This window comes from Takifugu flavidus, chromosome 14 (genome assembly GCF_003711565.1).
Source record: "Takifugu flavidus isolate HTHZ2018 chromosome 14, ASM371156v2, whole genome shotgun sequence".
NCBI classification, from domain to species: domain Eukaryota; kingdom Metazoa; phylum Chordata; class Actinopteri; order Tetraodontiformes; family Tetraodontidae; genus Takifugu; species Takifugu flavidus.
In genome coordinates, this window is record NC_079533.1 from 12,887,400 (window position 1) to 13,141,555 (window position 254,156).

General features: G+C 45.9%; 23 protein-coding genes and 4 long non-coding RNA genes across 96 annotated transcripts; 14 read left to right on the forward strand and 13 right to left on the reverse strand.

The window, feature by feature from the left end:
- Positions 1-1,757: 1,757 nt before the first annotated feature.
- Positions 1,758-10,493, forward strand: hspa4a (heat shock protein 4a). The gene is made up of 19 exons (XM_057054080.1): positions 1,758-2,071; positions 3,136-3,193; positions 3,300-3,440; positions 3,532-3,654; positions 5,033-5,132; positions 5,340-5,473; positions 6,086-6,330; positions 6,540-6,616; positions 6,798-6,949; positions 7,102-7,208; positions 7,298-7,431; positions 7,580-7,761; positions 8,137-8,220; positions 8,392-8,592; positions 8,715-8,840; positions 8,949-9,056; positions 9,177-9,296; positions 9,387-9,548; positions 9,676-10,493. Exons 1-19 carry the CDS (start codon positions 1,965-1,967, stop codon positions 9,874-9,876), a joined length of 2,562 nt encoding a protein of 853 aa, XP_056910060.1. The 5' UTR covers positions 1,758-1,964; the 3' UTR covers positions 9,877-10,493.
- Positions 10,494-10,503: 10 nt separating this feature from the next.
- On the forward strand, positions 10,504-13,836 carry rnf14 (ring finger protein 14). Its single transcript, XM_057054081.1, has 9 exons — positions 10,504-10,676; positions 11,039-11,224; positions 11,304-11,434; positions 11,509-11,698; positions 11,785-12,161; positions 12,235-12,463; positions 12,565-12,737; positions 12,840-12,970; positions 13,044-13,836. Exons 2-9 carry the CDS (start codon positions 11,074-11,076, stop codon positions 13,102-13,104), a joined length of 1,443 nt encoding a protein of 480 aa, XP_056910061.1. The 5' UTR covers positions 10,504-10,676; positions 11,039-11,073; the 3' UTR covers positions 13,105-13,836.
- A 143-nt stretch (positions 13,837-13,979) lies between these two features.
- endou2 (endonuclease, polyU-specific 2) lies at positions 13,980-17,674 on the forward strand. 2 transcript variants are annotated; one of them, XM_057054082.1, is made up of 7 exons: positions 13,980-14,470; positions 15,565-15,739; positions 15,807-15,915; positions 16,202-16,323; positions 16,492-16,604; positions 16,729-16,882; positions 17,096-17,674. In XM_057054082.1, the coding sequence occupies exons 2-7, from the start codon at positions 15,635-15,637 to the stop codon at positions 17,348-17,350; spliced, it is 858 nt and encodes a 285-aa protein (XP_056910062.1). In that variant the 5' UTR covers positions 13,980-14,470; positions 15,565-15,634; the 3' UTR covers positions 17,351-17,674. The 2 variants fall into 2 exon arrangements, with proteins under 2 accessions (XP_056910062.1, XP_056910064.1); XM_057054084.1 differs by lacking the exon at positions 13,980-14,470 and having other exon boundaries at positions 14,493-15,739.
- A 312-nt stretch (positions 17,675-17,986) lies between these two features.
- On the forward strand, positions 17,987-21,741 carry LOC130537350 (NEDD4 family-interacting protein 1-like). Of its 6 annotated transcripts, none has more exons than XM_057054085.1 (8): positions 17,987-18,183; positions 18,687-18,777; positions 19,029-19,165; positions 19,860-19,937; positions 20,491-20,578; positions 20,650-20,774; positions 20,845-20,911; positions 20,992-21,741. In XM_057054085.1, exons 1-8 carry the CDS (start codon positions 18,154-18,156, stop codon positions 21,093-21,095), a joined length of 720 nt encoding a protein of 239 aa, XP_056910065.1. In that variant the 5' UTR covers positions 17,987-18,153; the 3' UTR covers positions 21,096-21,741. The 6 variants fall into 6 exon arrangements, with proteins under 6 accessions (XP_056910065.1, XP_056910066.1, XP_056910067.1 ...); XM_057054086.1 differs by having other exon boundaries at positions 17,988-18,183; positions 19,863-19,937; XM_057054087.1 differs by having other exon boundaries at positions 17,988-18,183; positions 19,029-19,159.
- A 25,255-nt stretch (positions 21,742-46,996) lies between these two features.
- On the reverse strand, positions 46,997-52,886 carry spry4 (sprouty homolog 4 (Drosophila)). The gene is made up of 2 exons (XM_057054787.1): positions 52,647-52,886; positions 46,997-50,984 (listed from the first exon to the last, which is right to left on the reverse strand). Exon 2 carries the CDS (start codon positions 50,931-50,933, stop codon positions 49,794-49,796), a length of 1,140 nt encoding a protein of 379 aa, XP_056910767.1. The 5' UTR covers positions 50,934-50,984; positions 52,647-52,886; the 3' UTR covers positions 46,997-49,793.
- A 23,125-nt stretch (positions 52,887-76,011) lies between these two features.
- mpzl1l (myelin protein zero-like 1 like) lies at positions 76,012-84,670 on the reverse strand. The gene is made up of 6 exons (XM_057053965.1): positions 84,467-84,670; positions 83,096-83,277; positions 82,189-82,399; positions 80,553-80,682; positions 78,973-79,075; positions 76,012-78,577 (listed from the first exon to the last, which is right to left on the reverse strand). Exons 1-6 carry the CDS (start codon positions 84,537-84,539, stop codon positions 78,482-78,484), a joined length of 795 nt encoding a protein of 264 aa, XP_056909945.1. The 5' UTR covers positions 84,540-84,670; the 3' UTR covers positions 76,012-78,481.
- Positions 84,671-85,032: 362 nt separating this feature from the next.
- Positions 85,033-98,550, reverse strand: rabep1 (rabaptin, RAB GTPase binding effector protein 1). The gene is made up of 18 exons (XM_057053964.1): positions 98,389-98,550; positions 96,471-96,599; positions 96,160-96,363; positions 95,747-95,907; positions 95,523-95,642; positions 94,726-94,861; positions 94,389-94,567; positions 93,595-93,705; positions 93,011-93,472; positions 92,391-92,495; positions 92,211-92,327; positions 91,223-91,321; positions 90,662-90,802; positions 90,125-90,314; positions 88,118-88,173; positions 87,615-87,713; positions 87,335-87,451; positions 85,033-87,206 (listed from the first exon to the last, which is right to left on the reverse strand). Exons 1-18 carry the CDS (start codon positions 98,432-98,434, stop codon positions 87,105-87,107), a joined length of 2,574 nt encoding a protein of 857 aa, XP_056909944.1. The 5' UTR covers positions 98,435-98,550; the 3' UTR covers positions 85,033-87,104.
- A 548-nt stretch (positions 98,551-99,098) lies between these two features.
- On the forward strand, positions 99,099-103,125 carry LOC130537658 (uncharacterized). 2 transcript variants are annotated; one of them, XM_057054604.1, is made up of 5 exons: positions 99,099-99,388; positions 100,687-100,720; positions 100,924-100,982; positions 101,362-101,994; positions 102,036-103,125. In XM_057054604.1, the coding sequence occupies exons 1-5, from the start codon at positions 99,271-99,273 to the stop codon at positions 102,350-102,352; spliced, it is 1,161 nt and encodes a 386-aa protein (XP_056910584.1). In that variant the 5' UTR covers positions 99,099-99,270; the 3' UTR covers positions 102,353-103,125. The 2 variants fall into 2 exon arrangements, with proteins under 2 accessions (XP_056910584.1, XP_056910583.1); XM_057054603.1 differs by having other exon boundaries at positions 101,362-103,125.
- A 131-nt stretch (positions 103,126-103,256) lies between these two features.
- Positions 103,257-109,737, forward strand: vps37d (VPS37D subunit of ESCRT-I). The gene is made up of 4 exons (XM_057054605.1): positions 103,257-103,650; positions 105,094-105,265; positions 107,929-108,011; positions 108,332-109,737. Exons 1-4 carry the CDS (start codon positions 103,396-103,398, stop codon positions 108,863-108,865), a joined length of 1,044 nt encoding a protein of 347 aa, XP_056910585.1. The 5' UTR covers positions 103,257-103,395; the 3' UTR covers positions 108,866-109,737.
- On the forward strand, positions 105,278-106,484 carry LOC130537660 (uncharacterized). The gene is made up of 2 exons (XR_008953672.1): positions 105,278-105,887; positions 106,375-106,484. It is a non-coding gene; the product is annotated as an uncharacterized LOC130537660 (long non-coding RNA).
- A 1,058-nt stretch (positions 109,738-110,795) lies between the features above and the next one.
- On the reverse strand, positions 110,796-114,376 carry LOC130537982 (ATP-sensitive inward rectifier potassium channel 1-like). Its single transcript, XM_057055182.1, has 2 exons — positions 114,087-114,376; positions 110,796-112,871 (listed from the first exon to the last, which is right to left on the reverse strand). The coding sequence occupies exon 2, from the start codon at positions 112,862-112,864 to the stop codon at positions 111,716-111,718; it is 1,149 nt and encodes a 382-aa protein (XP_056911162.1). The 5' UTR covers positions 112,865-112,871; positions 114,087-114,376; the 3' UTR covers positions 110,796-111,715.
- A 666-nt stretch (positions 114,377-115,042) lies between these two features.
- foxred1 (FAD-dependent oxidoreductase domain containing 1) lies at positions 115,043-120,113 on the reverse strand. The gene is made up of 11 exons (XM_057053597.1): positions 119,835-120,113; positions 118,506-118,726; positions 118,089-118,199; positions 117,821-117,939; positions 117,627-117,721; positions 117,397-117,498; positions 117,221-117,297; positions 116,856-117,016; positions 116,072-116,201; positions 115,904-116,008; positions 115,043-115,828 (listed from the first exon to the last, which is right to left on the reverse strand). The coding sequence occupies exons 1-11, from the start codon at positions 119,986-119,988 to the stop codon at positions 115,574-115,576; spliced, it is 1,530 nt and encodes a 509-aa protein (XP_056909577.1). The 5' UTR covers positions 119,989-120,113; the 3' UTR covers positions 115,043-115,573.
- A 1,119-nt stretch (positions 120,114-121,232) lies between these two features.
- On the forward strand, positions 121,233-132,853 carry LOC130537100 (F-BAR and double SH3 domains protein 2-like). Its single transcript, XM_057053596.1, has 20 exons — positions 121,233-121,443; positions 122,806-122,903; positions 123,673-123,718; positions 125,373-125,449; positions 125,656-125,800; positions 126,298-126,431; positions 126,931-126,985; positions 127,211-127,339; positions 127,412-127,534; positions 127,814-127,909; positions 128,138-128,254; positions 129,192-129,290; positions 129,832-129,984; positions 130,194-130,328; positions 130,435-130,518; positions 130,592-130,778; positions 130,854-131,071; positions 131,151-131,352; positions 131,441-131,505; positions 131,615-132,853. Exons 1-20 carry the CDS (start codon positions 121,423-121,425, stop codon positions 131,696-131,698), a joined length of 2,268 nt encoding a protein of 755 aa, XP_056909576.1. The 5' UTR covers positions 121,233-121,422; the 3' UTR covers positions 131,699-132,853.
- Positions 132,854-133,513: 660 nt separating this feature from the next.
- On the forward strand, positions 133,514-143,977 carry LOC130537095 (remodeling and spacing factor 1-like). 50 transcript variants are annotated; one of them, XM_057053580.1, is made up of 23 exons: positions 133,515-133,701; positions 134,565-134,656; positions 135,034-135,126; positions 135,290-135,495; positions 135,575-135,690; positions 135,999-136,660; positions 136,733-136,936; positions 136,975-137,334; positions 137,371-137,382; positions 137,431-137,454; positions 137,515-137,586; positions 137,638-137,769; positions 137,819-139,090; positions 139,394-139,669; positions 139,740-139,844; positions 139,920-139,999; positions 140,093-140,147; positions 140,222-140,328; positions 140,821-140,888; positions 141,044-141,257; positions 141,337-141,542; positions 141,895-142,074; positions 142,273-143,977. In XM_057053580.1, exons 1-23 carry the CDS (start codon positions 133,548-133,550, stop codon positions 142,794-142,796), a joined length of 5,214 nt encoding a protein of 1,737 aa, XP_056909560.1. In that variant the 5' UTR covers positions 133,515-133,547; the 3' UTR covers positions 142,797-143,977. The 50 variants fall into 50 exon arrangements, with proteins under 50 accessions (XP_056909525.1, XP_056909531.1, XP_056909532.1 ...); XM_057053589.1 differs by having other exon boundaries at positions 136,733-136,948; positions 136,999-137,034; positions 137,167-137,202; positions 137,287-137,586; XM_057053572.1 differs by having other exon boundaries at positions 136,975-137,382.
- A 458-nt stretch (positions 143,978-144,435) lies between these two features.
- On the reverse strand, positions 144,436-145,883 carry LOC130537103 (aquaporin-11-like). Its single transcript, XM_057053598.1, has 3 exons — positions 145,257-145,883; positions 144,751-144,867; positions 144,436-144,677 (listed from the first exon to the last, which is right to left on the reverse strand). Exons 1-3 carry the CDS (start codon positions 145,840-145,842, stop codon positions 144,598-144,600), a joined length of 783 nt encoding a protein of 260 aa, XP_056909578.1. The 5' UTR covers positions 145,843-145,883; the 3' UTR covers positions 144,436-144,597.
- On the forward strand, positions 145,778-149,586 carry LOC130537104 (uncharacterized). Its single transcript, XR_008953553.1, has 3 exons — positions 145,778-147,023; positions 148,870-149,367; positions 149,446-149,586. It is a non-coding gene; the product is annotated as an uncharacterized LOC130537104 (long non-coding RNA).
- On the reverse strand, positions 148,067-168,353 carry myo7ab (myosin VIIAb). Of its 2 annotated transcripts, XM_057053540.1 has the most exons (49): positions 167,847-168,353; positions 165,334-165,384; positions 165,094-165,207; positions 164,825-164,977; positions 164,416-164,600; positions 164,139-164,260; positions 163,839-163,981; positions 163,600-163,713; positions 163,343-163,496; positions 163,184-163,260; positions 162,690-162,809; positions 162,437-162,579; positions 161,979-162,189; positions 161,769-161,904; positions 161,572-161,678; positions 161,392-161,433; positions 160,463-160,600; positions 160,209-160,367; positions 159,618-159,710; positions 159,356-159,450; positions 159,141-159,225; positions 158,837-159,055; positions 157,475-157,792; positions 157,155-157,364; positions 156,900-157,076; positions 156,561-156,650; positions 155,526-155,653; positions 155,170-155,296; positions 154,868-154,987; positions 154,367-154,540; positions 154,057-154,284; positions 153,794-153,964; positions 153,602-153,719; positions 153,402-153,528; positions 153,097-153,266; positions 152,823-153,013; positions 152,146-152,270; positions 151,916-152,073; positions 151,467-151,620; positions 151,194-151,349; positions 150,963-151,068; positions 150,734-150,847; positions 150,570-150,657; positions 150,390-150,496; positions 149,697-149,882; positions 149,483-149,599; positions 149,187-149,270; positions 148,895-149,014; positions 148,067-148,711 (listed from the first exon to the last, which is right to left on the reverse strand). In XM_057053540.1, the coding sequence occupies exons 2-49, from the start codon at positions 165,349-165,351 to the stop codon at positions 148,619-148,621; spliced, it is 6,585 nt and encodes a 2,194-aa protein (XP_056909520.1). In that variant the 5' UTR covers positions 165,352-165,384; positions 167,847-168,353; the 3' UTR covers positions 148,067-148,618. The 2 variants fall into 2 exon arrangements, with proteins under 2 accessions (XP_056909520.1, XP_056909521.1); XM_057053541.1 differs by lacking the exon at positions 161,392-161,433.
- A 683-nt stretch (positions 168,354-169,036) lies between these two features.
- On the reverse strand, positions 169,037-183,281 carry capn5b (calpain 5b). Its single transcript, XM_057054838.1, has 15 exons — positions 182,436-183,281; positions 181,919-181,951; positions 181,382-181,544; positions 179,456-179,621; positions 179,225-179,356; positions 176,937-177,145; positions 176,672-176,864; positions 176,122-176,315; positions 175,295-175,372; positions 174,857-175,052; positions 174,107-174,229; positions 173,844-174,040; positions 173,612-173,733; positions 173,386-173,522; positions 169,037-173,208 (listed from the first exon to the last, which is right to left on the reverse strand). The coding sequence occupies exons 4-15, from the start codon at positions 179,618-179,620 to the stop codon at positions 173,026-173,028; spliced, it is 1,929 nt and encodes a 642-aa protein (XP_056910818.1). The 5' UTR covers position 179,621; positions 181,382-181,544; positions 181,919-181,951; positions 182,436-183,281; the 3' UTR covers positions 169,037-173,025.
- Positions 177,874-178,459, forward strand: ompb (olfactory marker protein b). The gene has a single exon (XM_057054846.1). It carries the CDS (start codon positions 177,874-177,876, stop codon positions 178,354-178,356), a length of 483 nt encoding a protein of 160 aa, XP_056910826.1. The 3' UTR covers positions 178,357-178,459.
- Positions 183,282-183,436: 155 nt separating the features above from the next.
- cul5b (cullin 5b) lies at positions 183,437-193,158 on the reverse strand. 5 transcript variants are annotated; one of them, XM_057054832.1, is made up of 20 exons: positions 192,994-193,111; positions 191,785-191,894; positions 191,603-191,702; positions 191,228-191,404; positions 191,017-191,158; positions 190,392-190,537; positions 189,035-189,115; positions 188,482-188,620; positions 187,926-188,056; positions 187,274-187,381; positions 187,094-187,158; positions 186,886-187,027; positions 186,487-186,618; positions 186,278-186,401; positions 185,837-186,012; positions 185,515-185,676; positions 185,067-185,185; positions 184,334-184,457; positions 184,048-184,257; positions 183,437-183,833 (listed from the first exon to the last, which is right to left on the reverse strand). In XM_057054832.1, the coding sequence occupies exons 1-19, from the start codon at positions 193,066-193,068 to the stop codon at positions 184,063-184,065; spliced, it is 2,448 nt and encodes an 815-aa protein (XP_056910812.1). In that variant the 5' UTR covers positions 193,069-193,111; the 3' UTR covers positions 183,437-183,833; positions 184,048-184,062. The 5 variants fall into 5 exon arrangements, with proteins under 5 accessions (XP_056910812.1, XP_056910816.1, XP_056910815.1 ...); XM_057054836.1 differs by having other exon boundaries at positions 183,437-184,257; positions 186,886-187,018; positions 188,527-188,620; positions 193,103-193,158; XM_057054835.1 differs by having other exon boundaries at positions 183,437-184,257; positions 186,886-187,018; positions 193,103-193,158.
- On the reverse strand, positions 184,543-185,060 carry LOC130537805 (uncharacterized). Its single transcript, XR_008953695.1, has 2 exons — positions 184,730-185,060; positions 184,543-184,621 (listed from the first exon to the last, which is right to left on the reverse strand). It is a non-coding gene; the product is annotated as an uncharacterized LOC130537805 (long non-coding RNA).
- LOC130537797 (solute carrier family 35 member F2-like) lies at positions 192,698-197,484 on the forward strand. The gene is made up of 10 exons (XM_057054839.1): positions 192,698-192,936; positions 193,914-194,074; positions 194,475-194,559; positions 194,678-194,850; positions 194,948-195,075; positions 196,045-196,204; positions 196,283-196,439; positions 196,526-196,578; positions 196,739-196,893; positions 196,962-197,484. The coding sequence occupies exons 2-10, from the start codon at positions 193,990-193,992 to the stop codon at positions 197,142-197,144; spliced, it is 1,179 nt and encodes a 392-aa protein (XP_056910819.1). The 5' UTR covers positions 192,698-192,936; positions 193,914-193,989; the 3' UTR covers positions 197,145-197,484.
- Positions 197,485-197,632: 148 nt separating this feature from the next.
- elmod1 (ELMO/CED-12 domain containing 1) lies at positions 197,633-202,802 on the forward strand. 2 transcript variants are annotated; one of them, XM_057054840.1, is made up of 12 exons: positions 197,633-197,931; positions 198,278-198,320; positions 198,985-199,130; positions 199,199-199,227; positions 199,311-199,408; positions 199,482-199,611; positions 199,791-199,924; positions 200,034-200,102; positions 200,729-200,749; positions 200,898-200,942; positions 201,164-201,297; positions 201,368-202,802. In XM_057054840.1, the coding sequence occupies exons 2-12, from the start codon at positions 198,304-198,306 to the stop codon at positions 201,541-201,543; spliced, it is 999 nt and encodes a 332-aa protein (XP_056910820.1). In that variant the 5' UTR covers positions 197,633-197,931; positions 198,278-198,303; the 3' UTR covers positions 201,544-202,802. The 2 variants fall into 2 exon arrangements, with proteins under 2 accessions (XP_056910820.1, XP_056910821.1); XM_057054841.1 differs by lacking the exon at positions 200,729-200,749.
- Positions 202,803-205,225: 2,423 nt separating this feature from the next.
- LOC130537804 (uncharacterized) lies at positions 205,226-207,605 on the reverse strand. The gene is made up of 2 exons (XR_008953694.1): positions 206,236-207,605; positions 205,226-206,029 (listed from the first exon to the last, which is right to left on the reverse strand). It is a non-coding gene; the product is annotated as an uncharacterized LOC130537804 (long non-coding RNA).
- Positions 207,606-214,642: 7,037 nt separating this feature from the next.
- On the forward strand, positions 214,643-242,424 carry gria4b (glutamate receptor, ionotropic, AMPA 4b). 7 transcript variants are annotated; one of them, XM_057054830.1, is made up of 16 exons: positions 214,644-214,983; positions 217,446-217,604; positions 223,179-223,418; positions 225,928-226,112; positions 226,774-226,827; positions 227,024-227,182; positions 227,255-227,422; positions 227,577-227,681; positions 227,967-228,077; positions 229,872-230,078; positions 230,614-230,987; positions 235,219-235,417; positions 235,659-235,906; positions 237,406-237,520; positions 239,196-239,333; positions 241,113-242,424. In XM_057054830.1, the coding sequence occupies exons 1-16, from the start codon at positions 214,893-214,895 to the stop codon at positions 241,275-241,277; spliced, it is 2,718 nt and encodes a 905-aa protein (XP_056910810.1). In that variant the 5' UTR covers positions 214,644-214,892; the 3' UTR covers positions 241,278-242,424. The 7 variants fall into 7 exon arrangements, 5 of the variants coding, with proteins under 5 accessions (XP_056910807.1, XP_056910808.1, XP_056910809.1 ...); XM_057054831.1 differs by lacking the exon at positions 237,406-237,520 and adding an exon at positions 238,052-238,166; XR_008953693.1 differs by lacking the exons at positions 237,406-237,520; positions 241,113-242,424 and adding an exon at positions 238,052-238,166 and having other exon boundaries at positions 214,643-214,983; positions 235,659-236,064.
- Positions 242,425-243,017: 593 nt separating this feature from the next.
- On the reverse strand, positions 243,018-248,811 carry LOC130537801 (14-3-3 protein epsilon). Of its 2 annotated transcripts, none has more exons than XM_057054844.1 (6): positions 248,609-248,811; positions 246,023-246,222; positions 245,152-245,258; positions 244,650-244,856; positions 244,445-244,581; positions 243,018-243,798 (listed from the first exon to the last, which is right to left on the reverse strand). In XM_057054844.1, exons 1-6 carry the CDS (start codon positions 248,670-248,672, stop codon positions 243,749-243,751), a joined length of 765 nt encoding a protein of 254 aa, XP_056910824.1. In that variant the 5' UTR covers positions 248,673-248,811; the 3' UTR covers positions 243,018-243,748. The 2 variants fall into 2 exon arrangements, with proteins under 2 accessions (XP_056910824.1, XP_056910825.1); XM_057054845.1 differs by lacking the exon at positions 243,018-243,798 and adding an exon at positions 244,312-244,360.
- A 1,121-nt stretch (positions 248,812-249,932) lies between these two features.
- Positions 249,933-253,729, reverse strand: LOC130537799 (adapter molecule crk-like). The gene is made up of 3 exons (XM_057054842.1): positions 253,159-253,729; positions 251,680-252,284; positions 249,933-251,056 (listed from the first exon to the last, which is right to left on the reverse strand). The coding sequence occupies exons 1-3, from the start codon at positions 253,376-253,378 to the stop codon at positions 250,922-250,924; spliced, it is 960 nt and encodes a 319-aa protein (XP_056910822.1). The 5' UTR covers positions 253,379-253,729; the 3' UTR covers positions 249,933-250,921.
- Between the last annotated feature and the right edge of the window lie 427 nt (positions 253,730-254,156).

Here is a 254,156-nt window from a genome sequence, read left to right on the forward strand (position 1 = left end):
TAAATAAGAATTAGAATCTACCTGTATACAGTACTGAAAGTAGTGCAATATTGTATGATATTGTGCAATATGTAACAGCTTATTTCACAATATCCTGTGAGGGATGTGTAAGTTACTTATCTGCAAAAAAAAAGAGCTGAGGTAGTGTTATAGTGTGAGTCAAGGTGAACATGAATAGTCGAGCAAATGGAACAGCAAAGTGCAGGTCAGATGTAATTTACTGGGGCCCCGAGGGGGGGACGTGGGCTGAGTTCAGCATCCTGTCATCCTGGTGGATGAAGTTTATGAGCAGTCTCGTCAAGAGCAGCTGGAGGCTCTGGGAACCTTTCAGTGAGATGTGGGGTGTCAACCATGATGCTGATGGCTCTGCAGGTGATGCGTATTTGGAAAATGTCTGCAAGCGATGGCAGGTTAGCACCAAGGATCTTTCTGGCTGTGTTCACTATCTGTTGCAGCATCTTTTGGCAGGAGGCAGTACAGCCTCATAGCCTACAGTGATGCAGCCAGCGCAATGTTTGTATTAATTGCTGAACTGAAGTCTAAAAATAGCAGCCATACATAGGAGTACAATCAGTACAAATCAGTTAATCAGAATTACTTAGGTTGAAGTATGTTTGAGTCATCTGCCATCTAAAGATAGAAATTCCAGCAGAAGAGGAACTTGAAATAAAAGATCATCAGGTTGGTTTCGGTACTTCAGTTAGGTGTTAATCAATCTCAAGTTATGTGACATATGTGATTAAAAAAAGCTTCAGTTCCTTTTTAATGTGTTACATGAGAACACGATTTTGGATCTCCTAAAACACTTTAAATGTAATTTTTATTTAATCCAGTAGGTAATGTGTAAATAAATGATAATTTCACATTCTTGATCACTAACAAAAACAACAAAGGAAATGACAAAAAGGACAGTCAGAGTGTGTGTTTACCCTACAGGGTAAATAAAAACTCTGCGTGTGTGTGTGTGCGTGTGAGTGCGTGTGTGTGTGTGCGTGCGTGCGTGCGTGTGTGTGTGTGTGTGTGTGTGTGTGTGTGTGTGTGTGTGTGTGTGTGTGATGGCAATGCATATCCTTCTGTTGACTGTTTTAAAATGAGCTTGCGGTGGTGTTTTTTCAGTTTGAGATGCTTATGGTGTTACGAAAAATACATATGTAATGAATGCTAATAATTGTGCCTCGCCATGCATTTCATATTCCTCTCTTAAGGTCTGGCGACAGGTCTGAATACAGTGCTACCATTTCTTAAAACACATTAACGCTTTCGCATGCAAAGAAGTGCGAGAAGAGTGTCAACATGTGGTTGCCAGTGCGTCATTTGTTTATGCTTCTGTTGCCACAGCTACCATTGTCCACGTATATTTAATGACAAAGCTGCACCCAGTCTACACACCAACTTAATTCTGCTCAGTATATATAAAGTGCCCTTTACACTATACCACGTATATCAATTAATCAATTAAACTGAACCCTAAGTTCACGATTATTGCCCCTCGGGGTTGTGAATAAATTCTGTGTGATTGTGTTCTGACGTCACCCCATCCTTTTAAAGGAGGACGACTAAGATCTGTGTCTCCAAGGGCCTCCTCTAATTGAGATTATAATCTGCAGTCGGCAGCGCTTTCAACCTTTCCTTTCCCCAACAAATTGTTGCAAATAGTGAAAAATTTCAGGAAACTTCCCCAAAGTTCTAGAACAGCCCTGTGGAAAGCTCCAGAGCTATCGAGAATTCAGAAGATCTCGCGAGAACTTCCGCCTTCTGCCCTGTCCGCTGCTGCCAGACAAGATCGGCGTGAGTGGAGGCACCGGCTCAATACGCGGTGCGGATTATGACGAGAAATAACCCTACTTAACGCAGCTCGACGATAATATTGACAGGACCTTTTTGTCTTTTTGTTATAAACAGCATCTCTGCGTTTTTGGCTTATTGTTTTACGTTAACTGAGTAGCGTCACATACGCAAAAAAGATGTCAGTGGTAGGATTTGACTTGGGCTTTCAAAGCTGCTATGTAGCTGTAGCCCGAGGTGGAGGAATCGAGACAGTTGCTAACGAGTACAGCGACAGATGCACACCGTAAGTATCGTTCTTTAAATCACACGTGTTAATTGCTGGATGTTTTGCAAATGACATCCCGGGAGAGGAGTTTTATGTGCTACCAGCTGCTTTTTTGCGGTCTCCCGGTGTTCCCGAGATGCACGTGAACAAGTTATAGCTTTACAGGCTAGCTACCGTTAGCTTATGCTCACATTGTGCGCTTGTAACATTTTGGCGAATTAATCTAATTTTAACTGAAAGGGTGAATGATCAACATAGAATCGTGGTATATTATTTACATTGCTTGCGGACTTGCCTCGCTATCACGGTTTTTAAAAATGTATTATTAACGATGGCAACCTTACTCTTAAGTTTGAAAATGTGCTTATGTTGCCCGGTTGAAGAGCACAAGTGGACGGTGTCTTATTAACGCCGTGTTGAACGAAGGAGCACCGCCCAACCGGCACGTTCTGTGTGTCACAATATTCGCCTCGCCAATGACGACAACAGTCAAACGCTTGGTGGAATATTCTAGCAATTCCTGCACTATATTTATTTATTTTATAGACTGAAAATGTGCCCCGAAGTTGCTGTTTAAGTCTCAGCGTGTACTAGTTAATGTGGCCCACAGACCACTGTTTGCAGTTACCTCCTCTCAGTAAGACTTAATGTCAATTTTCATGTTCTGCTATGGTGTCACATACCGCCAAAGTAATATATAATATACCTATGTAACAAAGGCTTGCCCTGTGTTCCCCATCTTATAGTCCATCACACAAATCACTATTATGGTCTCAAGTCAGAAATGAAAGATAATTTCTTCTGGGTCAAAGTACAGGACAAAGCTATATTATTAGGGTGTACTTCTATGTCACTAAACAGGTGGTCGTCCATGGCAACTGGAGTTCTGACATCTGAATCTGACTACAATGACCCCACGGCTCAAAAAAGGGCAACCTGCATCCCAAGATGCAGCAATCAGTGGAATATTAGTCATTTAAATGGAAAAATGTTACCATATAACATGAATTTTTAATGTATTAAGGATTGTAGCAGATGTAGACATTTGTCCAGGTATCAGCTTCTGTTTTGTTTTCTTTTAGATCATTTGTATCTTTTGGTCAACGAAATCGATTGATAGGAGCAGCTGCAAAAAGTCAGGTAAACTAAATTAGCCACTGGCACGTTTGACCTTATATATAAATGCTAGCCTATGTTATTAAAAGGAAAACATTTATTAAAAATCTTTGCCTTCTCTATTATCCAGGTGGTCACCAATTGTCAGAACACTGTTCAAGGCTTCAAGAGATTCCATGGCAGGGGTTTTGCAGATCCATATGTCCAGTCAGCCAAGTCTAACTTGGTTTACAACCTCGCACAGATGTCCTCTGGGGCCACTGGGATAAAGGTAAAAAATATATTTCATAGGTTAATTTTATGTATCTGACTGTAAAGGAATCATGAACGCTTTCCCCCTCTTTTTTCCCCCTAATTTCTAGGTGATGTATATGGAAGAGGAGAGGGTATTCAGCATTGAGCAGGTGACTGGGATGTTGCTGACAAAACTGAAGGAAACTGCTGAAAGTGCATTGAAGAAACCAGTTGCGGACTGTGTCATCTCGGTACGCATCTCTGCGAAACTCTAGCAATTTGGATGCCGCAACACGCTATCTGAACAATTAACTTAATGATGGGGCACTGACAAAACCTGTATTCTATTTAAATAGTAAAATATCTGGTATGATCCCAACACACTAAAGTAAAATGATTTTTCCTACCTCTGTTCAGAACAATGACCTTAAATTTCAGAACCCCTGTCTGTGGTAATTAACATACCTAGCATTGCTTAAAACAAAGACACATAAATTCACTGATTTGAGATGGAGGTTTTTAAATCAACAGCTGCTGCCATTTTTTAAAAAAAACATCATTGTCATACTTTCCTACATTGTCATGTCATACTTTCATTGTGGCAAAGTGTTTTTTGTGCACCAAGCTTTGGCATGGCCGCTGCTTGTTCCTGTGGACAGATCACTTCCGGCGTCCATCTGCAGTCATGACGTTCAATGTAACCTCACTCTCAAAAGGCCTATAGCGATAGTTGCCATGGTTTTGGTGTTATATCTGCACCTATCCATTGACAAGGCATCCATGAAATGCAGTATATTGTAATGGAGTCCTTTTGTAGTGAATTTGCCACTGGTCTAGCCATTATAAGCAATGGATACATTAGGGATTAATATCTTGGAAAACATCTCTGCCCCTTTGTTTAAAGCGAGGTCCTGGTTTGTCTTTATTTCAACATTTGTGAAGCCCTTCGCCCTACCCCTCAACCATACAATTGGGACACTTATCGCGAATGTAAACAACATGGTCTAAGGGGCAGAAATGGTCTTCTTCTCTCTGTTTTATTGCATTGTTTTAGCTTCCTGCTTGGTTGAGTGTTGGCATTTTCAAGTCATTAGTGTCAAAGACTGGGAGAAAAAGTGTCTCCGAGGAGCACAAATGTGATGCCAACTGTTCATGCGACATTTGGAGCCTAAAGCTTCACCAGATGTCTTCCACCGACAGCCTTATTTCTCCCCTTTGCGCCTTCTTGCTTTAGAGTGGGATGTGTGTTTCTTGCTGAGCTGAGTGTTTGAATTCCCTCAGCAGCCTCTCTTATGTAACGTTACAGCTCTCACTCTGGTCCTAAATTGGCAGTTTGCATCATCTCCAGAGATGGATAATCTGTTTATTATTGCTGCGGCCCTGAGCTAAATTTATCCCCTAAACTTATCCACGAGGAAGTGTTTTGTTTTGACAACCAGCGGGACTAGCATGGTAATGTCATCTTGTCATGCAAGCCTTTATTTTTGGATATTTTGGTCATCTCACCTGTGTCTCCCTGGGTATAATTATGTATTATGGGTGGGTGGTTCCTATCCCACACTGTCACCCATACATTTTAAGCTCTTGTGTTTTGTATTAGTAATGCTCCGTGTTTTTGCCCCTTCTTAGGTTCCAAGCTTTTTCACAGATGCAGAGAGGAGGTCTGTCATGGATGCCGCTCAGATCGCAGGCCTCAATTGTCTACGTTTAATGAATGACACCACTGCAGGTACTTAAAGACGTGATATGATCTATACAGGAGAGATAACTTATAGTTTGTTATCCCAGTTAAAAACAAGTGAGCTTTTAAATATTGGGAATACTGTAAAATGACATATTTGGGCATCATTTATTTTTGGCCAGTGTAAATCTTAACTCTTCTAAATCTGTAAGGAGCACATCTTGAAACTTAAATCTTTCACTCTGTTTGTTACAGTCACTTTGGCATATGGCATCTACAAGCAGGACCTCCCGGCTCCAGAAGAGAAGCCTCGAATTGTGGTGTTTGTAGATGTGGGCCACTCGGGTTACCAGGTGTCAGTTTGTGCCTTCAATAAGGGAAAGCTCAAGGTGAGCAATGAATAATTTGTGCCTTTTTGCAAGGCAGGGCAGTAGAAAAGATTGTGATGATAAAGCCTTATTTATCGGCCCAATTAGCCCTTTGTTTGCAGGGGTCATCACAGGTGAATTATTATCTTAATGGTTCATAAATTAAAAGAAGCGTACTTGATATAAGCAAAGAGAACTACCCACATGAGAGTATAATCTATCTTTGAGGTCAGGTTCAGTTCATTGCCTTTTATCTTGTCCTTTTCCAGAGTTAGCTAAACATTGACTGAGAGACTAAATCATCATTACTCCCACATTCCTTGAACTGTCTGGTCTCCATAGCAGTGACTGAAGAGAGAGGGGAAAAAAATTATATTTTGAGCACACACACACACACACACACACACACACACACACACACGCATGCATGCTTGTGTTGGTGAGCTATCCTTTCCACTTGCCAATTTACAAGCACTATCTTCAGTAATCCTTATGAAACTAAGTCTTTGTCCTCGTTACAAAATGCCCATAAATTACAGATGAATAACATGCCATGTGTCATTTTTGATTTGAAAATTTTGTTCAAAGATATTAATAAGCATATTGGTAATGTGAACATTCCTCCACTGTTAGATCCTGGCCACTGCCTTTGATCCAGAACTGGGTGGCAAGGACTTTGACGACATCCTGGTCAAGCATTTCTGTGAGGAGTTCAGTAAAAAGTACAAGCTGGACGTCAGGTCCAAGCCTCGAGCACTGGTGCGACTCTATCAGGAGTGTGAGAAGTTAAAGAAGCTGATGAGCGCCAACTCCTCTGACCTGCCGCTCGGCATCGAGTGTTTCATGAATGACATCGATGTTTCCAGCAAACTCAACAGGTGGGCAAAACATAGGTGCAAATATTATGAGGAAAAAAGTGAAACTTTATATGAAACCTGTTGAATGAGGTTTGTTAAAGCCAAGTTCACATTTAAATACTTGCTATAAATAGAAAATATTACCCAGCATCCACCTGCCTTACTCATAGTGTAACTGAGTGTGTGTGTGTGTCTATAAATAATCTTGATTCCAATGAACTTGATTCCAGAGGCCAGTTTGAGGAGATGTGTGCAGGGCTGTTGGCCAAAGTAGAGGGTCCCCTATGCAGCGTCATGGAGCAAACTAGTGAGTAAATCTGGCTACAGCAGCAGCCGGACATCTCTCAGCAGCACACACATGCTGACATCACCAATGCTCAGCAACATGCTTCTGCTATAAACCTCCCCGAGGTCTCACCTTCACGCCTCCAAATGAAAGCAAAACTATGACTGAACCAGTGTCGTTCTCTCCTGCTTTCTTTGCTTAGAGATGAAGAAGGAAGATATCTATGCAGTTGAGATAGTCGGCGGTGCCTCCAGAATTCCAGCCATTAAAGAGAGAATTGCCAAGTTCTTTGGCAAAGAGCTGAGCACCACTCTAAATGCAGATGAGGCCGTGGCCAGAGGCTGTGCATTGCAGGTATGGCTCACCTGTTATACACATGTAATAATGGCTGATTTTGCATTACTTTTAATCCATCATTCTAAAGAATGATTGTTTCTTTTAAGCTGATAGCACCATCTTGATCAAACCTGTGGAAACTGACTGATTCATTTCATTCTCTCTCCCAGTGTGCGATCTTGTCACCAGCGTTCAAAGTCAGAGAGTTCTCCATTACAGATGTTGTCCCGTATTCCATCTCTCTGAAATGGAATTCCGCTGCAGACGACGGACTCAAGTACGTACTCTGGAAATTCTAGTTGATAAGCACGCACAGCCGATTCCCATAAACTGGCTTCTCTTACTTTTGTCTTTGATTACCTGCAGTGATTGTGAGGTTTTCCCAAAGAACCATGCAGCACCCTTCTCTAAAGTTTTGACCTTCTACCGGAAAGAACCCTTCACACTTGACGCTTACTACAACAACCTGAAGGAGCTGCCCTACCCCAACAGTTCTATAGGTACTGCTAATTCAATAAGTTTTTGCTGCAGCTTCTTAATACATTTATGGCAGCTTTGAGCATGTTTGCCAAATTTAAGATAAAATCTTTCTTGTATGATCTTTTTTTCCTGTACTTGCCTCATTGACTTCAACGTGTGACCTCACAGGCCAGTTCTTGATCCAGAATGTGGTTCCTCAGGAGTCTGGAGAGTGCGCAAAGGTCAAAGTTAAAGTTCGAGTCAACGTTCACGGCGTTTTCAGTGTATCGAACGCCTCCTTAGTGGAGACTGTGAAGACACCTGAAGGAGAGGAACCGATGGAGACAGACCAGACGGTGAAAGAGGAGGAGGTGTGTGTATGTTTGCAGTGGGTGGAGAGGAAGGATGACGTGTGTATGTGTGTGAGGGGGAAACAAAAGAGAGAGCAATGCACACTTGACTGTATTTCTGTATTGGCTTTGTTATTGGCCTTTACAGCAATGAGTCAGACCACACCTTAGTGGAACAGTTCCTGCCTTGACTTAAAATCCCTGCCTATTTTCACTCAATTTTAAGAGTCTCCAATAAAAAATAAGCAACAACTATTAAGAGCATATAAAACAAATGGCAAAAATAACCTTTTGCACTAATCATTCCTTACAGGAGTAATAATGGGAAATGCCTTTAAAAACAAATTACCCCACTGGGTTGGTTTAGTTTATGCACTTTACTTTTGTTACTGTCAGAACAAAATGCAAGTGGACCAAGAGGATCAGAAACATCAGGCTGGAGATAAAGAAGAGAAGAAATCAGAGACTGAGGAGATGGAGGTAAATGAGGCCATCTGTGGGCTAAAGGCAATGCTTGTAGGAATGGCTTCTCAACAGAGAAACATGCCCATTTTTAAAAGTCTCAGCAGCACATACAGCTTTACTCCCTAAAGGAGCCAACCTGGGTCAATGATGGAAAGTTTTCCATGTTTTTTTATCCCTCTATTTCAGACTTCGGAGCATGGCAAGCAAGAGAAGACGGAAAATGGCAAACAGGAGAAGAGCGGGGACGGCAAGCAGGAGAAGAAGAACGACCAACCCCCTCAGGCAAAGAAGCCCAAAGTGAAAACGAAGACTGTGGAGCTGCCTGTACAGAACAATTTGCACTGGCAACTGCCCACTGATGTCCTAAATATGTTTGTGGAGAATGAGGTAATGCTCTAAGAAACACGAGGAATGTCTAGCATGTGTTCAGGGTTAGGGTCTATTTTAAATGGTCTTGTGTTGAATTTACCATGTGACATGATCCTAATTTTTATTTCTGAATTTTCTAGGGCAAAATGATCATGCAGGATAAACTAGAGAAAGAACGGAATGACGCAAAGAACAATGTAGAGGAGTATGTCTATGAAATGAGGGATAAACTGCATGGCATCCTGGAGAAGTTTGTGAATGAAGCGGTGAGTATGGCTCTCCCCCGAGGCTCACATGTGTGGACTGTGTACCAGTACCTAGATGGTCCGGAGACTCGGGTCAACACACACTTATCTCTGTTGCTCACCGTGCAGGACCGGGACGCGTTCTCTCTGAAGCTGGAGGACACAGAGACCTGGCTGTATGAAGAAGGAGAGGACCAACAGAAACAAGTTTACATCGATAAACTGGCTGAACTGAAGGTACCTGAATCAAATAAGTACACTGTGTTTGTAGGATATTGATTACCTTAAAAACTACTGTTTATTGTGGTCTTGACTAGATAGTTTACCAACCAAAGCTGATCTCATTTTGCTTTACAGAAAATGGGCCAACCGGTTTTGGACCGATACATGGAATCAGAGATCAGGCCAAAAGCATTTGAAGAGCTCGGCAGACAGATTCAGGTGTACATGAAGTTCATAGAAGCCTACAAGACAAAGGTAACAGGCACGGAGCAACAAAGGACTTCTGCCAAATGTGTTGAGCTTTGCCAAAATAGTTAAATGATTTCTGGGTTCCCCCCAAACCAGGACGAGCAGTACAATCACCTGGATGAGCTAGAGGTGACACGGGTGGAGAAGCAGGTGAATGATGCCATGGCCTGGATGAACAACAAGATGAACCAGCAGAATAGTCAGGATCTCACCCTGGACCCGGTGGTCAAGGTTCAGGAGATCCAGGCCAAGGCTAAGGTACAGAGAGGCAAAGTAATAATAGATACAGTAATAATGTTGGGTATAAATGGCCAGAATGTAGTTAAAGAGAGAGGTGTACATTGTATATCCCGCTCTAATGAGTGTTTGCTTTCCCCCTGCTAAGGAGCTTTATTCCGCCTGCAATCCCGTGGTTTCCAAGCCCAAACCCAAGGTGGAGCTTCCTAAGGACGAGAAGACCGAGAATGGACCCGTCAACGGGCACCAGGGGACGGAGAACCAGTCGCCCAACCCTGACAAAACCACCTCTGCAGGCATGGAACAGGAAACAGCGGAGACCAAACTCCCTGAAATGGACATTGACTGAATAATGACACAACAGCATCCTGGTTACAATCTTCTCCTGCCATTCAGCTGCATTTTTATTGTTTTTTTCTGAGATGAATGTTGATGGCACTGTAGTCTCTCTCGCATAGACGGCAGCAGCGTTCAAGTACTCATCGGTCAGGCTTTCTGCTGCATCCTCTGCGTGTTATTAGCAACAAATGGACCCGTGTGTGTCCTCACTTATGAGAGATACTTATTTCTTTATGTTCCAAGATTGTTTTGTTCAGCATCTCTGAGCACATTCACACCGAGAATGTCAGATTTAAACTGTAAACCATGACTGTGAGGAATAGGACTAGTAAACAGTTCTGGTAATATAAATTAATGAGCTGTGTTTAAATAAGATATATACAATATAAATAAACAGACTGTTGTTGAGTTTACTTGTATTCTGTAGGCATTAGATACAAGTCACTATCAAGCAGGACGTCATTGTTTCTTTGTTCATAGGCGGTGATCTCTTGATATTTCTCTCGTAGCCTTGTTTGTTTTTCGGAGGGTTTTTTTTTTTCTTTTTTACAAATTACCTGCTGTTCCCGAAAAATCTGGGAGCTGCTCATGTTAACGCATCAAAAATAAATCTCAAGGTGAAAAAGGCATGTGTGGTATTCCTGATAAGGCAGCTGTGTTTTCTTAAAATGTGGATAAGTCACAATCAGAGGCAACGTCAGGACGCAGTGGTGTCCCGGTCCCGGCCTCCAGGGGGCGCTGCCACATCCGCTCATAACCGACGTGAACCGGTAAAAATCCAAGGGTCACCAATGTTTGGGATCCAACAAGGTAACTAAATGCATTACCAAACTGCGCATATGACTATATAAATATCCATAACCAGATTGTCGTAGCTACAAATTGGGACTTGTAAATAAAGAAATTACCCGGAATTGATAATGCTGGAAAGTGATTTTATATTAGCCGCTGTTTTTTTTTCATTATGTAGCATATTACTTTAGCTCAACCGAGTTATTTCCTAAATACGGTGCTTCTGCCGTCTAGTGTTCTAGAATCAAAGGGATCCACTGAACCACACGTTAATAAATCGGAAATAAATCAACTTTTAGCAAGCACATGTAGCCTCCCGTCGTTGCGACATTTGGTTTTGGCAGTAGAGACGGTCACACTTTCTCGCTTCTCTCCTTAAGGTTTGTGCCGATTTATTGGAATAGTGGGAATGTAAATGTCGGGCAACCAGGAAGCTCAGGAGGACGAACTGCTTGCTTTGACAAGTATCTATGACGAGGAGGAGTTCCACCGGGCAGAGTCTGCACAGGGGGGCGAGATCCAGCTGTGCCTGGAGCTCCCTGCAGAGTTCCGAGTTGTTGTCAAAGGTAGGCCTGGCAGCGTGCATGCAGCCGTGCACATCAGATTTAAAAAAAACTAATAAATTGGTACGTTTCTGTGTTGCAGGACAGACACAAACCGAGTATAATGTCTGCTTCTTGCCTCCGTTGGTGCTCAACTTTGAGCTGCCCGAAGATTACCCGTCTACATCCCCACCGATCTTCACCTTGAGCTCCAAATGGATGTCCGCAGCTCAGGTAGGGGTGTTGATATGGCATATTGATTTTAGTGATTAAAAATGACTCGTGATTTAGGCTTTTTTATTTTTTAGATGAGCCGTCTGTGCAGACGGCTGGATGAGCTGTGGGAGGAGAACCAAGGCTGTGAGATTCTTTTCACCTGGATCCAGTTTCTCAAAGAGGAAACGTTGGACTTTTTGGGCATCGTGTCGCCACTTGAAATCAGCAGAAGAGGAAGTAAAGCAGGTGGCGAACACAGGAATCCCGACCCCGCGGTCACCTGTGAGAACAATTTTCTTAATGAGCAGATAATGCCAAGAGATTTGCTGTTTCCTGTTCGGTGCCTCACAAGCGTCACCTCTGTTTAGCTCTTTCTCAGGGTCCGTGCGAATCCTCCGAGACGACAACTGTCGTGATGAAGGAGAAAACCGAACCCCAGCTCTCCACATCCTCTCAGTTGGACCCGCGCGCCATCCCCCTGCTGGACCCATGCGCTGACCTCCTACCTCAGCTCTTGGACTTTGACGAGGCGCGGCGGCAGAAGGCGTTCGACGCCAAGATTTTCTGTTGCGGGATCTGCTTCGTGGAGAAGCAGGGCTCCGGCTGCCTCTGCTTTAAAGAGTGCCAGCACGTGTACTGCAAGGCCTGCATGACCGAGTATTTCCAAATCCAGATACGCGACGGCAACGTTCAGTGCCTTTACTGTCCTGAGCACAAGTGTACGTCCTTGGCCACACCATTGCAGGTAAGAGAGGGATGTCACAAATATGTAAGTTCCACCTAAAAAAAGGATTTGTTGACATGCTTTTACCCTCCAGGTGAAACAGCTGGTGGATGAGGATCTGTTTGCCCGCTACGACCGTTTGCTGCTGCAGTCCAGTCTGGACCTCATGGCCGACGTCGTGTACTGTCCCCGCCAGTCCTGTGGCACTGCTGTGATGGTGGAGCCCGACACCACCATGGGCATTTGCTCAGCCTGCCATTACGCGTTCTGCACACTGTGCAAAATGGGCTATCACGGTTTATCCCATTGTAAGATAACTGCAGGTAATGTCAAAAATAAGCCCCACCGAGGTGCACCATAGCTGGTGTTTTACTTTTCAAAGGAAATTTGTGGATTTATTCCCAATTTGCCCCCTGTGCTGCAGATGAATTGCGGAACCTCAGAGATGAGTACCTGTCATCCACGGCTGAAGGTAAGAAGTTTATGGAGCAACGCTTTGGGAAAAGGGTCATCCAAAAAGCTGTGGAGGAGTCCTACAGCAGAGATTGGCTGAAGGAGAACTGCAAAAATTGCCCCCGCTGTGGAACGAATATACAGGTTCGGCGCCCCCTGCTGGTCAGATAGTAAAACGCATGTATGTGTCTCATGATACTGATTTTGCCTGAGCTCCTTCTCTTTCTTTTCTCTAACTTTCTGTAGAAAGTCGACGGCTGCAACAAGATGACGTGTACCTCATGTAAACAATACTTCTGTTGGCTGTGTATGGGCGTACTCAGCCGGCTTAACCCATACAGTCACTTTAACAATGCAAATTCACCCTGCTACAACCAGTAAGGGGCTCACTTTTCTCTGCTGACCCAGTCGTCCGATCATTCGCTAAACTTGCTTCTCTGCCTGTTTTAGACTCTTTCACGGCGTGGACCTCGAAGCTGAAGAGGCCTTCTGGAGCGATGAGGAAGACTGACGGCGGTGTTGTCCGATTCGTTGAAATGCACTTTATTTCGCACGATCATCAGTAAGCCCACATCAGTGCCACTTCAATCATGTGCTGCCATTTTTGGGGGGGTTTCCATATAATCATACAACCGTATGAAACATTAAACACCAATTTTTGGTTTGTATTTAATTGAGGCATGCAATATAAAATACAGTAATAATGTTGGGTATAAATATCTCACGCTGTCTCGCTGCAAGAGTCTCTAAATTTCCCCTTTTACAGTAGGAAATGTGTAGGTTTTCATTTTGAGGGGCAGAGTTCACACACAGAAGAAATCTGGTTCATGGGCTTTTTGGGAATCCACTTTTGAAATGACCTGTGTCTTCACTGGGTGTCGGAGTGAGGATTGGGAATTTGTCACCCCGACTATATGTAACTGTTTCCCCTCTTTGTTTCTTGGGTGCACAATGAAAACACTGTCAAAAGGAAATGATTTTGCAATGATACGGCAACGTTAACTGAAAAGGTTAGTTCATGGATTTTTAGGTATTTGTGGGTAGGTTGGCTGTTTTTTAAAACCACTCTGGTTATGTATTATTTGGGGTTTTAGATATGGCAAAAACTACCTTCAAACTGCGGTTCTTTTCATATCTATTGTGACTCAAAGAGCCTATGAAATTACTTTCCTATTCAATGCATGAACACATGCATAATTACATTAACGTCTACAGGTTAGGTCAAATAAATTTTGTGACTGGGCGCTTTTTTGTTCTGTCAGTGTTTTATTTTTTGGATTTGACGAGCGCATCGGCTTCTCACCTAAACCTATCAGGGGTGCCGCTCCAGACAGCCCCTTCCACTCACCCCAGAACAACAAACTCCTGAGCTATTTAAATGGGCACATCAGCCAAATGTCCTCAAAAGGTAGAATGTTTCCCCCATGAAGCAAAGCTAACGTATTCCTCACTCTCGGAAAGATGAGGACGGATTGTCGGCCGGGCGTTTTGAAGTATTCTTTGATTGATCTTATTACCTGAATCGTGACCAATATTTACTCGCTGTTCCAGAGGTCGTGCCGCCACAGACACACGAACAATGAAATACTAAAGAAACAAAGGTCGCACGTTTAAGCCTGAGGTTGAAAAGAGACGACAACGTGGTGCGATCCCTTTGGCTAGAGTTGCTGACAGGGGATAACCCTTTAAAACGGCCCCCCCCCCTCTCCCGTTCAGCCCACCTGCCCCCCCAGCCGGCCTTTCTCCGCGCAGCTGACCGACGGGCTGAACCGTTACTATGCTCGTAAACACAGCTGCCAGCAGCACCACCTGACCTCCACCAAGGACCTCGACGGACACCACAGCTCGTCCGGCGTTTGAACCTCTGCCCAGAAAAGGTTAGTGAGTTTTGACGGATGGGATGTAGCCAGGGGTCCCCGAGCGCCCGTTGGTGGACGCCGGCCATGTTTTTGCGGATGCGCTGCTGTATCCTCGGTGAAACGTGCCTGCTCTTAAGGTACTAGAAGTGATGTTTCATTTTTCTTACATTTGAATGACTTGAGGACAGTTTAATGTATTAAACATCACTAATAATGAACCGCTGGTCTTTACAGGCCTCGTAAAGGGGGTTTTAGCCTGTACATGTCAGCTTTTGGTCCCCACTTTTATACACATAAAATTAACATGCAAAATAAGTTCACAGCAAATAGTTTCTGGTGAATAATGAAGCATCAAGCTGCTGCTAAAACACCTGACAGTAAGCAGGTCGTTAATGGTAAATATGAATAGAGGTGAATACGCATTCCTCATCTAAAGTGCTATCAAATCTGTGTGTGTGTGTGAGAGAGAGAGAGAGAGAGAATCCACTGTTGGTGTAAGCAGCTGCTGCAGCTGGGAGAACATCCTGAGCGTGCAGGTTCTCCTTAAGTTCTTGCTCAGCGCTCTTTATTCGACACTCAACCGGACTCAGGCAGCAGCTCAGTGATGGCGAGGGCCAATGTTTTCAGCTGGGCGAGACTAGAGCCGACGTGGCCCCCAAATCACGCCAAAACTCATCTGACATGACCCAGAGGTCAAAATGATGCTCGTCCAGCAGTGAATAGAAGGATAATTGGGTTTAAAAACCTGAGGACGAGGGAGAACGAGCATATTAAACACAGGTGAGAGAGGGAGCAGACAGGAAGTAACTAACATGACCAACTTAGTCTTCTTAATTTTGCCCATTATATCGTTTTAATTACTACTTGACTGACCTTCCTTGTAAATTACCAATTCTGAACATTTGGACCTGTGCTTATGTTCAGAAAAGACTCCATCATGTTATTTGGTGGCTTCTTAACCTCCTCTAAAGAGTTCTATTCTTCTTCTTCTACACTGGTTTCCTTTTCAAGTCTTAATGAACACATGAATGTTCTTGGTTGGTAAAGTACGACCTCCAGGGAGATCCCTCACATGTGGTAAACAAGCTGAGTGAACATGTTCCTTCTGTTAGAGGCACATTCTGAGACCCATCCAGCCACAGCTCATCACTGCAGGACCAGGAGAGCAGCCGCGGCGGCCACATGATGATCGAGAGTGACAGAGAGCTGTCGGCCATGGTGCAGGAGCTCTGGGACAACGACGTCAACAGACTCATGCCTGGAAAAGACTACAGGATCTCGCTGCAGGTGAGCAACACAACCGGAGGAAACCGTAGAGACCCTGAGGTTTTACTGGTTTCTCTCCCCTCTGCAGGGCAAAGCCGAAGGCGCGGCCGTCGCCAACGACGACGACAACGACGGAGCGGGGTCTCCTCTGTTTACGTTCGTCGATGAGAACATTTTCAAGAAGGAGACCTTTCTGGGTGAGTGCACACAGGAGGGATGTTTGACACCCAGCTCCCCTCCAGGGCCTTTTCATCCCCTCATAATCTCCTTATGAAGAACAGCGACAGGCTGCGTGAACCCGGATCAGGCCGAGGTCACTGGATGATGCCGGCCTACAAAAGCCGCCCATGCTGTGTCTTAGTTGTGGCCAAAAGTTATGCAATAGGTGCCAGTTTTAAAGTGGATGTTTGTCCGCGGTTTCTTGCATCATGATGACGCCCAGTTATCCCACTAAACGAAATGGCCCTTCCTCCTCCTCCACAGCCTTTATTTCCTTATTGGATAACTACGAAAGTGACACCGGTGAGCCAGAAATTGTAACCCCGGAGGAGGTGGCGGAGAACCACAAATTCCTCGACTCCATCATTCAGACCGAGACTATGAAGGTAAAATAATCCCCCCAAAAAACTGCCAAAACTCTGCAGAAATTTCATTTTTTTGTGTGTGAAATGTGGCTATAAATCTTTGTGGTGACGCGTTCAGGCTGGACCAGATCCCCTGAGACACGTCCGGCGAGGCCTTAAACTTTACCGGATCTCCCGTTTGTTCGGCAGATAGCTCATAAATACCTGGTGGGGAAGCATCTCTCGCCGGCAGACGAGACGCAATTCAAAGAGCAGCTGTACAGGATTTGGTTTGAACTTTATGCCAGGAGAGGATCCAGCAGGTGGGTGGAATCTGGACCAGCAGTGCCAGACAGTACCGTCCTGGCTGTGGCAGCAGCAGCGGGAGGGGGGGGGGGGGGGCTCTGTCAAAGACAGATAAAACAGACATTTGCTGTTTCCCACCAGGCCAGATTCTTCAGGTTTCGAGCACGTGTTTGTCGGAGAGACGAGGGGACGACGGACCGTCATCGGATTTCACAACTGGATCCAGCTCTACCTGCAGGAGAAGCTGGGACACATCGACTACAAAGGCTACAGCGTTAATGCAAATTCCCCCCAGGTATGACGGGTTTCTCATTTTAAAGGAGCGAAACAGAACGGAACAAGAACAGACAGTATTTTTGTGACGTAAACAGGTGGAGTGGAGCTCTAATTGCATATTATTTCCGGTTTAATTGCATGTTATGTACAAAAATCAAGCATTGACTAGGCCAAACAGGAAGCAGGCCTTTCTTTTAGCACTTGCCGTTGCTCATTTTCTCTCTCCTGCCAGCCTGATGAGAACAAACACATCCTGGCGCTACAGTTCAGCTGGAAGAACGGCATAAAGCCCAAGGGAAGCATCTTCATCGGTGTCAGCCCCGAGTTCGAGTTTGCCCTCTACACCCTCTGTTTCCTCACCTCGCCCAACGAGCGTGTCAGAATCCAGTTCAGTTTTTACCACGTGGAGATTGTTTGCCACCACTACAACCAAAAGCACATCGGCACCACATACCCCGTGTTGCTAAAGTACCAAAAGCAGGATTAACCTGGCAAGACCAGTTTGAGACCTGAACTCTAACTGGTCTTGAGCTCACACACAAAGTGTCACAGGTATTGTTGTTGTCTTTTTATTTTAGATAAAGATACAATAAAACCTTACAAGACTAATATTGGTGATTTCTTTCCTTCTTGTATGATAATTCATGCTTAGATAAGGAACAGGACACACATTAATAGGAAACACCACTGATGGGGACAAAATTTGAGAGAAAAAAAATCATGAACATTTTTTAAAGCCTATAATATACACGTTGTCGACAGGAAGTTTGTTTTAATATGTGTGGATGATTAAAGTGGTAGATTGCTTGTAGTTCTTTTGTGAGGTTTCATTTCTGGACCGTGTAATTCCACCTTATTTCAAAGGGCGGCAGTAGAGAGTTTGTTATGGGCGATGACGTCAATCGCTTGACGGAAAAATATTTATCAATTTTCAGCCAGGAAGAAGAAACGGACCGGATACCTTTCACAATAAAAGCACTGGATATCTAATTCTAAAGTTCATTAACTACATACTTGTCGTTCTAAAGACAAACAAGCACGTTTTATTTATTCATACATAAACACGACCTATTATAAGTAAGCCATTCAATTATATACATTTCTTATTAAAGAAACCCTCACCGGAAGCAGATACGAGTGAGGTACCTTGACAGCTGTGAGAACGCAGGGCAGAGGTTTCCATTACGGCGAGGCTTGAGTTTAGTGCCAGAACGATTATATAATTTTATTTTCGTCGGGTATTTCGGCTTGAACCTTCTCTGACGTTGATTTGTAGCCGTTCAAGCCAGAATGGCCGAAACGAACACCCGATATCAGCAGGTATGCGAACGTTCTCAGCCATTAGCTAAGACCTAAAGGATTGTAACAAACGCTAAGCTCAGTGGAGCTAGCGCAGACTTTACAGCCACCGTGAGCGACTTTTGTGCTGTAAACGACCGTGTTTGTTTTACAAAGCTGATTGTTGAGTAGTTTTCACAAATGTGTTCCGTGTTTCTAATCGTTCGACGCTACCTTTAACTGCGCGGCTACTAGCTAACCTTTGCTAACAACCCCCGATTAGCATCCATTGGAAAGAGAAAGACGAAGGTTGCGCTCAGACTTTAAAGTCTCTCCATCATTTTGCGTCAGCCACGCTAATATCGACGTATAAATAATATTTTAAAACGAAACCCATAAAACGACGTAGTAATATAAGCTTGTATTTATTTCACGCCTCCTGCTGTGACCCACATGGGAAACGCGACGCTTCCTCATCTCGAAGCATCCGTCGTCACCCTTTTGACAGCCACCAGCTTTCTGAAGTGGTTTGTTTCCCCCGACAGTTGTCCAATGAAGAGGACCCCCCCGAAGGGACTCCACAGGTAGCAGCGGATGCCCCCCCTCCCTACAGCAGCCTGACAGTGGGCGGTGATGGTGAGACCCCCCACCCCCTCATCCACATGTGCTCTCTCACATCTGTCTCCAGCCTGCTTCTTTTTTCCCACATTGCTGTGTCTAAAAGTGCTTTAACCACCTCTGAAAGAGCAAAAGAAGACGTCGGGGGGGGTCATGCTTCGCCAGCCGGACGCTGACGTTCAGAGCTTCCACTTCCAGAAATGCTTCCGTTACTCGACACGGTCGGTGTCGTCATCTGCCCTTGCATTTGAAACTTGTTTCTTCTGCAGCCTTCTTCGACTACAAGGACGAGGGGGCTTTCCCCAAGCCTCCCTCCTACAACGTTGCGACCACTCTACCCTCCTATGATGAAGCAGAAAGAAGCAAGGCAGAGACTGCTGTTCCCCTGGTAACTGGAAGAGTGAGTGTCTGGCTCTTTCCCTTTTTTGGCTGCTTCAGTTCTGCACAGCCTGCTCACACACACACACACACACTCACACACACACACACACACACATTCACACACACAGAATCCACTGTGTACCTGCAGGGGAGGAAGTGCTCATCATTCTTGATGGAAACTTTTGTTTGTCATGATCTGAGCGTGTGTCACCCTCTGAACTGTTGTCAGCCTCAGCTGCCGGGTTGAACAACTAAAAACCTTCAGTATGACACGCGTTAATAGCATATTTGCTGATGGAATTTCCCATTATTATCATATTGTTGACGGTTTCTTTTTGTAGTTATATCCTGTAGCAATGCAAATAGACTTCAGGTTTGCGTTGGCCACCGGTTCTAACCTCACTGAGTTGAAGCCGCCACCCAACCTTGGGTCCAGCGGGTTAAATGAGCAGAGTCGAATGTGAATCGGGCACCTCTGTGGCGAAGGCAGCTTTTTCAAATCATTTTACCAATTGTCTCACTTCCTGTTTGCGCGATCGAGTGCAACGCGGCGCTGCCTTCAGATCAGCAGCAGCACACACCCGCACCGCTCCGCCACACCTGCTCCCATGTGCTGTACGTAGCGTCCCGAATGTCACCTGTGACCTCCGGAGCGGAGTGTGCGGCCCTGTTTGACTGTCGCTGTTGTGTTTTCTCTGCTACACGCTGCCCGTGCTCAGCAGCAGCAGCAGCAGCCGCAGCCTCAGCACAGGGAACGCCTGGAGACTTTTGATGATATAATTCGCAGTTCTTTTGAGGTAACTAGAGGGAAATGTGTGTGTTTGGGGGGGGTGTAGATGACAGGAAGTGTATCTGTGAAAGTACAGATGTAGAGTGAGTGATGTCTTCAGTTCCCCACCCTTCTTCTGTGTGTGTGTGTGTGTGTGTGTGTGTGTGTGTGTGTGTGTGTGTGTGTGTGTGTGTGTGTGTGTGTGTGTGTGTCTCATTAGAGAGTTGAACGTCCTCCAGGTTCTCCTCACGTCCCACACTGAACTGAATAGAACGTGCAGAACCCACAGGCGTGGATGTTAACCGGGCTTGCTGTGTCGTGATGCTTCCATGGTCCTTTTATTGTTGTGATCTGTGTATTTGTCAGTGAAGCTGGGTTTCCGCTGCTTTCCAGCGCTTCGTCTCTTCTTTCTGCGGCCTCCGCATCAAATCTCGCGCCCGGTTCTGACTGGTGACCAGTTTTGGTTTTAGTCGTCTCCGTGAAGCTCTGGAAAGCATCTCCTCAGTATTCCCGTGGCGGAACGAACCCGGTTGCCGTTGGTTTCCTTCTGATTTCTCCTTCTGCCGTCGCGTCTCTTCCAGGACGAGGACTTTGTGACCAGAGACGACTTTGAGGACGTGGACCAGCTGAGGATAGGGAACGACGGCATCTTCATGCTGACCTTTTTCAGTGAGTTTCCTGAATCCACTCGCCTCCATTTCTCCGATGCATCAGATGAAGCCACCGTCTTCTCTCCCCAGTGGCGTTCCTCTTCAACTGGATCGGCTTCTTCCTCTCCTTCTGTCTGACCACCTCGGCTGCGGGCCGCTACGGGGCCATCTCGGGCTTCGGCCTCTCCCTCATCAAATGGGTCCTCATAGTTAGGGTACGCACATATTTTATTGCTTTTTAGACGCCAGCACCTGTTTAACCCGCCACGTTTGGTGTGTTTTCAGTTCTCCACATACTTTCCGGGTTACTTTGATGGACAGTACTGGCTGTGGTGGGTCTTCCTGGTGCTGGGTAAGTACTCCAAAATCCTGGATAAGTGTTGATTTAGCCGGATTTGAAAGTGGTTCCTTTATTATTTTCCCACTTCTCAGGCTTCTTGTTATTCCTGCGAGGTTTCATCAACTATGCCAGAATCCGCAAGATGGCTGACACCTTGTCCACGCTGCCCCGCACTCGAGTCCTCTTCATCTATTAAACCCGCCATTCCGGGTCATCCAGTCGGAAGAGTGGGAGCAGAAGAGGCCTCGCTCGATTCGACATCTTCTCAACAAATACTTGGTGTGAAACAGTGAATGAAATCTGTAAAAAAACAAAACTCATTGATCGTTAGTGATGGGCTGTCAGGTATTATTCACATTTCTCAAGCGTGTGGGGTATAAATGGATGCCTTATTTGATGGTGTTTTATTTTTTTTTAAACGTCAGTAGTAGCATGCGCTTATTCCTGCCACCAGGGGGCAGCATTGTGCTTTGTCATGACTTCTATCTGTTGAAATCATAGGTACAGCGGGGCGGGTGCAGTGGTTTAGGTTTATTTACACTGGAAAAGTAAGCTATCACAGAGTTAATTTAACATTATTTTAACCCATTCGACCAGTCATCTTTGAGCTGTTGTGCGGATCGTAAAAAAAAAACAAAAAAAACGCTGGCAAGTCTTTAGAAGTTTAGGGGCCAAAGAAATAAAGGACCACATTTATTTTTTTCTCTCATGATTTTAGTAATATCTCATTAATCTGAAATGTGTTTCGACATGTGTTCACGGGGAAGCGGGGGCGGAGAAATGTAATAGTCTGTCACTGGATTCAGACGTGCTGTTTGGGTTAATTAAATTATTCCAACAAATGGTTTCAGTCTGACATGATTTGGAATCCACGTCCTTTGCATTAGAGGGAATAAGAGAGGTCTGTTTTCATTTAGACCTCTGGGTTATTACATTTTACATGTTACGGGGCTGCCTTTCGGTTATTCCGCGCAAGAGCGCTGCGGTGAAGTTGCTCTCATTAAGCTTGTGAGTTTCCACCTCCTCTCAGCTGGCTCACCGCAGCAACTTGGAATTATCCGGCGACCTGTCATATAGGCCAGCGGAGACCAGTCGGGAGCTATTTCTGTTCCCGCTGGATGTTATTACATGCGCTCATTTCCAGGCAGGTAGAAGATTTGCACCAAAAACCTGAACTTGGAACAATCTGACCTTCAGGAGCTGAATCATTGGGTGGATCTTCACACCTTTCACTCCGTCAGCGTCACGCTAAATCAGATTTATTGACATTGTTGGTCCAACTACAAATTCATGTTTAATTAGAGAAACGGTCTTAGGATCACAGCGCACTGATAAGAGCTGATCCGGAAATCGCTGCATTTTTTTGGAACTGGCACCACTCAGAGAGAAGTTGCACTGGCAGTGGAAAAGGTTAAAGGTCACCGCGCCACCTCGGGTCAACAAACCCAATTTCGCTCCGGCGGGGTCACCCGAGTGCAGGTGTTCGTGCTGTCCAGATGTGGCCCGTGAAATATCTGCGCCGTGCCAAGAGCTGTCTGGGCCTTGTCAGCTGCCCTCGATTTACACAGGCGGAAGTATTTCTTGGAGGGATTGATGGGAATAACGTGTCCCGGCCAAGTGCTCGCATGTTTAAGCTATCAAAAGATAAGAGGAGAACTTTTTTCTCCCTTTATTTTGGAGAGAGAGAAAAGATCTGCTTTGCTTTTCTGGTTTTTGTTGAAATTATTTGGCTTCTTGGGCTTTTTTAAACCTTTGGAAAACAAGCGTTTATTAGACGGGTTTGTTTTTAAGACCGCGGCCGGTTTAACGTCTGCGTCGCTGTCGGGAATCAATGGAGCCTCTGCAGGTTCCAGCTGCACGTGAGGCCCGAAAACTGCACCGGTGTCGGTCCATTTGGGAGCGAGGGAGCGCAAGTTTCGAGCCTCCTCCTCGTTCCTCGGAGACTTACGCTTCAGCTGCTGGGGAGGAGGAAAAGGTTTGACTTTAAGATCAAATGAGATCATCCATTCTGGCCAAAGGGATGGAGAAGGAGGCCCTTATCAAATGTGACTCGTGCACGGTTGCAGGTCCAGCTGTGGGGGAGGGGGGGTGTCCCAGTTCCCAGTTCCCATCAGCCGGGACAGAAGCGCAGTCCTGCTGTCGGCCCGATGGGAGGTTCCCCAGGATGTGGAGAGGATGTGGGTAGAATCCAAATGATATGTCCTCCGTCTGTGTGTGATTGGGACGTGGGGGGGTGTGGGGGGTGTTATCATTGATGTGTGAGTCATCCTGACCCCCCTCCACCGCCACCACCACCGCTCTCCCCCCGCCCTTCGGGTGGCGCGCGTGTGCATCCTGATGGGAGATTTGAGTTGGGGCAGTGTGGAAAAATCTACATTTGAAGTCACAAAACTGACGCCGCGCGCGTGCCGCAGTGCACGGCGTGAGCGTGCACGCCTTGTGAGGCTGGTAAAGCGGCGGTGAGTCATCCGCAGGCCTGTTACCATGGGTCACGCGCAGCAGGTACCCCACATCCCCATGCGATCCTCCTTTTTTATATCCCAATCCCACCTCTCTTCCTTCTCCTCCTCTTCCTCCTCCAACTCCTTCTCCTCCCCCTCTCTTTCCTCTCTGACTCACAGATGACTCCCACCCCTGTGACATCACTGGCCCCCCCAACACTGTTGTGGTGAATCACACTGTACGTTGAGACTCCTTCCACCGAACGGCGGGGGCAAAATTTATGAATGTCGCCCGTTCATTCATAAATTCAGACCCGGTCCGATCGTCTCGATCCGTCGCATCCGTGCCGTGATGGTGTGTGTGTGTGTGTGTGTGTGGGGGGGGGGGGGGTCATTTCATGCACGCCTACCGTCTTTCCATCAGCAAACATGCAACACAAATCAAGATCAAGCTTAAAAATGCAGGGATCTATAAATAATCTAATAGTTCCAGTATATGATGTATAAGTGACTCATGTAGGCAATCATTCAAAATAGCCTGATTAATGGGTAATGGCAGTAACCAGGTTAACACCAGTACTTGGCTCATGCTAACCCTCTCCTCTACCCAGCCTGGGTGAAGCATATATCCGACTTTATTCCCATAAATGAAGAAACTATATTGAAGCTGCATCCCACATTGAATCCAGGAATAAATGCAGGAGTCTTTATCTGATAACGGCTAAAACACAGTGTGTTTATCTGGTAATCAAAGATTAATGTAGCAGTCAAACACATCTTAATTCCATTATGGAAAAGTGAGTCATGGTCGTCAGCAGCTCGTCTCCAGGCTCGTTTGCTCCTCGCGTTGCTACAGTCTTACAAGGAAATTCACTATCTGGCTGTATCCTGCGTTTCCTGCAGAAATCCCTCCGTCATCACATAAACATGATATTTCTGCCCTTTTCAGCTGGTGTTTGATGCTCGAACAGTAATAACCACCAACACGTCTCGTCGGTGTCACGTCTGGCCTCAGAAATGCCGGAAAATGGGGCGCCGTTTACGTCCATTCACAGATCCTGATGGGATTTTTTTGTGAATGGAGTCTGTGAGAGGAGGATGGATGAATAGAGGAGGGGGTGGTGGTGGTGGGGGGGTGTGTGGGGGGGTGGCGGCTACGTCACATTACGTTTCCGCAGTGCATCAAGGGAACTGGTCTGTCTGTGACTCATACTGTCAGGACGGGGAGGGGAAGGAGGTGATGGAGAGGAGACAGAAGGAGGGAGGGGGGCAGGATGGAGGAAAGGAGGAGGCTTTTGTCTTACCTCTCGTCTTGCTTCAACCACCCATCCCTCATAAGTGATGTAATACAGGTGACCTATTCATCATCACGAGGAAGCCTCCCTTCTCGTCTCTCTTTTTAACCCTGACCCCCCCCCCCGCCCCACCCCCTCTCGCTCAGCTGACTGGCTGAACGCGTGAATGAACAGGCTCTCTGCCGTTATCGCCGCCAGCAGGGTGGGGGGGTTGGGGGGGGGTGGGGGGCAGACGCAGAGGAAGAAAGCCAAGCGAGCGATGATGGAGAAGAAAGAGAGAGGATGAAAGAGAGTTTCCATGGCATCTGGACAGATATACACTGACTGCTGATCTCAATCTTTACGTGCGAATCCCTGCCTCGTCCTATCCGCGTGCGTGGGCGTGCACGCGCTCTTGTTTCGGATTATAATCCACGCACACATTTCTCTGTCTGCAGAAGCAAGTCAAAACAGACCTCAACGGCCACAATCTGCCATTCAATGCTCATTCGCTTCCGAATTCTCTGCATAAATCCATCCTTTCTCTCAGGGAACCAGCTGATTATTGGAGGCTCAACAGCAGAATAAGATGCAAAAAAATTGCAGCAACTACTGTTTTATTATTGAACATTATTATTGAACATGAAATAAAATCGTTACTTAAGACTGAAATGCAGCTTCCTGTACCTGCGGCAGGTGAGTTTGAAAAAATGGAAGGACTGGAGCCGTTGGCTGGTTTATCTATTATATTTTGGTTTATGTATTATATTATTTTTATGGATTGTGTTTCCAAACCCAAGAGCTGGGTATGAAGTATCGGCCTCAGCTCATGTGCGTCACCTTTGAACCAAACTTGCAAGTCCAAGCTAATGTTGACGATGACGACGGATGAGATGAATCCAGAAACAGGCTCTGCAGCTCAGGGCAGGAAGTTTAATTCACAACATAGTGTTGTTGTTGTTGTTTTCCAAATAAAACACCCAACCGGGAATCTGATTTATGTATTACATGAAAAGACAGAAAAATAAGGGAATTCTATCATCGAATGAACACACGGAGCCAAAAAGGAGCCAGAAGAAAAGTACCTGCACACGTGTGTGTGTGTGTGTGTGTGTGTGTGTGTGTGTGTGTGTGTGTGTGTGTGTGCATGTGTGTGTTTGTGCACATGCTCACCGCCACCTTGAATGAGTCAGAGCTGCAGTACAGTGTGGGAGGGGCCGGGATTGAATATCCTGCTGGTGGCTTATCCACACATACACAACTGCTCATGCACACATACTGCTACACTTGTGAGGACCGGCGGTCTACCTGCCCAAAACGTGGAGGAGATCCGGCGAAACCGAAGCGCTCGTGGCAGGGGTCCGCAGGTCGAAATCTCCGAGGCAGAGGAGACAAAGATCAACAGCAGAGTAACGTGTCAGCACTTAACACACACGCACACACACAGCACGCTGTCACATCCGGCCCCGCGCTCCACAGTGTGGCCTATAATTAGCTGCCTGCAAAGCTGACTGCCTGGAGATGTGATGAGCTAACCAGAGAGAGAAGAAGAGAGGAAGAGAAGGAGATGAGCGAGCCACATGGAGGTCGATGCTGCTCCGCCGAGAGGAGGGGGAAAAGGGGAGAAACGGCCGGAAAAATGAGGAGACGGAGCAGAAATGGAACCCAGTCGCAAGAAGTGTGTCACCATACGAGTGGCACACTCACACACACACACACACACACACACACACACACACACACACACACACACACGGCTCGGCTCGTGTGCCCTCTTCTCCACACACTATTTTATTTTATGAATGGAGTGATAGAACACCATCAAAGCACCACGACGGGTCCTTTAAGGAACACAGTTTCCACCGTACCACAAAAATAAGCTGGAGACGGTGTGAATGAGTCAGGACCGACGTAACTGGGCTACATCAGCACTGTAGATGGGGGGGCGGTGTGTGTCGGGAGGGGGGGCTGGCAAGGGTGATAGGGAGAAAGACAGAGGGGGGGGTGAGTATGACTCATACTCTTTCCCTCTTATTGTGACTCCACTGCAGTAACTTTGGAGTACTTCTGGCCTGCTGTGGACTCTCCCTCCTATAGATCTCCTCCACGCACGGTTCCACATCGCCTCTCCGCTGCCGCGTCATCACCTCCGCATCTGCTCTCCTCTTTAAAATACTTTTGATGCAGCTCAGGGGAAGAGCCGCGGACCCGTTTCTTATTCCTCAACCTCCGGAGTCAAAAAAGAAAGAAAAGAACGCAATAAGAATGTTTCCATCCGCCTGGAACTGCCAAATCTATGCGCGATCACCGTCGCACATGTGCAGTAGCTAGAGTGACATGTAGGGATATGAAGGGAGGGCATTGAATCAGAATTTGATTTCCCCCCCTTTTGTCTTTGATCCAAACTCCAGTGCTTTGATGTCTGAAGGATACGCCTGAAATTCCTTGTACGTCCTCTCAACACGGGGCTTTCTTCCCGCCTGCAGAGGAGCGTGCGTGGACAGCCGTGAGCTACGGCGACGGTAGAGGTCACCTCTGGGGGGGTCACCATGGCCGACCTGCGGCGCTGAAAAGCCTCTGGGCTCGAGAGACGACGGGGAGGTGTGTTGATGTAAGAGGGACATCCAGGTTACATGATGGAAAGACCTTCTGGGAGCTGACCGCTGCGCCGGTGTTGCTCGTGCTCATGCGTGTAGGGCGTGTTTATTATTATTCCATGCCTTCCTTGCCTTGACTAATGGGAGCACTGGGGCCTGCACTTTCACGCTGGGCTGGAGGAGGCGCAGACGTAAGACAGAGCGTGTGAGTCAGTCACTGGTAATTACAAATTAAGAAACAGCTGGTAAGCTAAAGACCGCGCGCAACCAGACCACAGATCTTTAATTCGGAGGACTTGGCAGAGATTCCGCAGGCGTTTCCCCCCCGTTTCATCTCGTAATGATGTCGATGATTATATTTTACTGTTTGGCCAGAAACGCTGCGTGCAAAGGTTTCAGGGTGTTCTTCCCCGTGCGCGGGTTTACGGGCGGACGGGTCAGCCGCCGACAGATGTCGCGGCGAAGCGTCGTCCGTAGGAGGAGAGGACGAGGAGAGGTAATGATGGTGTAATTTGCTAACCATCTGTGAGGTGCCTGCGTGGCCCCGGGGGGGTATCTTTGTCTCTGGAACTTCCCCTCTGCAGGGGCACAGGTGCTGGAGAGAGCGGGAGGTAAAGGGCCAATGGAGGGAAGATGGGGGATATGATGGTGTAATAATGATAATAATCAAGTCCGGTGAGACGATACGTACAACGGTTGGCCCGAAATACCATAATAATCCAGCTCAAGCTAACACACGTCCCCCCCCAACACTGTTGGTGTAGACACTGGGATGGCGGCAGCTTTGTCGACTGAGATAGCCGTCGGTAATTAAGAGGCTCGTGTTCTTTCTGGATGGCCTGAACTGAAATGCATCGTTTTAAAAAGTGAGGTCAAGACTCCATTGGACGGGATTTGGGGTATTTAACACCGAGGCACGTGTAATAACCTGAACTCAAACGTATGCCGAGTTCCAGGAATGCTGTGGTTCCTGGGAGCGTCCAGGTGTTTGCCTAAAATAGCTCTTTTTAATTTGAACAGGATGGCAGGAGGAGTCCCCGCAGCCTTCTGGAGTCCAGCTCTTCCCCGTTTGCCTGCGGTATTCCAGAGCCAGAGCCATTTTCATGTCCTTCACACCTTCCTTCCACATCCTTCACCTCCTACTCTCCAGAGTTTGAGCCCGGCTGTAAATCAGCGCCATTGCTTCCTTCCTCTCGGCTCTGTCCCGTCACAAACATCCGCCCTCCAGGTCATTTCCCCTCGCTGGCCTAACTCACATGAATATGAGGAATATGCTCACCGGGTTGTGTGTTGCATTTGAAAATGGAGCGTGTGCTTTGATGCAGATCATTGAGCTTTAATTTGAGTGCAGCTTCAATAATTATTGTAAGATAAAAAACCTCTGAATTGTTTTGTGCGTGTGTGTGTGTGTGTGTGTGGGGGGGGGGTCTTTGCATCCAGCGCGGACTTTAGCCCCCATCCTACCCTGTAAACTCCCCACTTCTCTTTGAACATGAAGGCTGTTGGAGGCGGAGGCTGGACTCTTTCCTGCTTTGAAGCGCTTCAGTCATCTGTGTTGCCTTGGACTGCCTCTCTGAGGGGCATCTAATGGCTTTAAGACGCCCAGACTTCCTCCGTAATCACTGCTTCCTCTGCCCTTGTCCTGTCCCGGCTGGCTGGCTGGCTGGCTGGCTGGGTGAGCGGCTGGCTACCTGACAGGCAGCCAGCTTCGCTCCCATCTGCAGCTCTGATCTCTGTGGTGTGTCGCGCTCTATGTTGGGCCTCAAAAAACCAGAATGTCAGATTAGCTCAGTTGTTAAAGGCGGCTTCTTCCACCTCGGGGCTTTATCCAACGTCCCGTAGAGACCTGCAGACGAGAATTCATGCCTTTATAAGACTGTAATTCACTTAATATTGGCCATCTAGTGCAGAATCCCCTCCCACACACACACACACACACACACACACACACCTGAGCTACTGCTGCGGACTAGATCAGCTGCTTCTATAGAGGTGTGTCTAAAACCCCCCATTAAAAACTCAACTCTTCTCGCCGGCCTCACTTTTACTTTGAGTTGAGTTTTGAGAATTTTGCAGCAGCTTTTTTTTTTTTTTTCAGCTCCAGCCAGGAACCAGGAAGTGACCTTGGTGGCTGAGATGTGATAAAACAGTCGGCCGTTTATAAAACGCTATAAAAGTCAACCTGAGGGAACGACAGGCTGACTAGTTGTCTCGCCGGGGTGGATGACAGCTTTACTGCTTGGCTCTCAGACTGGCGGGCTGATTAAAAGCTGGCTCCTTAAGTAGCTGACTTACTGGCTGTGGAATGCAGCAGGTGGCTGAAACTCCGACTGGACCGTGCGGCTGTGCGTGCGTGCGCGTTATTTCCCATGGTTGAAGCCATCGAGCTTGTCTTACATGCCCTCAGATTGCTTTTCTAATCTGGCGTGTTTCACATTCCCAATTTCCTGCGCCAGTGCACGACTCCCCCGCTCCGTGTCCAACTGGCGACGCCAGAGAGGCGGTGGCGACCGCCTGTTTTCCCTTTCCTGCTTCATCCGAAGAAGAGGGACAGCCAGGCACAGATGTAGAAACGCTCCTGCAGCACTTAGAGTTTAAATAAAGTTGCACGCGGATGGAAATGCTGAGTCATCGAGCGATGAAGGTGGGGAGACCGAAGCGACCCAAGCAGCCGGGGCAGGTGTGTCCACCTGGGCAGATCAGCTGTGCTCAGGAGTCGCTAATCGTGTAATTCATGACGTTATTAAAGACCAAACAGCCGCGTGACCTAAGTTTGCTTAGTGTGGATTTACTTTCTTCTTTTCTTTCTTTTTCTTGACCGCTTTGTCCCTTTGGGGGTCACAGGGAGGCTGCTGGAGCCGAACCCAGCTTGGGGGCCCATTTGGGGACTCGGTACCTTGTTCAAGGGTACCTGAAGGTGTCCTGGCACATCTTCCTCCTACCAATAGAACACCTCCTAAATATTGGGGCTTGAACCAAGAACCAGAACTGGCTGTCGCCATGGTGGCGCTGTTGCTTATTGGCATAGAGGTGAGCTTCTCTCAACGGGTCGCTTGCATCGTGGCCCACACCGCCGCCCCAGTCGGCCATGACCAGTCGCCGCGGCCGCTGAGGTGGCTTTTGTGGTGGATCCAGCATTAAATGGTTCGTAGACTTCACTCCTGATATTTTCAGAAGAAAACACGAGGTTGCAGGTTCATGGCAGCACAGATGCTCCATGCGTGTATCAGCGTGCTATTAGCATTAGCATATGGCCAGAGTTTTGAGGTAAACCTCATGGCTGTGGTGTGGTTTACCTGAGGGAGGGCTTAACTATCCACAGGTGCGTCAATTTAGTCTTTAATTCAGAATTTGAAACTGCAAATTGAACTTGTGACCTATAAATCAAGACACACACCCCCACACACACCACCACCACCTCAAGGCTCCCCTGACACATGTTTTGTGGCTTAAGACTTTTCTGGAAATGCTTATCGGTAAATTGTCCCATGTGTCGGTGTGGAAATGTGCCGTTCTCTGTGTGATGGTAAAAACAAGGCAACAAGAGCTTGGAGGGACATCTCGCTCGGGCATAATTGCTAACATGCTAAGAAGTAATAACCACCTTCAGTATTTTCATTTTTTATCAGATCTTTGCTAATTCCACGCAAATGGTTTAGCATGTCGGCAGAAAAGAGAGAACCTCAAGAGAACTTTGCCATCCACGTTTAGCTGCTGTTGATGAGCATAATCAGGCATTATCTGAGCTTCTTCGAGACTTCCAGCTCCATCCTGCAGCGCTTCGAGCGAACAACCTACATCGGGTTTTACAGTCGGCTTGGGGGCGTTTGACTCATCGGAGATCTTTGATAGGCTTATCAAAGACGCGCTCCTTCCTGCGAGATGTTGACTCAGTACGTTCAGGAAGAAGATTGAGTTCCTCTGCAAACATATTTGGGAGGACAAACAAGAAGTAACGTAACCTCTGCTACCTCAAGGCTTGGTGCAAACTGACAAAGACTCACACACACACGCACACACACACACACACACACACACACACACACGCATACACAGAACCCCTTTATCATTTGATAAACACAGGACAGCGGAAGCTAAGGAACACTCTATCAGCAGACTATCTACAGTACTGTTGACTTTACCTTCTTTTATCTGGAACATGAACTCTACACTGTCACACAAACATGCTGTGTGTGTGTGTGTGTGTGTGTGTGTGTGTGTGTGCATATTTAGCTGTCCACATTAAGATACATCCCATGAGTGTAATATGTGGTAGGCTGTGTATCTTTAGTGAATGGGCCCCGGTACCATGTGTGTCGGTGGGTGTGTCCGTGTGTTTTCAAAGCCTCATCACACGTTCATGCGATGGCGGGACAAACGGATGGAGGACTGGAGGGTGATTAGGATAAGACCCCGGGGAGAAGGGGGAGGGGGGCGTCTGGATCAGGTTTTAAACCAGAATCTACCTCAAAATGTGACAATCGTTGGCTTTGATCAGCGTGCGATAGGCGTTTTACCTTTACTAAGCAGGTCCTGTTTTCACTTTCGTTAGCTGGATTGCAGACTAGAGGTCAGAGAACACCGTCCCGATGAGCCTCATTATGGGATGGGGGTCCTTTTGTGGCCCTGCTCCGTGTGGATCACTCAGCACGTTACGCGAGTCTTGCACCGGTTCTTCCTCTGGTTTTACCAGCGACGTGCCAGGAAGGGTTGACCTGAGGGACGCCAGGTATTGCTAAAGGGAACTGAAATGAACCGGGACTTATCAAAGGTTTTTGGCAGCTGTGGAAGGTTATCTGCATGACGTCAGGACCTTAAAAGAGGGTAGCTGAGGTGAACGTTTATGCAATTCTAATGATCAAATCGGAATTCGCTTGAAAAATCTCTGTTTGTTCCTCATTGAGGGGTCGCTTCTCATTTTCTTGCCCCGTCCTCCCCGTTTCCAATCCCTCTCCCTTCCTTCCTTCCTTTCTCTCCAGTCCCATCCTCCATGTCAAATAAGAACCAGACGCTCAGCAGACCTAATCAAGATGTCCTCAGCTGAATGAGCCTCATTATGGGATGGGTAAACAGTGAGTTCCGATGTTGCCGCGGGATAAAGTCCCGGGACGACCCAGGATTGATTGAGGGGAACCGTACAAACACGGCACAATGAGCGCTTGTCAGCAACGACTACTATTTGTTGACATCAGAAGGGTGGGGTGGTTGTGTATGTGTGTGTGTGTGTGGTGTGTGTGTGTGTGTGGGGAAGGGGGGGCAGATATTTTGCACTGATTTTGTTTTTTCAAAGCTTAAAACTGCCAAATGTGCACCGATACCTTCAGTCATGGCTAATTATCACCATGAGCTACAGTGTGTGTGTTCTGCGGGGATGTAGTCAAACCGGGTGTTGTTTGTCACCCGCCTGCACCGTCTGAGGGACCCTGAGAGGGGTTTTGCCCAGTCGAGCACCGCTGCTGTAAACTGTGCTCGTTTTGTCCTTAATGACGAGAGGCCATTCAGGCTAACGGCCTTTGCATAAAGGCCGGCTGTAAAAGCCGTGTTTGCGGAGCTATTCTCTCGAGTGTTAACGGCGGCTCAGATTCCTGGCGGCAGACGTCTCACCTGCAGCTTTCGCGGTGACGAGTTCCCTTTTTTTAAATAAAAGTTTTCCCCGAAAGATTTGTCTCTCGTTAACAAGAGGAAGTTTAGTGTGAGTCAACAAGCAGATAAACTCCCAACTGTCCTTTATGGCAAATAAGAAGAGCTCATGTGGAGTAAACGTGTGTCCCGTAATTCAAAGGAATTTGACCTATAGACACATAATGCTTTTACAGTCCAATGTACAAGAACACTCAGATCTTTGTTTGCAAAGTATCTAAAGTGCAGGAAGTAGAGTACTTTAGTTTGGAGTGATATACTGTAGGTTTTATAACAGAAGAGGAAGTTGGGAATTCACCACTTAAGGCCCTGTGATATATGATTAACATGCAAGGCTCGGCACAATGGAAAGCCTGCCTGTATTTTTAGCGCGTTAGCATGGGGCTAATAGCTGCTCTCATAGCTGAGTAGGAACAAGCTTCACGTTATTGTTTGCCTTTGATTGTCGGGTATATAAAAACGTCCTTTTGGGATATAAAATGAAGATGGATGGTCCGGACGTTCAAGCACAGATTCCAGGATATGGACATTGCCGCTTTGTACTGGTGGTGCACACTGGAAGTGCACCACTGGTTCACATGACAACCAAGGAATGTAGCTATCAATCCTGTTATTTCACACTGGTTTTATGTGGGTTAAATGACCCTTAACAAAAAATCTGTCGTGTTTTTTGTAGGAGATTTTGTGGCTCATATACATACGTTGCAAAACATGGTTGATTAATACCTTAATTAATTATTTAATTTGATTTGGACACTTTATTGGGCCTATAAACCTCAGAAACCGGCGATCACCACCGCTGATGACTGCGAGGCCTCAGACGCAGGAGAGATATGCAGGCGGGGATAAACATCTCTGCATCGCCACGCAGAACTGCGCTCAAATTGAATTTCCGCTCTCCAATTTGGAGCCTTGTTTATATCCAAAAGCATCTGGAATATTAACATGCCCTTGAAAGAATTTCCTGACATGCCCTGCGCAGTGAACGCCTGCACTTCCAGCACCGCCGTGGATTTTAGCAGCAGGTCGTTGTCTGGCTTGTTATATGACTCTTGTGTGTTTGTTATCACCAAAATTCACTCCAGTCACGTTAGACTCATCGTTTTCCTCTGACGGCGACTGTTTTCAGTGGCACGTGGACCAGTGGCCCAATTCGGGCGACCTGAAGGCGACTTCTGCATATTTGCTAAATCTGTGAAGGAGCCGACTGTAGCGGAGAAGGACCTTGCAAAGGAGAAAGATCCAAAAGCAACTCCCTGCGTGTGCATGTCGCCCTTTTCCTGCCGCACACGAGTTTTTCATTTCGGGGAAGGATGGGGCGATAGAGCGAGGGGAAGAAAGTGGAAGGGAGTGCGTAGCACCGACAGTATTTATAGCCCGGCGTTCTGACCAAAATGATCAGTGGACCACAAAATAACTTCCTCTGCCCCGGCTGCCAAATAACAGGAAGCCTTCAATTGTGTGGGTTTTATTAATTTTAACGCACGCATGCGCGCTCACGTGCGGAGAGGTACGTGGGGACACGTCAAAACGCGCACGCGCACGCGCGTAATGGCGGTTTTTGCTGTTTTTATAAATAGAGCGGCTGCTGGAGTCGGCTGTGTAAACTTCCTCCACTTCTGGGAGTTTTTCTTTCTGCTCAAAAGCTCTCTCGCTCCAGCCTCTGGTCACGCTCGTACACATGCAGATGGACACATGCAAACGGGGTAGAGTGCACGTGAAAAAACACACGCGTGCATGCGCACGCGTGCTCTCCATGTCTGGCCCCCATTAGGGAGCCATTTGCTGGAGTTCGGAGAGGAGGGTCAAAGGTGAGAGTGTGTTAATGGCTGACGTGGGGGGTCTTTTCTGCTTGGCTGACCATCACTGCCATGTGCACGCACACGCGCACGTGCGCTCACCCCTCCTGCCCCGCCCTTGCATCCCTCTCCGTCCTTCGCCGTGTCTGTAAATCATTGCTGGGATGTTTTCAGAACAAAATACAATCGCAGATGCGGCACCTGGCAGGAGAGTTAGGGGACGTGCACATGTGGGCGTGCACCAGTGGTGCTGCCCAGCTGGTGCCTCCAGAACGGCCCAGCTCTCAAACTGGTGATGCTGGTAGTGGGAATATTTGGTGTCATCTCAGCCGGTTCAGGAGACTCTGAATAAATAAGCCCAGTTAATGCTAAGGTGGCTGTGACGTCATTAGCTAAACTCCTTAGCTTTAGGAAGCTGGAATAGAACTATTTCAGGGCAATGAGAGTTTTCCCAGTGTTTCCAGTTTCTGCTAAATCCGTTATCCAATTCTGCTCTTCAGAAACCATCCTCAGACAACCGGACTGGAGTGGGGAAGCCCAAAATGGAGCTGAATTGGGACTGCTGGGTTATGGGTAGACGTTTGCTTCTGTGGGATTAACACTGAGACAAATCATTCACATAGTTCCGTTCTGTATTAGCCTGTGTACTTCCTGCCCCCGGTGATTCCGGTGCATCCAAACATTCCTCTCCTTGTGTAAACTTGGAAGAGGACCATCAGATTTTCTTGGACCAGAGCTGATCAGATGGATTATGCACCAGCAGCATCGAGGTGATTTAAGAGCTCCACTCAAAAGAGAAATCTTCACTTCATGCTTGGTTTTCTGATCGGTTATTGACCCGTCTCCAACTCCTGATTCCCAGATAAGCACGTCTCTCTTCCACTTGTGCGATGACGGATTGCAGCTTTGATTTCCTCAGCCAATAAAAGAATGCAAACACGGTGAATTAAGGCGTGTCATAAAAACACAATAAGGGCTGATTAATGGCCGTCCGGTGTTGCAATCCTGTTACGGCAATTCGCCCAACCAGAACGACGACTTACAGGCATTCGGCACCGAGATTCCGGAATCCAGTGGAGGTTTTTTTTTGTGGTCTTTACCTGTTTCATTGTGTTGTGTTTTATGGGGAGTCAATATCCCATTCAGCAGGTGTAAGAGCTCACGAATGCTTGAGAAGGAGTTTGTTTTCCCACCCAGGTGAGTACACTGTGTGTGTGTTTGTGTGTGTGTGTGTGTGTGTGTGTGTGTGTGTGTGTGTGTGTGTGTGTGTGTGTGGAGTTGGCCGATGTTGCGTAACCACCATGTGCCTGGAGCCGGCAGCTCGTTAACCTGCCTTCCTTCCTGCTGTCACCTCAAACTAAATAAACACCAAGGCTATCTGCTGCGAATGCACGTGCGCACATGCACGTACACACACATGCAAACACACACATACACCCTCTCATTCACACACGTGGATATTTCGCCTTTCTCTCTGTCTTTTGCTTTAACAGATCAACAGAATATTCACACAGCTTTTCTCACACACACACACAAACACACACGCACGCACACGTACACACACACACACACACACGCACAGAGCTTTTATTTACCCTGTAGGGAGGATGTTAGGATGGGATATAACATGCCATTACGGAGTTTCTCCTCTCTGACACTTGAAAACGAGCTGCTGGGGCTCCGAGTTGAACCTTTTCATTGAGCTGTTGGTTTTATTTTAGCTGGGTTGCAGCGCCCAGATGTCCCCTGCAGATGTGCTGACAGGGCAGCGACCGTGTTAAAAGTAAGGCTGTTCCAAGCAGGATAAAGGAGTCGGCATCCGTAAGCACGAATAAACAAGGTCAGGAAATTTACAGCCCCACGGTGACCTTGGCTCATCCTCTCTTCTTTTGCCCGTCTATGCTGCAGAGTCCAACTTGCGTTGCCAAAGTCCGCCATTAAAGATACGAGCTTTTGTGATGTTTCCTGGCAATCAGCTTTAAACATGCCAGCGAAGCGACTGGGGTCTTATTTTACAGGCATGTTTCCATTTCCCCCTCAGCTTCCTGCCTGATTACAAGACACTGGTAAAGTCTGACCCCATCTGATCCTCGCTCTCTTTGTCCGAAGGGCTTTTCAATCTTTTTAATGCTCAAACTCCGAAACTTGGGCTTTTTCTCTCCGTAAACACAAAACATATCAAACCACATGCAACAAACCCACATCAAGTGCACATGTTTGTTCCATAAAACATAATGACATTAACAGGCTGCCTTTGCAGAGTTGCTTTCCTCTTAAACTCCAGCGTTTTACGCAGTTCTGAGGGTTTCTTCTATTTTCTTTTTTATAAAGAACAAACGTGGGGATGTTGGGGAGGAGTAGCAATGGAAGCATTAATAAACAAAGGAATAAATAATGTTTATTGCAAGCCAGACATCTCGGTGGGTTTATGGCTGCCCTGTAAACTGGGAGACCCCTCTTAGAATTTACATAATTACTTCCTGGTGTAAATTACTGACTATTTCTCTCTCCCTCCCTCCCTCTTTCTCATCTCTTTCTTTTCTTAGTGACTTTTAACACTTTTAACATAAAAAAATTCAAAAGTTGAACACACTTACAAACTTTACAATACTTTTTTGCGTCCCAGAGAGGCAAAAACATGAATGATTGCGATGTCCATTAAAAGGTATATATAACAGATAAGAACAATATTTCAAATAACGGGGGAACATTTTGTGGCCCAAAGCTCCCGTTGGGGACACCACAAATGTCCATCAAATACTCATTTTAGTGATTAAATCAGACATACACTGTATTTATATTTTTAATGTTTTCTTATGGAAATGACTTGATCCCTCCATAACAGCAACAATGGCAGCGGGTCATGTGACCTGGCCCTGACCAATGAATGGCCTCCTATATCAGCAGAGGACTATGAGGGAGGAACAAGAGACATTTATGAAGTACCATCATCAAAAACGACAGTCACATATCACAATGTTGCATATGTAAATGCATCTTGTTGTATAAATGTATGTTTATATTGAAAGGGAGCGTATGCATGCATGTATTCTCAGTCAAGGCTACTGGAGAGCCAGTGAGGAGGGAACTGTTGTGAGGATGAACTGAATGTTTTTCAGTATTTAAACCTCCTCTTTCCCTCTTCCTTACTTGGTCTCTCTCCTTCCTTCCCACTGGGACTGCAACCACCAGCTTTGGAGATGAAACCACATACTGGAGCTGCAGCAAGAATAGAAGAAGAAGAAGCAGTAGGAGAAGAAGATGACAACGCTGGCTCAGGCTGCAGCCAAAACACCAGCCAGCAACCGAAACTGGATGTGGTGAAGCTGTCAAATTACATAAGGAAACTGCAGGAAAACCTCAGGAGGTGAAGAAAAAACATGCAGCGGAGAACTTTTCCCCGTCGTGTTCCAAAATAAAATGCTATTTGTTGAAGAATTTATGATCTTTTAAAAATGTCAGTGCTGAGGCCTGACTGCTGGAGGGCATAGTTTGTGACTACAGGGGGAGGAAACTTAATTTTACGACAAAATGGTTCATTCAAGTACCTTTGGAGCGTCTTTTGTCATTCTCGAGCCAACTAAAAACAAAAGCTTGACTGGTTTTAAAATGACACAAGATACAAATATCAATAAATGCTTTCGATAAATCATGACATTTTTTTTATAATTTAGATATTTGATGGCACAGAGACAACAGAAGGCTGCTTTTACACTGGAGGGGCTGGTTGCAGTGTTGTTTTCATATAAATTCAGCAATAAAACACCACAAAGGTTCAGAAATTATGACATTAGTCTCAAATTGACGGCAAATGCTGACCATCGTAATGCAGGACGACATGACATGAAAAATTGATACGCATTAGGACTCGGCTGGAGGCGCCATCAGGCTGCTATAAATCACTGCAATATGTTTTAAATAAAGTACTCCCATTTGTAGCGCCCCCCTCCTCCAGTGTGTGTGTGTGTGTGTGTGTGTGTGTGTGTGTGTGTTGTCCTTGCTCCATGCTCTGGCTCCAGTGAGACTTCATGCCCCCAGCAGTTATAGACAGCAGACATGGCTTTAACTTTCTCTCTCTCTTGTGCCCCCCTACACACACACACACACACACACACACACGCGCGCGCGCGGGCGCACACACACACACACACACCCTTCTTGCTCCATAACAAACTCCAAGAGTCTGGGCCCTCAAGGCTTCCTGTATCCTCAACACAGCCAGCAAATAAACACAATCACATTAATTTATCACTACCCACACACACACACACACACACACACACACACGCGCGCGCGCGCGGGCGCACACACACACACACACACCCTTCTTGCTCCATAACAAACTCCAAGAGTCTGGGCCCTCAAGGCTTCCTGTATCCTCAACACAGCCAGCAAATAAACACAATCACATTAATTTATCACTACCCACACACACACACACACACACATGGACCAAGCATTCGGGCATGTGCACGCTGACTCTGAGAAGACTCAGGACGAATGGTAACTGCAGCTATTTCTTCCCTCATTAAGCAATAATATTAGCGTCTGACGCTCCGCGCCGCCTTGTTTCTGTTTCCTGAGGTTGTGAAAGAGGGCTGGACGTCTCGTCCATTACTGGAGACGGGTTGGTAGGAAACGACCCAAAATACCCAGCTTCTGCGCAAAGATTTGCCCCACATTTATGAGGTAAAGTCAAGGAAGCAGAGTGCTCACAGAAGAAGACGGAGGTAACAGAAGTGCTCGCGCTCCCTGACAGGAATCACATGTTACGACCACTTAACGATGCAACATCACGTGAAACAGTAATAACAACCACCATTCGGTGTGCATGGCGACCTTTTCCCCTTCCTGTTTCCAATCTTTAGGTTTCAGCTGGACTCGTTCAAACAAGTTCTGAAAGTTGCGATTATAAAAACGAAGCTTCCGAAATTCAACAGCGATGTCCAGTTCATGAGCAGACATTATGAATTCATTAATAATTCATATATACACACAAATATATCTCATACTACTTGATTCAAGAGAGGAAGATACCAGTATCACGTCGGACCAATACTCCAAATTTAGGCTGCTATTGTGACATTGTCCTGCCGCAGAAGAGCTAATTTTAGACTCAAACAGCCCAGTGGTGAAATATTCTCCACCAGGAAAAAGAGTCTTGATACGAACTTTGTGTTGAGTTTAGAAGGCCGACTGTCCCTTCTCACAAGTAACAGTGATGCAACAGCGGGAATTCTTTTAAAATCGCTATTTCGCCAACTGATCTCTCCGCTAAAAACTAGCAATAATTTATTTCCTTGAACTAAAATGCCTTTGGATTAGAACTTGTACACGCATTCAGTCCCTGAATGACTGATGATAATTTTCCCTACTGTGTGTGTGTGTGTGTGTGTGTGTGTGTGTGTGTGTGTGTGTGTGTGTGTGTGTGTGTGTGAATAGGTCCAGTCTGCACAAGCGGCTTGCTGCACTGTTTGGTCGTCCCACCAGACACAGGAAGTTGGTGTCCCGGACGTTATTGTACTGCAGGACAGAGGTGTCTTTGTCCCAGCTTGAGGTTGCTGAGCAGGTGCTCTCTCTGTTTTCCCTCTCTGTCATTCTCTCTTTTCTCCCCCTCCCTCTCTTCCCTCCTTCATGTATGCTTTTCAGTGCTTCTGCATGTTTAAATATCACCACCGTGCAACTTTAGTGTCCAATATCAAAGGGCCACACGGCACCGGGAACGTCTGTCTGCAGGGGTAACCGCTGCAGCCCCCCCCCCCCCCCGCCAGCCTCCGGTACTGGCTCAGACTCTTCTTTTCCTATAGTTTGAGTCCCCAAATCCCTCCGTGTTGATGGAAGGATTCAGATCATCTGTTTCAAAGCTTTCGGCAATATATTCTGAATGTGGTGTGAGAGGAGGGAGGCGCAATCACGCCATGGCAACGGCCTTTCTTGTCATGCCACAGACCCCATCCTGAGAGAGAGGACGCCGTAGTTGTGGTGTGAAAAGTGCGCCGCTTCAGGATCAATCATTAAACGGAAAATAACCTTTTTCCAATATGTGGCTTCAGCTCCCACAAAGTCGCAACTGTAAAATTTGTGTTACCTTACGGGGCGTTGGGAGCCGCCTGCCTCTGTCTCTGGTTATTCAATAATTACAGTTGATTTGTGACATCAGCAGCAGCAGGACGGGGCATTGGTCTCCTCGTTACAGCATCATAGGCCATTGGCAGGAAAAGAGAGGGCGGACTGGAAATGTGTGGAAGTATTGAACAGCACCCACCCACCCACACACACACACACACACACACACACACACACAAGCGCACACAGGAAAGAAGAACGTGAGAAAAGAACGGGATGGAGATTAGCACACTAATCCAATATCCGATGCTCCTGGACGGAGGAGCGGCTGTTGAATGATGTTTGTCTCTCTCTCTCTCTCTCTCTTACACACACACACACACACACTCTGAAGGAGCCTTTTTGTGAGGATTTCTGTGGGACCAACCACATCCTTGGTTCAGCCACACGTGCACCAAAGGCTTTTGCAGTCAGACCTCTGCCACAGATTCTTCAGACGGCTGCTAATGAGCGGCCAGCCTGCGCTAGGCTAGTTCCCCTCATTGTTATTTGAAGTATTATCAGAAATAACCGGTTTCATTTAAGTGCTGCATGAAGTTTCCCCATCACCTTTTTTGACCTGTGCCCCACATTTCCGGGATCACTTATGTGTTTCCCAGCTGTACATCTGTGACCCGCCAGAACAGAGTGCCGGAGAAGAACTTCACGGGGAGGGAAGAGGTCAGCCAAGAGGAACACAAGAGTGCCAAAGGAGCTTAAAGAAAACATAGAACCGTGGTGGGACATGCCAAGATACTCCCGGAACAGCAACGCAGACAAATACACACATACAGACCAGCGCATAACTCTCACATATCTGAGAAAACATGGCTCGATCTCTTTTTTCTATGCCTATAAGGTGCCCTGGTGTGAGAGTCAGCCGTTGCCATGGCGATCTTTGTAGTTGCTCACGATATTGACTAAACACACGTGTGTTAACAGGAGGAAGAGGGCGGCAGAAGAAGAGGTCGCTGTTTAACTCTCAACACCAGAGTTGCCCTCTTGTCTCCCGGCCTGCCCCGGCCCTGTGGTTGGAGCGTCGCCCCCTTTCTCGTGCAGCTTTCCAAAGAGTTGCATTCTGACATCGCTAACATTTTTGCATGCTAGCTTCTAAAAATGTACCAATCCTCAGTGAACTACTTTATCTTTGGTGTTGTCATTTTATCTGCCATTACTTGCAGCGTGTCAAGTGTTTCAAATGGTTTTCCTCTCCTGTAAAAGCTAATTACATGTGAGCAGGGAACTTTTTTTCCCCCTTTCCAATTTCCAGTAAATATCTGCCCCTTCTGAATCTCACAGCACCTCCCTCAGTATCAGAAATTCCCATCTCCATCTTAAACACGCAGGAAACTCAAAACCACAAGTCAAACTGAACATCAAATCACCTTCATGGGTCCAGGAAGACAGAGGGAAAAGCCTCAACTGTGGACCCAAGCTCTTATATGATTGTGTACGCACACACACACACACACACACACACACAATGGTGCTGACTTCCTGTGAAGTCATACCTGTTACATAAGTCTCTCTCTCTCTCTCTCCTTTTGTGTTTGTGCTGACAGAATAGAAACTGGAGCGAGGACCAACAGGCAGACATGTGAATGAAGCAGCTTTAACCTTCACCATCTTCAGAAAGAATTCTATTGAGCAGCTTGGAAGAAGTTAAATAGATTTTTTTTGCTTGTTTCCTCTGCAGTCAGTGAGAGTTCACTTTCAATAACAATGCAGGAATGGCATGAATATTTATATACTATTAACATTCTTCAAGGTCTTCTCGTGGGATTTTTTTCCTCCCCCTCCTCCTAAAGCAGATGTTTCATATGTTCCTACTCACAAAAGCTATCACCACCAGGTCAGTATTTTACAGTTTGGATGGAGATTCTGACCCCTGTGAGCTGATATAAGATCGGAGAGGACGTGGAAAGAGGTCAAGCAGGTCTGGAGGACGTCGGCTGGATCCTGCAGGTCCTGGTGCTTGAGTAAATATGAAACACTCACATGTTCTAAGATCCTCGACCTCTTCCATAAGAAGGTTGATTGCTCGCTCTGTTTATGTCAGTATTAGGTGTTGGGAGAGAAGCCTCCAGACAAATATATGAAATGTTATTGTGGCGGAGTTGGAGCTGCTCCAGAGGAAGTGCTCGGCTCTGACAATGCGCTCACCAAGAATGCACCGCGGGCCGCCGCCAAGTGGGCGTGTCGCTTCTCCGGGGTCGGAAGCCAAGTTTAGACGGTTCAGTCCTGGACCCTCGGTGGCCTCGGGGTTGGGGAGGGGGGGCGTCCTGGCCCGCTGTTGTTCAGAAAGATGGAGGAGAAGGAGGAGAGGAGGGAGAGGGGTGCAGGTTTGTGTGTTCCTGTAAGCTCGGTTTGTATGGGTTTGAATGAGTGTGTTCGTGTGTGTTTTCTCTTTGAGAGGAGGATCTGAAAGGAATGCAACTGTTCCTTTACACATGTCCACCCCCCTCAGGCAGTTACAGAGCCTGCTGAAAACAGACACGCATCCGTCTCTCCTTCATACGCACACACACACACACACACACACACACACACACACACACACACACACACACACACACACACACGGTTTGTGGAATGAAAGGAAGTATCAAACTACACCGGCAGAATACTTATCAAGACTGGGGAGCAAAACTGCCCATTTAGATTCCAGAGTTTGACCGCATAACTTTTGTTATTCCGATCCCACATAAAACAGGATCGAAAAATAAAATAAAATACACGTGAAATATCACGTTTAGACTCTGGCTCCATAAGAATATTCCTCTCACTTTTGGACTCGGAAGATGGAGCCAAATCCGATGCATTTCACTCCGAGGACATCCGGAATTTGGTGTCAAAAACACATTTGATGGCTTTGAACCTTTTTATCTATCTTGTTTTTGAGGCCTTTTGGGGACCTGAAACCCCTCCCCGAATGCGGCCTGAGCATAATGGTGATATAATGGGAGAAGGCAGTAAAGAGGCCGGGCTGGTGGAGGCCTTGTGCGGCAGCCTGGCAGAGCCTGGTGATAAGAAGCTGAAGCCTGCGTGGCCTCTCTGAGGGGAAGTGATGCAAGACAGTAGCTCTTTGTTCGGTGGCATTAGTTGGTCCCGTGCCAGTGGCCCCGCTGAATGAAACGGACTGGTTGGCTTGTTTGCTGGCTGGGTGACTGGCTTCATGGCGGACGGGCTGACTGCCTGGCTGACTCACACCAAAAAAAAAAAAAAAAAAAAAAAAAAAAATCATGGCTAATCTCTCTTTTCTCTTGCCCTTTTGTGCCGGTTCTCCTCTCCCGTCTCCTCCGGCCGGTGTACTCCGGGAAGGTTTTAAGATAAATGCGACATAAGCGAAATAAAACGCTGCAGGTTTTCGGTCTCTGCAGCGAACGCACAATGACGGCCATTGTTTGGGTTTTGGAACAACAACGGCACACAGGAAGAATCCGGAGCGGTTGTGTCCTGTTTCCCTCCAACTGTACCAGCTCTCTCTTCGGCTCCTCGCCGTTTCCAGCTTGTTTTTCCTGCGGCGGAATCCATCCTGTCACACTTAGGTTCATTTTACTTTTGAATCCTGCAGAGGAAATAAAGGAGGGGGAGGAGGGGGGATCTCTGTGTACTCACACATCTGTGTAATCATCATGTGGGGTTCTGAACCAGACCGGTTAATTCACCGATCTGCACCCAAACACACCATCTTACTCTCGAGTCCCCCAAAAATATGTTGCTAAGCCGTCCAGATGGGAGTTCCTCACAAATATTCCTCACAAATATTAATGTGCTCCCCCTTTTTTTAATATTTCAACCAAATGGTGCAATGACAACATAGTGTGGACTTAAAAGAGGAAATAGGTACCAGTTCCCTTAAAGAAGATGAAGGACTCTAACACTGTAATGTGTATTTTCAAAAGAAAATGTGTGCACATGCATGTGTGCATGAGTGCTGAAGACGAGTTAAGCTGTTGAGGAAGTAGTGGGGGCAGCGTGACAGCAGCCAGAATGTCAGAATCCGTTCATTTCTTTGATGCTGCTTTGATCTTTTTTTTTTGTTTTCCCCATATTTCAGGTCCCACCAACATGATAAGGTGTCTGCGGCGGAGGGGCTACGCACATCTTGGATGTGTTCGTGCACATGCGCGCACACTGGCATTAGTCAGGCCTAAGGGTCAGTGACACACGTTTACGGGGGGGGGACAAAATGACCTCCCTCTTATCTGTTGCTTTTAAAGGAACACGGTGCACCTTTAGTAAAGTAATCATTAGTTGAATATGTAAGAATACCTGCTTGTGCAGCCACAGGAACAGCTGACCTGTGTGTGTGTGTGTGTGTAATAGTGTGTGTGTGTGTGTGTGTGTGCGTGTGTGTGTGTGTGTGTGCGTGTGTGTGCTGGGTGTGACGACCTTATTTTAGTGCCGTATCGCTGTAAATGAAGCAGTGTGTGCAAACAAGCAGCGCTGCTTCTCTTCACAAACCCCGCATGGTAAATCCATTGCGATAAACTCACCCCCCCACCCCCCACCCCACCCCCCACCCCCACTACCCCACCCAGCATTGCATAGTCCGCCGCAGCCACCCGTCCCTTTAGCGGACGCAGCAGGCCAGAACGCGGCGCAAACAGTGATTTGCATGCTCAGTCGGTGACCCAGGCCTGAATCCTCAGCAGCAGATAATGAACGGTTTCCCCTCTGCCCCCCCCTCCCCCCCGCCAGAGCTTCCTGTGTTGATGATAAGTACGGAGATGACAATGTAGGTGTGGAGGAAGTCAAATGCAGGTGTGTGTGTGCTGTCCCAGGTGGGTGCTGACAGACGGGCAGGCAGGCCGGTCTCAGATCTGCTGGGCCTGGTGCTGCTGCGCCTGCAGGGCTTCTGCAGCTCAACCTTCTCTCTGAACTGGAGCTTAATTTTTGTCTTCTTTTCTCCTGCGTGCTGTTCCCCTGCACTCATTCTCCACGCCGTCCATTTGTTCTACTCCCCACTCCCAGGTGCTGCTGGGTAAACACCCAGGAAATAAAGCGTTATGAGGAGGAAGGAAGGGAAACACCTCAGGGTAACAGCAGCACAGGTGGGCCGGGGGTGACAACAAGGTTGTGTGAGTGTGTGTGTGTGTGTGTGTGTGTGTGTGTGTGTGTGTGTGTGTGTGTGTGTGTGTAAACTGACTTCCTTCTTGTTTATAGGGGTGGTCTGTTTTAATCTGGATGTGTAACATTCCTTTCTTCCAAAACCCTTCCTTATGAAGCACACACATAGACACAAACACAAACACATATACTCACATTCCTATCTTTGTGGAGACTTTCATAGACATCATACATGATCTAATCCTAACTAAAACCTAGTTCTAGCCTCAACCTTTACAGTTGGTTGAGGCCAGAATTGGGTCTTAGTCTTAATCCTTAAATAGTCCTCAATGTTGTTGGGCCCAGCAAATGGCCCCACTTTGCTAGTAGCATGAGAATTTTCCAACTCTCACACACACACACACACACACACACACACACACACACACACACACACAACACACACACACACACACACACACACACACACACACCACACACACACACACACACACACACACGCACACATTTATAATTGTGTCTTTGTAAGGACTCTAATAGCCATAAAACACACATCACAACTACACATTCAACCACAACAACCTTGAACCTAAAACTTAAACCTCAAACAAACCTTTTGGGTTGTGAGGACCAGCCAAGATGTCCTCACTTTGCTAGTTCAATATACATTTTGGTACTTTCTGTGTCACAAACACAAACAACTCTGTTGGTTAAATGAATCAGCAGCCATATGATTAACCCAGACACATCCACTTTTCTATTTACTTGTATAAATTAACAGCACTGCACAATATGAGCCCAAGTAATTGGCTATTATTTCACATCCTTCTTCCCAAGTAATTTAGTGAAATATTTCCTGTTGCTTATTTCGTTTTTACTGCTTTTATTTGTCCCTCAGTGCCCTCAGAGTGTTTTATAGAGAGCCGTTTATTCAGACACAGGAAGGGAGGACTTCAGCAAGCTTAAGTGTCGGCCTAAACCAACCAAATACCGACTAAACTCTGTAAACGTGCTCTTTCATAGACTATATTTGTGCACCGAATACTAAACTTTACTTGTAGAGCTGGACACTAGTGATCCAATAACATCTGATAATAACAAATGTGCGTGTTGGTGAGAGTGTGAGTAGTTTGAAATACTCCTTAAAAGGAACGACACAACAGCCAGATATATTTAACAATATATATTTCCATTGTCAATGTACATTCCATTTCGACATAAGCTTTCTTCACAAACAAAGAGTTGGCATCTAAATAAATACTATATAAAATAGAACTTCAAAATAAATATATCTATAAAGGGAACCTTTTATATGAGAGTTTTTTTTTCTTTTTTCGTTATATCTAAAGAAAGCGAAAGCACAGATCTCGTTCTTATTCCCCAACATTGACACTTGCAAAGGCATGAAGGAATGGAGTCGACATTCTGTCCCCTTTGGGCTGGACATGAAGACAATTCCGGGGCCCATGTGTGAGCGACACAAGCTGGGGGGTCGCGGGTGTGTAAAAAGTCACAGCGTCGTGGCGCCGTGAAGATAAAACAGGTCGGTTGTGTTTGCGATTTCCATGCGTTGGAAGGCGAGTGTGAAGTTAAAGTCTGAACAGAGTTGAGCAAAAAAAGAGAAGGCAGCGACTGAAAAAACCAGGTCCGTGGTTAAAGAGGAACAGGGGCAAGAGGGGAGAAAGGAGACTGGTCTCTCTCTCCTCCCCGACTCTGTGGTATGACGGATGTTATGTGCAGCAGCTGTGTTTGCCAATCAAGGCCAGGGGTGTTTGTGGGACAATTTCTCAGGGAGAGGGAAGAAGGGAAGAAGAGGAAGGGGAAAATAAAGTGAGAAAGAGAGAGCCGAGACACTGAGCAGTAACAGCAGGAAATGGGTTGATCCGGATAGGGGCAGATTGTGTTCCCTGTGTGGATTCAATGAGTCCACAGTATTTAGGACTCAGAGAGGAACCGGGGAATTAGCTTAGCCTCTCGACTGCTAATGAGCCATGGATAGCATAAACAGCGGGAGGGTTTTTTTTCCTCCTCTGTTTCATTATATTGCCGGGGCGCACTTTTCTAAATCAAGTGCTAGGGACTGAAAATTTTTTCTTAACCCCCTTCCCGCACATTCCCCCCTTCTGGATTCTCATGACCTCGAAAACGTCTTTCCCTCCAAAATACATATCTAATATATTCTCTATATATTTTTGTACTGAATTGTAGTTATATGTACCATGCAATCGTTCAAGGACATTTAAAGGTCTCTTCTAAAGAACACAAATTTTCGTGAAACTATTTACAGCAAATTATATTTCACCTGCATAGCTCTATTACTAAATATAATGTGAAAACATCTGTGACATCTGCTGCCCGCCGACTAGGCCTTTCACCTAGCAGCACAATCGCTCTTCACCTTTTGGCACCTTTCTCTCTGACTGAATTGCTAGGTTTTAAAAATATTGCCTCATACATTCAAGACTAAGGACAGTGTGTCTATCAGCTTTTCTTTTTTCCCCCCCTCTTGTGTGATATTAGCTTTGTGCAACAAGACAAATGAGCAAAGTTAGGCACCTTCATGGAAAATTACGGGTACAGTATGAAATACAGGTTACGGGGGCCACAAAGACACTTTGCCTTTGTGCCAAACAGAAAAGGCCATCTGTATTAAAGGGCAGCATGCTTTCATGAAGCAACTGCTGTCAACACCAGTTGGCAACAGAGCAGAACACCTGCGACAACAGAAACAACAAGCTACTGTCGACTAGCTTCCTTTGGCAAAGTCCTAGGAACCTCATGCAAGCCACAAAATAGACTTTAGGAGTAAAGGACAAACTATGATTAATGCATCTATGCAGCATAACAATTTAAGAAGACGGCGCGTGTAAAGGGGGCGGGTGGTCGATTTAGTGCACGGAAACGTAACGCGAGATAGCTGAGGTGGTTAATACTGTGCTTTAGTACGTCTTGTAGGGGGTTTGCGTCGCTTTAAAAAGATTGTGCAAGTGGCAGTTTGAGTTTGACCAAGGCCGATCGGATGCTCAACGACTTCTCTTGTCTGCCCCCCCCCGCTCGCTGTCACTTGCATTCCCTCCCCACGCAGACCTCAGTCTGTCACTCTCGTAGCTTACTTAAGTTATTCACAATTGCCTTTTTTTTGCCCTTAAATTTGTCTTTGCATCCTTGTGCAAAGAGGAAGTATACCGGGCTATGAGGCAGTTTAGTAACATGCTGTAGGCCAAGTTCTAAAGAGGATTACTCTAACAGTCCCTGAGAAGGTCGGGTGTACTTTTTTTTTTCCTTTTTAGATCTTTTTTAAGAAAGAATATGCACAAATCTTCACAACACGTTGAAATTTAGCATGGTGGGTGACCATTAGATTACAGCATGCAGGTCATGACATGCATTGCCTGTGAGGTGACTGGTGAACATTGTTCAGTCTTTCAGAACCTCTTCGCTGCACCCCCCCATCCCAAACCACAGTATGAGCGCTGACTTTTTTCAGTGGTACACTCCGGCTGTGTTGTTGGGGTTGAGGGTTTCCTGCAGACATTTATATCCCGCGTGTAATTTGATGTCATCTGTGACCCCAAAAAAACGGCTTCCGGTTATTTACCTTTACAAAATTAGCTGTTAAATACAGAGCAGCAAAGGGGTCCAATGACCTTGTGCCTTCAGCCATCTTCTCATAAACATCAGAAAAAAACACCAGTCCCGCAATTTAGTCTTCTCTTGATCTTTATCACATCTCATTGGGGCTGTTAGCTTTCCCTACTAGCAAACACAGCTCAACCCGCCCCCCCCTTTTTTTTCCCTCATCCACGCTTACAAACATAGGTCGAAGAAACATTTAAGTACCTTTGTTTAAAACAAGTCATCTTCCAGCAGACTAATGGGGCAGTTTAAGGGAGAATGTTGGATTGTCCTGTCTACAGAGCAAGTACTGCGTGGTCCTGTCAACTGCCAGCCAGTTTTGTCCAGCATCATGACCCCTGCTGCTTCTCCTGCATCCCTCCTTTCGCGCTTCCGCTTTTACAGGCTGGGATGCTCGAGCCGCCTTGCAAGTTCTTGCAGCGGCAGCCGGGCCTGCTGACGCTGTCGTAGCACTTCTGTCCCAGTTTGGCCAGGCCCGTGGCTGGCAGATAGCAAACCAGGCAAGGCAGGACGAGGGAGAGGGCGGCCATGAAGGACCAGCGTGCGCAGCAGTTGGCCTGGGAGCACGAGCAGGGCTTGTCGGCGCAAGAGCCCTCGTCGTCCTCGTCCTCTGTGCAGTGGTAGAAGATCCCTTTGACCAGGCACATGCAGGTGGCTGCATCCACCAGGCTCTGAGCAGAGCACAGGCACTCCTGGTTGCAGACCCAGCAAGAAGGTAGGGTCCGGGGGAGCGTACACTCCGTGCATCGGCACTTTCCACAATTCTCGCAGAGAAGGAGGTGCTTCTTCTCGGCTGGGGAGGAAGGGATCAGAGGCAACCCCTGCTGACCTCCGGTGGTGCACACGCCTCCTGCTGGAACCTTTCCAGGCTTCAGATCGAGCAGTTTCGAGGAGGGTGAGCAGGAGGAAGCGGAGGAAGAGGAGGTGAGTACTTTTGATTCAGAGGGATTGAGGCAACCGGATGTTCGGGTAGTGATTGTGTTGACGGGGCCCTGATGAGGGTTCAGGGTTGGGTGGTTGTCCACTGTGGGGGTTGGGGCAGCGTGGTCCAACAGCCTTTGGTCGGACGAGGTGCTGCTGCTGCTGCTGATAGAGCTGGGTCTACCATTAAAGGAAATCCAAGGGTGGGTAGTGGTGTCCTGCTGGGGGTAGGACTCACACCGACCCTGCTGAAGGTGCTGATGTTGGTGATTGTGATGGTGGTTGTGATTCGACCCCAGGAAGCCCTCCTGACTTTGGCCCAGCCAGGTGATTCTTCGGCCGGCCAACTTCTGGCACGAGGGCTGCTGGGATACGACAGCGGGGCTGTCGATGTAGTCGTTTTCCACGTGTGAGGACTTGATCTGGTCTATGGGGTAGATTGTGGGTGGATGTTGCAGGCGGCCATAGGGCACTCGGCTCTCTAGCAGGGGTTGGGAAATTAGGGTGGAGGACACTCCTGGGATGTGGTGAGGAACCCTGGACTCCATGTGTAGGCTTGTGCCTCGCACGTCTTCACTCTAAAGCAGCATTTAGTGACACTGCAAAGACATAAACAAATGGTATTTAACTTTATTGACCATATCCACTCATGATCAAAGTTCCACAGGATTTAGAAATCTGCTTATTATATCATTTGCAAAGGAAATCACATATTTGCGTAAAAATACCCTCTGAATGATGATTTAACGCACCAAACTAATGTTAATAATGACCCGTCAGAAGTTATTACAGGCAAGAACATCAAAGTGAAGCCTTATTTGTGTTGTGTGGGGAAATTTGGCAAAAATCTGAGTTTTAAAAATGATCTTGACCCTTCTCTGCATCAAAAAAACTTCCCAACCTCCTCTTCTTTATGACCGACGTTAAAACACTGGAAGTCGGGCTGTCTGTGCCTCACCACTGGGCTTGAATACAAGATATGCAACAAAAGGTGGCCAGAAAATAGACTTTCATGAAGACAACAAGCAAAATCGTCTCTTACAGAAATGGTCAACTGACTACGGCTGTGGGACATAAATGCATAATCAGTGATCAGAGGCTGATCTGCGCGCGCGCGCGAGCGAGTGTGTGTGTATGCGTGTGTATGCGTGTGTGAGAGAGAGAGAGAAAGAGAGAGAGAAAGGAAGAAAGAGAGACCTGCAGTTTTGTGAATGAACTCGGAGGTGCATGAATCACAGCGCTCCAGGTGAACCTGAATGAAATCGGTTTCGTCATTGATGAGAAAAAGACCGAAAGAGGAGCGAGGAGCGGGATATAAGAGAACCAATTGGACAGAACCCGTCCAGTTTTTTTTCTATTCGCGATGGTTTAGGGTTCGATGAATCTTTCACGTCTGTGGATTATTCCACAGCCCCGATTAATTCACGGACCGTTTGATTATCTGAACGTGTCAGTCGTCGACGTTTTTCTCACGTCGTTTTGTGATGTCCCTGAAATTCGCGAACGCCTGGTTGAAAAACCTGTTGCGACACTGCTGGCACGGACGCAAGCGTTTGAGATCGCCAGATCTAGACGACTGGGCTCCAAACCTGGGCTGTACAAGTGTGTTAGTGCGCGCGCGTGTGTGCGCGCGCGCGAGATATGTGAAGGGATTGAGTCACATAAACCGGAGGCGTTCGCTCAGATACCATGGTTCGACGCGCATTCTAGACTAAATGTAAAGGATAAAAGCGCGACATCGATGCGGGAAATGATAGACGTGCCACCAGACGGACGCCTGCGCGTCACCACAGCTCTATTGCTCACTGGTGCCGTAAAAGTTCTTGATTAAAGGCTATTTTCGCACAGCGTTTGGAGTTAGGAGCGCGCATAAAAACACCTGACGCGTCCGATTTGATGCGCCGAGCGGGCGGTTGACGCGGAACGAGGTCGCGGCGCAACCGAAGCGCACGGTGGCTGGAGATTCAGGTGGGGGATATAAAGGCATTCTGTCAGCACTCAAATAACCATGAACGAGCGCGATCAGATGCGGAAAGCACTGCGGCCAAAACATTTTCATGGAAGTTGAGAGCAGAACGCAGTTGGTCGCGTCCGTGCCCTCACGCTGCTCCGTGCGGTTAAATATTGACTCGGAGCGCAAACAGGCAGATTGTTGCAAAATACAGTGTGCAGGCGCGTTTTCCTGCCAGTGCCCAGTAAAAGTGGGTTTAGATGCCTTAACTCAAAAGTTAACCAAGCGCTACAGGCGAGAGAGCACTTACGGTGGGTTTAGGATAAAAATTTCATCGCTTCATCTGGGCACGACGTTTTGCGCGCAGGATATAGTCCAGTCTGAGCAGGCGGTAGCTCCGGGGAGGTTGCGTGAGGTGTAAGTCCAAAAAGTAAGAAACTGAGAGGTCTAGTGCACTATTCTCCACTCCGGAGTGCGTAAAAGGCGACTGCGGTTGTGGACGCAAAGCTTTGGATGTGATGTTGCAACCACCGAGGGGGAGGGAAGTGAGTTTTTATGAATGGGAGGGAAGAGAGGAAAGGAAGGGGACGGCACTGCGCAGATGCCACAGCTTTTTCCCCCTCTCTCTCTTTTTGTGAATGGGAGGGCAGAGCGACTTCGAAGGGCTGAAATGCCGAGGTTACATTTTTATGAATGGGGAGGACTCCGAGCTTTACTGCGCAGGCGCGAGGTCCAGATTTTTATGAATGGGGTAAAAATGGGGAACGAGACAGTGCGAGCGAATGCGAAGAGGGGGAAAGGGATGTAGGTTTTCTCATTACGAAGGTAATGCGGGCACTGAGTTGCATGAGGAGTCGCCTCGTTTGGCTGCGGTTTGAGCCGGTGGATGTATGTAATACTGGGCTTATTTGGTTATGTTTAAAGAAAGACACGTGGCTGCATTGCGTAATAGGTGGGGCAGTTTCCACAGCTGTGAATCCGAAAATCCAGAATCGGATTAAAATGTATTATTAGCCCGTTCGAGTGTGACAGAAGTGGGCGCGATGAAGTGTCGCCTGAGCGCTGTTTTCCATTTAAATCAGGTCGCCCTCGGCCAGGATATCAATAAAACATGTCCCGACCTGATTGGGTCACGCGGTGACCGTGGGCCCCTGTTCCCATGGTCTATGTAAAGCCCTTTATTGCGAACAAGGACGTGCCCTTCCTTCCCCTGCAACAATGCGAGGTATGACTCCGGCGTCTGTAGTGGAAAAGAGGGAGGAGGGGGGAGGAGAGGAGTGTGGTGGTGATGACGGTGGTGTTGGTGGGGGGTTGGGGGGGGGTTATAACGCCTACTCTGAAACACAAACCAGCATGAGGGCAGGCAGGATTCACAAAAGGACAGGATGTTGTTGATTTGTACCGAAACCACACGGCGGAAATGAGTGTGAGTTTCCTTTCTCTCCCAGTGTGTGTGCGTGTGTGTGCGTGTGCGCACATCACCACCCTCCCCCCGGCTTGGGGCTATTCACCAGTCAAAGGTTAACAGTTTCCCCATTATTCGTTTGCACATATCACTATGTAAACCATTGCACTGGGGAAAAAGTCATTCTTAATAAGAAGAGTAAGACTATGGAGGGGAGTCGTGCATCACATGCATTACCAACACACATGCCAATTATATATTGTAATCAATCAGTTTTATTTATAAAGTTTATTTACAATTTAGCTAATAATATCACAGGTGGCTGCGTTGGTCATTCATGACCTTTTCATGGAAATATTTAAATTAACTTCTTGAAAAGCTCCTCACTACAGATGTGTCCCTTTTCAATACAGAGAATGTACAACGGCTACACAATATTTAGCATAGCTGTTAAAAAATACATTATTAAATATGTAAGCCTCTATATTAGAGAGGAATTCCATGACAAGGGTCCTTTGTTTCACTCATGCGTGTCGGCGTGTACACGGGACTGAAGTGCACAGAGGCACATGTGCAGGGTCGGTCCACAGCTGCGTGGCTCGCAGGCATGGCCTACTTAATGCGCTGGTTGAATTGGAGATTTCTGGTCGGTGTGATCATCCAGGCGTACATGCACGGAAGGGAAGGCCGAGATTTTCCCTCCAGAGCCTCCCTTCCCTCCGCGGCTTTTCTTCCCCCTGCCACATCTGCTGCTGCGGGCCGCCGGTTGTAACGGACAGCCCCATCTGCTTCCGGGGAAGTTTCACATACGTTGGAAGGGCTGGCAGGACTCTAAACTGCAGACCTTTGCAGCTAACTCAAGATTCAAGAGTGAGGTGAGTGAGGTGTTTGTCCGTTCTGTGTGTGTGTGTGTGTGTGTGTGTGTGTGTGTGTGTGTGTGTGTGTGTGTGTGTGTGTGTGCGTGTGTGTGTGTGTGTGACCAAACCACCTAATGTAAATCACAATGAGTGCTTAAGCTATATCAAAAGCTTCCTGTTGCAGGTAGGCCATCCTTCTGGGCTCTTTGTCTCCCCCCCCCAGCACTGACACTTCACAATACACATCCGTCTCCAAACAAGTCGCGTTAGCATGGAGTTGAAAATCGGCAGCCTGGTCACAGAAGACAACTGAAATAAAGTTAGCAAAGGAAATAAAAACGGCTTGATTTCCAACCCCGTTCCAGAGCATCCACGGAACAATGATTAAATGTTACTGGGTTAAAAGTAAACATCTTATGATTGTACATCTGCAAATTTAAAATCAGCCAGTAAACACTATTTTATTGTATTTGGAATAAAACTATTACAACAACTTAATTGTTCTTAATCCTACTGGAAAGCAAAGTAACCCATTGGTGCATTTATATGCTCAATGAGCTCTAAACTATCATGAAATCTAAAGTTAAGGCCAGAGGATAGGTGGGATGAGTTAGGAGCCACAGAAGCTGAAAGATACACCAGTATATTAGCAAATATCTAGTAAAGTGCACCTATATGGGAGGAATTTAGCTTCAGAAGGAAGGCTTTGGCCAGTCTCTAACAATGGCGACATCCTGTACCCAACAATAACACTGGCACAGACGGAGCTTAGAGAGCCCTGGAAGAAAAGAAAACTCTCAAATTTGTCTACAGCAAGAGGTGGATTCCAACCAGGAGGCTTGATAGTGCCAACTCTTCCAATATTGACTTTATTCCTCCCGCCTGCCCGGTCAGGAGGTGTGTTTGTGTGCTTTGGAGTCAGGAGATGTGTGTGGTGAGAAGGGGAGGAAGCGATCAGGGTTGCTTCGGGCGCATGCACGCGTGGTTACGTAAAATCGGTGCATCCGCATCCATCAAAACAAAGAGTTGGACGACTTCTGCCCGCCTTCGCTCCGGGATCAGGTCAGGTCAGACATTAGGTAGAATCATCAATCCCCTTTAGACATGTAAATAAATCCACTTAAGGGATTTTTCAACACTAATGTGATCGTTTGCCAGCTCCTGAAGTTGCAACTACAGCACTTGTTTGGTACGTTAATCAACTTTAGTTCAATAAGGCAAAAGATTTCCCCAAGAATTTGACATTTTAAATGGGAGCGGAGCAGCGCCGACAGATTTGACACGGTTATTAAGGAGGAATGCATTGCTAATTCCGATTAGCACTGAGGCCGCCGGATGTTGTTTTGGCTGATTATTTGGGACGTAGCTCAAGGAAATGCTGCTGAAGTGTGAAGCAGAATCAATAATTTGATTTAATAAGATCTGAAACTCTGTCAGACAGTAATCAGGAACTCAGGAAAACTCCGTGTTGTCCATGTTGACAAGCGTCCGGCCTGCTGGAATGCTCTGAATCCATGTCAGTTGCAGGGTTGTTGTGTCACTTACCCCGACCTCTGAACTTCCTGGGTTGGTGGAAAAAAATCCCAGCAGGGATCAATAAAATCTCCTCAGCCAAACACAGTGTCACCGTGAGACTGTTGTCAGAATCCACATCACCTTGTCCTCTGACACCAGGCTGCAGTGGGTGCCATGGAAACCGTTCAGGGGTTTCCTTAAAGAAGTCACTGTAGCCGATCCTGCTGGGATCCTGCGCATCAGGACCCGCCGGGTCCTCGAGGATACGGAGAAATCGTTAAATTCCACTTTTCCTAAGCTTCCAGTCGTAACTCCATAAACATTCACGACCACACAGTTCATGCACACACACCGTCATACACCCCTGAGTTGGCCTTCCATCCCTGTTTCCATGGTTGGCTGATATTATGTCTAATTCCAGGCGTGTAATTAGTGTGTGGTCTGGTCTGGTTCTGTCTGGGTCAATGTTCAGACTGTGTGTGTGTGTGTGTGTGTGTGTGTGTGTGTGTGTGTGTGTGTGTGTGTGTGTGTGTGTGTGTGTGTGTGTGTGTGTGCGGTAGAGTGATGTTAGCCAGCACCACAGGATGAGTTGTGGAGTGCAAGATATGGACCTTAAAAGAAAGGATGCACATGCGCACGCACACACACACACGCACACACACACACACACACACACACACACACACACACACACACATACTGCATGCTGAAAAGTTCTTATAAAGTCAGTAGATAGATAGATAGATAGATAGATAGATAGATAGATAGATAGATAGATAGATAGATAGATAGATAGATAGATAGATAGATAGATAGATAGATAGAGTGTGTAAGCTGTAAGAACCCCGCTGGGCGAGGGGAGGAAAGGGGAGCTCCGGTGGAAGTTGACATTTGACCTCTCTTCAGAGCAGTGACAGGACCCTGACTGCTCTCCACCCTCCAGGGAACAACCAACCACTGAGGCGTGACAGTGCCCTCGGGGGCGTGGCCACAGAGGACGGGCGCTCACCTCACCGTCTCCCGCATTCTTCACATTCTTGGTGTCGCCGGGAGCACATATCATCCTGTCACACACACACACACGCACGCACACACACACACACATACTTGGTTTTTAATGGAAATCTAGACAATTTCTGTGCAAATTACAACCACTAATGAAACCAAATCAAAGCTTTTTCATTGCACATTTTTAATTGACCAACTTCTGCCTCTCAACAGACGATAAAAACTCATCATTCTTACTATACTTTCAAGGACCTACAGTTTATTATTGTTTAATATGTGGCTTACAATGTAAATAATAGCTAAATTACCATCATTTAAGTAACGATTAACTTAAAACGAGAAATTTTACGGCGTGGAAGAAAATGTGAATTGAAAATGAGTCAATGGAAACACTGTTGGACCTCGTGGCAGATGCTGCAAACACAGGATTAAGACCACAGAACCGGCTTTCTCAGATCCTAACAACATGCTGGTGTAATCCACACCAAATCCACAGAAAGTTCCCTTATTTTTAGACAATCTGTGAACCAAATGTTCTTGCACATTTGCCCCTGGTCTCAATTTGGGGGGGTAAAAAGAGGCGATGAAATAAACAGCCTGTCAGAAGCGGAGAACAACAGCATCGCGGGGTCGTTACTGGCATCCCAGATGCTGCGACGGCTGCAGGATCAGCAGCTTCCATCTGCAGCTCACCGACACACTGATGACAAGCTTAAATTAAGGCATCAGTGCTTGGATGGGAGGGCAAGAGGGGTGGGGGGGGCAAGAAGATCAGATGAGTGGGAGAGTAGGATGAAGGGGGGGTGAAAATAGATGAGACGGGGTGTGGAGATGAAAGGGAAAGGTGAGAGATGAGAAGATAAGACGAGCGGAAAATGACCAGGAGGTGGGGAGGAGATGAGGAGCGGAGGAAGCCGAAGCGGCGGGAGAGGAGAGGAGGCATGAATGTGGGACAGATACATCGACTTCCTGTGAGCAATCAGCCCGGAGAGGAACGCACGGAGGAGAAAGTGGGCGGCAGACAAAGGAAAGTGTGTTTCACTCCGGTTTGGTCAGCTGTGAATCGGACAAGAGGAATTCTTATGAAAGACGTTCCGTGGGGAGGATTACACAGATGAAACCAGCATGCTGCCATGTTGGTTCTGTTTAGGGTCAGGAAAAATCTCACGGGTGTAATTGACCACATTTGGCTCCATTGTCTCCAACTTCATCCGGTTTCTTCCTCATCCGAGGCCTTAAAAAGCCCCTTTACATTTATTACGGACACAACGGGGTTAAAACGTGGAAATCCAAAGATGTTTCCAATCAGATCCGGCCTCTTTGCCTTGTGTGTGTATGGCGAACGTGGACCTCCTGCGCTGAGAGGAACCTTTGACTCACTGGCTCTTTTGTTGTGATGGGTGATGAGGTGGTCAATTTCCCAACCCGAGCGTCCGTCAATACAGGATGTGAATCAGGATCTGATTCAAAGTGGAAGCGAAGCGGTCAGGCGTCTCTTCACCGTGGGGTCTGAATCATCTCGGCTGCGTGAGGTGGATCAGCTGCCACATCCTGATCAACGAAGCGGCTCTTCGTCAATAACGGATGATATTTTCCATCCATGCATCAGATAAGACGTGTATTTATAGCGCATGATTCATGAAGCGAGATAAGAGAACCTGGTAAAGATAAGATGACACAGATGCAGTTCTGCTGAAGAATCCTCCCTCTGATGATCCACTTCTGTGATGGAGACTCACACAAGATTAAACAACTCGTTTTCTCGAATAAGCAACCAAAGAATCGAATATAAAACACATTTTTTTCCCTCTAATTAAGGCAAAATATCAGTTTCTACAGAGCTTAGACAGTGTGAGGTGGTGTAAATATCCTTCAGACAGCTTTATTTATTTATTTATTTCAAATAAAATTGAATTTACAGGCTCAATAGGATAATTACACAAGAGCTTGGCACTTTTGTGACAAACAATTCCTAAATCTGTTTATGATGTACAAAACTTTAAATCTTACAGCATGGAATATGGAGGATGGTGTTACCATCGCCTCAAAACAACATTTAAAGAAACAAGAAAGAAATAGAATTAAGTACCGTTTGTTTTTAGTGACTGTTATAGTTGATATTTGGCTTCTCTCGGTTCGGTCGTCTGTGGGGACTTTTTCCACCTGTAATCTCACCATCAATCACCGAAACCCCCACTCTCCCCTCTAGTTTGTGTCTTTGTCTCTCTCTTCTGTAAAAGGCAAAAAAATCAACATAATTGATCTGGAAGTGTGACATTTCGTTCCGGGCTTCATCCTTTTCCTTTCCCCCTCCTTTTCCATGCCTCCCTTAATTATCACATCTTAATTTCCGTAATTGATCCCCACATCCTGCATATCAGGCAGACTGCTCCTGGTTTAGCCAGGTTAACACAGCAGTGTGTGTGTGTGTGTGTGCGCGTGTGTGTGTGTGTGTGTGTGTGTGTGGTGTGTGTGTGTGTGTGTGTGTGTGTGTGTGTGTGTGTTAAGCAGAGGGGGAAGTGGAGTCTTTGATCAAGCTAATGAGCTGCCAGTCCTCCCTCCAGGGCCTGCTGGTTGGTTGTGCTGGTGGTGGGGTGCACGGACACCTGAAACAACATGGAGAGCATGCAGAGCTTCTGGTAGCACACACACACATGCACACACACACACACACACACACTCATGCAGCCTGCATCCTGCCACCATTATTCTTTGCCCACCACCTCCCGCCACCCCCTGCTAGTTGTCTCTATCCATGTGTCAGTCACACCCGCACTCCCACCTCCAGTCTCCTCTGCAGCTCCCACCCAGCTAACAGTAGCCTAACCTTTTACAATGGTCACACTTCCCACCCAGTATTTCGCCCCCAACCAATCCTTTATTCTGTCACTGACACACACACACACACACACACACACACACACACTCTCTCTCTCTCTCTCTCTCGCCATCCCCCACTCGCCCTTATCTACAGTTGTTCCTTTTAACGAAGCATTTCCCCGAGTGTCCGAGTGCTTATTGAGTCTTACTGGGTTTTTTCCTCCCAGTGCAGAGGCGCAGCGGCTTCCTTCCTGTCTTCCTGGCCTTGTTTTGTTTTGAAAGAAAGAAAAAACCCCAAAGATACTGACTTTAGGTTACCAGACCGCAACTGGGGAAGTCTATGATTAAATGTCCAGTGTTGTCAGAGATGTCTGGACAAAGGAATGATGTGATGTAAACCACACACACACACACACACACACACACACACACACACGCAACACACGCCGCGCGCGCACGCATATGAGACAACAAAGTTTTCAATCCCTTTTTAAATGACATGCCTTCATCGTGAGTAAAGTTTTACGTCCTGGGCAAATGGTGTAAAAACCAACCCGTCCTTCCTGTGAGGAGGTTTACTACGACTGCCCCCCCCCCCCAACCTCCCCCCAGCACTTCACACTTCCTCACCCCTTGTTGTCACCCTCAGCCGCGTCTGTCACTGAAGGTGGTGACAGACAGAAGAAGCGCGAGCGGCTGTTTAGCCTCCTCTTTTGCCGCCTGTTGCGACGTGACCCGTTGACCCGACACTCGATCGCTCCCTGACAGTCGCCTCTTCATTTCGTTCCCTGTTGGAATCCGTCCGCCAACTAACGAGCGGCAACTCTACCCGAAAATAACAAAACTTGGCATGCTTCTGAGGTGATTCCAGAAGGGAAGGACCTGCCTGGAACACCACATTAAAGCGCCTGTAGAGTCACATTAAGCTTCCGACTCCCCTAAACCTCAAATGTCCTGAACACTCATTGTCCTGTCCGGAAGGCGTCTAACAGTAACTGAGACGTTCTCTGCGAGATGTTTATCTACGCGGTTTCGGAACGTCTTCCCACACCTCTGCGCTATATTTAGCTTTCTGGGTTAGTGAAACTTTTAAGCCAGACCAAAGAATAATTTTCCGAGGTGCGAACAAATGTGAAAGAACCAGATCTGATGATCTTTTATCCCAAAAAGACTCTGTGTTTTGGCATAATTATACTAAATGTATAATTAGAATATAAGTGTGCGTCCCTGCATCCCTTAAGCGTGCTGGTCCAGCTGAATTATTACCCCTCTCACGTAGTTCCTGTGCATACGAGCGCGTCTCAGCGTGCGCTCAGGATGTTTTCACAGAGTTCACTTCTGACTGGGTGATTTACATCCTCTCAGGCCATCTGATTTTCAGGAGATACGCACGCACGGCGAGAGCCCCAGGAACACATCTGCCGCCGTCCAGAGGGCGGAAGGCGCGTTCAGCGAGAAAACAGGTTCCTGATCAAACTGGTTTAACAGAATCCGTATGATGTTTGAGAAATCTGTCTTAGAAATCTGTTTCACATGCTTGACCCTCACAGCGTTTCCGCTCTCCACTCCGAATGAGAGGATGATGGATATTTCAGAGGTTTTCGGGGAGGCTGTCAAGCATTCTTGCATTAAGTGAGGTTTTTTTATGACTTAGTTTAGCAGCACATTTTTGTACACCTTGGCAGATTGAAGCCAATAAATAATCACAATTGTATTTTGGCTTGGGAAATTGGCTCTTTAGACATTTATTTTATTAACAAGACCAACTGGTAAGGGCTTAGGTGACCAGTCTGCACCACTTTTTTCATGGAACTTCCCCATCTTTAAGGTTCTGGTGACTCTGCCTGTTCACAGAGGCTGAACGTTCCACTTCAGCTTCCTCCAGACTAGGAAAATGCCTGACAACCAAATTTGACCAACGTGACGCCGGCAACTGCAGCTGAACCATGACAACAACAGCAGGAAACTGAAAGGTCTAGCAAACAAGATCTCAACACAAAGCCAGTAGAGGAATGATTAGCTAAACCCGAGAGGCGGCCCTACATATGCGTTCAAGACTGCAGATATTATCCTCACTGTCAAAAGGAAGTGGTCCCGAGCGGTCCCGACCACCTCGGAATGAGTTTTCTGTGAGGGGATCTCGAGACACACGTTAATGTGAGTGATAGCAGCCCAACATTGTCTGTGGGGAAGGAGGCTTTCAAGTATATCTACATTAGCACTGTGGCTGTCCTGCGCTCCCACAGGCTCCCTCTGTGTTGCCCATTTTCTCTTCCCTCTTCTGCTCAGGTGAAAGAGACCCTGGGAACAGAAAGGTTCCCATTTCCCCCAAAAGTTTTCGTGCTGGCTGATTACAATGGAACAAAGATTGTCTCAGTGCGGAGATGCTTATGAGAAACCCAACCTGCAACGGAACGGCTGCAGTTCCAAAGCTAACAGCGTGCGTCTATTCCACGACATAATCTGGGGAGACGAGATTTGCATATTCAGTTTGCAAAAGGGGGCAAAATAAAAGCATGGCACGGTTTAACTGCCATGCGTGGACCATTGAAGGGTATTTACAAATTTCCTTTCCTTCCTAATCTGAAGAATATTAAAGCTAGCATATGGCGTAGCAGCGTCAGGTTAGTCAGTCGGTCTCTCGCTGCACGTGGGCGTGGTCGGTCTGAACTTTCTGAAGGTTTCAGTCAAGCTTTGTACAAAGTGACAACCGCATCAAAGAGATCAGGTCTGCATAAAAGGACGTTTTATGACTCTGCCTCTCAGACGTGCAGCACGGGGAGTTCAAAGCTGCACGCACCGGGGGAGGCGGGCCGCGGATGGAAATTTCAGCGCAAAATCTGAGAGAGGGGTGGAGGGGGGGAGGGCACACGAAAGGCAAAGCAAAGCCTCAAAATTCATTTGATATCTCTCATCAAAGCGCGACGCTAACCTTTTCTCGCTTTGCATTTCCAGCTCAGCGCTAAATCTTCGGTGTGAGTTTGTCACTCCCTCCGCGGCCGAGCAACACCCAGGGGTTGATAGCTCGCGCCTCGCTGCACGTGCTTTTCAGACGCGCACACCTTCGAGCCACATGCTGGGGATTTCTTCAAAAGACAGGAAACGTCGTTTGGTGATTTACTGCGAGGTACTGATGGGCAGTTAAAACAGGAACAATGGCCGGCGCTGATGGGCTACCCTTACCCCGAGATTTAAAGCCCCGGCTGAATGGCCTGGCATGACGGCAGACACATTCGCCGGTTTAAATTAAGGGCTGCAAATCAAACTGTCGAGCTGTTTTTCCCCTTTTTTCTTGAATCTGCGAGCTAAATGTTTTAGGTACTTTGGCATGATGAGGAATAAAACTTGAGATTTCCTCTTGGAGAAGAAAACAACATGATGAACACCTTGGAATGCAGCAAGTTCAACAAATTACATCTAAATAATCCCATCAACACTGACGCCAAGTAAGAAAAAAACCCAAAGCACCATGTACAGATATGAGCTGTGTTGTTTGCTGTTTCCTGGTTATCAGCTTCCGGCCGCCACGTTGTGGATCGATCAGCGGACTGGAGGGTGTCAGAACTGTTGACCATCTGAGATAACCGGGTTCCAAGTCAAGTTGTTTGCTGGAGAACTTCAAATTAAAAGTGCATCACTAAAAAAAACTGTAAAACAGCAGCATCATAAAGTTGTGAACGCACTTTGCCAGTGATCTACGGGCATTTGTGAGGTGCGTTTAAGCGAAAATTGCCCGTAAAGGGACGAGGGATGCCCCGAACTCGGCCCGAACGGAGCTGCAGGATCTGTTTGACAGAATAAAATCAAAGGCAGGGACACACTGGAGACAGGCAGCAGGTAAAGGCTCACCCATTATTCATTATAGGGAGACCGTTGCCTTCTTCATAGCGGCGTTAAAAACACAGATGGCCGACTCTCCTAGATTCCTTCAGCATCTTCGGCTCTTGTTTGTTCAAAAAACGCAGCCTTGTCAACAATGCATGGTCAAAGTGATGGTAGGAAACAGGAAGTGGAAGCAGAGGCAGTGGGTGGTTGTGTGTGGGTGTGTGTGTGGGGGGGGGGGGTGCTGGAGGTGGCAACCTCACCTTCACCCCTCAAACTAATCCCCCAGTAACAAAGACCTACTTCAGTGCTCTGCTGGACTCTCTGCTTTGGCCCCCAGGCCCCCAAAAACCTGCTGTTTACAATTTCCCTACTCCTGCTGCAAAGGAGAAAAATGGGTTGGGGGGTGGTGAGGGAGACCCCGAGGGGACAAAGAGGACACAAAAGTGCTGTTTTGTTTGAAGGAAACTAGGGAAGGAATGAAGTGAGGAAGGATGGAAGAGAGAGAGAGGGGGGAGTCGTGGAGGAGGAGAAGGCCACGTTGGGGATTAGTCGAGCAGCTGCTCCCTGATGGTTCAAACATAAGAGACACTTTTATTTTGACAGGAAGCACGGCTCCAGAGAGCAATGAAAGAGTCGGGCGGGATAAATGAAGGACATACGATGATCTAAAGCAGAGGGTGAATCATAGAAGGACTAACAGAGGAGTAAAGGAGGCATAGGAGGAAAAGAAAGAAAGGAGAAGCGCGTTTAAGAGCAGCTTCTGTGGAGACGGGGGGTGCAGTTCTATCACAGAAGGGAGGGTATCTCAGAGGGTTCGACCCTTTAATGATTCCAGGGCGGTGATTTCAGGAAATCTTGATATCGATGCATTTTTGGAGGATTTATGTGGTGTGGCACGATCAAGATTACATATTATAAGGGATTTGTCAAAGGAATAATCAAAGAACTCTCGGAGACTCTCAGAAGGCCACGGGAAGAACGAGGACGCAGGGAGAGTTTTTCCTTCCTTCCCTTTCCTGAGCCTTTCTCTTTCCATATGGCAGCCATTTGTCTGGAGGAGGTCTGTCAGACATAAATAATAGGTTATGAAAAAACAGTAGAAGGGAGGGGGACTCAAGCTCGCCTCCTTCCTGAGGGACGGCATCTCCAGAGGACTGGTGTCCTTCACAGCATGACGGAGGGGAAAGCGAGACAGACAGAAGGACGGCGAAGGTGACTGAGAGGCTCTGATGACTCCAGGGAAGGAGGCTTGAGATGTGGTTTTGTTGCTTCGCACCCAGGGCAGGAAGAAGACAACGGAGGCATTTGGCGGAGGGGGCGATGGAGCTCGAGTCGAGAGCCATTAAGGACATCTCAAGTCTTCTGATTTTCATCTGAAACCAATTAGTCCCAAACCACGAAGACAACACTGAGCAGTTCCTAAAAACATCCCCTCTCCCTCCAGTCCAGTCATGTGTCAGGCTCTGCAGCCCTCCGCTCGCTCCAGCCTCCCACGTGCACGCGCGCGGGTTTGGGGCGCGCGTGCGGGTCGGTGTGTGTGTGTGCGAGCGTGCACTTAAAAGCAACCGTGATTAACATTCGCCCCAATTCGCTGAGGGACACGCATTCTAAGCCCTTCCTTCCTGCTCCGAGTGGAATTCTCATTAGCTGATAACTACTTTTCAAGAGACTGCTGCATTCCTCTGCTGGATACCAGGGGCCTTGCAGAACACACACACGCACACAACACACACACACACACCAAAGCCACATATACGTACAAGAGCTGGTACGCTGACAGGCGTGACGGACTCAAATTGACGCACTTGTTCAAGTAGAATTTGGCCTTTTTGTGTCATTATTTGTTTTCATACCCTCTTTTGCAAGACCCATAAACTCACTCGCAACCTAAAAAGTTTCCACAAACACAGACAGGTAGGCAGGCAATAATTCCTGATGTCTCCCAGTGTTATTCCACGTCCCAAAAGTAAAAGAAAGAGCGCTTTCTCTATTAGATTCTCACCCAGCGTTTGTGCTAGCAGTTAGCATCGAAACCCAAAAGAATATCTTTGGAAAGAGGTGCGAGTGTCTGTTTTGGGATGTTGTATGGGATAGGGGACGGGGGGGGGGGGTGTTCAGACACCTGGCGTGCAGCGTTCTCATCATCCTCGCACCTCATTTGGTTTCATCCGATTTTGAGGCCGTATAAGATATTGACTACTTTCAGAGGTCTCTGACAGTTACGATGCCCCTGGGTGTGCAGGTTCTGTTGATGGCGTAAAGAAATACGATCACGTGTGGCGGTGTGGAATTTGAGAAAGGGAAAAAAGAGAGAAAAAAAAAGAAAAACCGCACGGGGAAGACGTGGAAAAGTTGCCGGGCTCTTTATGCAGCCACGTCTGGCCAAAGTGTAAATGAGCAAAAGGTGCTCGGTGACAGATTAGTCAACAAATGACCATCTGTCTCATATTCTTCTTGCAGAGCATATACACCTCCTTTGTTTTGCCATCTGCCTCGTGGTTAGCGGTGATTTGGCCCTGTGTTTTTGGACAGCTTCATTTCCAAACAAAGTTTGAGATTTTCCTTGCGTCACTTTAGGTTTCACGCTAACTGGCAACAGCTAACTGACAAGGAACACTAGAAACATGTGATTTTCGGAGCTTGTAGCGTGGCTAGACGGGGTTAGATCATCGGCCTGTCATTTAGAATGAAATCTAAACACATTAATTAACAACAAACTGCTGTCTGTGCTCCCCAGAGGAATTTTGCTGATCACTTAATCTGACTGTTGTGCCTGTCTGTACGAGTGCATTTGTGCAGGGTGAGTCAGGAAAAAATACTTTAGCTTTGTTGCACTTTTTCAGAATCAAAGTTACAAAGTACATCACTGGTGCCTGGAAACCATAAATCTAGAACTGCTTAAAACCAAATCCAAAAGCCCAGTTAGCCAGACTGCAAGTGAGCAATAACGTTTTATAATCATTTCTAGGCTAAGCAGAACTGGAGCGGCGGTGCGGCCGGATTTATGAACGGTATTACAAAGTGGTCTGGCTGCCCTGTTTTCCACAGAGAAATATGATCTACTTATCGACTGGCAACAAGATTTTCAATTTATGGCCTCCTAACAATGTACCTTTGTACTAAAGTATCTCAAAAGGAAACATTAGCACGTCAGAATAATCGGGGTGAGCATTCTATCATGCTGATGGGGGCATTTAGCTCTCTTTTTAATCCTAAAGTTCATTTTTCTTGTTTTGGAAGCACTCAGGTGGCCAGAGGAGTTCCCGCATTCACCATCTAACATAACATAGAGACAGAGAACCACACTGTCACCCAGTAGAATAAAAGAAGAAGGAATATTACAAACATTTGCTTGTAAAACGTGTTTTTATCGTCAGGAGACTCATCCGCTTTACTGCAACCTACCACCAGGGGGGTTTAAAATCTTCCAGTTTCACTGCTGAGAGCTTAACAGTTTATGACTCCTGCAATAAAATGAAGAATATTGGGGACAAACGTTTGCTCTGATGGTCATAACAGCACTTGGGTAACGTACAGACCCAGCTTCCAAACGCTGAATAAGCTGTGACGCAGTGAGGCTCCTCTCTCTCCGAGCCATGGAGGCTCCTCTCTCCCCGAGCCATGGAGGCTCCTCTCTCCCTGAGCCATGGAGGCTCCTCTCTCTCTGAGCCATGGAGGCTCCTCTCTCCCTGAGCCATGGAGGCTCCTCTCTCCCTGAGCCATGGAGGCTCCTCTCTCTCTGAGCCATGGAGGCTCCTCTCTCCCTGAGCCATGGAGGCTCCTCTCTCTCCTGAGCCATGGAGGCTCCTCTCTGCATGGCTGCTGTTGGCCTGCAAGTCATATGTGGCCTCCTCACATTGTTTACCTGCACTGATGAAGGCCAGTAGCTCCTAAATGGGCCAGTGGTGCCACCCACTTGGCTCTCATTCTGTCATTTGTCTGGCTCCTTCCCCTCTCCAGGAACATTTCCCCTCAGCCTGTAAAATGATCACCGGATGGCTACTTGACTTCCTCTTCTGTTTCTCCGTCTGCTGTCCTCTCCTTTCTTCCTCCCATCTCCTCTCGTATTCACTCCCCCCCCTCCCACCACCACCCTTTAACGCTCTCTGCGGCTGACATATAACCTTAATATTCTCCGTCCTCCCTCCCCTGTCCTCCTCCTCCATCACGTTGCATTTCTTCCGTGGCTCTTTTCTTCCCTAAAATGGATGCTGTTCCCCCGGGACTGGTCAGCTGAGGAGGAGGCACTTACTGGAGAGACGCCGGTGCCGTAACACGGATGCTCTTATTTGGTCGTGGAGAATTGGAATCATTATATCTGAGCCTTCTTGCCTACAAATGTCGCTCCTCTGTCCATTCTCTCGCTTTAACTTGATACTGTTTGGGCTGTAGTTGGGCTGTGAGATGCAAGAAAACACCCTGAAGGAGTCACCACTTCATGGAAGGGGCGTCTTTAACTTCCTCTCATCAGTATTTTGCAAGTTTAATCAAGAAACATTTAAAAGAACTTGATGCCCTTAATGGAAACATCTCTGCTTCACAGGTGGTGCTTTCAAAGGCAGCAGGAAACCTTTGACTCATTTGCAACCTAAGCTTTATTTTTCCGATTATTGTGGAAAGTTTAAGCTCTTGATTTAATTGCATCTGTTTTATACTTCCAGTCATTTGGCCGTAAGTTATTTAAGTCAGGGGTTTCGTGCCAGAGGTCCGCCCCGGCCGTTTAGGTTCACCCCCGTCAGGTAAATCTTTTATGGAAGTCAGCTCGTGGTTTCCGACAGCACTCAGGCGGAGTTTATGAAAGGAAGTGCACGCTCCATAATTTATGCTCTAAACTTTCAGGATAGACCTTTTTTGCTTCCAGTACTCACAGGTGAAATTGAATTATGTGGTACACATTTTACATGTGTTGGCTTTACGTGCACGTCTGCCTGTAGGACTCAGGTGGCACCAAACGCTACACAACTGTTGTTTTCCCTTGTTTTAAAGTCTGTTTACTACTCAATATTCTGCTGCTGCAATCTCACCCATCCAAATACCTGATTATCGGCGTTTTAGCAACATTTCCGGTGGGTAAAACATTGTTAGCTGAGAGGAAATGTCATTATTCCTACATAATTATACTCAAGTCCGAGCTGATCCAACCTCTCCGCAGCCTGGTGCCCCCGTTGTTGCGTGATCAGACAGGCTCAGGGGCCCCCGCTTGCACTGGCTGACTCCACTCCTATACAATGGGGTCTTCCGCTGTCACAGTCACAGCTCCGGCCCTGAATACCCGCATGCACGCACACCAACGGCCCCCTACATGTCCACCCGCGAGGAGGCACACACACACCGATAGACAACGATGGATGCGGGGGAACACAGAGGTGCAGCGGGATGAGGTGGAGGGGGGTGGGGGGGGAGGTGCGAGTGGGGATAGCCCCGACCGGAGGCACGCTTCTAGACTTGTGGATGAGGCAGAAAAGCCATTATGGATTGTTATGGTTGGCTGATCGCTCCCTTTCAGCCGCTGAGCTGCACACAAAAGCGGCAGGCAGAAGCTAAAATAATGGATCGCTCCTCCATACACCCCCTCTGGAGCGTATCTGGCTTTATGCAATCACAAATGGATGCCGGGAGGTGGATGGGAACGCTTGCGTGTTGGCGAAATTCATGTGTTTAAGTCTGTCGGCGCATGTAAGGGGGGGGGTGAGAGGGCAGGATGTAATATTTACAAGAGCAGGTGAGTATTTCCTGAATGGGGTTTGAGAGATTCCATTTTCATTGAGGAAAAGGGCCGGAGCGGCAGGATGTGCTAAACACATTAGCTGGATCCTCAGGTGTTACCAGGGAAACAACGCTATATTTAGTAAAACACACACATGCGTGAGCATGGACACAAACACACCCGGTTTATCTCCCACACAAACACGGGGGAAAGGAGCGGAACGGGAGCGGCTTCGCCTGGATGGCGAGAAGCCGCGTTTTCACCAGAGCCCGGTGACACCGAAGCGAGTGATGTCAGCGGGCTGCAAGCGGGGTGACATTGACAGTGGTTGCGGCCATCCACCCATTCATCTATAAATAGACTCGGAGCCATTTATAGAAGCACGATGCGACGTCCCTGTGTGGCTCTGTGCTAATTGGATCGGTCAATATGACAACGAGATGATAGCATCATCTGTCCGCTCCAGATTCCCCTGATGGTGTAAATATAGCAGCTCCTGTGTTGCAGTTGGGCTAAATTTAGCTTTTTTTTGCTGCTTTGAGCAGGCAACGTAGGAGTCAACCCCACGACCTTCCCGCTGCACCGTTCCAGAGCTGAGAGGTGGGTCCCCTCAAACGGTGGAGACTGCTGGATCTCTTTCTCTTCCAGAGCTAAATGTCACATTTTCTGGAGGGGGGGGGGGGGGGTATCTGCAGAGGTGGGTGTCACTGCCTCTGTGGCTCTGATGTGACGTAGTACTCTGGAGCATGATATTATGAAATCGGTTTAAGCTCGAGAAAACATCAACGCGGCGCTGCAGATATAGATCAGACAGAAGTGCTTCTTTTGTCCTCGTTACTCAAAGACAGCAGAGATCATCTTGGCTGTTGTTGTTCCTCCACCTATACGGGTGAGACGCTGACGTATGCGTGTATGATTTTTGCTTTGGGTGTGAGAGGTCCAGAGTTCAAATCCCAAGTCTGCCCTTACTTTTATTAGGCCTGGGACATAAAGGGTTTTTGGTTTGAATCCCAGTTGCGGATCAAGGAGTGGAAAATAGCAGTCGGAGGAAAGGCATTTGGACATTTCCGGAGCGCTGCCGCTTCCTTTTCCCTCCTCCGAGGTAACGACTCCTACTTATTGTGGCGCCTGTCCCTCAACGGCAGCATGTGTGAGCTGTCTTTGCATCTTCATGTTTAGATTGTGTGTGTAAAAACAGCAGCTTTTCCTGTCATTCAGGTTTTATTCCCAGGCCGAAGGAGTTCCCTGTCGCTCCCCGCTTGTGTTTATTCTGCAGCCACCAAAGTGGAAACGTTCAGACATCATTTACACCGTTCTGTCATTGATCACAGAAGGGTTTATTTTATTGTTGTTGTTCTTTTCCATCACTCTTTTCTGCAAAGTAGCGAGTTGGCTGCTCATTTCCATGTCCCAGGTGAAGGGCCCCTGGCTACCGGAGGTAGAAAGCGGCGTTATGAACCGGTACAGGCCAGGGGCTGCATGTGAGGTGTCTCGACACGACTGCAGCATTGTTTCGTAGCGCTCTGTTCATTCAGATTACACTTCGGACATCTCCGCAGCCGTTCATCTAAGCTACTTGTCAGCTACGCACACATGTGCACGTTTCTATACACGACACGTGTGTGTGTGACATCACGTGTCCCCGTGTGACACATCCCTTCCCCAAGAGGCCAGAGCTGGATCTCGGGGTTCAGCCGGTCCTGCTAATCAAGGATTCTTGGTCATGTGTGAGTAATAAAACTCAGCACTGTTTATTTCCTCGGCCTGACCTGTTTTCAGAGCATGCATAAGGGGGATTATGGCTCCGGCGCAGTGATTGTTTTCAGAGCTCTTTGTTTCCAGCGCGTGCGCTAACCCGGACCTCGCCTGATTGACAGGAACAGCCACGACGCCGCAGGAATCGTCGTCTTTTGCCCCAACCTTTTTTTATTTATTTTATTATTTCTTTTAAATTCCCTCTCTTCCTTCCTCTCCTCCTTCCTGTCTCAGCTCTCCCCTTCCAGTATTCCCACGAGGCCGGAGCAGATGATAATGATGATGTCATACCTCCGCTTCCTGGGGATGTGAGTAACTGTACACTGTGTGCCTCGGGCCGCGGAATGTGTTTGCGCGAGTGTGAGTAGCAAGTTTGTGTTTTTCAGCGAGGCCAATCCAGCGATAAAGGAGGAGGGGAGCGCGGCTGTGATGGAGCGTGTGCAAAAACTTCCTGCACAAAATTGCTTCATCATGACATTGATGCAGAGAAGACAGTATTATTTTCCATTAGGGCCCCTTATGATCCGTATTTCCTTTAACACCGGCTTCTGTTTCATCTCTCGCCTAATTGCTTTTACGTCCTGCTCTGATGCAGATGACATCTTTCACCTCCGGAAAATGCCTCCGTGTTGCCTTTTCTATGCACTACGAATCAAAACCGAAAGAGGATGGTAAAAACGGGGTGACATCATCACTTTAAGAAGGGTATGTTTGTATTTCTGGTTTTCTTTTTTGATACCAGAACAGTTTCCAGCTGCCTGTTTTTACAGGCTCAAACTGTAAAATGACGTAAACAGCAGGGAAGTGCAGCTATGTAGCATCTCTCTGCATCCAGTTTGTGTGAAGGATTCTGGGTAGTTGAGGCCCAAGGGTCTGCACGGGCGACCTGTTGACAGCATCAATCAGAAATCATATCTTTGGTCATGCAGGCCGAAAAAAACATGGTATTTGAGCCAATGACAGTCTCAAATATTAATAGGTTAAAATGAATGTATTAGCTACTATTCTGGATGGCTTCTGCCCAAAGGTGATACAGGTTGATCCCACAAAGCAGAACGCCTTTAAAACATGAGAATCTAAAAGGACCGCGACTTGTGAAACCTACCCAACATTCGTTTCCCGCTTGCAAGTGATTTTCCTAAAGAATACTAGCGCCACTGTAACAGCCAGAGTGTCTGATTAACAATCAGTGCGGTTCGCACCTCTTTACTGGACAGCCGATCATCCCGCCCACGGTTTGGTCACGCCGACAAGTTATTTTGAGCGAGGTGTTCGGGTTTTTTTGCTGAAATTATATCGGCTGGAGGGGGAAAGTGAAAATAGATTCCTCACTTCCGTTCTCGTGTAAAGACGTGGGATGTACTGCAAGCCGGGGACAGCTAAAGGACAGCAGCATGAAGCTATAAAACCAGGTGGACGGTGTGTGTGGAGCAGCTCACCTATAAATCAAATCCAAAACCGCGGCGACTCCGCGGTCCATCTGGACCCGGGAGCAACATGTTAAACCGGTCATGAAGCTCTTAAAAGGGCTGCGTTGAGCTGCAATGGTGCATTTAAAGACCGCAACACTCTAGCATGCTGCAGCTGACATGGTCTACCTGTTCGTATTTAAGCATAAACACATCTTTTAGGTATCATAAAGCGGCTCCTTCAAACATCTTCAACTCTATAAACTCAACCTTTGTCAGCGACCAGCTCAAGCAGCAGTTAAACGCTGCCAGCATAAACTGGCACAACCCTGGTCGGTCGTCATCTCCCCCCCTACACTTCCCCCGGCATCCAATTTACTCACCTTTCCATTCATACACACACACACACACACACACACACACACACACACACACACACACACACACAGACACACACACACCCTCCCCCCACCCCCTCACCTTTTAAGGTCAGCACACAATGGCCCACTTCAAAAGGTCGACTCGCTTTGGACATTCTTTCTGGAGGAGGCGGAGGACAATTATAGCTACTCCTCTGGTCTGGAAAAGGATGCTGCCTAAAAACAGGAATGAAAGGAAGCAGGAACAGACCCAAACGGTTGAATGAGTAAGACAAAAGGGAGAGAGGGAGGAAGCGGCAGCTCCTGGATTGACAGGGCCGCAAACCAGCGCGAGATGCCTGGGATGCGTGGAATGTGAACAATTTTGTCGTGAATAGGCTTTAATGTTTGTTTTTTTAGATCTATTTTACACCCCTCCTCCACCCCCTCGGCTAGGGCCTTTCTTCTTTTGGATTTCCATGTGTGAATGACAGGAAGAGGAAAGGGAAAAGGAAGAGCCAATAAGTTAAACTCGGACGTTTCTCTCCCAGAAAAGATGGTGACGATGTAATGGGCTTGCTTACGCATTCACCACCTGAATAGGAATTATTCCATGTCGTGTTCCAGGAAGTAGGAAAAAAGCTTATTGTAAAGCTGCTGAAAAGTTATTTTTAATCATCATCGTGGTTGTAAACAGTTTCGGAACGCGCTCTTCAACTTCCTGCCTCCCTGTTGCGACAGCGGCTGCAACTTTGTCCCCGAAAGGTCTCGAAAAATTGATTTTGCTGGTGTGTGTCTGCACGAGCTAAAATAACCTCTGCTGCCTGGCCGCCGTTCCCAGGATGTTTAAAGCGTAAAAAGGGAGCAAAGAGCGCTGTGACTTCACTTCTAGCAGTTCCGCTGAGGATATTTTTGACCGTCGCAGGCGTCATTGCTGCACTCTGCCTCTGCGTGAGGGCGCGTTTGTGTGAGACATCACAGCTGAGAGCATCGACTGGTTTCCGGTTTCGAGACCAGTGCGTCTGTTCAGCTAAAACAATGGGTGACGGGTTTTCCACACTCAGAGGAGTCACAATCAACTGATTGCAGTCTAGGTTGCGGATCATTTCAGCCTCTGCTTCCATTTGCCTTCTGTCTTTTTACCCAAATCAGCTGCTTTTTTTAATGAGAAAAAGGAGGCGACTGATGTTCACAGCGGAAGGTCAAGCATCCTGCTCCGTCAGCAAAACAAAGCCACAACTTTCTGTATATAAAAAAGAAGAATTTAGACACCTCAGCCACACGACGCCTCACAAAGCTTCATTATTTGGGGAGCTGGGAGTGAAAAGGCACCTTTTTCTGCACTTAACAGGACAAATTTGCGCCAGGCTGAGCTGTAAATTCATGTCGAGTGAAGCCATTCATTGAAGCAGTCAATCAGATCAACAAATCCAGCCTATTTGGATGGAATCATCCATCCAACCATTTTTTTTGGTACTACAAATGAAATGAGGCTGTGACCTCTCCAGAGCTGGGAGGACTGATTGTTGTACTCAGTGAAACCCCACCAGAATGTGTCTGTCCTGGCTAAACGGTTGTCAAAATGCCCCCTTCTCAATTTCGCTGTCACCCTTTTTGTCCCCCTCCTCAGGGAGCAGTGGCAGATTTGGAGGCCAGTGTCAGCATTTCCACTCGGATCAGCTGACGGATATGAATCCCCTGTTTCCGTTTGTGTGTGTGTGTGTGTGTGTGTGTGTGTGTGTGTGTGTGGGTGCTTACAGCAATGTCGACAATGCATCTCTGTTTTCATGATGAGGCCACCAGAACAGGGTGAGGGGACAGAGGACACTGGAGGGGCGGCCATAGGAGTTCAGAGACATTTGCGTCTAAAGAAGCTCCCCCTTAAATGGATCTTCTACCCTCTAACACCCACAACTCCAGCTTTTTTTTGTTGGTGGGAACGAGTATAATTGGCATCCACCCCCAGGTCAAATGACCCTGCATCACACCCAGATTTTTATCGGCCCTGGCTACAGTCGGCAGCGGTGGGAACGCTACATCCAGATCAACGTGGGAATTTACAGCCCTTTTCCGGTGATGACAGATGACCTAACTGTAATCTGCCATTTCAGACATAAACTTGCTATGTCTCCGTTCCGGCGTTCAAACGTCGTCGATATTGAGTTTGTCTACTCTGGAAAAGTATAGAAGAGCAACGTTGCCGCCATCTTACATGCTGCTTTCCTTGTTGCTTTGCAAAGTTTACTAAAAAAAAATGTATACTTGAAAAAAAAAATCACGACACGGATGTGAAGAAGACAGGAAATAGAAGTGGCAAAAAAACCAGATGAAAATGTGTTTCTGTGTGTGCGTGCGTGCGTGCGCAGGCAGGCAGCATTTCATGAGACCATCACCACCATCGCTGTCCACGTCAGGCCTTCTGCTCCGTTCGGGAATTTTAACCTTGGAAACACTGACCTCTAGTGGCCGATCGTCAAATTTCAGCCCACATCAACGGGGCCTGATTCGGTCTCACTCCATCCGCACAGGAAACGATCCCTCTGGGGCCTCTGAGCCCGCAGTAGTCCAGTCCTTTACCTATTGCTTCCCATCCTTGTCTGGTAAAATCTCGACACAGATCACGCACAAGCCATCTGTATTTCCCTCAGCTCAGCTGTGCACTGGTGGATGGAGACTAGTTTGAGCTGAGAATGATCGTCTGGCTTCTAACCATCTTCATCCAGGTTATAATGCTCTACCGCGTCCCCAACCCCAGGAACCAGGACAGCCAGCACCTGCTGGTCTCTTCCGGGGACAGGCCCAATCCCAATTTTCTTAATCTGAGTCCAGGAATTTTGGACAGGTCTGTGGACGACCCTCTTCCAGTGGGAGATTTGTTTCTAACCCTCCAATGCAGGGAGACCCCCTCCCCACCAAATCGTTAACGAGAAAGGTCACCTTATTAAATCTCAGTATTACTTAACGCTTTACAACTGACATTTAATGTTGGAAAGATAAAAGGAACCCACTCAAGTATTTGGCCATGGATAACTTTTATATAAAATTTAAACCATTAATGCAGATGTGATGTATAAAAAAAAAAATACAATGATATTGAAAATAAAGTAAATTTGGAGCAAACGTTCAAGTCAGCTGGTGAAATGCAAAAGGCACAGAATGTACAACATTCCAGTTTTAAGGAAATTACACTGAGAGCATCAATAGACAAACGGAAAAGGGAATTTCTTTTCTTAGATATGAATATTTTACAACATAATTACTCGTAAAAGCACACGACGAAGAATTTAAGACTTACGTGAGTAAAAATTTCCTACCTGTATTTACTCTTCAACAACATGGATACACTGTAGATTTTGCTCGTATTAGAAAATCTCTGGATTTTAGCATCTTACATTACGGCACAATTTCTACAACAGCACTGCAGCCAGTAACAGCAAAGCAAACAGCAGGTAATGCATCACGCATGCATTTTTCCTTCATTTGGGGCTGTACCTGGACTATGGAGAGAGCAGAAAGACACATTAACAGAGACTTTAACGGGTGAATCTGGAAGACGAGAGCCGTCGCTGTTGTGTTCTCAAAGCTGTGGTCACTTGGACAGGGGCCGATTTCAGACAGTATCAGGGAAATCAAATGCAAACAGTAATTCAAGCGAGGCCAGACGACCCAGACGGGCCCCTTGGAAATGGAAAGGTCATAAATAAGCCTGGACAATCAGAAAAAGCAAAACAGCAGCAAAACGTATGTAACTTATTCCTGTTAATCAATTTACACAGATACACAATGTTAGAGGCATGAACAAATTCTGCTGGGTAAAAAAAACCAAAAAAAACATTATCTGACCCTGAAAACTTAAAGCTTGACCCTTAAAAGAAAATAAAGTTCGTGAGCACTATAAAGAATCTGCACTTATTAAAATCCAATTGTGCACAGTGAACAGAGGTCTAACCGTAATCCACTGTTAGATGTAGATATGTGTCTTACGGATGTCAACTTAAACCCCACAGTTATGTACACTTTGGAACCCATCGGATGTGACCGGCTCAACGCTCCGCACAGGCTCTGCATGCATCCCAACAAATGGCAACGGACAATTAAGACCGAAGACGGACAGTTGGAAGAGTCACAAGCTGGGAAAAAACAAAAAAGTGGGACCATCGTCCAGGGAAGAAAAAAAAAAAAAAAAAAGAAAGCCAGACTGGAATGACTTACAGTAAACTGCACATTATCTTACAGGCACGAGAAACATATACAAAGAACTGAGCTTTACTGCATTCAGGATCACAAAGCTGAAGCTGCAACACAGATATTATCATAGTCAGCAACCGTCGAGTCAAACACAATCTCCAAAATTGGACTTTTCAATGTTATATGACAGAAAAAAAAGCACAGTGGAATGTGTTTTAAAGCTTCACAGCTACTTCAAAGCAACTTCGGATATTTGGCCCAATAAAACAGAATGTACTTAATAAAGATATGAGGATGGATATTTTAGCATTTTGCAGACATGCAAATCAGGTTTTTAGCATCAAGACGTCCTTATTTTCACATCGGCACCGCACAAAACTTCAAAGAAACAAAACGAAACAACGAACAAAACCGAGATGGAATGTTGCCGTCACAGAAGCGTCCTCAGCATGGGATCGGAGGGAACGTTCATATCAGACGTAAACTACGAGGGGACCATCAGATTGGTGCTCTTCTGTGTTTTGGACCGAGCCCATGAAAGGACACTGAAGAGAGGAAAAACTGAAATTGCGTTTCTGGTGAAGCCACGTGCACGTGCACACACGGGCCACATTTCTGATGCGCACCATCTTCCCTGGAAGCCCATCAGCCCGTCCTCTGATTCATACAGTAGGAACACTAACTCTAAAGAATGAATGTGTCGAATTTCGTATCATGCATCGATGTATGAAAGCAATAGCCCACAAAGGTAACGTGCACATCCACGTCCCTCTAGAGGTCCCTGCTTGCAGCATAGCACCTTCGCCTGCACTATCGGGCTGTACGAGCAAACAAATATAAAGACGTATCAGGAGACATTTCCGATTCATTTGCCTCCTGTGCACCCGATCGTTTACCACGTGCACGAGGAAGCAATATTTTCTGCCTTCAGTGTCCCACAAGGGTCTCTAAAGTTGTCCGATCAAACTGACTCAGGTCATCTTTTGTCCTGCTTTTCATCTTAGCTGAGTTTGAGGGGCGTTTATAATCACCATATCAATGGTTATTTACAGGAAGGATGACGTTCCATCGGTTTAACAACCCATAATTTGGATGATAACGCTTGACAGCCTGAAAGTAAACGTGATGTTTGAGCCTTCGCTGTCACCCTTTTGTCTTTACGAGTGTTTCCAGAGGACAAAATACGAAAAGAAAAAAACAAAAAGAAGAGAGAAAACTGCACCATTTCTCCAATGTTCCCAGGAAAAACAGCTGATAGGGAGCTCTGATGAGTTTTATTTTGGTCCAGGGGTTGTCTTCAGTTTTTGCGAATGTCGGCGTACACCACCGGTTCATTCTTATGGAAGGAGTTCTTGCTGCCCGAGTGATCCAGCTGTGCGTATATCACCGGGCCCTGGAACACAGCGAATCAGGACAGAGTGAGTCAAAGGTACAAGCAGCCATGCTCAGCTCTTCTGGGGTTCCCGCCGCGCCGCTTAAATTACGGAAATAACACAAAAATAAATGTGGCGACATTCTGAGGTGATTTGTTAGTGCAGTCTCCTTCTTTTGTGAGTGTTGGAGGCTCCCGGCTCAGTTTCATTGAGTCTTTATTAGCACTACAACTACAGCTGATTTCTAGAATCACTCAAACAACAATATGAGAGGCGTGATGGTGCGTTTGTGTCGCCGGTTCCCTTCGTCCGCTCAGAACGGCGTGAAATATCTCGATTTTCGCTTGTATCAATAGAAATAAAGTGTTTTACTCAAATGCCGGTAGGAGCTGCGTATTTTGTCCCCGGTTCGTACCTGCAGTGGAGCCGTGGGACTGGTGGGCCTGGAGTCTTCCAGACTGGACTCCACCTTTTGAGGCTTCAGAGCCTGAGAGTTCAAGCTTTCCAAAGTCGTACATCTATGTTAGGGTTTGGCGTGGAGTTGAGCAACCATTGGTGCGCAGCCAGTGGGACACAAATGACATGATGATGGAGAGGACAAAAATAAAACCATGAGAAAAGAAACTCAGAACATGGGAGGAGCTGAGAGCGATGGAGAGCTCTTATTGGACAGTGAAAACAACACAAAACTGATGCAAGTAGGATTAATTTAGCCTGAGGTTGTCGTTCTATCCTCCGGTAATCTAACAGCGCATCTATGATGCTGCAGCTCAAGTCAAACAGAGGCTTCACTGGACTTTATAAATTTCAGAGTTCTCCTCTTTATGTGACTGATTTCAAGGATACTGATGGAGATGAAGACAGGGGAAGAAGGAGAAGAGGAGGAAGAGGAGGAAGAGGAGGGTAAGTTTGGAATGTTAGAAGGTGACGAAGACACCAGGCTGCAGACGGCCTCACAGACACGTTAGGACACAGAAATGAGAATGGCTGGCACCAGTGGAAGAACCAAGGAAGACTCCACAATCCATCAGTGTCTCGGAAGATCGCCGACGGCAACGGTTAAACCCATGGAAACGACAGTTTCAGCCGGAATCTTTGCCATGAGCGGACAGCAACAACTCGAAATATCACCCAAGTTGGGGAAGAGCTTGTTTTGGCTTTTTTATGAGAAATAACTAGGAGCAGAAAATTATGTTGGGACGATGAAATCTAGCAGGAGAAAAATAGATTTGGAAAAAGAGCTCAGTCAGACGAGGTCCCAACATCCTCTTTAAATTCCCTTTAGATTTCATGTATCATCTAATTATTATTGTTAAGATTGGTTTCACTGATTGGGTTTCAGTAGGCAGATAAACAGATCAAGTCGAGGTTTATGAGAAGAAGATGGAAGGAATCAGGCTTCCCCTTTCTGACCTTTCATTTAACGACAGATTCCTGCAGCTGTAAGCAGCAAACAGTCATTTCACTGTAAACTAGATGCTGCATGAAACCATCGCCAGTGACATTTGCTAGTAATGGTCTTCATTTGTATAACTATTACTAGAAAAGAGAATGAATAATGATTAAAAAGAACAATGAAAAGGGGCAAATTTAGGTCAATGGCTGCTGAAAATGGTGTGGGTTTTAGTTAGTCATGCGTTTCACTCTAACACATCTAATATCAGGGGCTAAATGTGCTGATATGCCAAACCTGCATGTTATAAATGTGTTATAAACTGCAAACAGGCCTGTTTCTGATTTCATATATCAAGATCAGGTTTCATTCTGAGAAAACCCGAATAATCTAAAGTCCAACAGGAACAATCAATATTTAGTGGTATTTAAGCCAAAACTGTGTTTCTGATTCACTCCTCTACTACAGATATTTTATTTATATATATATTGATCACTTATGTTTCTGTTTTTCTCCAGACCTTTTTGTTTGGCCTGATTTCTTCCAGAAATTACCATTTTCTGTCTCGTCCTCTACAAAGTTGCGAGCGCGGCGACACTCACCCTTCATAATCGTGGCGGTTGTGAAGCATCCTCATGGTGATGCAGACGGCAGCAGCGATGACGACCAGCAGGAAGAGACCAGCGCAGACTGATCCAACTATGACAGCTGTGTTTGGCTGAGGAAGAGATTCTGGACACAGAACATTCCTGCATTGAGAACTCCGATGAACGGGTCTATGAAAGAACAGCCAAGAGGATGGCGAAGCCAAATACAGGGTCCTTCTTTTTTGTTGTAAGATCATTTTCTCAGACATTATAATATATTGGAGTATAATTACATTTCATAAGAGTCGATGGTCGTTAATGGCAAATGTATAGACTTTAAGAGTCAAGATTTGCAACCTGTACTATTCATGACTTTTGCAGCATGGCAAGGTGCTCCATCATGCTGGGTTAGGCATTGTTCTTTACCACTTCGTGGTTTTTGCCACCTCTTCACATCCCTTCTCTGTGAAAGCCAAAGGGAGTCCATATTTCAGCTTTGCATGTTGACCAACTGGTAGTATTCGATTTACCTTAGTCAATTAACCTGTTAACAACAACCAAAATGCCTAATACATACTGTACTCTCGCGAGATCTTTGATGTGAGAATGAACGAGAAAGTCATAACGACTGTATGTCGCCATCTAGTGACCAAAGGCTTAACTAAAACACAAAACACAACAGCAATATCCTTGCCTGTGAGGTCCATTTTGTGCATTGATGACTGCACACCTGTCATTGTATCCCAGTCAGTTACAGTCAAGTCACTCAACATTTTAACCTTTCCTTCAGTGATAATTTCCACCTTAACTACATAATATTTGTTGCAGGATTATTTTCAATTTCATGGCAATGAGACGCGTTCATCTGCTCACTCTTCATAACTACATTAACAGATTTTTTTTTTTTTTTTTTACAAATAAAACGTCCTTAATTGGTAATACCTGAAGTTGATTTTAAGTTTGATTGACTTTTGTTACTGTCTGAAAAGAACTAAGTTGATTTGCTAGGGGTGGGACGAGATATCGTAAGATATCGCGATATTATGACGTCACAAGACGTCTCGGTGAGGGTCTGGGTTGTTTTGTTGTGTCAAAAAAATCCACACTACCAAAGAATGTGGCAGGTCCACACGCACTTCCTCTGCTGACCTGAGGGGGCAGCAACACGCCTTTGCTGAATCTAGACTACCGGAAGAAGAACAACAACAACAGAAGCTATGAGAGGTTTAGCATGAATCTGAAGGGGGAAAGCATCGTCCAAGTTGACCCGGCCACGTATAAATCTGATGTATGGCACCTTTTTGGGTTTGTCAGGGGTCATTATTGACGGCGACCGAATGACAGACAGAACTAAAACAATATGCAAGCGCCGTGAGTGTTTGACACGGCGGCTAACGCTAGCTGCTAGCTGGCATAAACTTTAAGTCTGTGTTTGGACTCCAATTGCAGGGTGGCCCTTGACGTTTTTCCACTTTAAAAAGAGAATCTCTGTCTTATTTTTGTTCAATTTTATATTCAGATTGAAACTCAAAAAGGACAGATATTCAGTTTACTTGAAAAATTGAAACCATTTGAAATGCACAGGCATGGCAGTTATAATTTGGCTTTTCTGTCCTTTTCAAAACATTGCATGGTGAACTGAATGACTTACCTTTCAGCACAACTCTGAGCTCAGTTCGAGCTGGGGTTCCTGTCACATCTGGCGGGTTCTTTACATCACAAAAGAAGGTTCCGTTGTCAGTGAACTGAGCCGGACTGAGCTGTATCGAGACATCTCTCTTGTTGATGTCTCCAATGAACTGCACTCTGTCTTGGAACTCGGGTTGTCCAAGGAATCCTTTCCCATTAGTATAGTACAAGAGCTACAAATGGGGGAAAAAAACAGGTTATGGGGATAATGCAAATTTCCACTGATCTCAAACCTATTCAAGTTAACAACAACAGCAAAAGAATCTACTTTTTGTAAACGTTGTTTTCACTAATTTTGGGACTTTTTCCATGATGAACAATGTAGACAAAGCAGCCTCAGACAGTAGATGTGAGAGAACACGCAGCTTCCCAAAAGTTCTAGTCTCATCCGTACACAGAATATTAGCCTCTGGGATCATCAGGATGTTTGTTGGTAAATATGAGATGAGTCTTTGTGTGTTGTGGGGCACCTTAATGTCACCTTGTGTTTGAACATTGTGCAAGTTCTGAATGTGTAGTTTGTCCTGTAGAAGTCCACACACATGCATATTAGAATCAAATTTATTTTAATTACGCCACATTCATTACATAATTGATTGACAAGATTAGGTTTTTAATAGAATAACCAACTGGATTATACATGCTTTGAAAAAAGCTATTCAGACTGCTCCAAGAAGCGGTATCCAAAATCTGCAGCAACAATCACATCCAGCCATTTCTTTTTGTTGACAATAGAAAAATAACCTTGTATCCCCCTGAAAACTACAACAGTAAAGTCAAATCAACATTGTCATTTTTCTAAATTTGTTTGTTAAAACTTAATGAACACGTGGAGCAAAATAATACACACTGAACTACAAAGCACTCACCACATACGGTCCATTGTGGAACGGATTGTCTGGCTGACTTGACTGGAAACTCCAGGTCACTGACGTGGCACTACTGACCACTTCACTGGACTTAAAGGTGCAGCGGAGGATCCCCGTGGTGCCATTCTGCACTATTACTTCTGAGTCTGCATGGATATGTATTGCTGATGAAGGCTTTGTTGCTGTTAAGGAGACAGAATAAAGTCAGATGACGGATATTAGATGACAAAAGTCTTACTAGGCTTCAGTTACCTTATTTATATTTAATGTTTTTGTCACTCGAAATTGCAAACTGCAACTGAAACCGTTTTAGTTATTCTGTTCCTTGTCACACAAGCACAACAGAGATCTTCACTTGGATAGATCCAAATGCTAATGTAGTTAGCATTAACAGTTTTGTTAGCATGAGCCAAAGCTGGAGAGTATGCCGTTGTGTGTCATTTTAAATCGTATTTCTGTTATGGCAATACTAGTTTTACATAATTATGTTAATATGCAAAACAATGTTTTAACATAACTAAATCAATAAATAGTAAAATATTATTAGTCATCTACTAGTTAAAACTTAAAACTTTACATTAGCCCTCAGAGCATTCATTGCTTATGAAAATGGACAGCTTCTTTAAACAGTGTCATTTCAATCATGTCAAACTCAAACAAAAAAAAGCTTTAGGGGAAACTTGACAATCAAACACAAGAACACTGCTGCAAAAATAACACTGAGGATAATTTGACAGCAGGAAACAAAGACCATGTTCCATCAGTTTCCTGCCATTATAAATCTGAGATAAGGGAAAGCACCAGTCCGTGGGCGCCTCACGTGAGAGAATATAGAAAGAAAATATTAACAATTATTTACACGGGTTTCGGTTCCCATTCTTACGCCATCTGTTGCTTAGAAAGGAACAATAGGAAAGCCCCTTTTTAAAATAAGACGGAATTACCCGTTTTATCGGTTGTCTATACTTTGTCGTACCGTGAATAACGACGATTATGCAGAAATTCTACTTTAATCTGATTTGTCTTTCCCGAATCCTCCAGATTACGCAATCGTCAGACGGGTAAGAATCCCAACCAGTCCTTCTTATCTTTTAAAGAACATCTGCAAAGGGCGGAAGCACTGCACCAAATCCAACTCAGATTTAAGCCTTCTTAAACCAGCCTCATCTACAGTCAAAATAACTATCTTAAATCACCAACGTCGTTGATGATAAACATTATGTATGTGAGTTTTAATGTAAGAAGTGAGATTTCGGATAGAAATTTGGGTGTAGCTATGTGTCGAGCTAACTAGCTAACTCAGTCTGCACACCGAGCTGTTATAAAGACATTTCAAACGCAGTTTGACCCGGATTACCCAATCATACTCACCTGTAACGGCAAATAGCATTAAAACAGCAAATGAAAATCCCCGATAGGATATATTCGCCCGTTTCGGTAACATTATGTTAATGTAAACAGGAGTATTCTTTCGTCGTCTTCTTCTTTTAAAACCGCCGTAAAACCCGTGTCTTCGTCGTAAAATAGTAGTAGTGTCGTACGTACAAGGTTCTGCTGCTGCCCCTAAAGGACGATGAACTTTTACGTATCAATCTGTAAAATATCGACAAAGCGTCCATCCCGACAAACAGCGAATAAAATATTTAAAATTAAAAGTAAAAAATATATATAATTATTCCCTAGATATTAATTGATTTTCTTCTGGGAAGCATCTGGTAAGAAGTCCCCTTGAACCGTTTCACATAATCCCAATCATGTAAAGAAACTACAAACAATTTTTTTTTAAAAAAATGATTGCGTATAATAATTAATCATTTCGCTTTCATTTGCACATCGGTTTTAATAAAGGATTAATGAAAAAATTAAATAAAGCATAATAAATATAGTAAAGAGAACACCCTTTACAGTGGTAATATAAACAGTTAAGTACAAGTTGATCATAGTTAAACATTTTAATCCAAGAGGTGGTTGGAGGAGGGGGTGGGGGGCTTTTTTTTCTTTTTTACAAAAAGGTACAAAGTTTAACACAAAATGAACTGATGTTTTTATTATTATAACTGTGGTGAAACATTTACATTTGTGCTAAAGCTGATGGTTTTACTTCAGCTGGAACATTTATTAAAACCCCTGAAACAAAACAAAAATGAATCCAATCTTATTGTCATTCTGGGACAGATGCAACACAGGAATTATTATGATTGTTGAGATGGATTATATTCCCCCAGGAAAGTTTGTTTTAACATTTCAACATCAACCTTTTATTCCTTAATAAAGAATCCACATTAAGGTGTAAACAGTCTCATGACCATCTATAAATAATAAAATCTGTGGCCAAATTTCTGAATTCCATCATAAACTTAATAACTGAAAAGTCAAAACAACTGTTAATATCGCTAGTATTTATTTTTGCTTTCTGAACTTAAATCCAAGTCTTACCATTAATTGTAAACTAAAGGTGAAGTTTAAGGTTACTTAAGCTTCCAAAGATGTTATCATTACTCTAAGATTGTGTCGTGCTAAAAAAGTGTGAACTTTCAGACTGCAATCATTTCATCAACTCCTGTATTTTCAATGTGTTTTTTTTTCCACTCTGACATTGTCTTATGAGAATTTAATCAAAATCTCTGTTACAAATAAAATTAAAGGCATAAACTAAACAAATCTGTTGTAAGGCCTTCAGAAAAAATGTCCAGAATTCACACTGTAAAACCTCAGTGTCAGTCAGTGCAACAATGTCAGAACACACTTGACTCATCATAAATACATATATACAATATACACAATACAGGAACTTAAAGAACACAAAACTGTGACTGTCCTCCAAACAGTGTTACATTTTTGGTCTTGTCATGGAAATCGCTCCACTTGAGGCGAATGGATAATATCTTTACACTCCTAATTAGCCAAATTTACCATTTTGTGGGATTTTGGTCATTTTAAGATAATTCTACATTAGAATTGTTAAAATCCTTGAACTACTAAAAATATGAATAAGAGTTCGAAATCCACTCGTTTCAGTTTAATCTCCACCGGGATGTAAACGAATACGTTCATATTTTAAATCTGCGATGTGAGATTTCGAGATTTTCCATTAGCTTCGGTTTAAGTAAATGTTGAAAGTGTGCTTTATTGAAAACAGCCCTAAGCACCTCAGGTTATCCTTAACACTCTCAGGAATAGTCAACTCTAGTAATTCATTTCATGATTCAAGTAGGTTTTCCACAGGTGGCCCGAGTTTTCTACTGTAAAATTGGACAAAATCAAGCACGTGAGCATTTTCACACATTTTCCAGCTCACATTAAAAAAAAAAAAAATCAGTCAATTTTGCCAAAAGCTGACAAGTTTAAACCCATGAAAATGTTCTCCAGTTAATACATTTAAGTAGACGCAGACTTGAAATAAACATGACCCACGAGTATGAAACAGGGTTCGAGTGACTTGGGATAAATATTTAAGTGTTTAAAATAAAGCCAAGTGAATCTGAGCCCTCATGTCCACCCCGTTTTTTCTATGTTTGTCTTTGCCGCTATTTAGATTTTGATCTTGTCAGAACTTACAAAGTATAACCTTTTTTTTGTTGTTGTTGCTTTTCTTTTTTTTACCGTTTGTGTTTTTTTGATTTTGGAAATTCAGGTTAATTTTCTAAGATTTCCTTCATTACAACCAAAACAAAACAAAAAAAACAGGACAAAGGGAACATTCCGGATTAAAGTCTTGTCAGGAAAAGGAACAGACGGGAGAAAGGAAGTGACTATCACAATAGTTTCGACTGGCTGAGAAAATGAAACAAAGGTGAGAAAGTGACCAAGACACATGTCAGATATACAGCAGAAATTTATCCTCTCACAATTGATTTTAGTGTTTCTTCATTTTTCTCTGGATGGTCACAGGAGCTCCTCGTCGGTCCTCCCAACTCTTCTTCTGTGGTTACACTGAAGTTGGAAGGGTTCGGTTCATTACATTACCAGACTATTGATCATAGACAAAGGAGGGGGGGTCTCAGTGACATCATGTCTCTGGAAGCTGGTTGATGTCAGTTAATTTGGTGTCGTTCAGGATGATTCTGATTCGCTCCAAAGAATCAGCCTGACGGATTCGTTCCAACTGAACCTGGTAACATTACACACGCAGTGGTTAAAAAACAACTTTAAAAAAAAAAAAAGTTTCACTCGTAAAATGCTGCAGCATAGGAGTGGTTTTCTCACCCCCCCCATATATATACACGTATAAATTATTACCTGAAGTGTCTGAGAAAGCTTGACAAAGTCTTTTTGAACCTGCTCACTGACATCTAGCTCTGTTTGCAGTCGCTGAGCTTTAGCCTTCTCATCCAGAACCTGAGCCTCCAGCGCGGCCTGCAAACAAAACACACAATATATTACGACAAGCACAGGCCGCCGACACTCACATTTAACTGGGGAATCATTTTGGAAAATACAGTAGGCATGTCACTTTGGGTTGATTCCACGGTTCAACTGATAATTCACATCATAACACGTCATTCAGGATTCTTTAGACCTTTGTATCGCTGAGATCTTTGAGCTGTTGCTCCAGACTGATCTTCATGCTCTGCAGCTTCTCCAGCAGTTCCGCCTTCTCCGTCACGCCGTTCTGCAGCTACACAAATGACACATAAATAAAATCTTGATCAAGAGAGGTCTTCATGAATAAAAAACCTGAATGAACTAAACAACTTAGGACCAGTTTCAGTCTGGTTAGACAAGTGAGCAGCAAATTTGCCCTCGTCTAATTTCCCCACTCTTCGATTATTTCTGTAAGCTTCAACTTTAGTGGAACATAAGAACATTTTCTACAAAATGATTTGCTCAAAACTTCTAAAAAATAAAAACACAAGCTGCTGTCAGAAAGGAATTCTTTAGCGAAAAAGGAAATAGAGGACTGATCAGAGGGTTGCTGAGGCCATAAGAGAAAATATGATATAGGTAATTAGATTAAGAGCCCCCCCCCACACACACACACACACACACACACCCCACCCCCAACTCTGAGCAGGGGTGTACCTGTTCCTTCTCCACTCTGATTTGTTCCAGTTCCGTCTTCAGCCTGGAAAATGATGCTGTGGGACACAAAATGAGTAAACATCACAAGAAAGTCTGGAGAATTCAATCAAACTAACAAGAATCTTTAAAAATGGGAAAGACGGGGATGCCCGAGCACAAGCGGAAAACAACCTTACATAACCGGTGAAAATGCAAGATTATATTTGTACATGTTGCTTATGCAGCTACGAGCAAGCATCCGGAAGGCTTCTTCGTAGTTGCTGGTTAGGATGAAAGAAAGCTAATCTCATCAAAGACTCACCTCACAACACCTCTTAGACAACAAGATCAATATAATAAAACATTTATTTAAGAGACAGGCTGGGTTGGGATTAGGGAAGTGTAGTCCCAATTTAGGAAAGGCATTTTTAGTCGGATCAGGAGAACTCTGATATTAGTCAGACTGATGTGTTTACATGCACTTCGGTTGTTCAAGTGGATCAAGTTTCATGCAAACATCCTGAGACGCCTCTCTCCGGGACCAAAAAGACAGCAGAGGACTCACTGCCGACACCATGAGAGCATCTCCCGCCCCTCAACAATCAACAAAATCAGGAACTGCAGGCCGGCAAAACAGCCATATCAGGAAAGGCACCAGGACCAGCTGGAGTATCGAGGCGGCTGAAGCACACTGCAGTATTCACCTTCCCGTTGTCCTGAACCTCTGCCGTAACAGGGCTAAAGGCTTACTTACCCCTGGCCCTGACACCAGTGATCGCGAAGAGCATGGAGAAACTTTTTCTGCAGCGTATCAAGGTCCAAATCCCAGCTGACCAAATATCACACTGACACCAGTTCACTTACAGGTCCAACAGGTCCACAGACCGTTCCATCTCTATACCCCTCCATCTCTGCTCTCAACCCGCTGGAAAACCCAGCAGGACGCTGCTCCATCAGCATCTGACTGATAAACACTGCAGCTCGGAAACCCTTTCCATCTGTGGATTAAAGGCTTGATGATCCCAACTCATTAGGACGGACCTACACATCCTCCACTGTCACCCTCAGTACTTATGTTCCTCAGGGCTGCATCCTAAGCTCAGTGCTGTTCATGCTGTACGCCCAGTCGCCACCCATGGCTACAACACCGTCATCATATCGGCAGATGTTCACAGCCATTGTGGGCCTGATCAAGGAATGAGGCACCAAACAGATGAGGTCCAGGTGCTGGTGCAGTAATAAGCTCCTCAATCTTCAATGCCAGGAAAACACAAGACTACATCATTATCCTGTGGAAATTGAGGACCACACAGCACCCAACAGAGAGGAGGAAGAGGCTGTCAGAGACTCCACATTCCTCAGACTGCACATGATGGAGGACCAACCACATCCGCCCAGCAACTCAGCCTCTTCATCCTAAGAAAGCTGAGGAGGAATAAACCTCCTCCACCTCTGTGAGGAGTTTCCACAGCTGCACAATAGTTTCCTGGCATGGGTGAACCTGGTACCCAGTGTGGAAAAGAAACTTCTGCAGCAACTCAGAGGATTGTTGGCTCCCACACCTGGATGGGATCCACCTGAGCAGTCTCCTGTGGTGGGCCACAAAGATCCAACAAGACCCCATCCATCCAAGACACTCCCTGTCCACCAGGTCAGTCATACGATCAGTCATAAAAGGCCAAACAACATATTTCTTGTAAATCTCAGGCAAAAATCTCTGTTGAATCGTGATTTGATTCTTAAAACTGAAAACTTTTGTTGGACACTAATGACCAAATTTCCTTTAAACTACAAATTAACGAGGCATATTTTAGTCATTTCAACAGCATTCAAATATGTGAATTAGCGTTATTAATGCAAATTCACACATAAAAAAGCACGAGTTCATACCTTCTGAGGTGTCTGAATGAATCAAAGACAACACAAAGATACAAAGAGGGTATGTTGGTTAGGGGTTAGGACAGCGGAACCCTAACCCAAACCCTCTTTGGTGACGTTTTCAAAAAAAAGAAGAATTAGCCAGCTCACCGATCTCTTCCTTATAGCCCTCAATCTCCACCTGCAGCGTGTCCTCCAGGTTCTCCTTTAGACACTGTTCTGCCTGGATCTGCTCCTTCAGAAACAAAATCTCTGCTTTCAGCTTTTCCTCCATGTGGTCAAATGATGTCCGTAAAGCCACCAGGTGGTCACGCAGCTGCACCACGAGCTCCTGCAGCTCCTGTGGAAGGATTCAACTATGTTACAGACCCCCTACTGAGGAAATGTTCGTTTAACTAGCAGCTGGCATCTCAAGATGAATTATAGAAATGATTAATGTGGTAAAAGATTAGAATCGCTTTAGCCAGAAAATGTTTTCTTTGTTCACAATGTCCTTAAATGCTGATAGTGCACAGGTTCAAACAGGGAATAAGATTTTGCTGACTAACTGTTTAAGCTATTTGCTTATTACTTTAATAAATCACCAGGATGAGGTAACAATTCAGCACCAGCCAAACAGTCAATTACATACAGTCAGGCAATGGATACGTAGAAATCAAATATATTTAGGACTTCAGAGTCACATACCTGCACATTATCAGGCATCTGGAAGCCTTCCTGTTGCTGGAGTTCTACATGCAGTTTGTGTTTTCCTTGCAGGCTTTCGTTGTCTCTCTGGAGTCTATTGAGCTCATCTGCCACCTGTTCCCTCGATTTAACCAGCACCATCTGAAAGAACATCCCATCAGCATCCATCCTTACGTCACACATTTACAGGCCCCTCCCTGAGGGATGCCGCACAGCTCGTCGAGCATTTGTTGTAAGTCAGTGTTAAAATTATTCTGTGAGGAGCCTCCAGCTGATCAAAAACGCTCCACACGTTGCTTTAACAAGAATTGGAAATAAAGATGATATCTATTCTCTGCTGGATTCCCCTAAAATCCAGACTAGACTTTAAAATCCTTTCCTAACCTACAAGGTCCATAATATCTATCTGGGGAAGTTGATAGCACCAGATCACCCCCCTGCTTAAGATTTAGCTAAAAACCTCCCTCAGTGCTGCAGTACTGACCTCTGACCCCACTGCCTCCCACACATTTAAACTGGCATCAATCTGCAGAACCATTCAGCGGTCCAGTTTCTGCTCACCAAATTTTCCTGCGTGTTCCTCTTAGCTTCACTAAAAGCCAGTTGCAACGAGCTGAGCAGTGTTTCAGACTCCTGGACTCTGTGCAGGAGGGTGGACACCTAAAGGCATGAAAACAGGAAACACTTAAATGATTGCATTTATTCTAGTTGTGTCGTTAAGCAAGACAAATTAATATCTAACTGAAGAAACAGGCTAATGGGAATTTAGATCCTAGGAACATTGTTAATATTAAAACTAAATAATGGGGGGGGCCAACACTGAGGCTTGTGGTGCGGGGATTGTACGCTCTAACATATGACATAATTAACAATGTGTCATCCAGACACATGTTGGATACATACGAAGATGTTTGTTGCAGTGTTTTATATGAAAGGGTCTCGACATCAAAACGTTAACCATCTGTTGCTGTTATAAAATCCAGTCCAGCCTTGATTTTACCAGTGGTTTGACAACCTTTGTAAGTATTTTATTCTGTAGTTCCTGGTTTCATGGTGGTCTCCAGCAGTAACAATGCTGTTTTAGAAAACTAACTTTGTTAACCAGATTCAAGTAGTTTCTCCTGGAACAACGAAATTACAACCAAGTCTTTTCATTTCAGTAATAATGTGATGTAATGTAAGTAGTAATTAAATCCACGTTAATAACAGCAGGATGGGCAACTTAAAAGTCCAAAATGTGTTTTATCCAGAGTTTTTCCCAATTAAATAAGCAGCTAATAAGGTGGAAGTCTGCCTGTTTTTAAATGATATAAATTGGGGGAAAATTATAGTCAAAAGATGCTGCATCCCAAAACAAACAGCTTGAACTAAAAAAACCTGATAAAAATGACAAGAATCAAAGAGACAAAGGCAACGACGCTCTACTGAAAACCCTCTCAGGCCCCAACAGTGTAAAATGGAACCTCTTGCAAAGACACGGCATCAAAAGAGTTTGCAAGAAATGTGGTGAGTCAGCAAACTGTAGAAAAAGCAGGAAAACGTTCCAAACCTTTGCAGCCGTTTCCTTGTTGCCTGCTTGAACTGAGTCTTCCAGATTCTGTTTGTCAGTCATGGTCCTCTCTAGCTGTTCGTTGGCCTGCCGCAACATCACCTGCAGCTTCTTCACCTGGAAAACAGGGGTTAATGCCTGGAAACACACCAACATCGTGGCGGCGGCACAGACGCTGACCTGATCTCGTGTCTCAGCCTCTTGTCCTTGAATGGCCTGAAGCTGCTTCTCATAGTTTGAGCACATGTCACAGCGTCGGCCGAGCTTCCTGCCTGCATTTTTCACCTGGTGATGAATTTAAAATCACATGAACATAATCTTATAATAAGAGAGTTACTACTGAGCAGTTTACACCAGAATTACACATATACAAGTTAGATGTTTGCCGATTAATCATATATTTTAGTGGATTCTAGATGGTTGGATAAAACCATGAAGCACTTCTTTCCTCAGTAGGGAAAAAATGAGTCAGCAATGTGAGACATACAGCTAAAGCCCCCCATCTCAATCACACAGCCACAAATGTCCCCATAAAATCCCGATAATGTGCTCCAGATCTGAGATGAAGCATACGAGTTTTAGGAAGTAGTTTTGCCATAAAGTAGGTGGTATTATTGAGATAACGAAGCTTTAGTCTAATAAAGTGTTTGCAGTAACATCTCAGCCGTAATATAGCATGTTCAAATCTGCATCTGAAGGAAAAAGCCCTAACCCTGACATCCTGGACCACACATCTCGTGTTGGATGACAATCTACATATTTAAAGAGCTGCGACATCAAAGGCTGCTGTGGTGCTGCACCTCTTGTTGCAGGAGGTTCCACTCGCTGTCGCTGACAAGCCTGTATCCCGCCGGTGGCAAAAAGGTCGTGTCCACAGCATGAGAGATGCTGGACAGCAGCGACGCGGTCTCTTCTTGCTCCGGCGTCATGGCCTTGATGGCCTTCTCCTGATCCTTGGTCAGCAGGAAGTGGCTGGCTGTCAGTTTGATGGAGCTGACCGATGACGTCTCTCCGAAGCTCCCGTCCACGCCGGAACTTTCTGCACCCACCAGCGGCCCAAAATCCGACTCGTCCAAGTTGCTGGCCGACTTGGCCTTATGATTGTGTCCACCAAGGCCGTGCTGGAGGGACAACGAGGAGCCGAGGCTATCCGTTGACTGGACCCTTCGAAGGTTCTCCCTGAAGGGGTCCGCAGGACCCCCTGCAACCACCTCAGTGTCCAGAGAGTGCAAAGAACCGTGTGCACTGTGGTCAATATTGGACTGCAAGAGAAAAACAAGGAGGAATAGAGATCAACGGCAAGATAAAAGCTGTTTGAGCTGGTTCATACTTAACCTCATCATCATTTTCAATTAAAACCATTGAGGGATAAAGAAAGAAATACCTCATCAACAGTCATCCCCAGGAAGAACTCCTCTGAAGCCTCCGTGTTGTCTCCCATACTGTTCTCCTGCAGCTCTTTCACCTGCTTCAGCCGCTCTTTCTCGTCCTCCTCCTTCAAAGCGACGGGTAAAATAAATGTTCACGGTTACTCTATCAAATAACGGCTGGGCAAATTACAATAAGCAAGTTAGTTACAATAAGTAACTAAAAAGAGTACAAAACAGCACCAATCAAACAATTACAATCATGGGAGGGGAAAAAAGGTTTTTTAAGGAATCTCAAATCAGGAAGTGAGTCAACCTGTTGCCATTTATTCCTCTCAGCTTCCTTTTTGATTTAGAGGCATCCAACAGATTTTGATTGCCAGGGGGGAGAATATGGAGGGAGCAGGTGAGACAGGTATGAAGGGACAAGGCCACAAGACATTTGAAACAGTCTCTTTCTTGATTACGTGGAGTGTAGAAATGAGTTCCTTCACAGTATACTGCAATAGTGACGATGAGTAATAAAAGGCTTAAATTAAAATCTGTGAACAGTAACGCAGGGAAAGAAATGGTTCAGCTTTAGCAAACTGTCTCATAAAAAATGTCCAATGTCCAGTCTGGAACTTGTTCATATTTACTGAGAACTGGTCAAAGTGTCGACCCCTGCTGGTGAGACACTGGTATGAGGGTGTGTTCAGAAAGGCCTGTGGGTGTGAAGGTCTGTTGACGTGTGTGTTTTCACGCAAGTGTGATTAAATTTGTATGTGTGTGTGTGTGTGTGTGTGTGTGTGTGTGTGTGTGTGTGTACTACCTGATCTTTCTTTTTTATCACCTCCACCTGGCGGAGCTGTTCTGAGGATAAGACGCTCTCTATCCTCTGCATGTCCCTCATGAGGAGGCGCTGGGATTCAAGGAACTGGTCGTTTGCTCGCTGCCACGTGTGCTTCAGCTGGTTGTGCTGCTGCCGCTCCAACTCCAGTTTATGACACACTGAGAGGGGGGGAAAAACAATAAAACATGTCCAACGACCCGGATGTGTAACTGTATCACACTCCAGAGGGAGGATTCATCATTATACAATAACATTGCACAAATAACTAAAAGATTTTAAACCCATTACAGCCGTGAATAAACTGCAAAAGAGGCACCTTCATGGAGTTCTTTGCGTAGTTTCTCTGCATCTTCCTGCAGGACCGACTTCTGCGTATTCAACACGGCGACGTACATCTCCAGATCTGTGCGACAGGACTTCTCCGCCTCAAGAACATGATTGAGCTCCTTCATCTGTGGCACAAAAAAAACATGGAGTCCTGGTTGATTTGCTGTCACGCAGGGCTGCAAAATGATGCTCTAAATTAACCTAAATGCTACAAATAAGATGCAGATTTGCTGAAATATGTCAGACATGAGAATGAAGAGATCATTTATGAATAATAAAGAGACAATTTTGGCCTTAAGGGGACGGAAGCAGCAGGTGAAGACATCAGAAAATGCTTTAGATGAGGGTGCAAAGGGACCACTTTAAGTGTTAATGTTAAATATGGAGTACAGGGGACACTCCTGAGGTCTTTCAGACATTTATACTGGGCTGGCAGCGTCTAATCCAGGAACAGAAACCAGCTGGAGAGACCGGTGAGGAGCCCTGGCTCTGTCCTGAGGAGGTGGGAGACAGGAGGATGCTGGCGAAGCTGATGACGAAGATGCAAGACTAAATGCTGATTTCATTTCACTTCACGTTGGCCTCATGTGCCAACAGGACCTGTGCACGTGTGTGTTTTTCATACACTCTGGGAGCGGCCCAATGTGACACAAATAAAGGAATATCTTATTTCACAGACTTCACATCACATTAAAAATGTTAATGTGCTTTATTTTAATCAGATTTTCCCAGTATAAGGGGAAAGACTTGGAAATTAGTGTTTGGGCTAATTCTGCGGCAACTAACCTTGGAAGCCTCCAGTTCCTTCACTCGGTCGTCTGCTGAGCTCAGTTTGGCCTTTAAGGCGGCGATTTCGTGCTCCATGGGCATCACCACCGATCGCAGCTTCTCTGCATCCTCCTGCGCCTTTTCCAAGAGTCCAGCGTTAAAAGCGCGTCCGCCACCATGTTTCATGGAAAACACCCATGAATCCGGCGGTTACACTTAAGAGACATAAAAAGACGGTCAACCTTCTTCATCTCGTCCTCCAGGTTCTGCTCCTCTTGGCCCTCTGTGAGACGGCGCCTCAACTCGGCCAGTTCCCTCTCCACGGACTCTCTGTACTGGTTCCACTGGGCTCGTTCCTGCTCCAAACGTCGGTGGTACTGGACCTCGTACTCGCAGACGGTTTCTGTCGGACAACAGAAGACTCGGCATGATGGCAATCATGATAATCGTGACTCAGGGTTCCAGTAGGTGGACTTCTTTGTCTTGGGGTCAAAGGTCGTTCTGCAGAGTAAGAGGGTCAGCTGGACTTGCTTTAAGTTTTTTTACACACAACCGTGTCCCGGATGGCCGACAGTCTCAACTGGCGCGCTTCTATTGTCATTTTTGATATTGATTTTAGATAAAAGCTTTTAGAAAACATGAAATTAGTCTTTACCTTTCATGATAGCTTGCAGCGAGGCGACCTCCTCTTGCCACTGGCTGCGTACCTGGTCGATGGCTTCCTGCTTGGTGTTCTCGGACACTGTGGCCACCGCCTTGATGGTCTCTATCTCGGAGCGGGCCAGAGCGAGCTGGTTCTGGACGGAGTCCAGCTCGACCCGGGTTTCATCTAAAACTGCGGTCTGCCTCTTCAGCTCCTCTGTGTAAGAAAGAAAAGACAACCGAGTCTGTTGGCAACTCTCTTCCACACGACACCCGACCGTCGGGTCCATGGATGCATCTGGAGGTGCCAACATTCGTCCTTACCCTCCTTGGACAGGTAGAGCTCCTTGAACTTGGCTCGTTTCTGGTTGAATTCAGCCCCCAGCTGCTGTTTGAGACGAATGAATTCGGCCCTCTCCTGCTCCAGAGCAGCGAGACGCTGCTGCAGAGCCTCTGGAAAACAGCAAAACATGGTTGGATCAATGCCAATGGCAGTAGGCCGGTCCAATGTCATTATTTTGGATTTAGAAATGATATCTAAACGGTTAAAATATGTTCATTTTCGAGGTAAAGGCCCAGCTTGGTGTCTGTACTGAAAGGAGCGGGGCTGTTGTCTTCTGGGGCTTCATGGGGGGGGGGGGGTCTGCCAAGACGCAGACATTTGTGCAAAGGGAGACGAACGGTGAGGACAGCACACACTCCTGGAGCCACCAGCTCCTGATGTCATCCCCTGTCGATTCAATCTATTTCTGAGGACAAACGTGTGGCTGGGGGGGCGGGGGGCTTGGTGGAGGAAGCTCTTCTGTGGTGGTGGAGAGGGGGGCAGAGAGGGCAGTGCACGCCTGGCGATCTTCTCAACAGTCGTCGCTTCTCTGCAGGAGTTTGAACTTCAGTGACATTAACTTTGTGGGAGGCGACACCGTCACACATCCTCCTGCTGGCTGAGGTCCTACGTCCAATCCTGGCGTCAGTCAGAACGTCTAGGAGCCATTTGCAGAGGGTGGGGTGCAGTTAGTGGGCGAGTTAGTGAGGGACGGCCATGCTGAAAGATGGCCGCAGACAACAGGGAGCATCCCGATACAGGAGTCTTTGTTTTGCAGCTGCGATGGCATCTGAGGCGGTCCTGCTGGGCCACCAACGGTCCCCAGTCTCACCTGCTTCGTCCCGTGAGTCAGGGAGCTGCTGATTGACTGATGGGGAGTCACTGAGACCAACATTTCTATTGCCATAAGCACAGTGGTTACGCAGATTAAAGCTCCGTCTATAGTATACAAGTAAAACAAAAGCAGTAGCTGGGTGAGCTTTAGTAGAGGATGTCAAAGATAAAACAGAAGTCGGAGCCAGGAATGACGTCATATCCGAGTGTTCAGGATTCCAGTAACAAAGTCGTAAGTGCTAATAATGGGGGGGGGGGTCCAGTGATGTCCTTCCTGCAGCTCAACTCATGACCACAGACATGAGCAACAAGCCTGTAATCGTTTAATCCTGACAGGGAGGGCTTCTTTGGGGCCCAGGATGACGGAGGTTCCCTTCCTTGAAGCAGGAAGGGAACCTAACTGGGTTTCCTGAGATCTCAAGGATGACATTTTAAGCCTACTGTGACGGGTTTAGATAATAATAAAGCTCTGTCATGCTGCGTGCAGGATTCTTATGTATGTCTAGATAAAATATTTGCTGGATTGTGTCTAAGAGCATGAAGACATGACGCACACTTGAAGACATTATTGCCAAAGAATATAGCAAGTGTAAACCAAATTAAATGACAGCCATCCAGCAAGACACCTGGATAAAGCCTGGGCGTCTATAGGGACGTAAATACGCCCATGCACCACAACAATGTGATTGGCTGGGGAGAACACTCCGATCCACCTTAAACACTGACATGATTGGGTCTAGCTAACAGAATCTGCCTTTATATCCGAATAATGACATTATCTCTCATAGTAGCTTTTAGCATACTAGCTAAGCCGAAACGCTTAGCTACAATACAGCGCTAGATCATTGCGACGCAATGGAGCGGAGACCCCACTTCTAACTTCAAACCCTTAAGTGACTTACAACCAATATCACAGGGTTTACTTAGAGTGTCAAGTGTGCATTAATCGACACGAACGGCTGACATCCAGTGACACGTCGCCCTGATGATGCTAGCAAGCTACTGGGGGTCAATGCTGCAGAGGCCGCTGGCTTCGTTGCTCCCGACCTCTGCAAAGATAAATGCCGGGAAAGGCGACACATTTACCGTCATGTTGGGACAGCAGAGGGGGTCCCGGGGCCTGCTCGGCCATGGCGTCCTGGAGGGCGCTGGAGGATATTAGCGGGGACGTGAAATAATCAGCGAGGAGTGACTGGAACACAAGCTAGCATCACAACCACTGCTAAGCTCGCGGGCACAAGAGCAGCCGTTTCCGTTTGGACTTTCAAATTAAAAGACACCCGCCATTCGGAAGAAGTCAGCCGATAAATTATAATGCAAATCAACCAGTCACACAAATATTAACATAATTTAGACGACTTCTTATGTTGAAACGAAATAACACTAAAATACTAGAGGGATCATTTTTAATTAAAAAAGGTTTCAACTGTATCCACAAGGAGAAAAATAAAGTCCACCATTGATGCCTGTTGTAAAAAACCATGTCTGTGCATCATTGTCTCAGTTTGACCAAGTGACACAGAGTCTGCTGTTTGAGGACTGGAAAAACCATGGGCACTTAGAATGAAGAAGTAAACATCAAAATGTGGAAGCGAGAAAAAATAAATGTATTTTTTATACTGGCTTACGTGAATAAGACACAATTGTTATTAGGTTTGCTTATCGAATGCCTCTTCTGCCACTAAAGCACTAAATCACCTTCTCCTTTGAGGTTGCACTCGCCACAGTCGCCTCTGCAGGAAATAAGGTCTCATCTTCATGAGAGCCTCATTTGTTTTTTGCACCGATCATCTTAAAATACCTCAATGACTTTGTTAACGCGCAAAAAAAAAGAGGAAGTAGTTAACATTCTACTCTCCAATCATCAGCACAAGGGGAGCAGAGCAGTCACAGTTTTTCTGCTTTACTGGTGGCGTTTGGTTGTAATTTCAGGACATTGTCTTAAATCCGTTCCCATATTTGAGCAGAATGACCAACGATCTTCTGAGGAAGTACTTATGGCTGTGGGTGATCGTTGTGGTGCTGCTGGTGTCGGTGGTGATCATCCTCATCTTCCTGCTCATCAACAAGTGCATCACCAGACGAGGTACGTCTGTGTCCGCTCCACTACACTGGAAATCTTTAGAGGTCAAACTGTTTATTTTTTTCCTGTTTCACGCCTGTTTTTCTCCATCAGTTCAGTTCAAAAATATTACACAGCCACACTTAAACATCCTCTTTGAACCAGAGGGAGAAAAAACAGATATTTCAACATAGGGAAAATTTGGCACTCTTGGTTTGATCCGGTTTCGTCTACGCAGGCGTTTCACTGACATCTTGACTTATCAGCCTTCTTTGGAGCCGTCTGGGCTTATTTAATGATGCACCTGCACATTCAAGTTGAAGCAGTTTGGGAACTTTTCCCGCCAAACTCTCCACCAAAGATTTTTTTTGTTCTTTTTTTTGTGAGCATGGCTGAAATCGGTTTTAACTGCAGTTCCTCAGCAAAAAATAGCTCAGAACCACCTTTGGTCATGCTGAGATCACCTGAGCAGGAGAACAAGTCCGATCGTGAGTAGGAACTTTTAGTCTGATGACTAAAGAACGGACGACAGCTTTCCAGACAGAGAGGCTTTCACGCAGTGAAGAGGGCTTCAGTCGTACACATGTATATACATACATACATACATACATGAAAGCATACATTCACACCATATACATACCCACATATAACATATACCCAATGTAACCGTCCACTTTCACACAGAGGGCAAACACACATGCACATATGAAAAAGAAATGAAACAGAAACAGAAACAGTACTTAGTGATGCCAAAATCGCCCTCATACCTCTTGAAAATAGTGTCTTTAGAAAGTGTTTCATGCTTGGACATTAATGCGAAACTATGGGGACCTCTTCCATAGTCTCACCCCATCAACTGAAACACAAACCTTCTCCCGCTCATGCAAATTAAGTGCATCATGATTCATGACTGACATTACCTAATAAGTACTTATGGCTTCCTGAAGCATTGCGGATTATCCGTATCGCTCTTTTTTGAATGGTGTTGAAGAGAAGGGGCGGAACAATTAAACAGAGGTGAATTTCATCCAGACACACACACACACCCCACACACACTAAACCAAACTAGTAAATCCTGACAAGCAGAGTTGGACACACAAGACGAATCTGTGGCACAAGAACGGTGAAACTGCGTTCAGATTTTATTCCCTGTCCTGACTTAAAAGTGACACCGGTTTCATCTTTATCTAAATCAAAGTATTTAAAGTCAACACTTGCCAACAATTGGAACACGAGTTTATCGTTTAACTGATTTGACACCTTTTTAAAGTGCACTCATGACTTCTATTTTTCCCAAACTGATATTTATTTTTTTCCACAGGAAATCTTTGTGGAGGATCCCACTTCACCCCCAGGTAAAAAACAAAACAAAACCAAAAAACAGCAATTTTTTGATGAAAATGAACGGAAAGAGCAGAATCCAAACTGTTGTGTGCTGTGTAAAACAAAGCAAAGTCCGCAGCAGAGACAACAAACATGTAACAAAAAGGGTTGTGTGATGCTAGCCTCATGTTACAGTATGAAAATCAACATTCATTTTCCTTTATTCAAAAAACAGCAAACGCAAAGATGGAAACATTTCATCTTCAGTGGCTCGGGCATCGTTTCACAATGCAGGTAGGACTCAGAGCTTTGAAATGAAATGTGCAGTTATCTTTGTTTGTGGCCTACGCTAAATTTGCTCACACTAAATCAGTAGTTATAGCAACACGTGAATATTTTCTTTGTTTTGATTGGCCCAAACTGTGAGGTACTGCAGTGAAGCTCTTTGAACGGAGATATTTCCCTTATTTTTCTTCCACTGCAGTCAGTGACTAATAAATATGCCAGTTATGTGCCAGTTCACAAAATAACACTTGTGTGTTTATTGACAACGTTTGTGGAATTTAACCAGCGTCTCCTACCACCTAAGGACTGAAGCACAACTGTAGTACTACAGATCCACGCCTTTCATCAATTTTAGTAATATGAAATTTATTTATATTTGCTATTTTAGAGACCCAAAGCTATAAGATGCTGACTGAGGCACGAAACTCCCAGAAGGAATCAAAAATCTACCAGCATGAAACAAAGGACTGCGATCAGGATTCACACGACTATGAGGAAGAACACGACTACGAACACGGTGTAGACGACTATGAACAAGCTGCACACGACTACGAGCAGGATGCACACGACTACGAGCAGGATGCACACGACTACGAGCAGGATGCACACGACTACGAGCAGGATGCACACAACTATGAGCAGGATGCACACGACTATGAGCAGGATGCACACGACTACGAACAAGGTGCAGACGACTACGAGCAGGATGCACACGGCTACGAACAAGGTGCAGACGACTACGAGCAGGATGCACACGGCAACGAGCAGGATGCACACGGCTACGAGCAGGATGCACACGGCCATGAGCAGGATGCACACGGCTACGAACAAGGTGCAGACGACTACGAGCAGGATGCACACGGCAACGAGCAGGATGCACACGGCTACGAGCAGGATGCACACGGCAACGAGCAGGATGCACACGGCAACGAGCAGGATGCACACGGCAACGAGCAGGATGCACACGGCTACGAACAAGGTGCAGACGACTATGAGCAGGATGCACACGGCTACGAACAAGGTGCAGACGACTATGAGCAGGATGCACACGGCTACGAACAGGTGCAGACGACTACGAGCAGGATGCACACGGCAACGAGCAGGATGCACACGGCAACGAGCAGGATGCACACGGCTACGAGCAGGATGCACACGGCAACGAGCAGGATGCACACGGCAACGAGCAGGATGCACACGGCAATGAGCAGGATGCACGCGGCTACGAGCAGGATGCGCATGACTACACGGATGATCAGAACTCCGAAAAGAGTTTTCCTGACTATGTCAGTATCGAAGATGCTTCCACTGGAGACTACGATGACATCAGGGATGAAAACGAAGTCTACAGCGAGGAAGACTATGATGATGTGCAGCCTTGAAAGAATACAGGAGGGTCTTTTTTTTAAATGAATTTCCAGTTTTCTTTGAGACCTGGAGGATTTCATGAAGGAAAAATGTGTGCTGATTAGGGATCACATGCAATAAGTTTATAAGTTTTTAGCAATAAGTTACAGCGTTCTGTGAGCAGCTTTGAGAGCAGGTGAATGGGGGGGGGGGGGGGGGGGGGGGGTCGAAAATGAAAGCTGAGGGTGAACTTTTCAGTGGATCACTGAATTTGAGCAGGTCTCCAAACAACGGGACAGTGATCTGTTACATAAGTTATCACCTGTTCCACACGTCCTTCCTGTTCTGTAGCAGCTGCATTCAAAGCCGCCAGAAAACAGCGGACATTTTGACACGACGAGTCTCGTCTGTCCTGTAAAAAAAAAAACTTTCTCCGCAACAGTTTCTGCAGAACTTTCTTCGCAGCTTCCGGCGGTGCCACCCTCGGTCCACCATCAGCAGGCGCACGACCAGTGTTCAAAAAATGGCCACAATTTTATTTTGTTAAATGTTTTTGCCGTGAAGACATTCAAATCCAAACGATCTATTAAGATGCTGACCACTTAATCAGCCTTTTGGTGAATTCAATTCTTTGACGCACTGAACTGAATCTGTGGCCAAAAGCAGCACTCAGGCGAGTTGATGTCCATAAAGAACTTTTATTATTTTAACAAGAAGTAGAAGAAAAGAAGCGGAGGGGGCACAAACCTGTAGGTAGCAAGTGCAATGTTGCTAGTAAAGAGTCAGAAAATAAAACTATGAAACTAAAGATGAGTATCATCTTAATCCCACTTTATGACTTCTTTGATCTTGCAGTCTAGACCCCCAGTGTCATCGCTCTTCCTCCTCCTCCTCCTCACGTCCTCCTCAGCCGTTCTGTCCTCTTTCCTTCTTACCGTGATGGAAGAGTTTAACTTAGGAAATCTATTCTCACCCCGTATCCTGCTAAATCTGAAACCAATTTCGATCGGCACGAAATATTTGTCGTTTCTGCGCGTCGCTTCCGGTCTGACTTTTATTTTGGCGGCGACACCAGGAAATGAAGCGGCCGGTGGTCCGTGCAGCGTTGTTAATTGACGCCTCGTGCGCGTTGTCCGCGTCACTTTACATTCCAATGAGAACGAGATGTGAACGCGTCCCCACCGCATCGACCGCGACCCGAACGGATAAAATGTCCAAGGCGACGGAGTTCGGTTCGTGTCCGGACGCCTACCGAAGTCTAAATACCGAGGAGCTGAGCGAACTTTTGCAAAACGACGGCAAAATGGACCAGATTATTGCGCTGGATGAAAAGGTAAAACCGTGGGATTTTTTTTTTCTTTTAAACGCGTCAAACCAAATTCCTGTTGTTTCGCATTCTTCACGTCTTTATCGCGTTTGGATCGCGTTCGACGTGAGGAACAGATTTGCTCCGGGGGGCTCATCTTTTGCCTGCGTGGCGAGTGATCGGATTTCCATTAAGCTCCTGATATGTGCAGGAAATATTGCGGGTTGGAGGCACAGAAAACCGGGACGCGTAACGTAGCTAGCGTGATGAAAAGAAGTTGGAATTCGGAGCGTTTTTCCTGCCGAGCAGGAGGCGCGACGGAGCCCCCAACGAGGTTCCCGATCTGGCGCAGAACTTCCTGTTGTAAGACCCAAGTCCGCGTAGTTTGTCTTTGTTTTCCACATAATCTGCGGAGATGATAACAATAAAGACCTTTGTGACTTGTGACGTCTTCCTCCGAGTGATTCGGCTCAAGTGAAGATGCTTCACCTGGGGGCTTTAATTTAAGGGGTTTGTTAAGGGAAAATTTCAATAATTAACATTACGATCATCAAATCTGGTGATTTAAGATGCCAATCTTGTCTACAGTCTCAAGCAGATCTATGCACAGTGTGTACATGCGCCCTGCGCGTGCATAAATGCATGGAATGGTGCAGCATGCATTTGCAGTGACTTCACTGAACCATCTGTTTTCCCTTCCTCTGCAGGTGTAGCTGTTAAACCACAACGCATGATTAACTGATGCTATGTTCTTGAGGCTGTGGGCTGTCATTTTTTCAGGAGTCCCCTCTTCATGGACCACGAGGAGACTGACACGTTTGTTGCCGTAGGGAGCAGAGTAGCGTGGCTGGTTCGGAGTGAATTTTGAGCGGACAAACGCTGTAAATCGACGACTAAAGTCAGGACAGCAGCAGGAATTTCTGCACCCAGCGTGTCCACAAGCAAGAGGGTGTATTAGCGTTCGTAACGCTGCCGTGTGCAGCGGAACGTGCTAGTCTAATAAGATCACTCCATTCTTCCTCTTCTGCTTTGCATCGACAAGGTGTATGTCTGTCAAAGAGGTCAGCGTAACGTGGTGACAGGAGGAAACGCACAAGGCTCCGGCAGGACTGTGGAAAGAACCTGGGAGACCTTCCTCTTCTCATCAGAGAGGCTTCTTCTGAAACAGGAGACGTCTGATTCTATATGATAAGAGTGTTTACCTGCCCTGGGTCGACGCCGATGAGGGTGTTTTCGACTGTAACGTTGGAAATGTGGGGAGCGCACGTGGTCGGAAAGTGTGACGATCGCAACGAATGTAAATAAACCTTAGCGCACATGCAACTGTTGCAAGTCGTTCATAATTCTTTTAAAGACGACTTCGGATTTTGAGTTGAAAGGTGACATCGGACGGCAAACTTGCGGGGAAAAACGAACACAAATATTTGCCCAGTCAAAGCGGCGCCTTTGTTCATTGTGACTGTTGTGCAGTTTCAGGAGCTTCAAGTGGGTCGGGAGATGCTGCTGATGTCGAACCGAAGCCTGGCGGAGGACAGCCTGACCCGCCGACCCCGCCTCTGCAACGGAAAGTTCCAGTTGGCCAAGAAATATAGAGAACTGTCTAATCTGGCAGCGGCGTGCTGGGAAAAGCAGAGTCAGCTTGGTGAGTTGACGGGGTGGTGGTTTCTGGACCTGGAAGGGGCCCTCCGTTGTAGTCGGCTGGGGAAAGACTCAGTCAGACCTCTGCGAGTCGTCGGGACACTTGCAGGGATCTTTGTGGACGGTCCGGAGGGACGCGTTCCTCCGGCGCCCCAGCGTGAGAGCGCTTTAGTCACGGGGGCCAAATCAAGCGTATCACATGGCAGCAGAAGCTGCAGCAGTTGTTGAGGAATTTGTGGGGTGAAAAGGGTTCCTGTCGGGGGTTTGACAGCAGCATTAGTGTGGTTTCATCTGCCCCGGACAAAAGGGACGTTTGAGGAAAATCGCAGTGGTGTCAAAACGACTTTGAAGACGACGCGTTTGTGGTAGGAGGCGCTGGGAATTGTGAACTTCCTGGCAGTGTGTGTACACTGTCCCAACTCCTGGGCTGTGGAAGCAGGATGGGTGGGGGTCCATCCGTCCTCCGAGCAACATCTGATTCTCATTTTGAACCAATTTGCTTCCGCCCAGTTAAAATGCCAGACAGACCCTTCCACGTCTGCTCCTGCCCCGAGTGGCACTGTGGCTGCGGTCCCTGGCCGGGGATCCAACCTGGCCTTTCAATCCCGGGATCGGGGCATCTTAAAGTAAGGGGGTACTTTGTGGATTTAATTCTTTGGAAGGAAAATGTTTTCCCCATTATCGAGTGTGCTTTATGTAAATGATCATTTACAGTCGAATTGTAGGGGCATCCACGCATTATTTCCGACAGCAGTTTAATCTCACATCAGCCTTGATGGGATTTTTCTGTCATTTCACAACACAGCCGTCCAAATATGGACAAATCCCACTTTGTTAAATACGATGAAACTTAACACTGAACTCATTTCGTCGCACATTATATTTGGGAAAAAATGTCAAAAATGTGGACAAAAGACAAAAAAAATCGTATTGGAATCCTGTCACACTTGTTAAACTTAAACATCGGCAATTTAGAACATAGACAAAGGCGTCCAAATCAAAACCAGGCTAATTGTGCCCGCTGTACTGCACCAACAGAGGCGGCACACATCCTGGCATCATGTCTACAATCCTTTTAGGGCTGTTGCTATGACTGCTTTGTGTGTATTCTAGGTTGCTGATCATCCTGTGGACGGGGGCTACAGCTGGGAATTAGCCTCCTCGGCTAAAGCCGTTTCTGCTGCTGTCTATTAATGGGGATTGTGTTGTGAAATATCGCGGATTGCATTATTATGTTATTTCCATTCTAATGAAAGTAGAAGAGAGTAGTTTCGTGGGCATGTTTCGTAAGAAGGAGGACAAAACAATAATGTGTGATATCTGCTTAGATAAGGCTAGACAGGCCTGGGCGCCTCTGAGTATGCAGAGAACCGCTCCAAGGTAGTGAAAGAAGCCTCGGCATCCACATGGCCTTGGACATGTGTGATACGGTACTGTGGGAAAATGTGTAGTCAAAACATGAGCAATGCGCCCCCGCCTGTGTGAGAGGTGTAGCTGATGCAATCTATGTAACTAACCTACGCCTCCTGCTGTGTAACCATGCCTGTATTTTAATAAAAAGAGACAATGCTGGGGGAGAGTGAGAGTCTCCGGCTCAGCGCGGCAGAGTACGTGTCTGATCGGAGGGCGTCTCCCCCTTGAAAGGGTAAAAGGAACTTTTTAAAAGGAAGTCTGGTCTCAACTTGTGGTGAACTTTGTTGGTGCGCCTGCTTGAGTACACTTCTGAGGACTCGACACCAAATACCTATGAAGCTATAAATAAATAAACTACATATGTGGTCCTTTGGCCGATGCGTGACAGGGCAAACATATCTGAGAGTTTGGTCATTGTGAGGACTGTGACAGCGGTCGAGGTCGGTCATATCTGAAGTGTTGAAATATATATAGCTCCGACACACGTGCTGGCGTCCCTCATAAACTGACGGTAGGTCCTTGAAAATCTACGCGCTCGCCTAATGTAAGGAATCATTTTAAAACTCTTCTTTCATTATTACTGAACTCCACAATAGGAACGAGGTCAGGTCTGAACATCTCAGTGCTAGTCTGTCAGAGTGGGGGAACCAGCCTGCACCTCCCACCCCCACCTCCATGGTTGCCAGCTCACCCTCCACCTCCTCACATGTAGGTCACCTCCAGCTGCTGGCGGAGCTTTTGCTTGTGTGCTTGTCACCTCTGATTTCTCCACCGTGGCAGGGATGGGTGCGTGAACGTGGCCCCTTCGTCCTCCTCCTCTGCCCGGTTTCTGCAGCAGCTGCCCGAACGCTAATGCTAAAACATGAAGAAGAGTGTGGTGGGTTATTACCCGTGGCCATAACGGCGTTGTAGAATGGGGGAGTGGTGTCCATGGGGGCGCGTTTCCCCCCCAGCGGGTCTCACTGTGATTAGATTAGTGTTTTTTGACCTGGTTGTGCTCTTTTGTCTCAGCTGGACTCTGATTTATCCACTCTGGAGGCCTCAGTGTTGACAACACAGCTTATGTTTAACAAGGTCTAATTTACAACGGCGCCCCCGGTGGTGATTGTGTGAACTACCTCATTATTCAGATCTATTGTTTGTGGCAACACATTCATATTAGTTGACCTGTACTGAAAGAAACCTACTTCATCAACTGGTTTTACCCCTTTTTTTGTTTCATGGGGACGTTTTTCCATGTGTTTGTCTTTACAGAGGCTCTTGTACAGAACCACAGCCTGCAGACGGCCCAGAACCTCCTGCAGGAGGAGGTGGCGCATGCCGAGGAGCATTCAGAGGTCTGCTGCAGAAATCGTGTGCTTTGTTTGTGCGATTTTACTGGTTTTGGTCATGTCTGGTGTCTGAAATGTTTCATTTGTGTGTCTCTAAGTAAAGCTTGTTGGGATTAAGGCTCCAATCTCTGAGATTTTCAGCAGTGATTGTACCAACTCCTGCTGGACGAAGCACAAGAGCAGCTCACGAAATGGTGTAGCACCATTCTTTTAGATGAATCAAACTTAATCTCAGAGCTGGATAAATGTTCTCTGCACGTGGGCTTTTTGTGGTACCCTATCTGCTCTTGTGGGCTCATTTTACTTCATTATTTTGTCTTTCACAGGAACTGCTGGAGAGGTTCATGGAGGCAAGCCTGGGCCTGGATGACTTCTTAGACTCCTTCCAAAGCTCCAGGAAGACCTACCATATTCGCCGGGCTAAGGCAGAGAAGGTTCAGGAGGTGTCTCGGGGCAGGCAGCAGCCTGAAAAGTCCAAACCAGTAGAAGAGGGCAAAAATTCAGAGGCGAAGAAGACCTTGGATCAGCCGCAGGGGTCTCAGCTGCCCAATGGCTTCATAGCGCAGGGACCTCTTAGAGTGTTCCAGGTACGCTACGGTCTCAGACCAGCCATCCTTCTCCCACATTGCAATATCTCGCCAACTACCTCAGTTCCAGGCCATCAGGCCAGTACCCCACCACCCGAGCCCCAGGTGGGCCCAAGCCTCAGCCCCACTTCCCCGCTCCCGGGACATGGACAACCAATCGGCCTTAGGGTTATCGGACAGTTACCGGGCGGCTGGCCCGCTACTGGTCGACCGGTGAGACTGCAACAGCTTTACCGGCTCAGCCCTCAACAGACAGAACCGCCTTTTCGATAACGTGGAAGCGGCGGCGGGATTGAACAGACGGAGCCGTTGCAGGTGCAGAGCTGCATGGTGGCTGTGAGGGAAACGAGGCGAGCCGCCTTCCTCTCCACGACACACAGATCACACCAGAGCAGTGAAGGACAAGGCCCAGTTTCGGCTTGTGCGGTCCATCATAAAAGAAGCTGATTTCAAAGCGACTGAACTCGAGCTATAAAAGTTCTAAAAGAAGCGCACGGACCCAAACTGCAACTGAATATATTGTACATGGTGCATATGAGATGTTGTCTCGACATTTGCTCTGGAGACCATCTGCTGCTCATCTCAGAAGCTGAGGAGGTCAAATTACCATTTTAAGTTTTAGCTTTTTAGCTGTTAGCATAAGACCAAGTTGATTTGTTTCGAACCAAACCATTTATCCACCTGTTTCCTGGCTTTATGTCTCACAACTAGTAGCACAATCCAGGCTCCAGTCTGCTCTTAAGGACATAATATCAACTTTTTTTTTATTGTACCGGCCCATTTTAGAAGATACGTTTGTCACAAGCTGAATATTTTTGTCAAGATTTGAAGATCGGATGACAAATACGACACTTTTACGAACCTTTGCACGCAAATGTGAACGTAACCTCCTCTAAATTTTGACTTTAAAATGTAAATCTCAGTGACTTCTGGTATTGGCAGAATGACCGAGGTTTGCAGGTGATGCTACATTTGAATTTTGCATGATGCTTATGATCCTTGAGACGGTTTATTTTAAATTATTTTATTTAGACTGTGAAAATAAAAATAAGAAATGACCCTGTTCACAGTATTTGTGATTTCAGAACGTTGCTGAAATGAAGATCGATGAAATGTTGAGAATAAACCTCATCGGATTAATGCAACTTTGCCCACTATAAGTAAACTATAAGTAAGGTCTCACGGCTGGCAACATCTGGGGGAAACCTCAAACTGGAGTTGGTCTGTAACATGACACTCTTGTCGGCTGTATCAAAGGCATCACTGAGCTCCTGTCAGACCAGTATAGAAACTGTCCACTGGCTGAAGCTCTGAGAAGATCGGGAACTTTAAAAAGTGTTTCTGCTGGGATGATCTAACCAAAGTATCACTGAAGGTTTTCAACCTCCGTAAGGTTCAGAGATCCTAACCCGCTGCTAAGGAGCAAGGGATCTGGTCTAGAACAGAACTGCCAATCGAAGGCAGAATATCCTTCAATAACAGTGTTGGATGTGGTCTAAATGACCTCTTAGATCTGGGAATTCAAGAGAAAATTAATATAACAGTTAAAAGTATCTGGGCGGCCTCACAGCTGTTGGGACGGCCTGATTTAGCTTTTCACTAAGAGTAATTTTATTAGTGAAGCTGCTCATGGAGTAGAAAGTTGCTCACTATGACTCTCAGTGAGTTTGGCTGCAGAGCTGAGCCGGTGTTCATGTTTTACTTCAATTAGAGGACAATAACGTGCAGTTCTAACCTCACCTCCTCTGTCGCCCTCTTGGCTGCTGCCCCTGCCCGGGATGCAGGCAGGCGGCAGCGGATCATAACAGAAAAGGGGATCGATGTTAATCTTTGATCTTTACCCTTCTATCCCGGAACTACCAGGACCCCGAGGAGAGAAGAAGGTCCCTCCCAGCCTGGACTGCCCTCTGGCTGAGCCCATGTAATTTTACACATTATGCACAGTTTTCACATGTGTCATATGTGCTGTCTATTTTATTTCATGTTAATAACTTAGTTCAGTTTAGCACTTTGTGTAGATGAAATATTTTACTTTAGTTTAGCTTAATGTTTAATGGCTGCACAATTAACCACAGCAGTTTCCTTGTAATGTGAAAATTACTCAGCATTGAAGCGTTTCCAGATTCTTTGTCATCATCATCATTCAGACATTTGATGTTGCGTCTGTGTGCAGTAACAATTTTTCCAGGAGTCAACTCACCTATTAAAAGTGGACAGTTTAATCTTAATAAAATCTCTGTTAGAGCTGTTGAAAAATGTAAATACAGATGTGTGTAATGAAGTCCACCATTTCCTGGTGAAGTGATGTATAGCAGCGCGATAAAAACGTGAATACTGTACAGTACATCATTAGGCTGAGGACAACATGACCAGCAGAGGGCGCTCGCACAACAAACTAAAAGACCATTTTTACAAACGTTACATTGTGGGCGTGTGAGTCAGACTGTAAATTTCAGCTAAGTTGCAGTTAGTTAATTAGTTATCTCCCCAAATTTGGGTTTAACCTGGAAAAGAGTTCAGCAATCAAAAAAATCCACACATTAAGAAAATTACTGAGTTGAAACAGTTGAAAACCAAACTCCATATTGCTATAAAGTCTGTTTTAACTGTAGCATAAGTACAACTGACTGATAGGATGTTGACTCCACTTGATAAATAAGCAGGAAAGGGTTTTCTGTTTTCAGGGGGGGGGGGGGGGGGGGGGTTTTTTACAACTAAAAGTGTTATTTTCCCTGAGAAAAGGTTTAGGGTAACACAATATGATCTATAAACAGTCAAATGGTTAAAAATAACATATTTCAGTGTTGAGAGAACCCATAACTACACCAAGACATGTCAAACTATTTTCATAACTTTGTGTCCTTTGTGTCAATTCCATCATGGCAACTAAAATTGTTGAATGACTTCCAATATTTATGCTGTTTGAAAGTCATTGGAAGCACGGTGGGGTTGTAGGTCAAGGTTCCTGCCTTGGGGCTGTTGGAGTTGAAAATTTTGCAAGAAAATCTGGATGCAATCTTAATAAGTTGAGAATTTTCTATTTCAGAGTCAGCTGTCGCTCCCTGTCGCTCCCATTGTAGCGCCTACAGCCGTACCTTCTTACTCCCATCGTGTTCGTTCCAATCACATTTTAGTAACGGATGTCGATTCGTGGATTTCAACCACCTGAAATCCCAAGTTGTCGATTCCCACCTTGTCTCGCATGCGATGGTTTTCATTGTCATGGATGTTGTGGTTTCTGTGGTCCAAATCTGCCTGGCTGCAGCGGACACAGTGGGGTGTGGTGACCCGCACGCTTTTAGAAAAATTTGAGAAATCAACTCGGTACTTTCCTGTCTTGGTGTGAGAAATGATGGGCAGGAAGCTGTATCCCCACTGGATCTCCTGTGGGATGTAGGAGGTCCTGACCTGACAGGCAGAGCTAGTAGACTCAGCTGTTCCCTCCAAAAAGACCACCAACTCAAAGTCTTGATGAGGGAGGGAGTCAGCTGACAGCTCATAGAATGGGCTTGATCTGTTGATCACATGGTAGAGGGTCAAAGGGCAAACAAAAAACAGGTTATCCTTCCCGACATCAACCATAAAGTCGATGTCCACCTGGTCCAGAATGATGGTTTCTCCGTCTGGCGTAGATGTTGTCCTCAGCAATTTGCCGTAAATTTGGCTGCCGATCAGTAAAGTCTTCCGGAGGTTGGCCACCCTGATCAGGAGGCAGAGACTTCCTTTCTTGAGGCAAATCACAGCTTTATCGCTGAAGGTCACAGTCTTTGCTCTATTCTTAGGTAAAGAGATCTTAGCTAAGACAACTCCACACATGAAGCAGTTGATAAAGACACCAATGAGAGACTGGACTATGATGAGAGCCACTGTGCCAGCGCAGTGCCCCGTCAACGCTCTGCCACCATATCCAATGGTAGTCTGGGTCTCCAAGGAATACAAGAACGCGGTCGTGAGGCCGTTAACATTGTCCACACACCGAACGTGCTCGTCTGTACGATTTTGTCCCGTGAGATCACCATTGCTCTTTGCAATCCAGTACCACAGCAGACTGAAAATGAACCAGCTCCCAGTAAACGAGGCCACAAACAGGAGGAGGACAAAGCGCCATCGGATCTCCACAAAGGTGGTCCAGAAATCCATCAAGTACGCAAAGTGGTTGCTGTACTCGATGTTGCCGAACTCAATGTTGCAGTGTCCATCTTTGGTGACCAGACGAGTCTTGCGGCTTCGGTGTCCAGCTGGCTGGATATGACGCTGGAGCAGATGGAACATCCTGAGGCTGGAGAGGCGAAACAGGAAGTGTTCATTAGGCACGTTGATGGTCAGGAATCAACTGATGGGTGACCTTAAATAAGCAGTTGCAGCTGCATTTACAATTCTGAACCACAAGGAGATGTCAAAGGGAAGTGGGGGGAGCCCTGCTGCTGTGGAAGTTTTCATTCCCCTCCCCTCCCCTCCCCTTCACACTGCAGGTGTGAAGGGGAGGGGAGTATAAAGCAGCCCTGATTCACTCCCTCTTTGCCAGACTGTCTTTGCATCAATGCTCTCTGGACACTTTCCTGTATGGGTTGACTGGTTTTGACTCCCCTTCCCTTTAACCTCCTCTTCTGGTCTCTGCCCTGTTGAACACAGCAGCCTTCCTTCCCTGATTATGAGTCCAATTACAACCTGTTACAGATTCTGGGCAACTTCCTTTTACTTGATTCATCCCTGATCCATGATTAAATGTGCGTTTGTGTTCATGTATTGCCACAGAAATGTGAATATTCTTCTGCCCTGCAAGTGATTTCAGCCCCACTTTTACATAAAAGCCTCTTTAGCTGATTACACACTAATGATCACTAATTACCAACGTTTACTTTTACATTAATATCTGCTAGATTTGTGGGTGAAACTTTCACATGAGCTAAGAACCCAAATCTATTTCAAGTATGTCCTCCAACAATTTCCATTCCAGCGAAATTCTAAGTGAATTTTTTACACACCTCTTATATAAAAGAAGATCTTTTAGTAAAAAAAGTAAGTTTTATGACATGACTACTACCTAGCACAACAGTATTCTCTTTGTTTCTATCTAAATTTTGAGTTTTCTATCATTATCATTGCTACAAAAGTCCAAAGGAGTTTCCAGAGATACAAATGCTGTAGTATTCATGTGTTTGCTGTACAGGTTTTACTTTGATGCACTTGGGCCAAGTTATGTAACAGCTACTCAAGAATCACATTCAAGAGGCATTTGATTTTAGATATCTTGTAGAGATTTAATTGGAAGTGTTTTGTCCCACAAACTGCAAAAAAAAAAAAAAAAAAACTTCCAAGTTTAAGTCTCAGTGAAACAAAAGGAGCTGCTGATGGATTTTACAGTGACAATTTCTTTCAAAAAGCCTCTGAATTTGTCCAGGACACAATATTACAGTGGATTTTCCAGGAATGTGGATTCTAAAGCTGAGGAAAGAAGCATCTTTCTTTTCTCTGTAAGAATGTTGGTACGCACCTGCTCAAAGCGAGACCATGAGTCCAAAGTGTCGACCAGAACTTCACACTCTTTCTTTCAGCGAGTGGTCCTAGAGCCGCTGAAAAGATTTTAATCCACAGTGAAATTTCTTAATCCCTGCCACATGTTGTCACCAACGCCGTTTATATTCTGGTGGAGCCGGCCACAGTGCTCCCAGTGCTCCCAGTGACTCCCCTCATTGCTCCAAACACCTCTCTGTCAACAAAGCCACAAGCTTTTCCAGTGCTTGGATACGCGGTGGCTGAAGATCCTGGCCATAAATGCTCTCTCCGGCCTCAGGGATAGGGTGGGAGGGGGACCAGAGGGTGGAGGTGGGATTGGGGGGTTTGGAAAACCCTTGAGGCTTTTGTTTGAGTGAAGGTGCTTCTGTTAAAGGAGCCCAACTTGGCTGCTGTGGCACCCATGCTGTTTTTGTTTTCAGCCCTGACAACATTCAAGATTTGTGCCGGTGCTCACAAAGAAATACCACTGCACACCCCCTCCCCTCCCCTCCCCCCATCAACCTGCAGGACCCCCTTACATTTGCATGAAAATGAGGCCATGTTCTGGCGGCTGAAGCGGAGATTGGCGGAACTGTCGTCCTGACCGTTCCCGCGGTTCAGTATAAAAGTGGAGATTCGAGTCAGGAGCCTGTAAATGTACACATTTCGCACGTCATCATTTAAGTTCGCGAGATATAAAAAAAGTCAGTGCACAAAAGGGGCTTTTATTGCAGAGGAAGCCACAAAATGAGCTTGTAATACCACATTTAGCCTCAGCTGGTGAAGCCCTGCCCCTTTTTAATAAGTTTAAAATAAGTTTTTGTGGCACCTAAAAATGTTTTGCTGTAACCTGAAGCTAAAACAGGTTTGATCCAGAGCTGCATTTTGGTTTCAACGGCAACATCGTGACAATGACATCATGTTGGCCAAGAGACTGATAAAGAAAAGAATATCTTTTGTTAAAGCTGTTACTTTATTAGAAAGTCATCTCCAGAACCCACATCATACACAGCTGACAACATAAAAAATAAAATAAAACCATTATCTTCAGTACTGAGGATGATAAACATTTATCAATTTATTTTTTTCCCTCTTGCTATTAAAAGTTCCAGTAAAAATACAGTATTACAAAAAAAAATGTTTATATTGAAGTCAGAAATCATGTGCATCATATCCCACCATTAGGTACCAGTACTCCGTACTGGGCCTGAAAAAAGGGGGATGAGTGCAACCCAAAAAAACGAAAGTTAACATCTGGGTGGAAATGGAAGGAGAAAATCCGGAAGGTCGTGAAAGATTCACTGGCGAGACAGAAGAAACTGGCAGTAAACCAGTCAGAACCTGGTGATACCATCCGAGTTGAAACAGGTTATAATCCTGATTTTAACCCGTGATTGATGAATTCAGGTAGAAAAAAGCACATCTCTATTTCCCTAAGGAGCTATTTTTTTAGATCTCGGCAGTGGCGTGAACATTCGGGCTCCTTTATACCACGTTCCGCTCCAACATGGGTTCCTGCGTCAGGATACGCTTGAAACCTAAACCGCTTAAATCGAGCGTTTTGAAGTTCCCGTCCAAGATCAGTTCGGCAACGGCGCGACCCACGGCGGGAGAGTGCTGCAGGCCGTGGCCGCTGAACCCGGTGGCAAAGTACATGTTATTGATCAGGGGGTGGAGCCCAATGATGGCGTTCTGGTCGAAGGTATTGTAGTCATAGAAACCTGCCCAGGCGCTGCTCACCTGTGGAAGAAACGAGGTTGATTACAGGTAACCAGTTTTTATAAATGATCCCAATGGAAGATTTCCATGCATCACCTTCAGGCGCTCGAAGGCAGGGACACGGTTTGCCAAATGGGGCCAAACCTTCTCCTCAAAAAAACGATGGTCGACCTCCAGGTTACTGGTGTCAGGCTCCTCCGCCTGAGGACAAAATTGGTTTGAAACACTTGCGTTCCTATCATGAGATGTCCTGGTTGGACAAACCTCAGGTGGCGAAGCTCCAGTGATGTAGTGTCCTCCTAAGCCCTCTCTTCTAAAGTAAACTCCAGAGGAATCGATCACAAGGGGGGCATCCAGACCAGGACCCTCAGGACAGTGGACGACGTACACATACCTAAAAAAAACCACATTTATTTTAATATCTATTCTTTAAATAAGGAACAATCTGTTGGGAAGGGGGACAGATGAAGTGGAAGTCGAGAGTCGGTCAACGTCCACGACCAAACGACCAAACCTTTAATTAAAACTCCAGCTCAACATCAACCATGTGTTCAGCATCGTTACTTCCCAACTGAAGCAATGAGACATGAAGACAAACTATATTTCTCTCTCCTCTATAGGAACATGAAATGCAACATTCGTCTTTAGCAGCTTTTACTGTTCCTTCAGTTTCATCACGGTTGTCCAGCAAACAATGAAACTGTTGGTTTTATAGGGGCGGCAAAGAGATTTTCACACGACTGAATTGCTACACCCACCAAGGACAGGAAGCAGCCCGATGTGCAAATAGCGATGCAAATAGTTTCCTGTTGCTCTGTTAAACAGATCCTGATAGTACAAATACAGCCTTTCCCCTCCGTTTTGCATTCAAACCTTTACAATTTTCCCTGACGGTGATGTTTCCTGACTTCAAAAACCCTCCGAACTCAACCGGATCTAAACTAAAAGGCATCTTATAATATAAAAAATAAAATAAAAACTTGCAACACTTCTGAGCAGGATTAAACCGAACCGGTCAGAACTAACAAGACGAAAACAAACAGCTGACCGTTTTCGAGGCTCCACGGGAACGGCGACTCCAGCGACAGCATCTTTGGTGCCCGCGCCGACGCCCAGCTTCTCCACCAGGTTAGCAGAAAAGGCTCCTGCAGCGTTGACCACGATGGAACATTCCACCGGCTGGTACTCCAGACTGTTGGGCATCTGTACCTGTTTCACACCAGCACAGACATCACTTCACCTCTAACATAGGTCACATGTGTGATCCAATTCTGTCTGCAAGAAGACTACAACTTTTATTGTATAATGCATAAACTCTCACTATGACAACGTTAAATACTGCACTTATGCATGTAAAAACCATTAGTCCAAGTACAGGAATAAAGGAAAAAATACAGGAAAAAAATCACTGACTTTAACTGATTGTATCCTTCTGAGCTGTAGCTTATCATCATCGATTGTTGTCACCACGTTCATGGTATACTTGAAATCTATGGAAGAAACAGATCATTGAACACCATGCGTGAAGAACTGGAGCACTAACTATGCAAAACTGGATGTTGTCAATGTGTCAGGACGCCGTGACCAACCTGTAACCTCTCCGTGACACGAAACGACTCCCATAGAGATGGATTTCCGTCTGAAGGCATTGAGCAATGACCAGGGGTCGAACCAGCCCTCGTTCTCCAGCCCTGAGACACACACACAGAAATTCAATATTTGCTCATTTATTGAACTTTTACTTTCATTTGCTCTCTTGGTGGCTACATTTCTTTTGTTTGCTTTACATCCATTCCTGCTTTGATGTGGAGGAACTCACCGTGTGATGCCAGGGCCACACCTTCAGTGTTCATCCATGGAAAATGTTCCTTTACTTGAGTTGGAGAGAGAAGGGAAACTTTAGCTCCAGCATCCCTACAACAGAAGGTTTAAACACTTTATGCACGCACACAATCCCAACTTAATAAGTTCTAGAAGAATCACGGCTACATGATGTTAGGTTAAATTGTGGACCTCTGGGTTCTGTAGTTCTCCTCCATGATGTGAGCCGTGTCCTCACTGGCCAAGAACAGGTATCCTGACTGGTTGAACTGTAGGTCAACGGGTTCTTCATTCAACACATCAAGGTGTTCCTGAGATAATATAGAGATTATTTCCTTTGGTTTAATGTAAATACAGTTGTACTTCAAGAAAATAGTGGGGAGGGGGGTGCTCAACATTTCATTTTAACAAGCTGCAGGTTAAAGTCGACAGACAATACTGATCACAGCTGAACACCTACGTTGATGTTCCTCATAAAGTCTGCAGAGGCCAAGGACAGGTGGATGTTCTCTGGCAGGGAGAACTGTTGGCGGATCCCTCCGATTGATAAGACGGTGGAGGCTCGCGAGTACTGAGGAGCATCATTTGACACTTTTAACACCGTAACATGAAAACATGGTCATTAGGAGGAAAATAGAAGGAAGGGAGGAGAAAAGAGAGTGAGGAAGAGAGAGAGGGAGAGAGAGAAAGAGAGAGAAGAGAGAAGGGTGAAAGCAAAATCAAACAAATGTAAACATTATTGATATCAAATTTATTTGGAGCCCAAAGGGCCAAGCACAGTTGGATTGGGGGTCAAAGGTCAGACCTGACAGTTTAAAAACTGATAATGGGTGAGGAACAAAGAGCAGGTAAATACTGGCATTAATGGTATCCTCACCGTCAGGTCCTTCTCCACCACAACCACCTTCAGTGCCCCGCGCACCTTCTCCTTCTTCTTCAGCCAATAAGCGATGGACCAGCCCACCACCCCTCCTCCAACAATCACGATATCAGCCCTCTCTGGTGGGAGATTGGGGTTGATCTCCAGTGGGGTCCAGTTGCTCCCAGGCAGAGCGTCCACCGCCTTCTTCCGCATTGCCGCCAGCTGTTTCTCCAGATCTGACAGGTGAAAACCCCCCTCATTGTCACATGACCAAGGTCAAGTTGCACCGCTGCACAGGTTTGCTCCAACTTTGGTGTTTTGAATAATAATGACCTTATCACAATATTATCAATAATAATGCTCTAATTATAGCATTAACATACTCTAGATTGTCATTCTTTGATGTTTAACTCTAATAATTAAGGCCACAAACGAGACGAAACCGTGTATTTCCAGTCATTTGGGCGACCGCGTCATCTGCTGGTGTCAGCCCACCGTCTTGCACAGAGAAGGAAGGGTTAGAGCACTTCATGCTTCCCTCAGCTGTCCAGATATAACCCATGTCATTCCCAGCAGGACATGGCACATGACCATATGATGCTGGAGCCTATCCCAGGTGCATACATGTGGGGTTTGGGGTTTGGGACCTTGCTCAAGGGTATCTCGGCAGCAAAAAATAAACAGCCAAAATGCTGGCCTCAGCGATGACCACAGGAAGTCAATCGTGGAGTGATCTGAGAGGATTGTCCTACAGCAACAACCTCACCTCTGCTGGTCTGAACAGCCATCCGTTCCCCAGAGGGTCTCACAAAGGCCTGTCCCACCTGGAGCATCCAAACGTGGTTTTGAAGTTTGCAGACGACCCCACAGCAGTGGTGGTCTCATATGGGACAATGATGAGACCCAGTAAAGAGGGGAGATACAACACCTGACATGAACGGTGTTCAAACCTTTTCCTGAAACCAGCAACACCGAGGAGGTCGTGGGAAACAGTTGTCGTGTGTATGAACAACAACTGTTGGGCGCCGGTGTCACGTCTATTCTGGCCTGGTTTGCTGTTAAATGTTGAGGAGGGCAAATCCTTTTGGTTGTACAGTAAAATGCTGCTTGCAGTGTTACAACACAGGATTCCCACCCCCAAAGTCCAAAGTCAAGTCTTGAACGGTTAACTTGGATTGTTCATCACCTTTCCAACATGAAACTGTCTACAAACACTATAGTACCATTAAAGCCTGAATGACTACAGCATCAGCCAGAAAAGCAACCACTTCAAAATGTGTTAGCTGTTTTTATATTCACCACAGCAATAAATAAATAAATAAATAAATAAATAAATAATGGCACCTCTGAAGTAGTCCTGACGGAGTGGAGTGACAGTTTTCAGGCTTTGACACAGCACCAATCGCTCAAACCTCCATGCGTTCCGCTGGGTCCAGAGCGACCCCGACCATCCGGGATTCGACCGCAGCCTCCCACCGAGCCTCCTTAACCCCAACATTACGCAGCTAAGAGACGTTAAAGGACGCAACTGTATCTAATGACAACAATTTCACATGCAACCTGGAAAACATGGCTGCAACGTGTACGTCGAAATACGAGCGAGGTCAAACGAAACAATAATGCTTAAAACACAGTACCGGAAATGCCTTTTCCTTCAAAATAAGTCATGATCATCATCGAGAGATAAATAGAAAGCCAGAAATGTTGATAGATAGATGGATTTGAATTGATTCATTAATATATTTACGAGTTTATATTATTATGGGAGCAACAAATAGGCGCTAATGAAGTGTCCAGATTATGATTTTTTTATTTTGAAAATCAGTCAGAAAATATTTTACTTTTTTCTTTAAACTTTACATAAAAGAACACGTTGCATCGCTAATCCAATCAGAGGCCTAAAATGACATAACAACGGGAAAGCGACAATTTTGATTTATGATTGAAAAAAATCGCGAATTATCTAATTTTCATTATTTCTATAGCTGTTTTCCTAAATGACACCATTCATCAAAATATCAATTATGAAAGAAAAAACGAATCTATCTATCTATCTATCTATCTATCTATCTATCTATCTATCTATCTATCTATCTATCTATCTATCTGAAAAAACGTGGTTGATTTTCAACCACATTTACCTTTTTGAGTTCCAGTTTTGTCCACAAAAGAAAATAAGAATAAATCACCTACTAATGCAATGACTGAAATGATTATGAAATGAGTTTTGGAAAACCTCTTATTATTGTAGACTGTAATGTTAGAGATGTCAGTTGATTTAATTAGCCTATATATTTGTTTACTGTTACAGTGCATTATGCTAAGTAATTATTTTTAGCCAATGTTTTGCATGACATTTTAACCTCAATCTCCACATTTGTACACATTTTCAGATGGTGGAGCATAATTTTCAGATAGTATACCACAATTATGATATGAAATATCACATTACATAATTTTGTTATTATATGATATTTATTATATAATGTACAGTAATATTTTTGATAATATAAACTAATGATCTTCCAGGCCTTTACATAATATCTAACTTGATCACCATGTTAAGTCGATTAATCTATCGATGGTAGTTTCTTCTTCTTCAAGCAAATCTCTTCATTAGACGTTAAATGCTCCTTAATTTGATAAAAACCAAAGTTTGGGACAGTGTTGAGGTTACCTTTATTTTGGAGAACATATGCGGAGAGGGAAAAGATAGCGGGAAGTAGAATTATTCAATCAGAGTGAGCTTGACGCAGCAGATATCTGTTCCCCGGGGCTGCTGTTTTCAATCGGACTTTACCAACTCTTCACGATGGCTATCTGACCCGCACCGAGACGCCAGCATTCCACTTATTCTTGGTTTGGAGGTTTGGCAGGGACTTTTTCTTCATAAACTTGAGACTTTTCTGTCCATTCGTGTCAAGACGTTACGATGCAACCCCCACCGAGAAAGGTGAGTTTTCTCGCTGTAACTTAGCTGTGGAGGCTAACGTTTCTGCCCCTCGAAGTGTTGCATATTTAATGAAATGCTGGCTTTGTTTCTGCACGAATCGCTTTAGAGATGTTCCCTGCCTTTCTCCTCATTGTACGTCTAGTTTTGTAGTTTTGCGTGGTCCTTTTCTTTTGTTATTTTACATAGCAGTATCGAAAGTTTATTGGGACGGTCCGTTAATGCTTCACGGCTCCCTCTCGAAATAACGTCACGAAATAACTAACTTTACAACTTGCATAACAATAACTAACTTCGCATTAACCCACAGGTTCCTATGAAGACCACGCAAAGCCTTTAAAAGTACTCGATTTAACGGGGAATAAAAGAAATTACCCAACTGTAAATTGAGATTAATTCGACTTCACTTACACTTCAATCGTAAATCAAAAAATATGTAAAGTTTAAATTCTGTTCAATCCGACATGAATTTAGTCTTTTTTTCGTGAGTGTGAAAATGAAAATTTGCGGTTAGATTTTTATTCAAATGTTTCAAATTTGTTCTTGTTTAACTAGAAAAAAAAATGACATAAAAAAATTAATAAGTTCATCTCCAAGTCTCTGATTGGGGTAAAAAAAATGTTCATGCAGGGACCAATTTCAATAACATGGCAGAGAAAACTGACCGAGCACTTAAACTTCTTATAGGAGTCTAAAATTGTACTAATTTTCATTTGCTTGTCTACTTGAACTGAAAAAAGAAGACTAATTTCTCTATGTTTACTCGATCCCTATAGTCAACTGTTCTCTCTTTATATATCACCCCCTCAAATTCTGCATAGGTTGAGTCTCGCAGCCATTTTCTAATTATTCAACTAATTCTGACCTTAATGAAGCGACATATAATCCGAGGACAACACTGGCGAGGTTGTCATGGTTATGTGTTATGGAGCAGCATGTCAAACAAGTCACCCGTATGAAAGTCGAAAGGGCTAAATTGATGTGTGAGAACATAAATGTAGTAAAATTACAGGAACCAATGGACTGAAGCAACAAAGAGTTCTCCGTCTACAAATTGTGTTTTAAGATCACAACATTTTACAGGTTCTTTAATTTGGGACACAAAGCTAATGGTTTTACTATCAGTACAAGGAAGTCGTCCATGCAATAAATGCAAGGCATCATGGGAGTTAGCGAGGTTATTACGTGAAGTTTTAGGAGGAACCATCAACGAGTTCACAGCTGCTGTTTCTGCTATCACTAAAATAGAAAAAGAAAATATACCATCAAGAATAAAAAAAAAGCTGTTTAAAGCCCATATAACAAATGAATGATCAGATCTTTAACAACAAGAAATAACAATGCTTATTTTTTCTTCCCAATGAGGTTCGAGTCAGCCAGGAGCTGAAACACACTCACGCAGAGCAGATGAACAGATTAAGCGTGAAACATCAGACAGAATGTGACCTTCTTGAAGACCTGAGGTGAGCCAGTTTCACCATCATAGGTGTTCATAGACGTGCACTTGCCTGACCGTGTGACTGATGATGTCATATATTACACAGTGAATATTCCTTCATATGGGTGTGAGTGAGAACCTGACCCCAGAGTGTGACCTCTGCTGTAGAAAGGGTGAATAATAGCTGCTGTAAAAAACAGTTAACAAAATAAAATGAGGACTTTTTTGCTGAACAAATATGTGTATTAGATGTTGAAGTAGATTCATTATTTATTCTTACGGGTGTGATGAGATGCCGCAGCCCCCCTTTTGAAGTTTAGCGCATGTTAAACTTCGGAGAAAAAAATGTTGCAAATAGTATTGCAAGATGGAGAGTTCAAAGGCCCAGTTTATAAATGACGGGAAGCTGTTGTGGAGGAGGGGAATTAAGGGAAGCTCCCAGGAAGTGAAGCAGATGGTTTAGCATCAAGGTGGAGTCGGCAGTCAAGTCCTGGCATGTGTAATAACAGGATGAATATTTCTGCTGAACACAACACTGACCTGTGCGTCTCTCAGAGTTCAAACACGTGCCTCCAACCCGTCTCATTGTTGAATGCATTCACCAGCATGGGCTAATTGGGACTGTAAAAAATATCACTGCTGGACTGAGGTCTTCCACATCTGCCACATCTGTCTTTCACAATCAATTGTTAAGGAATTCATTCATGACGAAGCAGATATCTGTTCCCCGGGAACTCATGAATAATAGGAATTCATGATAAATATTTTTTTTTATCTTCATCCTCCTGTTTTAGAACCTTTAGCCTGAAGAGGGCAGCTGTAGAGAAAGACTACGCTCAGGTAAGTGATTTCGTACCTGTTTAGCTCTCACACTGCTATTATTGTTAAAGCTCTGTCTGACAGCTCAGACCGGTGCTGATCAGAGTTGTTTAATTCTTTGGTTAGGATTATTTTTTTAGATCATTTTCACATTCTAAAGGACCGTAGTAGAACCGGAACACTCAGAACAGCTGAGTTCTGGAATCAAGCGAACCCTCAGTCAGCTATTTAGGTATCAGTTTTCCTTTAACGTGCTAACAGTTAGCTAGTTAACTTAAAACACAACAGGAATTAGTGTGAAGTACTTTTTCCACCTTAATAGTAGTGTTTTTACTGATTGCTGCGAGATTGTCACGTTTGTACTTTGGCTCCATCACATCCATCAAGTTCTCCATCCTGTGAGGAATGTGCACCCCCACTGTGAAGCAGTGTGTGTGTTCTTCTATTTGCTACATACTGAGTACCAAAATACTCATTCTACTAGCAAAGTCGGGACATTTCTGTGAAAGGCATTCTGGCTGGTCCACACACCGTCAAAGGATTGCGTGAGGGTCCGGAAATGGTGTTAAGGTGTAGTATAGAACTGGGTTTAGGTAAGGTTAGGGTCAGGGTTAGGGTCAGGGGGGTTGGTTGGGATGGTTAGGTTAAGGGGCTGGGGAATGCATTATGTCTATGGAAGTCCTCACAAAGATAGAAGTACAAGAATGTGTGTGATCGCTCGAGGGTCTGTTGCTGTAACGTTTGTGTTTACTTATTGGTTCACAGGGACTAGAAACAATCCAGGCTTTTATAGAACAACCTTGGAGCTGAAAACTGAAAGGGGGAGATAAATTAATGGCAGAAATAAGAAAAAATAAATTTTGGTGGTGACACAGGCCCGAGATGCAGAAACATTTTATTCCCCAATATTATACTCGCCATTGATCAATAATCTATAGAGATAAAGGTTTAAAGGTCTGTTATTATGCTAGGTCAATATATATTTTTTTAACCAACGTTAAAAACGAATAAACTTGAAAGTGAAGATGAGAGGGTTGGTGCTGCGCAGGAAGACGTGCCCGGCCAGTTCATGATCAGAAAAAACCTTCGTCCCTGTTGGTGACCCCCTCTGTCTCTGTTTTCATGCCTTTCCCTCTCTTCTCTGTTACACCTGTTAGCTGCCTTAGCTTATTGCTATGCCGCTCAGGCAGTGTGATGAAAACATCTTCCTCTGTGCTCTTCCTCCTCCATCCTGGGGCTCCGTGGCTGACTCCTCCTCTGTCTGGGTCCACAATAGTCGGGTTTGTAGCAGCTTTGAATCGTTGGCTCCAGCATTACTGGCACCTCTGGGATGAGCTGTTTCCGAATCATAATACGACTCTTCCTTTCAGAGATGATGAGCTGAACGGTCTTTTACCAGCACCTGTTTTCTGTCTTGGTGATGGACGTAATTCTGGTCCATGAACTCTAGTGTAAAAATGCTTGGATCATTTCAAAGAAGCCACAAACGAGACGTCTCTGTTTAGACCGATGTGGCAGATGTGAGGAGGCACCAGTATGGAGGATTTTTTCCCTGTGTGTGTGTGTGTGTGTGGGGGGGGGTGTAAATGAGATGTTGCGATCCGAAGAAAGCCAGTTGTTATCCGTCTGTCTGTAGCTGTAAAGGTCAAAGGTCATCCCTGTTTCCATCTCTCAGGCCCTCCAGAAGTTGGCCAATCAGTATTTGAAGAGGGAGTGGCCGGGCTGTCAGACAGATGATGAAGATGAGCCCAGGTAGGCGATCAGACCGATGGATGTTCAGCTTTAGCCTCGTATCACATTTATTATTTGAAAATGAAAGTGAAATGGCTGAAGGATCGGGCTGCTGTTGCAGTGCAGGTGTTGTATTTACCTGAAGGGTTTGGTGATGCTTTAAATGGAAGATGTCCTCGTGGTTTGAGCTGAAAGGTGCACTGAAGAACATCACCCCTTTTGTTCAGGAACATGTACTGTGTGTGGAGGGCCTATCTGGAAGGTTCCATCCAGGTCAGCCAGGCTAGAATCAGCACCTGCGAGAACTACAAAGTCCAGGTCAGCGACCAGGTGAAGATGTTCAGACTGCAGAAGGAGCAGCAGCTGAAGAAGGTACCGTTTCTGCTCACTGCGACATTCACACGGGGTTTTTCCTCTGTCAGCTGAATGAAAATCTTTGATATGGTCTTTTTTGTTAGCATTAGACATTAACGTTAGCCTCATAAGATTTGATAGTGGACTTTGGTAAACTGTAAAATCCAGTCTTGTGTAGTATTGCTAACACATACTGAACTGTTCCTGTCCAGTTCTAACTAGCTTCTTTTTTATCACGTCACGAATGAGGTTTTATTGCCATTGTCATGCGCGTTAGCGCTCGACCACAGAAAAGGTTTATCTTGGTCCTCCTGATAAGCAGAGCAGTAAACGTTGCAGAATGTGGACTGGAACGGTTTTAATAGCAGACGTGTGTGTGACGGCGTGTTCTCACTGTGGAGGCAGCAAACAATCAGCACGACATTGACATTGTCCTCACACGCTCCCCACGTCTGTACATGAGTATCGTCAGTAACGCCACAACACTTCTGTGGCGTTTATTTCACTGTCACCAGTGCACGGACCAGCTGATGGCTGTTCAAGCTGAGCTGCAAGATTCCATCAAAGAAGTGATGAAGAGCAGAAAGAAGTACCAGGAGGCCGAAACGATGGCGCAGGCGGTCCGCGAGAAGGCTGATATGGATGCCAGGTGAGAACCAACTGGTAATAAATCCAGAATTGATGGATAATTGATGTTGTGAACGCATTTCCTGTGAAAATGTAATTATCATGAGTGAGAAGGTGCCCGTCTCTGTGGTGCTGATGTGTTTCAGCCTGTTCGTGTCCCATCAAGGAAATTTGGAATATTATAATTTAGCACAGGTGGATTTTTCAGTTGCAGCCTTTTATCAGAATTTTATCAGATCAAGTAAGCTTGCAGAGAGCAAAGATTGTGTGTTTGTGTTGCTTGACCAACTGAAAACTGGTTTTGATTTAATCATTTGTGGTTTGACAATACATAATTGTAAAAGGTCAGTTTCTTGGGTATGTTTGAACTAAAAAAACCTAATGTCAGTTGGTCATCTATTCTAAAACTTTACACTAGTTAACGCCTCTAAAAATAAGATTCCAGTTGGATTATGGGCCCACTGACTCACTGTAGGATGTAGAACAATGTGAATTGTTCTGTGCTGCGCTCTCTTTTATAGGTCCAGGTTAAGTCTGTTCCAGTCCCGATCCAGTCTCCAGAGAGCCAACGTAAAGGTACAAACATTCTGTATTTGCTGCATATCGAGTACCAAAATACTAATTTTTTTGCAAAGTGAGGACTGTTTGAGGGTTAAGACGTGTTTTAATGTCAAGGTTAAAATTAGGGTCGAGGAGTTGTGATGGTTGGGGTTAGGATGATACATTATGTCTGTAACGGTCCTTGTAAAGATGGAAGTACAAGCATGTGTGTGTGTCTTGTGACTTTATCTCTCTTTCCAGCTAAAAGCAAAAAGGAGCGAGTGTAACTCGAAAGCCACACACACGAGAAACGAATACCTTCTAACGCTGGCGGCCGCTAACGCTCACCAGCGGCATTACTATGACACAGACCTCATCAACTGTATCAAGGTGAGGACATGGACACTGGATGCAAGGAGGAAGACGCGCGGCCTGAACTGAAACACGTGTGTTTGTCTTTAGGTGTTGGATGGTCAGATCTACACCCAGGTGAAGGATTATCTGGCGTCGCTCTGTCAGATCGAGCTGGATGGTTACCAGACGGTCGACCAAATCTTTGGCCACCTTGTAAAAGTCTCCAACGGCGTGAGTCTCTAAAGTGCTCAAAAGAGCTCAGATTTCAAATGAAAAAGGGTTCAGCCAATTTTGAATTTTGAGGTTGTTCACATGTCTTTACTGCAGTCGGCCACTAGAGGGTAGCGATGTTCCAATAGGTGCTTTCATGTCATTCTCTTTCTCAACTTCTTTGCTTTGGAGTGTTTTATTTTGAAAGGGAAATGACATCAGCCAGCGCCTCACATATAAATTAGCTCTCACACACATTCACACGCTACTTCCCTCTGACACTCTCTTGTAAACACTCAGGCACTTCAGGACTTCCAAGAGCAGCTCTTCATACAGAAGAACCAGATCTTCCAGCAGCCTCCAGAATTCTTGTTCCAACCCATCGACTCTGATTCGGTACATTTTGATGTTTTAATAGTAAATTGTCATAATAAAACCCTGCAGCAACAGTTTTTATTGAAATTTGAACCTCACGCTTGTCATCTGTCAGACAACCATATGATCCACCAGTTTCAATCAGCCTAATTTTAGATGTTTGACTTTTATTTCTCTACACGGATCATGTGGTCATGGTTTCCTTGGTCCCGTGATCATACTGCTTAAACTGCTCACATCTCTTTATAGGTGATGCAGCTGCAGAGAGAAAGTGGAACAGCAGAGGAACAAAGTCTGGATAAGGAGGCGAGGAAATGGGCGAGCCGAGTGGCCCGAGAGTACAAGAGTGTCGTCCACATCCAGAAGGTCAGAACAGCTGATGGAAGCCCGCATCAGAGCTCCGAATACTGTTTTCTGGCTTGAGTAAACGGCTCTTGTCTATGATCCATGATCCATCCCACTGCCTGGTTTCCATATGTGAGCCCAGATTAGACCTACAACGATGTGAACAAAAGACCAAATGTGAAGACAATTTTTCCAGTCTTTTACAGTAACCTCAGTATTTCTGGTATTTCTAGCTCTTATTTTGTACTTGGCTCTTTTTCTCATTTGTCAAAAAACCTCAAAAAAGAGTAAATGTTTTAGAGAATTAGAGGTATTTTAAAGTGATTGGAGGACCACAATGGTCTTTTTGGTCTAAACGTAGCTTTGATTTTATCCTATTCCTTCTCTTTGTCATGGTGAAAAAAACTCCCTTTAACAGGAAGAAACCTTTTCAAGACCAGGCTCATATAGGTGGACCCTCCTGCTGATGGCAGGCAGGGTACAGGAGGAGAAGGGTGTGATGGGGCAGCAGGGAGGGACATAAAGAGCAGAAGAGCAAACATATATCCAAATCTCTATAATACTGAAGACATGGAACTAAAAGTGAGGGCCACAGCAGGTCAGTGGCCCCTTCTCCTCCAGATTAGCCTGAGGCTCTCACAAAGGAACTTTTGAAGACATTGTCCAGTACTCCACTTGGACGCAGGGCTGGCAGTGATGAAGCTACCTTGGTGCCGAATAGTGTTGAGTTCTGGTGCGTAGATGAAGGCAGCACCCACCTACCGTTTCTGTAGCTGTGACGGAAGAAGATGTCGATTTCTTCTGGGTGAGAGGTGACGACCACACTTCTGCCCTCAGCATCTCGTAGATCTAAAAGGAGTCATGACCTCAAAGTCAGATGAAAATAAGTTTTTTTTCTACCAAAGTAAAATAGTGCCCATTAAGTAGGAAGCAAGAATTCTCTGTGCTTTGTTTTCAGACTCTGGAGGAATACAGGACGCAGGAGACATCCGAGCACAACAGTGCTGAGCTGGAGCCCAAGATGGAGGCGGCCCGACACAATCTGCGTAGAGCAGAGGTAGTGTGTGTGTGTGTGTCTGTGTGTGTGTGTGTATGCGTATGTGTGTGTGTGTGTGTGCGTATGTGTGTGTGCGTATGTGTGTGCGTATGTGTGTGTGTGTGTGTTGTGTGTGTGTGTGTGTAACCTGCCGAAGGAACTGACTGATTAGTCTAATAATGTTTTTTGATTCATTTTACATAGATATCTCTCTCTACAGATATATATATATATATATATATATATATAATATATATATATATATATATATATATATATATATATATATATATATATATATATATTAACAATATATCTACAATTATTTGTATCAAATATATATATTTGATACAAAAACAATTGTTAAAATCTGATCTGATGGTAAAACTGCACTGTTGATGTGAAATAAAAGAGATTCTTAAAATGAGCATCTCGATGGGTCATACGAAAATTCAGAGTAAAATGCTTAATGTTGAAAACCTTTTTAGTTCAGTCATTGAAAACACGTGCCACTGCTGACAGTGCTGTTTTGACACGTTTGTGGCTTTTCTTGATCCTTAAGTTGATGAAATTGAAAGCGGAGGCTCGTCTGGATCTGCTGAGACAAGTGGGTGTTGCCGTGGAGACATGGCTGAAGAGCGCCATGAATCAAGTGATGGAGGAGCTGGAGAATGAGTGCTGGAACAACCTGAGCGGCCATGATGCGTCACTGGCGGTAAGAGCCACCGTGCCTTCTGCACGATCGCAGATAAAACCTGGACCCCCTTTGGAAGCCTCCATATGTCCGTCTGCACACACACGGGATACTTTTTATCACTTAATATCATTTCAGTTGTTTAAGAAGATTAAATATCGAATCGCGTGTCCACATTTGGTCACATGACCGTATTTTCTCACAATTCACCACGCCTGGTTTTTCTGCAGGGGGTGGCAGACCTGGAGCGGGAGGAGGAGGACGGGATGGAGGACAGTGGCGAAGTGTTGGATGACAGCAGCTCCAGCCCCTCCAGCACCTTGAAGAACTACCCCCTGACCTGCAAAGTTCTCTATTCTTACAAGGTAAGGGGTGCAGTTTGAACAGGAGCTGAAACTCTTCCGATCACATTTCCACGAGCGAAGTTGTGCTCGCGCAGTTAATCCATAATAGAATTTCAACCATTTTCAGGCATCTCAGCCAGATGAACTGACCATCGAGGAGCAGGAGATCTTGGAGGTCATTGATGACGGAGACATGGAGGACTGGGTCAAGGTCGACTAGATTAGATTATAGAGTTATGGTTTGATTTGAAAGAGGCGAAACCCACACGTGTTTAAAATTTCAGGCCAGAAATCGCAGTGGACAGGTGGGCTATGTTCCAGAGAAGTACCTGCAGCTGCCCTCGTCCAACAGCCTGCTGAGCATGCTGCAGGCGCTGGCTGCACTGGACGCCCGATCGCACTCTTCCAGCAGTAACTCCACCGAACTTGAGACCGAACTGCCATCTGGTTCCGTCAATGGAGACTCAAATGGTGAGAAAACACCTGTGTCCATCACTGAGGTGGCTGCTCGACGTCCTAGTTTCTGACCGTCCACCTCTGCCGCAGTGTCTTTTGCGAAGGCCCTCTACGACTACTCTGGACAAACGGAGGACGAGCTGTCGTTTCCCGAAGGAGCCATCATTCGAATTCTGAGTAAAGACACCCACGAGGATGACGGTTTCTGGGAGGGGGAGTTCAATGGCGCGGTGGGCGTCTTCCCTGCCGTCCTGGTGGAAGATCTGTCAGGCACTGAAAACAGAGACGGACTAAATGAAAGCGCATGTGTGAGTCTGACTTTGAACACGGTTTAGGATTAGTTGCTCTTTAAGTTGAAGTAAATTTCCATTTTTGCCTGTTTTCCAGGCTTCGCTGTCCCCTCCGACCGAGGGGGATCGATCGTCTCACAGCCCTTTCCAGCCTGGTCCTCTCCACAGCAGCCCCCTCCAGACACCCACCATGTCCTCACCTCAGTCCAGCACCGCTGTCTCTCCAATTAGGGAAGCATCTGCCTATGAAAATGGACATCAGGGACGTTCTGCTGCAGCACACAAAACCCCTTTTGAAGGTAAAGTATTCCTATATTTATTTGGACGGATGGACGGACGGACGGACAGACATCTGTCTTTCTGACTGTGTGACTCTTCTCTGTTCAGGTACCCCTCAGAATACTTCTCAACCTCCCAAATACCCAGGAAACGCAGGCTGCAACATCCGACCTGTGAGTGAGACCGGCCCAGTTGTCTGTCCCAAATGAAGTTAATCGAGTTTCATTGTTAACGTTGTCTTTGTGAATTTGTGATTTTGAAACTCTTTTCCGTTCCCTGCAGGTCCGTGCGGCACCTCCGCCTCCAAAGCAGCATCCTCGCGGGCAGGTGAAGCGGCGAGAGGAAGTGGAGATCACGCTGGTGTGAAGGCAGCCCTGCAGCTGCGGTGCCAGGGAAGAATGAAGAAACGGTTTTCTCTTTATATTCGTCCGAACTCTAATTTATCTCCCGTAGATTTCTGTCGTGTCTGAACAAAAAGGAATCGGTGCAGTCAATGAAATGACCTCCCGACTCGCCGAGTAACGCCCGTTTTCATGTCTATAACATGAGTTCAGATGGTTTCAATTGCTGCTTTGATGACGCCACAAACAAGAAGACATCAAACACAGCCACACAAACAAGATCGGAGAGATAATAATAACATTAATAATATATTTTTTTACTTTTTTCCTGAGTCTAATTCCAAGTTAAAACTCAGATTAAATGTTTTGTCACAGTCGGGTCCTTCCACACATCCGTGTGTGTTCCTGCTCCTGAAACCTCCTGCGTTTGCTCTGATAAGAAGGTTTCTACACGTGTCCAGAGTCCAAATGCCCAGTTAGTCTGGACTCGTGTGAAGAGTTTGAACAAACATGGTTGGGAACAGGCTGGACCTCTTCCAACACACTTTGCTGAATTCTTTTGTTATCGAGAGGAAAAGAGCCCATGATGTCATAAATAGGAATTTTTGGATCAATGGATTTATGACCTTTTTATATCTACAAATATCTGTGTATAATTATATATATATACATATATATGGTGTTTATTATTATTTTAAACATAACATTTTGGATGTTGGTGTGAAAGCAGCAGTTTACTAAAGCTTAGTAATAAAAGCAGTCATGCCTTCTTTCGAAGTAGGAAACCATCATGAGCTGGGAGCTTTTCAAATTAAATCAGAAATGTCACATTGAAGCACTTTTTATGTCTTATTACATTTTCAGTATTGTAGATGTTTTATTAAACTTTTTTCTTGTTATTTTAGCCTAAATAACCATTAAAGTGTTTCTGAGATTTAGATGTTTTGCTTTACAATTAGTTTACAGATAATTTGTGTTGTGTACAAATAACACTTCTTATTTCTTTATTTTCTTTATTTTTTAATCTGAATAAGGGATGAGCTAAACCTTAGTTGAATATCTGTCAGCTGTGCCGCTGTGTTCTGTTTGATCTCTTTGAGATCTTGATGACATCAAACTTATTTTTCAAGTTTGCATTTGACCCTGATGTGTTGAATAAACTATGACTCCTCCATCCGAACTCTCTCTGTTGTTACTATTTTAAGTCCTGCTTGAAGAACACAAATAGAAAAGTGAGAAAATGCTAGTCAGTGATGGGAGAGAACGTTTGTCAGCTCCTCCTGCTGGAGTTATACAAAATAACATGGGGGTATTTGATTTATTTTAATTATGTGAGTTTGAATCAATATATAACGAACTTTTTTTTTACTTGATAAGCGAGTGTTTCCGATACGATTTAAATGCATTTGTGATATTATTTACATTCGCAAAAAGTGTATTCACTTCCGGTTTCTTTTGATTTCCGGTTCTCGTCTTCAACGTTAACTTTGCTATCCTTTTTTTCTTTTTATTTCGTGGTGCATTGTGGGTGTTCACCTGCGCTTTATTACGGTTTAGTTTGACAAAATTCCGTAAATACAGGAGGGGAAAACTGGCTGTAGGGGGTTAAACCCTTAACCCTGACAGAAAACAGCATTAGAAAGTAATGGTTCGTTGAGGTTGAACGTTTTCTAATCATGAAAGTGCTGCTTTTTCTTCCGATTGAAAGACACGAAGTTACCCTTTTAAAATGCAGCTCCAGTGTTGTTTATACGTGTTGTAAAAACAGAATAACATTGAAAACAATGAGAAACAATATTGTCATGCGTTAGCTTTATTTTGTCGATACCGGAAGTATATCTCATTCCGACCGGATTGATGCTAGTGTGGAAAAGATGGCTGCTTCGGCGGCAACGGCGAGTTCTTCCCTTGGTTTGTGTCCTAATTATGCTGTGATTTGCTCCTTTCTGGAGCGTTACGGTGCTTTGCTGGACCTACCGGAGCTGACCTTTCCTCAGCTGGAGCGTTATCTGCAGGACACATCATCAGGTGAGGCTGCAAAACTGCCCTGCTGCTGATGGAAGGAGGAAAGACCTCCCTGCATTAATGATAGTGGGACTGTGCTAACATGCTAGCAGTTCCATTAGCTAGCTGTGTTATTGTGTGGTTTCCGAATCGCCGCGTCCACTTAAATATTAGGCAGCTGCTCCTCATAACGGTTGTTCACAGTCGAAACCTATATTTGTGTCTAGTAATGAGTATTGGGTTTTGAACCCATCGTGTTAGAGGTTTTCCCACTTTTACTGTTTAATTGGGTCTTGTTTTTTTTCCCCAAGCACTCTTTATTTGCTGTTGTAGCGATGCACATAAAATAATTGATTAATGAGGCAGTGGCCGTATTTGAGATGTTTTGAATACTACGAGAATCCCAATAACGTTTCTGAGTTCTGCTAATCCACTGGAAAAAATACCGTTGTGTGTGGCGATCTGTGCACTTTATTTACAGTTAAAGAATTTTGGCCGTGGACTGGTGCGACAGCAGTTTTCAGATAACTTCCGGTGATATCTTTCAAAATAAAATGTGGTTCTTTTTTTCTTGCGTAAACGTCAAGAATATTGTCATGTATCGACGAATTTACAATAGCTACAGAGGTTTTTCCATGTGTTTATATTGATTTATTTGTTTCTCTGGCATCTTTCAATTAAGATGAACTGTTATACACATGGTATACTAATTTGGAATTGTGTCCTTTATCCTCAAATTTGTGAAGGGGTATCTTGACTTTACTGTAATTTTTGCAGGGACATATATTTGGGGGCACTGTTATGCTTCAATTTTTCGGCGATCAGCCGTCTCCAGCTATCTGTCCTCTCTAAATGTTTGTTTTTCACGCTGTCTATTTCTTCATCAGTTCCAAAGTTGCTGGTTGATCTCCATGTTAAGTTACTAAGGAAGATCGGCAAGTCGGTGTCAGCAGATAGGTGGGAGAAATATCTAGTAAAGGTAAACGTTCACATTTCAGTTAATCATGGACTTAAATGCTGTTGGTGTGATGTTCAGCTGGTGGTTGATCCAAAACATTTTGTATGCAGGGGGTTATTAGTAAAAGACATCATTTCATTATTATATCACTCAACTAATTGCATGTTGGTCATGTCATTGTGCTCTTTAGAAAAATCCCATTTCATTCATGCCGAACCTGTTGAAGTGATTATTTCATCACTTTAAGAACAGATTCATGAATTATTGCTGGTTCATTTAGGCAGTAGCTTGGTGATAAAACTATACTATAAAGAGGAATTCCAAACATTTTACAGATGTCAGTGACCCCTGATCCTTGTCTGCTGACTGGACTGATATTTTTCTGATGGTCTCTGCAGGTGTGTCAGGAGTTTAATACAACATGGGCGTGGGAACTCGAACAGAAAGGATACAAGGAGATGCAAACAGAATGCAAAGCAGCCATTCTGAAAGTCAGCACTTCCTTCTTTATTGTTTTATCAGTGTTTTTAGTGTTTTATATTTATCTTTGCATCGTAGCATGTAGATTCAAATGTAATTGTATAAGGTGCAGCGTTGGTAAGTTATCTTAAACTTTATATAATGACAGTTGGAACATGATTAATGTCTTTTCAGTACTTGTGTGAGTGCCAGTTTGATGAAAACGTGAAGTTTAAAACGGCCATCAATGAGGAAGACCCAGATAAGATGCGTATTCTGCCCATTGGCCGGGACAAAGATGGTCAGATGTACTGGTTTCAACTGGATCAAGATGACAATGTGCGCGTCTACGTGGAGGAACAGGACGATTTGGACGGGTCGTCCTGGAAGTGCATCGTCAAGTAAGTTAATAAAATGAAGAAGGTGGAAAATTCCAACGGCGCTCCTGTTTTTTTAATTCGCTTTTCTTTCCTATTCCAGAACCAGAAACGACTTGGCTGAAGTGGTCGCTTTGCTCAAGACGCAAATTGATCCGGAGCTGCTAAAAAGGGAGCAGGAAAACATGGCAGAGTCTGAGAAGAAAGAGAACACGGAAGGTAAGGACTCACAGAGGAGCCGGGTAGATCTAACGTGCGCAGGTCTTCATCCAGGTGACATCACTTAAAGACTGGTCCACCAACTCGCCACCACTGACGTTAACGGCCTCTTTTTGTTCTCGCGGTTCTGAGAAGTTCTCACTTGTGGAGTGTGTAATATCCGGATTGTTGTCAGCATCCAGACGGCACACCCCTGCAGAGTGTGTGTGTGTGAGTGTGTGTGTGTGATGACGGTGTCGTACATCAAATATTACAGCATCGGCCAGCCAACATTTAACTTCCCTCTGCTCTGTTCCTTTGGCTTTAAGGTGAAGTTAAAAAGTCAGAGAGTTCGTCTGATGAAGACAGCAGAGACGGCGATGTTAAATGTTCTGTCTCACAGAAAGTTGACTGGGCTGACAACGGCGTCTCACAGAACAGCGTCATCGAGGGCAACGTCGAAGCGGAGTCGTGTTCAGAAAAACCCCCTGCGGATGTCAACATGTGCGACAAAAATCTGATCATTAAAAAAGAGCCGCCAGACATTTCTGACAGGAAGCCGAACAAAGAGACCATGGCTGTATCCATAAAGTCCGAGAATGGAGAAGAGGTGAAGACGAATGGAGAAGTTAAGAAGATCAGCCCTGAAGGGATCCAGCAAGCTCTCAAAACCCAGGAACAGGCCAAGATTCCTTTGAAAAAACGAGGGATGAAGTTTAGTGAAGACTTTGACAAAAACAGCAATATTATAGTCCCAAACCCATCCCTTCATCACGGGAACGAATGTGCAAAAACAGAGCTGGCCCCTGAGCAGGCGGGTAAGACGTTGGGCGTAAATGATCACGTTAACGGTGACGTCCAAGCCCAGGCAGAGAAAGAACCCCAGAGTGATTCAAAACCTAAAGAGACTGTGAGGATGGAGCAGGAGAATTCACCTTCAGAGGCAAAAAATGAGGGTTTGACAGAAAAGCCGTCAGCAGCAGCTCCAGTGGTTGCTCCAGAGGTGGCTCCAGCTGTGGCTCCAGTGGTGGCTCCAGCGGTGGCTCCAGCAGTAGCTCCAGAGGAGGCTCCAGCTGTAGCTCCAGTGGAGGCTCCAGCTGTAGCTCCAGCTGTAGCTCCAGAGGAGGCTCCAGCGGTGGCTCCAGAGGAGGCTCCAGCAGCAGCTCCAGTGGTGGCTCCAGAGGTGGCTCCAGCTGTAGCTCCAGTGGTGGCTCCAGCTGTAGCTCCAGAGGAGGCTCCAGCAGCAGCTCCAGAGGTGGCTCCAGTGGTGGCTCCAGCTGTGGTGGCTCCAGCTGTGCTCCAGAGGTAGCTCCAGCAGCAGCTCCAGAGGTGGCTCCAGTGGTGGCTCCAGCTGTAGCTCCAGTGGTGGCTTCAGTGGAGGCTCCAGTGGAGGCTTCAGTGGTGGCTCCAGTGGTGGCTCCAGAGGAGGCTCCAGCAGCAGCTCCAGAGGTGGCTCCAGAGGTGGCTCCAGCAGTAGCTCCAGCAGCAGCTCCAGAGGTGGCTCCAGTGGTGGCTCCAGAGGTGGCTCCAGTGGTGGTTCCAGCAGTAGCTCCAGAGGTAGCTCCAGAGGTAGCTCCAGAGGTGGCTCCAGAGGTGGCTCCAGCAGCATCTCCGGAGGTGGCTCCAGTGGTGGCTTCAGAGGTGGCTCCAGTGGTGGCTCCAGCAGTAGCTCCAGAGGTGGCTCCAGCAGCATCTCCGGAGGTGGCTCCAGTGGTGGCTCCAGCAGCATCTCCAGAGGTGGCTCCAGCAGCATCTCCAGAGGTAGCTCCAGCAGCATCTCCGGAGGTGGCTCCAGTGGTGGCTCCAGCAGTAGCTCCAGAGGTGGCTCCAGAGGTGGCTCCAGAGGTGGCTCCAGTGGTGGCTTCAGAGGTGGCTTCAGTGGTGGCTCCAGCAGTAGCTCCAGAGGTGGCTCCAGAGGTGGCTCCAGGGTGGCTCCAGTGGTGGCTTCAGCAGCATCTCTCTCCAGAGGTAGCTCCAGCAGCATCTCCGGAGGTGGCTCCAGTGGTGGCTTCAGTGGTGGCTCCAGTGGTGGCTCCAGAGGTGGCTCCAGAGGTGGCTCCAGAGGTGGCTCCAGAGGTAGCTCCAGAGGTGGCTCCAGTGGTGGCTTCAGAGAGTGGCTCCAGTGGTGGCTCCAGCAGTAGCTCCAGAGGTAGCTCCAGAGGTGGCTCCAGAGGTAGCTCCAGAGGGGGCTCTGGTAGAGGCTCCAGCTGTAGCTCCAGCTGTAGCTCCAGAGGTGGCTCCAGTGACTGTGTCAGCGACGCCAATTTTGCCCAAAAACTCCAACAATCAACGTGAGAAAAGTCCCAATGACCACAAACACACTAGAAGTCCGAGTCTGAAACCTGATGAACGTCATTCAGCTGAGGAGTCAGATCGGACTGAAGGAACAAAGACGACGATGAAAGAAGGTTTAATCGACACAAGAGGAGACATTGAAGGAGAGAAAGCAGAAACCAGAGAACCCACAGACAAACCTGACGTTGAAATGGCAGAAATCCAAAAAGGGACCAGCCAAGAGGCCAAAAATGCTGTCAAAACTGCAGCCGAGGAAATGGTAACTGAAACAAACAGTGCAGAAGCTCCAGAAAAGGTGGAATCTTCTAAGGTGAAAACATTCGACCACGGAGATGCAGAAGGAAAAGCCAGCATGGCCTCGGAGAAGGAAACATCCCAGCATTCAGAGGGAACAGCAAACTCTGACGGTGGAATCAAAGAGGACTCCACAGTTGCCGGCGAAAGTAAGATGTGGGTGGAAAAACCTGCAGGAAAAGAAGAACCATCTCATCCTTCGGAGGGGAGAAACACAGTGAGACAACCTGACCCAAGGCCTTCAAGGACAGAAGAAGATGGAGAGCGGAAGAGTCTGTCGTCGGACAACAAAGATGACGCCAACGATAAAAATGCAGCGCTCCCAACCCTAGATCCTCCAGCAGAGGCCAACGAAGATGAAGAGAAGCTAGAAGAGGAAATGCAGAACAAAGCTGAATGTAAAACCAAGGATGGTTTGTCACAGACGCCCTCCAAGCCTGATGCAGGAAACGAAACTGAGCAACAAAACAAGGACGAAAAGAAGACGGAGGTCTGCTCGCTCGAAGAGACGCCAGTCAGGACTCAGGCCAGAACTAAACGGCCGGTTCACCGCAGGCGAGCCGAAGTCCAGATGGAGGATTGGCCAACGGATGCCGAATCGGACGCTAACGTGGGCAGATCGCTGCGGAGATCCCCTAGAATCTCAAGACCAACTGCAAAGGCTGTAGAGATCCACGACAAAGTGAGCCAGAACACCACGCCGGCGGAGAAGCCGGAGGATGAGAAGAGCGCGAAGGAAAAAGAGGAAGAGGAGGAGCTGGAGGAAGCCAAGGCCACGCAGAAGAAACCAAGGGAGAAAAAGGTTGATCAGGAAGGTCAAACCAAGTCAAAGGTGAGTTGATGTATCTCCTTCGCTCCGGTCCAATTCTTCAGTCCTTTATTTGTGATGGAGCCTCTGAAGAGAACAGGAAACTCTTAACTTCCTCCTTGATCTCCAGAAGAACGTGACTCAGTATCCTCAACAATGATTCTTTACGCTAGCTGCGCTAAAAAATTCAGACTAATGTGCGTCAATCTGAAATATCAGACCCGGTTAGAGATCAACAACTAATCACCGATAATCATTTGCATTCAGACTATTTCTAGATTTGCTGCCAGTTTTCCCTCTTCTGAAGCTGTTGTGCTCCTCTCTCAGGGAAGGAAGCGGCGGAGGGTCCGATGGTCCAACACACGGACGCATCGCAAAAAGCGAAGCTCTGAAGATGACGCCAGCGACCAGGAGTCGAGCGAAGAGGAGGAGAGCGAAGAAGAGGACGACAGTGACGAGGACTATAAGGTGGAGCGAGGCAGAAGGCGGCGGAATCGCAACCGGGAGCGACGCAGCTCGGACTCCTCCACATCCTCGGATGATGACCTACCTCCAAACGACGACCCCTGTAAACACTGTGGTCTTCCAAATCACCCTGAGCTGGTGGGTGCTCCTGGGCCGCACCTTCCACCAAAGGGTATCGATTATTGATCGGTTTCTCTGATCTCTCCAGATCTTACTGTGCGATTCCTGTGACAGCGGCTACCACACGGCCTGCCTGAGGCCCCCCCTCATGATCATCCCTGATGGCGAATGGTTCTGCCCGCCCTGTCAGCACGTACGTCACCGTTGCTGCGCTGAATGTTCCCCTCACGCGACCCCAAATCGCAACGGCCTTTGCTCGTTGTTACAGAAGCAGCTGTGCGACAAACTGCAAGAGCAACTGCAAAACCTGGACGCCGCGTTGAAGAAGAAGGAAAGAGCAGAGAGGAGGTAGGAGACGGCAAAAGATCCCACATCCCGGAGTCTCTGTGTTCATTTTAGATGTTAATGAGAAGAATCGCTTTTGTGTGTTTGCATTTCCAGGAAAGAGCGATTGATCTACGTTGGAATTAGCGTTGAAAACATCATCGCCCCCTCGGTGAGCAGGCGGCATTTTCACATTCACGATCGTTGGCCCGTCGGCGTTCCAACACAACTGTTGTTTCCTCTCAGGTGGAGGAGGAGCCAAAGCCCGAGATCATCAAAGAGAAGAAAGAAGTGAAGAAAAGCAAGAGCTGGGGTCGAAGGTCAACGAGGAACAAGAAATCCATCAGCTACAGGTCTGGACGCTCTCTGAAGATCGTTCGTTTGTGTGTGATGGGTCTTCTGACTGAACAGATGATGTGAACGCCTTGAATCAATGTTTATTAGAGTTGGACATGGAAAGTGCTTGTTTGATTGGGATTTAGGCTCCAGCATCAAACAAGCAGTGGCATCCTGCAGGGGGCGCTGTGTGCAAGAACAACAATTAGATACAGCTCCTGTGTAGCTCAACTCTTTTCACCCCTTTGATAATTTAAAATCCGCCTTTTCTCTGTTGCTGTGACCACCAGCAACACCACTACGTCAGTATTGTCCACAAATCTGCACTGTTTCTGCAACCACGACAGCGGCCAGATCACTCGCCTGCTGCGATGGGAAAGATGCCGAGACGGGGTCACGTGATCTGCAGCCTCGCGCTAGTCACGTCGGCTGTGACACACCTGACATCCCACAAGTACACAGCTGTAATGAAAATGACCTTTGTGCCCCTGCTGATGTACATTTTCTAGGTTTGATGAATTTGATGAGGCGATCGAGGAGGCCATCGAGGAAGACGTGAAAGAAGCAGAAGGCGGAGGTAGGAGGAGCTTATTTGAATATGTGGTGAATGTTGAACGGTTTAAAAGTGAATGAGTGAATTTACTGTATATAAAGTCTGTGAAATTAGCACGACAGCGGTGACGGAACTGGCTCGACCAGTTGCTCCAAAGTGAAGATTGTGTCTGTTAACAGGAGCAGGACGGGGCAAAGACATGTCCAACATCACCGGCCATCGAGGAAAAGACATGTCCGCCATCCTGCAGGCCGACGACGGAAAAGAGAACGGCCAGGTACCGCGACCCACCGCCGGGCAGCGCAGGAAGAAACGCCGGCGCCTGAACGACCTGGACAGTGACAGCACCGTGGACGAGGAGGAGAGCGAGGAAGAGTTTTGTCTAAGCGAAAGGTGAGAACGCCGACCACCACACCGACCTCGACGTCCCGCTAAACACTCCAGGCTGACGTGTGTCGGTCTGCTCCCGCAGCTCAGAGGAGTTTGTCGCCTCCGACAATGAATCGGAGGCCGAAACGGGCGTAGAGTCCAACCACAGCGAAGGCAGCGACACGCCTCACGTGACATCGCGAATCAGAAACGTGCCGCAGCGCCGACACAGCTCCAGGAAGAGGCAGAGGCCGAGTTGGTACTCGGACGAAGAAGAGGAGAGTGGAGAGGAAGAGGAAGATGAAATAGGTAAATTCTATTTGACCGTATTCAAAGAATCCTCAACAGGAAGAAGAAAAGTGGTGTGAAACACCGACATTCTCTAAAAGAGGCAAATTTGTCTTCGGTCACATGACAGGAAGTCATGATATAAACAAATATGTTGATGATTGGTGTAAACTCGCTTTGATCTCAGCAATCAGTTTCTATAAAAGAAACATTTTTACCAACTTTTATAGGTTGAAATCATTTTTTAAAGGAATTTTGTTCTTTTTACACGAAATTTGCACTTAAACTTGTCCCTGTAGTTTTGCTAGTCACGGTTGTGGTGTAAAGACCAAGTTATTTGGTCCTCCATTTTTACACGTGGACCTGTTTCCAGTGACCGAAGGCTCCAGCGAGTTTAGTGACGGAGATCTGGACATGAGTCGACGGCGTTCCCGGCGGAGTCGGAAGGCTCAGGTGAACTACAGAGAGACCTCCGAGTCTGAAGGTTCTCAGGCCGACACCAATCGGTCCAAGCTGAAACCCAGGAGACGGCAGGAGAGCTCTGACAGCGAAGGTCAGCACACTCCCCACACGATATGTTTAAGTGTTTAAATTTGGGTCTAGTTTGAGGAACCAGAGAAGATTCTGCATTTCATCACATCCCCAAATTAAGTTTCTTTTAAAAGATATCAGGCTTTTATTTTGAAATGAAGGCTTTCAGGAAATGGGATCTATTCTAACCCTGGGGCTGTTTTTTTTTTTTTTTAAACAGTCAGTTTCTCCGGCGACTCTGAGGATGAGTCCAGGGGGAAGAGGAGAGCGGGCTCTTCTGAGGAGGACTCCAGAGAACGACGCAGGAGGCTTGCGCTGAAACGGCGACGGGCCTCCGAAGAGGACAACTCTGACGACTCGTCCGACGACTCCTCGGAGGAGGAGGATCGGCCCATCCGCAAAAGAGTGAATCGCATCGACTCGGACGACGACGAGGAGGAGGACACTTGGGTGGCAAAGGAAGCCGCTGAGAAAGCGGATGAAGAATCAAACCTTGCAGGCAGTAAACTGGAGCCGCCGTCCAGTAACGGACAGGGTCGAATAAAGAGCCCTGAGGGGCACCCCCCCGCCAGAGACCAGCTCACGAATACGGAGCCGCCCAAAAACGCCGGCGTCACGCCAGCCGCCCCCTTAGCACCAAACGGCGTGTCCGGCCAAGACGTGGCAGGACAGGAGGACGACGAAGACGACCTGTTAGGAGTCACAGACCTCGTGGACTACGTCTGCAATAACGAAGACTTGTAAAAAAGAGAGAAAGAGAGAGAAAGAACAGTTTTTTTGTGGTATCGTATTTTTATATCACGTAACTTTATAGCTGCCCTTCCTCGCCGTGCATCCCCACCACCTTCACGCATCGTGCGGAGGACCTCGGCGCCGCCTGGATCCCCGTCCGCTGACCGACGGCGTTCCCGCGGTATCATCGTGTAGATCAGCCGCGTCACCGCTGTCGGCGTCAACCAGGACTTTTGTGTTTCCCATTCAATGTTAAATAGTGTCTTAAAAAGCGGCTTATTGGAATCATTGGAACGGCTCTGAAGAAAATGATGAATTGTACTTTGTTTGTGAAGAGATGGATGATTTTATCTGAAAAGGTCCGTTGAAAATCATCAGTGCGTTCAAATGTGGGTAACTACGGGGCAAACCTGCCCCCCCCCCCCCCATCCTTCCAACACATCATGGCTGTGATCCGTCTGCATGTTCGTTTCCTTTCAGCTGAAATAGTCCATCGCACATTTCAGTCTAACCGTTTGGTCCAAATACCAAAAACTGTTGTTTTTGTTTTCACTTATTTGTCCAAGTGTAGATTGATGCTAAGCTAAGACGCTAGAGCCTCCTCGTCGATGACGATGGGCGCGAGTGGTTTCGATCTGTGTGGAGCAGTTTTTTTTACCCAACAATGCAGGTTTTTTATACACAAATATTCAAAAGCTTTAGATGAAATTATTTATTCTTGTTGAATAGTTGACTAACTTAAGTTGTTGACATTCCTGTGAGCAGCTTTTGTTCAATGATTTTTTTTCTCTGTACATTATGATCTAATTATTTGAACTGTTGGTTTTCCCTCCTGACTTTAGCTTCCTCTTGTTACCTAAGTTACAACTTTGTTTTTATACTGTATGTTTTGTACATCTAAACTTAAGTGTTAAATGTAAAGTGTCTTATTTTCTTTTGTACATTATCCTCAAACTAAAATAACACTAAGTGCAGAAATAATCCTCTTTTTTTTCCTATTCTTGCTCGTTTTTGTATTTTTCCAGAATCGGGTACGTTTTCAGAAAAATGGGGGGCAAAAAAAGGTTTGAAGGGATTTGGTGACTGACCTTTGACCCCTGGTTTATCTGTCGTCTTCCCTTGAACAACTCCAATTTTTGTAGAAAGCCGTTAACCTCTTCAGTGTAAAGGGACATTAAATGGTTGAATTTTAATTCATGTTTTCTTTTTAAATAGAATAAAAACCACTGAGTCAAACGGTTGAAAGAAACCAGCTGCAGCCAAAACAAAAACTTGAGTCGTGGTGAGAACAATCATTAAGCTCCTGTAACGGACTCTAAACCCCAAATTAAACTTGCCCACATGCAGCGATGATCACCAGATTCCAGTTCTGGAATATCCTGAACGTTGTCATGGCGACAACGGAGCACTTTTGGAGCCAATAAGGCTTTTCTGTTGACCCGAGGACAAAATGCTTCCAGTCCACCAGAATAAATGCCGCTTTCATTCACGTTACTCTCGATCCTTCTTAAATTTGTCGTAATAAAAGTGCTTTGAAATTTTGTTTGAAATGTCTTTCCGGTGATTGAATGTCCCTCGTTCAGCCAGGTTAGTTCTTCAACTGATCAATAATTGTAAAATTCTCATCCAACATAGAAATAAAAAAGGGACATTTGTCTTAGACCATTTCATTTATATCTAAATATATAAAATCAATTATCCACAGTTGATATATGGGGGGAAAAAATGAGGCGATGAGAAACTGCAGTGATTGGGGGTCAAAGGTCACCTTCAGTAGTGAATCAACCCTCCGCCAAAGACCTGGGAACGCCCGCTAGGCCAACTTGTGCTTGTGGTTCTTTCCCGACAGGAATGGGAGGATCTTCTCAAACAGAAGGATGCAGCTGGACATGCCTGAGAAGACAAGAGGGAGACAGTGACGCAGCCGAGGACGCCTCAAACAGAGCTAGGAGGGACATGTGTCCACCTAGAAGGGGTCCGAGCCAATAGATGAAGCAGTACTCCAGGTGTGTGTGGCCACCGCAGGGGAAGATGACGGAAAAGGCCAGGACAGGGTTGTAAATGGCTCCTGAGGTTCCTCCACCTGCGCAAACACAAACACTTTATGCTGATCGCATTTTTAGGAAGACAAAGAACAAATATTACATATGTTAATAAATCTGTCAAATTCAAAAAAAAAGGGGGGGGGGGTAGATCAGCTTGTTCTTGTGCATAATAAACTTTTTAAAAGCCAATAATTTCCCCTTGTGAGATTAACAAAGTATATTTTTCTTCATCTAATACATTTTTTCCGTAAGAAAGTTGCCCTAAAAGTCAATACTGTGCTCTACGATTTAACTTATTAGAACTTTGTATTTATTTTCAGATTTTAAAATCAAAAGAGGAGATTTTAACCATCACTTCTGGCCCTTCTGCAGCTGATCCCGATGGATCTGATCGATCCCTGATCGATCTGATTGATGATTAACGCACCTGCATAAACCAGCGCGGTGACGGTGGCGGCGACGAGCGGAACTCGAAGTTGTTCCTTCAGATCCGAGACGTGCATGAGCGCCGCCTGGAACACGAAGGCGCAGGCCAGTTCCGCGGCCGCAGCCTCCATCACCGACCCGCCGAGCGGGTCAAAGCAGCGGAACCCGAACCTCCGGTGGCGGGCGTGAAGGTCGGAGAGACCCAGCGACCAGACGGAGGCGGCGAACTGCTGAGCCGCGACGGCGGCGGCGAACTGGCCGGCGACGAGGAGGGAGGCGGCCCGGACGCTCCTGGTTCCTCGGAAAACTTTCTCCAGAGTCCCGCCCGGGTTACAGTCGGCGCCGCGCAGCGTGAGCAGGTGGATGGTCGTGACCGCGAAGCAGAGGCCCAGCTCGGTCCACTGGCCCGGTCGGGCCGCGTCCGCCAGCAGTTTGAGCTCCTGGCAGCAGCTGCACAGCTGGAACGTGGCCGCCGCTTCCACCAGGAAACTTCGGGCAACTCCGAAGCGCGCGGCGGCCCGACGGCACGCGCCGCTCAGCAGCACCACGCCGCTCAGCACCGCCACTGACACGCGCAAGTCGCTCATGGTCCGCGTGGGTCGCTCTCGCGACTCGGCCACTTAATTGACTAATTGCGCTCGTTTATGACGTCAGAGTCAGGGTGGCGACTCGGGATTTATTATCATTGTTGTTATCACGATCCGTAGCTTTAAATTTGACTCTTCTTTATGAGATTGATTAATTTTTAAAACTGAATCGAAACAGTTGGACAAAGGTGAGCGTTGAAAAGTTTAGAGGTGTAAAACAAAAGCTAAAGAGTCATTTACAAGCGGAGCGAGTCGGTTAATGCTAATGCCTGTGAGTCAACAGAAATTAGTATGACAACTGGTCGGTCCAGTTTAAGGAGGCTTGACAAACTTTTTTAAACAAACACGCTGGTTCTGGATGCTTTGCTCGGCACATCGGAACAACCTTTACTGGCAGCAGCAGTTATTCTACAGCCAAATTAAAAAAATCTTTGAAAATGCGATGTACCTTTTTGATAAGAGAAGATCCACAGGGTCGTGACCCCAACAACTCTTGGATCACTGGTTGCTAAAGGAGGAACTAACGCTGCACATGTAAAAGCAGCATAACATTTTCTTCGCAGCACGTTGACGTTTAAACTCCCCTGGCCATATTCTTGTTGGAGTTCGCATTTTAATATGCAAAAAGAAAAATGGCAGCATGGAGATAGATTATTCTTTTGGGGGGTTTCCACAACAGGTCCAATACCCCAAGGCTCTATACAAAGTGGAAAGACCATTATAGGATGAAACTAAACAGATCAGTACATCAGAAAGTGTAACCATCATGCAAAGACAAGGACATGCTCTGAGTACTGAGATCAACCACACCAGGAAAGATCCAAGGTCCAGGCTACGCAAAGAAGCTCCTAACAGGTAAAGCTTGCATGGAACAGTCACAAGCAAATAGCTGGCATAGTCTAGACTCTACAGGAACGTCTGTACCAACTGTGGACTGCAAACTCTGAGGTCAAAGTGGCCCACACCTCGCTACGAGAATCACCTCGCTACGATCCCGGGGGACTTCCAGATACAGACCGACAAGCAGGTGATGGTGAACCATCCGGACATTATGGTGGAGGAACATGAGAAACGGAAGATCTACCAGGACTTGAGAGAGCAGTTGAGAGGAAGTGAGGAGTGAAGACGTCGGTGAACAATCGAGATACCTCAACCAGGACCCTCAAGCTTTCCTGCCTCTGGTAAAAGCCTTGTCGATGTATGGCTGAATTGGGGTGAATGTATGTGTACGTATCTACGTTTTCATTCACTTTGGGTACATTGACTCCACCTGACAGATGGATCCAGTCAGCTGGCTGGTCTGAATGAAGCACTGAGCTCCACCTGCTGCTTCACAAACCATAACTGATCCAGTTTGATCATCCCCCCCCCCCCCCCCCCACACACACACACACTCTAATGGATGTTATTACGCCCACTGGTGGTGGTGGGTGTAATAACATCTTGAGCTTGTATTTCTGAAACCTGATGTTATGATTAAAGGGAATTTTGCACTGAAAACCACCAAATGTGTGATGTGGGAGGGTGAGAAGCAGCAGTGTTGGAAGCTGTGAGGATGTGACGAAAGTCTTTGTTGGCGCTCGCACAGTCACGTGTGAAAACAGTTTTAGATCCACTTGGACATTGAGCAAAAGAAAATAATTCATTTATATTCGTAAATAAATAAATAGTTTGGAAGTTACCCACAAAAGTGCTCCATTTATGCAAAAGTATATTAAAAAATTATTTAAGTGCCCTCTGGAAGAAAAAAGCATATTAAAGAGTGTTAATTGTCAAATGAAGGGCAAAACAGGAATTTTGCCAGAATGGTTGAGAAAAGAGCAAACGTAAACAGATCTGTGGCACATCTGCAAAAGTACATCAGGAGATGAAGGAAATCTGAATGAAATCTTCAGAATTGTTTCAGAAAATTGAAATAGGGGAAATTTAGTGTGAGACTAGAAATGTTTGTGCACAAACATAATTCAAATTCCAGAAAGCGTGCTCTGGTCACGAACAAACCTTTACAAACCTGTAAACCTTTAGTTTGTTTTGACGATGTGATCAATTCCATTTATGTGTTTTATGTAGAATTACCACAGAAACATCACCCACAATCCCAGTGTATCCCACATGTAGCCTTGCGTTCTCTATAATATCTGTTATTCCTCAGATGCACATTATCACGCTCTATTAAAACAGTTTTTAAAATGTTATAAAGAAAAATGGAACAATGAGAGTTAGCCCTAATCAAATTACTCTTTATGATGAATTTAATCTTTAATGTCAACAGTACTCTGGTATCATGTTTTTTAAATTACAGGGGAGAAATCACTGAAAATTATATACAAATTTGTCCATTTGAACTAAAAAAAAACAGTTTTCTGATGAACAGTAACAAGCTAGTACTGATGTTACAAAGGCAGGACAAGGGTTGTGGGCACTGAGGCCCCGAGGCAGAGAAACCTGAAAACAGGATTAATCAAATCCTTAATTTTAGAATGTGGTCATCAAAATATACACAGAGAAAACAAACAAACAACCAGATTAGTATTTCGACATCCAGAGTCTGATCATTTCATAAATCAGCAGCAGGAACCAAACGGCTCAGTGACGTCCGCTTGAATGGGAAAAAATGGTATTAAACAAATCTGAACTGCTGACAGTGAAGAGTGAAAGGCAAAATGTGAGGTTTAAGACAGGGTAAATGAGTGGCGTTTCCGTTAGCAACCAGCGAATGGAGCTAGGCGCCGCCACGAAAAGTCACTGGTCAACCTTGGATCGGGTCTCCCTTTGTTTACTTGCTGTTACCTCGGGAACTCCGCTGTTTGGTCATGGTTGTCAACATCTGGCTGATGTAAGAGGTTAGCAGGTCATCCATTTTGTAGCCCTGGCAGGTTAGAGGTCAAAGGTCACACATGTACAGTATTTCTGATTTTATTTAATGGACAGTTTTAGTTGGGATCGCTACCATTTGACTTAACTATATTCTTAAGTATTAACTGTGATTGCATTTTGGAAAAATCTTCTTGGTTGTTTCCTTTACAGGAGACGAAGCGACAGATCTGCTCACCAGAGAAGTTTCACACAGCAGTTTGCTCCCTCGCACCAGGTTTCCGATGGTGATGTGGAAATACGTGTTTCCGCTGCTCCAGTTGGAGATCTTGGTGAAAGGATGAGTGGTGAGGATGTCCTGCAGTGAGAAGAGCAGGCTGTCAAAGACCATTTCATCCTTCATGGGTTTGGTGGTGGAAAGAACGTTCGCAGAAATGGAAAAGCCCAATAGAACGGCCGCTGGACTCGGGACTCCGCCCAGAAAATTCCTTTAGATGCTAACTTAGCTCATTAGTTCAAAGTGTGCTCACCTTCGATTTGGGATCAATCAGGCTGACTCCATGTTTGTTGATCGCTATCAGGAGGGTTTCTGGGTAATTTGGATCAGTCGTTTGCTGGTGACAGAAAAACAAACAAACAAATAAGTTCGTGAGCAGGCCTCACTAAGTTTGGGACAAATTGGTCAAAGATGCTGAGGTGGAATTATGATGAGTAAGTTTAGACTCTTCTAATTCTTTCTTTTTTTTTACTGCAATTAACACCTGTCAAAAGATTTTTTCTCTTTTCCAGAACCTGGAAGACAAAGGTGCTGGACAAAAAAGTTTACCTTCACTTCAAAAAAGGCAGAACCAAATGTTGGCCACTTGTAAATGATCTTGAGGAAGGAAAGCTTCGCTTCTTCTCGACTTTTTCCAGAGTGTTTGTTGTAAAGCGACATGATGGACTAAGACAGAACAAATATTTACATTTGGATGTTCTAGGCAGAATTTACAAAAAAAACCTTCACTCTTGATTTTTGACTCATCATCTGGACTTCTCACCCTTTTCCAGTCATCAGGTGACAGATTTCGGATCTGGTCCTGTGGGACGAGATCCTTCAGGACCTTGGAGATGTTTTGGAAGTGAGACTTGTCATCTTCAAATTTAACCCTGTAGATCAGTGCTGCCAGCTGGTTGACCTCCTCTCGTGGACATTTGTGGTAGCCTCGCAGATACTTAGGCAGCTCCTGTTGGGTGTCATGAGCAGCTGTATGATGTCACTGAGTTTGCAGGTAGTTTATACTTGTAGATATGGTATAAACCAGCAGGCCAAGAATTACAAGCAAAATCTTTGGCTGAGGAACAGGAAAGGCCAGATCAAGAAATACCATCAGCATCACACCCCGGACGCCGCCATCCCAAACCCTTCGCATGTTCAGTTACTCCAAACAATATCTGACATCCCTGAACAAAGGCAGACGCTAACAGCGGACGTGAAAATCCAGCTGCGGGTTCTGCAGCACATCACAAAGAACGGGCTTCATCCAGTCCACAACAGGACACCTGACTACCTCAGAGGAGGGTGGAGGTGTTAGCATAGCATCATGCTACAATGTGGAAGACAGATGAAGATAAAATTTAGAATTCTTCCACAGAAAGAAGAGACAAGTATTTTAATGTCTTTGCGCTAACTGCCTGTAATAGAATACTGATTGTGTGGTTATAATCTGAGTAATCTGGAAAAGATCACTCACTTGGTAGTAGTGGAAGATGGAGTCAGCCATGGAGTCTTTTCCTGGGACTGTGTTTGTCCATAACTTCTTCATGAAGAATACCTGATATGTCAGTGAAGGTCCCACACCTACATTATACACACACACACACACACACTTAAAGACTGTCTGCCAGAGTAAGGAAAGCATATTCCCATTTACCTTCTTTTACATGACGAGCTTTCTTGATCCAGTCAGTCAGGTGGCGCACGAAATCAAAGAAGAAGTCTCCGTCAGGAACACTGATGACCTACGGGTACCATTTAGAGTTACGAACTCAACGCCAATAATAACAACCGTAAGTGACCTTTGAGCAATCTTCTAACCTTGTCGGTGATCTTCACGAAGAGGCTGAAACCTTCGGACGATCGAATCAGAAGACGTCCAGAAATGTTGTGACAAAAGTCTTTGGCTTTGGTGCTCGACTCCACTTCAAACACCTTTGGGATCAATCAAAAACGATGGATGGATGGATGGATGGATGGATGGATGGATGGATGGATGGATGGGTGGATGGATTAATGGGTGGGTGGGTGGATTTTGTACAATCCTCACCTCATCTGAGTCATCAGGGAAGTAAACTTTGTGGAAGATCTGAGTGGTTTTATGCTGAATGGCCTCTACCTCCACCAGGTGTGGAGGGTACTTCCTGGATCCGTTTCTGCAGCAAACCGATGTAGACAGACGGAGAGAGCAGGGCCGTCAATGCAAGCAGGCACACGGTGCAGCGGGGTTCAAGCTGATGTTTAGAGCAGCGGATTGTTGGAAATCTCAAAGGTTTGTCACCGTAAGCCCTTCTGCAGACGCTGCATGCAGTCTGCAGCCAGTGGGTAGTGTTTCTTGGCCTGGAGGAACTTCTGCACATGAGGCAGTAGAACGTTACTGGGAGGAAACAAACCAGTGCACAGCCAAAGCAGCTCCCAGCCTCTTTCCTCACTGTACCTGCACACATGGCAAAAAGTTGTCGATCAGTTCTGCACCCTCCGTCTGTCATTAATGCTACGCGTTGTGGTCATGTGACATTATGTGTGTAAGTGTGACGTGGTCTCGTTCACGTACTTGATATTGTTGTCTGTGAGCTGCTTCAGGATTTGACAGAAAATCTCATCCTTCAGCGGTTCGGCCTTCAGGGCTCCTTCAAAGATCTGATCTGTGAGCTCATTAATAGAGCGCACACGCTTGGATGGGTAGTCGCCCATGTACTTCATCACAGGTACAGCAGGTGTCAAGGACAACAGCACCCGTGTTGTAATGACAGCACAAAATGGAGAACGTTTGATACTAAACTTACTTCAAAGCAGCCCATGACCCCATTAGGAGAAAGCAGTAGGAAGCAGAAGGATGGATGGATGGAAGGATGTGTAGGCGATACTACAGACCTCGGTTAGCTCTTCAGGACTGTCTTTGGGTAATACTGTAACCAACAGTTCTACTTCAGTCTGGTTGTAGTTCAGTAATAACTGAGAGCAGCATTACTGTCACTAGTGGATCAGTGCAGTAAAGGATATCCATGAAGGCAACGCAGGCCTCCTGGGTGAGCTCCTCATGAGCCAGTACTTTCTTCAGGAGAGGCTGTTTGATGGGCTCCCTGGTGCAGCTCCATAGACGTTCCTTACCTCTAGACTTGGAGATCATCACCCTGCTCAGAGTGTTCTTAGGAGGGGGTCTACAGGTCAAATAGCATATAAATACCAGCGCATTGTAGTGAAACATGTAATAAATTTTTGAGGAAACCGACCTAAAATGGTCGTAAGAGAACTCCTCCAATGTGTAGGCCTTCAACTTCTCCTCCTCATCAGAGAGGTCAGAGGTAGACACACCCATGGATTCTCTCCTTTGGTCAGGAGTCATTGTCACAAGAGCCTGACACAGACGAAAAAGGTCGAAACAAAAAAATGCCTTTGTATGAAGCGCACAAATTTAGTTTGATAAGTCTCAATGCAGCAACAAAACAAACTATTAGGAGAGAGAAGATGACTGATTTTGTGTCTAGATCCAGCCTTACTAAATGGTCTAGGCTTAGACCCAGACACAGATTTAGCTGGAAATGTGAGATTGCTTGATACATCAGTGAGAAAACACCATAATCACGTTGTGTTCTCTCTTTCTGGGGGCCCAACTACAAACAGGTGCAGCTAATGTAGTTAATAGAGCAACAAATATACAACAAAAAAGTAACGTATCACATATATGCTGGGAACTATTTAGATCCCTGCACACTTCTGCGTCTTTAGCTGAGGGGGCACTGCGATCTCAACGAGGATCACACCTTTGTCCAACACATCAACAACTGTCTGTGCCTGCAAGTCCCTCAGGATCATGGATTGGTTGCTCACCGCCGTCTTTTGAAGACACGTTTCCCATATTTCTTTTGGATATGAAACAGTGGTTGATCCTAGTAGAAACCTGACTCACCACCAGCTCGTACTGGGGCCTGGTGATGGTGGGCAGGATGTAGACGCAGTCAGCAGGGAAGTCCCCTTTGTATTTGGTCCGGTCATTGACGCCGTGAGCCCAGCCAGAGTTCATCACATGTTCTCCATCATGTTCATCCAAAATGATCAGATCCCCTTTGGAGAAACTGAGGAAGTTGGAGTCGACTCCCGCTGTGAGGTCAAAGAAAAATACTTGAATGATCTCAGCTGACGTCAACAGCTTACATTATTTTCAAGTTGCTGTTGGACCTCACCAGGATTAGGACAATCCAGCAGCCCCACCACGTACTTTGACCTTTTTCTCAAGCCGTCAAGGAACGTGACCACTAAGTCTCGAATGTCTTCTGCGTTGTTGGAGGTGAATGTGTACTCGTCACCTTTGATGGTGGCCAAAGTGAAACTCTGTCCCTGGAGTTTCCCCCCTCTGACAAATGAGATTCAAGAGAAAAACAGTTGAATATTCTAATAACTCTTCCAGCAAAATTAAGTACTAATGATGAGCTAGTTGCTTTTTAGTTCTTAAAAGGCCAACTAGATAGTGTTTTTTTTGTTTACACACCGGCTGCTAGACACAGCCGTAATCTCTGGAAAGGAAAGTTCCAGAAGAACCTGCTCTTGTTCGTCTACAAAGTAAACTCCTGTCCAGTTCACCGCCACAATGACATCATTTTTTGGCAAACTGGGACCTGCGGACAGGAAATACATAGGAACAATAAAAGACATGCCAACAGGAAGTTTACAATCTGCCATGTGACCAACCGGAGAACTTGAAGGCCTCGTAGAAACGCGAAAAGAGTAAAGGCCATTTTAACCGGGCAAAGTCGACCACGTCCTCCTTCACCTTGTGCGGGTTCAGCCTTCGTTTGGTGTGGACTCCCTGCACGGTTAGTTTCAGGTAAACTCGCTGTTGCACAAGTATTAAAGGAAAATCTCAGCTCTACCCCCCAAGACCTTTTTGTGGGTGCTGACGATGAGCTGCATCCACTTCTCAGCGGTCTTCGTAGAGCTGATTTCTCTGTCAGGGATGTAGGTTGGGATGAGGCCCAGCAGGCGGTCCAGGAAGATCTCAGAGCCGTAATCTACGTAGTACTGTTGGGAGGCCAGTTCAGCGAGGTCCTCCTCCTGCAACAGGACAGGTGACAACAGAGTAAATTAACACTGCAATCTGAAATCTAATCATTAAGTTTGTTTAGAAACCAAAGAAAGATGCTAACCCTCTCACAGCGGTACTCCCCGAACTTCACACCTCGCACGATCTGCTGGTAGATAAGGTTGGTGGCGACGTCATCATCAGCTGGGTCATGCCAAGGGGTGAATATCTCCTTTCTAAAGAACAGTCTCCAGGGGGCGTTTCTCTCCTGGGCCCCCTGCTCTTTAGCGTACTGTTCACACTGTGAGACGGCGTCCATCACATGGTCACTGCCACTGCCCAATGACGAGACCTAACAACGATCAAAACATGCTCAGTAAACAATGATGACCTGCCCTCCAAGAGGTGGTAACTGCATGTGACCTAAGCTTCACCTTATCAAAGAGGGCTATATATAACGAGAAGCCAAAACGATCTCTGAGGTTAATCTTGTCGGCCAAAGCGTTGCAGAGTTCACTGGCTGTGGTGGCCGAGTCGGCCAGAAGGGTCTTTGTGGTTCCGTCCATAAATGTTACTGGAAGCATGATGGGCTTTTTTGATTTTGTGGCCTAAAGAGGAAAAACGTATTTTTTTCTTTGTTATGACCAAAATGATAGAGTTTCCCCCCCAAATACACATTTTTTACATATTTTACCTCCAATCTTTTAGATTCTATGAAAAACATGCCTGATGTTTGAGGACTATTTTAAAAAAAATTCCCGAGTTTGAAATTCAAAGTTGTTAAGATGAGTTTCATGTCAGAACTCAAACCTTTTAACATGTGCTTCTACTTTACTGCCAGCCCCTAGGGGGCGATGAAACCACCTCTTACTGATCTTAAGCATTCCAAGAATTTACGGTCAAAATTCGAAAATGTTGTTGAAAATGTTTCATACTTGCAGTTCCAACCAAGATGGTGGCTGAGTTCTGGTGCGGTTGACGAAAGTCCTTCTCAAACGTTCCTCACAATACGGAGCGTAACCAGGCGGGCCGTTATTTAAAAAAGTCCTTAAATACTGTAAAAAACACCTTTGTGAGACAGACTCTTAAAATGTACAGAAGAGCAATATATATAGTGCAGATATTCAGTAGAAGCATCTTAAATATAGATATATTCAATATAGAATCATACTAACTAAATGTCAGACACTTTGCTACCCTGTTCTACTTTCAGTGTTTATTAAATGGCGTTTATTACTTTGACAAACTTCTCGGAGGGGGCGAAGCAGCCGACGCAGAGCGACAGCAGGATCCATCCACGGGCGTGGCTGCTTTTCGATGGATTCTGGGTCAGCTGCTTGCAAATCTGACAGTAAATTTCATCCCTGACAGAAAAATACAAGCAAAATCAGCTCTTCGCCACCCAGCGGTCCAGTGGTACGATCAACGGAATTACACACAACGTAAACTACGTGGAGAACACTGACTGGTACTCGGAAAATCAGTTGGATATGATTGCTGACATCATCCCAACATCCCAACCTGACCTGACCCCCCCTCTTTAGACAGTGTGACTCACTACTGTATGTGTGTGTCTGTGTGTAAGTCATTCACCTGAGGGTGGGCCGTAAGATGCCATTGCCAATGATGAAGTGAAGTTTTTCCAGGTTGGAGGTAGGTCGGTCCTCAAGCATACTGTTCCCCTCCATCCTGTGGTCAACCTCAGTTAACCGCCTGGTCACCTGACGCAAAGATTCACCACAAATTTTAAATTACAGTTTCCGGAACAAAAATAGGGAATCTTTCAGACTATTAAACATCTGCCAGAATGAAACCATTACTTTAGTATTTCTGAAACCCAAAGTTCATAAATCAACATAAATCAAGTTCAAACCCCAAATCAACATTAAAACCACCCAAGCGCTATTCAGTAACATCTATTTATTCTGATCTGTTGGCTGTGCAGATGTTTCAGGACCAAGCTCACGTGTTCTCCTGTGTGTGCCAGTCCCTGCGTTCCTGTCAGGTTTTAGCTCATAACAGCACGGGAACAGCGGTGACCTGGTTTCTATACTGGTTCTGCTGGACCTCAGTGCTGCTTTTGATACAGCTTATTGGAGCGTCCTGCTACAGAGACTGGACCAGCTCATTGGGATTAAACTGGTTCAGATTGGATTCCAGTTTGATTGTGTTTGGCCCTAAACTCTCACTCTCTGCAGGATCATCTCTTTATCATTGCTTCAAGCTTTAGTTTGTCTGTGAGGAATCTTGGAGTGACCTTTGGCCGGGACCTGACTTTTCACTCTTTTTTAAAAAGGTCTCCAGGAGTACGATCTTTAATGAGTGTAACATTACCAAGTCTAGATCTGACTGACTCAGAATGAAGCTGTAAAGCTCCTCCAGCATTTGCTCTTCCAGGTGATCCAAAATGCTGCAGCCATCTCCTGTTTTCTCTTTCCATTCCCTCCTCTTTTACCTATCTTCAGCAAGAAGGCCCCCCCATATGATTTTGGTCCTACTCTCGGTTTCTTCCTGTTAAAGGCAGTTTTTCCCTGCCACTCTCTTATTTAGGGGTCAGACTCTGGGTTTCAGTACAGGGTTACTGTCTTCTAGATTATTCCTGTTTTGACTTTTTTTTTTAAATCTCACCTCTTCTGCGATCTTTGTTTTTCTCTTCAGAGTCAGTGATACAAGTTTGTGTCGAACACTGTTCCTCTTTTGGTTCTCAGTCGAACTGTTCTGTAAACACAGATTTAAACAGAGTATCATCAGTAAAGAAAATCAGGACAGCGTCTGGGACCATCTGATCGCTGTGGCTCCGTTCACGTCAGTGTGAAGACAAGAGCAGCCTTTTTCTTCCCTGTCTGGACACGGAAATCTGAACTTTCTCAAAGGTCTGAAGAGCTTGAACAACATTTTGTTCTTCACCCAAAAACCAAGATTTTCAGATGTGAAACTCAAACTAATTTGTGTGAAATAAAACTTCACCTCTCCTTCCACCTGCAGCTCCTGCAGCTCCCTTTTGTAGGTCCTCTTGCCAAGAGTTTCATAAATCTTGGTCATGACTGGGATCTTCTCACTGCCATCATTGATCACCATCTGACATTTGGGTTCAGGGAGATCTCCCATGAACCTCAGGATGGTGATCCACACCGCTAATGCAGCCTGGAGAACAGGAGGTATTTGCGGTAGTAATAGTGGCACCAGCTCAAGATCTCCATTAAGGTGACGTTCAGAGCTCACCAGCTGGTCACCTTCGTCCTCGTGGAACAGAAGCGGTTGTTTGAGCGGCCGTCTGATGTAGGTGTGAGTGGAAACACCCTGGAAGTAGGTGGCTGCAAACTTGGAGAACTTGTAGTCGGACAAATCTTCGTGCTCGTCATTCGGTAAGGGCGGAGCCTCATTCAGCACCTCCTCCTCACACTCCTCCCAGCGTGGAGTCTTTTCTAAGTCCTGCGTGGTTACAACACGTTCAGATTACACTGATATGTGCAAAAGTCGTGTGTGCATTTTGTTGTTTTACCAACATCGCTGCTCTGGAAGCAGAACTTTAGTGAACGCACCTCAAATCCAGCTGGCGCCTGACCGTCCCGGTTAGGCAGAGGACCAGTGTGGCCCAGGAAGCCAAAGACTTGATCCACCATGTCCGAATGGTCGACGGGCTGCTCCTTCTCCCTCTCCATCTGCTCCAGGAGCTCCTTCTTTCTCCGGGACTCCTCCCGCTCCTCTCGCTCTCTGTCCTCCTGCTGCTGGACCAGCTGAACCAGGCGCTCCTGATGGTTCCTGTCCGCCTCCGCCTTCGCCCGCTGTGCCGTCATTTGGTTCAAGAGCCGCTCTTCTTCGGCCAGACGTTGGCGCTCTGCTTCCTGTCGATGGTGCCGCTGTGGGGGGACATGGGGATGAGGCTGTGATGCGTTTTTCATTCAAAGATACAAAAACACAGGATGAATGTTTTTTTTTCTCCATCCTACAAAAATGCGTTTTTATAAGATTATTATGGCCACATGTTTGAGCGGAAGAAATTTCAACTAAAGCTTCCTTTTGTTTCAAATTCCCATTTTTGTTTATGTTAGGAAAATGAAAAATGTGGAAGGAAAGTCTGAGTTTGAATTTTACACATTTCAGGTCTAGTTTTTGAGGTTTTATTCACCTTCTGCTTCTCGAGGAAACAGAAAAAATGAAAAGAAACATGAAAAGAATCTGCAGTATATTAAAAATAAGATTTTAACCCACGTTCTGTGTTTGTGAGCGGAGCTGCAGACATGTTCATCAACATGACTTCACGTTTCACTGATTCACAAACATTTATTCACTAAAGACATTTATTCTTATATTATAAAACATCACAAAAGGAGAATCATAAGCAAATAAACATTAAAACACTTTTTAGTTTAAAAAACAAAGAATGAAATCACATTTAAAACAAATAAGCAACAAAAAGGCATCATATTTATGGCATCATCATTTAGGCTAGAAAAGTCATTTATTTGACTGACAACAGTACGGAAGATGATTAGGGCCACTTTTCAAAGGAAGAGGCCGTAATCCTCTGGAACAGAGTGGATGAAGTCATTTTTATGAAAGACACAAAATACAAAAACCAAAAATCCCAAATAAATGAAGCAGCTTCATTGGTTCAATATATTTTCTTCACATTCATTATAAAATATCTTGGGTTAAGGTCAGGTTGGTTCTCTGTTTAAACGTGAAGAATAAAGTGTGAGCAGGAAGTAAATCACTGGCCCTGATGCCAGCTGGCGACGGTTCCATCGGCTTTGTGGGATCAGTTTAGTAACTGATCAGTGTCTCGCAGGATCCGACATTAAGGCCTTGCAGTTGTGGTTCCGTCAGCACCAGTAGCTTCGTCTTTCTGGCACGTTAGTGACGTAAAACAAGTAACAGTAGTAGATATAATGATGGTTTACCTCTGCCCTGAGCCGGTGGCAGAGGCGGCGGGCGATCATGCCCCGCGTGTACGCCTGAAGGGTCAACACGGCGCGGAGATGCCGCCAGAACCTTTGCCGGACAAGGAAACCACGGCAACGGGCTTGGATGAGCGTGACACGCAGTCGGGTCGTCTGGTAGCTGATAAAGAACTTCCTGGACCTGAAGAGGGCCTGAAGGCGTAAGAACCCAGACTTCATCTGAGCGAGAGAAGAAAGTTATTGATCGGAACTGTGGAATATCATGACGATACCAGTCAGATGACAATTCAGCTCAAACACTCACTGTCCTGAAGTTCTTCCTGCAGCGATGACCCCTCCAGAACTTCTGGATTACAATCACTGAACTCCTCAGTCGGAGGAAGTTCGTTCTACAAAACACGAACTGAGATTAGCTCAATTTAAGGGAGTGGAGGAAACCTCATGGGAACATTCTTGCCCTGACTCGATCTTCCAGGTTCTCTGAAGGTTCGTTCCAACCTGAAGGAACACAAGCCTCACCTCTGCTTGTGTCCACGTATGGTCTTCTGGATCAGGATGACCTTATCAGTGATGGCCTGGTCTCTCTCGATCTCCAGCTGCATGTCATGGTGGTCCTGCAAAACATTTGTCAGCAGACCTGATAAGAATTTACAATCTAAGGCCACTGTAATTCTTCCATTTTTAACCACCAAAGTTTCTTTATTGAATCTAACATGTTTAAATGATACATGTTGCTATTTTGACGAATGTCCTTAACAAGTTTATACACAAACAAAATGACCTTTAGGAAGATCTTTGTCTTTCCTATTTGCCAGTCATCATGTTTTCCGAGCCGGGCCAGAACTATTTGTTGGCATGTTCCTCGTAGATCTTCCTGAAAAAAAGAAAAAGGCCAGTGGAAGCCAATTTGATTATTCCTAATTTCCCCGAGACATCCTTTGTGATTAAATCTCTTTTTTGTGGGAGAGAGAGATCCAGCCAAGACAGCACACAGTAGATCAGAACAGACAAGAGAAAAACTATTATCCTGCTTTGGACTGAGGGATTCTTCCAGTTATAGTTTTGTTACAGCAGATATCTGTCAGATAATGCTGAGCTACATTCAAGGAGGTGAACCCCGTGTTGACCCTGGGACCACCATGTGTTCCTACTGGGAGCAGCAGGGGACAAATACAATCCCAGCCTCATCTTTAGTTTCCTGACTCATTACTCTCCTCTCAGGTATGGATGCTGATGTTTGCTGAAGTTTGAGGGTGAGCTCTCGTGGTTTTTGTTGCAATCTCTGGTACCTGACAACTGCTTACAGCACAGATCCTGAGCCTGTTTTGACCTGGACTGAAAATTTAAAAAATGAGAATTTGGTGCTGCTGACCTGAATGTGAGCAGGTTTGATGCCCGGCATCAGGACTCGGTAACGCTCCACAAACTCCACAAATGTGTATCTGATGGGATAACCGGCACGTCTGATCCTGATGGTCTCCATCATGCCGGAGTATCGCAGCTGACGGATACACAGCTCCCTGTCAAATAACTAAAGAAGACATGAACAGAGAAACACGCCAACAATAAACAATTGATCGCAGTTACAGAATGTTCAGAACAGGCAGAACAAATAACAGTTCCCACCATCGGCTTTTTTAACTCGTTGGGTTTTACGCAGCGAACGAAGAACGGCTGGCAAACGCTGAGCGTCCTCATCAACATCTCCAGAGAACGTTTGAACTGACTGCTCAGGGTGGGAGAACGTTTCCTCGTCTCGGCGCCCTGAGAACACCAGAACACAAAGAAGGTGCACCTGAATTTATTTAATCAACCTGTCAGAGAATCATGTCTCACGGGTGCCTTAAAGCACCATTTTTAAATGGACAACAACAGCACACACGGAAAAATGTTCCATCCTAAGACGAGTTAGGAGGCTTCAGGGAGGCGGACAAACGCACAAACCCATGATCCTAAACATTAATACACACAGGGGCTGAAAACACACTAATAAACACAACAATATGAGATGAAACTATGACAATCTGGCTGCCTCCCCAGCACCACCTCACTAGGCGGCCCGGGCACCTGGATACAGGTGAGGTGCTGTGTGCTTTCTCTGCCTCAAGAGGCAGCTGGACTTGACCTCCAGACCCTGCTGTTCTGGTTCCTCTACCATTGGTTTGGCTTTCCAAGATCTGAACCCTGATTTGTCTCTTAGGTTGTTTCAGTGAGTCTGTCCTGGATGTGGACCCACTGCAGCCTGGTTGGACACGATGTCCGTTAAGGTTTATGATTTCGGTGAACAGAGCAGATTTCATTAAAGATTACATTTGGCCTGGTTTTCATTCTGTTTGCTGATGTAATTATGGTCTAGTTTAAAATACTAACCTGTGAACCTGTAAACCTCAATATTACTACTTACACCGTGCACACCCCCCATTTTTATAATTTCCTGATGAATGAGGGATGATCATGGAGTTTTACTGACCTTCTACTACAGTGTGCATGCCTAAGGATAGAAAGGAAAGGTTGGGGCTGGGGGGGGTACAGAGGATTCTGGGGTCTTTGATTACCTTGGGAGCAGGAGTGCTGGGCTGCTGATAGCCACATAGAAACTGATGTGAGAAGAGAAGACAGGAAATAAAAAGCAGACGGGACGTCAGCCATTTTCTACAGCTGACACGTCCAGGAAGGAGATAGTCAAGCCGAGGGAGGGGAAAAAAAACATCTGCGTAACATCGGCTTCATCTCACCATGGCCACATCAGCCTGGAAGATCTGCTTGATGAACTTGTTCTTGGAAGAATGGACAAGCTGAATGATGTCAGTGTGAAGGCTGTCTCGGTTCTTCTCCAGAAAACCTGGACAAAATGTTTAAAAACTGTCTTAAATTCCCATTTTGCGTTTTCTTGTGGTGTAAGCTTATGATAAAACCTTTTGAATGTATGTACCTCTGGTCTCATAATACACCACACCAGCAAAGTGCTGGATACCAAACTGGGTTTCATAGTTGTTCTTGGGAGGAATGTAGTTGGAGTTAAACTTGTGCTGAGAGTTGAGTTTGTACAACATCGTCGCATCGCTTCCCTAAAATAGAAAAAACTAAGGAAAGAAGAAAATCCACATCTTTGTTCCTGGAAAATATGGCGTCTGCGTGGTACCTTGGGGAACTTGCTCTCCTCATCGATGAGGGAGATGATGTTCATGGGTTTGATGGCGATCATGTCCAGAGCTTCCTGGTTATCGGTGAACTCTATGTGTTGCCAGTTGATGTCCTCCAGGTTGTACTCTTCCTGCTCCAGCTTAAAGACGTGTCGCACAAAGAACTGCTGCAAGTTTTCGTTCGCAAAGTTGATGCAGAGCTGCTCGAAACTGCGGACAGAAAATGCGCTTGAGAAGAGGAATTACGCCAGAGTCTTCCATCAGTAATCAGCAGACGTTGACGCCTGTCCTTGTCCCATGTGATGCTCACTAAGATAGTGTCAATGCTGGTGTTGCCAAACAATGATAGTAAGAAAAATTCATTGAAATAAAGATGATGGATTTTTCTGCTCATCTACTTTTGATTGCATTGATTTCCATATCACACACAAAGAATGTCAGGTTTTATTAGAGTTACCTGTTGACAATAAAGTTCTCAAATCCAAAGATGTCCAACAAGCCGATTGACCTGCGGATGATGTTGTTCTCGCTGGATGGAGGTCTGAAAATGGCAGCGTTAATCTTATCCACAATCCAGACAAACAGTCTCCCGTAGATCCCCTGAGAGGGAGGCAGACATAAGGGAATGAGAGAGTGACCAATCATAGGGATTATACGTGAGACACCAGGGAATGTTAGATATATTATTGGCCGCAGTTTCAGTCCAGCACCTTGACAAAAGCATCTCTGACATCCAGGCCTTGTCCCACACTGAGTGGCGTCACCACACTTTCTCCACGAGTGATCAGAGTTCTTGTAGTCAAACAAGACATCACATCTTTTGGTTCCACCTGCAGGGAACAGTGATCAAATGGAACGTCAGCACAAAGCCCTAAAGTGATTCACCGTTTTGTAACTTTCCTTTAGACAAGGGTGATGGCAAAATCCAGTCCTCAAGGGCCACAATCGAGCTGGACTTTCTGTCCTGCCAGGCAGGCAACCCATTTTTCTTGGAGAAAGTCTTTATTGCCTGGTAGGTCAGACAACCCGACCACGGCCCTCGAGGACTGAATTTGAGTGCCCCTGGTGAAGACCAAAACGCTTCTTTGTAAATTAGCGTGATTATCAAGTATTGAGAAGAAACTGCAGATCAACAATTGCCTCATGAGAACATTGATTTGAGCTGTGATCCACTAAAACAACACATAGATCTTCGATAGAACACCTCCATGAGTGCGGCAGCAGTAACCAGATCCGGAGATCTCACCACCATACAGGCATCCAGATTATCGTAGGTACGAGCTGAGGGACACACAACACACAAGACTGTTTAGTTCAGTTCTACGGACAACCGATCTTCCAGGAATGTTGTGGGCAGTCGGACCTTCGAAGCGCAGGTTGCCCATGTGCAGGATGGCAGCCAGCAGCTTTGAGATCTCCCAGTTCTCCGTCTCAGTGAACATGAGGACTTTCATAGCTGACTGGATGCTGGAGTAATCCCTCAGGTCGTCCCGACCGTCACACGCCGTGCAGTTCCCCTGCAAAGGCAGGAAAATGTGATTCCAAAAGATCTGAGTTCACCCCCACTGGAAAGTTGACTTTTTGTCTTCTGAAAATGTGACGTCGGGCGCGGCGACTCACCAGGGTGAGGTACGAGTAATCTTTGGCGAGACCCAGGCCCAGTTTCACCTTCATCTCCGGAGACATTCCCCTCAGCATGCAGTAAAAAATGTGATAGTTCCGCTCGTCAAGAGCCTGAAGAAACCAAAAAAATACTTTCAATCAGGACACAGTCCCAGAACCCAACGTACGGAACACGACTGTTCGCTCCATCGTAGATCATAAACCAACAAAAGACCACACAACCAAATCAATCTCACCTGCCGGCACACTCGGGATTTCTCCAGCAGGTACTGCTCAATCCTGGCGCCCTCGATGGCGCCGCGCTTGTTGAAGTGGATATCGATATATTTCCCGAAGCGGCTGGAGTTGTCATTCCGAATAGTTTTGGCATTGCCAAAAGCTGAGTAGATGGATCGCAGACGTTAGACACCGGTATGCGCTCTGTGTGAGGCGCTGCTGTATGTATGATCAGACTATGAGGTCATCCTGGATATGGACATTGTATTTTATAGCTTCCAATTCTGACCGGTTGTGTCGTTCATGGAAACTTATCTGACCTTCCAGGATGGGCGTGGCCTCTAGGACCTGCTGTTCTATCCAGGAGTGTTGACCGCTGATGGCTGCCAGGAACTGCAGGATCAGCTTCGTGCTCTCTGTCTTCCCGGCTCCCGACTCACCGCTGGATCCAAACCAGCAACCGATGGCGGAATTTTAAAGGTACTTTAGTCAAAGTTCACAGCTACGACCGGTTCAAAACTTGAAATACATGGAATTAATATATTTTTATCTTGGATTTGGCTTCTTCCTCTCATGGCACGTGTGGCCACTCGTTACCTGATGATGCAGCACTGGTCCTTGTTGTTTCGCTGCATGTTGAAGTAACAGTTGTCAGCGATGGCAAATATGTGCGGCGGCATCTCGCCGATCTTCCTGTTGGTGTAGAGGCGGATCTGGTCGGGAGTGTAAATCGGCAGCAGTTGGTACGGATTGACCGCCACGAGGATCGAGCCTGTGTACGTCTGTACCACAAAAGCCGGGGATCAGATGTGAGCAGAAATCAAATGTCAGCAGACGGCGCTGCGAGTCTGTCCTCATCAAAGACGGAGTACAGGTGAAGTCCAAGATGAGGATCAAGTGGAGTGATTTTCTTCTGCATGATCAGATTGTATCGACTCCACAATCAATATCGATAAAGAAGAAGGAAAGTGTGTGTGTGTTTGCGTGTGTCACAGCAGCTACTGACGTAGATGATGTGCTCGTTGTAGCGGATGAGCAGGTTTCGGAGGATGCCGGCCTCATTGAGGTCACCCAGGCGGATCATGTCCTCCACGCCGTGGATGGAGGTCGGGTGCATTGGTTTGATGTTGGTGGCACTCTGAGGAGAAATCCAGTGTTCCTACACACACACATTGTTTGTTTATTAATGATTTTGATAACTTGTTAATGATTAAATAGGAATAGTGGGACGGACAGACAGACATTACGGAACTTCCTGGTGCGCTGCCGACTTACCCGACCTTCATCGTCTGCAACTTGGATCTGCCCGGAGTCACAAAGTTTGACCACGGCTCCCACGGGGACGTCGAATTCTCGACCCGTTTTAAGGTCCAACCACACATAATCACCCTGCAGAAGATAAAAAACTTGAATCATTTTGACTTTAACAGGGACAACAGAGCAACTAAGTCAAGCGGTTATCTTTAAAAATGCTACGACAGACACGACTGTCGAAAAGCAGGGACGTGAACGCACCTGTTGTACGATGACCATGTTTCAGTCGCAGGTCATTGGAACACAAAGGGTCTGCAGATAGAAGAACATCAGAATGATTACTTGCACACTTACATTTACTCCAACTGAGCGTGCTAGCCCACTCGCTGATTGGCCCCACCCACTTCCTGTTTTATCCAGGCTGTTTAGGCTGAAAAAGTTTAAGACCTGGAGATTCACGACACTCAAACTCTGGAATTTGTTACGTTTTTATAGTCATAGTTGACAGAGTCACGTGGCACTGCAGTACATAGCCCCGGCTAAGTATTTAGGTTTTCAATACAGCCACACATGGCAGCGGTGCGTTTATCGACACATCTTGTATATCCTTTGGTAGCAAACTGTCGATAAAGACACGTTGTGTCATTTCCAATCGGTCAAACTCAGTAAAACCGCGACCTACTTGGAATAATAATAATAAAATTAGAAACATTCTTTGCTTAAACTACAGCCAATCTCAAGGTAGCGACTGTGCAGTTTTAGCCTCACATCACAAAACAAAGGACACGTCAACTGAATTATAACAGGAAGTCCCATAATTGATGAAATAAAAATGTTAATAGACACGTGCCCGTTAACATTGTGGTGGTAGAGGAGGTGGGGGTGCTTAAATGTTCTGGTGGGGGGGCGTTAAGGGCTTAATGGGATTTCTGGGGCTAATCCCACAGTTTAATGTCCAGCTTCAGGAACTACTAATGAATCACTCTGTCTCAGTTGTTAGCTTCATTTACCACCTGGTTAAATCACACCTCAACATATTTTAACATATTTTTCAAATGCCACATTTTAAAGAGATCGTCTGTTTGTATATGTTTGAATGCTAAAATGTTAGCATTTATTTTAAAACTGCAAAATTTACACTGAGGTCCCAGATATAACCTATCTTAATGGGCCTATGAGAAGGCTAAGGAGCAAATAAGAAAGAGACGGAGCAGTTATTAAAATCAAATGGAAAATGAAAATGTGCATATGAACGTGCAAACACACACTTTCAGAGACATAACGCATCACCCAGCTGCTTATTTTAACCCTAACCTAAACCCAAGTCAAACCTCAACCTTTAAACCAGTTTTCACCCTCAAACAGTTTTTTGAAGTTATTAGAACCAACCAAAATGTCACAAATGTCTTCACTTTGTAAGCAGAATGTGGATTTTGGTGCTCGGTATGCAGCAAATACAAGAACACACACAAATTTAAGATGTAAACATAAACAGCTTGCGTGGCTGAAAAAGGGGATGGAGAGCTGTGAGGCTGTTTGTAATGATCCAGTTGGAGATTCGACGGGTGGATCTCAGAATGAATTAAGTAAATCTGTATTTAAGACAAAGTTCATTTGCCACCATGTTCATCAACAACATGCCCAGTTAATGCCGGGACAGATCCTCTAATCCAGAGGCAACAGTTTGCTAATCTGACAGCACGACTATACAACAAAGGCTTACCAGGACGGTCCTGAAGATTCCCATTCGCTATTCAACAACATTTCAATAGAAAAAGTAGTAAAACAAAGTGAAATAAGTGCCAGATCATAAAATGTGTGAAATGGGCCTGGACAAAATTGCGAGAAGAAATTAAAAACAAGCCACATTAACTCTCATCCCAGGGATTCAAACAGACATTTACGTCAGATGCAGCTCAAAGGTTGCAGTTTGGATTGAAGTGGGCACAATCACGTGCATTTTTCTGTCTAAATCATCATCAACAGACTTCTGTTTTAGCAGTTTAGCAGGCCTGTAAAGCAGCTTTCATTTCTGGTCCCAGATTACCAGTTTGTGATGAAATTGTAGTAAAAAAATTCTCAATTGTGTAGATGCTTTTATTCTGAAAAGGACAAAATTAAAGTTGAATAAACTGGATATTGAATTTTTACTGTTTATTACACATTTATTGTCAGCTCAGTTTCGATAAGGATGTATCTCCAGAACCTTCAGATCAATACTGGAGTGAGTTTGTCTGTATTATATAGATAACCTATGGTTCACATGAATCATTAACAGTTGAAACTGGAGTGTTTAGAACCAACATGTTGGAAACACGCGCATTCTTCTATGACAGCTGCTGGTCAGGCCAACATGGCGGAGGAGCAGACACCCAGTTCATGGGAAAACCTCCTTGATCTTCTGACGTGTGGAGGCGTCCGGTTATGATGTCATCCTGTCACGTTAAGGCAGCAGAAAACTGCTGTTTAACTGGTTGTTGAGGATGAGGAAATTAATATTTGCTGTCCTGCTACAGTTGAGTGTTGATTCATCAAGTGAGCAATAGGTTAAGTTTTTGTGGAATAAGACAAGGTGGTTTGCTTTCTAGCTTTAAGAGTAACTCTCTTCTGTTCAGTTATTTATTCCCGAGGTGAATACGAACATTTAGACTGGCGAGAATGTTGATAATGGCGACTTCGGGAGCTGGCACAGAACCTGCAGTAAGAGGCTTTGACCTAAAGCTGCAGCAGCTGCGCGGCCCGAAGGCTGTGGGATAAAGCCCGAGGTCACGTACCTCCAAACGTCTCGGTCTCTAAGTTTCACTCCTCTTTTCTCTCTGGGTCTCCTCAGCTGGCATGAAGAGGCCAGATGGGCTCGGAAAGGATGGTGATGATGTTTCGGGGTTCAGGGAAACCGCAAGAAGATTTCTCTTCCTTTTTCTTTCTGTTGTTGTAGAAATCGGGGGTACCCTGGGGGGGTCCACGGCCTCCCATATGTGACCCCAGCAGCACTCACGATCCAGTTTGACGTGCAGGTCAGTGATGGCGGTCTTCAGACTCTGTCTCATTCATCTCCACTGATCCTGATTAGCCTGCTGGGTGGAGCCTGCTGGTGGGAGGTGGAGACAGAGGAGACCTCATGATCTCCAAGTTGCTGCTCCGTGGACACACGGGCATTTAAAGACAAAGCAACAGGCAACGGGGGGACAAGATGGATGTTTTGATTTTAGCAGGAGCAGCCTCATCTCATCTGCTGGAGAGGAGGAGAATTACAGCAACATTTTGGAACCTGGGAGTGTGAACCTGAAATTGGGAACAGACTCATTAAAGGTCATCAAGGGGGCACATCAGAAGACGTTCTTACTCTGCTACAAGAAAAGCTCAGTCAAAAACTAGAGTCTCCATCCTCTGGTCTATACCTGGGTACTGTGGGGAGATTGTGACTGCTAGTCGAACCTCAGAGGAGGAGTAATGCGGTTTCCATCCAGGCCCTGAAACAGTAGATGAGTTCTTTCCCTTTGCCAAGGTGCTGGAAGGGACATTGGAGTTCGCCCAACTGGTCCACATGTGTTTTGTAGATCTGGAAAAGAATTATGACCACGTACCCAAAGGCACCCCGTGTAGGGTAGTCCAGGAACATGGGGTGGATGGACCCTCGCGAAAGGGGGTTGGACTCTGAGAGAACTGCCCTTTATCACTGTTGACAATCTTTTTGGACAGAACTCCCAGCAGTAGCCGGGTGAGGGGGAGGGTCAGGTTCAGGGGCCTGAGGATTTCATCTCTGCTTTTTGCAGATGATACTGTCCTGTTGGCCTTATCGATCGCTGACCCTCCAGCTCTCGCTGGGGCAGTTCGAACCTGACAGTGGAGTAGCTGAGATGAAGGTCCGACAAACTGACCTCGACTGTACAGTTTGTGTATAAAACTGTCAGCTCTCAATGGTTCAGAATAAAAATTACAATCTTGACAAACCAACGCCAAAAACTGGATTTCCTCTTTTATTTGAAATTCATGCCACAAGTTGACATTAAATAGAATAGAAAAAAAGTTTGTAGCTATAAAATAACCACAGTGAAACAGGAGCTAATTGAACGAGCACGCGTCGAAAGCGGATAAAAAGCTTGCGTCAAATAAACGACCACAGACACGAGTAAATGTTGAGCAGATACGGCACAGCTCTACAAACATCCCCGAATACATAGCAGATGAACAAATACAAAATGCTCAAGCTTATAAAATACTGACAAAAGTTCCTCCTTAGAAAGTTTGTTCAATCGTCCACATGCAGAAAAATTTTACGTCTTATTTTGTTTTTTAATTGACATCTGCAAAAAAGATCCTTCCAGAAAGTGAGATCGGATAAAAACATCGTGGGACGTTCAGCAACGTGTCCATCGGGTAAAACCAGTGGACGACCTTGGTTTTTAGTGTCTCGCTGCATCAGGCAAAAGTAGCAGGAATGAGAAGCCCGTCGGAACATTTCAGAGCTCGGTGGGTTACTGATCGGTCTGGACGTGATTAACTGGGGAAGATTTCGTAATCACATGGAAAAAGTGTTAGTTTTGTGCATCTAACTTCCTACGGTGAGTGATATGTCGTTCAGTTCTTCGGAACAATAATAAGGCCCAAAGTCGACAATGAAACCAGAACGAAGGTATGTGAAGGTTGGTGCCGAGGCTTAAACAAGCTCTGTTAATCTAAACTTCCATTTTCAGGCATATTCTTAGCTTCTGTACGTGTGATACACGTGACGGACAGACACCAATTTATTTTTATACAAAAGACGTGTACAATTTAAGCACCACCAATAAGTCAAAGAATATCGAAGTAGAAAATAAAAGGCAAAAACTGAAAAATGACCTTTGAATAGGTGAGTCGTCCCGTGTTACGGACATGATTCGTGGTTACCTTAAAAATGTTTCTGCCACCCGTGGGTGCAGAAACTAAAGTTAAAGTCATGTTTTGCGGAGTTCAGGATATCGCAACACATTTCTGTGGTTCCTCAAAAAGATTCTGTGGGATTCTCGAGGTAGCTAACGCGGTCATGTTTCTCTTCAGCAGATGTGGAAAAATTGAACGGCCAAACCTGAACAGTCTGGCTACTGTACATAAATACTGTAAACATTCACAGTAAAAATGCTAAATCTGCTTCAAATCATGCACATTTGCAACACCGGCTTTGTTCCTCGCACCCAAATGTCTCCAAAGTACCAAAGGAGCATAAAGGTGAAAATAAAACCCTTTTTTTCATAGGATTTGTACAGATTTGAGCCATTTACCACCAGATTTGCTATTTTTACATGCTCAAGCATCATTGACATGTATCATGTTCATTTAACCTGCTTGAACGTGTATGTGCATGTGTGTGTGTGTGTGTGTTCTTGCACATGCTACATAGTGAGGACCAGAATAAGTGTTTCTCCAGCAAAAGCGAGAACATTTTGGTTGGTCCTAATAGTTCTGAAGTCTGTGTCGGGTTAGGCCTGGGTTTGTAGAGGAGAACTGGGTTTGGGTTAAGGTGAGTGGAAGGGGTCAATGACAGTCCTCACAAACATAGAAGTACAAATGTGTGTCAAAATAAAGCAACTGGACAACTGTACTATACTTGTCATGACAATGCTCAGCATGACTTGATTCCTCAGGAGTCGTTCACACACATATTTTTGGCACTTCACCCCAGCAGAAGGATAAAACCTCAACGTAAACGATACATCAAGCTTTTCTTGATGGCACGACACATTCTTTAACAAAAATTCACTCTCGTCAGCCTAAAATCCCCGTACCACAATCTAAAAAAGAAAAAATCCCTTTGACAAACTCCGCCTCCTCTGATCGCTCAAGAACCCGGACCTGAGGGTTCCGTTGGTGGATCCTCCGAACCGCCTGCACGCTGAGCTGCTACAGATATCCTCAGCACCTAGCCTGGAGCTCTTGTCTGCCCGCCCCAGACACCCATCCATCAAGCCGATTGTCCTGGGCCTCATCAGCGACGAGCTGGTCTACAGGAACAGCATCACAGCTCACAGGGTGGTGTGGACCCCCACCCTCATCACCAACACCCTGAAGTTGGAGACCCACTTATCGGGGGTCATCAAGGGGCACGTCAGAGGATGTTCTTTCTAATGCTGCTCCGCTACAAGAACATTCACCCAGTTCCACAGAGCCTCGTCATGAAGCTTTCCTCCCCACCAAGACCCTGCATCCTCCGCCCAGCACAGACTGGAACCCAGCCAGCCGTCACATGGGCCAACCCAGCTACCTGTGAAGGTTCTGAACGAGCACAGGGCAGCAGGACGCATCTGGCTAAACTGTTCAGTCTCAGATCCATCAGCACCAGAAACAGCACCTGTTTCTTTTTTCATTTTAAGTTATAATTCTATAAATATATATGTAATAATTAGATAGAATTATAATTAAAAAATAACCAGAGGTCAATATTAGCTGAGGAAAAGGCAGCTATTTAATACACTAATATTAGTACTGTTGGATCAGAAATGTTGAACATGTTGATGAGTGATTGGTGAGCTGTGTGGCTCAATTAAACTGTTTAGATTGGAAAATATTCAACATCGGGTTTGTTTCGATCCTTCAGCTATAGAAACTACGAGGTCAAATCAGAATCAGTCAATATAAACTGCTCTGATGACAGATTGATTTACATAATGAAATTACACAAATTACTCTGGAGGCAATATACGAAGGTTTTTTGTGTAGCTTTCACCTCCACTGGGAGGTTCCCGAACACAAGTCAAACCTGTGTAAAACCTTTCAGAGTCACATCAGGGAGTTGAGTGGGACTCGCAGCTAACGGAGGAAAACTCCACTCTCGATTTCTCCAACACTTCTGGCACAACCCGACTTTGGCACGAGGGATCTTTCACAGAAAAAAGACTTTTGACACCTTAGTGCCTTGCACGAGGACACGCCAGCGGTGCTCAGAGAGGAAGAGTGACATCCGCGTCGTCACTTCTCTGATGTTCCTCCGTCACAAATCCTACAGAGGAGAAATAGCACCAGGCCAGTGTCAGCGGCAGCTACAGGCCGGTCCGGTGGCGCATCGGTGGAGCTGAGCTGTGTTCTGTCCAAGAACAACAAGGCCTTCGACATAATGGGGGGGAAACCCAACACAAACTCAGGCAAGAAGAATTTTAAAGTTATTAAAAAAAAAAAAAACAGGAGCGGAAATGAACCGAAGGGATAAAGTTCAAACACCCACATTCAGGAACACTGCTCAGTCTCTCGGTCTCGTGGCGTTGGGCCGACAGTCTCGGGTCGGAGGAAACATCAGGCAGGCAGTGGTGACGATGTGGCACAGAGGGTGGCGGTCTGACCGGACCAGTCTGGTCCAGCGTGGAGCTTCTGAATGACCTTTGGCCCCATAAAGCACTTGATTATGTCAGGAATAACTGTTTTGGGGTTGTTTTTTCTTTTTTTGGAGGGGGGGGTGTCACCCACTGCTAATGCCCGAGTGCTGATGTGTCGCCCATAATGACCAGCGGAACTTGGACACGGGAGTCTGAGAATTCTGGAGCGCGTTCCAGGAACAACAGTGAAGCTGCCAGGAGCACCAGCGAAGCAGGGAGGCGTGAGGACGTCACACACACATGAAAGCTCAGCCGGTCGATCACACTCGTGGTCGTTACTGAGCAGAAGACACCAGAGCGGCACCGGCCTCTTAAACATTCCAGATTTTCCCCTTTGTGTTGGTGTGATTGACAGCATGAAGACCACAGCGAACTGCTGACCCCTCCCACTGTCGACTCCGCCTGAAGGCAGCGCGTAGCCCTTGGAAACGTTGGCACATGCATGGAGGGTGTATGAGCGCGTGCATCGCCATAACAACGCGCAGGAAGTAAAGGTTCGTATTTGAAAGTCGGAGCGATGAAACGTCAGCGTATTTCTAATGCGCCTCCAGAAGGTTCGTACCGAAGGCCACGGAGCCCGTCAGCGGCGGAACCACCGGCGCCTCCGGGGTCAGATGTTGGTGAGGGTGGTGGAGGTGATGAGGCTGACGGTGAGGGTGCCGGGAAGGTCGTTGTCCTGGCGACTGCCGCGGTCGCGGAGGTGGAGCGTGTGCTGCTCCTGGCGCTCGTTGGGGTCGCTGAAGAGGATCACCTGACCTAGGAAGGTGTCGACGATCATGTTCTTGTTGTAGATCTGTTTACCACTCACAGAGAGGAGGAGCATCAACAACAGGAATTAGGAAAAAGAGGAAGGAAAACTGGAAATCCTCATCAGTTTAGGTGCGGCTAAAGATGAGGGATTTTTCCTTCCTCCTTTGAGCAGGTTTCTTTGACAGTGAAGGTGCGACGGGTGCAGACTGCAGACGCTCACCTCCACGTGGATCCCCTCTTTGGGTTTTTTGCGATAAAACAGGCCTTTGATGTCAAAGTTGGGAGAGCGGGCGTCCTTCTGAACGGGAGATCGGACCCGTTCCCCCTCGCACGTGATGATGACGTAGGGATCAACAGCTGAAGGGTAGCGGTGAAAAACAGTCAGGTGAGACGGGGGGAGAGGACCCCGCAGGAATCAGGCGTCCGCCCTGCGTCCAGGAACTCACCTCCGTTAGAGTCTGGACCCTGCAGACCTTCAGCGTTCAGCACATGGACCTGAGTGACCAGCTGAGGGTAACCGCACATCCCTGTCCAACAGGTCTGAGGAGGCTCGTCCAGCATCAGCTCTCTGAGGAGACACAGCCGCCACGCAACAGTCGGCACAAGCACCCGAGAGCCGGACCGTCACACGGACCCATACGAATAATTGAAAATTTTTGAGTGAGAAACCATCTTTACTTGCAGTCTGAAGGCACATCAGTGAAGACTCGGAGCAGGAATTCGCCCTGCTGCCCGGGCTCGAATGTGGTGGGAATGATGACGTAACGGCCCTCCTTCAGCTCCTTCCTCAGGAAGACGCAGCGCGAGTTGATGTAAATGGAGCCCGCCACTTTCTGCTGCGGCGAGTGCACGCGGTACTTCCTGTTGAGCTCCACCTGCAGCAGAGACGAGTCCTTAATGGAACGTCAAGCACTCTGGTTCACCGTTTACTCTGATCGTACCCGGTGAATGTCGAAGCCGATGGCGAGATTTTCTCCTTTGCCCTCTTTAGGCGTGGCCCTTTTCTCTTTCTGCTGTAAACAGATCAGAACCTCATCCTCCGCCTTCTTCACATCAAACACGTACTGTGAACAGACAGGAAGAGAACGCCACGGCCACAGTTACATCAGAGAGGACTCCACCTGGGCACACAAACTCATTCTGGCTTTAAAGGATTAATGTGCATCAACGGCTGAGATGCCGCTGTAATAATGTATTCAACTGCACCTTCGTCCTTCACCTTTGACCTTCACCCGCCTGATGAGGTGACGCTCCTCTGATAGCTTTACAGATCAAACTAGCAAGAGATGAGGGGTCACAGAACACCCTGCTCTCCATCAGGGACCGTCCATCCCACCACCCCCATGAGACATTCCAGAGGAAGCAGAATTCAATCTCTAACAGACCGGCTGAGCTCCGCTGCCATGACGACCGCTACAGGAACGGGTACCTGCCTTTCTCTACACAGAAGACCCCTTCCCTACTGATTTAATACTTGCTTTATTTTTGCCTTTAATGTACATTTTGCTTTATTGTGTTTTAACTCTGCAATCCCTTGCGGGGTTAATAAATATCCAACTTGTCTCAGATTAGTGATCAAAAGGACCCTCCTTTGAAATCAAGGCCAAACTGCTCAGCTGCGGAGGTTCTGTTGGCAGAAAAAAAGCAACCACCTGACAGAAGATGAGGAGATACGGTGAGGAAAAACACACCTGAGGGTTCTGCAGGAAGGTGTTCTTATGGTTGATGCAGCCTCCGGAGCGGTTACGGAGCGGGTCCTGACGGAGCGTCCAGGAGCCCCTCATCACCTCCTCCTCCCAGGTCTTGTGGATGCTCAGGTAGGAGGTGTTGATGAGGCGACACAGGATCAAGTCAGTGAAGTACTGGCAGAAGTCATCAAACGTCATCCTTAGGGAACGACGGCAAAGACGCCATATAACCGACGGAGAACAGGAGGAAAAAGAAGATGGTGGTGAAGGTGATGATGAAGAAAACGGGCAGGAAAAATCAGAACGTGGCAGAAGAATTAAGGTGATGATGATCTGAAAGTCAGTGCTGCTGATATCAACTGTTCGGATAACTCAGCGATGTCGTCCTTCACACACACACACACCCACGTGACACGTGATACCACCTGAATGTGCTCTCACCAGAACTCGCCATCGTCCTGGACGGTGACGCCCAGCTTTTCTCTCTCACTTTTGCTCACTTTGTTCCACTCCTCTGAGCTGCAGCAGGCGAAGCGACGAGAGACACAACAAACACGCAACCCATTCAATTACACTTTAGGTTTATATATACATATATACGCATATATGGTGGATATACTTCATGTCTGTGCCTCACAGCGGCTCTTCCCACTCTGTCCCTTTAGGTTACAGTTCTAGCAGCCACAATCTTTTCAAAAAATGTTTATGCTGTTTATTGTACTGTTAATAAGACAACATTACTCCCTAACTCCATTAAATATTTAGATACAATTAAGAAAGCTTGACATTTGAAAGTAACGTTGTTTTTTATTCATCTTTTTTTCTGTCTCTCAGGAGCTGCTGTGTTTATGCTAGCATGAATCATGTCAGAACAGCCAGGTTCTGTCTCTACTGGGCACTCTGGGGAAATATTAGCCGTGAGATTGTGTTGCCATTTACCGTTCTTCATTCTGTCTGGCTGCATTTACAATCATAACAAAATAGATAAATTAATTATTCAGTCAGACACAGTCAGGAAAAACAGTCATCTCATTTATCAATAATTCAAACTCCATTATGATGCTGCAGCTCAGGGACATTGTGATGTCCAACCTGCCCCAAAGGAGGCGCCGTTTAGCACTAATTGAACATCCTAAACGAACAGTCATCTCGAGTCAGCTCATCTAAATCTTAGCCTGCTTCGCTGGGAAATCTTCTAGAACTGATAGAAACTATCTACGGGGATAGAACGTGCTAAAACTGCCTCACCAGAAGGAGGCGGCACTTGCCTGTCACTCCAGGGCCCGCTCCATTCCTTCTCTCCCCACGGGTTCCTCATGCGGATCATGTGCAGCTTCTCCGACTTGAAAAACGCCAGGAGGCCGTGACCGAGTCGAACTTTACGCACATCTGTAACGGCGTAGGCGTGGCCTTTGACTAAACCGCAGTCCAAACGTGCCTCCATGTCCTCCACTGTGGTTGCCTTCAGGTCCCAGACAGAGAGGACATTGATAAGCAGGCTGTTCCATAGATCACATGAATTGTTACCTGGCAACTGCAAGTATGGCTTGATAATGAACATTCTGGGGTGTATATTAGTATAAAAAAGATGAAGTATCATCCACCTTAAGTGTGTATACACTACTGTAACCCCGCCCACCACGTCAGAGCCCCACCCACCATCAAACAACCACCCCCACCATATCAATAAACACCTGCCATAACCCCACCCAGTCTGTCAGTGTCCTGACTACCCCTTTATAACCACACCCATTCCACCCTAACCTCACCTAACTTCCAGGATCAACCTCCGTTAGCATTAGCCTGCTCCTCCCTTACCCTGATGGAGCAGCTGATCAGACCATCTCTGTTGTGGACCTTCAGAACCCTCTCAAACAGCTGGTTCCTGGCCACCTCATCTGATGCCATCTGACCCTCCAGCAGGTCCACCGGCTCGGACACACCTCCTGTGAAGTCTACCAGCGCGTCAGCAGTGTTACCCCCATCCAGAGCCTCATAGCAGCCATAAACCCTGAAGGCCAAGAAACATTTACTGGAGCTACAGTATTGGTTCCAGGATTAGATCCTGTTGGGCGACCCATACTTGGCATAAGCCTTCTCCACCAGTGCGCTCCAGAACTCGTTGCTGTCGTCGGAGTGGCAGTAAACCAGCTGGTTGTCCACTGTCGGCAGGCGGTCATCAATCACAACGTCCACCCAGTCGCCAAAGCGCCAGAATCGAAAGTGGAAAATTCCAGCATACGAATCGGGTTTCTCCGTGTCCCATTCCTGCTCTTTCCAGTCGGGGATGACCTGGGGGAGGAGAAGTGGGGAGAAGAGGAGGAGGAGGAGGAGAGAAAGGGGAGAGATGAGGGTGAAGGTAAAGGGAACATGGGGGAATCGTGAATGTCCGAGTAGAGTGAGACTCACGTCTGCTGCTGCATTTATCTGAATTTATCAGCGAGGTTGTGAGATAAATCCAGGTGTGATGAGGGTCACAGGTAACAACTGTGTTACAGAAACAGTTCACGTTTTCAGCTTTAATCCCTGCTCCTTCATTCACACGATTCATTCAAAATTTCCAAGGAAACAACAGAACTCGTGGCGCCGACTTCACATGGTCATTTTTTTCACAAGCCCACCTCACATCAACACTCTCAGCCCGATTTTTGATGCATATTTGATTTATTTGTGTTTTTGTGACAGCTTAAAAAATGTAAACTCAAGTCTGTTTCCAGACATGAAGATGCTGAAGATGCTGGCGCTCAGCAGGGGTTTCCAGATTCTCCCACTGCAGCCTCCCCTGACGTGTCATGGTGTTCAGGACAGTCTGCACCAACCAGCTCTGTTCCCAGAGGATGCTCCCTGGCTGTGGTTGCCTAGCACCTTTTCCTCAGCGCCAGTGTGGGTTCCGCCCTCTCTCCCAGGCGACAGCACCTCCACGCAGAACAAACCAGCAGGCAAAACCGCGGGACATCTGACGGGAAGGAAGCCAAGAGTCCGGACGTCTCCCGTGATCCGATCCCACTCGTTCCACAAGCATGTCCGGAGAGCTGCAGCTGCCCTTCCGTCCAGACAACCAGCTGACGGAGGTGATGCGCCTGCGGGTCCAGTCCCTGCAGCAGCGAGGCCAAAAGAAGCAGGACGGCGAGCGCCTGCTGCGGCCCAACGAAGCGGTGTACCGGCTGGACTTTCCCACGCAGGTGCTGCGTTTCTCCCGCTGGATGGTGCGCCTGGCGAGGTCGGGACGCCTCACCATCACGGCCACCTCGCAGCTCTGGACTCCCGATCTCACTAACCTGATGACCCGCCAGCTGCTGGAGCCCGCTGGGTCTTTCTGGAGGGGGCAGGGCGAGGCGGGCGGCACGGTTGTCCAATGCTACGAGGCTGACGCGCAAGAGTTTGGCGAGAGGATCGCAGAGCTGGCTAAGGTAAGGAAGGTGATGTACTTCCTGTTTGCGTTCGAAGACGGCTGCAGCCCCGAGACGGTGGACAGCTGCATAACCTTCACATCGGAGAGCTGAGGGACCAACCAGAGACACTTTTCCTGCACTTGTTCGATGTCTAGGTGAAATTTTGTTCCGTGACAATGATGATGACATCATTTCTGGATTAGGATACTTTGATTTTTTTTGTCTTTTCCTTCTGAATCTTTGTGCTGTGATTTGGAAAAGAAACGAACAGCATAAAAATAAACCCGGTCGTTGAAACAGCTTCTCTGAAGTTGGAATTTTCTTTGCAAAGGACACTGGCAAAGATTCTTGGAGGACGAAAACGTGTCAGGGGTTCCTTCGGCGAAAATTATTTCATCAATGTCGCACCTATTATTCCCAAATCCCACAGCATCACACTTCATTGAGTTAAACCTGTCTCGCCCACAGGTTAAAGCTTAGAAAACCAATATTTCATTTATAATGATATAATAACAATATTCTAGCGTCCTTTAGCTCGCAGCACTCTGGGAAGGTCTAACAAAGTTTCAAACAATTAGCTGTGAATGCTAGACTCCAGCGTTCAAAGGAAGCTGATGAAAGTGTCTGGTCGTGATGTTTTGCTGCTAGCATCTCCGGGGAAATTTGAGCTCAGGGCTTAATTTGCCCCGACGAGAAGTTTTTCTTTTGTTCCATGTCACAAACAAAAGTTTGATGAGGTGGAAACCTGGTTAGCTTAGCACAATGAAACATCCAAACCTCTGTCCATTTAGAGAGCAGATCCCTCAGAGTCAGATTTGGAGCTGATCCTGCAGTGGATCAGCAGACTGTTGATATCTGCTGATAACCACGAGGAACCATCACACAATTTACCACCAAAACCAGCTTTGTCAAAATGCAAGTGATTTAAAAGTGTGAACAAACAAAAACATAAAGCAAGGGTAGAGGAAGCAACACTCACTTTTTGCCACAGAGACTCTCTGGAGGCCAAACTGGAGCAGGCGGCAACAAACCAGCAGTTGCCCAGCTGCCCCTGGTGTAAATCGTGAGCGCTGATGCCGTCAACAAACAGGTGAGGGTCCTCGCACACCTCCTAAACACAAACACACCAGGGGCACGAGGGCAATGGAAGATTATATTTAAATCTGGCAAAGCAGCATACTTGATGAAGCGGCTATTATCAGACATTTACCCGGGGCCTCTTCCAGACCACATGTCCGATCCTGTTGCCCTGGTAAAACAGCGAATCATCAGTAGCGGTGAAACAGGGGTCCTCGAAGAGGACGCCGCTCTGCAGACACTGTCTCTTCAGGGTGGAGTAGTGCTGCCCCTCAAAGGCCTTCGCAGAGGAGAACATGCTGCAGAACATACAGAAACACCGCAGAAACATCACTGAGCTGCAAACACGCGCACACGCGATCAATTATTGAAAGAGATCAATAGGTGATTAGTGAAACGGCTCGTTAGCTGTGGCGTTCCAATGATAAACTACACTGTTGATGCTTTAGGGTCGTTAATTTTCATCATGCTTTCATCTCCCAGTCAATACTTCTGCAAGTCCTGATTATTAGTTATGAATAATGGATGTTTACGGACCTTCACCGCCAAAGCCTTTTAGAACATTCAAACAGGACGTTTAAAACCAAACGTCCCATTATCAGATGAGTTGAATTATTGAGCACACACATTCCATTTATATTTATAACAGCTCTGATGAAGCTCATAGCATCGACTTTAGATGCATAACTGAGATCAAGGTTTCTTCTCCTTTTTTGACAAGTCGTTGGTTAAAGGATTTAATGAGGAAAAGCCACCACGTCTTTTTTTTTTTTTAGTCGGGGGGGACCCAGTTGGAGGCAGCAGGACCTGTCAGGATTGGTTCTGGCATGAAGCCTGACATATGAGGTGGTGCGTGAACATGAGGAAGAGCCACTTTTTCATCAGAGGGAGACGTTCAGATTAGACGACAGGAAGGAGTTTTCTTCAGAACGTGGCCACTACAAATCAAACATGGCCGGGATTTACGGTCCGCTCTGATTGGACTGGGAGCACTCAGCTGACTCTGGCGAGCAGGATGCAGCAGCAGATTTGGAGAACAATGAGGTGATGCAGCAGAGAAGGGAGGAGGTCAGAACGGGCCTCCTCCCCCCTCCTCCTCCGTCAGAGAGGTGGGTATCCCAGCATGGTGAGCTCCTCTCTGCAGCATCTTCTGCTGCAGCTGCTCTGTGTTTTCCCTCGGTCTTCCTCTCTGCCTTTGATGCTCAAAGTTGACTTTTGTACTACAGAAGTGTCCCAACTGCATTAAAATCACATGCTAACGTATGTGTCAAATATCCGTAGCTGTCCTATGAATGATTATTACGTTGGAGTAAAGTTTCCCCTCATTATCATCAGCATTTTCCAGCCGTTTCAATAAATTAAGGGCGACAGAAAAAACAGATTTGGAGCTCATTTTCATCAAGACGTGTCCAATAATTAAGACAAAAATAATCAGATTTCCACCAGTATAAATAATTCGGTTTCGGGCGTGAGAATCGATTACGTACATCTGAACAGCAGGGAATAGATTGACCTGTTGTTCCTCCAAACAGGATGTTTAATTAGTGTTTTCTGATTATTAATAATCACTTTTGTGTGAGATGTCTCTGCATCTGGAGCATCGAGCTGCTGCCACCTTCAGAAATGATTGCTGATTGATTAGTGCACTAAGATGAAACATTAGAAGATTTTGATGAAGTCATTATTGATTCCTAATATCCCCCGTCACGTGTCTCTGTAATCGGATCGCGGAGGTGCGTTTATTACGCTATTATTGTTATTTTAATCCAGCTCAGCAGCTCGGTTACATCAACTTTATCCTCCATAATTGGCGCTGTTTTGCGCATTAAAGGGTTTCAGTAATTCCGCGGTTGGCTGCCGTGGACGGGTGGGCGGGTTGGGGGGGGGATCCTAATCTCAGCGGCCCTAAAGCGCACGGAGCCCTCCGTCAGTGCGGCTCTCCTGAGATCAGAAGCGGCTCTACGCGACTCTCTGACGCCGGTTCTCCATCCCCCAGCATCCCCTTCTCAGCGTCTGCCCTCTGGGGAGGCAGTCTGAACCGGTTTCTTTGGAAGGTTACCTGGTCTGGGGCCTCTGCCGTACCAACGTACGGCTCTCTCAGGTCCTCCTCCGTGGAGTGAAGGCGGTCCAGCCGTCCGGTCTGGCTCTCCTGGGGCCGATACCTCACCACGGCGTCCCCGCTGGTCCGCTGACGATGCTCCGCTCTCCTCCGACCTGTCAAGCTGCCGTAGAGAAGACGACGGAAGCGAAAGTTCGTTAAACCTGCTTTCAAAGTAAAGGTGTTAAACGACAGCGTGACAGAATAGTATCGTCCCAATTACACCCAGGCACACACTCCAAGGCAAACATCCGTGACTAAATTATTGTAAATGTTTATTAATGAGTACAGGTTACATTGTTTTGTACGGGAATTTTTTAACGTTCGATGAAGTAAATAGAACGTTATTCTGTAGTTTTTTTTCCTGATGGAGATGATCCGTTGCATTATCTATTTTACAGTGCGAAGAACTAAACGACTGATTAATGATCAGATCGTTTGCGCGTCCCTGCATTTAAAAACTTTTATTTTGAAGGTAAGGAAATATTGTGAGATTACCTGAGTGGACCCGCGCTGAGGGAGGGATGCGGACTGAGCATGCGCAGAGCAGAAGGATGTAAATATGAAGCAATAAAGAAAAACAACAACCTCTGATTAGGCGTTTCCGGTTTCAGCGTGTGTTTGTGACTGATTTTTCGTTAGGGATTATTAATGAATTATTAGAAAATATTAACGAATCCCCAATTTTGATTCAGCAGTAAAACATTTAGTGACTCAGCTGAAAATTACATTCTTCTAGACAGTCTGGGTTTAAAGTTAATAAATTAATAGCACGGATTTATAGTTTCTACAATTCTGTGTTCGTAATGTACTGAAAACCAATCCATCATAAAAAAGCACGATTTAAAAAAATCCAAATCAGTGAGTGTGAGTAAAGATACTTCAGAAATGTGTGTGTGTGTGTGTGTATATATATAATCTTCATATTCAACAAAAACAAATTATCTGAAGCGCTCTCTAAAGTGTCATTAATGGACTCATTCTTTAACCCCATTGTGGTTTTTGCAACTTTCACCTTGCTTCTTTGGCCTCAAGTTGACTGATTCTTCTTCCAAGTGTTTTTGACTGAGTCAGATGATCCTCCACGATTTGGTGCATTTATGGTCCCTCTACTGTTCCAAGTGGACATGCTCCTGAGAAGCATCTCCAGATCGCGATACTGCCACCACCAGGCTTCCTCTGGAGAGGGTGTGTTTGCTGTTCTCCAGACACAAAGCTCCATTTCTCATCAAACCAAGGGACCTTCTTCCAGGTGAGATTTCACCTGAGCTTTTGTCAACAGTAGCTTCTTTTCTCCACTCTCCCAGACAGTTGCTGGTTTAGTAGGGACACCAATGAAACAGGGCCTGGAGCCGCAGACACAGGTGACCTTATATTAGGGTCACCTGACGCACATTAGCCACACTTGGGTGATCTCCATTTCACCATCTGTGACTCTGCTGCCATCGACTAGCTGGAGCTCTGTTGAGCTCGCTCAGTCACCGTCAACGAGAGAATCTTTATGCAAAAACGGAGGCTGTTCCCCTCCTACAGCTTCCTGCATCCTGAGCATCCTATACCGTCTCTCCTCTGGACATGTCTTATCAATTTCAACCTGTCCTCTCTGGCCTAACCTGCAAATATCCAACACGAGCTGTCCCTCTGATGTTCTCAGCTCCAACTTGGTTCCTCCCAAAGAGAACCTCAACATTCCCTCCAGTTTTAGTGTCTCATCCAGGCGCTGACAGCCTAAAGGGATGAAGAAATTGTTGCGATGTTATAGCAGCGGAACACTGTCGCGCTCCTCAGTTAGATCCTAATCAAAATTAAATTGGGCCCTTGGTTTTCATACCTGGAGGTGACACGACCAGCTACACGCCGATGCTTTCCTGATTGCAGAGCGCCACTTCCTCCTCAGACAAACGTGTTATAAAATAGCTTTAACAGGAAGCCGACGGCGATACTTTCATTTGTACCCTTTTTCACCAAAAGGAGGGCTGAGGAGCACGCGTTCGAAAATGGATGAGGAGTCTGTGGTTTTATAATAAGGTGCTGTTTATTTTCATTATTCACATGTCAGGACTCTCTCTCCCTCTCTTCACCTCTGACTGTAATACTGACCTCAGCTTCCTGCAGGAAACAGAGCAAACACCCACGACTCCATCTCTGGGAACGTTCAGCGGAGGGAAATCAATTCTGGATTACAGCAATATGCTCATTTTCTTTCCCCACACGAGTGTTTTTGTGTAAACCCAGAGGGCGCGGTCGCCTCGACGCTTGTGGCTCGGGACGCCGGTGGAACGTCCATTCTCGATCCGGCGATGGGCCGGCCGGGATGTGAATTACAACCAGACGTAAAGCCATTTCCTCTCAGCATGCTTTTAGCGTTGAGCAGTTGTCGTGGTGTTAAAATTCAGACAGCAAACTCCCACAACTGAAAAAGAAAAAAAAAACAAAAACAAAATCTAAACACTTCCTCTGCTGCCGCGGCGTTCTCTTCTTTGTATAACTTTAAGGCAGGAAGTTCCACTTTTTAAATAGGTAGGTTTCAGTCAAGCCTCCCTGCAAATGATTGGATTTTTAAATTAGAGGACGGGAGCCTGGAAGTATCTGTGTGTCCTTCGGCTGAAACCAGAGTCAATACGTGCCGTGATGGCGAGCCGTTACGCCATGTAAATGAAGGTGTTTATGTCACTCTCGTCCCGCTTTATGTATTTGTGGTCGATGAGCCACTCAATCTGCTCCTTGATCATCTTCTTCTGTGGTAAAAACATGTTCTTCAGGATCTCCACCAGCTCCGTCTGCAGCTGTGCGTTGTTGATGCGTTTTCTCATCTTCATAATCTGGATGATGGCCTCCTGAAACAGAGGCAGAGCGCCGTTAGAAAGGGGAACGCCGGCAGCAGCCGACCGCCTGAGAAACACGGCTTCATACCTGTGTTCTCAGTATTCTCAGCTGAACAATGCCCTCGTTCTCCTCCTCTCTCATTCGCTCCGTCGTCAGCTGCAGGCGGCCAATCAGGTTGATTTTGCCTCGTTTCTGAACCTTTGAATTTTTTCTGGGCACAAAAACGGTTAAACCTTTATCATTATTTTCATTTCAGCATAGTTCAATATTAATGAGATCACTGTGGAATAACTGACCAAATTTAAATAGATGCCATATGGAAGACAATGAAGGGCCAAATAGCCTCACGTAACCTTTGACCCAAAAGTCAGAATTCTGTAATTATAGATAAAAAGAAAACTCCTCTCATTCGAGACTTGGGGGAGTCTTTAGAGTCACATGACCCAGGAGAGAGACTCATATCATGTGAGCCTAAAGACTCACCCCCATCAGGTGGATTCTATGGACCTTGGTGGCCGACAGCCCTTAACAACAGATAGTCATGGACCCGACCCCCCAAAGACAGACTTTCAGCCCTTTGACCCAGCAGGAGCTCAGAAAGTCCCAACTCCCATCAAACTGGTCAGAACTGAAGGTGGAGATGGATGGAGAGCCTTCGTGGACATTAACAAAATAGTGATGATCCAGAGAAACTGCAGCGAAATGCTGGTTGAGGTCTAAAACCTGAGATGAAAATCTGAACGCAAACATTGTGACAAAGAAAAAAAAGAGATGAAACAAATGAACCTCAACAGTAACGAGGAGGCAGAGGTGTCCTTACATGAGAGAGAATTCCTGGTTGACAGAGAACAACGTTCCTTCTGCGAAGTCTTTGGGCGACGACACAAGCGGCTCGTACAGCAACACCTGACGCTTGAGTTTAGGGAAGGCCACCAGAGACTAAGGAAAGGAAGAAAGGAAGATGCCTTTACTCATCACAGGAAACATGAGGAAAGGTGCCAGAGTCAGGAAGCTGCCTTCAATGGATGCCCTGAGCATTTGGGGGGGGTCAGTACCTTGCTCCAGGGTGCCTCCGCACTGATCTGGAAATGTCAATCACCTCTCTTGCTACCAGACCATTTTCCAATTATTTGGTCTGCAACTGGAACCACACACCCTCCAGAGTGAGCTACTGGCACCCCCAAAACAGGAGCATCCAACGTGGGGCCGGAACCCACGACCCAACTGAGTGAGCCGCAACGCAGCGCGATTACACAACATCAGGTTACCCAGAGAGTGCGCCGCAGCTCGGCGTCAGGAAGCTCAGTGGCGAGTTTCAGGTTCTCGAAGCTGATTCGCTCTCGAGGTCTCTGATTCCAGGCGAACAGCACGGCCAGCTGGAAGGTGGTGACCTCCAGGTCATACTGACCCACCTCGTTCTTAAAGGTGATCTGGAAATCCCCAAAAAGCGTTATTTCCCTTCATTTGTATTCAATAAAATCAATTGGTTGCTTTTACAGATGATAAAAATCTGTCTGGATGATCCTATTTTTGAGCGAATTTCTTCTTCTTCCTACAAAATGAGACCACACAAGTGAATAAACGACTCACGATGCCGTTGGACATGAGGTGATGCCAGTGGAGCTTCCTGCCACTGTGGTTCTTCTTGTAGAAGTCCTCCACCTCTGGGATTAGGTCTTCCAGTTCTGTGGGGAGGGAGACGAACACCTTCTCGCTGCTTCTCGACCACGCTCCGGCATTCAGGATCTTTATGTTGACGGAGTCAGCTAACAGGTCACAGCTCAGTTAGCACTCAGAATAAGGAGCACATAAGTTCAACAGCTCAAATAGTCTACTGGAATAGTCTACCGGTTAAAATAAAATGCAGAAGAAAGAAGAAAATTTGGTTCTGGGCTGAAATGGTTGGTCCTTTCTAATGAGGAATTATAGTCTTAAATTCTGCTGCTATGCTATGCTATAACAACAGCTGACGTATACAAAAGCTAAATGCAAAAATACAACATAAATAATCAGAATCAGCTGTTCTCTTACCTGGTAATGCTAGTTTGTTATGTTTGTGCATTTCTTTGAATGACTGGTTTAGGTCCTCCGACACCTTAATGTCTTGAAACATCCTCGCCAACTTGTTGACATAATCCGCCGGCATTCCCACTTCCTGTTGGGAAACAGGAAGCACGATGATCCCAACTCTGTCATTAATTCCAGCCCAATATTTCCAGCTGTCGGCTGACAGATCTCACCCTGAGCCACTCCACCATGTTCTCCTCAATCTCACTATCAGCAGAGATGTCCAGGATGAGTCGACGGGTCAGGTGAGCTTTGTGATAACGCATGAACACGTCTTTGTTTTGGACGTATTTCAGCACCAACAACTGCGGAAGGGATGTTTGTTGAAAAGCCAGTTATAGAGGTAAACAATGGAAAAATGGATTATTTTTGTCATTAATTAAGCCAATTAATGATTCTGGCTTTCATGCACAGTTTGAAACTTAAATATACAAGAAATATGAAATATAAACTTAGGTATGGCCTCATTTCATCAGGGTTTTTCCCCACTTTATTGTAAAGCCTCTGTAAGATTTTGCCGTTGTTATAATGTAACATTTGAGAGAATATGAGGGGGGACATGATGGACGCACCACTTCCTTGAGCTTGGCCTCGATCTCCTCAGACGTGAGCTTTTTGCTCAGCGGCGTCTTCCTCAGCAGCATGTCGCAGTAGTTGGCCAGCAGCTCAGGACATTTGGATTCTGGTTGAGTTTTCAGACCCACCCTGTAAACACTGCCCGCATTAATGTGCACGTCAGCACCATTTCTGATCTTATTGCACACGCGCAGCTTCACTCACCCTTTCTGCTTCATGGGCAGTTCCAATTTAAAGATGGTGGCATCGTTGACTACAGCTTTGTACGCCTGCAGGAGAAAAGCGGTCTGGAGTCAGTCCTGAGAAAACTGGGTGCGGTTTATCAAGGGTGTTCCAAACGGCATTGGGTGTCGTCGTCGTGGAAACAGCCCAAGCTAAACTCACCTTGTCTCTGGCTGTCAGGAATCTGGGGTCGTCCTGAAAAGCCTCTTTGACTAGTCGACTGAAGCGGTTAAACAGGGTGAGGAGCTGCTCCACATACTTCTCGGAATCCTAGAAACAGTATAAAACGGATTAAATAATCTGACTTTAACATTATTGGGTTGACAGACTCTGTGGAGACTTTTTTGGAGACGATTTTTCCAAACAAATCAAATGTGTCGCTACACGATGTTTAATGGGAGTGCAAAAGGGAAGTGTTTCAAACTCAGGAAATCCCACTGATTGGGGAAACCGCTGTGCATAAGTGTTTATATAGAGCGTTTGTAGTGATAGTAGCTCTGTCTCAGCAGATCTGAGGAGAGATTCAGCAGGTCGATCAATGTTAAAAAATGGTAGAATACGCCAGATGCGCTGCGTGTATATCTGCTGCGTTTGACCCAGTCACGGCTCCGGCGTCCCTGAGCCCTCTGTAAAAGTGTGCAAGACCTCTAATTTTGCCGGAGGGCGGAGCACGACACAGCGACCAAGCGCTGCGCATGTGGGAGAGGACGTCGGGTGCGAACAGAAGATATTCAGTTAAAAAATCTCGGCTTTACGACAGATCAGTTTGTGCCGAAGGGAGCTGCACTTGGTGAAGAGATCAGGAGACACTCACAGAGGTGATGGTTTCTGCCGAGGCCACCATATCGGCCAGGCCGGCACTCATGATATGCTCCTCCAGGTCTTTAAGCATGGGCTCGATGCCGCTGGGAACTTTGTCCATCAGAGAGAACATCAGGTGCAACTCTGATAGAGACAGAGAGAACTTCGTCATGACTGAGGCAACGTGATGTCATGCATGAGTTAACGAGGCAGTGAAATCAGAGGTGAACAAGAAATGAATCTCAGTCCTTCTGCAGCAAATCACAAACTCACAAAACACTACAGGGCTATCACCGTGGAAACTAAACTATTTTAAGCCTGAAGCCACACCTCTTAAAAAAGCTGTATTGGGATACAAAGATCAAGAAACCAAGTTTTATTTAAACACCTCTAGAGGGAGCAGACAGGATGCTCACTGACACCAATATTTGCTGTGTTATTATGCTTAAGAAGAATTACAGCAATGCGTGTAATGGTAAAAGAGATAAATGATGGTGCATCGTCACATTCCTGGAAGTGTTCAGACGTTATATGAGGAGGCTGGATCAGGTCTATTTCCTGGTGCAAACCTGAGCTGGCTGAGCCTTTGCTGCGAGCAGTCCTGCCGTACTCACTCTCAGTCTCGTTCCGTTTGATCATGCCAGGACATTCAGCCAGGATGGTTTCCTTGAATGACGTCACCAGAGCATTGACGCAACACTCCATCAGCTGGAAAGGAATTCACATCCATGTGACCCAAACGTTAGCGGAAGTAAAATAAAGAGTTTCATAGACTAAACACAAACTGTTTGGTAACAGCCAACATGATGAGTTCATCACAAGCCGCAGCCTGATATGTGGAGGATGTTGTAGAGCAGCTATACACACAGTGTGGAGGGAAATTAACCAGTATGAGACCAGTTCAGTGGTTTCAGTGGTTATTGGTCAGCATTAATATGGTGGTCCTGCCTCCACTGCTCAGCGTCTGTCCTCTGGACATTAATTCCCCCCCCCTCTCTCTGTTCTCTGGAATTATAAAAATGCTCAGTGCTGCCCTCTGGTGACCTACTGGAGGAGTGCTTTGAAGAAAGTTTGACCCTTTGACTGTTGCTGTAGCTGCCCAGTGGTAAAGTGGCTACTCACCGCTTGTACCGAGTTACAGTCACGCCTTGTTTCCAGGTAACGCAGAGCTCGCTTCTCCTCTTCCCTCAGCTTTGAGTCAGCCTGGCAGGTGAGAGGGAGGCAGAAAGAGTTCAGAACAGACTCTAGTGTTGGTGCTTTTCTAGAATAAATAAAATGGAATCTGTAAAAACGAAAGGAGGAATGGAATATCTGATTGAACATAAAATAGTTGGCCTCCTGCGGTGCGTTCAGAAAGTCGGTTGGTTTTGTTTGGAGTAATTGGAGCATTGTGAGAAGATTTCTGACGACTTCTCTTCCTGTTCCCAAAGATGTGAAAAGGAAACAAACGTTTCTGCTTCATGTTGGAACTCCTGCAGCTCAGCAGATATCGTCTTTATTACTGTCAGCGGGAGCAGAGAGCATGCAGGGAGCACCGGCTTCCCCACTCTTCCAAGAGGCTGGTGGGAATGCTGCTCCATGGGACGAAGATGCTTCACAAAGACCATCCACAGGCTGAGAATGCCTGCTTTTATAAACATCACTTGCCGTCCATCCACAGATGTTTTCAAAGGGATTCAGCTGAAAGGAGCATTCAGGATGGTCTAAAATCATGACTTTATTCTTCTGGAAGAAGTCCCTTTGTCCGCCCTCATCGGTGACGTCTATAAAGACGGCCTCTGCATGTCATTACCACACACACCGGGGTCCTCAAGAAAGAGGGATGCCCACACAACCGGCTGCTGTTTGGCACCCCTAAGCCACACAAAGCTCCATTGTTCTGTTGAATGAACATAGAGAAGGCATCTCCAGTGGGATCTCCTTGTCATGCCAGTAACACGTGAAGCCCTCGGCAGCGCCCAGGTTAAATTGAGTCCTTAAAGCTGTGCAAACGCGTCTGACTGTTCTGGGGCTGGTATCAGCATCAGTGATGATCAGCCTGCGCGTCGTGACAGCCCTTCAGATCCTCTGGCTCAGGTGGAATCTGTCGGGGGCCACCACCAGATTGTTGTCAGAACCCCGAGGATCTTGCCTGCCAACCTCAGCAGTACTGGTGCTTTGAGAGAGGCCTTGCTTGCGTTTGTGCTGCTCAACATTCGCAAAAGCTTCAGAGACAAAAGGTCTTTTCGCCTTTGCCATCGCAGGATCGTGAGTTTCTGCAGATTTTTGACGCAGCAGGACTCTGATGAACGCTGATGAACACCTGTTTAATCCTGAAGGCAGTTTCAAATAAACTGGACAGTCTTTTTTCTTTTTCTTTTCTCCAACAAAAAGGTCCTTAGCATCTTTTATATCAATCAAGGAGCTTTTTGTGTAAATATGACTTGGCTTGATCCTGTAAACACAGATTTTATCAGACAAGAAAACATCTCCAACTCACATATTTCATGTAGTTTTGAACCCCATTTTGTTGCAGGTATGCAGGAGCCTGAGTTCTGTAGAACCTCTCTGTAGAGTCCATGTAGGCCTTTTCAAAGTTATCTCTGTAGATCTGCAGCTTGTCATCAGGGTTGGAGCATAGGTTTACTGTGTACAGACACACAGACACAGAGTCAGAATGACCTGGAACTGATCTAGATTTTATTTTGCTGTTTCTATATCATCTCCTCCTGAGTGTGGCAACAGGCAGATAAGTGAGGAAGCAAACAGTTCTGCAGAGGATGATGTTTCACATTTCAAAACTTGATCCAGTTCAACCTTTACACAATGGGTGGAACAAACTGAACTATCTCTGACTCGCTGCTCAGCAGACAAATGCTATCAGCTCATAAAGTGTTTGATTAACCACTGTTATAAGCACCGCTCAGATGGTGCATCACAACGCGCACCAACGGCGCAGTAAGATAATATCTGGTTGTATATGTGACCTCAACCCAAAGGACACAGAACACTGAGAACACAGCCATCTCAAAGCTGTGCATTTCATCTTTCATCTATGTTTCATTTGTTACACTCTAACCTGACAGCATTCAGACTTCCATAAGCTGAGCTGTTGCCTTTCTCACCGTAGGACTCTCGCACGCCAATGACCAGCTGCGAGTCAAAGGCCTCTCCCAGCCGCTCGGCGTGGACGAGCTTCATGGCGCTGTCCTGCAGGCGGTTTTTGATGTTGGAAAAGATGGACTCGTTCCATGTGTCCAACATGAGCTGAGAACACAGACACAATTACGGCGTGTTGATTGTTAAGAGCAAAACGGGGTCCGGCGTGGTCGTCACCTTACGAACGATGCTGTCCTCAACATTGGACTTCTTGTTGCTTCCCTGCTTGCCCATCAGGGTGATCTCGAGCTGGCAGAAAGGTTTGGGCAGGATGTCGCACTGTGTGAAGAACTTCCTCCACTCCACGATGTACGCTTTGAGCAACGCCGTGTCGTCCTGATGACTCAACACGCGCTGAGATGGAGACAGACACTGGTAAACACATCTGAAGATTGAAGAAGATGATCAAATTTTCCATCAAACCCCCCCCCCCCCCCCACCAGACGGTAATGTTTTGTGTGGATTTAAATACTTTGTTTATGTTGATCTCAAACCTGCCGTGTGTTAATTATTTTTACTTTAGACATGAAACTAATTATGCAAGTGTCTTACTGCTTGTGCTTGTTTGATAAAATCTAAGATGTCCTCTTTGAGGGCCTGGTGAATCTTCGCTGGTCCTTTATCGTCCCACAGACACACAGCATGAACGTCACTGTGAAAACGCACAATAAATCAGTGAGAAGCCCTAGAAAAACTCTCCAGTGCAGACTTCCACAGGCTGTAGGTAAACGTACGAGAAGAGGTCAAACCACTGCTGTTTGGTGACGGACTCCTGCCGCAGCAGCTTCAGCACGATGGGACGCATCAGGTCCCATTTATCTTCAAATTGAAGGGATCCTTTGTTCTGTTAACAAATGGGAAACATTAACTTAACAAGAGAAACATCAACAATAACATCTGATATTCAGACCGAGATGCCAGTCTAAAACATGTTTTATATAGGTCATGCTATGGGTAATCATGACACAGCAGAAACTACACTTCAAAATAAAGTCCATTGTTCTCACTGAGATACAACAAAATAAATAACACCTCATGATTGAAGTTAAAAATTATTACAGAAGTAATGCAGTAATTGCAACACTGCTTTTGAACTATTATGGGTTTTTTTTCCTTAAAGACTTAAAAACACCAAAAAGACAGGAGCAGCTATGCTTTTTCACACCCCACCTAAACTCCTCTTACATTTAAATTTAATGACACCTTTTACTGTTTGAATAGATTAAAATGTACAATGAGGCCATAACTCCATCACATTTGCACCACCAGGCTATTCAGCATTTCACTCTTCTTCTGACAAAGATACAGATTGACAGACGTCATCAGAAATCATCTCACCCTCTCCTCTTTATTAGACACAACAGGTCAATGCAAACGGATGGAAGTTTCGGTGAAATGTGGATACAAATGTGCTCACTGGAGATAAAACTGGAGATAAAAGCGGATGCTTAATAAATACATGGAATAAATGAGAATCCAGGTGAGGCTCTACCTGATGCTTTAACACAGCAAACTTACAGACGCCCATTCCCCGGCAGATCTCTTCTGCAGTTAAATTAGCAGGTTGACATAAATTGCAAATGATTTAACCACATTGGTGAGGTTATTTTAGAACAGGTTGAGCCACCGCAGCTGAGCATGAGCCTCCTCTGCACAGGAACGACGACAGTGGCGTCTGGCAGCCTTTAGCGTGTATTTTAAGACCCAGTGCTGAAGCTTACAGTGCTATGTGATATCAGATTTGCGGGTTAACGCGTACAGTTTATACGTCGGAGCAGATTGACACAATGCGAACCCTGGCGTCCGTCTTGTATGTAGCAGCGGCTGTGTTGCAGCTTTTCTGTTTAGCAGCTAAATTACTGAAGAGTGGCTAATGTTAGCCAAAGGTAAGTTAACTCGTCTGCCGATAAAGTCACTGCTGGCTGCACAAAGTCGCATCATACCGGAACGTTGCTTGTTAAGGTTCCGGCGAGATGCTGGCCCCGCGTCATTAAAGTGACAAGAACTTTAGGCAACATTTAATATCAAAAATTGAATTGAAGTGGCTCCTACCTTTAGCAAATGAGACGTCGCCATGTTCCCTCAACTTATACTCTCGTACATTCTCGCGATAATTGAGCTCAGACTAAAGACAAGCTTTAATTGTTTATTTGTTATGTATGTATGTATGTATGTATGTATGTATGTATGTATGTATGTATGTATGTATGCAACTTGTTAATTGTTAAGGCAAAGAAACAGTTGTGAAGAACAATATTTTTTATTTTAAATAATACAGTGATAAAGAATACAACATAGATAATTTAGATATATTTTATATAATCAAGCATTAAAACAAAGGTGCATGTGTCATTTAAAATTTTAATAGCACAGTATTTTGATAAATTTTGCAAATTCTCTATTTTAATGAACCTTGTTTTGTGTTGTGGTCAAGGGTATTGAAAAATATTTTGCAAATAAAATGTATTTTATGTCAGTACAACACTTATAACATAAAGCCATTCATCATAGTTTTTTTTTTTTGTAATGGCCAAATGTTGCAGCCTCATCCCTGCGGCCACTGGAGGATGTTGAGGCGGAGGTTCTTTCAGCTGAATTTTGAAAAAACAAACAAACAAACAAACAACATACTTCCTTTTTATTAAAAAAAATCCCTCAGTTCATATAAATAAGATGGCGTGTATAAAAGTGTAAACATTTGATTTGGTATTATAAAAGTAATTTGTCATATGCACATAAAATGAATCCACATGATGTTGGTGAAGGTGACAATGATAAGGATGATGTATAATGTTGGTGAATATAAATATTTCGAGTGACAAGTACTTGTAACTCAACGTGCGCTTACAACTGCATACGTTAGGGGGCAGCACTGCTAAAGTGAAGGTTGTAACAAACGAAGAAGACGAATGTGACGTCAGTCAAGATGCCCCTCGTGGATGATGAGCTATGGATTTAATGTGGACATTAAACTTGTCACAAGTTGGAGAATGTTTCACACACCTCATGACCAAATGCAGAAACGTAAGTATAGCTGCTGTGCAAATGGGATCAGCTGTTTATTGTTACAGGATGCTTAATTAATGAAAGTGTTGGGGTACCGTATATCATAAATGTGTATGATTTGTCAGCTGCACATTATAAAGCCGAAAGGCAGTGCACAATAACGGCTGTAAAATTATCATTTATAATCAAAGAAGAAGAAAAAAGGCCAAAGCTGTCAATATGGCCACAGCTAATAGCTCAACCCTTCTATTCTTTAAATCGATTGATGCCTGTCTTTCTAAAAATGTGTGTAAAGTTACGATGTATACTTTTTGGTTCAGATTCTGATGGTAATTTCTGAGTCATGTCAAAGTCGGATTAGATAATCGGATTTAGAGAGTAATAGTCATGTAAAACCTGTTGTTCTGGTTTTTATCAGCCAGAGCCATGGAAGGTCATGAAACCTCAAGGTTCTGTGGGAAATCAAGGCTCTTCTGTAACGGCTTAAGAAAATTCCTAACATGGTGAGTGTTGAGAGCTGAAAGCATTCTGCACACAGCTGTTACCTTGGATGATATCGTGCATGAATTGGAGCACATGATTCTGTTTCCCACCGCTCAAAGACATGTTGTTCCTCCCCAGGGATCTTCTGAAGACCATTCTGATGGGTCAGGTCCTGTCGCTGCTCATCTGTGGGACGGCAGTCAGCTCTCAGTACCTGGCCAATGCTGCCGTGGAGACGCCGATGCTGCAGAGTTTCCTGAACTATGTGCTGCTGCTGCTCATTTACACGACCGTGCTTAGCACCCGCAAAGGTCAGGACGCCGACACTCATGGAAGAGTACATGTCAGTAAATATTTGACAGATAACGTGAGAAAAAGAGTTTTCATTCCCGCTGGATGTTTCCACAGACGACCAGAACATCATTCAGATCTTAAGAACCAAGTGGTGGAAATATTTGATCATGGGTGTGGCCGATGTGGAGGCAAACTACACAGTTGTGAAGGCGTACCAGTTCACCAGCCTCACCAGTATCCAAGTAATGTTTGTCATTATGATCTAATCCAGGAGTCGGCAACCCAAAATGTTGAAAGAGCCATATTGGACCAAAAAAACAAGAAACAAATCTGTCTGGAGCTGCAAAAAATTAAAAGCCTTATATAGGGCTTATAATGAAGGCAACACATGCTGTAAGTGTCTATATTAGCTGTATTAGCCTACTTTCCAAATGATAAGTAGGCTTCAAATACATTATGAGCATTCATGATTGTAGCTACACCGGTCCAATGAAATAATGGCCACGCATCATACAGATGTCTTTTTACAAGTTTTACTCCCAACTCTCCATCCTCCGCAGATGCCGTGAAAACTGTAGCCATGCTGGCGCTCTCTGTTACTGCACTGCCTCACCCACAATTCCATGGGTGCGACCTCTGAACCCTTCGTGTGACCTATGACTCTATCAAAGGAAACATACATAAAGAACAATACATCTTTAATCCATTTCAACAATAACGAATTGAGACATTAAATGAAACTATGACCGTTTTAAAAATGTAAAATAAATATTGACTGAATTTTTCAATTAACTTGTCTCTCAGATAGTTACAATGATGAAATGTTTATTTTCCCTGCAGCGAATCCTGGAGAGAGTGACGCACCATGTGACCACTCTGCTGTACAATGGTGCTTTAAGTTTAACTTCCATTATAATGAGATGTTGAAATTAAATATTTATTATTCACATTTTTACAGCATTGGAAACTTTTAAGAATGTTTGTCACGTTTTTCCTCCTACAGAAATTATATTAAAACAATTTCCACTTTCATATTTTTGAAAAAGCTCCAGGGAGCCACTAGGGCGGCGCTAAAGAGCCGCATGCGGCTCTAGAGCCGCGGGTTGCCGACCCCTGATCTAATCTATATGTGATCTGCGTTGCTGAGAAACCAGACGCGCGTCGTGAAGGTGTTCACCAGTTTTATTGGGCCTGTCGTGTAACTCTTCCAGCTGCTTGACTGTTTTGTGATCCCGGCTCTGATGGTGCTGTCCTGGTTCATCCTGAAGACCCGCTACAGGCCGGTCCATTTTGTAGCCGTGTTGGTGTGTTTGCTGGGGGTGGGCACCATGGTAGGGGCGGATGTCCTGGCAGGAAGAGACCAGGGATCCAGTAAGAACATCTCGGAGGCTCTGTCTACTCTGAAGTCCCTGTGTTCTTTCCTCTCAAACATTCTCTTACTGTTCACAGCCCATGACGTAATCCTGGGTGACGGCTTGGTCCTGATCAGTGCCGTACTCTACGCCATCTCCAACGTGTGCCAGGAGCACACGGTGAAGAACCAGAGCCGGGTGGAGTTCCTGGGCATGATGGGATTGTTTGGGACTCTCATCAGTGGCATCCAGCTGTGCGTCAGCATCTCATAAACACACACACATGAGTTAAAGCCACCAGAGTCCTCTTCCATCCTCATTGTGCTGCCTGTTTTTCCAGAGCTGCTGTTGAAGCTCGGGCTGTAGCTGCAGTTCAGTGGGACCTTCGCATCAGTGAGTCTATTTCCTGTTACTCCAGAAAAGTTCAAAATCGATGTCTAACAAATCGAGCCAATATATGAAGTCCTTGGTTCTTAGTTTAAATTTCTGAGGGGGGAATTCTGAACAAGGTCCTCAGCCGATCCCGACTCAGCTCAGACGTTGTGTTTTGTAGTCTTTCTGTTTGCCGTCTACGTCTTCAGCATGGTGGCGCTGTACAGCTTCATGCCCAGCGTGGTGAAGGCGACCAGCGCCACCGCCGTTAACCTGTCGCTGCTCACCGCCGACCTCTTCAGCCTTTTCTGCGGCATCTTTCTCTTCCAGTACAAGGTGGGTTTTGGTGAGCAACAGTGATACGCACACGCAGCTCTGAGCTCATTTCCTGCTCCTGTCCTCAGTTCTCCACTCTTTACATCCTGTCGTTCCTTGTCATCATGGTTGGCTTCGTCATGTTCAACGCCGTTCCCACAAACTCCACTTCGGGTCCGACCGAGGAACAAGACGCCACTGCTGGTTCTGCCGACGACCCCACAGAAAGTTCCTCAGACGTTCTTCTGCCAGCGGATGGAACGGAGCTGTGACAGTTATGACCTCATCACGTCACTTCTGCTGTTTTTAAGATTTTAAATAATGTTTCTGTGGTCAGTGACACAATATGGCGGCGACGTCCAATCTATTTTTATATAGGTAGTAAGAGTTTTAGTCTTTTTTTAAAAAAAAAAAAAACATTGATAAACTTGTTTACGCTCCAATCATCTGTTACTGTTTCCTGTGTTTGTATGTATTTTATAGTCTGACCTGATTCATTTATTCATGCTGGAGTTTTCCTGTACTGAAAGGTCACTAGGTTGTTACATATATTTTTTTTATTTGCTCATCTCTTTCCAGTTATTTTTACAAGAATAAATGTATTAACTCCGATGTGCTGGAAAAATGTTGATCTTGTTGTGAGGTTGAATTTGAAAGGAGTTGTTTATTTAAACGTTTTGTAAATGAGCACCACGTTTATTTATTTTCTAGATTATATAATACACGTAAGCATACGTGCACTTGTACGTATGCAGATTGATGCATACGTGTATGTCGGTATTTGGTTTTTTTTCCACCTAAAATGTAGAAGAATCGTGGGAAATGTGTAAATCTACATAAAAATCGCGTCGAGTTCTATATTCTGGTGTGAAATCGTGATTTCCGCTTCATTAGCGGCTGAATCAGCAGCTTCAGTCCGTCTTCATGGAGTCACCGCAGGAGCAGCAGAGCCGCATCATCCCGTCCTAAAGCCCCCCAGCCTCACAGGTACCCGGACCGGCCCGAAGCCCCCCAGCCCTACAGGTACCCGGACCGGCCCGAAGCGCCCCAGCCTCACAGGTACCCGGAGCATCCATCTCTTATGTCCGCCCCTTTTCTCTGCACCTTTTAATCACACCGGAGACGACCGGGTAGTAATCCGCACATTGATCCGGCTCGTGCCTGCACAAGGTGACATAAAGGTCCGACAGTGTCGGTCTGGATCCTGGAGAACTAACGCAGCCTGCACCTCGGAGAGCCAGCTCCCGGCCGGGGCTTTCTCTCTGCACCACCGCGGGCAGCTCCGGTGCTCCAGGGCCGCCAGTGTGTGCTTGATGGCGGACGGTTGCGGCTGTCGCTGCGGCCTGAGCTGCGCGCTTTAAACGGCCCGTTCCGACATTAACGCGCAGAATTCTGCTGTTTTCAGGATCCGCGAGGAGAAAAGCCGACATCATGAAGCACTTTCTCAGGTAAACGGACTTCACCTTCATCCCGCATGGGTTTCCTCCGGTCTGTCATTTCTCGTCCCTTCGTTTACCAGTGACAAGTAAGCTGGTTTCTCTGGGCCAGTTAACCACGGGGCTCATCTGTCTTAATCTTGATCGTAGAGGGTTTATTTTAATCAGTTTGGTATATGTATATATAATCACAATCATCAGTGTCTGTGTCCCTCTAATTGCTAGAAATAAATAAATAAATTTGTCCCTCTTGGAACCTTTGGCAGTACCCTTTTTGAGCAGAACCCCATGAGTAGATCACAAGCTTGATGAAGAGGGGAGTTCCTCTGAAGGTTCCTGGTGATGGTTCCTGCTTTTCTCAGTAGGACCCGTGTGTCTCTGGAATTATCAGTCTTTAGTAAATCAATGTCAGATTTAGAAGTCAATTGATTTTATTTGTTATTTCTTTCCTTGACGACCAAATTTACATTTAAGGAAATATGCGAAGTTCGAAGTATTTAATTCAATGTAAAATACAGAAGTGGTACATAAACACGGTCCTTATGTGTCAAAATCCCCCGATCCCCCCCTCCCTCCTCTAATATCATCCTTATCTTCCATCTCTTCTTCCTCTTCTTTCCCTTTCATTTTTAACCTCCCCATCCTCCTCCTCCTCCCTGTCCTCCCACCTCCACAGAGTGGTGACCCAGTTCTTCGTGTTCCTCTACTGCAAGTGTCTGTGGCGTAGTCTCAAGTTTGTCATCAGGAAGTTCACAGGACGCTGTGAGCTGCAGCGAATCTGCTACAACAACAAACATGGAGCCCGTAGGACCCTCAAAATAGGTATGCCCAACTCTGCCCGTCTCTTATTCAGACATCTTCAACCGTTTGATCAACCCCTTTTCTTCTAGAATCATCTCTACGGTACTCCAAGAACCAGGTGAGGCTCATTTTCTAACTGTATCCAGCATAATAAGCTCACATGTGACACGTTTGGAAGTGATTCTGTTGTTCTTGGCGTAGCTGCTGCAGTCGGCTCTCAGTGTTCCCCCTGACAAGGTGGAGAAAACCGTTGAGGATATTATGACCTTGAAGAAAATTAATCCTGACACCAATCCTCAGTGAGTCGCCATGTTTTTGTTGACCGTCGCCGCCGCGGCCGTAAATCTTCTGACCGGCGCCATGTGTCCCCAGGTTGGGCATCTCCCTCCAAGGTAGCCTTCTCCAGATCGCCGGCTACAGGAATCTGGTGGCAGAAGTGGAGAGGTTCCGCAGGGAAGCGTACGACTGTGAAAACGTCAAACATGAGGAAATGTTGATGAAGGTACAGACCCAAAAGGTTTAATCATCGGTTTCAAATATGGAATAACTGCAATGCAGATTTGCTGCAAAGTTAATCATTATTAATTAAGTATATTTATATGAGAGCATAACATTAGCATATATAGCATGAGTTGTGTGTGTGTGTGTGTGTGTGTGTGTGTGTGTGTGTCTGCATTGCAGCTATGGAAGGAGCTGCGTCCTGACACGCCTCTCACTGCTCGAATCTCCAAGCAGTGGTGTGAAATCGGTTTCCAAGGCAACGATCCAAAGACAGATTTCAGAGGGATGGGTCTGCTGGGTCTGCTCAACTTGCTGTGAGCTCTCTCTCGGAGAAAACCCTGATCAGCACCGATGATGATGATGATAGCGGTAAATACAGTAGTTATAATAAAGACCCTCAGAGCCTCTTTTGTGTCTCGGCAGGTATTTCGCAGAACACGACAAAGCCACGGCTCTGCAGATGCTCAACGACTCGCTGCAACCGAAGCGCAAGTATGTCGGCCATCTTTGTTTGACTCCCGACACCCTCAAAGACACACAAAGCCTATTTGAAGAAAAATGTGAACAGAAAAGTGACAAGAAGTGAAAACCGCAGATGGTCGCTGGTCATTCTGCTTTTGCAAGAGTCGACTGTAAAAGTCTAGTTTTGGCGCCATCTAGTGGCCGGACTTGTGATTACGAGAACCTGCCCCCCTGAAAACCTGTCCACCATTTTGAATTAACAGAATCTCCAGCAGCTGTCGTGGAACATGGTGCAAAAATGACAACTGAGACGTTAATAAACGCTCAGGGCTACTGTATAAATATGGTGAAAGTGGGCCCTCACCGCTGACCTTTGACCCCTCATTAGTGAAAACACACAGATGAGCCAGTACACGCCCCCAACGAAGACTTTTATAAATCCATTTCCACAAATTCTGTTTACAAATCTTACGACACCATCATCATCATCACACATTTTTTTGATTTAAACAATCGTGTCAAATCTCAGTTTGATGAGGCTTTTGGGTGTTTGGTGGTTATTGATCATAATCATTCACTTTCTATACTTTTTCTATACTTTCTGTCCTCTGATCACATTGTTGTTTTTCCCTCCACCCGTCTCACACGTTCTGTAGGACCACACTCACAAGGTCCAGGTACTCTCTCATTTTCATCAATGATCGACCCTGTTGCCTTGCTTTCGTACTCGGTTACGTGCGTGTCAGTCTGCACATGCTACCGGACCGACTTCCTGTTAGAATGTTGTCCCGTGTTCGATGAGACTGAAGCATGTTTCCTCTGCAGTGATGTTATCAACGACGAACAAAAGAACCTGGACAAGACCATCGGGTAGGTTGCAGCTAGTTAGCATGCTAACAATAACATAGATCTTGCGTGTGTTCTCGTGCATGTCACGCAGTGAGGATGAGAATATGCGTTTAACTAGCAAAGTGAGGACATTTTGGTTGGTACTCTCAACTTTGATGTCAGCTGTTGGACAGGGACTTTCTAATGTTAACTAAAAGACACCTGAGCAAAAGGGAAGATTAATATTTATCACCTGCGTGCAGGTTTTCTTTTGCTATTGTTGGCATCAATATAACGGACTTGGCGTACTCTCTGCTGGTGGGCGGAGCCCTGAAGACTCACCTGTACAACGTGGCCCCAGAGATGGCCTCTCTGCAGCACTTCCAGCAGACCTTCTGTAGGTTGTCCACTACGTCCCTTTCTCCACAGCCCTTTCTGGGTTTGAGCTCCTGTTTTCCGTCTTCCAGGTTATTTGATGCAGGAATTTCATGGTTTTTGGATCGAGGAGGATCCAAGTGACATCATGGAGTTCAACAGAGTCCGCTCCAAGTTCCACCGCAAGATCCTGCGGCAACTGAAGAACCTGGACATGGCTCTCTGTCCCCACTTCACCGCCTCTGACCTCCACATGGTCAACGTGTAAAAACACACACACACACACACACGCACACACCTCTGAACTCTCGTCCATTGACCCACCTTCACAGAGAGCTCAGGCAAGATAAGAATAGTTTAAGCCCCTCCTACCTTTCCACTGAGACCGCCACACTCACGCTATCATCATATTACAACACTGCCAAAAGACACACACACACACACACACACACACACACACACACACGGAGTGATCGTCGCTTCACTGTTTTTTTACTTGATTTGATTGTATTAGAGCTGATAAACCTCATTTATCGATCGCGTCCTTGTAATCAGTGTCAAATGAATTCATTCGTTTCTTCTAAGTTGCCATGGGAACGGCACTAGACTGCTGACTACTGAAATGCTGTGTTGGTGCTTCACATCATGTTGGACAAGTTTCAAAGATTTTAAAAAAAAAAAAAAGGCAAACAATTATTTTAAACGTAATTTCTAAATCATTTAAAAATGTCCCCTGAATTTGGACCTTTTTAAATTGAATTTCGATCTATCGAACTATCGATCTTCATATATTGGCTCGATTGATCGATCGTTACATCTGGTTTAGACGATAGAAATGATTATCTACAGATACGTGATGGATTACACAGATTATGTTTACTTCACTGACAGTTAAGGCTGTAATTTTCAGTTTGACCTGAACAGAGCTTTATTTTATTTTTTCATCAAAGCCAAAGACATGAACAGTGCTTTTATTTTGACGTTTTCAGAGGACTTTTGTTTGCGACGAATGTAACCGTCTCGATATGAATGTGGTGTGACTGACGGCAGCGTTCCGTATTTTTGATTGTTATTAATTGTCGCACAGCGGCACCAGTGGTGGAACGGAAACTCAACACTTTATTGTCATTGAAATTTTCTAGAAATTTATAGAACTTTAGAATTTCAGCTGCAACCCCTAAAATTGATGATGGGAACATGTGAGCAGTGTCTTTAATATTGACATGATCTTCTTCACACTCCTCATCTGTGTTACTGTTGAATGTTATGATGTTTTACACTTGAAGAGATGAAAACACGCATTTACTGATGATAATACCTGTAGAATTTTTGCCTAGCATACATCAGTGAGGCTGAAGGAAAAGGATTCACTGCTGTATTTGCTGCCTAAAAACTGCATGTTGCTAATATTTAAACCGTCACTGTTGAAAATATGAATTTTTAAGGCCTCACAACTTGATGTTGTCACTGTTTCATTCATTTATGATCATCTGTAAAAGAAAAAAATAAATGTCTTATGAAAATAAATGTTAACGTACGTAAATATGTCAGGTTTTAAATCCAAAAAGGGCCGGCCCAAGAGAGGGGGCGGGGCCTGACTGTCCACTAGGCCAGTAAACTGTCTGGATTATGTGAGTTCAGATATACAATATCTATAAATAATGAATGTTCTCAATGGCGGACGAAGCGAGGACATTTTGACTGGTCCTCACTACCTCCAAGGACAGTTTGAGGGTTAAGAAAGGGTTTAAGGGTTTTAGGTTAGGGTCATGATAAAGGTTAGGTAAGGGTAAAGGTTGAGGTTAGACGGTTTGTTGGGATGCTGAGGGTAAGGATTTAAAATGCTAGTTCTATTTGATGTGTACTTCGAAAACAAACAGCAGGGGGCGGTGTGCTTACACAATAGACTGAGACAAAGCCACTACAGCTAAAACCCCATTAATAGCAGTGATGATGAGCCTGTATGTGCTGAACTGCAGAGTATTTATATAATCCACCTTCATCAGCAAGTTTATCCACATCAACCAATGAAGATGTCATTCCCAGAGGCGGAATGACTGTTTTTACGCTTTCTGTAGTTTACACACACTTTATTACACATACAGGTTCATACATAGAACACATGCACCCACCATTACTGAGAGAGGTTAGAGTCAGGAAGCTGTCCTCAACAATATGAGGGTTTCAGTATCTTGCTCAAGGGCATTGCTCAGGAAGTGTTCTCAGAGCTCTCCTGCTACCAGAGGAACTCAGTATTTGCAGACACGTCAAAGATGGGGAACCGGACTCAATAAAATACCCCTTTGATGAGTAAAAACACCAATACTATTGTCATGCAGAGCATCACATGCCAATAATGCACACCTCAACCTCTTATTATAACTCTAGTCATTATTCTAATGGAAGAGGAAAAGCTGATGATACTTTCCAGCACAGCCTGGTAGAACAAGAAAATAAGCTTCAGGTCTACCCCAAAGATCCTGACTCATGGAAGTCTTTGCTAAAGGTGAGAACACAACAAATCACCATGAACTACCCAGATTTGGAATTTGAATTGGAATCGTTGCTGTTTGCAAAGCGCAGTGGCCCTCTGATGGTGACGACCATTAGACAGGTGAGACCAGAGGGAGCTCTTCATGACAAGGAACACAATATCCTGAATAGGACCCCACTACAAAAGTTATTGAATTTTACACAACTATCAGCTCAATTTTATCACACTCAAGCAGAAATCCTGTTTCAAACCTTTCTTTTTTTTAAAAAAGTCATTAAGCTCATTTGCTGTTTAAAATTTTCATCATCTTTAATAAATCACCACCTCCTTCTACCTGGCATCAACTCGTAATTCAGTTCTTTTTGCTCCGTTTTTATTTGTGTTGCCAGTCACAGAGTTTTAACTCCCATCTACAGTGGAGCTTCATCCACATCACAGTGGAGGTAGGGGACATTGAGTCAAAGTGGGCCACGTCTTGAACCTCCATAGTTGAGGCTGCTAGCCCAGAGTCATGGCCATAAGCTGGATCTGCCTAGTAATGGTGGTTCTATAGGGATGTTTAGGCCTGTAGGTCTCTGAATGCAGCTAATAGGTACCAACAGGCTGACTGAAATGCAATCTTAGTTGGGTAGAAGGCTCCAGGAGTCTAGGGCGGTGGTCTGTTGGGGACTGGACTGAGGAGCAGAGGGTTCTCAGTTCAAGACCCAGTGCAGCTAAAGTATGGAGGGCGTTCTGGAGGTCCCAGAACACCTTCAGAGGTACCCGCAATTGCTCACAACGGGCCCTGCGACGACGACCACCACCACCGGTGCTCTGAACCTGCAGGATCAAGGTGAAGATGTTGTGACTGTGGGTGAAAGAAGAGGCGGAAGATGTGTTCATAGGCAGAAAGACAAGAGTCCAGAACTGAGAGTGGGAACTCTTAATGTGGAGACCATTACAGGGAAAGCTGGTGGACGTGATGCCGAGGTTGGGAGTCCCACATAACCACTCTTCCTCTCTCCTTCTTGCACTCCTCCTCTTCCCTTTCCTCCCCTTTCTTCCGCCTCTCCCCTCCCTTCACTTCTGCCTCCTCTCCCCCTTTCCTCCGGGATTAGGCTCAGCTCTAATTCCATCCTGGAAGCTTTGAAGTCGACTGCTGGGAAAACCTCCACATTTGCATAATCCAAGTTGTGCATTTGCAGGAGGAGCTTTAAAATAATCTGCTGGTTCTTTGTCACCGTCAGGGATCAATAATTGCTCTCATCACAATGTCATCAGTGTGCTTTGTGTCGCTGGTTTCATTTTAGTATCATCCAAATTAGCAGTTAGTGCATGCAGATAGCCGTTTGTCTGTCTGGCGTTTGCGTTAATTTGTTTTTCAGGAAACTGAACAACCAAGAAAATGGTGTGAATAAAAATATCAGGAAGTGAGAATATTAAATCTTAACTAGAGACCAGAGCCAGTATCCAGCAGTCAGTTTCTATTAGACTTTATAGAAATGCTTAAATCCCTGTGAGTGCTAATGTTAGCTGCAGGCCTGAGAGGATTTGGTGCAGATGGAATGAAAAGAACAAAATGAAAAGTGTCTCAGCACAATTTTACATTTAGCGAGTGTGTGTGTGCAATTGCAAAAATGCTCGATGTCTGCATCTGAGGCCCGCTGAGACACGACAGAATTTATAAACTAATGACAGGATGAAATGCAGATGCAGCGCAGGGGGGGGGGGGGGGGGGGGCAGGATGTGGGAGAGAACACGAAGGCCACGTCCACATACGCGAACAGGTCTTCCACAATGGTTCCACTGGAAAGCTTTGTACCTGACGATATTTTAAATATTGTGTTATTGCGTAACAACGTATGATAAATGCCGTTGCGAATGCTATTTATTTACATGCAAACATTTTTATATGTCATCAAAATGGTTCTTTTAAGGTTCTTTCCACTACCTCTAAAACCAGGATTCAAAACCAGAGAGAATTTTATTTTTTTAACGTAGTTGATTCGTGATACTAGATCTCAGATCCTCAGCAGGACCCCGTGAACGTCAGCGGTGTTGGAGACCTCTTGGTTCTTTGCGTTTCTTTCCAACGTTCTGGGCAGCGTTCCACCAGCTGCCCTCCTCCCAGAACATCATGAAACTCCTCAAGAAGACCCGAACTGAATTCACCAAATTTCGCGGTAAGAAGACAAAGGAGGGAGGAGATTCCATGAGCTCTTCATCGCCCTCGCTCCATCCTGCTGAAGATCGTCAGAGCTGCCCGATGGCGTTTCCTCTCCTGCATATGAAACCAGAGAATAATGAAGCCCATCACCCCTAAATCACGCACACGCGTTGAACTGACCGAGAATATCAATGCCGGGTCAGAAGCCGAGAGAAGCTTCTGTCCTGGATCTCTTGATCCGATTAGAGTTTAGAAAACAGGAAAGGGTGAAGTGTGACCTCTGCCCAGACCAGTCATTTTCCCCGGTACAACCAGTATACCTGTCTTCTCCGTCCCAGTAGAGTTACAGGCGTGCAGCAGCTCTGATTGCTCGCTGGCAGCAGCTTCCCATGCTGGTCAGATGTAGTTGACAGGCGCATCATGATGTGCCGCGATGTTCTGCAGCTGCGACGCCCCGTGAATAATGATGACGGCGTATCGATGAGATGGAGCTTCCGCTGCCAACGTCTTTGCGGTCCGCTCGCGGAGCTGCGCCCTGACCAGACTTCCGCCTGGTTTTGTTCCCGGTTAAAACGCAACAGCGGCACGTTTGGAACACGTGCGTCGGATCCTGATTTTCAGGTCTATGGATTTGCGGCATTACCGGTTCCTGCAGCGCTGCATTGTTTGGCTCTGCTCGGCGCAGATAAGGAACCTCGACACTCGTGCTGACGCCTCTTCACCCGCGGCGGCTCTTATCGGTCTTAAACACGCCGCTCCTCCTCAGCTAATTACTGTGCTAGCCCGCTGCGGGTCTGTCGCCGGACCTCTGACGTGAAGCGGGCGAGGTTTTCAGATTCAGCTTTTTTTAAGTACGAATTTTCTGATTTTAACCTTGAAACAGGTTTTCTGGCGAGCAACAGCAAACACGGCTAACGCAGGCGGCTCCTTCATCACAGGATCACACCTCAGCGCCTTTACAGGCTCCTGAGGTGTGATCCTGTTCTAGATATTGCGTTCCCTCTTTAGATGGCAAACAACAGCATCCCTGACCTTTGTCAGTGCGCCTGTGCTGACAGTCGCAGCTGTCAGAAGCATGGATACAGCGTAAACGTGTCAGGGAATCCTGTGTTTCTTCCTCTCGGAATTCTCCGAGGAAGCAAAACAGTGTTTCTCATAACCAGGATCCTCCTGCAGAGGACCAGTCTGTTGGAGAAGTTCCAGTCAGGGTTTGGAACCTCACAGTACAGAAACAGCACTTGTTAAAGTTCCTGATGATCTTCTCACAGCTTCAGACAGTGGACTGGTCTCTACTATACTGGTTCTACTGGACCTCAGTGCTACCTTTGATACAGTCTATGGGAGCATCCTGTTAGAGACTCTGGGATTAAAGTGGGTGAGACCAGATTGATTCCAGTTTGTTCTTTTCTTCATGTTTCCTCTTCTTACACCAGCTTTGTCATGAAGCTTTTTCGTTCTCACTCTACATGGTTCTACTCGGTGCGGTCGTGGTGAGTTTCCATCACACCAGGGTGACACTTCGACGTGGGCAGAGTCTTCATAGCAACGCGTTCCCAAATTGTCATGGCGCCGTCAGAACGAAACGCAATCACAACTGTGGAGGACACGGAGACATCTGATAAATGCTGCGTTTTTCCCGTTGGCTCTTTTCTCTTGCACACACACACACACACACACACACACACACTTCTGTGTGCTGTTCATGTGTGGGGACTGGAACCAGCACAGACACCGGAAGGATGTGGGATAAAACCCAAACCTTCTTAAATATTTATGATCTTTTTATTCCTACAAATATATTAAATCTGTGTGTTGATGGTTTTCGTGAAACTTGTTGCTGTGAGAAGGATGGCTGGTTTATTTATGGTGAAGGGATGAGCCTGAAGGTTCCTGGGATCTGCAGGTCATCAATGATTAAAGCACCATTCCGAAGGTTCCTGATGGGTCCCACACGAAGGGAAAGAGGAGGTTTGTTTTTCTGAGCTCCTGAATTGCTGTTTCGCTGTTGATGAGAAGCCATCTGGTGTTTCATCTTTAGGTCCCTGTGTAGACTTTTTCAAGGAACTGAAGATCTGAAGGTGGGACAGAAGGAATCACACATCATGCATGAGACCCGTCCCTGCCAGCCCACTGCCCAATAATTGGTCCTCAACAAGGACTTGAACTAGAAATCCTCAAGCTCCCAGTCCAGCTCCCTCCAGACTCATCAGTGCTGACAACCAACATCATCAGGACCTAAGGTCCTCCTGCAGGTAAGACTGCTGTTAGCATTGCATGGCTAAAGGCTACACATGCTAATGTTGCAGCTGTTGCTAATATCCGGTGTGGGAGGCAGATTAGCTCTGGTGCTGTTGTGTTTCAATATGGGGGATGGTTTTTAATGGTCAAACTGAACTGGGACCAGTCTCTCTGATGCCTGACTCAGTAGTCTGCTTCTGTAGTGGACTTCTGACCAACATACACACATCTGTCTGTCAAATCGTGGTGATCTTTTCTGTCTGTTAATGTTGATTTAGGATTGGAGAACAAATGGAACAACAACGTTTAAAATCAAATATTGACCTGAGAGAGTCTGACTTCTTCTTGACTTTGATTCTTGTTGACACACATTTCCTGTTGGTTTGCCTTGGAGGACTTCCTGTTTCCTGAGGGTCCAATCTCTCCATCTGTTCAACAGGACGAGCCCCAACAACACCATATGCTAAACTGGATTTATACTGGGATAGATAGGGTACTTGACTGGTTCTACTGGGACAGAGTGAAAAGTGGACCGCTTATACTGGAAGAGAGTGGGTAAATAACTGGTTAAACTGGGAGAGAGTGGATAGATGGAGTAGTTATTCTGAGACAAACGGGATAAATGGACTGGTTACAGTGAGGGAAGTAGATAAATGGACTTGTTATACTGAGACAAAGCGAATAAATGGACTGGTTCTACTGAGGGAAGTAGATAAATTGACTGGTTATACTGAGACAAAGCGGATAAATGGTGTGGTTGTACTGGGACAGAGGGGGTAAATGGACTGGTTATTCTGGGACAGAGGGGGTAAATGGACTGGTTATTCTGGGACAGAGGGGGTAAATGGACTGGTTATTCTGGGACAGAGGGGGTAAATGACTAGTTTATTATTCATTGATTATTCATTTCCTGAGCCTGAGAAGAGTTTCGGGTTTATTGCTGGTCACTTCAGCCCAGTGATGTGAAACCAGCCCTCCGAGCCCTGAATGGAGGCGACAGCTGCAGATTCACCTGCCCGTCCTCCCGGCGGTGATGGATGAGCTGCCTCCTTCTGTCGCCTTCACTGCGTAACCAAGGCTTCAGTCACGGTGACATCACCGCCACAGGAAGGGAGGGTCATTGTCATTCAGCACTACTTTGGTGACTAACGCTGGAACATAATGAAGTAAAGATAATTGCCGTCTCCTAGCAACATGGCACTAAAGCAAGTGGCAGTTATTGGTTATAATTGTAGTTGAACATTTTCAAAGTGAAAATCCAACCACATCAACCATCACCACCAAATGTACAACTAATGGAAAATATGGATCCATAATCATTTGTGTATCAATGTAAATGTATCACTATTTCAAATCTTCTTTGAGAACAGGGCTTCCTATATTACAACTTCAGAGTGCTGGGATAGGATGCGCAGTGCCTCGCGGCCTTGAATGGCGATGAGCCTGTTTGGCGAGCACCCAAATGCTTCACAGAATTAAAAGAGTGACGACGGGTCCAGCAGGTCCTCATCTTCGGCCATTTGTGGGCTATTTTTCCTGGAGGATCAAACTGTTCCTGCTTTCATTTATGGGCTGTGATAGTCTCAGCTCGGGGATTAAAAGGACCTCAGTTTTTAAAGGGGCGGGGCTAAAATTTAGCCTACAGGAGGTGGCCTGCTTCTATTTATGGAAACTCCAGCTCCACAATCTTCTGCTCTTCCACCTCCTTTTATTCTTTCCTTCAGCACCACAATGACAGGAAGACATTATCTATGATTACTGCTAATAATGCTTCCAGGGGAAGATCTGTCCAAGGCTATTAAATGTTATGTTGGTGTGTTGGACTGTCCTCTTGCAGGCTCGGATCATCTGAGGCCTTGTCTCACACCCACCAATCATCAAGGGACTGGTTGGACATTGACCAATTACACGGCAGCTGTTCTCACAATTGGAGGACAGAAGTGCTGAACTGAGCTGTGACAGAAACGGCAGGCAGCCCATTTTTCTCTTGACGTGGAAAAATCGAAGTGTCTTCTCCTTTATTTTCTTGTGTTTCTGGACAGGAAATGCTGTCACAGCCAAAAGTGCTTTCACCTATTCTTCCACAGGTTCACATAAAGAGATTTGTATTTATCTATTTTATTTTATAAATTCTTCTTTTATTACTATTTATTTGATTACATTACATTTATTTGTATGATTACATCACTCATCTCAACAATGGAGAGAGAGAGGCACAAATAACACAGGTAAAATGGGATAGTGATGTTAAAATGACCTATAAAATAGAAGTGCAGCCATGAACCGGTCAGGTGAAAGCGACCTGCCATGTGCTCATATTTTTATAGACAATGCTAAGCTGCTACTGTTCTATGAGAATTAGCTTTGCTTAGCTAGCTACAGATCCTGTCTCACAGAGGAAGGTTTTCATCTTCATCTAAAGTAGCGAGGGGGTCCTCCTCCTGTAGCTGGACAGGGAGCTGGTTCCTTGATAAATAAAGCCTCTTTTAAACCCTTTGCACACCTGACATACTCAGTGGTTATCTATGATGCCCAGAGGTGCCCCCCCACCACCACCTCCCCACTGATGTAAACAAACGTATGCATTAACAGAACCGTACTAATGTAATAACATTTCTTGTTGCAGGAGTACAACCACAGCCGATGCTGTGTCGCTCAAGTCTAAGTGTTCATGTTCTGGCATTAAATCAGTGTTATGAAGATAAAAGCTGAAGAATAAAAACCTGAATGAGCTCAGACATGTGCAGCCTGCAGGCTACGGCGCGCAGAGGCGTGGAAACAAACAAATTTCACTGCAGAAAATGTCATGTTTCAGCTTGACCTGTTTCTGTGTGTGTGTGTGTGTGTGTGTGTGTGTGTGTGTGTGTGTGTGTGTGTGTGTGTGTGTGTGTGTGTGTGTGTGTGTTGCAGAAAGGAGGAATGAAAAGGGTATTTATTCTAAAACTGCAGGGCTGTTTTCTGCAGAAGTATGATGCCCGAAGCAGCCAATTACATCCCAGAACAAAGGCAGTCACACGTGCGCACGTAGAAAAGTAGAAAAGTATATGTCGACCCTCCTGGGGCCATAAAGCTGAAATGCTGCAACAACTTCCTCTGTGTGCACACAAAAACATCTTTTGGCTGTAAAACACACATCAAGTGGGTTCTTCTGGCCGCGTCACTCGTTTCAGGTGCTGCATCAGTCATATCTTTCTGAGTACATGTATAACATTCAAACTTCCTGATATTGTCTTGTTGAACATGGTGCTGACTCTGTTGTGGGACCTGTCCTGAAATGTCCTCTGGAAATGGCTCTTCATCAACTTTCATTTTTCTCTTAGATCAGTCTTGATTTTCTTCGCACACGTGGAGAATAAAACACATTGAGCTTTATAAACCATTGACAAAGACCCCTGAGGAACATTGATCAAGGATCAGTGTACAGTCCCTGGGAGTTACCAGATTCCGGACCTGGACCCAGGCCTGGGGTTGGGGCAGAATAAGTGCCTGGTGGCCTGGCCTTTATATTTGGGTCCCTCTTCTAGCAGGCCCACCGTCCACGGAAGGAAACATCAGGGTACCATCCAATGTGAATTGAGTGGTAGGCAAAGGAGGTAGCCTTGGCAGTCCAATCCGAACAGTCCGGTTCCATCCAAACTTTACTTCTCTAGTGGTGAAGGAGCCAGAGCTTCCAGATGGTACTGTGATTACAGCTAATATAGTCAGACTCACCTCAACACATCGGACTAGTTCCTGAACCAAAGGCATCAAGATGGGACAGGATGCTCTATAAAAACGTTGCTCCAGGTGCTAAGTAGACTCCACACAACAGTTCAGATTACCTACCCCCTTTGTGGTCCCTGGGAAGAAGGCTCTAACCCCAGGCCTCAGACATTTTACACAATTGTATTTATCAAGTATTGAGCATGTACGCTATTCACTTTGTTTACTGCGTATAGTGTGTCCTTCCCCATTTTGTTTAAAAAAAAAAACTGCTGTAACAACGTAATTTCCCTCTGGCATTAGAGTTGGGGGTTGATGCTGCCTGCCTGCCTGCCTGCCTGCCTGCCTGCCTGCCTGCCTGCCTGCCTGTCTGTCTGTCTGTCTGTCTGTCTGTCCTGTCTGTCTGTCTGTCTGTCTGTCTGTCTGTCTGTCTGTCTGTCTGTCTGCCTGCCTGCCTGCCTGCCTGCATGCCTGCCTGCCTGCCTGCTGCCTGTCTGCCTGCCTGCCTGCCTGTCTGTCGTCAGTATCCATCCGTAATGGCCACCACTGGTTGACGCTCTGCCGCCGCTCCTCCTCCTCCTTTACAAGTGTAATGGGGAACTTCAACACTCATGCGGACAAGGACAGTTTGACCTGGACAGGGATTATTGGGGTTAACTACCTGCTTGATCTGAACCTGAGTGATGTTCCATTATTAGATTTGCTAACCACAGCTTGTCAATAACTGGCGACATGTTTAAACATAAGGATCCATCCATTGATTTTATAATCGTGTTGTCTGCTCTGCGTTCTCTGAGCAAAACCTGGCAGTCAGACCAGGTGGCAGGGAAGGGACCTGGTCAGACATGGTAGACCCAAAGGAGTAGTAAGTTTTGGAAATGGCTGGTGGAGGAAGCTTCCAAGATGGTCTTCAACTCACACCTCCAGCAGAGCTTTGACCAGACACTCGGGTGATGGGGGGGACATGGAGACCAAACAGTCCTCGTTCTGTACCTTCATTGCTGAAGAACTTGTTCACACTGTCTACAGTGTAAGTGAGGAACTGCTGCCCTCATCAGGACTCCTTCCGGATGCCTTCCTTGTCAAGTGTTTTGGGTAAGTCTGTTTAGGAGACATGGGGCCGACCCAGGACATCCTGGAGGGATTTTATCTCTCGGCTGGCCTTTGAACCCTTTGAGATTCCCTCAAAGGAGTTGGTGGAAGTGGCTAGAAGGAGTGTCTGGGCCGCCGTGCTTTAACTGCATCCCCTTGTGACTTGTTTTCATTTTTTTCTTTTGGTCTTTTTAATGACCCAAATGTGACAGTTCCACTTTAATGTTGTTTTTCCTGATTTTTCTGACACATTTATTTGATGGAATTAGTCTCTTCCTCACTGTCTAATCTCTGTTCCTCTTTTCTTGTCTCCTTTCATCCACATTGTCATATCTTTCATCATCTTATTTTGCTCCTCGCTCCATCCCTGTGTCTTGTCGAATCTCTCTTTCTCTGGTTTACTTTGACCCTTAAAAAAAAGGGAAAAAACTCTCTGGGATGCTTTTCTTTCCTGATGCGGTGAAGCTCACAGAACTGAACCTGTAGTCCAGTTCCACGTGTCAAATTTGAGGTCAGATGACTAATATAGTACATGACTACATGCGTGCGTGCACACATACACAGTTTTTCAGCCCATGTCAGGTGAGAATATCATTTTTAGACCTATTAGCGTCACAGGAGTGGTCCAGATCTGCGTCCTCACTGGTGTTTTGTGAGTGAACGCTATGTTCTGACCCATGACCTCCAGGCGTGAAATGGCGATGATTCTGACGATCTAAGTAATAGCCCAATAAAAATATTTGCCTGCGGAAAAATGAAGCTAAACCACCTCAAACCCCATGTGCTGTAGAACACGTAATATGGCTCCATATAAATTGTTGTATCGGTTTTACAGTTTAATGTGGAGTACCACAGGGTTCTGGGTTAGGACTATTATGTAATAAACATTATAAAGTCTCCATTTAGAATATTTTATAAGGACATCTGACATAAGTTTCTATTGGTATGCAGATGATACTCAGCTGTATTTATCCATGAAGCCAGTTGAAACAAACAGTTATTAATCCAGTAATAACATAAACTGCCTAAAGTGCTGTTCTTTACTATAGATAACTGCCATTACTTTTACACTATATGACCCTTTATGACCATGAAGCTCCTCACAGTGGTGCTGGGCACCAGGTCATGCCATCCAGAGGAACTACAGGAGCAGACAGATTATCCTGGTAACGTTCCGTCTCAAGGTGATGATGAAAGAGGTGTGAAGGTATCTGTTGCTCTTGACCATCATTCACCAGTCTCCCAGCTCCCAGTCCCCAGTAGAACCAGTGAGGGGAACTCTGCACACAGCTGGAAATGCCCCTGGCCAGGTCACCATGTCACAAAGGTCAGACAGCCAACAGGATGTTCGTTCATCCTGACTCCACCCATTTCGCTGATATGATGCTAACAGAGCAAATGTCCATGTTGTATTTCGCTGTTCGGTGAGCAAATGTGTACCTGTCAGGTCACCTGACAACACTGTATATCTGTGTCTGCATGTCTGTCTCACCACCTGCCTGCTTCTGTCTGTCTGTCTGTCTGTCTGTCTGTCTGTCTGTCTGTCTGTCTGTCTGTCTGTCTGTCTGTCTGTCGTCACCGTGACGTGTCCATCCGCACTGGCCGCCGCTGGTTGACGCTCTCCCGCCGCTCCTCCTCCTCCTCCTCCTCCTTTTCCTCCGCCTCCGCCTCCTCCTCCTCCTCCCGCTCCCCCCTCCCCCTTCTTGATGGTGTTGTGCGCAAAATCTCCGGCACCGGACGGACGCAGTTTAACGGTCCAAGCGAGCGGCACTGCGGGAGAGCAAAAGCCGTCCGAACCGAACATGGAGGATTAACGGACGCGTCACTTTTCTTTTTTTTTTAATCGTCGCTTTGATTTTTCTTCCCCCCACGTGATGTTGCTTTTGGGCCGGAGGTGTTAATTGAAGCTGCTCGATGTCTCTCATCAGTTTATAACCGGAACAAAATGAGGATTTCTTCCCAAGACTGGTTTCTGCTCATGTTCTCCAGCTTCTGGGGACTGGCGATGGGAGCGTTCCCCAGCAGCGTCCAAATCGGTGAGTGCTTGGTCACACAGTGAGTGAGTGAATGAATGGATGGCTGGATGAATGAGTGAATGAAGGGATGAACAGATGGATGGATGACGTTTGTCACTCTCGTTAATACACGCGCGCACGCACAAAAACGCACGCAGAAAATGCGCCGTGCATCTGCAGGCTATCCCAGCGCCCCACCACTGCAGCACATCACAGCTGTGTGTGTGCGCGCACACACACACACGCGCTCGCGCGTATTCCCTATGCAGACTGGCTGTGCAGTGATGCTGATAACGTTCTTGCAGAGCCTCGTCCTGATGCTGCCACGCTCGCGCGGCAGCGTTAAAATGGGACAACTTCAGCGTTTTGTGGCCGTAGGTGTTGACTGGCAGACGTGCTGATTTTATTTTATTTTTTCTTAAAAAGGAAATAATAGAGGACAAATCCTGACCTCCACTTTCTGATCCCCATACACATGCAGGCTCCATCATTTGTCACAGAATTCCCACAGACACCAATCTGAACCAGTCCAAAACACAAAAGTCCATCATTTCTGCCTGGCCCCCCTCCTGGGAAGTCAAAGGTCAGGGACTATTGATGACACTGGGGGACGCTGTCTCATCACTCCAATAGTGCATCTGAGTACAGGGGAATTTCCTCGCATCCAGCCTGATGGTAGTAAAATCCGCCATGATCCCTGCGATCCATCAACTAACATCTGACATCTGATCGATTCACATGTTTCTTCACATTTGAGTGAAGCGTCTGTTGTTTCAATACATCCCAACAAACTTTGTTGTCTCCTGGGGATCCTGTTTCAGCCTCTCAGCTCAGTGTGTGACTTTGCTGTTGCATCAGATTTCATTTGCTTGTACTAATCATAACATCTTCCTCTCTCATCTCACTGGAGACACTTGGACCAGCTGGTTCTTTCGATGTTTGAGGAGGAAATCCACATCAAAAAGGAGTTCACATAAAAGGCGCTGGGGAAAAAAGAAAAAGGAAAAGATTTTACTTGCACTTCAGAAAAACTGCTGAAGCTGGTAGTGATGTAGGTGCCGGTTCCAACACATAGGAAATGTTAAAATTACACAGCCCAACATCTGGAAGGCTGCTGTGAGCCCAGAGAGAGAACAGGGGGAATAATGTCCAGAGGACAGGGACTGGGCAGTGGGGTCAGGACCACTGGTGGGGAGCAGCACCGCTGTTATATACATTAGCTAAAGATAGCCTATGTCACAGCCCAACCTCCTACAGATTCTTCTCATTTATGAGGCAGTAAACACTAGTATTGGTCCTCTAATCCAGGCAGGAGTATTGATGCTGATCGAATCCACCAAACTGGTCTCATACTGGTGAATCCCCCTCCACACAATGTGTTATAGCTGCTCTACGACAGCCTGCAGCTCGTGGTGAAATCATCATGTTGACTGTCAGCAAATGTTAGAGAACAGTTTGTGTTTACGTCAAGCCGAGCTGCCGACGGCACTCCTGATGAAGCTGAGGTGAGAGTTACACCTGCTTCCCATTCTGAACCCCATCGTCTCTCTGGAACCATGAACCTCTGCTCTTAAACCAGCAACACACACACCAGCATTTTTTTCTCATCTGCAGCTGAAGTGAAGTTCCTTCAAAGCCGCCCAGTCGGAGAAGACAGCAGCGATTATTCCTGTTAAATCTGTGGACTCCACGTCCCGAAAGGCTGCAGTTTGTGCAATTTTTCTTGTGTCGGATGCACGAATACAGCCCAAACGCACTGAAAGACACACCGACTCTGAGATCTAGCTGCTCTGCACACTGATCTCTGCAGCGCCGGCGGATCACTCCCTCTGACGTAATCGGACGCCATGTTGGAGCCTCTCGCTCAAAACTCACTTTCTCTCTTACTTTAGTGCCTTCAAAGACCTTTAAAATAGCCACTTAACTTTCCAAATTGTCATTTTTACATTGACAGTTTGTTTTGGGTGCATAAACCCGCTACATGCTCATTAAATACAACATGACACAAGGGTGGCAGTTGCTGCTGTTCCAGGTGTTGTTGCTGCCAATAATGTTTTTGTTGGTGTTCCTGTTGCCTTTTCCTGTTGATTTTTTTAAATGTCAGATCCTGCTGTTGTTGTTCACGTTGTTTCTACTGCTGATATTTCAGTTGTTCGTCTTGTCGCTGCTGATTGTTTAATAGTTGGGTTGCTTTGTGGTTGCTACTCATTTTTTATTTGTCGTTCATGTTTCTGCTGTTTATTTATTTGTTGTTCATGTTGTTTGAGTTGATTGAGTTGATTTAGTCGTTGGTTTATGTTGTAGCTGCTGATTTTCCTTTTAGTTCTTCATGTCTTTACTGCTTATTATTTTGGTGTTGTTCATGTTGCTGCCGATTTAGTTGTTGGTTCATGCTGCAGTTGATGTTTTTTAGACATTCATGGTGTTCTTGCTGATGTCTGACCTGTTCTGATGCAAAGGTGCGTTTTTCTCGCTGTCTTCAGGTGGTTTGTTCATCAGAAACACAGATCAGGAGTACACTGCTTTCCGTCTCGCCATCTTCCTGCACAACACCAGCCCAAACGCCTCTGAAGCCCCGTTCAACCTGGTGCCTCACGTGGACAACATCGAGACAGCCAACAGCTTCGCTGTCACCAACGCCTGTAAGTCTGTCCGCTGTCTGGCTTCTTCGTCCTCACAATAGTCACTGCTTTCCTTAAAAAAACTGATCGTTGTTGCCCTCAAAATTTAACATTGAGATGTTCAGTTATGCTTAATGTTAAAGTCATATTGGGAACAACCATGCTGAGAATTTCACTGAAAGATCTGTGGATGTTCTGCGAAGAGAGGCTGTGACACAGAAGCAACGGCGCTTTAGCTAGTAAAGTGTGAGTAAGGGATCGAAGATGCTTTATTGTCACTGTAAAAGCTGAGCTGCAAGACAGCACCATTATGTTTGGTGCAGAAATAGAAATATAAAATGTAAGGACTAGGGTTAAACTCTGTGTGTGTGTGTGTGTGTGTGTGTGTGTGTGTGTGTGTGTGTGTGTGTGTGTGTGTGTGTGTGCTGGTTCACCTTTTCCTCGGAAAGGTCACATTACTGGCTAGTTTTATTGCCTCACAGCAAGAAGGTTGTGGGTTTAATCCCCAGCTATACAGCCTTTTGTGCTGATGTTTTCTCCGTGTTTTTCCTTTTTTTCTCGGCGGATGACCTTGACAACGAATACGTGCGCGTTCTTTTGTATGTGCGCTCATAGATGTGCGCGTTCTTGCACGTAATCAGACGCGCACTGATGTGCGTGCACTCATACGGGTGTGTTCATGCATGCATTGCATGTTGGGCTTCGGTATTCGGAGCATCTCCTTCGCCGTCCTGCCTCGACACAAACAGAAGGAACTCTGGGAACTTTTCTTTAGAATCTGCACAGGAAGCACGTCTGCAGCACATTGATCGGCTGAGTCAAATCAGAGCAGAATTACATGAGCCAATCAATGTTTGTGAGAGCTCAGGGCCAGCAGGAATCTGCCATCGACCCCTATGATTTATTTTCACCTCTGCTCCACTGGCGGCAGCCGTCTCTTCCCGCCGCTGAAACGATGGCAGCGGACGGTGGCGGCGCGTTTTGCGAAGAGGATCAATGTTAAATGAAACGGGAAGAACCACAAAGTTAGTGATCACACTAATGTTGCTGACGCCTCTGCGGTTATGTGTGTGTGTGTGTGTGTGTGTGTGGGTGTGATGGTTCTATGCTGATGTTTCGCAGTTTCTAAGCTTCCATCAGGACCTGTTATCTCGATTTCACCAGTTGGCGACGACATCTTTAATGCTTCGCGTCTTGATGCCACCGAGGCGTAATAAGAAGTCGACTTAGCGACAAGATCACGCTTACATAAACGGTTCCAAACTGGGACAGAAAATAGTTCCAGTTTCTCTGTGCTTGACAGTGGAACGAACAGACAGTGTGTCTGTCTAAACCCACAGATGGGTACAGAAACCCCGAGTCTGACCACAAAACAAGCTACAGCAGAAACAAAACATGCCTTCAAAGGAAGAAACCCTGATTAGGACCAGGCAAATAGACAGATGGATGCAGGTGAAGGACAGAAAGAGGAGAAGAACAGACACAGCTGTCATATAAAATACATACATTATTAATGCTGATGGTGCTGAGCTAAAAGCAAACGGTTCAGTGGCGGAGCTAGACTGGGGTGGTCAGCGGGTGGGCAAGGCTAATGTGGTCAGCGGGTGGGCAAGGCTAATCTTATCAGCAGGCTATCTCCAAAGGTAAATCAGCCAAAGGTTACAGTTCACATAATGTGTCATTGATGTGGTAGAATCCCCCAGAACCCTTTGGATCATTTGTAGGGAGTAAAACCTGCAACAATGCCACTTTTTTAGCAGTGAAAAGCTGCGTTAAAGAGATGCAATGCTGCGAATGCAACATTAATGCCGACGAAAGGGGAAAAAACTTCAGATTGACGGGAACTTTTTAACTGTTTGAGGTGTGAGATGGAGGGAACGAGTGGTGTGATGGGTTCTAACAGGAACAGTGTTCTCTCACATCACCCACACTCGTTAGTCGCTCAAGGACGTCCACCGTCATCGGCCCGCCCTGCTATCGCATTCCTGCATTTTAGAGTTTCACTTCATTATGCTCATTTTTGAATGTCCTAATTAGAAGAAAGGAAGGGCTCCCGGCCACAACAGCAAGAAACGACCTCCTGGTAATAAAACAATTCAGCGGAAATTTCTCCTTTGTCTTGGAAACTTTGAGAGTTAGAACAGCTGCCAGGCTGGTTTAAAGGCCACAGTTAAACAGTTTACCACAGGAAATGATGAAACTCAGTTAGGACGTGGTTTAACCTTAAAGATTGTATGAAATTAGACATTTCTGCACGTCTCTCTAGAGAATGGAGGGGTCTAGAATCGAACTTCTTTATCACTGGGACAGCCACCTGAGCGGGCTGCTCCTCCATCCTGTTGCTGGATCAGATGAGCTGGGCGGCGCCACTGTTTCAAGAACAAGAACGATGACGGGGTTTTTTGGATTTAATGTCCTTTCTTTTGTTTTGTTTGAAAGCATGTGAAGATGAAATGGGTCACATGGCTTTACATGGATCACGAACAGAGCGTGAGCAGCGTGTCTCGGAAAACATGGTTGGTGCGAAACGATCACCTCACATTAAACATGACACAGCCTTTAACCTCTATTCATGAGCCATGATGACTCAGCACGGCTATGACACTGGCGAGTTGATTTGGAAGGCGTGACAATACGGCACCCTGGTGGTCATTACAGGAGGAGAAACCCACCGAAGACTCTATTAATTAGCAAATGCCCTCATTAGTCAGAGGTCAAAGGATCAAACTCCCTTTGGGAGAGGGTGAATCATGACCTAGCGCTCTTTGGCCCGATGACCTTTGCCCTCACCCATCACAAACTGGACCGGATGTGAGAAGAATATTCCTGTTTTATTCTCACATCTGAACATACATACTGGTAACTGACGAAGAGGAGATTTTTAAAGTGTAAACCATCATCATGCACATCATCATCATCATCATCATCACCATCATCCGTGGTAGAATCCCGAGGATCGTCTCATGAGAGGATTCAAGGGAATCTGCCATGAATGGAAATTAAGAGTGTGATGTAATCACACAGCAGAGGGGGGAAGGGAGCCACAATTGGAGGAGGTGACAGGGAAGTAAAATACTGCGTGTTATTCTGGTCCTTCTCTCTCTCTCTTTCTCTCGTGCGCATACACCCACCCCCACACACACACACACACACACAGTGTTCCCCCGGTGTGACTTATGTATTTCTGAGGATGAACACATCTGACAGCAACTGCCGTCCTCAGAGCAAGAAAAGCCCTTGTGTGCGTGTGTGTGTGTGTGTGTGTGTGTGTGTGTGTGTGTGTGTGTGTGTGTGTGTGCTGTCTGAAAAATCACTGAAGCACAGTGTGCCCAGTGTGTTTCATCTTTCCCATGATGCCTCACTGTCTGTGACCTAAAACAGATCATTTTAGTGATAATATGTCCACTCTGGGGGCCACTGACGCAGCTCCATGATGGGCCCCAGCAGCCTCATGGTGCAGCTCCGAGCAGCAGACCTGCAGCCACCTGACGAAGCGGAGCAGGTTGAAGTCATGTGATGCAGCTCTGCCTCCAGGCCCAGGTTGTGCTGTCTGACTCTCCAGTGAATCATAACCAGCTAAAGTTCTAACAGAGACCCCCCTCCCCCAAAAAGAAAACCTTTATTTTACCTTTGTCTATGGCCTGGCCAAGAAGGCGGCAGCACATGTCATAATCCATCCATCCACCCGGCCTCCAGCCACTTTTCCCTTGCGGTGGGTGGTGGGGGGGGTTACATCCTAATGAGTTCCCAGATCATCTCATTGCCGGGCCGTAGTCAGGAGGAAAAGGATAATGGATAGGACACAATTGAAGAGAAAACTGTCTGCATGGTCCTGGTCCTCTGTCTTGTGAGCAAGGGTCCCCTTCTTTTGTATATCTTTGTGTTTGGATTGCTGGTTTGGGCTTGTTTTGGTTTTTTGACTTGACCTTGACCTTCTGGACTTGACTCAGTTGCAGTTTTAAACCAACTTAACTGGTAACAAGTTTGGGTCCAGATTCACCGGGTCCCTGACAAGAACGCCAAGGTAGAAAGTTATACTCAGACATATTTCTTTTATTTCGCTACAAGGATTTTGAAGTCTCAGAGCAAAACTGTTTTTAAAGTTCCTAAAATGTGTCTGACTGTAGATACTTTGAAGGGTAAAACCTGAGCAGACTAGCTTGGGGGGTGTGGGGGGAGGGGGGGGGCATTTATCCCTCCAGGAATCAATCAAAGACTGTATTTGCACAGTGGCTGTAACAATCCTGACTAGAGTCTGTGGAGAATCCCAGTGTCAGAACCTGAGCAGAAACAACTGCCTTTAACAGAAAGAAACCCTGAGCAGAACCAAGCTCACATGGAGGTGACCCTCCTGCTGATGGACAAGTGGTTAAAGGAGGAGAAGAAGGAGAGAGAGGAACAGACACACGCATCATACACGCAAATATATTCGATATATTGTTGTTATCCTGAAGATGTAGATCTAAAAGTGAGCAGGTCACTGGGGTTATAGGTCAGGGTGCATCTATAGAGAGAGAAAGAGAAGCACAAAACCACAGGAGGAAATCCAGATAGAGTTATGGATCAATAATCATCTTTCATTTTTTAAATCATCGCTGACTTGTTTGGACGCTGTAACGTCTGACGTGTGCACGCTCGCTGTTTGTGCTTGGAAAGAGGCGGTTAATAATGGAGGTTTGGCCTGTGCAGCATCCATTGATCTGTGCATCGACAGAGTAGAGGTCAGGTCAAACCACCCCCTCACCCACCCGGGTCGACAAGAAGTGTGTTACTGGACCCGATCCAACTGAACTGATGACGAAGCGGGAAAAGACTGTGGAGGCTAGCTTAGCCTTGCGTAGCCTAGCGTAGCCTGAAGGTCCCAGATGTATTTTCTTTTCGCTGCTGATGTTGTGATGTGAAACAACAGCACAGCTGCTGTTAGTGTCTCTCTCTCACTGTCACACGCACACCCCCAGTCTGACCCATTGATCACTGTATGTGTGTGTGTGTGTGCGCGTGTGTGTGTTTGCTCTGACCTGTATATGCAGTGGAGTGTGAGTTCAGCGGATGCAGTTTCAGGGTCACTGCTGGTGTGGGACTAAATGGACCAGTCCAGGAGGTCGTTGTGTCACCGCCTGTCAGTGCGCCCGCTGTCACATCAGCACCAGGTCGCTCTGAGCGTCCTGCTGCTTGCGTTCTCTTTGACTCTGGTCGTTTGTCCATGTTCAAAAACCCGCTTCAGTCTGATGTGAATCTGTAGGGAGGAGGTCTGAGGAAATGTTTTCTCAAAGTTGGATTAAAATGTGTTTATTTAGTAGAAACATACAAATTCATGTTTGATTTGAAGCGATTGTCCCGTGAGGGCACTGATGTTCTATTAAATCCTCACTTTTTCAGGCTCCTGTGACGGCACATTGACCATCACAGTCTTAAACCGTTTAAAGGAAATTGCGACTTTGGCAGCCACAAAGTGGAAAATCTGCCCAGATTCAACTTTAAAACTGATCAAACGTTCAGCAAAAAATAAGACAAACAAATGCTTGAATACTGTGACTCATCCATAAAATGGTTCAGATTTATTCATCTGTTTCTTTCCTCGTTTCCTGTCCCCAGTTTGTTCCCAGTACTCCCGCGGCGTGTTCGCCATCTTTGGCCTGTACGACAAACGCTCGGTCCACACGTTGACGTCCTTCTGCAGCGCTCTGCACATCTCCCTCATCACGCCCAGCTTCCCCACCGAGGGGGAGAGCCAGTTCACGCTGCAGCTGCGACCTTCGATTCGGGGAGCCCTGCTGTCGCTGCTCGACCACTACGACTGGAACAAGTTCGTCTTCCTGTACGACACCGACCGAGGTGAGCGGAGTGCCCTGCATGTGTGACATCTGCAACATGTGCCAGCGCAGCATGTAAGAACAGGTGTGGGATCCACCTGTCGGCCGAAGCTACGGCTAAAGCTACGTCTAACGTGGATGATGTAATAATAAAGAGCATTTATATGGCACTTTCTAAAACCAAGTGAAGTGTTAAAAAATGAAAAAATCAATAAAATACAGGGATACTAAGAGACAATTTAAGAGGAGATCTGAAAGAGGACAGTGAGGCAGCCTGCCTGAGGCTGTGTGTTCCACAGCTGAGGAGCCCGAGTAGCAAATGTCCCGTCTCCTTTGGTGACCAGGCAAGTACTGGGACAGCTAAGGCGGGCCCTGCAGGAGCATCTCATGCAGAGCGCGGATCCATGGAGAGTGAGCAGATCACAGAAGTCGAGGCCTGACCATTCAAAACTGTACAACGCTGCGGTTACCAATGCCAGAATAAAAAGCATTGCAATAGGAAGTGATGAAAGCAGGAATAACCTTTCCTAAGTCAGCAGGACAGAGGACTGAATTAACCTTGGAGAGTTTTTTCAGGTGACAGAAACAAGACTTTATCAAAGATAACACCCAGATTTTGGCCCCCACTGTAGACGATGTCACAAAGGGGACCTACACCAGAGGAGCTGATGCTGCTGGTGCTCTATTCGTTGGGTTATTGACGATCACGTCAGATTTAGACTTGTTAGAGAGAGTAGAAGCTTAAGAGACATCCAGTTTTTGATTTCTGCTGAACAGGACAAAATGTGAGAAAAGTCAGTGGATCCAGATTTAAACAGGTCTTACACGGTCATCTGCATAAAAGTCATGCTTATGGGTGACTTGCCTAAGAGGTGGCATGGAGACAGAATTAGAAATAGGTCTTCATGTGACTAAAAACCAGACTGAAAGTTATCAAGTAACAAGTTATTGGTCATAAAATAAATGACCCGGGACCTTTTTTAACCTAAAATGGCAGTTTGGGGTCTAAAATTACTTCAAACAGATAGATACAGATAGAGGTTCCTTAAAAGAAGGTAGAGTGGAATGTTTAAGATCAGAGGGAAAATCATCGTAAATTATGGAGCTGTGGATAATGGATAAAACCTCTTCCTGCATTGTCTCCTTAAGACTCCCAAATCCTAATTCCTCCATGGCACTGAAGACGGTTTGGTGTTTATGAGTCTCAACGGGGCCACGAAGGCTCTGGAGCCCAGAATATTTGTGCAGGAACTGGTAAAGATACTGAGCTGGTCTCGATGGCTGTGTGCACATCAAGATTAAAGGAAGAAAGTTATGCAATAAACGCTTGAGAGAAACTGGGGGCACTTAGTGAGTTAAGAGGGTGAGAGAGAGAGAGAGAGAGAGAGAGAGAGAGAGAGAGAGAGAGAGAGAGAGAGAGAGAGAAATGGAAAAGCCCTGCACCATGATCAAAGACTGCAAAATCCACCTGGTTCACATTGGATGCAATGGATGGATGGATGGATGGATGGATGAATGGATGGATGAATGGATGGATGGATGGATGGATGGATGGATGGATGGATGGATGGATGGATGATGGATGGATGGATGGATGGATGGATGAATGGATGGATGGATGAATGGATGGATGAATCGATGGGTGGATGGATGGATGGATGGATGATGGATGGATGGATGGATGGATGGATGGATGGAGGATGGATGGATGGATGGATGGATGGATGATGGATGGATGGATGGATGGATGGATGGATGGATGGATGGATGGATGGATGGATGGATGGATGGATGGATGAATGGATGGATGGATGAATGGATGGATGAATCGATGGGTGGATGGATGGACGGACGGATATTTTATCAGACCTGAAATTGAGCACGCTGATGGTGGTGTCCTGCTGATGTATCTTTGGTGCATGTGACACAGAGCGGGGCTCTGGAGGAAAGGAGGGATGGAAGGAGGGATGGAAGGAATGATGGATGGAGGGAAGGATGGAGGGAGGGATGGAGGGAGGGAAGGATGGAGGGATGGAAGGAATGATGGATGGAGGGAAGGAGGGAGGGAGGGATGGAGGGCTGCCAGATCTCTGGGTAATTCGCTAATTGGGAGCAGAGGGAGAAGTTGCCAGGTTGTGATGTCCGCCAGAAGGGCCGTTTAAAGGGGGCATCTGTCTCTACCAGGGAGCAGCTGCCGTCACAGTGAGCTTTCTTCTCTCTTCACCCCCCCCAGTCCCCAAATCCCACCCTCAGACCCTGGAGTGGACCTAATCCAGGACCTGGCTGGAAGAGATAAAAGCCTTAAATGGGCTAAATGGCTCCTGCTCGTCCTGATGGGACCGAGTCTGTTTAGCTTCAATGGCTGCCAGTTTCAAAATGAAGCACGCCGACTTCAAACAGGAAGTGGTTCCTCTTACCCCCTTTGACTGCAACAGTTTAATTTCAGGGTTCATGTTCACGCCAGGTCATTGCTGAGGTTTAGGTTTAAAATGTCGGACCACATTTTAACCGTCCCCGTGTTTCACCTGCAGGCTACGCCATCCTGCAGGCCATCATGGAGCGGGCGGGACAAAACAACTGGCAGGTCAGCGCCATCTGTGTGGAGAGCTTCAATGACGCCAGCTACCGGCGGCTGCTGGACGATCTGGACCGGAGGCAGGAGAAGAAGTTTGTCATCGACCTGGAGGCGGAGCGACTGCAGAACATGTTGGAACAGGTTGACCCGGACGTCCGGCAGATCTTTAGCCGTGCTGCTATATTTCATTCACAGCTACGAGCACAGCCATCATTCTGAGGGAGTTAGCGTGCTCGCTAGTTGCTAGGTTGAAATTCACTTAAACTGCCCGTAATGATAATTTTTCTTATTTCTAGTGTTGAATTTTAATGATTTTTTCACAGAGCAGAAACTAGATTTCTGCAAACAAGGTCTTTTTTTCCCAAGCATATTTTTGCTCATAAGGAAAGTTGTTGAATGTGCAGACGAGCCGGTGGGATGCGCCGGTGCTCCTCCTCTTCATCCCCCGCTGGTCGCCTGGAGGCCGCCAGCATCGGTGGAATTATTGAATTATTTATCAGGTTTCCACTCTGACATCTGTCGCAGATGTTCTCTGTCCACAGATGTGTGAGGCAGAACTACTTCCTGTTCCAGGCTCACAGCTCCTGGGACAGCCAGTTGATTTTAATTTGGCCAAACACAAATATCACAGATGTGCCAGCTGTTCATATTTACACCTAATACCTGATGATGTCATGGAATGGCTGATGTCGCCAAATAGCATAATCCATTACTGTCCCAAAGTTCATGGTTTCATCCAGGCCCAATTCACTGAACAGCGTGTGTGTGTTCTAATGTCGATTGTTGCTCCGCCTAATTGCAGATCGTCAGCGTTGGGAAACATGTCAAAGGTTACCATTACATCATGGCCAACCTGGTGAGTAAACTTGCTAATAATCAATAAATTACTTAATATTTGTTCTTCCAATTATTGTGTCAAGGCCTTTTCAGTTGTAGCGATTTTAGAAATATGATCAATCCTTTTTAATTGATTGGCTGATCGTTATTAAGATGATCAATAACCCGCGCATCAGAAATAGGATATACGATTTCTGACTTCACCTCCATGTCAGGGCTTTAAGGACATCAACCTCGAGCGCTTCATGCACGGTGGTGCCAACGTCACCGGGTTCCAGCTGGTGGACTTCAGCAACCCCATGGTCATCAAGTTGATGCAACGCTGGAATAAACTGGACCAGAGGGAGTACCCTGGCTCCGACACCCCGCCCAAGGTTAGCAGCTAGCCGCTAACGGCGACCTCTCTCTTCCCCCCCACTCCTCTGATTGTGTCTTTTTCTTTGTAGTACACATCAGCGCTGACGTACGATGGCGTGATGGTGATGGCCGAGGCCTTCAGGAACCTGCGGCGTCAGAAAGTGGACATCTCCAGACGAGGAAACGCTGGAGACTGCCTCGCCAACCCCGCAGCCCCGTGGAACCAGGGCATCGATATGGAGCGCACCCTCAAACAGGTGTGAAAGGAAAAGGGTTGTGAGGTTGCAAAAATAGACTTTCAATAATTCAGAGAACAGAACAAAGAGAAAGGACATCTGTCCACCTTGACCTCCACAAGAAGACAGGATCGTCCTGAATTCCAGAGTTCATTGGTGCATCTTTGTTTCGCAGGTTCGGCTGCAGGGATTAACAGGTAACGTCCAGTTTGACCATTATGGCCGCAGGGTCAACTACACCATGGACGTATTTGAGCTGAAGAACAACGGACCCAGACGGGTAAAACATCACGTCACTCTGCTGTCAAACGGTCCTGTATGTCCAGGAAGCACACTTTCACCTTTTCAGTCAGAACTCATGTATGGTGATAACATGTTTGAGAGGTCAAAGGTCAGCCTGCAGAGCTGTCCACCCTCACCCAGGTTAGTGAAGCCCGCCACGGGTCAGCAGACGTTGCTTTGCTTCTACGGGTTCATGGAGAAGACGGAAAAGAGCCTCGACTATAAGGACAGAACAGGTTTAGTGTGCGATTTATGGACACAGCTGCCGATATTTTCTCCACAGATCGGCTACTGGAATGACGCAGACAAGCTAGTGCTAATCCAGGACTCGCCGCTGCTTCCCAACGACACCACCGGCTTGGAAAATCGCACTGTTGTGGTTACCACCATCATGGTAAGAGGCCAGTGTTCACGCATGCATGCTCGCACATGTAGAGTTAGTGTGTTACATGCCAGGGTTCTAGTCCGTTTACTCCAGGTGCCAGATTAAGTCTTTCACGTTTCCTGTGTACGGATATATATTCATGTTTGCCCAAGTTTGACAATTTCCAACAGGACACTCATTGAATTTCTGCTTAGCAGTTAGCAACATCGCTTACTGCTAAGATAACCGCGACAGAAAATTAGCATTCGTATGTTAAAATTGACATATTTGAACAGTTCCAGAAGCTGCTGCATTTTTAGGTTAGTAGAGCTAATGAGTCCAGCTCCTCAAGCTGCAGAACAAGCTTGGACCTGAGTCAAGGTGTATTTTTTGATTATAGAGTTAAACAGCAGCAGAACAATGTTCTCATTTCCTCACGCGCGTGCTAACACCCATGTCTTCAGTGCTCAAATTCAGCACACTTCCATCCAAGTTCAAGAACACACCATCTCTTTCCAGAACAGCAGAGTATCATCAGCAAAGAGGCTGTTTTTTAATGGGTTTTTTTTATTACTGAAGATTCTTGTTTCTATCGCAAAGACTCACAACAAACCCAAATCACAGCATTTCACATGATCAGTGTTATTGGTCTTTGCATGGCATGTGATGGTGGAGCAGCAGCCAGATGTTTGTAGCAGCTGAGGAGGAAGAGGTGGGAATGAAGGATCAGAGCTCAGAACAAATCCTCCCTCTTTTCAGCCCCCGATGACCAACCCTGTTTTAAGAAACTGAGCCTCCAGTCGGATGCAGGTGGGATGAAATGAAAGCCTTTAAATGGAAGAATGGTGGATGCAAGGAAACCAAAACCAAGTCCGGAAACCTGAGGCACAGAGACGACGTCTGTTTTAACAGAGACAGGAAATGGAATCTCTTCAGAGCAAAAGAACCGTCTGAAAGCTCTTCAGCTGTCTGTGTGTGTTGGACTCATACGTCTGCATCCGCTCTGTTTGTGTGGCCAATCACAGCTTGAGTGTATCCTCAACCTTTGGACCCTGAAAGAAGCTCAGAAGCACCAGTTCGATCATCCCATTATGCTTTTCTGTTCCCACGCCGTTGTGATGGTGGTCTTTGGGCTGCTTTTAAATGGTGCTGATGTTCGATTAGCATCAAGCTAATGAAGTTTGTCATTACATCATAACATGAGCATGTGAGTGTCGAGGCTGGTAAAAGACAAACAAGAACCTTGTTGTCCTTCAGCTTCTGCGCGGGGCAGAATCAAAAGTGCTGATTGGAGGCTCTAAAAACGTTCTGATGATCGTGGTCAGCAGTCGAGGGGACGGGGGACACAAAAAAAACAACCCAGAGCAGAAGCTGCTCAACCCTGTTTCTATTGTATCAATGATTTTTTAAAAAGAGAGAGAATTTTAAAAGAATCTGAAAACAAACACTTAAAGTAACTGTGATCACAAGTTTGATACTTTATGATCTGCAAGTCTTGTTTTTTTTTAGCATCAGCCGTGGTTACCCTGGTAACAGTCAAATCAGAGAGTTGTACAGGCAGTGGACATTTCATCGGGTCATTTATTGCTCCAATGTGTCTGAAGTAGACAAAGAAATTGATTAAAGGTTATGAACCAAATATCTCTTGTTTCATTTTCTTTGTCCAAAGCCTTGTTTTTGTCTTCTAAACCAACTGATTTTAAAATTTGTCTTGCGTATTGGTTTGATTTTTAAGGCCTTCACGTGCATGCGGTCCACTCATCCAACTGTTACCGCCCCCGGTGGCCCAAACCCTGTGTTGAACTGTTCTGATCCCGTTTTTAGGAGGGTCCTTACGTGATGCTGAAGAAAAACTGGGAGATGTATGAGGGCAACGACCAGTACGAGGGCTACTGCGTGGACCTCGCTGCGGAAATCGCCAAACACATTGGCATCAAGTACAAAATATCCATCGTTCCGGATGGGAAGTATGGCGCCAGGGACCCAGACACCAAGATCTGGAATGGGATGGTTGGGGAGCTGGTGTACGGGGTAAGAACTGATATCAGGAACGACTAAACTCTTTGTCTTTACTCACTTGATTCTCTGTTCTTTTACTTTACACCCCTGGTCCAGAATATGATGTTCCGGCACTGCTCCTGGGTCAGATAGGCCACCTGTGTCCATGTTAGATCTGTTTTTTTGTCGTCATGGTGACGCCCAGATTGCGCAAGTGTGTAAGCCCTTATTTTGGGAACCACGAAAGAAGGTTGAATTGACCTCTGTCAAACTTCTGGCTGATATTGAGCTGCTCCCTGGCGGATGGAGGAGGTCATCCACAGTAATCTGGTTTGAGGACACTCTGACCTCAGGAGCGGCCTAACGTTCTATTCTGAGCTGTCAGCATTTTTGTCCTCCAGCTGATTGCGGCAGACCTTCAGCTCTCGACTGGCTTTTACGTCCCCATGCGAACTCTAAATTATACATTGACCATCACATTTTTTCTGCTTTGTCTATTTCCTGACGTGTGATGTGTCTCAGCGATGCTGCTGAGGTCAGCTGATGGATCCTTCTTTTCCCTCCGCAGAAAGCGGAAATCGCTGTGGCCCCTTTGACCATCACGTTAGTCCGGGAGGAGGTCATTGACTTCTCCAAGCCCTTCATGTCACTGGGCATTTCCATCATGATCAAGAAACCCCAGAAGTCCAAACCTGGTGTGTTCTCCTTCCTGGACCCATTGGCCTATGAGATCTGGATGTGCATCGTGTTCGCCTACATTGGCGTGAGCGTGGTGCTCTTCCTGGTCAGCCGCTTCAGCCCGTACGAGTGGCACACCGAGGAGCCTGAAGAGGGCACCGACGGTCCGCCCAGCGACCAGCCCCCTAACGAGTTCGGCATCTTCAACTCGCTCTGGTTCTCCCTGGGTGCCTTCATGCAGCAGGGCTGCGATATTTCTCCGCGGTAAGAGTCACCTGATTATTCCTCAGTGATGTCATCAGCTGTCACGATAATTAATCTGAATGAAAAGAGCATCTTTTCATCCATGAGCATGAATATTTCAAGTTTGGCTGCTTCCATTTCGTTAGACTATAGATATAAGATAAGTGAGGCCAAACCAGCGAGTGCTAGAACCTGCTGACATGTTCAATCACTGCATCTGTGTGAGAGTCTGAATGTGTGTGTGTGTGTGTGAGAGAGAGAGAGAGAGAGAGAGAGAGAGAAAGAGAGAATGTGTGTGCGTGTGTGTGTATACACACATGTTATACGTCCATGTGTTTTATCTTCCTGCCGTCTTTTCATGGACCAATCAGATCATCAGCATTTCTGTCAACGTTGTCCAGGAGTGGAGGCTGGACTTTTCATGGGGGAGGGGCAGGTGAGGGCATGAGCACCTGTGGTTCGTTGTGTTCACGTTTTAAAAAAACAAAAAAAGGGCACTTGACGTCTCTTACCCCTCACCTGTACTGCATGTGAACGCAACACCAGAGGGCTCTTTACTGATCCACACTCCTCAGACAGGACCGTGACGACACGTGTGCACCTTCTGCAGGGCAGACGTACACGCATGAGCAGAGTGAAGATGCGTCGGCGTGGTTGGTCTGGACGTTCTTCGTTTTGGGCCGCCACCGTTGCAACTTTCAATTTTTTTCCTGGCAACTCTGCAGCTGCGGAGCAGCCGCTTAGTTTTGTGCAGTTTTGTCCGTCTTCACACGTGCAGCCACCTTCTCTGAAATGTAAACAGAGTCAGGGTGTCCATAAAAGATGGTGCAGGAAGTGTGGTCTGCTTCTGACTGGAGATATCTACACCTAGGAGAATGAAAAGAAGCGTCTTGGTCTGAAAGGATCTGTTCCCTGAACAGTTCTTGTACCAGGGTTCCCTGAAGTGTGGCGACAGATTTTTAATTCTGTGATTGTGGGACGCTTGAATGAAACGTGACCGCAGCAGCATCCGGTTAACTCGTGTTTTTGATATGTGAGGTCGGACTTTTACCTTCAGTCGAGGTTTTTAAGCGGCCTTTGTTGTAGTGACAGATATTATACACCAAGGGGCAGTATAGAGGGACAAATGGTAACCGGGTGTTCATCCCATCTGGCCCCTCCTTCAGTTCATCAGTCGTTTTGGTGTTTGTCTGGGTGTTTTTACGATGCATTTATGTTGTCAGTTCTCTTCCCTTCATCCAAAAAGATTTGACTCAAACTGGGTGGATCTACAGACCGGCTGATCTTTGGTGGAAGGAAAGAGAAAGTGGATGTTGTCTGCAGCCGTTCCGGGTCGGTGTCTCTGTGTGTCATCAGACCCGACGTCTTCTGTTGTGGCGAAACCTGGAAATGCTCACAGCCTCTAATGGTTTCTCATTTCCTGTCCAGCTTTTCTTTGCTTCTCGAATGGCTTTGTCACACTTCTACTTCTTGTCGGTAAAATAGAGATGCTGCTCAAATGTGCCTGTAGTTACAATAAGTCGTTCGTGTTCTTCAGAGCATGTGGTGATGATGATGATGTTGTTGTTGATGATGATGATGATGATGCTGTGATGGACTTGGTGAGATTTTGGCAGATGGAAACCAAACCGTCCTGTATGTTTCAGCTGACCCCCACCAGAGGACAAATATGGAGGATCCTGAGGTTCTTTTGAAGGCCTTCAAAATGATAACCTCACGTAAGCAACCAATAGAGTCGTTGTGTCAGTAGGACCGCTCATTTAAGACACGCATTCACTTTGTCCACATGTGTAAGCCCCTCCCATCACCCCTGACTGCTACATGTGTGTTAGCACCGATTTAACGCCGCTACATTTCAGTCCTCCGTGTCTCTGACTGTGGTCCCCGCTACATCTCACCTGTCACCGCTAATCTCGCAGGCCCATCTGAGTTAACGCGACCAGAGACGCTGACGTAGTTCGGTCCAAATATCCTTCAAAATGTCCCTGGTCAGGGTTCCAATGCGCTCAGGTGGCCCTAAATGATTACAAAGGTCACGTTTCCGCTCAAGTCATTGATCGCAAACAACAAAGAAGATTGGAACATCGTTCATAGGTCCACGATGAATTCGGACACAAATCAAGATAACCAACGTTCATTCATTCGATTGATCCGTCATTTTAATCGGATCAGTGTCAAAGCAATATTTGCACAGTGACACGAACCAAAATAGTTCTGGTATTATTGATCGCAGGTATCAGCAACCATCAGAGACGACAATACTTGACTATCATTTTCAGTAAGAGTTCATATTTAGATGTGTAATTCTAACTGTTATTAGTTGGATTATTGATTAGTTGAATTATTTATTAGATTATTGATTGTAAAAACTAAAAAAATAGAAGCTGTTTATGGGTGAAGGGTTATTCCCTCACGCAGCCCATAATAATTAATTCAGTGATATGGCTCTCAAGAGGAAAATCTCAGGAATCTGCTTCAGTCCTCATCAACATGGCGGACGGTGTGTCTGCTATTTCAGGCACGTTCCTCTCTTTATCCTGTCACCTGCCAGTGTTGCCTGATGGGAAATGAAGTATTGCACCAGCTGCTTAAATGATCATATTCAGAGGAAACCTAATGTGTAAAAAATAATTTCTTTGTGTCGTTGGTCAGGTAAACCATGACCTCCAGGGCCGATTAGCTAACAAGCTTGATGTCGGTGGACGTGAATTTTTACGTGGAGCTGGCTAGCATCATGAACAGGAAATTGCAATTAGCTTTACTGTCACTATAGAACACTCTGTGACTCCTTCCCCACCATGTATCTTCCCTGTCTCCCGAGGGACTCGGGCTTTCCTTCTCACACTCTTGGGGACCAGGTGAGGGCCTTCACCACTGAGGGACCTCCTCTCAGCAGCAGTGATGCTGTTCCTCAGGACGCTTCTGTGGAAGTTGAGATGGACCTTTCTCAGCTTCCAGAGAAGAAGGATGTGCTTTGCTAAGCAGATCTGAGGTGTTGGCAGTCTAGAGCATCTGACTACGAGGAAGTTGAGACTCTCCACAGCATCTTGGCGGACTCTTCTTAACTCATCAGTTATTTCTTGGCCTTGGAGGTTTTGAGGAACACTCAGATGTTTGTGTCTGTTTTTCCACTTGTCCACTTGTTGTCTTCATGTTTGAAGATGGAGTTGGAGGCCCATTGTTCCAGTGTTCAGGGTTGGACAAAGTAGGTGTGGGGTCTGAGTCTCTCTTGTTGGGGTCTCCGTGAGGAGTTCAGCGAGTACCCAGAGCCAGAGTCCACTTTGTTAAACAGTGTGGGGGATGATGGTGTCCCATGTGGAGCTAAAGTCCACAAAGTGCATCACATGCATTATTGGGCCGCTGCAGGTGTGTCAGGGCTGTGTAGAGCACCAGTTGTTGACCTCTTCCGTGGAGCAGTTCAATGATCATGGTGATGGGGGTAGTGTCATGGAGCCATAATAATTTAGGATGATGGCAGAGGTCTTCAGACACGTGGGGACTGTTACAGACACCTCCTTCACCTTCCCACATGATGAAAGCCATTTTCTGCCTCAGTGGCCAGAAAACCCAGATGGATTGCCATCGAGGACTGGGTTCCGACATCTCTTGATTGTAATGTGGACCGCTGGGAAGTGGGCGGGGTTTGCAAAACTCTCCCGACACTATTAGCTTGTAAAACCCAAACTGTGATGGACATCGAAGTGTCTCTAATAAATGTTTGTTTTGTACTGTTGGTACAAACTGTTCCGCTTGGTGAAGAGTATTCACTACTGGAAAAGTGCCATAAATAAAAAAGCGGCACAAATAAATTGTTGGAGGTCAGAAGTACCTGGAAGCTCCACTAAACCTCCAGGAATTACTTTGGTCTGGGAGGGGACTTTGATGTACAGCTGGAATAGAAAGGATGTGTTTTGTGTGTATGTGTGTGCGGGTGCGTGCGTGCGTGCGCGTGCGTGTGTGTGTGTGTGTGTGTTGGAAATGGATGCCGATGGGGGAACCGGTTAGGGTGACAGTTAGCTTCTGCTCGACAATCTGTTGAAGAAGTGAGTGTCACTGGCTACCATGGCAACCTCTGGTCATCACAACTAGGGGTGTGGGGACAGGTGTCACAGCGCCACCTGGTGGTAGAAATTAACATTTATTTCTGTACTGACTCTTCCCCTCTTCTTCTTCCTCCTCCTCATTTTACCTCCCACATCTGTCAAATCCTTCCTTTATTTGGTTTTTCTTCTTCTAAACCTGCCACTCAAAGATCTCTGTCTGGTCGAATTGTGGGAGGAGTCTGGTGGTTCTTCACCCTCATCATCATCTCATCCTACACGGCCAACTTGGCAGCTTTCCTCACCGTGGAGAGGATGGTTTCACCCATCGAAAGCGCCGAAGATCTGGCCAAGCAGACTGATATCGCCTACGGAACTTTGGACTCTGGCTCCACCAAAGAGTTCTTCAGGGTGAGTCTGTGTCCAGAGGGTGGGTCAGAATTTCTTTCTTTACCAGCTGTGGTAAAGAAAAGTAGTCACGATGGATTTTGTTGCATCAGTAGTAAGTGACCAATGTCAGCATTGATAGAAAACCGTGCACCCAGCCAGGGTAAAATGATAAGAGAATCGGCCGAGGCTCCTTCCCGGTTTTGCCAGCTTCCCGTGTATGTGGATATTCTGCCAACTTTTACCAAACCTCTTGTTGCCACAGCGGTCTAAGATCGCCGTCTACGAGAAGATGTGGGGCTACATGAAGTCTGCCGAGCCCACAGTCTTCACCAAGACCACCGCTGAAGGTGTGGCGCGAGTCCGTAAGTCCAAAGGGAAATACGCCTTCCTGTTGGAGTCCACCATGAACGAGTACACGGAGCAGCGGAAGCCATGTGACACCATGAAAGTGGGCGGGAACCTGGACTCTAAAGGCTACGGCGTAGCTACACCCAAGGGTTCACAGTTAAGGTGGGTGGAATAGTGTAACAATATGTTTTACGTGTTGTTATGGTATTCCACCTTCCCTGGTGTGCCGCCTTTCTGTCTTGTCATGTGCACGGAGTGGGCGGGCGGGGCTGTTGCTAGATGGGGTGATAACTTCTTTGTTCCACAGCGCTGCTGCTCAGGTAAACGTTGCTTGTTTATGATGAAGGGGCTGGAATGGCATGCTCCGCGCTCCAGTAAACTTAAATGGAAGTGATTTCTCTGACCAGTTGCCATAGTTTCACTCTGCTTTGCTTTTTCCGCTCTTTCTCGTTCTGGTAAGAGAACGATATGGTGCTTCAGGAGCCACGTGAGCACTTAGCCTCCTATATATATATTTACTTCAGAACTGTCTGGGGGGCTACAACGGGTGCTTTACACCACACTAAATTAAAGTAACTAAATGTACTTAGTTACAGTTCTCAGTTACTTTTCATCAGAATAAAACGTGTAGTTCAGGGTTTACAGGTAAAACCAGTTTTGTTTTTGCTCGTCCGTCTCTTGACTGACAGGCGACGGTAGTCCCGCCTCCTCGACCTCTTCCTGTCTTTCTGGTACTACCGTCACCTGTCAGCTGGTCCGGGTGTGACGGCGAGCCGGTGGTTCTCGTGGCTCCTGGAATGATGGTGAAGTCACAACTGTTTGTCTGCTTTGTGATACTGTCACAATTTATCGATGATGCAAATGAATTTAGAATTCACGCTGAGACAAATCTTCACAACATGGTCACATGACCCAGGCAACCATGAATGTCACGTGTGTAAAAGAACAACATAAATATTGAGAATATTATTGAGTGAATATTGAAGCTAAAAATATTTGAGTGTTTTCTCCTGCTTTCATGACAGAATTGAATCTTTTTCACTGACATCTGACATGTTAGTAGTGAATATTTCTAGTTCTAGAGTATTTAACAGCAGCATCATGGACGATAACCTGATGTCAGCAGGAACAACAGTCCATCACCTTCTTTTTCCAGAGCTACGTCTATATATTCATCAGGAGACTCATGGAACACTCACAGAAATATCCACCATGTGTTTTCTGTGTGTTTCCAACACTCCTGGAAGCGCCTCTTCATGCAGGAGTCGGGTTTATTCCAAGTTCCGATCCAATCTTCCTCTGAATTTGGTCTTTCCTGCAGGATCCTCAGCAGTTCGTACTTGTCTGTGTTGAAACTGCTACAAAACTTTGGTGGTGCTCCACCAACAGTGGTCAAAATCCACCTTTTTTCTTTGCAATCAGTAAATTTAGTATCATAAACTACCAGCCGACGTGTTCAACGCAGAAATTATGGGTTATTTTGGTGACAGTCATGGAGAAGATTTGTGCTCAGCGTTGTGATCTGCTTCTTTCATGTGAAACGTTAATGCACTTTTCCACCCTTGTCTTTCTCCTACTGCTGCTCCCATCCCCCCTCTTCCCTCCTAAATTTGGACAGAATACTGACTTCCTCTCACCAAATCTGTCTTATCATTTTCAAGAAGTGCAGTAAACCTGGCTGTGTTAAAGCTCAATGAGCAAGGCCTGTTGGACAAATTGAAAAACAAGTGGTGGTACGACAAAGGAGAATGTGGCAGCGGAGGCGGTGGCGAGAAGGTTAGCCGCTATGTTGCTTTGGCCGGGTCACCCTGATGCTGGTAAACTGTGTTTTATTGGGAACGGGGGCATCTGCCAGGTCGATCACCGTGAAGCTAGCGAGTAGGTGGCGTACCCGCACTGTGGTAGTTAGACTAGTTTTCTCTATGTCGTGATATCTATCCAAGGTTGCTATTAGCAACAATAGCATAGATAGCAATAGTCACACTTTTGAGTCAATCGTCTTAGATTGGCAGGACTTGCCTCTGTTTTTGTTGCATAAAAGGTCCTGGCAGAATGAACCCGTTCTAAAGTTGTGACGCAGCCGCGGCCCCATGTATATGTCTGCTGGCTCCGCCCCCTTCTCCCTATCAGTACGTAAACAGCAAAACAACCGAGCAACGAGCAAAGAGACATGTGACGTAAGTGGGGCCGGCTTTGTCACTGCTGCTCTTGTTAGGCTTCTTATGATGTAATAACATAAGATAACATGTTCTATGATGTTATTTATGTTATTCCCCCCCCACCAACCTAACCCCCCATGATTTGAAGAACGCCTGTAAACCTTGCCGTATTGAAACTGAGTGAAGCAGGATTCTTAGACAAACTGAAAAACAAATGGTGGTACGATAAAGGGGAGTGTGGACCCAAGGACTCGGGAAGTAAGGTACTGATCCCCCCATACCACCCCCACACTGTGTACATACTGGCAGGAACACACACATACACACACATTTCAAGTCAAGTTCTTTATGATTAAAAATGAAATAAAAATGAGTTTCAATCATTATTAAGTAAATGGAACTATAAACATCGCTAAAATTTTCTATGATGTGGAGGAACAGTTGTTATATTAATATGGGGGGGGGGGCAGGTATTGATCCTCCATCGATCGGCAGTGAAATGATCACATGGACACTTTGTAATTTACATTGTTTGACCGACAAAGTTTCTTGAATGTGAGAGCGCATCGTCGCCATCTGTATGCCGTCCTCACAGCACCCCCGATAAGCACGAACAGATAAACCGGCAGCAGCCCAACGTTTCCATAGAAACAAGGGTGTAGGTGCGGAATTGCGCGGCTCAGAGAACATAAAGACAAGTTTAACCAAAAAATTTAATTAACTGTAACACAAGGTAGCACTAATCTGTCGCCGCAGCATGAAAGGCTGGTTCGTTGAAGGTACGGTGGCTGCCAGTGGTCAAAAAAACCCAGTTAAAGGTCAGAATTGTGTTCCCAGTCACCCTTTTTTTTTGCAAATGTAGGGAAATTCATTAATCTCATTTTAAATCCACACTGTTGTTGGTTATTAATGTCATTACATTGGTGGTGATTGTGAATGTACTGTGTTGCATGCTAATGTCCTTAGCGCTCAGGTTATGATGGCCTGCATGTTGTCATTTTTTACATTTAGTCTCTTTCACTTTTTTTTTTAAGTTGCTTCTCCATTTTATGCTGTGTTTTGAACTCTCTCAGCCACCGTACTGTTATAGGAGTTTCTGACCCTGTCAGCAGTGGTTCCACATAAATTTGGCTTCTCGTAATTTGGTTTAGCCGAGCCTGAAAGATGTCGGTTAGCTCACCGTTGCTAACACATTTGCAAGAATGTTGCATGTCTGTTTCGTGTCTATGTGGTTTTTTAGCTAAATTGCGCACATCTCCTAACATATGTCTTTTTGTCCATCTTGTTTGCAGGACAAGTCATCACAGGCCCTTAGCCTCAGCAACGTGGCGGGGGTCTTCTACATCCTGGTTGGGGGCCTGGGTCTGGCTATGCTGGTGGCCCTCATTGAATTCTGCTACAAGTCACGCAACGAGGCCAAGAAAATGAAGGTGGAGGTCCAGCCACAACATTACCACCCCCTCCCACCACTGCCAGAACAACAACCCCCATCCTAGTCCGAGTCCGCAGCCCAACCACTTAGCCAAATGTAGCCAGAGTTTCACTGAGCGAGGCAGCAACGGGGAAGCTGATAAGATGTAGTTGGGCTTTTCGGTAGCAGGTCCACGACTTTTTCCCCGCACCCACCCCTCCCCACTTACCCCCCTGCACAGACCCTGTAAGTGGAATCCATGTGGCGGCCCACTGTGCCCACTGAATGCTTTGCACTCATGTCCAATCTGCTCGCTCTGTGGTCATGTGACGTCCTGGTCGAGCTTTCTCTCAGTGTGGCGGGGAGTCGCCACGACGGCGGCTCCGCTGCCTCATGGCTAGTGTGGCTGCAGACGTCGGTCCTCATTTATCACAAGTTCCCCCTTCTGCCAATAAAACCCCCCAAATCTCTGAAAACACTCCATTTGATCATCTCACGTCTGTCAAGTTCATGAAACACCAGGTTCCACGGAGCTGTTTTACCTGTTTAATGAGGACCGGCGTCGTTCACACACCTGTGACCACATTTCATCAGTTTCCCGTATTTCTGTCCATCTAATGTCCGGATCTGCCCTCTAAACTCCCCCAACACACCCCCATTCTGAGGCTGGGCAATCACAGCATTCTGGAGATAGAGAGAGGAGGGAGAAGCGAGAAGAAAGAGAGGAGAGAGCGAGAGAGGAAAAAATAGAGGATGGGAGCTGGTTCCACCGTCGGAGCTTGTGATAGCTGAAGGTTCTGCCTCCCGTTCTACTCAGTGAACCTCTGAGAACCATTAGTCTCATAGAGAAGCGATGTAGTACCATGAAGTAGGGAGTTTAATGTCCTCAGGTTTAGCTAGCTGACTGGGGTTTGGGGTCAGGGGTTAGGGTTTGCCCTGGCTCACTGGTTAGTTTCATCTGGTTTCATGGATGAAAACAGCTGGATGTCATCTGCATATACGCTAATAAAATGGGTCCATATATAACATGAGGAGTATGGAACCAGCATAGCACCTGTGACGTCATCAGGCTGAATGCAAACGTCTCAGGGTTGGTGACCTCCAGGTCTGCTCCAATAACTAATAGCTATCAATAATCAATGATGTACTCATTCAGAGCTATGGAAAATGCTGACTAAGGTTTCACAGTCAAATAATAAATTTGACAACGGAGTAGATGAAGAGGTGAGCGTCACCTGGGCAGGTGACCGTGTCCATGTGGTGCGTCTGTGTGTCCATCCTGACTGTTGCTGGTTCAGCTTCCCTGTCCTGCCTGGAATCATCGCTCGCTGTATTAATGGACATACTGTCTGGACCCGCACACGTGTTCAGAACACGTTGAAGCACATCGGAGTTTTAGTTCACGTGACCTGTGTGTGTTTTCATGTCTGACAGAAAAAGCTGCAGCAAAGACGTAACCGAGGCTGATGATAAACCTGCTGAACGTGATCAGTTTTCCCTCCTTCAGGGGTCAGAAACAGGGTTATGGGATCAGGTTTTGGGGGACCAGAGTTATGGACTCAGGACTAATGTCTTTGATTGAGCCATTGGTTGAAATATGTTCGCTACATCTTTAAAAATCTCCTCAGTCACATCTGGTCGATTGCAGAGCAGCTGTATTTGATGGTGTCCGGGTCAGGTGACCTTTGTTACCAGCGTAAACTCAGCTGTAATCGAGCTGTGCTAAAGGCTAAAACTCCGATCTGCTGAAACTCCAGATGTTCAACACGATCAAAGCTTTGTTCTGTTTTCTTCTCAGCTCACCTTCACCGAAGCCATGAGGAACAAAGCCCGTCTGTCCATCACAGGCAGCGTTGGTGAAAACGGGCGGGTTCTAACACCCGACTGTCCCAAGGCTGTCCACACTGGGCCACCCCTCCACCAGAGTTCTGGCCTAGCTCTGGTCTCCTCTGAGCTCCCCTGAAAACCAAAACTTTCTCAAGTGCCTTTTTCCAGAAACCAAGGGGGCAAAACTGGAATGACGCAGCAACAAAGCCAGAAACCAGATTCAATCGGATCACCTCAACTGGGCCAGACTGGACTGACAGGACAGAAGGGTCTCTGACTAATCATGGCTCAATAATCTCTCAGAAATCTGAGGGAACAACATATTTCCAAACTGGACGGTTCCACAGATGCCTGGATCAAAGGCAGTCCGCAGGGTGATTTTAACCTTTCCAGCGATGGAAGAATATCGAGAAGAAAAGAAAAAAAAAAGAAGATCCGATGGAGACCAGAAAACTGTCGACATGAAAATTGTGCTTTTATTTGGTTGTATTGGTGTGATCTGACAGAGGCGGAGCTGGTGGGCGGGGGAAATGTTAAATACAAGCAAACGTAGGAATACTGTGAAAATACTCGAGTATATTCAAGTAAAATTCATGTAGTTGTACAGAGAAGACATGCTTGCTTTTTAAACATGTGTACAAAGAAGATATTTCATCTTTTGTTTTTTTTAATTAAAGATTTAAAGTCGCAATAACGACAAAAGGTCGAAACCACTTGAAAACAGATGTAATATATTCAGAGTAAAAGTGAAGGTATCAGTCGCACAATTATTCTGATACCTGAATCTTCATTCATATATTCAAGGTGAATGTTCATTAGCTCCTCCCCTTTCCGTAGGTCACGCCCCTCACTGTGCTGACAGTCTCACCAGGTGAAACTTGGATAAATCAGGGTCTTTATTCAGAAAGGAACCTTATTTTCCTGAAATGAAGCTGTGAACATCCTGGTTGGAACAATTGCAGCCCAGTTCTGTCTGATAGAACCTTTATGAGAACTTGTCGAGTCCAATTTAATGATTAGAAAGTTAAAAGCCATTTATCATCATGTGTGTTATTAAAATGTGTGTGAATTAAGACCTGAGCCCACTCTCGTCTCTTCTGGACAATCTTTGCAACACGACACCACATTAAACCCTTCAACGTTCCCCTGGATCCGGTTCTCTTCACAGCCAAGAAACAAGCAAATATTTCAGGTCCTGTTGGTTTGTTCATATACAAATGAGACCTGGCTCTGGGTCAGTTGTTGGTCTTTGACTTTTTTTCAGTAAAAACTCATTTTTAAAACCCGTGTTTGGTTCTTATTGAAATCCTCACATTAAAGATGAACAATAGCTCATGCCCAGTTACGTTAGAACGCAGTCGTGACCCCTGGACTCGGTGGGAAACGGGAGGATGATGGCTAAGCTGCCATCCATGTTGAACAACACGCCCCCCCCACCTACAGGACACCCTGGCAGGAATGGGCAGCTCCCTCAGTGAGCGGCTGCTCCACCCTCGCTGTGTGAAGGAGAGGTATCGCAGATCTTTCAGCCGGCTGCTGTCAGACTGCACAATAAACATAACACCCGCTAGCACAATCTGAATGTTATATATTCTGATATGTATATTGTATTCACCCTCTGTACTATGTACAGGTATACAGAGCATCCATTTACCTGGATTATTGTAAATATACATCCTCTTTGTATATTCCAAATTCTATTTTTATCTTAATTGTCTCTGCGTGCTCTTGCGCTGTAAATTTCCCCGTGTAGAACAAAGGACCTGAATCTGAATCTGTTCATATGTGGTGAACGCTTGCGGCGCCAGAGATCAGGTGAGGCGTTTGCTATGTATCGCCCCCTACTGGCCGACATTAGACAGACAGAGACACTAACTGAGTGGTTTCACTTTGAAGTTTAATGTCATTATTCCATGCTGTGTTTCATAAGAATACAGATGGTACGTGTGGCTCCGGTGAGAACATCCAGTAGTACAAATCAGATTCACGACATTACGTTACAAACTGAACAGGAGAAGAAAAGAGAGAGAACCTCAGAAGAGGAGGACAGACCTGGCAGACCTCCATTTTCCAAACCGTTGACATAATGTGTTGATGCAAATCTGCGCTACAATCAATGTTGAGCGTCAATCTCTCTCGCACACACTCACACACACTCTCACACACAGTCTGCTAAAAAGGTGTTTCTAACGTCAGACCAGAGGGATGCTGGGAAACACTTCCTAAAAAAAAAAAAAATCCCCATGCGTGGAGGGAATAATGGGGCACTTATAGTTCTTTCTAAAAGCGTGGCCAATCCCTTTGAAAGCGTCCGTCTCTGATGCATTTCCTCACTTTGCAAACGTTTGAAGAGTCATGTGACAGAAACGGGGAGAAACGCTGAAGTTCAGAGTTTGCATATGTGTGGTGCAAATACAGGCGAGCGTGTTGGCAACACCATGGAGCAAAATAAATGGGTCAGATGAAGGGTGCAACGCTGCAGGAAAGCAAAGACTCATGGGTAATCAAGTAACACCCCCGTGGAGTGGAAATGAAGGTGAAGTGTATACGAAGAGGAAGAGAGAGGGCTACAGGAAGAAGAGGAGGATGAACTGGTGTTTGATGGTCTCACTGGTTCTCTTCTGCATCCTGCAGTGTTTCATTGTTCTGTTCTTCAGCTGAAACAGACAAAAATCACATTTTAGGTCCCATTGAAAGACAAACACTCATCGCCACATATGGGGAAAGCTAAAGCTGTACGAGCAGCAGGTGACCCCGTGGCGCGTCCTCGATCACATTTACTGATGAGATAACACACCGACTGTACCGGTAAAACTGGCCACCCAGGAGTTACCACGGTGATGGCAAAGCAAGATAAGGAATTAACAGGTGCAAAACAACCAAAGGCAGGAGAATCCATCAGAGCTGAACCAGAGATGTTTAGAGACCGACGCCTCATGCAGTCATTGCTCAACACTGCCAACGTGCACACGAGCACGGGTCTCCAGCCTCCACCTGTGCTCCGGGTGAGCACTGCCCAGCAGATACAACAAACATTCAAAGCATTCATGCAAAACTATAACTGTTCTGATATATGTGAGCAGAACAGCAGAGGCGTGGATTAGTGAGGACTGAGAGGAGACAGGAAGTGAGGTGGAGAAGGCAGAGACAGGAGGAAAGACTTACAAAATAGAGTGATATAATGGAGGAAAAGTGGAGAAGAGGGCGGTCCTTAAGACTCTACAACAGAATGAAGGAGAGATGAGAAGATTAGAGGGGAAGAGAAGAGACCGGAGCCGGTTTTGATGCCGGAACACGTCTCACCGTCTCCCTGCACGTCTGAGGTCCATAGTGTCAAGTTGTCGCGTAGCAACTGCATGATGAGCGTCGAGTCCTTGTAGCTCTCCTCATTCAGCGTGTCCAGTTCTGCTATGGCGTCATCAAACGCTTCCTTCGCCAACCTGTCAGCGGAGACACCGGTCAGTGATCGGCGGATCGCCTGCACAGCGAGCCGGGAACAGTCACGCACCTGCATGCGCGGTCCGGCGAGTTTAGGATTTCGTAGTAGAAGACTGAAAAGTTGAGGGCCAATCCCAGACGGATGGGGTGTGTGGAAGTGAGCTCGCTCTGGGCGATGTCGTTAGCAGCTTTGTACGCCATCAGACTGTTCTCCGCCGCCTCCTTCCTGTCGTTCCCTGTAGCAAACTCTGCCAGGTACCTGTGGTAATCTCCCTTCCTGGGACACAAACAGAGTCCATCCGTCACGTCACTCATTGAACGTCCAAAACACCGACTGCTACACATTTAAACAGGACAGTATCATCGTATGCTAACAGGAAACCAGAGCAGAGAGGGACAGAATCAGAGAGATAGACAGACAGACGCTGGTATTTGTAGACAGGTCGGAATCTTCTCATCCTTAAAGATGCTCAAGAGAACCTGTCAGTCTTCAGAAACATAAAGAATTCGGTTGTTGCAGTTAATGTTGAGCAGAGGGGAGCATCCTCCTCATCTTCTGGGCAGAAACTTACATCTTGTAGTAGAAAACCTTGGACTCTCCCATTAATGCAGTGGGGATCAGGTGCTTGTCCAGTACAACCAGAATATCGTTGCAGATCGTTTTCAGCTCGTTTTCAATCTGCAAACACAAGATTAGAGATCCTGAGGATCAACTCTCTGCTGGAGCTTAAACAGGGTCAGTTCAGAAGCAAAGCGTGTTTCTGGTTCTGTGAAAACATGGATGGAAAATGACCAGTTAGCTGATCTTAGGCGAATGCTAGCTTTAGAACCTGTTCTGACCAACCTTAGAAAATAGAAGACGAGGAACTCAGAACACACCCAGCAAACCCTTGCTGACTCATTTAGCAAACAGGCACCAGATGCCAAAGCGAGTTAACGTATTCATTATAAAAGCCATCGCTAATTTCATAGCCAAGGAAATCAGAGCGATTCAAGCAAAGTTTAGCAAAGAAAAAAACATCCAATCGTCCGGTGGCACTCTGAAAGGTCATATCTGTAGCTTGAGTTCTTCATAGCTGTGAAGCATCTAGCTATCGCAATCACCTCTAACAGGAACATCTGATCCCATGTGTCTCACACATTATGTTAAGTGATGGTAATGTTCAGCTACTCATACGGTCACAGCACAGAAGAGCTGTACATGGACGACAATTAACATGATGTGACATCGCATCACACGTCCAAGAACTTTGGCGAAAAGCAACAGGATGAAGAAAACTCTCTCGCTGTCCATATTACTTTGATGCGTTGTAGAGGGAGCAGAAGGCAGCATTAGAGGCGGAGATTTGCGTCTTACATTTGGGGGTGGAGCTCTGTTCCCGACACCATCCCAGTTTGCTAACAAATGACACCTGTGCTGTGAAAGGGTAAAGGTCAACTCACCACTTTCCTGTACTCCTTGATCATTTTCATCTTCTCCTCTGCAGCTTTGCCTTCTTCTTTCTGCTCCAGGCTGCTAATTATCCTCCAAGAAGCTCGTCGAGCTCCGATGACGTTCTTGTAGGCAACCGACAGCAGGTTCCTCTCTTCCATGGTCAGCTCCTTGTCCAAACCCGCCACCTTCTTCATCGACTCCACCATTTCTGAGAAATTGTACAAATCCAGTTAACCAAGGAAAAAGCCCCAATTGAACACTACATTTATCCTAATTAATTTTCTACACATTTGCTTTGTTTTTTTGAGGATTTCTGAGGTCATGAAGTTACAATACCATCAACTGATAATTACTTGCGTCACATTGCTGATACCGATAGGTTCATATTACTGACCCATCCATAACCACAACTTAAAGTTCTGGCTCTTTAACCTTCTTTTTGTAAGTAACACACAATAATATTTAATATACGAGATACACTTGGGACATGTCACCACACCCCACGTTATAGTTTTAGCATTTACCCCTATAGCAGCTACTAGGGCTGCTCTGTATTCTTTCAAAACGACTTTTCAGGTGGGCTACGATTTGTTGTGTTAAGGCGTGAAGTCTTCTTTCGTCCTCTCGGAATGTTTGCTTTTATAAACAGCAACGCTGTTGTCATTTGCTGCCACCCGAACAAACAAGCCCACCGATGAAGGTTTAATTATTCCGCTGTTAGCAGAGAGACAGACAGGCTTGGGGGACTATGACGTAACCAGAGGAACACGGCATGCTATTAGGCTATGGGGGCCTCCAAAGAGTTTTACCATTTTTATTGAGTCATCAGATATATTAAATTGGTAACCTGTTTTTATTCGACTAGGGAGAAAGTCCTCTCCCTCCATTTCTGCTGATATTTTATCTGATAACTATTGCAAATTCCCCCTTTCATATTGTTCAAAAGTTGGAGCTCGTGCGGCAACATAAATTAAAACTCACACGTCCTAACAAGTAGAGATAAACTCATTACGCAGAATGGTGCTCCGCCCATATCACCAACGCCAGCCTGACGTATCAATCATTGTTTCAGACGGTGTGACGTGCAGCCGTACGCTGTAGCGTGCTGATGTAATCTGATGCCGGAAGAGTTGCCCTACAATCACCTTGAAGACAGACCCGAAAAACGAGATTTGACAACCTTAATATCGTCTCAACACAACGTAACTGTACTGAGTGTACTGTAATACCTGTACAGGTAGAAGAGTACACAAAAGGTGGAGCCCAACATTCCACACATGGACGCCTCAGCACCATCTTAAGTCAACTATCACACGCCTACTCGCTGACACACATGGACCTTCCGTGTTACCTCATTTTGGTTTTATCTTAATGTTTAATTATCACTTTCTTATGCAGCATGCCAACTGTGTACACCGACCCCAAAAGGAAAGTCCCCGACTAATGTCATCACGCTATTACTGGACGTTAATTTAGACGTTTGAACCAATGAGCAACAATTCACACCGTCATATGCAACAGATGTACAACATCTGACACTGCTCCAATTGACCTGCAACTTTAGGATGAAAAACAATCGCAGAGGGGTCCCAAAAAGTCCCATACAGACTGCAAATGCTCACACTAATCACTAAACAGATCCACACATTTCCTTTTTTTTTTCTCAATTTGTTGAGTCCGTTTTTTTAAACAGGAAGAGCGATTCCTGCCAAAAACCGCAGGTTGGCCGACTGCGGACGAAAGTTTGGTCTTGGAAAACTTCTCAGCTGTGATTGTTGATAAGGACCAATCACAGATCAATGATCTCTTCTAACCCCGCCCCCTGCTGAGCACAACTGGGGCGACACCCATCAATCAATACTGGACCAGGGCGCATGCGCATTTCAGACATATGGGCTAAATCTGCCGTGTCCGAATTCATGCCAAACAAACGACCAGCATGGTGTGTAAACGATAGTTTTCGGGACTGACTCGTGGTTGCTGCGATATACCGGCTTATTAAAGAATGTGTTAATACGGATATCGTTTGTGTTCATGTGTTCTATCCCCTCCCAAAACACAATTGGATGCGATTCGTTATCAAAAAACACCACTTTCCCTCCGTTTAACGTTTCTATGGAAACAGCCGTTTGTCGATCCGCATGCTTATTAGCTCGACTAGGTTGTCACAAATGTTGGGCGTGGACGTTAGCTGCCTCTTTATACCTACTGGAGTCAAGCGTGTCGCGTGGTGGCGCTAAAAAAGGCTAGTGTTAGCATATGTCGATTTGTGCACTTAATGGAAGGTGACGAGCGGCGACGGGAAACTAACAACACCGACGAAATCATTTTTTATTTAAAATTATATTTTTTTTTTAAAAAAAGGGATCGTGGTGCATTTCCCACGAGGTTAAAGTCGATGTACACTCCGCTGGGGATAAGCACAACGCGAACATTTACTCGTTTAAAGATTCATTCTGCCAACGAAACCTCCGCCATTTTGTCTCTCGTCCGACCAATCCATGTGAACGGCTGTACCTGCGCCTCGGATCCCCCCCTGGGCAGGGATACTGTAGGGAAAGAGCTGAACGTTTTTGGAAAGCTCGGAGCCTTACCGTCATATCTTTCCGCCTGCTCGGCCAGTTTAGCCTGGTACACGAGGTTTTCTCTGTCTGCCATGGTGCGTGGATACTGGGACCTTTCGCTGCGTCCCGCTTAAAAGGGAGGATTATCGGCTTGTCGGCGATTCCTGGTGGTGATCCGCAACTGCACTGTAGTTCAGCTGAACGAAGCCCCACCGGGCGGCGGAATTTTTTCCAAGGATGTTGAAGTCAGGACCCACCCTATCGCGTCTCTGATTGGCTGTGGGATCCTCGGTGGGTTGAGCCAATTCAGTATTGCGGACAAGGGATTGGTCAGGCTTGACCGTAAAGCCGGCCAATGGGCGACCTCGTAAGGCGAGTTGGGGCTTCCCCGTCCTAAGAATAAAACTAATTCGCTACCGGTAGCACTAGCGTAAAGATGGCGTCGCCTTTACATCCGGGGACCCACGCAGCCGCCTTCATGTACGCCTCCGCCCTCGTGTCAAGTCCCGCAGTAAACTCCTGTCCCCAAATCGATTCGCATATCGATTTACCAGGTGTTATTTACGATTACGTTAATATTTTTGTAGGATGAGAACGCTACGTATCTGGTTCTCTTGTATATGGTAAATTGCTTAATATATAAAACAATAGTGCGCATTGCAGTAGCTGATACGGTTGAAGTCGCTATATTATGCTATACAATTTATATTTTAAAATTTATCTTCTGATAAATAGGTTAAACAGCTTGAGTATTTGGTTTGTAGAGTTTATGTGATTCTCTGCAGGTGTTTAGGTGCACGTTGTAGGTTTACAAGTAAAAAACAAATAAAACGGCACTTAAACGTTTACTGAAGTTTAAAGGCCATTTTCTTTAGGTCGAATCCTTTTCCGGAAGGCAGTACAAAAATGTAAACTTGGGTTTTATTAAAATATACAAATTGAGAATGAAACATTTTTCTATTAACTAAAGAAAGTAGTAAAGAAGATTAATATTATACTGCAGCCTGCCACCAGGCCAGCTACACACCTTCATCCATCGAGATGGACCTCCATGCATCGTGGTCCTCAGATTTAGTCAATGTTCAGAGTACATTAGCATAGAGGCATTAGTTGCCAAACATCTACACCAGAAACCAAAACTCTGAGGCAGGGGAACACACACCCAGCTCGCCCCAGGCGGTCTCTGAAGTTGACTCACATACTGTCATGTAAATTACACACGGGTGTTACCATTAACCTTTGACTAGATGCAATACTTAAATATTCAGCACCTCCAGTGAATTCATCCTTAGTTTGCATATTTTTAAGCCCTATTCCACCTTAAAAACTAAAAAGGGGATTATATGAGCCATAGTTGTGCTGCTAAACCTTTAATGAAGTAGTAAAAATACACAAAATAAAGCCACAAACTTGGTAAACATATTGTCCATATCTGAGCGATATAAAAAATCACAGAAAAGGTTAAACTTTTTTGGATAATTAAAGCAGTTGTGGGGGTTTATGTGTGTTGAAAGTTAGTCTGGAACTGAAGCAGGGCCACATTAAAAACATCCCAGTTCTTTTGTCTTCAGTGACAGAATTTTACATTTCTCTCAATTCTGTCCTTCAAAGGAGATTATTCTCGTTATTGTTCTGGAGTGTAACATTGTTAAAGAGGAACAAAAGGAAGGAAAACCAATTACGCATTAGAGATCAGATCCTCCGCCTCTCCAGCGACCTCTGGTGGCTGATCGCAGTACATCATTTGTGTGGTTTTTGATAAAGGTTCCTGCCATCGATTTCTACCTGCTTGTATAAACAAGAGTTCACACGAGATGCAGTGAGCGGAGGATGTAGCATGCTGAAGATGACCTGAAGTCCATCAAATTTAGAGGTCACCCACAGATTCTCATCCTGTATTCTGATGTGAGGGAGGTCTGATCTCATTCTTCTCAGCGCTCACGTGGCCCTTTTCCCCACAGGATGATAAATGGTGGAACACTACAGCGGAATTCAGCCAAAACAGGTCTGGTGGTGGTGGTGGTGGAGGACCTGGTTCTCTCAACGCTCAATTAGCTCATCCCACTAAAATCTGTTCTGGTCCATCTCAGAGTTCCAAACCCAGGAGAAAATCCATTCAGAAAAAAATCTGTTTGTTCTCCAAAATGTTTCAATAAATATTTCATTGCCTGAAACTGAGATTGGGCACAAGAAAACCACAGGTCACATGACATCAGCACCACGTTAGCGGCTGAAAGGACTTGAGGCGACGACTCCAGAGTGTTTCCAAAGGCTTGTGTGCTTCTTTCTGGTTGTGAGAGAAAATGGCTGGCAGAGGAGGGAGGGACCACCAGGGCAGCGACCTCAGCTGTCGCCATCGGGGTGCTGCTGTTCCATCAGGCGAACGTGGGTGAAGGGGAAGTGACCTCGTTTACCTTTGCACTCGCCCTCCCACTGGCCGTTCACGTTAATCTTGGTCACTTTAACCATCTCGCCCACCTGACCAACAACACACAGAAAACAACTATCCATCAATACGGTGATGCAAAGAAATCATTCAAGCTCTCGTTTAGACAGGCGCCGCCGCACAATTGTACTCACTAATAACGATATCCTGAAAATACTGCAGTATTTGCATTTATTGTTGATGCAGACAAAGTAATCGATGATTTAAATTTGGCCACTTTAAAGTTCCCTTTGACTGATTCGCGATCAGAACAATGGGGAGTGGGGTCAAAGGTCAACATCCGTACCACCCTTCGCAATAGAACCGCTGACTTTGCGTGCGCATGTATCAGCCAGGGCGACCGCCTCATCAGAGTCAACACAAAAGGTCAGAGTTGGTGTGACTTCTGAAAATTTGACCATGGGAATGTGAGAAATTCAGAAATTCTTTTGTTTCTGGCAGAATAATTGGATGATAATGGATCGTAAGAATTTAACCTGGATAATTATTGGTTAAATTAACTCAGATTAATAAATAAACATAACACACGTTGACCCTTTTGTAAGTCATCAAATAAGTAAAGTTCAGTTACTTAAATTCAACATTTAAAACTTTTGTATTTGGCACATTCCATCCCGGGTAGGAATGAGAGAGGTTGGTTTGGCGGGTTTTGTACCTCCACGAGTGACGCGTCTTGTCTTGCGTTTAGGCGTTCACGTTTCTGGATGACGCGAGCATAAACGGGTCCGTTCTGCAGGTTTGGCAGCTGTGCGTTTACGACTGGCTGGGCGTACTGGCCCGGGTCACACAGAGGGTTGTCCTGTGCCCCGGCCATTCCATCCGTGCCGCCTGTAGGCCGCCCACCCTCGGGAACCTGTCCAGGTACCGAGGTGGTGGGGCCCAGGGCGGCAGCGGTGGGTGAGGCGGGCCGGTACTTCTCTACGTACGGCACCGGGATCATTCCGGCACGACCCTCCTGGTTGGCAGCGTTCCACCACTGCTCCTCTGGCTTCTCCAACACCCGCAGGATGTCGCCTTTTCGGAATGGAAGATCCTCCTCGTCGTTCCCAGAAAAGTCAAACAGCGCACGCACAAACTCCGCCTCCTCTTGCGGCGGTGGTGGAACCCCAGCCGAGGAACTGATGAATCCCGTGTGTTGGGCCTTGCTGACGGGTTCTAGGAGCGCGGTCGTGTCCAGGTAGTGGATCTTGTAAAACTCTAAGAGGGCGGGCAGTGCTTCGAACTCCTGATCGCCGATCCGAAAATAGGGCGGAGTCAAACCTGACAGAGGAAACGCAATGTCATTTTCACACCTTTGAGCAGCTCGTAGGTTTCAATAAATCTAGAAATCAACACCTGCCTGCAAAGTATACTATTGCACTGCCATTCAAAACTGGTAATATGGATTGAATCAATACTAGTAGGAGATCTACATGAGATCTTTTAGAGCAGAGCCCTCAAAATCTATAAGGGAACCCTAAAAATCCAGAATCGAACCCAAACCCTCCCTGGATCAGCAGTGATCATCTATGAAGTGATTGAGGATGGGACCCAGCAGCACTTGAGGGTTCTGCTGAGAAACCACAGACATCAACCCACAAACATTTGGGTCATTTGTCAGGTATTGTGCACCAAAATGACAAATGACCTAAACCCTGTTTAATTAATTCTCCATTCTGTTGATGGCCCGTTAGCTCGGTCAGCTAATTCGAAAAGTTGCAACTTTAGCGGCTCTCTAGGGGGGGAAGACTACGTGTAAAGCAGATTTAAAGTAAAACCAAAACTCCAAATAAATTTTAACCACAGGAAGAAACGGAAACGTAATCATATTTAGAGACGCGGGGTGTCTTTTGATACGAGTGCTAACATTAGCGGGAGGGGGGGCTAACGCTGCTGAGCCCGGCAGGGTGGGCGCGGGGAGACCAGAACCACCTATTTAAGCTCCAACTTCATGTTAGAAATGGCGGACATGTGCCATACAAAAGTCCAAGATAAATGCAGTTCATGTTTTTACTGACCGAATCGGAACTCGTTCTGTACGGAGAATGGATCTGAACTCAGCAGAACTCCCGGTGACACCGCCGGAGCTGAATCAAATCTCTCATTCGGCCCTTTTCTTGCGCAAAAACCGACTGGGAACCGGGTTCAAACTCACCTGATGTGGACTGTCGGTTGTCACTGACACTGTTGATGATATAATGGGACACTTTGGAGTTCTCGGACACAGACAGCACGTAGCCCCCCCGGATGCTGATCGAGTCCCGCACCAGGAACACACCGTGTCTCTGCCCCTGTAAGAGAGAAACGGCTTCCTGGCGGGTTAACCGGCCCCAGTACCAACTATCGCGGTCTTCGGCATCAAAATTCCCTGCCATGGCGGTGAGTTCTTGCGGGAGGCTGGAGGCCTCTTCCTATTCGCAACTCATACAAAACTTTGGTTGACTGAAGATTGCGGCCGGGGAAAAAATTAAATCACGCCCGATTCCAGCAACTTCGGAGCAACTCAGAGACCCTAAAGACGGTTCGGTTACTCCGAGAGAGTCTGCGGTGAACACCTCAAATGTAATAAGGGTCGCGCATAAATACAGACAACTACCACTAGTGATAATGTGAGATTTAAAAAGTGAGGATTGAAATGGCGGATCTGAGGAAAAGTTGACCTCATCTACCGGAAGAGATGCTGGGCAACGGGAGCGGCGCATTCACGGACCGCGAACGGAATACGACAAACGAGTTTCAAAATAAACGACCAGTTAAAAAAGAAAAAAAGGCGCGCAAAGAAATATTTCATACTACTCCTAATTCTTTTGTATTTTAATAAGCTGTTCTAATGAAAATCTTGAAAAATATTGTTCTTATAGTAACTTCTTTAACTGGAATCACCAGAGGCGTACTAATAGATGGTGGTGCACCATGATTTAAAAAACAGCACCAAAAACTGTACATCATCAGTTAAAGCAAGTAAAAGTGTAATTTAATCATTTTCTGAATTAAACTAACAGTCTTTGCTTTTTTTCTCAGGAAAAAACCCTTTGTCCTGCTATTTTGCATTCAGTGTTTATTTGTAACAATTGATAAGTTACCTACTTTTTCCTGCATATGTATTTCACCCGAACAGAGATATATGCGTTTAACTGACTGAACATTTGTCGT

Bases quoted from the DNA above. Each gene is read 5' to 3' on its own strand.
- LOC130537982 (XM_057055182.1), bottom strand. From the start codon at position 112,864: ATGTTCCATCTGCTCCAGCGTCATATCCAGCCAGCTGGACACCGAAGC.
- LOC130537801 (XM_057054844.1), bottom strand. From the start codon at position 248,672: ATGGCAGACAGAGAAAACCTCGTGTACCAGGCTAAACTGGCCGAGCAG. The intron at 246,223-248,608 runs GTAAGGCTCCGA...ACAATTTCTCAG, and splicing joins GCAGGCGGAAAGATATGACG to AAATGGTGGAGTCGATGAAG. The intron at 245,259-246,022 runs GTGAGTTGACCT...TTGTGTTTGCAG, and splicing joins TCAAGGAGTACAGGAAAGTG to ATTGAAAACGAGCTGAAAAC.
- LOC130537797 (XM_057054839.1), top strand. From the start codon at position 193,990: ATGATGAGCTATGGATTTAATGTGGACATTAAACTTGTCACAAGTTGG. The intron at 195,076-196,044 runs GTAATGTTTGTC...TAACTCTTCCAG, and splicing joins CCAGCCTCACCAGTATCCAA to CTGCTTGACTGTTTTGTGAT. The intron at 196,205-196,282 runs GTAAGAACATCT...TACTGTTCACAG, and splicing joins AGGAAGAGACCAGGGATCCA to CCCATGACGTAATCCTGGGT.
- capn5b (XM_057054838.1), bottom strand. From the start codon at position 179,620: ATGTTCTCCTCTGCGAAGGCCTTTGAGGGGCAGCACTACTCCACCCTG. The intron at 176,865-176,936 runs GTATGGGTCGCC...CTTGGCCTTCAG, and splicing joins GTGGAGAAGGCTTATGCCAA to GGTTTATGGCTGCTATGAGG. The intron at 176,316-176,671 runs GTAAGGGAGGAG...TGGGACCTGAAG, and splicing joins TGATCAGCTGCTCCATCAGG to GCAACCACAGTGGAGGACAT.
- spry4 (XM_057054787.1), bottom strand. From the start codon at position 50,933: ATGGAGTCCAGGGTTCCTCACCACATCCCAGGAGTGTCCTCCACCCTA.
- endou2 (XM_057054082.1), top strand. From the start codon at position 15,635: ATGATGATCGAGAGTGACAGAGAGCTGTCGGCCATGGTGCAGGAGCTC. The intron at 16,324-16,491 runs GTAAAATAATCC...TTTGTTCGGCAG, and splicing joins TTCAGACCGAGACTATGAAG to ATAGCTCATAAATACCTGGT. The intron at 16,883-17,095 runs GTATGACGGGTT...CTCTCCTGCCAG, and splicing joins TTAATGCAAATTCCCCCCAG to CCTGATGAGAACAAACACAT.
- rabep1 (XM_057053964.1), bottom strand. From the start codon at position 98,434: ATGGCCGAGCAGGCCCCGGGACCCCCTCTGCTGTCCCAACATGACG. The intron at 92,496-93,010 runs GTGCAGCACCAC...ATTCATCACCAG, and splicing joins GGAACCTCCTGCAACAAGAG to GTGAAAAATGCAGGCAGGAA. The intron at 92,328-92,390 runs GTCAGCGTCTGT...CCTGTTTTCCAG, and splicing joins AGGCTGAGACACGAGATCAG to GTGAAGAAGCTGCAGGTGAT.
- gria4b (XM_057054827.1), top strand. From the start codon at position 214,893: ATGAGGATTTCTTCCCAAGACTGGTTTCTGCTCATGTTCTCCAGCTTC. The intron at 223,419-225,927 runs GTGAGCGGAGTG...TTTCACCTGCAG, and splicing joins CCTGTACGACACCGACCGAG to GCTACGCCATCCTGCAGGCC. The intron at 226,113-226,773 runs GTTGACCCGGAC...GCCTAATTGCAG, and splicing joins TGCAGAACATGTTGGAACAG to ATCGTCAGCGTTGGGAAACA.
- mpzl1l (XM_057053965.1), bottom strand. From the start codon at position 84,539: ATGTTACCGAAACGGGCGAATATATCCTATCGGGGATTTTCATTTGCT. The intron at 83,278-84,466 runs GTGAGTATGATT...TCTCCTTAACAG, and splicing joins AATGCTATTTGCCGTTACAG to CAACAAAGCCTTCATCAGCA. The intron at 79,076-80,552 runs GTGAGTGTCGCC...ACCCTAACATAG, and splicing joins AACCGCCACGATTATGAAGG to ATGTACGACTTTGGAAAGCT.
- LOC130537100 (XM_057053596.1), top strand. From the start codon at position 121,423: ATGCAACCCCCACCGAGAAAG. The intron at 125,450-125,655 runs GTAGGCGATCAG...CCTTTTGTTCAG, and splicing joins GATGATGAAGATGAGCCCAG to GAACATGTACTGTGTGTGGA. The intron at 126,986-127,210 runs GTACAAACATTC...CTCTCTTTCCAG, and splicing joins TCCAGAGAGCCAACGTAAAG to CTAAAAGCAAAAAGGAGCGA.
- LOC130537799 (XM_057054842.1), bottom strand. From the start codon at position 253,378: ATGGCAGGGAATTTTGATGCCGAAGACCGCGATAGTTGGTACTGGGGC. The intron at 252,285-253,158 runs GTGAGTTTGAAC...TTCCTCTGTCAG, and splicing joins CAACCGACAGTCCACATCAG to GTTTGACTCCGCCCTATTTT. The intron at 251,057-251,679 runs GTACAAAACCCG...GTTGTTGGTCAG, and splicing joins AAGACGCGTCACTCGTGGAG to GTGGGCGAGATGGTTAAAGT.
- LOC130537658 (XM_057054603.1), top strand. From the start codon at position 99,271: ATGACCAACGATCTTCTGAGGAAGTACTTATGGCTGTGGGTGATCGTT. The intron at 100,721-100,923 runs GTAAAAAACAAA...TTCAAAAAACAG, and splicing joins GGATCCCACTTCACCCCCAG to CAAACGCAAAGATGGAAACA. The intron at 100,983-101,361 runs GTAGGACTCAGA...TTGCTATTTTAG, and splicing joins GGCATCGTTTCACAATGCAG to AGACCCAAAGCTATAAGATG.
- LOC130537103 (XM_057053598.1), bottom strand. From the start codon at position 145,842: ATGAGCGACTTGCGCGTGTCAGTGGCGGTGCTGAGCGGCGTGGTGCTG. The intron at 144,868-145,256 runs GTGCGTTAATCA...GTGTTTGCGCAG, and splicing joins CACCGCGCTGGTTTATGCAG to GTGGAGGAACCTCAGGAGCC. The intron at 144,678-144,750 runs GTGGACACATGT...TTGTCTTCTCAG, and splicing joins TTGGCTCGGACCCCTTCTAG to GCATGTCCAGCTGCATCCTT.
- LOC130537350 (XM_057054085.1), top strand. From the start codon at position 18,154: ATGGCCGAAACGAACACCCGATATCAGCAG. The intron at 18,184-18,686 runs GTATGCGAACGT...TTCCCCCGACAG, and splicing joins CGAACACCCGATATCAGCAG to TTGTCCAATGAAGAGGACCC. The intron at 19,938-20,490 runs GTAACTAGAGGG...CGTCTCTTCCAG, and splicing joins TAATTCGCAGTTCTTTTGAG to GACGAGGACTTTGTGACCAG.
- hspa4a (XM_057054080.1), top strand. From the start codon at position 1,965: ATGTCAGTGGTAGGATTTGACTTGGGCTTTCAAAGCTGCTATGTAGCT. The intron at 7,762-8,136 runs GTGTGTGTATGT...TGTTACTGTCAG, and splicing joins AGACGGTGAAAGAGGAGGAG to AACAAAATGCAAGTGGACCA. The intron at 9,549-9,675 runs GTACAGAGAGGC...CCCCCTGCTAAG, and splicing joins AGATCCAGGCCAAGGCTAAG to GAGCTTTATTCCGCCTGCAA.
- elmod1 (XM_057054840.1), top strand. The intron at 199,612-199,790 runs GTACAGACCCAA...TCTGCATTGCAG, and splicing joins ATGAGGAAATGTTGATGAAG to CTATGGAAGGAGCTGCGTCC. The intron at 199,925-200,033 runs GTGAGCTCTCTC...GTGTCTCGGCAG, and splicing joins CTGGGTCTGCTCAACTTGCT to GTATTTCGCAGAACACGACA.
- foxred1 (XM_057053597.1), bottom strand. From the start codon at position 119,988: ATGTTGGGGTTAAGGAGGCTCGGTGGGAGGCTGCGGTCGAATCCCGGA. The intron at 117,298-117,396 runs GTTGGTCACGGC...TTTCTTCCATAG, and splicing joins GTGTCACGGAGAGGTTACAG to ATTTCAAGTATACCATGAAC. The intron at 116,202-116,855 runs GTCAGCTGTTTG...GGTTTTTTTTAG, and splicing joins CCCGTGGAGCCTCGAAAACG to GTATGTGTACGTCGTCCACT.
- ompb (XM_057054846.1), top strand. From the start codon at position 177,874: ATGTCCGGAGAGCTGCAGCTGCCCTTCCGTCCAGACAACCAGCTGACG.
- cul5b (XM_057054832.1), bottom strand. From the start codon at position 193,068: ATGTTGCCTAAAGTTCTTGTCACTTTAATGACGCGGGGCCAGCATCTC. The intron at 184,458-185,066 runs GTAAGGACACCT...TTTTGTGCCCAG, and splicing joins AACCAGGAATTCTCTCTCAT to AAAAAATTCAAAGGTTCAGA. The intron at 184,258-184,333 runs GTATGAAGCCGT...CCTCTGTTTCAG, and splicing joins TGAGAATACTGAGAACACAG to GAGGCCATCATCCAGATTAT.
- myo7ab (XM_057053540.1), bottom strand. The intron at 164,978-165,093 runs GTAAGTCGGCAG...GTGTGTGTGTAG, and splicing joins TTGCAGACGATGAAGGTCGG to GAACACTGGATTTCTCCTCA. The intron at 164,261-164,415 runs GTAACGAGTGGC...GTTTGGATCCAG, and splicing joins GACCAGTGCTGCATCATCAG to CGGTGAGTCGGGAGCCGGGA.
- vps37d (XM_057054605.1), top strand. From the start codon at position 103,396: ATGAAGCGGCCGGTGGTCCGTGCAGCGTTGTTAATTGACGCCTCGTGC. The intron at 105,266-107,928 runs GTGAGTTGACGG...TTGTCTTTACAG, and splicing joins GGAAAAGCAGAGTCAGCTTG to AGGCTCTTGTACAGAACCAC. The intron at 108,012-108,331 runs GTCTGCTGCAGA...TGTCTTTCACAG, and splicing joins ATGCCGAGGAGCATTCAGAG to GAACTGCTGGAGAGGTTCAT.
- rnf14 (XM_057054081.1), top strand. From the start codon at position 11,074: ATGTCGGGCAACCAGGAAGCTCAGGAGGACGAACTGCTTGCTTTGACA. The intron at 11,435-11,508 runs GTAGGGGTGTTG...TTTATTTTTTAG, and splicing joins AATGGATGTCCGCAGCTCAG to ATGAGCCGTCTGTGCAGACG. The intron at 11,699-11,784 runs GTGAGAACAATT...ACCTCTGTTTAG, and splicing joins TCCCGACCCCGCGGTCACCT to CTCTTTCTCAGGGTCCGTGC.
- LOC130537095 (XM_057053542.1), top strand. From the start codon at position 133,548: ATGGCTGCTTCGGCGGCAACGGCGAGTTCTTCCCTTGGTTTGTGTCCT. The intron at 135,127-135,289 runs GTCAGCACTTCC...ATGTCTTTTCAG, and splicing joins GCAAAGCAGCCATTCTGAAA to TACTTGTGTGAGTGCCAGTT. The intron at 140,000-140,092 runs GTAGGAGACGGC...TTGCATTTCCAG, and splicing joins AAGGAAAGAGCAGAGAGGAG to GAAAGAGCGATTGATCTACG.